The sequence below is a fragment of the Lemur catta genome, chromosome 1 (assembly GCF_020740605.2).
Source record: "Lemur catta isolate mLemCat1 chromosome 1, mLemCat1.pri, whole genome shotgun sequence".
NCBI classification, from domain to species: Eukaryota; Metazoa; Chordata; class Mammalia; order Primates; family Lemuridae; genus Lemur; species Lemur catta.
In genome coordinates this window covers 210,344,390-210,632,747 of record NC_059128.1, presented here as the reverse complement: position 1 = coordinate 210,632,747, position 288,358 = coordinate 210,344,390, and the positions used below count along the sequence as shown (strand labels likewise).

The 288,358-nt window shown below is 39.9% G+C and overlaps 3 protein-coding genes and 1 long non-coding RNA gene across 6 annotated transcripts in view; 2 read left to right on the top strand and 2 right to left on the bottom strand.

Moving 5' to 3' along the window:
• LOC123646694 (nmrA-like family domain-containing protein 1) overlaps positions 1-3,010 on the bottom strand; it is an 11,666-nt gene extending 8,656 nt beyond the window's left edge. The window contains exons 1-2 of the mRNA XM_045563984.1: positions 2,992-3,010; positions 1,787-2,025 (exon numbers count right to left, since the gene is read on the bottom strand). Of these exons, the coding sequence (XP_045419940.1) occupies positions 1,787-2,025; positions 2,992-3,010 (258 nt within the window). The remainder of the gene's footprint in view (positions 1-1,786; positions 2,026-2,991) is intronic.
• A 28,766-nt stretch (positions 3,011-31,776) lies between these two features.
• On the top strand, positions 31,777-52,259 carry TRA2B (transformer 2 beta homolog). 2 transcript variants are annotated; one of them, XM_045539862.1, is made up of 9 exons: positions 31,777-32,085; positions 43,113-43,246; positions 44,262-44,424; positions 45,590-45,778; positions 47,838-47,953; positions 49,052-49,135; positions 50,321-50,380; positions 51,296-51,369; positions 51,857-52,259. In XM_045539862.1, the coding sequence occupies exons 1-9, from the start codon at positions 32,050-32,052 to the stop codon at positions 51,865-51,867; spliced, it is 867 nt and encodes a 288-aa protein (XP_045395818.1). In that variant the 5' UTR covers positions 31,777-32,049; the 3' UTR covers positions 51,868-52,259. The 2 variants fall into 2 exon arrangements, with proteins under 2 accessions (XP_045395818.1, XP_045395819.1); XM_045539863.1 differs by lacking the exon at positions 31,777-32,085 and adding an exon at positions 37,925-38,111.
• Positions 52,260-121,378: 69,119 nt separating this feature from the next.
• On the bottom strand, positions 121,379-123,215 carry LOC123630353. The gene is made up of 3 exons (XR_006732654.1): positions 123,026-123,215; positions 121,716-121,795; positions 121,379-121,419 (listed from the first exon to the last, which is right to left on the bottom strand). It is a non-coding gene; the product is annotated as an uncharacterized LOC123630353 (long non-coding RNA).
• Positions 123,216-123,811: 596 nt separating this feature from the next.
• IGF2BP2 (insulin like growth factor 2 mRNA binding protein 2) lies at positions 123,812-282,096 on the top strand. 2 transcript variants are annotated; one of them, XM_045539860.1, is made up of 16 exons: positions 123,812-124,079; positions 125,641-125,701; positions 229,878-229,926; positions 231,001-231,052; positions 234,290-234,353; positions 237,071-237,343; positions 239,269-239,403; positions 254,373-254,495; positions 255,135-255,270; positions 257,661-257,789; positions 267,531-267,599; positions 268,482-268,598; positions 273,577-273,651; positions 276,586-276,717; positions 278,754-278,867; positions 280,322-282,096. In XM_045539860.1, exons 1-16 carry the CDS (start codon positions 123,902-123,904, stop codon positions 280,412-280,414), a joined length of 1,800 nt encoding a protein of 599 aa, XP_045395816.1. In that variant the 5' UTR covers positions 123,812-123,901; the 3' UTR covers positions 280,415-282,096. The 2 variants fall into 2 exon arrangements, with proteins under 2 accessions (XP_045395816.1, XP_045395817.1); XM_045539861.1 differs by lacking the exon at positions 257,661-257,789.
• The last annotated feature ends 6,262 nt before the right edge of the window (positions 282,097-288,358 follow it).

Sequence of the window (288,358 nt, the reverse complement as noted above, 5' to 3'; positions counted from 1 at the left end):
GGCCTCTTCCTCTGGGCTCTCAGTATCTTTGCAGTCACCTACGATCACACTTACATATATCATTTTTTTTCTGGTAATGGACTACACCTGCACACTATATGGATATTGAGGGCATAATGGATGGATATACACACACACAAACACACAAATACATATTTTCTCTCTTTTGTGTTTTTAGTTACAAATTTTCCAAAGCACCTTAATCTGTCTCTTTTCTTCCTTTCTTTCTCTTCACTGTTTCTTACTTTTCTTTACAAAACTTCAAGCAGTAGGCAGAGAAGACGTAATTAACCTGGTTTAGCAGATGCAGTAAGTGAAGCAGAGAAGCAGAGAGGTGACTTGTATCCATAGTGAATGAATGTCAGAATTAGAATTCAGAGCTCCTAAAATAAGCCCTTTCAGAGTTTATCATTAAAAGGCAGGCTGTAAATGGGTGTAATTAATTCAATAGACATTCCTGAAACAGTTCTATCCTGCTCTTAATTTTTTGAATTGTGCAATTTCTGCAAGTGGCTGTTCTTATCCATTACATTTTTAAAATCTAATCTTCATTTTTCCCAAATTTATACATATACATAGTTTTAATTGCCAAATAGTACTGTCAAGGGAAAAAGTAGATCTTATAATGAAAAAGAAGTTCCCTACACCCCCAGGCTGATTACTGCTCTTTAATCTCATTTAGCTGTTTATTTAAAAGAAAACATGTTTATACTACAAATCCTTGATTTTTTTTTCAATTTGAAATATCATCTACTAAATTCCTACCAAATAAAAGATGAGGATTTAATTATTCTCATTCTTATTCTCTCTCTCTCTCACATACACACACACACAGTCCACCACCACCACCATATTACATATACACAATTCCCTTTTTTTATTCCTTCAACGTTATAGGTTTTTTCGTTTTGTTTTGTTTTTATTTTTTTTGAGATAATGTATCCCTCTGTTGCCTGGGCTAGAGTGCATTGGTATCATCATAGCTCACTGCAACCTCAAACTCCTGGGCTGAAGTGGTCCTCTTGCCTCAGCCTCCCAAGTTGCTGGGTCCACAGGTGTACACTACACCTGGCTAATTTTTTATTTTTTGTAGAGACGGGGCTCTCACTATGTTGCTCAGGCTGGTCTCGAACTCCTGGTCTCAAGAGATCCTCCTGCCTCCCAAAGTGCTAGGATTACAGGTGTGAGACACCATACCGGCCCCAATATTATAGTTTTGGCTACAGCAACATTCAGTGCTTACACACAGGTAAGCTGAGCCATGTGATACTCTGGTTACGTTTACTTTTTCTACAAACTTTCATTTTCCCTGGAATTAATAATTCATTGTGGATTTATTTGCTTATTTCTTTATGTACCCATTACTAATTCATCCCCAAAGTCTCTGCCTGAAGTATAAATATAATCATTACATTTTTATTCTCCGCATTTCTCTCTCAGAGTAGCCTCAATGTATGGGGTATCCTTGCAGTCACTCCTATATGCCATCTACAAACAAATGCTGAGAAGTGGAAACTCTAATAACTGGCTACATTAAACAGTCACTCTCGAACTTCAAGGTCTTGAGATCTGAACAAGTGCCATATAACATTAATTTTGCAATCAAAGACACCTTAACAAGTACCTAAAGTACATATTTTTCAGAAAAGCCAGAGGGATATTGTGGAGTGAGACTTATATTTTTGCCTGGACTGAAGGCCTGTGCCCCTCCAGAGAGGACAGAAGTAGGTAGGAAGGGTAAGAGGAAAGGGCTCCAAGTGGAAAGAAGAAAGAATCTGGTTTCTACCTGACACACTTCCTTCTTTATGCTGAGATCATCCCAGAAGTTGGTAACCAGGAAGGCCCCATAGGCACCTTTTAAGGCGGCCTCCACAGATTTTTCATCATTCAGGTCCCCTTTTACCACCTCGGCACCAAGGTCCCGGAGTGCCTGTGCATTTGGTTGCGTCACATCCCTGGTCAGTGCTCTCACTGCGAACTTTTTGCTCTCCAAAATGGCCCTGGCCACAGAGCCACCTTGAGCACCTGCAGGGACAAGGGAAGAAACACAGGAAGAATCAGGAAGAATGTTCACTAAAAGAAGTTGGCCAGGAAATCCCATTACTCAGAGTAGAGCTGCTGTAGTCCCTGCTTCAGGAGGTGCTGCGTGGTACTTCAGATATTCCACAGCTTTCTTTTTTTTTTTTTTTTTTGAGACAGAGTCTTGCTCTGTTGCCCTGGCTAGAGTGCCGTGGCATCAAGCTCACAGCAACCTCAACTCCTGGGCTCACGCAATCCTCCTGCCTCAGCCTCCCGAGTAGCTGGGACTACAGGCATGTGCCACCATGCCCGGCTAATTTTTTCATATATATTTTTAGCTGTCCATATAATTTCTTTCTATTTTTAGTAGAGATCGGGTCTCGCTCTTGCTCAGGCTGGTCTTGAACTCCTGAGCTCAAACAATCCGCCGGCCTCGGCCTCCCAGAGTGCTAGGATTACAGGCATGAGCCACCACGCCCGGCCCACAGCTTTCAAACCATGTTCCTTGCAGCTTCTTCAGAGGTACCTTGCAGAAGACATGGGAAAAGAGGAGTGGGAGAGGTTTGAGGCAACAAGATGGCCAAGTGAGCGGGGTGACAGAATTAGGGGTGCCAGCCCAGATTCAACAAAGGCAATTCTACTTTTATCTGGTGGTTATAGATCTTATAGTGGGGTTATTCATACAATTTATTTTCAAAAGAGGTTTCTAGTCTATATTTTTTTTAAAGTTCGAAAACTTTCTGAAGTTTTTTATAGCATTCAAGGCCAATCATGATATAATCATTACTTGCCTGATTTATTTACTCTGCAAATATTCGTGGCATGCCCTATGATACAGGCCAGGTGCTGTGCTGAGTTACTGACTTTTGCGTTCCTCCGTCCAATTGGCCAGATACCTGTGCTGGATACATTTTTATGCTTGCAGATCCACGTTCACTTTCTCCATCCAGCTCAGTGCCCTGGGAGGCTGACCTTTATGGAGTCCATCCATGGGCTGTCTTGCACTCAGGTTAGGTCTGGGCAATGAGAGGCATCAGCAGGAGTAGTGGTAGTAGGGGTGTCAATTCGAAGATGCAGGATAAAAATAGCACGAGCTATTTCATTGTTCTTTTAAACAAGAAGTTTAGTTTAACAACAGGATGCTTGACTTGAAGGGGAAACAGTACTTTAGATTTTTTTTTAAAGCATCACTTAGGAGCTGCTACCCCAGAAAATCCAGAAATAGAGCTGCTTTGCCTAAGACATGGCAGAAATGAAGGAAAAATATGAATCTATTGTAGAAGAAAATAAAAAACTGAAAGCAAAGCTTGTTCAGTATGAAGCATCTCAGGAGAAGAAGTGTGCTGAATAGATTCTTCTCAGTTGAAAAGACACTGAAAACTGGTTTTGTATGACTTGAATAGTTTGTATAGTAATATAGTTTGTATATTTGATCCCTCCAAATCTCATGTTGAAATTCCATCCCCTGTGTTGGAGGTGGGGCCTGGTGAGAGGTGTTTGAGTCATGAGGGTGGACTCCTCATGAATGGCTTGGTGCCCTCAGCGTGGGAATGAGTGAGTTCTCACTCTGTTAGTTCAAGCTAGAGCTAGTTGTTTAAAAGAGTGTGGGCTCCCTCTTGCTCCTTCTCTTGCCATGTGACATGCCTGCTCCCCTGCACCTTCCACCTTCCATCTGCTTCTGGTGAGGGCTTCAGGGAGCTGGCACTATGCTTCTTGTACAGCCAAATAAAACTCTTTTCCTTGTAAGTTACCCAGTCTCAGGTATTCCTTTATAGCAATGCAAAATGAGTGAAGATATATAGCATATAATCTTTTCTGCACTGATGCTGTAGAATTCTTTTAATATATTGTTATAAACACATATACTTAGAATCATCAGTAAAAACTCAATATAACTTGCTTGGGGTCTTAAAGCAGGAGAATCCAAAGTAAATCCTGAATAAAAATCTAAACACAGCCATTTAATTCATTACCTTAAAAAACACTGTTTATTAGTCTGATTAGGAATGATGGTACTGGTTGTATTTTAGCCAAGGAAGTTTAGCATGGAGCTACTCCTAGATGTAGTTTAAGATATGAGCACAAGTACAGTCATTCTTTAAAATGAAGATGACACTGTTGTTTATATTCCCTGTAGGCAGCTGGAGAGATCTGTGTGACAGAAGATGCTTTCCCACATGTTCCCATGAATCTTCTGCTCTTGTTTACATAATGCAGAACAGTTAACTCTTCATTGCCACCACTTTGCCTTAGATACCTGTGTGTGCCAGTTTGAGCTTTGATACCACATTTTCCTTCCATGCAATCATGCCCTGCCTGATAACCTTGCCTTGCTTTGCTTTGTGCTTTAGTGGGTCCTAGTTGCACATTAACCTTTCTGTGCTGTCTTTCAATTTGCTTAATAATAGCAGTTACCAGGATTGTAATTTATATAACTTTAAACAGGATCACACTATTTCCCCCTGCCTTACTCAGTTGCTTAGTTGAGCACAGAACAGAGGAAATATGAAATTCTGGGTTCCTGCACAAGCTGGACTGAGAAAGGGAATGAGCTACATATCGTGGAAAATTATAGTTTGGGGGAATAATCGTATAGTGCTTTTTTCCTCAAGGTATTTTTCTAGCCTTGAATTCATTTTATCTTCATTATCCTTGTGAAGTAGGTAGGGCAAGTATGAAGGGAGGTTGGGTGCTGAATTTTTAGGCTGAAGACTGATACAAGTTATTCACCAACTGTAGAACCTTAGGCATATCAGTTAACTGCTCTGAGATTCACTGTCCTCATCTTTTAAATGAAAGGAAATCTGTGCTGCCTACCTCTCAGGTTTGCTGTGAGGGTCAAATGAGAATGTATGTGAAAGACTTATAAATGGTAAATCACTAGGAAAAAAAAGATTCACAAATCGGGCAGCTCTCAGAACCAAAACAGGTTCAGAAAACTCCAGCTAATAACATGATATGATAGCATTTATAGAAAATGAAAGTAAGGTATACCAACAACTTAATCGGTAACAGCTTATTTGGTTAATTGGTTACAGAGCGTCTTACAGTTAACTACAGTTCAGCTTACTGTGATTCAGCTCAACATTGGATTGCTCTGTGGAGGCCAGTGCTGGAGCTCAGTCTGAATAACAGCCTCCTACAAATTTTATTTCACACATACCATTGGCCACTTAGTGAAAAAACAAACAACAACAACAGAAAAGCAATATGCTTGTGCACATATGCCAGTTACTTTATGTACATTAAAAGAATGGAGAAACGGAAAATGAAAGAATACAGAAAACTATATTGCAGTAGTCAGAAAATGGTAAAACCAAATTGTGATTTTCTAATTGGGAATGGATTCTTGGTCTGTAAGAAGAAAATTCTGCAGAAAAGTAGCAGGTTTCCTTTTTAGCTGACACCTCCTGTATCCTGCTAGAACACATCAATTATATCTTCATCCTCCATTTCCAACCGTGCAGAAATTATCTGTTTTTTTTTTTTTTGTTTGTTTGTTTGTTTGTTTGTTGAGACAGAGTCTCACTCTGTTGCCCTGGCTAGAGTGCTGTGGCATCAACCTAGCTCACAGCAACCTCAAACTCTTGGGCTTAAGTGATCCTCCTGGTGGCACAGGCATGTGCCACCATGCCCGGCTAATTTTTTCTATATATTTTTAGTTGTCCAGCTAATTTCTTTCTATTTTTTTAGTAGAGACAGGGTCTCGCTCTTGCTCAGGCTGGTCTCAAACTCGTAACCTCGAGCTATCCAGCCACCTTGGCCTCCCAGAGTGCTAGGATTACAGGCGTGAGCCGCCGCACCCAGCCTGGTATTATCTGTTTAATTGACTGGCTGCCCATCAAATTGGAATCTGATCTGCTGCATTGACAAACGCTGTCATCCATAATAGACTTTCATTAGTTTACTAAGTGATGTATGATTCTTAACATAAACTGCGTCACACAACCATCCTGCCCACCACCTTCAAATGTGAGTGTTGTTCTCAGTCTTAACTCCTTCCTTAGGCTTTTTCTGGGCCATGGTGAGCTCCAGGGTCTCATCAACTGCTATTTCACAAAAGACGTATGAGATCCGCCCCAAAGGAGCACACCAGCAGCACCACCAGGAGAGCCAGAAGGAGGCTGCACACACATGTCATGCACTCCCCGCCCCCACCACGTGTGCATGAGCACCAGAGCTTCCCAATTAGCATCAGACTTGTTCTAACATTGGAAGCAATGTTATGATACCATTTAGGGGGAAATAATTGTTATCTAGAAATCTAAACTGAGCCAAATAATCAATCAATCCTAAAAATTCTACATAAAGACATTTTCAGACAGACACTCAAGATCTCAAAAATTTAACTCCCATGTTGAGGGTAGCACTTGGTTGGCAGCCACTGCGGGGACTTCAGAGTTTGATGTGCAAGCAAACTCTGATGGGTAAGGGTTAACACAAGTCCCACGAATGGTGAGAATGTTCAGTATCTGCAAAATGTGTACTTTCCAGACATTTGTGCGCAAATGTATATGCCCTCCTTTGGTGGGAAGTGTCTGAAGTGGGGGCTCAGCTAAGTGAGAGCAGCCAACCAGCTTCCCCAGCTTCCCCCCAGCTCAGTATCCTCGAAACTCTGATGTCACCGCCTCCTCCTGGAAGATGAATTTTTCTTCTTATTCTTCTTTCATTTAAAAAATTTTTTTGCTTTATTTTATTATTTTTGTCTTCTGCATAATTTCCAGGGTCTGGTGTAGAGGCTCTATGTGCATAGAATGGGTTCTTCAATTTTATTCCCTAGATGTCATTTCCATTTCATTGTCTTCAGAGATCGTAGAAAGGTATTAGTTCCTCAAATACATGTTTTAGAGATGAATCTATTCCAACTTTGTTTTTATTTCGGAGTTCTTACCAAAGATTGGGCATTGGACAAGACACTTTACATACGTTATCTCAATTCTCACAATAACGCTTTGAGACAGCGTTATGATTTCCAATTCATAAATAGGAAACTAAGGCTCAGAGAAATTAAATAACCTGCCTAAGGTAACACAGCTAGTGAGTGGCAGAGATGAGCAAACCAGCCCTTTTTGACCTGGAAGCCCATTGTCTTCTCTCCGAAGCAGTTCTGCCCCTTACTAGCCACATGACCTTCGACAAACTTGTCCTCTTCTGTAAGGTGAGGCTAGTAACACCTGTCCTCCTCCCATGGGGCAGTAGTGTGCATAAAGCAAGTAGTACAGGCCCTGGCACCGTGAAGGAACTCTTATTTTCCCAGCTTGGCTTATAGGTTTGGGCAGAGGCCTAGGCTAGGAACATGCACAAGACACAGACTTTCTAAGCCTGCACCAGGGCTCTGGGAGTTTTTAATCTTCCAGACATCAGCAATGACAGCAGCCACTGCTGCCAGACCTTGCCACTCCCAAACTTGGCACAGGAGGGCCTTATACTAGGGTTGGCAGATGAAATACAGGACACCCAGGTAAGTTTGAATTTCAAACAAACAGAAAAAAAATTAGTATAAATGTGTCCCATGCAATATTTGGGACACACTTAAACTAAGAAAAAAAAATTATTTGTTGTTTATATGAAATTCTATTTTAACTGGGTATCTTGTATTTTCATCTGCTAAATCTGGCAACTATACCTCAAACACCCAAGCACACCCAGTTCTCCAAGGTTACTGAACTAGGGGCAAGAACTGGATAATAAGGTAATCAGCCCACCACCTAAGCTAACCAGGAATCAAACTTCTTCAGCTCTGACACACCGAACCTGATTCCTTTAGGAGCCCCTCCCAAGGATCTTCTCCAATTGCCTGCTCCCTCCCTGGATGTCTAGTTGGCAACTCAGTTTCAAGGAGACTGAAACAGAGCTCCTGATCTTTCTTAATCTCTCCTCCCCACTGTCTCCCATGTTTCATGAATCTCAACTTTATTTTTCCAGTTGCTCAAGGCAGAAAACATTGGAGTCATTCTCAACTCCTCCCTTCCTATCCCTGACATCTGGTCCATCAACAAATCTTGCCAACTCTACCTTTAAAGCCTACCTAGAGTCTGACCACTCCCCACCACCTCAACTGCTACCACCCTGGGCTAGGCCACTATCATCTTGCCTGGTTTATGACAACCTCCTAACTGGTCTCCTTGCTTCAGCCCTTGCTCCCTGCAGTCTCTTCACAAAACAGAAGATGATCCTTTCAACACCAATGTCATTCCTTTGCTCAAAACCTTTCAATGCTGAGTGCGGTGGCATGAGCTTCTAGTCCCAGCTACTTGGGAGGCTGAGGCAGGAGGATTGCTTGAGCCCAGGAGTTTAAGATTGCTGTGAGCTATGATCACTCCCGTGAAGAGTCATTGCGCCCCAGCCCGGGTAACACAGTAAGACCCTGTCTCTGAAAAACAAAAACAAGCAAAACCCTCCAATGACTTATCTCTTTCAGGAAAGACCAACATCCTATCATCACCCTAATCCCTAACACAATCATCCCCCTACCCCATTGCCTTTTCTTTTCCTTTTAAGATCAATATCACACTTGGCTGTTGGTTTTTGAGAATTTATTTCACTCTGCTCCCTGCTTTAACCCTTGTCTTCCTCCAGGCAAAATCCCTGTCATTGTAGAGTTTATATTCTAGTAGGAAGAGATAGGCAGTCCTGGAAGAAATCAAGCAGGAAGGGAGCCAGACAAGGGCAGAGTGGAAGCGGAGTTCTAATGTGAAATATGGACACCTGGAAAGTTCTCATGGAGAAGGTGACACCCGAGTAGAGACCTGAATGACACGAAGGAGAAAGCAGTGTGGGTAATTGGGGGAATCTAGGCTGAGAGAGCAGCCATTGCAAAGGCTCTGGGATGGGGGCATGTTGGAGGAACAGCACAGCAGCCAGGGCAGCTGGAGCAGTGAGGGGAGGGAGGTAGGAGGCGAAGTCTGGTGAGGGTCTTGCAGCCCCGTAGTAGGACTTTGCATTTTACTTGGCCTAAGATGGGGCAGGGAGGTGCTGGAGGGTTTTGAGCAGAGTGCTGACATGCTCTGACAGTGTCAAAAGAGAATAGATTGAAGGAGAATGACCTGATTTGATTCACATTTTGCAAAGCCGGCTCTGGCTTTTGAGGAACAGACTGTGAGGGAGACTAGAATAGAATCAGGGAGGCTGGTTAAAAGGCTCAGGCAGCCATCCAGGTGAAAGAGGCACCCTGTTAACCCCCCACGCCATCCTTTCAGAACCGCTGGAGGATTGGTCAGGCATTGGGTACACCTACAAACCCACAGGCCTCTCACACTTGCTCCTTTTGCTTATCATGAAGTGCATAAAGAAAAGACTCCAGGGTATAGCCTATGCTGAAATGAAACTGACACCAACAATTAGCCCCATGACAGACAGAGAGAATATGTCAGCTGTTCTTGCCCCAGTTTTCCAAAAGGAAAACACAAATTTCAAAATTTCTTATACGACTTTTGGATTCCCAAAATAAGCCTGAAGATCATTTTTTGGCAAATGAAGTCAAATCACCCTACCCCTTTACCACATCAGAAACTGAAGCAATAGGATATCTTTCTTAATCTCCTCTCAAGGATGCTTTGTTCAGCCCTCACTTGCAGGCTCTGAAGCTAGAAACAGGAAGACAGGAGAGTGAACAAAGCCAGTGTGCACTCAAAAAATAAAGACTTTTTTACCTGTTGCTCCAAACACTGCAATTACTTTCTTGCTGGCCATGTTACTAGGCAAAGAAAGAGTTGGTGGAGTAGCAGAACTTTCCTCAGAGCAGTGACAGCAGCTGAAATGCAGTATTTCTCCTCAGGTGAGAACAATTACATATACCGAGTCTGATGGACACACCCTTTATTTTGCCTCTCCCTTCCAGAGTTTCCCTTGTTACTAGAACTAGCTTACTCACTCTGACACTGCAATTTTCTAAATGCAGATTCATCCATTTACTCATTCATTTGTTCAACAAATGTGTATTGAGTGCCTATGGTACACAAGGCATTGAACTAGAGGTCCTGGTGATCTGGATCTTGTAAGTGGGCTAAACTTGTAAATAAATAAAATTACAGCACAGGAGAATGGCAGAGGCCCCAGGTCATGGAGGAGAGGCACAAAACCCAGGCTTAGGGAAGGTTTTTTAGAGGAGATAATCCTGGAGCTGGCCTGGAGACCCCATATGAGTTATTTAACCAGGGAGAGTAGGGAGAGAAGCCATCATAGGCAGGAGGAACCCCACATAGCCAAGCTCAAAGGCAGGGCAGGCATGGCACAGGGTCATGATGGCTGCAGCAATGCTACGTGAGCAGCAGAAAACAAGCCTGGGAAGGATGGCAGAGGCCAGAACACAAAGGACCTGGTAGGCATAGCAAGGGGCTTGGTTTATCCCAACAGCCATAGCAGGTTTTATGTGCTCTTCTGGCAGCAGGGTGGTGGCTCGGTTGAAACAAGACAATGCTGGAAGTAGGGACGCTCCTAAGGAGACTGAAGAAATGACATAGGTAAGAAAACTGAAGGTTTGAACAGAGGCAGTGTTATGGGTTGAATGTTTCCTGATTTCCAAAATTCATGTTGAAGTCCTAACCCCAGAACCTCAGAATGTCACCTCATTTGGAGATAGGGTCTTTACAGAGGTAATCAAATTAAAGTGAGGTCACTAGGTTGGGTCCCAAGCCAATATGACTGGTGTCCTTTGTAAAAGGGGAAATTTGGACACAGAGATACATACAGAAGGAAGACAACGTGAAGATACAGGGAGAAGACCAGAAAACACCATGTGAGCATGAAAATGGCCATCTACAATCCAAGGAGAGAGGCCTGGAACAGATTCTTCCTTCCCAGCTCCCAGATGGAACCAACCCTGCCAATACCTTGACCACTAGCCTCCAGAACTTGAGACAATACATTTCTGTGGTTTAATCCACCAGCTTTATGGTACTTTGTTACGGCAGCCTTAACAAACTATTAAAGGCAGATGTATCAAGATATTTAGGAGGTATATTGACTGAGAAGGTCTTTGTGATTGATTGGATGTGGGGAAAGACAAAATGAGGAAGAGAAAGGACTAAAACGTGACTCTGCCTACTGGGCAGGGATCAGTGGAGCTAGAGCAGGGCCCAGGAGGAAATGAGTTCAGAGTTGGACCCATTGGGCTTGAGGCTACAGCTTGTTCAGTGATTGGGAGGTGAGAAAGTGAAGAATGCCAAGTGCAGGTGTCTTCTATAAGGAGCCCTGCTGCTAAGAAAGGACAAGTGACCTGTGGTTACAAGATGAAATGGAATTTTATTTTAACAGGAGAAATGTGGACATGTTTGTGAGTTAAAGGGGGCCCTCTCTATCCCTTATGCCGTGCCTTTTTTTTCTTCATAACACTTAGGACCTAATGTATGTTTGCTCATATATTTATTTTCTGCCCTCCCCACTGCGTGCTCCATGAGGTCAGTGACTTTTCACTTATGTATATCCCCAGTGTCCACAGCTGTATCTGGCTCACACTAGGTGCACAGTAAATATTTGTTGAATGAATGAATGCATGATTGGTGGAGTTAGATTCCTGAGAAAGCTGGAGAGCATGGACTCTGCAGCACAGATGGAGGGGTGCTGGAATGAGCAGTTACCAAGTGATACCTGGGCCTCACTGCCAAGCAGAAATACAGGCCCAAAACAGGGGGCAGATCATGGATCTGCAGCCCCTCCATCCCCTGCCTGTCCCTCCACTCTCCCATTCATGCATAGTCCCTGCTCCTGCCTGATTGTCCTTGCAGAAGGAAGCAATCCTCCTCACTGCCCTGCCCACAATGTAAACAACAATAAAATTGAGAGGTAAATTCTGGAGTTCTAAAGATTAGAAGAGTTGGTCACTCTGATCTGTTCATTTCTTGAGGGCAAAGGTGCAGTGGCTGAGCTGGGCAAGCTACATCCAGAAGACCCAGGTAAGTAGGAAACTGTATGCTCTCATTTTGAAGATAAAGATACTAATGGAATAAAGTCAGATTATGTCCCAAGAAAGGTATACAGTGCTCTACTGCCCTAAACTACACACAATTCTACACTAACCTTACTGAGAATTTTCAGTACAATTTGAAGCAGAAGTGCAAAAGAGACAAAAATTTATATCCAAGGTAGTTTATTCACAGCATTATTTGTATTGAAAAGCACTGGCAATAATCTAAATGCCCAAGATTAGAGGATTAGTTAAATAAATTACAACATAGCCATAAAACAGAATAGTAAATCTCCATTAAAATTATATTTTTCAGGAATTTTCATAATTTGAGAAAATGCCCACAATACAAAGTTATATGAAATCAGCAGAATAGGGAATTGTATATATAATGTGATCCCAGGTTGTAAAGAAAAATAAAACTATACATACGCACATACCCACATATACTGCCTAAGAGTAGTTGAGTGATTTTATGCAGTACATTGAAAGGTAGAGCCAGAGGACTGGGCATGACATGGCATTTTTGCTGTCACACTTTGATTACAGCATGATACTATGAAATGCACATTCTATGAGTTGACTGAAAAAAAATTAACAGTCCTTAAGGACATAATAGCACTATTCATAGGGTAGCCAAAAGTTAGAAACAACCCAAACGTGCAACTATAAAAGGAGGGCCAGGCTCGGTGGATCAAGCTATAATTCTAGCACTCCGGGATGTGGAGGCAGGAGGGTCACTTGAGCTCAGTAGTTGGAGACCAGCCTGAGACCCCGTCTCTACTAAAAATAGAAAAAATTAGCTGGGCATGGTGGTGCATGCCTGTAGTCCCAGCTACTCAGGAGGCTGAGGCAGGAGGATCGCTTGAGCCCAGGAGTGGGAGGTTGCAGTGAGCTGTGATCATGTCACTGCACTCTAGCCTGGGCATGACTGTCTCAAAAAAAAAAAAAAATGTAGAATGGATAAGGTGGGGTATATTAATTCATATATTGGCATTCCATACAGCAACAAGAATAAATAAACATTTGCAATGTGCAACAACCTGGAAGACTCTCACAAATGTTGAGCAAAAGAGAAAAGGAGTGTCTAGCATCTGATTCAATGTATATAAAAGTCAAAAGCAGGAAAACCTATTCTGTTGTGATACATATCAGAATAGTAGTAATGCTGGTGGATAGTGACTGAAAGAGGGGCTTCTGAAGGGCTGGTAATGTTCTGTTTCCTGATCTGGGTGTGGATTGCATGTGTGAGTTCATTTTGTGAAAATGTATCAAGTTGTACATTTAAGATGTGTGCAATTTTCTATATGTGTATTAAACTTTAATTTAAAAGTCTACTTTTAAAATAATCTTTAAGAAAATATAAGAAATATAAGTGACTGAACACGAAAAGCTAAAATGGGCAGGTACCAGCCTGCAAATATTAATATTTACCCTGCGTGGGGCGTGGGAGCAAAAAGCTATGGCTTTTTAACTAGGCCAATCTCTACCAGGACAAGTAGCAACCCATAAAGAACACTATGCTCTCACGGAAAATAGTCAATGATGCCTTTTTTTTTTTTTTTAGTTTGAAGGTATTTTGAGCTGATGTCAAAGCATTTATTTCAGGGTCCCTTTGATGAAAGGAGTTTGGTTTTTGAGTCTATCTAATGAAGAGAGTGGGCAGGAGTCTCAGCTCCTAACATTCAGCTGTGTAATAATTTGCCTATCTTTATGTCTTACTTCCAAGTGTAATTAGCTCAACCCAGCCAGCTCCCAACGAAAAGGCTGTTTAACATAATGATTAAAGCTGTGAAGTACGACAGTCTTGGATTGAACACCCAATTGGCTGCCACTTACTAGCTTTGTGACCTTAGGCAAGTTTTAAAACTTCTCCCAGTTTCAATTTCCTCATCTATAAAATGGGGGTTATCACAGTATCTACCTCATATAGGTAGGTGAGGATCAAATAAAATCAAACCACTTAATCTATGTGGCACATTCAAAAGAAATTAACTCTTGTATTTTCTCAACACATTTTTTTCATAATCAGCCTAGTTTCCTGCGCTAACTGGGTGTCTCACACTATCTTCTTCCACCTCACTAAACTGGTATGTACTGAAAGAATAGCAATTAGCTTATATTAATAAAAAAGAGAAATATGAAAATACATCCATCTGGGGGTGGGGAGGAGACATAAAGCACATCCCAATCAGAATGGAAAAGATTTCATGGTTAGCCCCGTTTGAAGGTTCACATATGCTTGCTCCACTGCAGTTTCCCTTACAGGATGCATAGCATAGCACCTACCCTTTTCCTCAAGTCTTAATAACAACATCCAAGGAAACAGGGAGAAGCTCAGGGATCTGGAGAGGCTGTCCTGGCAGGGCTGGGACTACAGCAAGGCAAGTGAGGCACTCACCTTGGTGCAGAATTTAAAACATTGCCAAAAACTTGGTAATCAAGATAGATATTTTAATGGAATATTTTAAAAAATCAAAATCAATGCCAACAAATCCATGATGAAAAATATATCACAATTCTAAATAAAGACAGGCAATGAACACTATCCTCTGGTGGGTACCCTCACAGCCCCAACTTCGGCATTATACAGTATATCTATGTAACAAAAACACTTGGGTAGTTGGTCCTATCTTTTTTATGCATTCTTTCTTTATATCCTTAAGATAATTCTTTATGTACAATTTGATATCAATTGAGGAGTAAAATAAAAATGAACAAAAGAGCTGGAGGCAGTGGCTCATGCTTGTAATCCAAGCACTTTGTGAGGCCAAGGCAGGAGGATCACTTGAGCCCAGGGGTTTGAGGTTGCAGTGAGCTGTGATGATGCCACTGCACTTAGCCCCAGCAACAGAAAAAGCTTCTGTACAAAAAAAAAGGAAGAAAAAAAGTCTAAAATAAAGGTGAATAAAGCTGATAATAAAAACATATTAGTATGTTCAAGGTTTTTTTAGTCGAGATTCTCATTTGCAAACAATAGACACTGATTATGGAAAAGATAGTGTGTCATTTTTAGAATCCTCAAAAATGCTGAGAACAAAGCTCAAAATGACACCATAGAACTTGTCTGGTAAAGATACCATGGCTGGTGCCACTGGGCACAGCCGTCACAGCCATCACAGCCTATAACCTCCTACACTACTGGCCCTAGATACTGGGACCCCATAGCTAGAACTGCTACCCTGCTGCCTCTGGTAACTGCATATAGCTGCTGCTGTGGCTGCTACCCATTTCCAGAATGTATTGTGTGCAATCTCAGTTTCTTTGCATCACTAACTTCTCATTCCAAGACAGAGGTAGTGCTTAGGGGCACGCAAAGCTGAAAAAACAAGTGCTGTGGTTTGAAAGTGTCCCCCAAAGTTCATGTGTTGGAAATGTAATCTCCACTGCAACAGTGTCGAGAGGTGGGATCTTTAAGAGGTGATTAGGTCATGAGGACAGCCCTCATGAATTGATTAATGCCATTTTCAAGGGAGTTGTTTCCTGAAAAAAGGGTGAGTTTGGTCCCCTTCTTCTCTTGCTCTAGAGCTCACTCTCTTGCCCTTCTGCCTTCTGCCATGTAGCACAAAGGCCCTCACCAGATGGCAGCACCATGCTCTTGGACTTCCCAGTCTCCAGAACTGTGAGCCAAATAAAATTCTATTGTTTATAAATTACCCAGTCTGAGGTATTCTGTTATAGGAGCACAAAACAGACTAAGACAACAAATATCTGGGATCCACGGGTTCTATAATGGGAGGCAGGCCCTGCAGCCAGTGGAGATTCTCCCAAACATACGTAATAAAACTGGATGCTAAAAAACTATAAAGAGAGACAAATGTCCACCACAATCTACCTCTTTGGCTTCCCAAAATTAACATATACTTTTCTTCTCACACCTAACACTTCTTTTAAAACAATAATTTGTAACATAGTGCAACTGCCTCTTACATCCTTAACCCCTCACAAAAGTGGTTAAACCAAAATTTCATCCATTATTGCACCTAAGATCCAGGATCTTTAGATGATGCCAATCTTGTCTAGTTTTCTAAAATTTCATCTTAAAAATTTGTCCCCTATTCATTAAATTATAAAATTAACAAGCATCTTTTTCTATATACAATATTGAAGGGAAACGGAGAAAAATTAGTCTAAAACATATATATGAAATGTCAATACATGATGTCCTCATTTGTGCAACCAAATCCAAGGCCATAGTTGATATTTATAATTTGTCTTCTCAACTACCCATTGTTATCTTTGTCTACAGCTAGCAGCACATTTATTCCTGAGGGATTTGGATTTTTAGTGGAATTCCATCACATCTGCCTATATAAGGTTACTTTAGTCTTCCATGAACTTTTACCACTAGACATGGCATTACTGGTCAATAACCCACCAAGAAGTATTCCTCTTTCTTAGTGGTGCAACTATTAGACCTTCCACTTGGAGAGAAACCAACAGCTCTTCAGAAAATTCACTGAACTATCACTCCCTTATAATTCCATAGGATTCTTCTCCCATCTCCTGGCATATTTGTTTTTTATCAAGGTACCTGCTTCCAGTTTGGTAGGTCCTTGCAGCATAATGTCATCAATGTTGCAGACTAGTGTGTGATTGATGAAATTGACAGTCTGTGGATTGATGAAATAATAAAAGTTCCTATACCACAGAACCAGACAGTTGACCTAACCCTGATGGAATACAATGATGTGTTGTTGTCCCTTCTACAATAAAGGTGTTCTCAGTTTATTGGAATCAGGAATAAATATAACTTGCTAGATCAATAGCTACATCAGTACTCAAGACTTACATTGATTTCTCCAAAATAGGAGACCCCATATGGAATAGCAAATGCAAACGGGGTTGTCACCCGATTAGATAACACACTGTCATTCTCTAAGACTAATCTGCACTGTCAGACTGGTGAGTTTAATGGATTTAAGATAGGAATCACCACCTTTGTGTCTCAGAAGGCTTTGATACTGGCACTAATGTCTGTGATTCTCCAAAATTTCACTATTTTAATATGAAGGGAGAGTTTCAGGGGCTTCCACTTGGTTCTTCCTACCATTATAACTCTTACATTATAGGTCAGAAAGCCAGTACAGGCATTATACCACTCACTAAATATGGTAAAATTCCAATGGTAAAACTTCCGCAATAAGTGGAATCTAAAATATCAAACACTAAAAATACAAGAACATGTTATTGGAGACTAATAAAATGATTGAGGTAAACTGAACTCTTGTCGCAGAGATCCAGATCCAGTGCTTTCCAAGCCTACCTGTTCTGGTTGAGGTTTGGCACCACCTGGTGGAGATGATCTATTAATATTCTGGTTAAATGATGACGGGTAATTCTGAGCCCTATGGATGGCCAGGACTTCAGAACAGATACAATAATTCCAGCAATATCTTGATTGGTTGGTATTTGCTTTATTCATCCAAACTAGGAATATTGGGTCATCCTCTACCTCAGAATATTCACAGAAGCTTTCTACTGGCAAAGAACAGTCGCTATTGCTCTATTTTTAAGAGTTGATATTCATTTTATGAAAGTATTTCTCAGTGCTTTAATGAAAGAAGTATCTTCTGGGTTCTTTCAGGCCACAGCTAGAAGGTAAGTGACAGATTGCAGAAGAGAAATCCATTACAACATTTCCACTTCTTTAAATCTTTACATTTTTCCTTCTACTTTATATCAACTAATGACAAGAAATAAGAGATATCTAAATTGGAAAGGAAGAGATAAAACTATCATTATTTGTAAAGGATATTCTCACATATGTAGAAAAAGCAATAGAATCTAGAGACAACCTATTAGAACTAATAAGAAAGTTCAGCAAGTTTGCTACATACAAAATCAACCTATAAAAAACAATAACATTTCTCACATAATCAATAACCAATTAGAAAATATAATTAAAAATAAAATACTATTCATGGTAATAATAAAAATGTAAAGCATTTAGAAATTAATGAAGACTACATAAAATGTCTTATAAAAAACTCTTTAAAACTTTTATGAAGGGCATAGAAGTTGATCTGAATAAATGCATAGACAGCCATGCTCTTGGAATGGATAATTTATAAAGATGTCAAATTTCCCCAAGTTATCCAATAAATTTGATGCAATCAAAAATCAAAATCTCTCACCCCAATAATATGGCTATTGTCAAAAGACAAAAACTAACAAATGTTGGCAAGGATGCAGAGTAAGGAAAACACTAGTACACTGTTGGTGGGAACGTAAAATAGTACAGCCATTATGGAAAACAGTATGAAGGTTTCTCAAAAAACTAAAAATAGAACTACCACATGATCCAGCAATCTCACTGCTGGGTATATATCCAAAGGAAAGGGAATCAGTATATCGAAGAGACATTTGCATTCCCATTTTATTGCAGCATTATTCACAATAGCCAAGATATAGAATCAACCTTAGTATACATCAGTGGATACAAAATGGATAAAGAAAATTTGGTATATATATATATGCAGGCCGGGCGCGGTGGCTCACGCCTGTAATCCTAGCCCTCTGGGAGGCCAAGGCGGGTGGATCTCTCGAGGTCAGGAGTTCGAGACCAGCCTGAGCAAGAGCGAGACCCCGTCTCTACTAAAAATAGAAAGAAATTATCTAGCCAACTAAAAATATATATAGCAAAAAATTAGCCGGGCATGGTGGCACATGCCTGTAGTCCCAGCTACTTGGGAGGCTGAGGCAGTAGGATCGCTTAAGCCCAGGAGTTTGAGGTTGCTGTGAGCGAGGCTGACGCCACGGCACTCACTCTAGCCCGGGCAACAAAGTGAGACTCTGTCTCAAAAAAAAAAAAAAAAGAAAATTTGGCATATATATATATATGCAATGAAATACTATTCAGCCATAAAAAAGAATAAAATCCTGTCATTTGCAGCAATATGGATGAAATTAGAGGTCATTACGTTAAGTGAAATAAGCCAGGCACATAAAGACAAAAATTGTATAATATGTTTTCACTTGTATGTGGGAGCTAAAAATAGTGGATCTCATAGAGGCAGAGAGTAGAATGGTAGTTACCAGAGGTGGTGAAGGGAAAGGGGTGAGATACAGACAAGTTGGTTAAGGGGCACAAAAATACAGCTAGATAAAAGGAATAAGTTCTAGTATTCAATAGTACAGTAGGCAAATTATAGTTAGCAATAATTTATTGTATATTTCAAAATAGCTAGAAGAGAAGATTTGTAATGTTCCCAACACAAAGAAGACAAATATTTAAGGTGATGGAAAGCCTAATTACCCTGATTTGATCATTACATATTGTATACATTTATCAAAATACCACATATACCCCCCAAATATGAACAACTATGATACATTAATAAAAGAAGAAAAAAACCAAAATTTTACATGGATTTTTTTGAGGGCCTCAATAGACATCTCTGCAACTTATTTAGAGGAATAAAATTTCACGAATAACTAAGTCAGTGTTAAAAAAAAAAAGCATATAGAGGAAGCATCAGCTGGGGTTAAAACTGAGAAACAGAACCAGTGGGAGATATATACGAAAGAGTTATTGCAAGAAATTGGTCACCCAATTGTGGGGGGTTGCCTCAGCGAGTCTGAAATCCATAGTGAGGCTCTCAGGAAGGGCAGGCTGAAGCTCTCAGGCACAGGCTGAAGCTGTGGTCCACGGGGCTAATTTCTTTCTTTTTTTTTCCAATAAAGACCTCAGGAGAAAGGGCTAATTTCTTCTTCAGAGAAGCCCCAGCTATGCTTTCTAGGCCTTTAAACTGATTTTATCAGACACACCCAGTTTATCTAGGGATAATTTCCCTTACTTAAAGTCAACAGATCAATGGACTTTAATTACATCTGTAAAATACCCTCACAGCAACACCTAGATTCGTTTTGATTGAATTAACTAGCCAAGTTGACACATCAAAAAGATCATCACAAAGGAGGACTTGTGCTACCAGTTTTAAAGACATAATATAAAGCCTTAGTAATAAAATTTGTTTAAAAAAAAAAGCGATATTGTTGCAAGTACAGTGAGACCCATGGAACAGAACAGATAGCTTAGAGATAAACCTGAGTATATGGAAACTTAATATGCAATAAAAGTAGCACCACAAAGGAGCCAAGGACAAGTTTTTTAATATCCACTGTTGGGAAAACTGATGATATATATACGGAGAAAAAAAAAATGATCCATATCTCATACCACACACAAAAGTGGACTCTAGATGAAATTTAACCTAAATGTGATAGACAAAACAGTAAATAGAAGAAAGCATAGAATATCTTTATAACTTATGAACAAGTAAAGACTTCATAAACAAAATTTCTCAGTACTCTGGTAGCCAGAGAGGGTATCAAACAAAAGAACTATACCAGCAAAGTCTTCATAAGACACTGAGAGGCAAGTCATATGGTCTGAATCAGAGCCCCCAGTTCCCATGGTCCTGGCAGGGAGCGGTAGAGATGTGCCACAAGGAGAAAGCAAGTGAGAGACAACTCCCTAGGCACTTCCTGGCTGATCAGGAGGGATGGGGGTGACAGGGAATGGGAGGGAAGGTTTTGGCTGGTTGAGCATAAAAAACTGTTTTGTAACTAGTCATGTGACTTCTCACCTTGGTCTGAGAATAGTTGTGTTACATTTGCTTAAAACTCAGTCCACTCTTGGAGTCTTCTTCAATGGTGTTGGCCCTATAAATATTCTGGTGAGGATGATGTTAACATTAAGGCATTCCATTTGCCCATAGCAAATCAGCAAAAGAAAATCTTTATCAGATTTGTCATCCTCTCTTTCTCTTCTGTCCAGTTCAGAAAATTTGTTGCTGTACCAAACCCTGTTTTCCATATTTTCCCCTATGTTTTCATAATGAAAATTGTCCAACTGTCATCAAATGTTTAAAGGAGATTACTTTTTAAAAACCTAGAGAAAAATGTAAGGGTACATTTATCTCAGCTCGGGATGAGAAAAGATGTTCTAAGCTTAAATGTAATAAACCCCTAACAAAGAAAATCTGTAGATCTGAGTACATAAAAATTTAAAACTTCTCAAGGTTGACACAAACTGGGATAGCTACCCCGCTCACAATGATTTCCCACTGACCATATTTTCTACCACTACTTCTTCCAGTAATCAACTTGCCTCCCAGGCCTAGGGGCGGGCACAGACCCAGGCTGACCAATTATGGTACCTCTTCCTTCCTACTTCCTATTCATTTTTCATCTATTCATTCATCCTATAACTGTTTATTGAATGGGGATTCAATGATGAGCAAAAGATTTTTACCCTCCTGAAGCTTAGTTTGCAGGAAGGAAATAAGCATTAACCGAACAATCCCATTAGTATTTATATATATTTTTTTTTCTTTTTTTTTTTGAGACAGAGTCTCACTCTGTTGCCCAGGCTAGAGTGCCGTGGCGTCAGCCTTGCTCACAGCAACCTCAAAGTCCTTGGCTCATGTGAGCCTCCTGCCTCAGCCTCCCGAGTAGCTAGGACTACAGGCATGTGCCACCATGCCTGGCTAATACTTTCTATATATTTTTAGTTGTCCAGCTAATTCTTTCTATTTTTAGTAGAGACAAGGTCTCGCTCTTGCTCAGGCTGGTCTTGAACTCCTGACCTCGAGCAATCCTCCTGCCTCGGCCTCCCAGAGTGCTAGGATTACAGGCGGGAGCCACCGCGCCTGGCCTAGTATTAATATTAATAAATGTGTCACAAGCAGAAGTAAGTACTCTGAAGAAGAGGAACACGGGTCTATGAGAACATCTATCAAAAAATTCAGACATACATTGGAGGCAGGAGGAGGGCAGTCAGTACTGAAGGGTGTCACTGGAGAGGAAAATGGAAGAATGGGTAGGAATTAACCACATGAAGGAGATGGTATGGTGTAGAGAGCTCTGCAGGCAGGGAGAACAACAGCCATCAGTCAGTGGTAAAAGCAATAGGAGATTAGCAGAGATAATCCGTGTTACTGGTTGAAAAGAAATGCAAATTAATACAACTACAAGGCAATTCGGTGGCTCATGCCTCCAATCCTACCATTTTGGGAGGCTTCAGTGGGAGGATCCCTTGAGCACAGGAGGTCAAGGCTGCAGTGAGCTTTGATCACACCACTGACAGAATGAGACTCCTGTCTCTAAAACAAAAACAGAAACAAACAAAAAAAAACCCCACAAATATAAGATGTCATTTTTCACTATTAACAAAGTTTTTATTAATAATTATGATGGTAATAGTGTAGTGAGCATTCATGGATTGCTATTATGAGTGTAAATTAATACAACTTTTCTGGAAAGTAAGTTGACAATATGTTTCAAAAATCCTAAAAAAGCTCATACTTGTTGACAAAGTATTTCTCCTCCTAGGAATCTATCTTAAGCAAAAAAGTTAAAAACTCAGATGTAAATTTATGTACAAAAAATCCATTAAATTTTATTATTTAAAATGTTGAAAAATTAGAAAAAACAAAGAAAAAGATTAAACTATGTACAGCCGTATGGTAGAATATTATACAGCCAATATTATACATCTAAGATATAAGATCACTTTCATAATAAGAAAAAAAGCCAATTAAAATGTTCCACTGCCAAAAGAATTTCAGTACTCAGTGCATAATTTGTTGCTTGACTACTACTTGTTAAATAAAATTCATGGATGAAAGCAAACACAATTTATAGCTTCCAGATGTACAATAAGATTTTAATAAATGTCCAATTTTGAATATGTATATCCAACTGCCTACTTGACAACTTCCACTTTAATGTTTCAAAGCATCTCAAACTTAATTCAAATCAAACTCGTCTCTTTTCCCCTCCCTAAACTACTGCACCATAGCCCCTCTTGAGTCCTTCTTGACATTTCTGTCCCCTTAAACCCTCCTACAATTCCACTCAATTGTCTCCAAAATAGATCTAGATCTGTCCATTTCTCTCCATCTCCTTTGCCATTAGTACTACATTGCAATGGTTTCTCTCCCGCCCTAATGCAATAGCTTCCTAACCGATCTCCTACCTTTTGCCTCCTTCCAACCCGTTCTTCATCCAATGGGGAGTTTAATTTTATAAAAACCGAGTCAACTCATTCCTCTGATTAAAACATTTCAGTAGCTTCCCACAGCATTTAAATAACATTCTTTAACATCCTTTTATGAGTTAGACATTGTTCTAAGTACTTTATTGTTTACTAATGCTTTGAATCCTGACAACAGCCCTAGGAAATAGGTATTATTATCACTCTAATTTTACAGATGAGGCAACAGAGGCACAGACGTTAAACTTGCACAGGATCTCTCAGTTAGCCACTGGGGAAGCAGGGAACAACCCAGGAAGTCTAGACTCTGCTCTCTGCAACACAAACCTCCTCTAGTATTCAGATGTGCCCACTAGGATCCCATGGTCCCGTCTCTCTGTTCCTGAAACCTGTTAAATGGTCTCAATTCAGTGCCTTTTTTTGTTCTGTTTTGCTTTGCTTTGTTTTTGAGCAGAGTCTCCCTCTGTCACCCTGGCTGGAATGCAGTGGCATCATCATAGCTCAATGTAACTTCAAAGTCCTGGGCGCAAGCAATCCTCCTGCCTCAGCCTCCCGAGTAGCTGGGACTACAGGTGTGTGCCACCACACCCAGCTAAATTTTCTATTTTTAGTAGAGACAGGGTCTCGCCCTTGCTCAGGCTGGTCTCACTCCTGAGCTCAAACAATCCTCCCGTCTTGGACTCCCAGAGTGCTAGGATTACAAGCATGAGCCACCACACCAGCCCACTGTTTTATCTGCTCTTTTTGTATTTTTATTTTTATTTTTTTAGAGACAGGGTCCCACTCTGTCACCCAAGCTGGAGTGCAGTGGCATGATCACAGCTCACTGCAGCCTTGAACTTCTGGGCTCAAGTGATCCTCCTGGGTCAGCCTCCCCAGTAGCTAGGACTACAGGCACGTGCCACAATGCCGCTAATTTTTCTTTTTTTCATTATTTTTTGTAGAGAAAGGGTGTTTCTATGTAGCTCAGGCTGGTCTCAAACTCCTGGGCTCAAACGATCCTCCCGCCTCAGCCTCCCAAAGTGCTGGGATTACAGGTGTGAGCCAATGTGCCTAGCCTATCTTCTTTTCTTCTGGCTTCTTCTCCAGGTCTTCACAAGTAAGGAATGGTAATATAGGTCAAGGCACATATTTACAATGGAATACCATGCAACTGCTTAAAAATATGAGATAAATCTATGAGTACTGATATGGAAAGATATTTACCATATTTTAGGTTGCCAAGTGAAAAAAGCAAGTTACAGAATAACACATTAAAATTTAGAAATATGTGTAGCATGATTCCATGTGCTTGTGAAAATAAATTTTTAAAATATATCTATCTATCAAAGGTCTAGAGGGTTACACGCTGCATTTTCTAACTAGGGTGATTTCTGAGGAGTGAGATTGGGAAAGAAAGGAAGATGAGAAAGAGGGTTTTTACTTTTTACTTTGCACATTTCTTACTGTTTGAATTTTTTTATCTCTAACCTATATGAGTAATATAATAGTAATTCTAAGATAAAACATTTTCTTTGTATGTTAAGTGTCTGAGCCCTAAATTATGTTATTTTGGTATTCTAATTTTTGCTATTGTCTTCTCTTTCCCAGATTTCTTTAGGTATCTGGAGAAAGTCTTTTATTTAATTCTTCTGCTTGTTTGTTTATTTCTTCTGTTTATTTATTTATTTTTATTTCTGTGGAGACACAGTCTCACTCTGTTGCCCCAGCTAGAGTGTCGTGGCATCAGCCCAGCTCACAGCAACCTCAAACTCCTGGGCTTAAGCAATCCTTCTGCCTCACCATCCCAAGTAGCTGGGGCTACAGGCACGTGCCACCATGCCAGGCTAATTTTTTCTATATATTTTTCGTTGTCTGGTTAATTTCTTTCTATTTTTAGTAGAGACGAGGTTCTCACTCTTGCTCAGGCTGATCTCGAACTCCTGACCTCGACAGATCCTCCTGCCTCAGCCTCCCAGTGTGCTAGGATTACAGGCGTGAGCCACCACACCCCGCCTCTTCTGTTTATTTTAAGCTGAGTTTTTCCTTAGTGCTCAGGACATTCCAAAGTGATTGGCTATTTCAACTCAATTATCTACAATACACAGCCACTGTCAGTATACTAACTACATGTTTTCTTAATTTCCTTTCAGTCCTAAACTGGTTCATGAAAATCTGTTTTAAATCTCCAAGTTTTGACTTCCACATTCATATTTCCAAGCAGATAGTGGAAAGTCAGTCACTTTATGTACAGAGAGGTAGCCCTATTAGTTCTCTGAGGACACCCCCACACTACTTATTCAAAGGTTTCCTTGATCAACTCTATACTGGTAATTCCAAATCTATATATCCCACCAGCTCTCCCTCGAGCCCTGGAATGCCATTATCAATACTCACTAGACATCTCCATTTGGATGTCTCAGCAACACCTCAAATTCTACATGCCCCAAACGCAAATTATCATTCTGCCCCACATGCCCTCATTTTTATTCCTAGTTAATGGCACCACTGTCCCTCCAATCCAGAACCTGGAAGTTGCTCTAGCTTCTCTCTCTCCTTCACCTCCACATCCCAGTAGTATTTTGAGGGACCACTCCTGGCAGCAATTCTGAATTAGTCAGTACAGTCGATTCTGAGTTCTAATCTCTCCAAGCAGGAGAGATCAATCCCAGAATAATTTGAACAGGGGATGCTTAATATATATAATTACTAACTATAACAGGGAATGGGGCAATGAGGGATTAACTAGTGAAAAATAAAGAGAACTTTAAAGAATACAGGAATAGCAGATATAAGGAAGAGCCCTTCCTCTGAGTCTGAGAGGAAGTATTCAAGAAGAACCTCCTTTCCCCTCAAGAGCTGAGATTCAGAACTTATTGGACAGAGCACAGCCATGGCTCACTGGAACACAGAGAAGCTGTTGTGGTGCCACACTGGCAGAATTTGATGGGAATCTGCCCCCTGGAATTTTCCAGAAACCTTTCCTTTAGGGTGCCAGGGATATCTGTTCACCGGGCAGTGTCTCACCTACAAAACCGCCTGATGTGCTTCTAGGAGAAGGTGCCTGCTGCTGGGTGCTACACATTGCAGGAGACAGACACTGGAGAAGCTGTAAATGCTCTACTACAAAACCTGGCTGGAAGTGGGGACGGGTGCTTGTGCTGCAGGAAGCTGCTGGCTACTAGGTGCTGCTGGCTGCCAGGCACTGCTGGGGCCAGGAAACTGGAGAGGCTGTCAGCGTGCTGCAGAAGTTCAGCACTGGAGAGGGCTATGCCCATTGCAGGAGATGGTCCCTGGGGAAGCCTCATGTGCTGCAGGAGCCTGTGGAACACACACACTAGAACCAGGAAGTAAAGCCCTTTTCTCCTAGAATACCTGTCCAATACCCTGTACTGACAAAGCTTATGTGGTGTTTGGCAAAGAAAACTTTTGAAAGGGCCCAGATGTGTTTTTATAGAGCAGGCAAAAAGTATGAATTTGAAGCAACTACACGGTAATTCATGTCCATTCCATCCTCTCTAACCCCACTGCCATTGCTTCAGTTCAGATTGACTCACTTGCTTGCTGTCCCTTTTTATTCCTTGTTTGGACTGTAAAGAGTCTAGGAACTGGTCTCCTGGCCTGGCTGCCACTGGTCCAGATGACGACGCTGTGTGAATTTGAAGAAGGAGGTCCTTCCTCTGGGAGTACAGAGCACATTGCCTGGCTCTCAGCTCGCACTGACCTTTGCTAAGTTCCACCTGCACAGCTCAGAGCAGAAGCCTTACTCTTACTTATTCCCAGTCTCCAATCTTCCCTGCCCATGTCACTCCTCAAGTCCACAGTGCCACCAGTTTTTTAAAACCTAAAAATAAAAGCATAATTTACCTTTTGAACACCCCTCAATACCTCCCTATTTTCATTAAATAAAATATAAACTCCTTATCAAGGCACACATGGTCCTCTGTGATCTGCCCCTTGCCTTTTCTCCAGTATGATGACCAAATGAGGGGGTGGGGAACTAAAGAAAGAATACGTTAGTGAATTGCAGGGCAGAAGTTGAAAACCAAAGAAGAAATATTAGGGGAGAGAGTCTATGACTCTGTAAGGACCCGCAATATAAGTATGGGGGCAGCCTCTGTCTTCGCTCTAAGCTATGGGAGTAAGTCTGCTAAAGGGCACTCCCAAGTGGGTGCATTATTTCCTCCTATATATACCTCCCCTACCCAGACTCAAAGTGTTTTTCATTTTTGTTTTACTTTTTTAAGAGGCAGGATCTCACTCTGTTGCCCAGAGCTGGAGTGCAGTGGCATGATCCATAGCTCACTGTAGCCTCTAACTCCTGGGCTAAGTGATCCTCCCTCCTCAGCCTCCCAAGAAGCTGGGATTGCAGGTGAACACCACCATGCCTGGTTAATTAAAAAAAAATTTTTTTAGAGATAGGGTCTCACTATGTTGCCCATGCCAGTCTTGAACTCCTAGGTTCAAGTGATCCTCCCACCTTGGCCTTCCAAAGTGCTGAGACTACAGGCACGAGCCTGCACCTGGCCTGGATTCAAAGTTTTTATGGTCATTTCTAACTATCCCTTTAGCTTTTATTTCCATATTCCCATCAACATGGCTAGTCAGGCCCACTCTCTCATAGTGTCCCCATTCACTGCCTACTCCTCATTCTTGCTGCCATGGGAGTCCAGTCCTCATTATCTCATATTTACAGTACTGGAACCACATCCCACATGGCCACTCTTTCAACAGCCTGGCCCTGTGCTAGGTGCTGGAAATACAGACATGAATGACACATAAGCCCTCCGGTTCATGTCTTTGCCAGTACAATCTTGGCTACTTTCAGGAAGGTAGTCTCCTGCTCAGGGACCTATAAAGGCACCTTTTTGCCTACCTACTCAATTCTAAATTCATATTTTCCTTTCTTTTATTCAAGTACTGCTGAAGGCTTACCATGTGCCAGGCACTGGTACTAGGTATAAAGTGGTGGACAAAACAGGCATGGACCCTGTTCCCAAACTTACACTCTACGATCACAGAAATAATAAAAATAAAAATAATTATATAATTACTATTGTAGAATTATACTTGCAAATGATATGAATACCAAGCGGTGCTATAAGACCGTGTAAACAAGAGTGTTTACACGGTCTTATAGCACCGCTTGGTATTCATATCATTTGCAAGTATAATTCAAAGGCCCAGGGTTGAAGGTACATCAAGTGTAAGAAACTGTTTGCCTACAGAATAGTGAATAGAATAGTGAATAAGGAGAAGAGTAGCAGGTAAGAAACACATCATGCAGAGAAGTGCAGATCATATTAAGTTTTTCAGACTTTGTCTTAAAAGTTATGGGAAGCCATTAATAGTTTCAGAGCATGTGGTACCATAACCTGACTTACGTTTTTCTCTCCCAACAGTTTTTTATAAACATTTTTAAACACAGTAGAAAGAAATATACAATGAACATTCATGTTGGAGAAGCACTTAGATTTGACAATTAACATTATGCTCCTGACTTAATTTTTAAATTTGATCACAATGATAATTATCTAGGTGTTAAAAAGGAGGAAATAAATTTAATCTGTTCTTCTCAGGGAGAACACAAGAAAGTTTAGAAATGGTACAGCCTAGCCAATGTAATGATTAAAAATGAGTAAATGCATAGAAGTACAGGGATCATTGCAAAATTTCAAACACAATTATCAGAAGAAAGGGTACTAGAGTTGTTTTCTCAGGTTCACCCACCTGTGTGAACTATGACTCCACCTCCAAGGTAATGGTTTGAATCTTTTTATAACCTTATTTCCTCCTATTAGAACTTAAAATAATGTACTTAAAATTGTAAAAACTCCAAAAACTCTAATTTAGTTTCTTAGTTACTTTGCAATTCTACAGATAAATGAATCCAAGAGGCCTTGACAAATGGTGGCAGTGGAGATGAAGAGGAAAAGATAAATTTTAAAAATATATAGGAAGTAAAATTGATGACATGTTTTAACTAATTAGATAAGGAGAGGAATGTAGAAGAATGTTTCCAGAAGAGACATTTGGAGGGCACATTATGGGTAGATTTACAATGATTATTTTAGTTTTGGACAAGTAAATTTTTAGAAGTCTCTGAAATATCCAGGTAAATATTCCAGTAGACAATTGGAATTTAAGGCTGGAACTGAGGAGGATGTTCAAAACTGTAAATATAGATATAAATAAAAGGCATAAGCATATAAGTCCCTTATTGAAACCATGAGAGTAGGTCTGCTCTAAAGAATGTCTAAAAACAGAGGAGAGTCGTCATCTTGAGTCGCCACCAAATCTCTGGGTCTCAGCCACCTTAAATATCGATGTTATTCCAGATGGCCATTTTATACCGAGCAAGAATCAAATTGCCAGCTTCTATAACTCAGTAATAAAAAGATAAATAACCCAATTAAAAATGGCTAAGCATCAGAATAGACATTTTTCCAGAGAAGATCTACAAATCACCAATAAACACATGAAAAGATTATCATTACTGGTAGACAAATGCAAATCAAAACCACAATGAGATACTACCTTACACCCACTACTAGAGTAGCTATAATTAAAAACAAAACTTGACATAACAAGTATTGGTGGGGATGTAGAGAAATTGGAAGCCTCATACACTAGTGGTGGCAGTGTAAAATGTAAAATGAATGCAGACACTGTGGAAAACAGTTTGGCAGTTCCTCAAAAAGTTAACTATCAGGGTCTGGGGAAGGGGTGGCAGCACCATGTCCAGCTGCAAAAGTGGCAAGAAAAAGCCCCTGAAACAGCCCAAGAAGCAGGCCAAGGAGATGGACAAGGAAGATAAAGAGTTCAAGCAGAAACAAAAAGAGGAGCAGAAGAAACGTGAGGAGCTAAAAGCAAGGCATCACAGGGAAGCACCCCCCACCCCAGGGCCACAGGTGGAATTAAGAAATCTGGCAAAAAGTAAGCTGTTCCTTGTGCCTGGGGAGATGGTGACCCTTGATTCCTATTTAAACATCTGTATTCCCTGCCACAACCTCTTCTGCCACCTATAGCTAAAATGAAGTGTTGTGTGGAGCGTATTGTACATTTAAGAATAACCTGTTGTAAAAATAAAACAAAAAAGCCATACAGTAGCTCATTATCTCTTTAGCGGTTTTCACTCAGCCATTCCTACTTTAGCTGTGAATTAAAGTAAAAGCAGCCCAGATTCCTGCCAGAGTCTGCTCTTTGGTCTTTGTTCTACCCTAAATTCTGTATCGCCTGGAATTAAGCCAACTCATTTGAAAAAAAAAAGAAAGTTAACTATAGAGTAACCATACATCTCAGCAATTCCATTCCTAAGTATATGCCCAAGAGAATGTAAAACATATGTTCATACAAAAACTGATACATGAATGTTTATAGCAGCATTATTCATAATAGCTAAAAAATGGAAACTATCCAAATGTCTCTCAAATGATGAATGGATAAATAAAATGTGATATATCCATAAAATGGAATATAATTTGACAATAAAAAGGAAGGAGATACTAGTACATTCTACAACATGGATGAATCTTGAAACATACTAAGGAAGCCAGTTACAAAAGACTACACAATGCATGATTCCATTTATATGAAATGTCCAGAATAGGCAAATCTACAGAGACAGAAAGTAGATTTGTGATTGCCTAAGACTGGGAGGCTTGTGGGAAGTAGGGAGGAGGGAAGATGGATGGGGTAAGGTGTTTTGTTGGTGTGATGAGACTGTTCTAAAATTGTGGTGATGGTTGCACAATTCTGTGAATAAAAAACCATTTGAATTATACACTTTAAATGAGGGAATTGCATGGTATGTAAGTTATATCTCAATAAAGCTATTTTTTAAAAAAATCAAACAGCCCTCTACAAGTATCAAGTGCCTCATCAGCCAGGTTACCATCCTTTTTATTTTTAATTAATTAATTAATTAATTAATTTATTGAGACAGAGTCTCACTCTGTTGCCTGGGCTAGAGTGCCGTGGCCTCAGCCTAGCTCACAGCAACCTCAAATTCCTGGGCTCAAGCAATCCTCCTGCCTCAGCCTCCCGAGTAGCTGGGACTACAGGCATGTGCCACCATGCCTGGCTAATTTTTTCTGCATATATTTTTAGCTGTCCAGATCATTTCTTTCTATTTTTAGTAGAGATGGGGGTCTCACACTTGCTCAGGCTGGTCTCGAACTCCTGACCACGAGTGATCCTCCCGCCTGAGCCTCCCAGAGTGCTAGGATTATAGGCGTGAGCCACCGCACCCGCCCATCCTTTTTATTCTAGTGGATGGGGAGACTGAAGTGCAGAGAGATCAGGTAACCAACTTCCAAGTTTGTGCTCTTCTATACCCACTATATACTCTTGGCTAATAGCGGAATTAACCTCCCCTCCCTGTAACACCACTGTAGTTGTACATGCTACTAACACTTAAAATCATAATTTGTAATTATGTGTTTAATCAATTCTCCCATATTGGACCACTCATTTCTTCAGAATAGAGACTGTGTCTGATTGTGTATAAGGATCTGATTTTAAAAAATGAAGATTTACTCAGGAAAAAAGATCTACAACTGACGCTAAATACATGGTAACCCAGTGTACTGATATTTACCTCTCCAACCAAAGAAAGGCACAAAATGAGACACAAATAAAGCAGAGAAAGGAATAAAGGATGGGAGAAACTGGGCATCTCCTCCCACCCCTTCCTTCCTCTCGACGGTTTTTCTGGAAAGTTCTAGAAGGGAGTTAGGCGTGGCTGGTGACATCACTGTGCCCCGTGGCGCCCCCCACAGAGGCCACCCGACACCCTAGCTTTCCCGCCTCGCAGAAGCCGGAAGACCAGGATGGGGCCGCGCGAGGGGCGGGGCTTACGTCACGTCCGGCTCGGGCCGCGCCACTGCTGGATAGGGAAGGCAGAGCGAGGAGGGGCGGGGCCGAGACTGCGCGCGTTCTGGGCGGGGGAGGAGCCAGGCTGAGGAGCGCCGCGTCACGTCCGGTAGAGTTAGAGCCCGTGCGGAGGCGGCGCGGAGCGCTTCGGTTCTGAGCGGCTCAGAAACCCGTGCGTCGTGTGAGGCTGCGGCGGAGCCTCTTGAAAGAAGGCGCAAGAGGTTGGCAGCTTCCATCGAAGCATATCGAGCGGCGATAGCAGCCAGGAGTCATGAGCGACAGCGGCGAACAGAACTACGGCGAGCGGGTACGTAGAAGTGGGGTGGGGGCGGTTGTGTGGTCCCAGCTTCTTGCATCTCTTTTAGGCCCATCGGCCTTGGGGCGGGAGGCAGGGACGTCTTAGTCCCAGAAGTCTGAAGCCAGGAGGGCGGGGAGACAGGATTTTGAAAGCCCTTGTAGGTAGTGTCGTTAGTCGTGAAGGAGGCCATCGGCAGGTTTATGTGGCTTCGTACCCGAGATGGCCGTTTTTTCCGTTATAAGTAGGGGGGAGAAGATTAAAAATGGCCGCTGCGTCCCCTCGGTGTTGGGGGAGGGGAGCGGTATCTTACTTCGCCGTTGCTCTCCTGCGAAAGTCCGCCGCAGCCATCTTGGGCTGGCGGTCTGGGCGCGCTGCCAAAGGCACAAAATGGCGGTGGAGCCGCGTTTTAGCGCGGGCTCGACCCGCTGGGGGCCGCGCCTCACAAGGCCGCGTGGTGGGCTGGAAGAAAAAAGACGACGTTTTGGGGGGCTTTTCTCCCGGTGTTTAGGTTAACGAAGGACCGTCTTGTCGGCCATGGAAAGGCCGGAATCTAGGGTGTTTTGGGGCCTCTTGACATGGAAACTTACCTGAGGTAAACTAAAGTTTGGGGCCCGTTAGTTGGAGGGGATTGCGTGAGGGCTTTGTGTTTGGCCTGATTGGAGTGTTTTTGTCTAATACTGGAAGTTTTCCAGCCAAAAATCGTTATCGGAGTAGCCTATTAGAATAGACCACAAAGGCTGCTAAGATTATCATGGAGATGTTTTTTCCACGGGAACGTGAGGGAAGAAATTGGCGGGCAACAATTGATGGCGCCGTTATTTCCTTTGTTTTGAGAACCACAAAGTGTGTTGGTACTTTTTTGTAAGTTTCCACCTCTTAAAGGTGCAGTGCGGTGAGAGTTGATTAAATTTATAGCGTAAGATAGTTCTAGGCTTAAAAAACAGCATAGTTTGCCTATGAGGCTCTGGGTATTAGGTTTGGAAAGCATCGGATGAAGACGCAGAAGTAGAAGCCTCGCTAGAACGTTATGTATTGGCGGCGAAGGGGAATTTCTTAGGAGAAGGGTAATAAAATCAATTCTGGGGGCTGTTACAGAAATAAGATTTATTTTTTTGCAATTTGTTACTTAAGTTTCCGCTGTGCTGGTAGAGCCATCTTAAGATCTGAGTACACTTTGTCGAGTAAATTAAGCTGTCAAACTTGAATAAAAAAGATTTTGGGGGGTTTATTAGAAAGGGTATTTTTAGAAAGAAACTTCCTTTCGGCTCCTGGCACCTTAGTGAGCTTACTGTGTAATTCTGGAACCTAAACTGATTTGAACTAATCAAGCCTTACGTTTACATACTCAGATGAATATTGGAGTTTTGATTTTGACGTTTTTCCATAGGACAATAGACTCCAGCATCGCCAGTTTGGGCGATTATTTTTTAAGGTCTTGCTTTCTAAGGATAAGAAAATTTTGCTTGAGCTCACAAGTTGAAGTTGTGATTTTGGTTGCTGCCAGTTGAATAGACTGTTGAAACTACTAGTTGGTGTTGGGACTGGAAAGAAAATTATTTTAAAGTCTTTTCGTTATTAAACAGACCAATTATTGGGTACCCTTGCACCTTTTAGGGAATACAAAATGGTTTTTGACCAGAGGAGCTCAGTTGAATACACGTAAAGAAATTACACATGGCATCGTTTGGAAAGTGGAGAATTGCCCAAAGAATTACCTGTAGTGTGTTTGCATGAGGGAGGAAACGAAGGAAGTAGGTCTCAGTTTGAGACACACAGCTCAAGGGAAATTTGAAATTTTTGGATTGGTTCTGTTCTCTTTATACTAGTAAAAAAATACACTTAGGTGTTTTTCACAATCCTTGATATTTGCTCGATTGTGAAAGCAGAGAAAGTTCACTTAAAATTGTGTATTAAAAATCGGTGTTTTTCTTACATAAGAGTCTTGGCTTTCTGGAAGAGATTTCTAAACTTTGAAGTTGTGAAATACTTCCACATTGTTTTTTGTGTTTACATTCCTATTGGAACCTTTAAATGATTGAAATACACCTAAAACAAACATGTATCAAGACTCCCTAAGAAAGCTTGACAAAAGCATAAGGCTGAATGGAACAGTCTAAAAATTATTCAAGGAAAAAAGATGATACAGGTCTCTACAAATCAGCTGGAACCTTCCACCTTTTGTTTATCTGTCTCTAATCCAGACACTTACACACCGTGGCAACTCCACCTCCCTAGTAACTAACTCTAGGTGGGTTTTTTTCTGCCTACTCCTTTAGACTCTAGAAGTAGTTCTTTTCTTAAACGGCAAGGTTGGGTATGCGGAATAAATTGTCCTCAGTTTGGTTACTAATAAGAATACAGTATTTATAAGAACTTCAGTAGACTTGGTAATTTCAGAGGTGCTGGGTAATATTGGGAGTAATTAATCTTTAAACCCTATAATGGTCACAATATGTTGGGTGTGTGAGGTTTGTACGTTGTCTGGTCTTGCACTCAGTTTAATATTCTATCCCCCTTACTGTTGTAATTAGTTCGTACAAATGAGTCTTTACCTAAAGAATCCAGAAACTAAGGAAACACTATTGTATGGACCAGATGTTTTTAATTTCTGTCACTCTATCAAGATTACAATAGCAAGCAGTTTAAATATGCTTTGACCCAGCAGATAATCTGATGGAATAGTAGCTGTTATTTTTGTAGAAGCTATGTGTTTGCAACATAGACACATTATCTTTAGTCTTGTTCTCTATAGAGGTGGTAGCACCTGGACACCATCCAATCAGAATGCCTTTCAAAATCTGCGATTTGTCTCTTCTTCTGCTTAATCTTGAAATGTCTTTTTGTATTCCTTGTTTTTAGCCCCTAACTCTAAATTCTAATTTTCAGAACAAACATCTCTGAATCTATTTCTTTCTACAGAATTGTAGCCATCACACAAAATCCCTTTAACAAAGGATTGAATTAATGTCAAGTGGGAGGAAACAGTTTGTTTTGTTTCATTGTGAGTCTGGTTAGGTTTATTGGTCTCTTGAAACCAGGTTGAAATATTTTTTTTTCTTGGTCTTAAGAGTGCTTTAATATTGTGGATGTTGTCTGGAGCTAGAAGGTGGCATTTTCAGACTGAAATTACAAGTGATTTTACAAGGTAAGTACTACAGGTTTTGTCAAAGGATTGAAGAGGAATTCAGCTGGTGAGAGAAGTGTTAATGGAATTTGCCTTGTAAGCCTTTTTACTCTTCTTTCTCTTCACTAAAACCCCAAACCTAAGTGGTAAACGATAATGCTTTCATAGTTGAGTTAATGTTTTACCCAAGACAAGGCCCTGACATACGCATCTCTTGACCCTTAGCATTATGTTTTGTTATGTTAAGCGGTGTTTATACATACTTAATTGTATTGTTTTCTTAAAAAGATATAATTGATTAGGAACTTTAAGTGTTTTTACCCAGGTTAGTACTTATGGGGTGTGGGTCACATAGAAATATAGGTATTGTCATCATTTACTGTTTTTAAGCTGCAAGCCAAAAAAAGTTCTTCACCATAGCAAATTACAAGTCTTCCAATTCCCCAAAATCTTCGCTTTGAATTGAGTTTTGAGGGTTATTTTCAGATTACTTTTATCAACATGGACTGTCATATTATGACAGTTTGGATGAGGCTTTTTTAAATTAATTTTTGTGCTTGGCTGTTAGATTAAAAGATAGATTCTTGAAATGTCAAAGCATACGTAATGTTTGCTTTTGCTGGAAAGTACTGTTTTATGAACGTAAATGTAAGGGTCTGTGCTGCTTTTGCAAGAGATTTCTTAAAAGCACAGACATGTCAGATGGGTTTTTTTGTTTTTTTCCAGAGACTATTCTTAGTCTGAGGATTTTTCTATCCCGCACCCTTCTGATAGACAATTTGACTGCAGGAAAAATAAAGTAGATTTTAAATATGTTGATAAGAGCATTCATTTACCTTGCTGTACAGGATCAACGAGTTTTTCTTTGCCCCTTTGTCTCCTGTTTTTTAGAATATTGCCTGTCAACTTAATGAGTTCATGCATGTTTCATGTTAAATGAATTCCTGTTGTATCCCCTAGAACAACATTTAACAAAAATTGTGTTGATGATGGGACAAGTTTCTGTTTATTTCTAACTAGGGTCTCTTAACCAAATGTACATAATAATGTTAGCCCAATACTTGGTCTTCTGGTTTTATAAAGTGGCCACTTGAAATTAGCTGCTGAGTTGGAATAAACCTAATATTTATATTATCTAGTAGTGGTTTTGTTCTTAGAATATAAGAGAAGAAGTTGGGGAGGGGTAGTGAAATAACAGCAGATAGGTGTCCATATTGAAGACGGTAGTGATAGAGCTTTGGCCTCTGTTCCAGTATCTTCTGCATCTAAGCCCTGTATCTGTACATGATCTTTAGGAGGCCCTAAGGAAACCTGCTTGGGCATTCTGATTCCACGATTACATTTGTGCTGCCAGCAAACATTTCCCATTACATTTTAGTGATGGATATTAGAAGAAAACCAATTACTGTAGCTCCCTTAAATAGCTGTTTAAAATATTTTTCTTGGATTAAATTAATTAAACAATAATTGACTTTAAAACTAGACTGGAAATTATGCTTTTGCTTAGAAAAGACATCACAACAGTTGCCATGGTTTTTAATGCCCAGATAGGTATAAAGACGTCTCCCATGACTTAAGAAAGCTGTAATTTTTTTTTCAGAATGAAAATAAAACTAGGAGAGGAAATGATTGACAGCAAAATAAGATTCCAAGGTGAAATGCAGGATAACAAGGAAAACTAGAATGCTTTATAAAGGCAGTATTTTGTTTAGTGTGTTCAACAGACGCTATTATACTTTGCTGATCTCCTAAATTGAGTCTTTTTAATAATTATTTGATGAGGTGAGCTATAATCTAATATTGCCACCTTTAAAGTAGGATTTCTCCTTTGGACGTCCAGAAGACATTAATATTTTGTTCATTGAGGGGAAAACATATAGCAAAATTCTTTGAAAAGACCACTGTTGGATTCAAGTTTGTTCTGCTTTCCTTCATAGCTACTGGCATATAGTAGGTGGTTGACTTGATTTTGTCTTTTTATGATTTTAATTCTAAATTTAGTAATTGGACCATTCATACTATAAAATCTCACTAGAGCAGCATTCCCAGGGGTGGGTTGAACACTACAGTTCCAAATTGTCAGATTCTCTGACATTGCCTTTATACAAAGCTCTAATACAGTACAAAAATGTGTGACATTAAATAAGTTTCTTTATCCTATTTAGACAAGTCACAATATTGTAAACCTTAAACCCTGAGCCTTTGTCATCATCGTACAAATGAGTTGTCCGTGCTTTCCTTTCTTGCACTTATGTATTAATGTGTCACTTTTTGATAGAGATGTGCTTTTGACACTTAACATATTTTCTATTGATGAATACAATAAGTAAGAAGTGTGAAATGTAATTATAGTTTTTAAAATGTTAAATGAACAGTAAATGTTCAGAGGCGCACTTCACATTCATCTTAAGCATGATAAATCTATTTGGAGTAGACAAATGAGATTGATTACCATATATATTCTAGAACCAACAGAAAACTATGTAGTTTCAGTTTTTTGAGCTGCATATTCTAGTTTCTTTTTTTTTTTTTAATCCAAATCAACAAAGGGATTTTTTTTTCTAGTTTCAGTTTTGGCACTGGATTTTGTCCTGGAGTTTTAAAATATTCTTCATCCTGTTCTTTTTCTATTAAGGTTAATGTTGAAGAAGGAAAATGCGGAAGTCGTCATTTGACAAGTTTTATAAATGAGTATTTGAAGCTCAGGAATAAGTGAAGCTGAAATTTGAAAAAATAAAAGAAAGAATGCATGCTAATTATCAGACCAGAAGTCCCACTTGTAGAATATTGAGCAATTTGTGTGAAGTGGGGAAGATGAAAGAAGTCAGAATTTGAAACGGAAGAATGAAGAAAAGAAATAAAAATGAAGTTAAGATAAGAAGTAATCTGGAATCAGAAAGCACTACGCTAAGTAATTACTAGTCTGTTTATGTGTCCCTGTATATTTTGCTAAACATGCATGCATTATTTGTTTAATAGAAGAAAATATATACAGGGTAAAGAAGTGCCTTCCAGGGGAAACGTTTAAATTAGGTAATTCTAATTTTAACTGCTTAGTCAAATGATTGAATGCAATTTAAAAAAATAACCCTTTGTAGTCAAATACCAGGCAGCAGTGAGCTCTCCAGCATGGGTAATAGTTGGCTTCATGTTGTCCCCTCTAGACAGATTTATCTATCTAATTCTGGTCCTGGGGCTTGAGTACCTCCAGAGTTGGAAGTGATGGTCTGTGCTAGCTTCCTGGACTCTTAGAATCTACTGACCCCTCTCCTTCAGTACTATCCTTCAGTATATTGTAGAATGTTTGTTGAAGTTTTCCCAAAAAATGTTGCTAGGATGGTTATAGAACCAACCCCTCAGAATCTAAGCAAAGCTTTGAACAGGACAGTTCTTTTGGCATGAAAGCATTAGGTTTTTCCAAGTGGCAGGAGTGGAAATCTGTGACCATTTAGACCCTTTGAAAGTGCGTATTTGCTAAATACACAGGGATGGTTCTTCAAATTCTGTTTGTTTACTGCCTATTCTGGCTGAATGAGTAGGATTAGTGCTAAAAATATAGTAGCTTCCCCTAGAAGTGGGTCACACACATGAACAGGATAGCTAATTCAAAGTTCAGTAATAGCAGGGTGCTTCTATTTCCTTTTCTCCTTTCCTGCAATCACATTTAGTTAATATAATGATGTTAGGGATACGGATTATATGTTAGAGATACGGATTATAAAGTATCTTTACTCTGGTTCCCCACTCATACTACTTACAAAATCACATCAAATGTTCTGTCTTTTCCTTTTCTGTGTGTTTTGTTTTAGCTGACCAAGAAGAGTCAGATGATTGGTGTAATGTTGTTACCCTCAGTTGGATGGGACAAGTACACAAATCAAAATAATAACCAGTAGTAGCCAACTAACAGTTTTCTACTCAATTGAGAATGCCAAGGGTATCATCTCACACATTTCTTCCTGAGATGAAAGCAACTTGAAACTTTCTCTGAGAGTTGTCAGGTCTTTAAGCTCTTAGAGAAAGTGACTTAGGTGACATTTCTTGAAGGATCCATTTTCTGGTGCTTTAAGGGCCTGTTGCCACAGTGTGAAATTTGTGCTTTTTATATTTAATTATTGCTGTGTCTTGCAAACACAAGAAAAGTATTCACATTTACAGGATGAAGTTTTTGCATTTAATTTTTTCCATTTGTTGCTTGTAAAATTTCTTGTCACAGATAAACTAATGGTAACATTAACCTTAATTTTGCATGCTGAATTACTCAAAGAACAGGCAGCTGGCTGAGGTAAAAATTATATGAAGGAATATTTTTATTCAAGCCCATGGATTCTTTTATCAAGGAATCTGAAAGATCCTTGAGATCCAAAAGAGAGAAAGATCTGTTAGCCCCCTAAGGGAAAGAAAGCAATTTGGAATCTGATTATATGGCTCAGGCTGGATAGATGTAAGGTTAAAATATTGATGCTGGTAGACCATCTCATCCATTCATTTTTGTTTCCTCCCTTAGCCAAAGCATCTTTGGGTTTAGGGTATCTCTTCCCCCAGGCTGTTGGGAAGATGGGGGTAAACCAGCCTCTTTGTATTCCTGGAACTGGCAGCTGTAGGGAAAATGGCATTAATCAGTAGGGGTGATTGATGCTAGGGGCAGGCAGAGCAGGGAAGGAGATGGCCTTTGTGAAGGGAAAAGATCAGATAGGTAGGTAAGAAGCATATTACTTCTGAAGTTGACTACCTCAGTGAGACTTAACTAGCATCATAACTGCATATAGTGTTTTTGAGGGGTGTAGACGCCCAACTCCAGGCCTTATTGTAATCTATTTTAAAGACTCCAGTTTCAGACCTTATTTTTGAAATGTCATAGAGGTTTAGTGTATACCTCTGTTTATGAGCCAGTGTTCTAAATCTAATATACTGCATCCAGTTTTTAAAAGTAACAAGGATTGGATGGCTATTCCTCCTCCTGTCGTCTCTTTCAAAATTTTTCTTTAAGACTTGCTGTTCTCAGAATAGAGAGATGTAGGTTAAAGTATTTTGTTGGAAGGCTGTTTGTGTTTTATTACCTGATATGTTCCCTGCAGGTTGTGTATGAGTATATGACTAAGATCCAATCTATGAGAACTTAAATCACTGAGCATTTTCCAGGGAATTTTTGGCTTTATTTTATTTGTGCTAACTTTAAGTTCACGATCCCTTTCCTTGAAGTGTTGGTGTCCAGAGTATTTCTTTTGGTAAAGTTTTAAATCTGTATTGACACCTGTAGTTTTGTCAGTCCTGAAGGTGGAATTCGAAGTATCCTTAAGTATAGGGGCTTTCCCAACTTGTTTTACAGCTTTGCCCATGTATTGAGGTTTAAAGTTAATGTTATGCTTTAGATTTGGCTAATCGTTTCAGGCCTCCTTTCTTCTAGACCAGCTAAGTTCTTTTTCATATATTTACCCAAGTTAAACGCCCAATATAACTAGAAGAGTTTAACTTCCTTAAAAAAATATCCCTGACAAGAAAGATAGTGGAGGCGTTTAGGTGTTAGCCCAAGAAGTGACAGTATAGAAGGGGAAGTCTTTACATTCTGGTATCTCCCTTATTCCTGGTCTAAAATGATTGTTCACAAATACATCTACATAGCCTGCTAGTTTTGGAGGCTAAGTGAAAACTCTTGTGATTTCACAAATATCTTTGTGTGTATCTTTGACCCTTGATCTGTTAGAATATCATGAGGAAACCTCATTAAGGCTTATTTCCTAAGCTGAGAATACTGTTTCTTCACTCTTAGTAGAAAGGCTGCTGAAGCATCTCAGCTTGGAATAAGGCTTTTCTGTTAAAGCAAGAGGCTTAAAGAGGATTTTCTTTCTACCCATTCTTTCTTTATGTTCAGATTCGTAGGCTGACTGATGTCTCTTAATTATGATTACTTTATTGGTTATCTTTTAATTGCTGCTATGAGGTACCCGTATTCTGCTCTCACTTACTGAGCAAATTGTTTTATTTGGTTTCCATTAAAAGTTACATAATTCCATGAAGTAATCTTGCTAGCATTGGGATAAACAAAGGCATTTACTAGCTTTGAGGTTCTCTGTTTTTATCTTCTCTACCGGAGTAGTTTTTGCCCGTGGTAACAATGGCAGAAACCACCATGGGCAGAAACCACAGTCATTTTTGAGACCTTTGTCCGAGGTGGAAAGGAGGGTGTAAATTGTGCTTCTAAATGTGTCAGTCAGTGTTAAGAATATTTGGTAGAGAAATCCAGTGGATTGTTAATTGAAGTCCCCAGGGCAGCAGTGCATCTTTGAAACGTTCCTTGGTGTTAGGCAGCTGTTACCAGTAGTAAAGAAAAGGGGGTACGATCTTTTAATCTCTTCACGGTCACTCATGGGCAGGGGTTGGGTAGAGGGAAAAGGCTGTCACATTTCATGTCACCTCTCCATGTTTATAGAGTAGTTTGAAGCCTAGATACCAGAACTCAGTTTACTGAGTGAGTTAGTCTTTCCTTCTATGTTACTTCAGACATTAATTTGTCTCTTCTGTCCTGTGTACACTTTTCTCCTGAGCATCACAGGAAGGATCTTCCAAATTTTCTTCTTTTTGCTATAAACCACAGAACTACATTCTAAAATGTTTTGGGCTGAAATTTAAAATAATCCTGTATCTTTAGTCCTTTCAAGAATGGCCAGAATACTCTGAAGATCTACCACAAACAGATCTCTTGTGATAACTTATCTGGAAGCTTCAACTTTGATTCATACACCATACAGTGACTTATTGTAAGCTTCCTTTTGAGTCTTGCCATTTCTGCCCTCTTAGGTAGGACGACTCAATAGACTTTAAAGCCTTTTATTTTGCCTAAGTTGGACAGCCTAAAATAAAAGTCTTACTTGGTATCTTAGTTAACAGAGTTGAGTGAGTTGTGTTCTTCTTTCCTCTTCATCCACCGTTTTGGTACCTTGCCAGAACTTTTCCTTGATTCTATATTTATGTATGCCTTTTCTGCTGATTAATTGACCACGTCTTTGGCTTGTTCATGAACTAGTTAATCCTGTTTAGCCATTCCTTTGCTGTTTTCTTTCGAGATCTTTTTTGTGCCACTTTCTTACTGGTTAGTCCCAGTTTTGATTGGGAAAGCTGTATGGGTACATAGTACTTACCTAGTCTTTGGGTTTTGTGTACAGTTCCTGGACTACTAGTTTACCCTGACTCATCTCCATTTAGCTGAGGAAGCTGTGGGTCTATGGCACCTTCTCTACTCTTCTGCACAGTTCACTGCCTTTCTGCTGTAGCTCCATCTGGTTGCTTTGAGTGTATTGGGGGCTTCCTACCATGGTTAGATGGAATAGGGTTTCACAGGGTTTAGTGTCCTTCAGGCTGGTCCTGGCTTTCCAGTAGGTTTCTACTTTTCCCCTAGGACTTGAAACTGAGATCATTGTGCTTGTCTGTTTTCCCACTCAAACAAATACAACTTGTGAAAAGTTGAGGTCTTATTTTTAAAAATCAAGCATTTTAAAAGTAAGTTTTATGAGTTTTGTAGGGTTTTTTTGATTGCAACTTAATTGAAAATAGGTATAAAGTATAGGCGTCATAGTTAATAAGGTTCTTTTTCACCCTAGTGAGTAATATTCCCAAAACAATCCTTGGACAGTTCCCTTAACTGCTTGACTTTGGCACCCCTTTCTGAAGGGAGTGGGGTCAGATAACTCTTATCCCTGCTCCACAAAGGTGGAAGAAAGGACAAGTTAATTGACTTATGTCAGTTGGAGCTGTGAAACTATTATACCAGGTATACTCAGTTCCTGCCCTTACCTATGTTTTCTTATCTTGGAGAAGGGGATTGCTCTCCCTCACCATTTATCTTACAGCAGCTTATTTGTTTTTAAAGTTGCCCAGAAAATATACAAATTAAACTTTTGACATCTACGTGTAGGAATCCCGTTCTGCTTCCAGAAGTGGAAGTGCTCACGGATCGGGGAAATCTGCAAGGCATACCCCTGCAAGGTCTCGCTCCAAGGAAGATTCCAGGCGTTCCAGATCAAAGTCCAGGTCCAGATCTGAATCTAGGTAAGAAAGACTGTCTTGAGATTTTCTTGTTACCCTTAGAAATTGGTGTGTGCCTTGTAAACCAGGAAGGTAGAGAGGGTTAGATCTTTTGTTGGCCTATTTAATATTGGTACTAGAAATAAACTTAAGTTCTGGGAGACAGAAGACTATAATTGGTTAAGAGCCTAGGCGCTTGATTCAGGGTTCAAATCTTACCTCTATTTTTGTTGGTTTGGGTGGATTGTACTTAACCTTTGGAACTTTAACTTCCTTATCTATCAAAGTCAAGTTAGTAATAGTACCGGTTCTTCAGAGTTGTTGTGAGGACTCACTATGAGTGTAAGTAAACTGCTTCCTAGTATGGCATGTATACTGCAGGACATTGGCTTTCAGTAATTGTAACTGATTAATAGATACATATATACATGGTGCTTTTTTTTCTTTTTTAATGTTGGTCAGGAGTAGGCCATACATCCTGGTTTGCCTGGGACAATCCCAGTTTTTGCCTGTTATCAGGCATAATTAACAGCACCCCTTTTCTCAAACATGCCCTGGTTTTAGATGATTTATGGTCATTCTAGTCGAGAGCCACTCACTGATATTTTTTTTTTTTTTAACTGTTGGGGGAACTGCCTGTGATTGTGTTTTTGTTATCGTGTTAAGCGAATGGTGGGCATAATGGGAGATGTAGAAAAATAGAGGGTGGTCTTCTGAGGGGAAAGATGGACACAAACCCAGCTAGTAAAGTGCTGCATGTTTTGCTTTTTAAAAGATAAATATGTTGATTTTAATTTTCGTTTATCTTAATTCGAAGAAACATTGAAGAGCTTGTGGTTTTAGAACACTTGATAGCAAAGTTGAAGTGACTATAGGTTAAAATTAGAGAGGAAAGGTACTGATCCCACTAAATTGGTAAGCATGTTAGCATTTGCTTGGATTGTGTTCCTTGTTTTGGGATTTAATTCTAGAGTAATAAAGAATTCAAGACCATATTTGTCAGTTATTTAGTCATAACCTTAAAGTCTTTGTTTTGCAGGTCTAGGTCCAGAAGAAGCTCTCGAAGGCATTATACCAGGTCACGGTCTCGTTCCCGCTCTCATAGACGATCCCGGAGCAGGTCTTACAGTCGGGATTATCGCAGACGGCACAGCCACAGTCACTCTCCCATGTCTACTCGCAGGCGTCATGTTGGGAATCGGGTAAGAGGAAAAACTGTTTTTGAAGCAAAGGATTTTAAGTGAGGACTGATTATGACAATGGAGCTTTATCAGTGAATATATAACTAAAATTTTTAGAGGCTTTTTAGTGTTTTTAAATCATCTTTTTTTAAGTTCTTAAGTTTACTCTCCCATGATGGTCTACATTTGGGATATCAGACGTTTAAACATAATGACACACCATTGTAACTAAGTCCATCAAGAAAAATACTCCACTTTCCATTACTTTTATGGTATTAGTACAACATATAGTTCCACACTAATATTACTCAGTGTTTTCTGGGTTTCATAAACTTACGGGATGTTCTCTTCTGTTTAATTTTAAGCTAATTTGGAGGGGTATTAAGGCTTTTTGTGTACGTGGTTCCAAATAAGACGGTATTTACTGTATTTATATAATGTGATTTCATTGTATACTCTAAGTGCTTTTGTTGGGGCATGGTTTCTGTTTTTAGGGTGGAATGGAATTTCCCTAATAAATTGTTAGTGTAAGAAATAAGTGGAACTTTGAGGTCAGTTCATTATGGTGTTGGGAATGTCAGCCACATGTAATTCATTCCTTTTTCTTGTAATGAATGCAAGCAGCTTTTAATACCTGTTAAAATGGTTTGATGCACATCCTCTTGTACTTCATTTACGTGCATATATGAACACTTTGTATATTAGGTTTATGTGAAAATAAAATCAAACTACACATGTTCTTACATCTTTCTGCCAACTCAGAGATTCTGTGTATGGATGGTATGTCTTAATTTAACCTTAAACATTTTTTTTCCAGCTGAGAGAGACAATGGGATTCTGATTATCCTTGTGTGTGTCTTTTGTGAATATGTGGCTTTTCTTAGAATAAATTCATAAGGAGGTGAATTCCTCATCCAGATTGCCTTCTAAATCTTCAAAAATAGATGGCAGGTTAGCTTTTCACCAATGTGAATCTGTTTCCCCTACTTAATTCTAAGGTTGAAATTACTCCTTTTGTGGTCTTTACTGCTCATTCTCAAAATGCTTCTAAGTATTTGCTGTGATGTTCTGTAATTTCTTTTATTAAAGTTACAAAGTTAGTGACATTTTTGCCTAATGTATGGTTCCCTTTTACTTAACCTTTGATTAAGTTTTCAAAGTTTGAAGTCCGTTTTTCTATTTCTAGGCGAATCCTGATCCCAACTGTTGTCTTGGAGTATTTGGGTTGAGCTTGTACACCACAGAAAGAGATCTAAGAGAAGTGTTCTCTAAATATGGTCCCATTGCAGATGTGTCTATTGTATATGACCAGCAATCTAGGCGTTCAAGAGGATTTGCCTTTGTATATTTTGAAAACGTGGATGATGCCAAGGAAGTAAGTAAAAGTTTATCTGTACCTTTGTAAAACACCAGTTTTATTGTTAAACTCCAAGTACTAATGACCAAGTGCTTGGATAAGGACAATTTTGCTTTTATGGTGTAAATAGGATATATACCTGTAGTTTGAGTTGAAGGAATAAATTCTTCCAGGAACAAATATTGAAATCAGTAATACTTTGAACTTATTCTCAACCAATTATTGTGGAGAATGACTTAAGGCAATTGGTCCTACCACTCCCGCTTCAATAGTTAGAACCAACTATGGTCAGCTATATTCCAATTTAGTCTTTTCCACCACATTTTAAAGTTCTGACATAATCACTTGTTGTTTCGGTTTATGTTTTCATATAGTTTGTATATAATATATTCAGTGTGTATATATTGTTTCAATGTTTATAAACACCTAAGTTTTATGAAAACAGCATTCTCCAGTTTAGGGTTTCTAATCCTTGTTCACATTAAGCTATTTTCTACAATAGAAAATAACTAGAAGCAACAAAGTTACAACTCAGGAGAGAAAAGGAACTGATTTTAAGTGTATGTTGAGAAGTGAATGATTTCATAAATATTTTTTATTTGACTTGAGGCAGGATATAGAAAGAGAAAAAAGTATATGAAGTGGATCCCGTTTAAGAAATTCAGGCTTCAGGTGCATAAGGATGGTAGCTGAAGTCATCACCAAGGAAGTGTAAGAAAAAGCTCTGATAAAGCCAGACTCTCGGATGGGCAGTTTTGAGATTAGAAATTGAATTGAGCTCTAGGCAAAATCTTTATTTTCCTACTGTCTATGTAATAGAACCATTTTATATACATAGTTGTCAAAAGCTAATTTTTAAGCCATGCGTGGTGGCACATGCCTGTCGTTCCACCTACTCGGGAGGCTGTGGTGGAAGGATCACTTGAGCCTGGGAGTCTGAATCCAGCTTGAGCAATGTACTGAGACCTCTGTCTCTAAAAAAAATTTTTTTTTAATGTAAAGACCTAATTTTAAAGGGAATAACTTGATTTGCTAATGGAAATATTAAAGGCTGAATGCAGCTTACAATGGATGACTTTGTGGAATTTTAAGAGGTTTGACGGGACCTTGTAAGATGTCATTCAGCTTTACTTTTGAAAAAATTGAGATGCCAAAAGGTATGAGTAAGATTTTCCCGTGATCACCAGATTGAGTAATTTAATTTTGCTGCAGCACCACAGTTAGCACTCTGAAAAATACTGTAATATTCATGTCAACCTGTAGTGTCAGAAACTGAGCCATAAACAGTAGCTTGAACCATTCGCATTAGGAGGGAGATAGGATAACATTGGAATTAGAAATTTAAATTTTATCTAGGTGAAAGGATGTTTCTTCAAATGAAATATGAACAAACTCCAGTGTGTTCAGAGTTGGATATTATTTTAAGTGCATGCTGTTTCAGTTAGTATATATTCTGAATAAAAGAACTGTATGTACTTCAGGCTTTTCTTCATCTTTTCATCTTAGCTTTTGGTTTCCAGAGCAAGGCTGGACAAACTTTTCAAGGATTAAATAGTAAATATGTTAGACTCTTTGAGTCATAGGATCTCAGTCACAACTATTCAAATCTGGCATTGTAACCCAAAAGCAGTCATATGCAAAAGAATGAGTGGGGCAGTGTTCTATTGAAACATTTATAGGCATTGAAATTTGAATTTTTTGTAATTATCACTTGTCCTGAAATACTGGCTTTTTTTTTTCCCCCTTGCCATGTATGTTCTTAGCTTATGGGGCATAGGCAACTGCCCAGATTTGCCCCACAGGTTATAATTTGTCAACTATGCACTGCTTTAGAGCTGGGAACACTGGCAAAGTTGTGGTTAGAGACAGTAATTGGTTTTACGACTGGTTTTTACAAATGAATGATATTTAGTGGAGGGAACGGCCCACTTATAAGTTGTAGACCTTATGATCTTGCCAACATTAAAATAACTTATGTCACACCTAACTGAAGGATCCAGTTGGACCTTATTCATAGTCATAGGGTAATTAGTGGCTTTGTCCAAGATGTATATAAGAGTTCATTTATCTTTTAAAGGCTAAAGAACGTGCCAATGGAATGGAGCTTGATGGTCGTAGGATCAGAGTTGATTTCTCTATAACAAAAAGACCACATACCCCAACACCAGGAATTTACATGGGAAGACCTACCTAGTAAGTTTATTTTCAATGTAAAAATGTGATTCACAGTTCAGTTCACTTCCTCCAAGAAACATTTCGGGGGGGGGGGTCTTTGGCATTTCATTTAATTCTGCCACTGTGTAAAATCATTTTTCCTGTTTTTGAAACTGGCTAAATTATTTCAGTGTAATATATGCAAAAATATATGAAATAGAAACACTTATACCAAAAATTTGGCTTGACACCTTTAAATCACGTCCTGTTTTCTCATAAATGCCATAAATTTTGGCTTTACTGGGTAACTAAATGTTCTAATTAGGGCATTTTTCCGATAATAGAAGCTTAGCCATTATGAATAATAACAAGTCTATATAAATCTTACAATACATTTTTTTAGATTTTTCTTGTTTTTGTGTGGTTTTTTTTTTTTTTTTTTTTAATGGAAAACATGGGTTTCAGATAATTGCACTGGACCGTAAAAGAATACTACTTTCTCCTTTGTCATGACACCAAGGGTGTACGTTATTGACAGAAAACCTGAAATTGAATTAATTTTTTTTAAGTTTAAATAAAATGCGCTTATGTGTGGTAGAGATTTTTAATTATGTACCATGATTGCTATGTTCTTTTTAATAAGCAGAACATTTTCCCACTCCTAAAAGAGCATTCTCTGTATGATTTCATTTTCCTTTCCTCTTGAAAATATGAGATTAGCAGATTGATTGGCTTTCAGTAGAAAGCATCTGTGTGCCTTCTTAATCCAAAGATTTTTTTAATACATATAGTTACGTACTTTGTAACGGGGGAGAAAAAAGGTAGTATTTGTGCAATATTAGTGAGAATTGCAATAGAAATAACACTCACTTTCCAATTAATGTATCAGAAGAAGCCTACTGGTAAATACCATCAGTTTTGTTCAGAACATTAAGGAAGTTACACTTGAAGAAATTGCCCAGTCATGTCCATAGAGCTTGGCTGTGGGTTATATGTTACCCCCAAGACCCAAATGAACCGTGCTGTGTGGTGTTGAGTTGCTGCCTCAATATGTGAATCAATTTATAATAGCAAAAGTCATGTCCAGAGACAGAGAAGGCCATGTGATATTTTAAAAAGATTTATTATTATTCATAGTGGCAGTTCACGCCGTCGGGATTATTACGACAGAGCATATGATCGAGGCTATGATGATCGGGACTACTATAGCAGATCATATAGGTAAGTTGTGATGTAGAAGGGTCAACTCTTCTGAATCTCAGTTGTGACGTAATTTAAAGCTGCACTCACTATATTTGCATTTTAACCTTTGTAAGAAATCCAGAGCTGGAGAAAGCTGATTTGAAGGTTATATGTCTTTAATTAATTTGGTGTATGTACTTAGTTTCTGTTCAAAAATTATTCTAAAATATAAATAGGGAAACTTAAGTGATATCTTGGGATATGTTAATAAAGAGATAATACATTTTCTTTTCAAACATTGAGTGTAGACCAACTGAATTCTCTGGTCTAAAGTGACAGCGGGCAGAAAAGCTGTAACTTAAATCTCAGTCTGTTTTAAAAAGAGGTTTCATAAGCCATATTGGATTGTAAAGTCAGCCCTTTATAAAAGCAAATTTTTCTAAGGTGTCATGCACTGGAGGGCAAGGGAAAGACTAATAGTTTTTGAAAGATTCCAGAGAATTAATTGATTTAAAGACATCAGTTTAGTGCAATGGTAAGTAGGTTTTTATTGCCAAAAGTTGGTATTTAGGGGCTTTAGTAGGGAGATGCCCATCATACTGAAAAACAAAGATATCTTTGAGAGTACTTCCAAAGATAAAAATGAAGTAAAAGTCTTCTAGCAGTGGTGGGTAATTTAGACCCTGTCTCCCTTGTTAAAATATTAATTTATGTAGTTATTGAGTCTTGGACACAATTATCCTTGAAAACTTAGTGTGGTGTGGAGGTGTTGGTGTTTTTTCCACATAATTTGATAATATTTAAGAATTTTGGTAGTTGTCACTCACTATTTGGAAATGAGTCCTTAAATGTGTTCTCAACATTAGTATTTTATAACTCTCACAAAAATCTTTTTAATCTGTTTGTTTTAACCATTATTGTTTTGAGTGGAACTTAAGGGATTGATTTGTGGAGGCTGAGAAAAATTAAGGTCTTGTGCTGATTTTTTTAAAATAATTCATTCAAGAGCATTTAGTTAAAAATGTACTGTTTTCTAATGATACTCATTTTAGCCACCAGAGAGAGCTCTATGCCAGTTTGTGAAAAGAGTAGCAAAAATGGCTCTTGATCTCTTTACCCACAAGAAAGGGGGTATTTACTCATGCTTTGTGGGAGTTCTTATTTTACTGAATAAATGATAAAATTCTTTCAAAAACTGAATTTGTTGCCTTTCTGTCTTCACAGAGGAGGAGGAGGTGGAGGAGGAGGATGGAGAGCTGCTCAAGACAGGGATCAGATTTATAGGTATGCCAGGAGAGGATTTAACTTTTGCACAGCAATAGAAAACCTCACATAAAAGATACTCACCTACTAATATTTTGGTATTTAAGTTATAAGTGGATTCACATAAAATTGGAATTCTTGGAGTTCATAAAAATACTCTTACTGGAGCTAAATGACTATAAAAAGCTTTGTGTGTTTACAAAAAATAATTTTTCAAGCTAGTCTTCCTTACATAAAACTAAATGTACTTGAAGCATTGGTGAAATTTTATTTGGATGTTATTCTATGAGAATGTAGCTGATGCTAATTAATGATAAGGGAATTTTATTTAATACTATACTTCACAAAATTTAAAAGGAAAGCAGGCCGGGCTTGATGGCTCACGCCTGTAATCCTAGCACTCTGGCAGGCCGAGGCAAGCGGATTGTTTGAGCTCAGGAGTTTGAGACCAGCCTGACCAAAAACGAGACCCCACCTCTACTAAAAATAGAAAGAAATTACATAGACTGTTAAAAATATAGAGAGAGAAATTAGCTGGGCATGGTGGTGCATGCCTGTAGTCCCAGCTACTCGGGAGGCTGAGGCAGGAGGATTGCTTGAGCCCAGGATGAGGTTGCTGTGAGCTAGGCTGATGCCATGGCACTCTAGCCTGGGTAACAGAGCGAGACTGTGACTCAAAAAAAAGGAAAGCAGGTTAAAATACAGCAAGGAGTATTCAACTTCTGATAGCTCAGGAGAGTGCTTATTTGGTATTTGGGCCTTACAATGTGCTTCACTCTCTCAGGACTCGGACCTAGAAACCCCATGACTAATGCAAGATTTTTGAAGGTTCATGAAGGCTGTGGGGGAACTAATAAAGGGGGGTAGTGTATGATCATGTCATTTAGTCTAATGGTGATCTATAGAGACTTAGACACTCTTGACATTTGTTTACAGAAGGCGGTCACCTTCTCCTTACTACAGTCGTGGAGGATACAGATCACGTTCTAGATCTCGATCATATTCACCTCGTAAGTTTTTATCTGTCTGATTTTTTATTTTTGATAGTACTTGCTTGCTCTGACCTGCCAAAATATAGGCAACTATTCCTTTTGCAGATAATGGGTTAATTCATGTAGTTTCATCTGTTATATTCACACACACTCCAAATTTCTGGGGATTCAAGAAGTTTACGAAAACAACCGTTACAATCCTATTTTTGCTTTTAATTAAAATAGTAAATGTACAGACTATTAAATTTTAGGCTACTTTGAAAAATTACTTATTTAAAACTTTAGCTGTTAGATTGAGTTATGCTTCCCGGCTATTTCTATTACTTAATTTTAGGTATCTCATTTCTAGTGTAACACTTGTGTAGAAGTCTTCCTCTGTTTCCCAGGAAAGAATCTGGTACATAAGAATTTCTTACTGGCAGAGTGGTCTAAAATTTTCAACATTAAAGTACAGTTGATAACCAGTTCCTTAGTATTAAAGCCTGATGATTTCTTTTCTTCCTAGGTCGCTATTAAAGCATGAAGTTGAAGACTTTCTGAAACCTGCCCTAGAGCTGGGATATTGTTTGTGGACAATATTTTTTATTGTCTCGTTTAAAAAGTGAACAGTGCCTAGTGAAGTTAGGTGACTTTTACACCTTTTATGATGACTACTTTTGGTGGAGTTGAAATGCTGTTTTCATTCTGCATTTGTGTAGTTCGGTGCTTTGTTCAAAGTTAAGTGTTTTCAGGAAAGTATGTTTTGCATGTATTTTTTTACAGTCTAAATTTTGACTGCTGAGAAGTTTCTATTGTACAAAACTTCATTTAAAGGGTTTTCTACTGAATCCAGGGTATTCTGAAGATCGAAGCCTGTGTGTAAAATGCTACCAAATGGCAAAAAGCAACAATAAACAGTTTGATTTTTACTTTTCTTTCTAACATATCAATGCTTAGCAGAACTGTTCAGATTACATTGTCAGTAGTAAATTTAAAGACAAAACGCCCGTTTTCCTCCAGTCCATGAAACGTACCATACTTAATACCTACAATTAAGTGTTAAAAATTATGCTATGTAACTCTATACTGCTAGTACTAGAACTAAAAATCTTTCAATACAGCAAATGCTTAATGCTTATATAAATGTGGGTTTGTCAGCCTTTATGTAATCTGTAACATATATATAGCAGGGAATAAGAAGAGTTACACAATGTATACCTTAAAAGGCTATTCCTTAAAGTTGTTACAAGGGGATAATGGTATTTCAACTAGTTATCAGCAAGTGACAATACATTCCACCACAAATGTACTCTTGTTCTTCTAGCTTTTAGACTATATGAAAAAACTGGGTGCTTCAAAGTACGGGATAAGAGAAGGGAACACTACACCTGTGTCATGGATGAACTGAAGACTTTGCCTGTTCATTTTTTAAATATTATTTTCAGGTCCTTTGCTTACCAAAGGAAGCCCAATTTCACTCAAATGTTTTGAGAACTGTGTTTAAATAAATGCAAATGAAAAAAATTGGTGGTGCAACTCAGTTTACAAAGAAGTATTTTTCTTCTAACTTTGTTACCTGTAGTTACAGTCTTTCTATAATGTAGTCCCTAATGCAGTGTGTTGCTAAAGAGGTAAATTTGCATATTCTTGGAAAATACAGAGAGTGGGTAACTAGGAATTAGTGATCATCTCCATTTGGGGATGAAGTTAAATAACTCTGACCTCTACACATACATTGATGGTACCTGAAATGCATGTTTTTAGTATTAGTTCTTTTTCATTTAGGTAATTTTCATGATCAATTCTAAGGACATTGCTATAGGCAGGTAATTTTGTCAGCCTGCTAACCTTTACATGTCATTAAGTATGCCCCAGGTACTTTGTAAAGCACTTTACATATAATCTTCAGCAATCATACGATGTAAAGTGATTTACCTTAAGTCAAATAGCCATTTAAGTGGCAGTGCCAGTATCTGAACCTAGGCAGTCTCAGTCTGCTCTTAATCATGATGCCATTCTGCCTCTAATCTGAGTAGCCAGATGATTGAAAATACTAGTAATGGAGAATAGGCAGTATTTGCAGATCTTAATTTGTAAAACTCACTGGGCAGGGTGTTTTAAATGTCTGCCAACTTCTGATAACTTGGTATACACGTTGTACCCCTATGTGTATTTGCAGTAAGCATGTAGAATTCAAATACTATATGCCTGCTGCATTATTTTAAGTCCTCAACCAGTAATAAGTGGCTACTCAAATATTTGCATAAGTTGAGTTTTAGAGTGTGGTCTAGAAGGAGTTGGGTTACAGAGGGGTAGCTTAAAGGCTGAGAAGTCTGTTCTTAGTGATGGTGTACATGAAGGAACATGGTATGCTTGTAGCTGTCTTACTAAGAGTTGTATTAATTTTCGTATCCCTCAAAGGATTAAAGATGGTGACCTTTACCTTTACCCAGAATACATAGGTATACGATGAATGTGAATTTACTAGGGAAGTGACATGTTTAGGTGAGGATGCTTAAATATTTAGTTCTCCACAGTGTCATAACTTGTGGCTACAATACTTACCCACAGTCAACTATTTAAGTGGATATTTAATAAAGTAAAAAAAAATATTAAATGGGAAACTCCAGAAAGCACATAATTCTGAATAGTGTAATGAAATCTTGGGCCATCCTTGAGCCCTGTACACGGACTATCCCTTTGCTCAATATATCCAAGTTGTACACTGCCTGCCCCATTAGTTGCTTGAGTAGGTGGTATGTAGGTTATCAGATCAACTGTCTCTTAACAGTATATGTACAATTCAGTACTATCCTCAGTTTTAGGCATCCACTGGGGGTCTTAAAAGATATCCCATACAGAGAAACGGGGCTACTTTCCCTTTTAACTGCCTGCCCTGTAATTGAAAGTTCTGGAACAGCATCCTTGGTGAAACTGCATCTGACAATCAGCACTCCTACCCTGGTTCCTCCCCTCCCTAACCAATACCCAACCCAAAGTTTGTCCTGGGAATTTATATTGAATAGAGACTGGGACAGAAAGGTTGGAAGCAAAATAACAGTAATGGTGTGTGAGTTCTAGGTATTGATAATCTCTGACATAACCCTGGGTTCCTGTCTTAAAACCTAATTTTTAGCTCTTTAATCCTGTAGCCTCCCTTGATCCTGCCAATAAGTTGTTTTTTAAAGCTAGTTTGAGTGGAATGATCTGGCTTTTAGATCTTAGAAGAATTTTGACTAATTCAGAGACTGCTACCAAGGAGTGTGTGAAAGGCAACAGACGGAGAAAATTTGGAATATTACCAGGTTGAGACAGGCTGAAGAGAAGTGAAACACACCTTTCACATTTTGGGATAAAGTAAGGAGTGGTCTGGTGTGCTGTGGTGGTCATTACTGCGTTTCATGAAAGGAAAGCTTTGTTGGGGACCCCTGGGTGTAGCTGCTGCCATAGACCAGTTTAATTGGGCAAAGTATCAGAACCATGGGAGAGGATGAGTTTAAGTCTTGAAATTCTTGCCTCAAGGCACAGGAATTTTGGGTCTTTATATGCCGATATTGCTTATAGCTGCAACATACATTCGCAGGATTGCAGAGTTAAAATAGTTCATAATCATACTAGAGTCTCATGAAAACATGTTATTGAGGAAATAAGTAGGGTCCCAAACAGTTGGAACATGGCTATTCAGATTTGGTAGGAATGAATTTTGAGGATGGGTTATACTAGATTTATTAGCGTACAACAGCATTTTGTTTCAGCTTGCCACCTGAGATTTTTATTTCTTGTGATTTGCTTGGCTATTTTAAGCCTGTACTTAATGCTGGCTTACACTAGGTGGTATCAAAAGGCCAGAATGCTCTGGGGATAAAAAGATTCAAAGACTAAGAAGTGATGTTTATGCTGAATTGGTTCAATCTCTGTCCCACTCTTTCCTTAGTATGTTTTCTAACAGGATCCAAAATGTACGCTTTCTACATGAGTAAAACCAATTGATGAAATCAAGATTATTGTATTCAAGAGCGCTTTACTTGGCCTGGTAAGAGGAGATGAAATGGGATCCTGGGTTAGCAGAGACCCAGTGATGACTAGTCATTAACCTCTAGAAGCTGAAGTAAGGAGGGATAATCGGCAGCAGCAGGATAGGTGTGTTAATTATAATCAGTGTGTCAAATGATTTGCCATAGGAATTTCAAGCCATGGTTTAAGTAAATACTCATTCACAGGAATAAAGTCAACAGACTGCTGTCTGATTGTATAAAAGGCCTCTGGGTCTTGTGAACACAGGCCTGGCTCACCGGATCATACACATGAACCCTTTGACTGAAAGGGCAGAAACCCAAAGTAAAGACCAGGTGATATGATGAACCTTCCTAGCTTTACCAAAGCGTTTGGCAACCATTTACCTATTTAGGTTTTGAATAAAGGCAAGTAGCTAAACGTCACTGGTTTTGACTGCTTGAGTGAGGCCTTTTACATAAGGATTTTCTTCCACTTCTGCCACCACTGAGACGGCAAGACCAGCCTACTCAATGTGAGGGCAAGGATAAAGACTTTTATAATGATCCACTTACACTTAATAGTAAATTTTGATTTTCTTACTATTTTCTTTTTTGTAGCTTAATTGTAAAAATACAGCATATAATACATATGACATGAAATGTGTTAGTCTATCTTCGGTAAGATTTACAGTTAACAGGCTATTTATAGTTTTGGGGGTGTCAAAAGTGACATGCAGATTTTTGACTCTAGGAGGTGAGCGCCCCTAACCCCTGTGTTCAAGGGTCAGCTGTTGGGTATTGGCTTGCAATTAAATGAATTATGGGAGCCAAGGGACACCATCATAGATCAAGAGTTAGAATGGGGCTTAAGGGAACTGGGTGATAAATGGGATTCTGACACCAGGCAGGCTTGGAACCTGATACAACCTGTTGTGGCTTTACTAATTCCCCTCAACAACTAGAAGAATCCTCATAACCTTGGAATAAAGGCCAAAATGGAAGTTATTAGGACTCCCCCTCCTATTAAAATAGTACATAAAAGTCAGTATTACATCGTGGATTATAAAGATTAGGAATTCCAGCAAAACTTGAAAGATGAAGGCATGATTTTACTGTCCATTTACTTCTCCGGTTTGGCCAGTGCATAAAACTGTTGACTATCTTAAGTGGTGATTTTAAACATGGATGCTAATTCAGATCAAGTTACATTATTATGACAAATATGTTCTCTGGCACTTGGTATTTGCTTGATAATCTAAAAATATGTTCTTATTCTGATAAACAGAATGTCAGAGACAATATGCATTTCTCTGGGAAGGATAAGTTTACCACTTGTCTCAAGAATTTTCAGGTTGCAGAGGTTGGCAAGCTACACCCTATCAACAAAATCAGGCATGTTTCCTGTTTGTTTTTTGGAACACAGTATGCTTGTTCACATATGTATTGTGTATGTCTGCTTTCACACTACAATAGCAATATTGAGTAGTTGTGATAGACCATGTAGCCCACAAAACCAGAAATACTAATTATCTGACATTTTATGGAAAAATTTGCTTAATCTAGTCCACAGGTACCTGAACCACCAATTCCACCTGAGCCCGGTTTATTATTTATAGCTGGCTCTTTACCCAATATGCCAGCATCAGCCAGAATTAGATAACAGAAGAGAAATCTTCCCAGTGAGAACTAATAGCAATGTAACTCATTGTCCTGATCTGAAAAGTAGCCCAAGGGTTCTTGGGTATCTCCTGGACAGTGTCTAATCTCATTATGTGATTAAAAGCTAGGAGTAGCAGGATAGTAGCGGTAACAAGAAACCAGAGGCAATGAACATACATCCTCAGTATGGATACTCACTCGCCTGGGCTTAAATATTACTATCACAACTGAGAGCTGATTTTGCCAGTAATAATGGCCAACCCCAAACTCCAATGTGAAATATACTCTGATGAGAATGACAATACAATAGTTAATATGTTGTTTCTTTTCTGAAGGAGGCAGTAATTTGTTCTCACTGGAAATAACATTCTGGATCTGCTTTCCTTGTCATACCCTGTATATGACCTGCACATACCTGAACCACATAACTTGGCTTCTCTTATCAGTCAAGGTTCTCCAGAGAAACAGAACCAATAGGGTATGGATACATAATTTTAAAGACATCGATTTTTATTCATTTTTTTGAGACAGTCTTGCTTTGTTGCCCGAGCTAGAGTGAGTGTTGTGGTGTCGGCCTAGCTCAGAGCAACCTCAGACTCCTGGGCTGAAGCAATCCTCTGCCTCAGCCTCCCTAGTAGTTGGGACTACAGGCATGAGCTACCACGCCTGGCTAATTTTTTGTTTCTATTTTTAGTTGACTGGCTAATTTTTTCTATTTTAAGTAGAGATGGGGTCTTGTCCTTGCTCAGGCTGGTCTCGACCTCCTGAGTTAAAGCGATCCTCCTGTCTGAGCCTCCCAGAATGCCAGGATTACAGGCGTGAGCCACCGTGCCTGGCCTAAGACATCTATTTTTATATAGTTGATGTTACATACACTTAGAGTCATTATGTTTATATTATGAACATTTTCCTATGCTTCTAAAGTTTTAGAATGAGAATTTCTTACGGCTTTAAAATAGAAATTAACTATTTAACCTTTGGTTCTAGTTTATTGTTAAATGTACCTTTTACATGTTAATTTGGGTTCTCCATTTTTAAATTCTAACATGGAATTAAGATTCTTGAATGCACCAATACATACCACTAAATTATTTTCCAGAAGGACTCTAATAATTTGCCTTCCACCAGAAAATGTATGAAACTGCCTACCTAAATCCTTAGTCTCACCACAATTAAGCATAGAATCTTTTCAAAGTTGGTAAATAAAAGCACTTTGCTCAAGTTTGAGGAAATCTGGATTATCTGGTAAGAGGTCATATGCTTTTGACTGGCTTTGCCCTTAAAGTTTACTTTTGTTCTTTCAGTGCATCCGAAGACACCTAACACACGAAAAGAGCACAACTTTCTTCCATTCTCCATCCTATTCATTTCTGCTTACCTACCCACTACAAGATGGGATGATGGAATCCATACACTTGGCATTTCATAGGAAAACCAAATTATTTGATTGGAATGAGGGTTTATCTGAACCTCTAAGTAGTTGGTTGATAAAGACGTCATGTCTTAATGTGCAGTTTAACATTCATTTGTGCTCTCAACAATGATGAGCTGCCCTTACAGAAACTGTTCTAGGTCCTGGGGATATAGCAATGGACAAACCTTTTTCCTCCTTTTGTCAGATAAGTAAAATACGAAGTATGTCAGATATTGATGAGTGCTATGGAGGAAAATAAGAAAATACTAGTTTGTTCGATAGGTTAGTCACGGAAGGCTGCATTTAATGTGACACTTGAGCAGAGACTGTAAGATGTGGAGTAAGACATGGATGTTTAGGGAAAGGATTTTCTAGATGGAATAGGGAGCTCCTTGCCCTGTTCAAATTTAAGGGATGCCAGCGAGTAAAGAAACGAGTAGGAGGTAAGATCGGGAACCACATCATTTATAGACAATTTTAAGGAAAATTTGGCTTTCATGGTGAGAGGGGAGAAACCGATGGAGGTTCTGAACCTGACTTATAGAAGGCTCTACTATTGAATGTCATGCAATGTGTAATGGATACAAGAATGACCTCTAAGTCTAGTGGGAAGAATGGCCACATACAGAGGTGCTTTCATTCTCATAATGGTAAGATCTAGTAGTTATGGGGTGGGTGCTGTGAGACCATGGGGTAGGGGGGCCCTGGGCAGCATCACCCTTGTGAAGCTCCTCAGAATATTTTCCAAGTGTATCTAATCAGGTATTGGTGCATATTAACCATCCGTAAATCTCAGGTGTACAACAGTAAGCATTTATTTTGCTCATGAGACTGAGGGGTCAGCTGGGGTGAGCCTGCTATGAGCCAGTTGCTCAAATATCAACAGGACACTTGCAGGGTTGGCTGGTTAGGCTGCAGCGGCAGAGAGGTCTGCTTCATACTGCAGGTGCGTGGGACTGCTCCACATGTCTCCTGGCCTCCATGGACAAGTGGGCAAGCCACCACATGTTCCTGGTGGTGGTGGCAGAAACAATTTGGTCCAACCACCCGTATGCATTTCAAGCATCTGCTTGCAGTGGGGGAGATTGCAAAGTTAATGGCAAAGCGCAGAGATAGAGGGATCAATAATTCAATCTACCACACCAAGTTTTGTATGTTGGTATTGGACATGTGTCCTTTTTTTCAGCTGCTCAGCTGCCTGGCATCAAAACCACCTGCCTTTGTTTAGGAAATTCCCCACTGAATGAGTCTTACTGGGAGGCAGAGTCCACCTAACATCACAAATGTTGAAAATGTCAGGTACTTGTGTACCCAACCTCCTTTGCTTCTAGAGCATATGTGTGTGACCTAGGCTCAGCCAGTCATATGCACCCAAACTTTAAATTAGTAACCAATGACCCCAAGAAGTAGAGACTTGGAAAATCTGTTTGGGTAGTGTGAATGATAAGGGTACCTCAGAGATGGCAGCAACCATGGGTTAGGGAGGAGATGGGGGCTGCTTCTAGCTGTAGTGGACAACTTTCCTGTCTGGTACCAGTGGCGGCTGTGAGGTGAGCTGTGTTGTCCAGGGTTTGGCAGTGTCAGTGACGTCACTGAGACAGAGTCTCGCTTTGTTACTCAGGCTGGAGTATAGTGGTGTCATCATAGCTCACTGCAACCTCAAACTCCTGGGCTCAAGTGATCCTCCTGCCTCAACCTCCTGAGTAGCTGGGACTCGAGGTGTGCACCACCATGTCCGGCTAATTGCTTCTATTCTTAGTAGAGATATGGGGGTCCTGCACTTGCTCAGCCTGGTCTGACCTCAAGCAGTCCACTTGTCTCTACCAGAGTGCTAGGATTTACAGGCATGAGCCACTGTGCCCCACCTCTAAAGAGTCTTTAAACTACCTAATGTTATTCTAAAAACCTTTTTCTGCTCAAACCAGCTATTGTAATTATTGTTTACACCCAGGAATTCTGATACAACACTCCTCCCCTGTTGTGATGCCTAATTGGTAGCCATCTCTCTAGTCTTCATTCATGTCCCCTCCAATCCATTCTCCACTAGAAAGTGGAAATGAATATTTTAAAAAGGTAAATCAGAACATAACATCCTTTGCTTTAAAAGCCTTCAATGGCTTCCTCTCCCATTTAGATATAAACCTAAACTTTTTTTTCGTGGGCTGCAAGGACCTGCATTGTCTAGTCTGCCTCCCAACCACTCACCTCTCTCTCCAACCTCATCTTGCAATTTTCTTTTCCTTTGACTACTGGAAGCAGGAGCTTCCTGGGCTTTAGTAACCTAGAGTAGGAGCTTCAGCAAGAAGCCACTTGGGGAAGAGAAGGAAGAAAAAGAGGAGGAGGCAAGATGGAGACAAAACTTGGAACTGGGTACCCTGCTATATTTCTTCTCCCAAAAAGATGCTTATGAGTCAATATAAAGATGATTATCTTACAACTGTATTTGTATATTATAATTCTCTGCATCAGTCTGTTATCTGAATGAAAAAGTTGTCAAGTGAAGTAGTGATAGCAATCAAACCACTGGCATCTTACAACCAACATCTGTCTATATAAAAAAGAAAGAAAAGATTTGAACTTAAGTAATTAATTGCAAGCAATTTTTTTCTCCACAAGTTGTTTATTATATAAATTATACAAAAAGATTAGTTTTGCCTATTCTAGATCTTCATGTAAACAAAATCATTCTCTGTACTCTCATGTCTGGCCTCTTACTCAGCATGTTTTTGTAATTTGCTTACGGAGTTGTATATATCAGTGGTTCCTTTTTATTGCCAAATAATATTCCATCTTATGAATATGTTGTGATGTTTTTATCCATTCTCCTGTTGATGAACATCTGGCTGTTTATAGTTTTTAGTTATTATGAATGAAGCTGCTATAAATATTCTTTTACAGGTCTTTCTGTGGACATATGTTTTCATTTCTTTTTTTTTTTTTTTGAGACAGAGTCTCACTTTGTTGCCCAGGCTAGAGTGAGTGCCGTGGCATCAGCCTAGCTCACAGCAACCTCAAACTCCTGGGCTTAAGCAATCCTACTGCCTCAGCCTCCCGAGTAGCTGGGACTACAGGCATGAGCCACCATGCCCGGCTAATTTTTTTGTATATATATTTTTAGTTGTCCAGATAATTTCTTTCTATTTTTAGTAGAGACGGGGTCTCACTCTTGCTCAGGCTGGTCTCGAACTCCTGACCTCGAGCGATCCACCCGCCTCGGCCTCCCAGAGCTAGGATTACAGGCGTGAGCCACCGCGCCCGGCCTTTCATTTCTTTTTAATAAATACCTAGGAGTACGATTGCTGAGTCATAAAGTAGAAGTACGTTTAACTTTTGAAGAAACTTCCAGTTTTCAAAAGTCATTGTACCATTTTATATTCTCACCCCCAGTGTATAAGAACTCCAGTTGCTCCTCATTTTGCCAGTATTAGAGGTATCAGTCTTTTAAATTTTAGCCATCTGTTGGTTTTCTAGTGGCATCTCATGTTTTTAATTTGCACTTTGCTGATGACTATTGATGTTGCACATTTTTTTTCATGTGCTTATTGGCCATTCACATATCTTTATTGAAGTGCCCAAGTCTTTTGCTCATTTTAAAAATTAGTATATTAGACAATTTTCCGTAGAAACAGAACCAATAGGGTATATATTAATATTCTAGAAAGAGATAGAAAAGATATTGGCTCAAGTATGCAAGCTGAGGATTCCCATAATCTGCTTTCTGCAAGCCGGAGACCCAGGAAAACTGGTGGTATAGTTTAAAGGCCTGAGAGCCAGAGTGCTGATAGTATAGATTCCACTTTCAGTCTGAAGGCCTGAGAACCAGGAGCACTGAGTGCAGGAGATTGATGTCCTAGCTCAATCTGTCAGGCACAGAGCAAATTCAACCTTCCTCTACCTTTCTGTTCTATTCAAGAACTCTATGGGTTGGATGATGCCCACCCACATTGGGAAGGGCCATCTGCTTTACTCAGTTCACCAATTCAAATGCTAATCTCTTCTGGAAACATTCCCACAAGCACACACAGAAATAGTGTTTAACCAGATATCCAGGCACCCTGTGGCCCAATCAAGTTGACACATAAAATTAACCATCACAAGTTGGTTGTTTTTCTTTTCATTATTGAGTTATAGGAGTTCTGCACATAACTTCTTTGTCAGATGTATGTATTGCAAATATTTTCTCCTAGTCTGTAGGTTGGCTTTTGATTTTCTTATTGTCATATTCCAAACAGGAGACTTTTAAAATTTTGACAAAATTCAATTTGCCAACCTTTCAATTTTGTGGTTAGTGCTTTCTGGGTTCTAAGACACCTTGCCCTACCACAAGGTTGCAAAAATATTCTGTGTTTTTTTTTTTTATTTAGAACCTTTATCATTTTAGCTTTTATGTTTAGGTCTATGATCCATGTTGAATTTATATGTACAACATGGGATAGAAATCAAGATTCTTTTTTTTTTTGAGACAGAGTCTCACTCTATTGCATGGGCTAGAGTGCTGTGGTGTGAGCCTAGCTCACAGCAACCTCGAACTCTTGAGCTCAAGCAATCCTACTGCCTCAGCCTCCTGAGTAGCTGGGATTACAGGCATGTGCCACCATGCCTGGCTAAATTTTCTATATATATTTTTAGTTGTCCAGTTAATTCCTTTCTATTTTTAGTAGAGACGGGGGTCTCGCAGTTGCTCAGGCTGGTCTTGAACTCCTGACCTCAAGCGATCCTCCCTCCTCGGCCTCCCAGAGTGCTAGGATTACAGGTGTGAGCCACCGCACCTGGCCCGGAAGTCAAGATTCTTTTTTTTTTTTTTTTTTTTTGAGACAGAGTCTCACTTTGTTGCCCGGACTAGAGTGAGTGCCGTGGCATCAGCCTAGCTCACAGCAACCCCAAACTCCTGGGCTTAAGCGATCCTACTGCCTCAGCCTCCCGAGTAGCTGGGACTACAGGCATGCGCCACCATGCCCGGCTAATTTTTTCTATATATATTTTTAGTTGTCCAGATAATTTCTTTCTATTTTTAGTAGAGACAGGGTCTCGCTCAGGCTGGTCTCGAACTCCTGACCTCGAGCAATCCACCTGCCTTGGCCTCCCAGAGTGCTGGGATTACAGGCGTGAGCCATCGCGCCCGGCCGAAAGTCAGGATTCTTAATAGCCACTGCACTCCAGCCTGAGCAACATAGAGAGACCCCCATCTCTAAAAGAAAGAAAAAGGAAAAAAAATCAAGATTATTTTGTCATCCATATGGATATCTCATTGGTCCAATATCAGTTGTTGAAAAGATTTCCTTTATCCACTGAACTGCTTTGGACCCCTTGTTAAAAATAATTTGACCATGCAAGCATGGGTTTATTTCTGGACTTTCTATTATAATTTGATTGATCTATTTGTCTATTCATTTGCCCATACCACTGTTGCTGTTGCAAACACCCCTTCAGAGTTATTTTATGGGTTAGAATAATATCAGATTGAGCTCAAGAATATGGTTACAGTGTCTTGCAATTACAGCCATCTCTTGGTATACTCAGGGGATCCCCATGTGTACAAAATCCATGCATACTGAAGTCCTGCACCCAGCTGTGTGGAACCCTCTTATACAGAAAGTTGGCCCTGCATATAGGAGGGTTTCACATCCCGCAAATACTGTATTTTCATCCACCTTTGGTTGAAAAAAATCCAAATGTAAGTGGACCCAGTTAAAAGTTCAAACCTATGTTGTTCAAGGGCTAATAATTACTAAAGCTCAAATGCTTTACACAATTGCAGAATTGCTCATTTTACAAGCCCTTATGGAAACTGGCCACTCAGTGTTTCAGCCAGTGAAACAAAAGCAATAGGAAACATTCTGCTGTGGTACAAGTAGTAAAGTCATGCTTTGAACTGCCAAGTAATGGAGAGGTAGTATAAATACAGAGGATTTTTAAATTCAAAAATTTTTCTTTGCAGACTGTTGGAATCTTCGCTCAGTTTAATACTTTTAGTATCCCTGAAGAGAAAACTAGAAAGAACCTTTCTTCTGATAAATTATCAAAACAAGTAACTTACAATGAAATACTTGAAGTGGTAGATGGATATTGTGAAACAAATGAGATATTATGGAAACTCTGTAAACTTATGTATTGATGATTCGGGGACTACAACAGAATGGAGTAAAAGCTCTGATGACATCAGAGTTCATTCTGAAAACCCTCAGATTCAAGTATTACATTGTTTGAATCATGGAGAAACTTCTGTACATAAAAGTTTGCCTGTACCCACTGTTGTGTATCTTGCCTATAAATTTGAATTCCATGTTATGTCATCAAAATCCAAGACACTATAGTCCTGTTTTCAGCTTCATGCAAAGAAAGGGGATAAGAACACCATTCTCTACTGTTTTATACCAAAGTATAAAAATAGAAGTTCTTTCCAGAATAAAAAATGAGTTTTGTCAAATGTTGATGAGCTTGCTTAAAGATTAACTGAAATTTGTTTGTGTGTTTGTGTGTGTGAAAGAGAGAGAGAGAAAGAGAGTCTTCACTTCGCAGATTTGTTGAAGGATAGTTTTTGGCCTCAAAAAAAAAAAATGGCTTGGTTAACTAACATTTTTGAGCACTAGAATTAACTAAGTTGAAAATTGTAAGGACACAGTGAAACTATATGAATGCTTTACTGACTGGCTATGAATTCAAATTAAAATTAAACTATGACAAAGTGAAGTTATAATGTTTTAATGGGATGTTTAGTCAGTGTTGTAATTTGGATCCTAATGAAGATTTTTTTGAGCAACACTTGTGAATATGTTAGGAAAAGCTCTCTTTATAAGTATTTCGAAATACTTGACATGAAAATGTTTAATTGGATTCAAATCCATTTGTATTATCACAAGAAAAGTCGTCATTAGATTTGTCAGTAAATGAAAAGAAGAGCTGTTAGATTCAAAGAGTGATTCCAGTGCTGAGCACAGTGGCTCACAACTGTAAATCCCAGCACTTTGGGAGGCTAAGGCAGGAGGATCACTTGAGGCCAAGAGTTCAAGAGCAGCCTGGGCAACACAGCAAGACCTCATCTCTACAAAACATTAAAAAAAAAATTAGCTGGGCATGGTGGCACACACCTGTAGTCCTAGCTACTTGAAAGGCTGAGAAGCAGGAGGATCAGTTGAGCCCAGGAATTCAAGTTGCAGTGAGCTATGCTCGTTCCACTGCACTCCAGCCTCCGTGACAGAGCAAAACCCCGTCTCTTTTTAAAAAAAAAAAGTGATTTCATACTTGACGTACAAGTTAAATAGATCAAATTATCTGAATTCTGATAAATAGAGAAGTTTCTGTCAATCAGAGAAAAAGTGGTAAATCTCTTCTGTTGTTTTTTTCTTCCTGCTTAGGCAAACAAAGCTTAAAAGAATTTCGAGATCATCTTTAAAAAATAGAATTGCATGAAACTAGTTTAAACATTAAACTTGTTAAGTTAGTGGGGTCAAGCTCAAGTTTCTCATGAAAATTTTTGAAAAGATTTCATTTGGAAGAATTCAAAGAACTTATTTGAATTGAATGCTTAATATCCTTACTAGCAGTTTATATTTATCTTAATTATTTCATGTAAAGAAAATAATTTTTTTAACCAAGCGCATTATAGATACTCCAAGTCTCCACCAGTGTGCCCCCAGCACATCTACTGTCATTTTCTGTGTGTGCCTCGATGTGGGAACAATTGGGAATTTCTGTCCTCCCGTGATGTGAGGTCCATCGGCTGATGAGCTTCCCCTGGCACATGGGGCTTCCATCCAGAATCCTACCGTTTCTTTCTAAAGTATAAACAGATAATCAAGGATCACCAGGCTGTAAAACCTCTAAGAAGAAAGGAACCTAAACAAACAATTGGAAAAGGGACTTAAGAGGTTAAAGAAGAACCAAAAATCACTATTCACAAATAATAATGATAAATTGGACTTCATTAAAATTAAAACATTTTTGTGTTGCAAATGACACCATCAAGAATATGAAAAGACAACCCACAAAGTAGGAAAAAATATTTCAAATCATATATCTGATAAGGGACTTAACCACAAATATATATAAAGAACTCTTACAACTCAAAAATATAACTTAAAAAATGGACAACAACTCCGAATAGACATTCCTGGAAAGAAGATTTACAAATGGTCAACAGGTACCTGAAAAGGTGCTCAACATCACTAGCCTCTAAGGAAATTCAAATCAAAACCACAATTAGTCACCTCTTCACACCCACTAGGATAACAGTAATGAAAAAACAAACATAAAACCAGAAAATATCTGGCTCACGCCTGCAAATCCTAGCACTCTGGGAGGTCCAGGCGGGAGAACTGCTGGAGTTCAGGCGACCAACCTGCGCCCTGAGCAAGAGCGAGGCCTGGTCTCTAGTAGGAACGGAGCGCTGCCCGTCAGCAGCACTGCGGGACCCTGTCCCGCGCCCGGCGAGGGCTTGGCCAGGAGTGGGTCCCCGCGCGGTCTGCAGCTGCGGGGGTTCCCTGCCCCACTGCCTGAGAAAAATGCGACTGTGGCAGAGGAGGGCGGTCGGAAACACGGTGCCTGCTAAGCAGAGGGAACAGAAACCAGGGACGCAAACCTGTCCCGGCCTCTCCGGGAAGAGAGCTGCGAGCGCCTGATCCCGGCTCCCATACCAACCCCCACACTCGGCCCTCGCCGAGGGGTGTCCCACAACGCGCACTGCCCGCCCGAAGTCACTGGGGACCGCAGCCACGGCCAAAAGGTGTAGAAGGGGCTTTCCAGAGCACCAAATACTCTAGGCAACTCCCCAGCCGCAGGAAGAGCCCGTGTCCCTCCAAACAATGGAATATTATTCAGCCGTAAAAAGGAATGAAGTACTGATAAACGTTAATATGGATGAACGTTCAGTACACGTTAAGTCAAAGAAGTCACTCCACAGAAGTGAGTGTTTACTTCTCCCATAAACATGTGCAAGAATGTTCACAGTGGCTTTATTCACAATATATTCAAACTGAAAACAACTCAAATGTCCTTCAACAGGAAATGTAGTGGCATATAAGGAAATGCTATGCAGAAATAAAAATAATGAATAACTGCTACATTTGATTGCATGGGTGAATCTCACAGACATAATGTTAACTGAAATAAACCAGGCACAGAACAGTACATACTGTATAATTCCATTGATAGGAAGTTCAAGAACAAGCAAAACAAACTGTTGTTGATAGAAATCCGAAGAGTGATTACTTTTAGGGGGTTGTATTACCTAGGAATGGGCAAAAGGGAGTCTTTTTTGGTACTAGAAATACTCTGTATCTTGTCTGTGTGTGGTTATATGGGTATTATCATATGTAAAACTCATAAAGCTCTATAATCAAAATCTGTATACTTTTCAGTTTATAAAGTATACTACAATTAAAGAATTCAACTAAAATGGTAGGATTTGTATAAAAGAATAATATAGGGAACAGAAGAAAAGATTTTAAAATTATCATTAATATCATCAGAATGATAAGATAAAATATTGCATCTATGAGCCAGAAATATTGTGTATAAAACCAGGAACAACCAGAGGACAAGATAGAAGAGCTCTTCAAAATTAAAAAAGATGATAGATGGAATTTTAGTTCAGTAAAAGGTTGAAAGGTAAAGTTGAGGAAAACTCCCAGAAAGTATAATATAATACAAAAACCAAAGAGATGGAAAATATGGGTGATAAGAAAAAATTAGAAGAGTATTCCAGGAGATTGGGAATAATAGAAATTGCAGAGAGACCAGAGAATATGGAGGGAAGAAAATTATTTAAGATATAGTATAAGTAGACTTCCCAGAACTAAAGGAATGTCACCTTACTGAGAGTTGCCATTTTGATGAAAGGAATGTCACCATATTGAAAAGTCCTACTGTGTACCCAGCACACAAAGCCATGTCATGAAACTTAAGAATACTAGAGACAAAAGATCCTAAGATCAGGAATAGGGCAGGGAAGGAGACATTCAGAAAGGAGACACAGAGAGGGAGAACACAGGTCTTAATCAAAGAAATAGAATCGGAATGGCATAGAAACTTTTCAAAAGCAACACTGAATGTTAAAAACTAGTGGAGAAATGCCTACAAAATTCTAAGGAAAAATTATTTTCAACCTAAAATTCTATACTTATCCTAAGTATAAGGGTTGAATAAAGATATTTTCAGACAAAGACTTCCTTCTTTCAAAAAAAAATTTACTTGTATGCCTTTTTTTTTTTTTTTAGACAGGGTCTCACTCTGTCACCTGGACTAGAGTGCAGTGGCATCATCATAGCTCACTGCAACCTCAAATTCCTGGGCTGAAGAGATCCTCCCACTTCAGCCTCCTGAGTAGCTGGGACTACAGGCGTGTGCCACCACTCTTGGCTAATTTACTTTTTATTTTGTAGAGATGGGGTCTCACTATTCCCAGGCTGGTCTCAAACTCCTGGGCTCAAGCGATCCTCCTGCCTAGGTCTCCGAGAGTGTGGGGATTACAGGCATGAGCCACCACACTCAGCCCTGAGAAATCTCCTAGATGATGTGCTTTGGCAAAATAAGGGTGTAACCCAAGAAAGAGGCATGGGATCTAAGAGACTGAGGATCCAGCCAGGAGAGCAGCAGAGGGAAGACTGGGATGCCTGTTGTGAGCCCAACCTAGAGATGCCCAAGTCCACTTTGGAAAGAAGTCCCCATGAGGCAAATGAACTGTGTTTTGCAGGAATAATATTGAGAGGCATTAACAGGTTTAAAGTAGTTGGGGAAAATTAGATATATGCACATGAAAAAATTTAGAAAATAGATAAAACAATTTTCAACTCTAGGATAAAAAGCAAAATTTGTATGCGATAAGAAAGCCATTCCTGTTATAGTACTTGACTCAGAAGTGAACCATACTTAGATGGTCATAATAAGCTAAACACTTCCTATTAACTCTGAAAATTGTCACATCCCTATAGCGTGAAGACAGGAGGAGGAAAAGGGTGGTTATACAAGAAAAGGATGTTCAGTCCTCAACTTCTATAACAAGAAATGGATAATGTCTAAAACTAAGAAAGTAAAATGTAACAGTATAAACACAGTATTTAGAAGAAGAGGTAAAGACTAGATGAAAAACTAGAGTAGGTGTTGGTGGTTGTCTCTGAGGAAAAGAACTAGAGGGGAAGAAAGAAGGAGAACTCTCCCCTGTTTTTATTTATAAAAGTTTTTTTGTTTCATATGCATTTAAAATTACTTTGATAAAAAGACCTTTTATAAAATAAATTATAAACAATCCAGTTCCTTTCTTCTTTGCTTATTAATGGGAATGCCACACGTTTTAACTGAAGGAATTGATTTCATTGAAAGATACAGAAATTTATTATGCTTGCTTGAAGTAAAACGAAAAATAAACGTGCAAAATAGGGTGTGTGTGGTCTTGTGTGCATGTGTGTTAATGTAGGCAAACTTTTCATACTTTTTCTGCATTAAATTTTTTTCTAACCTTCGAAAGGGTTAGTTAATGCTTCTGAATTTCATGTGGTCTGGGAACTTTGAAAACAGTCTCTTCTGTTTGATGTCCCCCTTGTTTCTGCTGAGAACTTTACATGCCTTTTGGCTCAACTGCCAAATTTCAGAAAATTTAACTGCCATTCTACCGATCAAAACTGATCTGTTGGGAAATCAAGAAATGCAGAGAAGGGGCTTGTTATAACTCAAAAGAACGGAAGAAAGTGCATTGGTGGTATAGTGGTGAGCATAGCTGCCTTCCAAAAGAACAACGGAAGAAAAAATGACACTCTACTTAGAATAAGCAAAGGATATGAGAAAACAGAACTCATTCTGAAGGATACACCTATGTTTATGCGCTGTGGTCTTGCTAGTGATTGTAGTGGTTGGCTTGTTTTCGAGGATTTACATGACCAAAAGTTGCAAACCTAAAGTGTGAAATTGTAGATTAAAGTAGAGAATACAAATTTTATCCTGTATACAGAATAGTCCTATGAACAAAGTGTTTCTGTTGTTTTAAATTTGGTAAGATCATGTGAAACAAAAAATATCTTTTAAAGTCATTTATTCAATAAACAGTTATTGTGTTAGACATTTTATGAGGCACTGAGAGTGAGGGTAAGAGGTTGGGGCAGAAGGATACAAAGAGAAATTGGCACATGCAAGTCCCTAACTTTAAAGGCACTTATTCTATCTAATAGAGGAAACAAGACAGGCACTGCAATAAAGATATCACAGTGAAGAAAATGACAAAAAGAGGCACAGATAAAACCCAAAGCAGCAGCCATCATTTTGATTGGGAGGATCAGGGCTGGCATCAGTAAAGACATGCCTTATGAGCCTGTGCCTTGGAGGACAGACAGGGCATGTGGGCTGGATATATCATAAAAATGAGTCCGGTAGGAAAGGAGTTACAGAACCAGGTGATTAATAATATTTACAGAGTTAATGGCCCAGCCTGGATCTGAAGGCTGGAAGCAATGTCCCTGAGACACTCACTTCCATCCAGCAGAAGGTATGAGTGTATCCAGCAAGTCACTCTCTGACAGGAAACTGCTGACACCAGGTATCAGTGGGCCCACTGACTCAGGCCACGGGGAACATCCAAACCCTAGTCACCCTCAGTGCATGAGTCTTCTTCATTGCAGCTGCTGGAGCATGGCCAGGTTTGCAAATGGCCTTTCATGCCATTTACCAAGAGTAAGTGCTCACTAATTTTTTTCCCCTGGGCAGAGGAATAAATGACAGTGACTTCCTTGGCATTCTCTCCTGTGGAAAAGATAGTTAGTTTGAATGTACAGAGTCTGGTAAACTGCATTTCTGTACAGGTCCAAGGCTAGGAATTGTATAAATATATTTCTGGGTTTGCCTATTTATTATCATATCATTTAAAACAGCTAGATGTATGAAACATTAATATAAAGCTTAAAGATAGGAAAACAATACCATATTTGTTGAGACACATACATAGTAAGTAAGATGACACATACATATGAAGTGAGATGATAAAAAACAACCATGAGGATAAAAAGTGCAAGTTCAGGATATTGGCTACCTCCTCAGGGGAGGAAGATATACACAGGGAAGTTCTGATTGAATTTGTATTGTTTTATTTTGCACTCTGAGTGACAATGATAAGGGCATTTCCTGTATTAGTCTCTATACCCTTTTGTGTGCCTGAAATATTTAATAATATTGCTTTGTCTCAAAAAGTCTTTATTTTTACCCTTTTATGAGCTTTACTGGAGTAGAACTTATATGCAATAAAATGTACCCATTTTTAGTACACATTTCAATGAATCGTGACAGGTATATAATCATGTAACCACCTCTAAAATTCATGATTTAGCACATTTCCATCACACTCCAAAATTCAAAATATAAAATCAGCTGAGAGGCAAATATTTATACTTCTAACCATGACAGAAACTGATACTCTACCAGTTCTCTCACTGTATACAACTATAAAAGTGAACAAAATTCATGAAATAACTGTTGAACAACAGACAACACAGGACTGTAATCCTTGAGAGAAGGGAACAAACAAGGTGAGCCTATCTGCCCTGACTCTCTACCCAGGGGCAATTTCTGGACTATGGTGTTTGGAGGGGTAGCCTAACCAGAGCAGAGCAGTGTCTCTGACTTAAAAAGACATAAATCAGAGGTCAAGGATACTTAGCTGTCTAGAATTTTGAGGGCAGAGTGCAAAAGAGAAAGGAGCAATGTCAAGGAGGAACTCCAGAAATCTGCATAGGGACCCTTGAGTCTTTGGTTAAATACTAAACTGCAGATGCACAGGATAAGACTCCAAGAGGCTGAACAGAGAACAATTACCCAGAAAAGAACAACTATCTGTTAGCTGTGGGCTAAATAACTACTAAATCTCATACAGGTCTGGGAGATGTTCAAGTTTCAACCAGCCAGAGTGGAAATATTTTGCAAAAAATGAGACCTCAGTAAATACCTAGAAAGATCCCATCTTAGAAGAAAGACTAATCTAGCCCTAGAGTTAAAGGGTTCTCTAGACCCACCCAAATAAAGCTTAAAAATAAGTTTCAAAAGGGTTGAGCTAATTTCCAAGTAAACTAATTTAATCCCCAACAGGATTAAAATCCAAAACTCTATTAAGGAAGTTTAAAAAAAAATCTAGACACTCAACAATGTAGTATACATAATGTCTAGTATATAATAAAAAATTATTAGATATGGGAAAAAGCAGGTAAGTATGATCCTTAACCAGGAGAAAAATTAGTCATTAGAAATATACCCCACAAGGATGGAAATGTTATATCAACAAGGACTTTAAACCAGTATTATAAACTATTTTAAGGAAAAGATGAACACAATGAGGGAAAAACTGGGACATCTCAATAGAAAAATGGAAATGTAAGAAATAATCAAATGAAAATTCTGCAATCCAAAAATAAAATAAAGGAATTGAAAATTTCATTGGATAGGTTTAACAACAGACTAGACACACAGAGGAAAGATCAATGAACTTGAACATACAGCAATAGAAACTATCCAAACTGAAGCACACAGAGAAGGAAAATAAAGGCCTAAAACATTGTGAACAAAGTCTCAGCAATCTATTGGACAATATCAGGCTATTGACTATATGTAAAATTCAAGCATCAGGAGGAGAGGTGAGAGAGATTAAAGTCGGAAAATACCTGTCTGTCAGCAGCTGTTTGTACTAGGAAGGAAGGAAGGAAAAAGAAAAATATATGACTAATGCTGACCATATAGCATTTGAATATTTTTTTCAGAAATTCCAAAATACAAACCCACAGATCCAAAAACCTCTAAAAACCCCGAGAAAAATAAATAAAAATAAAGGAAATATGCAAGAAACATCATAGTCAAATTTCTGAAAACCAATGAAAAATATTAAAAGCACCCAGAGGAAAAATTGTGCATTACATAGGAGAACAATGATAAGAATAACCTCTGACTTCTCATCAGAAATAATGCAAGTCAGAAGAAAACATAACAACTGGCCAGGCATGGTGGCTTACACCTGTAATCTCAGTGATTCTGGAGGCTGAGGTGGGAGGATCACTTCAGGCCAGAAGATGGAGACCAGCCTGGGCAACATAGCAAGATCCCATGAACAAAAAAATAAATAAAAATTAGCCAGGTGTAGTGGCTCAAGCCTGTAGTCCTAGCTACTGGGGAGGCTGAGGTGGGAGGGTCACTTGAACCCAGGAGTTTGAGGCTGCAGTGAGCTATGATCAAGCCATTGCACTCTAGCCTGGGAGACAGAGCAAGACCCTGTCTCTAAAAAGAAAAAAACCAAACCTACAATGTAACAACCATTTAAAGTGATGAAAGAATAGTAGTAAAACCTGTCAAACTAGAATCTACATAAAAAAAAATATCCTTCAATAATGAAGGTGAAATAAAGACTTTTCCAACAATCAAGACTCACAGAATTCATTGCCAATACATGTTCTCTATAAGTAGAAAATGTTATTTTTTTCAGGCTGAAAGAAAACTATGTATGCCAGCTGGGAAAATGAATGAATACATGGAAGAATAAGGAATAAAATACTAGAAAAAATAAATACAAATGAAGGTAAATGTAAAAGTCTATTTTCCTCATTTAAAATTTCTTCACAAGATAATTCTTTAAAAAAATAACAGTTTATTGCAGGGTTTATGAGGAATGTAGAAGGAAAATGTATATAAACAAAAGCACAAAGAATGGACAGAATGAAAATATATTATCATTTCAGTTTCTTTTTTTTTTTTTTGAGTCAGAGTCTCGCTCTGCCCGGGCTAGAGTGAGTGCCGTGGCATCAGCCTAGCTCACAGCAACCTCAAACTCCTGGGTTTAAGTGATCCTACTGCCTCAGCCTCCCGAGTAGCTGGGACTACAGGCATGCACCACCATGCCCAGCTAATTTTTTCTATATATTTTTAGTTGGCCAGATAATTTCTTTCTATTTTTAGTAGAGACAGGGTCTCGCTCTTGCTCAGGCTGGTCTCGAACTCCTGACCTTGAGTGATCCTCCCGCCTCAGCCTCCCAGAGTGCTAGAATTACAGGCGTGAGCCACTGCGCCCAGCCCAGTTTCTTAAATTATATGTGAATTTGTATTGTTTAAAGGCAGAGTATGATAAGTTAAAGGTGAGCCTTGTAAATCCTAGAGCAACTGCTAACAATATAAAACAAAGAATAGCTAATGAGCCAACTTGAGTACTAAAAAATACTCAAATAATCCAAAAGAAGGCAGGGAAGGAAGAAGACAAGAACAAAGAACATGTAAAAGTAATAGAAAACAAATAGCAAGATAGTAAACTTTAAAACTAGCCATATAAAAAATTATAATAAATGTAAATTGATTAGATATTCCAATTAAAATTCAGAGATTATAAAATACAGAGGCTGTAAAACCTGTAGATTTTTTAAGAAGCAAGACCCAATTATATGCTATTTAAGAGATGCCCATTAAATAAATACAAAGAGGTTCAAAGTATAAGGATGGAAAAAATATATCACGTAAACAATATTATGAAAACTATGCAAACATTACTTTTTATAAAAGCTGGAATCTTTCATAATCTTAATATCAAACAATACAATCTTAATATCAAACAACATACTTCAGGACAATGAGATTATTATAGTTAAAGAGGGACATTTTATTATGATAAAAGGGTCAGTTCATCAAGCAGACACATAATCATAAGTGTGTATGTACTTAATCACAGAGCTTCAACATACACAAAAGTGACAGAACTGAGAAGAGAAAGAGGAATCCACAATTATAGTTGGAGATTTCAACACTTCTCTCCCTATAATTAATAGAACAAACAGAAAATCAGTAAGGCTACAGAAGACTTGAACACTATCAATCAACTCAATCTTTTGACATTTACAGAACAATACATTAGTAACTGCAGAACACATATTCTTTCCAAGTGCATGTGCAACATTCATCATGTTCTCTGACTGCAATTTAACTCAAATTGAATTCAATAATAGGAAGATATCTGGAAAATCCCCAAGTATTTGGAAATTAAACAACATACTTGATTAACAGATCAAAGAAATTGTTAGAAGGGAAATTAGAAAATATTTCAAACTGAATGATAGTGAAGACACACTATACCAAAATTTGTGGGATTCAGCTACAGCTCTTCCTGAATGTTTCCATTCTTCTCCTATTCGCACTCATTGGTCTCTTCAGAGGTATTTATTCAAAAGGCCTTGCCCAGTCCAGGGACTAGTCATGTGAGCAAAGATGCCTTTTGGGATTCCAGCCTCCAGCCATTTGAGTCACCACCATCCATTTGAGTTTCCCAAGCTCAGGCACCAGACATTGCAGAACACAGTAGAGTTATCCCTGTCTCAAGCTCTCCTCAAGAAAATTGCACATCCTTTTATTTTATTTATTTATTTATTTTAGATGGGGTCTCACTAGGTTGCCCATGCTGGAGTGCAGTGGCTTTTAACAGGCACCATCCCACTACTGATAAACATGAGAGTTTTAACATGCTCCATTTCCGACCTGGGCCAGTTCAACTCTCCTTGGGCAACCAGGTATCCCCTGCTCTTGGGAGGTCACTATATTGATGCCGAACTCAGTATGGACACCCTATCGGCATACTACAGCCCGAACTCCTGGATTCAAGTGATCCTCCTGCCTCAGCCTCCCGAGTAGCAGGGACTACAGGTGTGTGCCACTGTGCCCAGCACCAAATCATATATTAGTAAGCAAAATAGGCCAGGCGCGGTGGCTCACGCCTATAATCCTAGCCCTCTGGGAGGCCGAGGCGGGTGGATCACTCGAGGTCGAGAGTTCGAGACCAGCCTGAGCGAGACCCCGTCTCTACTAAAAATAGAAATAAATTATCTGGACAACTAAAAGTATATATAGAAAAAATTAGCCGGGCATGGTGGCTCATGCCTGTAGTCCCAGCTACTCGGGAGGCTGAGGCAGTAGGATCGCTTAAGCCCAGGAGTTTGAGGTTGCTGTGAGCTAGGCTGACGCCATGGCACTCACTCTAGCCCGGGCAACAGAGTGAGACTCTGTCTCAAAAAAAAAAAAAGTAAGCAAAATAAATTATTGTTGTTCTACACCACTAAGTTTTGGGGTGATCTGTTATGCAGTAACATGATAACCAGAACAGAGTGAACAAATGGAAGATTCACCTGGGACTTATTACATTATATGATGTAAGGTAGAAATCCAAGCTAATTCTTTTCTATACAGTGACTCTAGTGTCTCAGTACCTGTAAATTGTTTAGGACAGAATATTATATTTTATTCATAGTTTGGTCCAGCATTTAATATAATGATTAACACATAACAGGTACTAAAAAATGCTTGTTGAATTAAAATCTATATGTTCACTGTGAAAGTGTGTCATCTTTACTATATTAGTCCTTCTCAAGCAAGGTTTATCTAGTCTATATTCATGAACTCCTTTATTTGCCTTGTTAGAATTTTATTGTTTTCTTTGAATAAATCTCTTTGGTTCTAAGTCAATAAAATTTTTATTACTATTGTAAAAAGAAGCTGTTTATATTGCATTTTTGCTGTATGAAAATAGAACAGAAAAATATAATGAACTTTTATCTTATACTGTAAAATTTTGCTTCAATTTAAATTTTAAATACTTCAGTTTTAGGTTGACATCTGTGCTATCAAAGGATACCACTAAAAAAATAAAAAAACAGGCCGGGCGCAGTGGCTCACACCTGTAATCCTAGCTCTCTGGGAGGCCGAGGCTGGTGGATTGCTCGAGGTCGGGAGTTTGAGACCAGCCTGAGCGGGACCCCGTCTCTACTAAAAATAGAAATAAATTATCTGGACAACTAAAAAAATATATATAGAAAAAATTAGCCGGGCATAGTGGCGCATGCCTGTAGTCCCAGCTACTTGGGAGGCTGAGGCAGGAGGATCGCTTAAGCCCAGGAGTTTGAGGTTGCTGTGAGCTAGGCTGATGCCACGGCACTCACTCTAGCCTGGGCAAAAAAGTGAGACTCTGTCTCAAAAATAAATAAATAAATAAATAAATAAAATAAAAAAACATGCTGGGCATGGTGGTGGCTACCTGTAATCCCAGCTATACTTGGGAGGTTGAGGTGGGAGGATCACTTGATCCCAGGAGTTTGAGGCCTGTCTGGGCAATACAGCAAGATCCCATCTCTAAGAAAAAAAAAAGAAAAGAAAAGAAAAAATAAGCTATCAACTGGGAGAAAATAGTTATAACTCATATATCTAATAAAGGATTTGTATCCAGAATATATAGAGCTCTTAACCTTCAACAATAGTAAGACAAACAACACTCATTTTGAAAAATGGGCAAAATATATACATAAACATTCCACCAGAAAAGACACACAAATGACTGAGCACATGAAATATGCTCAATATCAGTAGTCATTAGTGAAGTGCAAATTAAAACCACGGTAAGATACTGCTTCACACCCACTAGAATGGCTATAATTATAAAGACAGAAAATAACAAGTATTGGTGAAGAAGTAGAGTAACTAGAACAATCATGCATTGCTGGTGGGAATGTAAAATGGTAGAGCCACTTTGGAAATCAGTTGGGCAGTTTTTTAAAAAGATAAACTTGTCCTACAACTCAGCCATCCTACGTCTAGGAATCTACCTAAGAGAAATAAAAACACATATCCACACACAAAACACATGTAATCAAATGTTCATGGCAGCATCGTTCAAAATGGCCCCAAACTGGAAATGACCTAAATGTCCATCAATTGATGAATGGATAAACAAAATGTGGTATATCTATACAATGGAATATTATTTGGCATTAAAAGTAACATAATTCTAATACATGCTTCACTATGGATGAACCTCAGAAACATTATGCTAAGTGAAAGAAGCCAGACATAAACACATTTTATATGATTCCATTTATATGAATTAGCCAGAAGAGGCAAATTTATAGAAATAGAAGGCAAATCAGTGATAGCCTGGGGCTGGAGGTTAGAAGAGAAAGTAACTCCATGAGGTTACTTTTTGGAGTAGTGGGAATGTCCTAAGACAAATTGTCATGATAGTTGTATAACTTTATACTTTTCTTAAAGGTCATCACAATCCAGTCTTAGAACATTTCCACTACTCCAAAAAGTAACCTCATACAGTTATGCTCTCCTCCCACCCCTGGCTGAATTTTATGGTATGTACATTATACCTCAAAAAAGCTGTCTTAAAAAAAACCCAGATACCTAATTTTGTAAGGGTTTTAAATCAAGAAAGGATGTTGAGGCTGGGTGAGGTGGCTCACACCTGTAATCCTAGCACTCTGGCAGGCCGAGGCAGGAGGATCGCTTGAGGCCAGGAGTTTGAGACCAGCCTAAGCAAGAGTGAAACCCCTTCTCTACAAAACAAAACAGAAAAATTAGCCAGGCATGGTGGTGTAAGCCTGTAGTCCCAGCTACTTGGGAGGCTGAGGCAGGAGGATCACTCAAGCCCAGGCATTTGAGGTTGCAGTGAGCTATGATGACACCACTGTACTCTAGCCAAGGCGACAGAGCAAGACCCTGTCAGAAAGAAAAGAAAAGAAAAGAAAAGAAAAGAAAAGAAAAGAAAAGAAAAGAAAAGAAAGAAAGAAAGAAAGAAAGAAAGAAAGAAAGAAAGAAAGAAAGAAAGAAAGAAAGAAAGAAAGAAAGAAAGAAAGAAGAAAAGAAAAGAAAAGAAAGGATGCTGAATTGTAATCAGTGCTGGGAAGTCTGGCAGAAATATCCATTTAGTCAGAGGATATGGCTTTTTAGACAGGGAAGCAACTGTCCCCAGAGGAATCTATTCAGGAAAGTCTCAGCAACCCTGTTAAAGAGGAATGTTCAACTATACGTCTCATTGATGCCAACTGTTTCTTTGGAAGTAATTCTGGCTGTTAACTCTACTCATCCATTCAACAAAAGTCACAGAGTGCTTACTTATTTGCCAAGTATTACTTGTCAAACTGGAAGGAGATAATAAAAAATGAAAAGGCATGATCCAGCCTTTGACCGGCCAACATTTCAAAGCTTGTGGCTCCATTTAGGAGTTTTGGCCCTTCTCCCCTTTCTAGCTACTGCCCTCTCCCTGGGACTTCAGAGCCAAGCCCCTCACTGTTTCCACTCCCCCACCTCTCTATTCACTTTTTTTCCTTCTTAGCAACATTTTCAGCATATAGAAACGTATAGAGAAAAAATACAAACATCCATGTGACAGTTAGTTCTTAATCTTTTAGATCCTTTTCAGATCTTACTCTTAGATTAAAAAAAATAAAATATTACAGACATAGTTTAAGCCCCTTGTGTTCACTTCTTTCCATAGAAGTAACTGGTACCCTGAGATTGGCATCAATCATTCCCACACACGTTTATGCACTATTATGTGTATATATAGTTTATAAACAACGTATACCAGTATTTTACAATGTCCAAATTTTAAGTAAAATATACTTCATGTTTTTCCTGTATTTTGTGTTCTTCATTCAACACATTTTTTGAGGTCAACACATAGTTTAGCTTGTGTTTCATATTCCATTTTATGAATAAAGCATGATTTACTTATCCTCCTATTGCTGGACATTAGGTTGTTCTCATTTTTTTCTGTTGCAAACAATCCTACAATACACATTCTTTTTTTTTTTTTTTGGTCACAGTCACCAGAACATATACAATAGACATTCCTGTACTTGTTTCCTTATGCAAATATGCAAGGTTTTTATGGGTTCTACACTGCTGAAAAAGCCACCAATGACACCAATTGCCATAATGACTAGAATCTTAATTCACATCTTATGTAACTTTTCTGCAGAATTTTGTGTAAAATTTTAAATTTTTTTAACTTTTTATTATGGGGAATTTAAAAGCTATATAAATGTAGACACGATAGTATGATGAACTCCCAAGTGTTCATCATCATCTCTAATAATAATCAACTCATAGCCAAGCTATGACATCTATTCTTATAGCTACTTGCCCCCTTCCCATATTATTTTGACAAAAATCTCAAATATTTTATTTATAAGTATTTAACATGTATTACTAAATGTTGAGGTCTTGCTGGTTTTTTTTTTTTTTTTTAAAAACCACAATGGTATGTTTTTAAAAGTAAAAAACATAATGCCTAGAAAAATGAACAATAATTTCTTAATAACATCAAATATTTAGTCTTCAGTTTGTAAGTCTCTCAAATGTTATAAATGCTTGTGTGTGTGTGTATGTATGTTTCACAGTTCACTTGAATCAAGATGGAAAAAAGTCTATACATTGTGATTGGTTGACATATAACTTCTATTTTACCTTAGATTCTACCACCATCTCTCTTTTTTTCCTTGAAATTTATTTTTTGAAGAAAATGGTTCATTTGTCCTGCAGAATTTCCCAAAATCTGGATTTTGCTGACTGTAATCCCATGGTGCTATTTAACATGGTTCTCTACCCTCTGATTTGTTTCCCCTATAAATTGGTAATTAGATGTAAAGGCTTGGTGATGTACAGGTTCAATTTTTTTTGGAGTGTCATAAATGGTATTTTATTCTTTTTTTTTTTTTTTTCCCCTGAGACAGAGTCTTGCTCTGTCGCCCTGGGTAGAGTACAGTGGTCTCATCATAGCTCACTGCAACCTTAGACTCCTGGCTCAACCAATCCTCCTGCCTCAGCCTCCCAAGTAGCTGGGACTAGAGGTCCACACCACCACACCCAGCTAGTTTTTCTATTTTTAGTAGACATGGGGTCTTGCTCTTGCTCAGGCTGGTCTCGAACTCCTGAGCTCAAGCAATCCTCCTGCCTTGGCCTCCCAGAGTGTGTTAGGATAGGTGTGAGCCACCACACCCGGCCACTATTTTATTCTTCAAAGTTCAGGATGCACATGATATCTAGTTGCTTCTTTTTGTGATATTAGCAGCTGATGACTCTTTTTGTGATGATGAACATCAATATCTATTAATAGATCCATTAATTCATTAGGACTTCTAAATGGTAACATTCAAACTCTATCATACTTTCTTCATTTATTAGCTGAAAAACTTTTATAAAGAAACTTTCTCTAATCTACTCTTTGTTTACCCAAGGGTACAGTTCATAAAGAGAAAACAGAATAAATGTTTAATTCTATACTTTGGCAGTTCTCAAAATAACAAATTGTTCATTAGTACCTCCCAACAATGATCAATTAATTTTGACTATTATCATGAATAATGTATATAATGTACAAATTGTCCCATCTTTGGTCAGTGGAAGGCTCTTAAAGTTGGCTGCTAAGCCCTTTTGACAAGACTGTAGAGGTTTCTTTCTTTTTTTTTTTTTTTTTATTTCAGCTCATCATGGGGGTACATAAGTTTAGGTTATATACATTGTCCATGTCCCGCCCATCCCCCCCGAGTCAGAGTCCCAAGTGCGTCCGTTCTCATTCTCCAGACAGTGCACCTGGCACTCATCATGTAGTCATACCTCCATCCCCTCCCCCCCCCACCTCCCCGGGTCTGCACCTTCAAGCATGACCATTCCCCAGAGGGTGTGCAACGCACTCGTCATGTAGGCATACACCCATCCCCTCCCCCCACCCCCCATCCCAAGGACTGCAGAGGTTTCTGATAACTGTCTTGCTATTTGGGTGCAGGCTGCCCCAGACGTGGATCAGCCATTTCTCTAAGGAATCCTAGATCCTTTTCGTGGGAAATGACATTTTAAGATCACAATCTGGGTACCAGTGTGCTCATTTTTACTGATTGGTCTTCAGTTTTAGGCCTTTAAAATGGACTTATTTTAAATAAAATACTTATTTTTCTAAGGTAACTTCATCATAAGTTTATAATGATACTTCCAATTCAAATTCAGGGTTTATTCTTAACCTCTTCTGTCTTACATCTGTATCTTCTTTTTCTTGTGCTGAGAATTCTGGCTCCCGGTGACTCTATTAGAATATCATGTAATTATTCTTTCTGCCCTCTACAATCCACATTCAACAGTTTCACAATAACAGTATCAACACTATCACCAGCCATATGATTGTCATAACTAGTTTAAATTCTTTTAATAGTTATTCTTGTCCTTAGGGTATATCCAACTAAAATAAACAATCATATTACTACTTTTTTTTGAGACAGGTTTTCACTCTGTTGCCCGAGATAGAGTGCAGTGGCATCATCACAATTTGCTGCAACCTCAAACTCCTGGACCCAGCAATCCTCCTGCCTCAGTCTCCCAGAAAGCTGAGACTATGAGTGTGTACCACCATGCCTGGATAATTTTTCTGTTTTTTGTGGAGATGAGGTTTCCTAATGCTGCTCAGGCTAGTCTCAAACTCCTGGCCTCAAGCAATCCTCCCACCTCGGCTTCCCAAAGTGGTAGGATTACAGGCAAGAGCCACCGCACCTGGCCATATTACTATGTTTTAACCTCACTTGAAATAGGTCCTTTTTGTGTGCCTATGCCACTACCTTGATTTACAGTTAGATTCATTTGTTTTATTTTGCTTTCAATTTTTAAGAGATTGTTTTTAAAATTTTATTTCATTTCGTAATTATGTAAAATATTTACATAGTTCCTAAGTCAAATCTACAAACAAAATCTTATTCCTTTCTTCTGTGCTCTATCCCTCCCTCCCCCTATAGATAACCTTCCAAAAAATGTTAGGGTTTATCCTCACACACTCTTTAAATACAAGCAGTTCTTTTACATAAATAGCTTTCATGATGAGGTCCATTCTATTTGCTCTCTCCCTTTATTTCTAGCTCAGTCTATTTTTTGGTATTTGGGAATACCACCCCTAACAACCTGCCTGGATCCCCTCATGTGGAAAGGGCCTCACAGGGAGAAAAATCAGGCACAATTCTTGGGACCAGTCGGGGCCTCCTGGGGGTCCAGGGAGAAAGTGGTCCCGCTCAGCTATCAGCACCTTGAGTGTGGCAGGTGGAGGTAGAAAGGTAGCTAGAGATACTCTTCTAGCAAATGTCCCATCCTCCACTGCCAGACTATTAGCTGGAGCTTCCTCTAGAAGGCCCGGCTTTATGTTGTCTTCCTCTGAAGATTTGTAGAAACATAAGATCAGGTTTGTGAAGAAATCTGAGAAATCACAGTTTTGCTTTCCTGGCTGGGGGTGATGGTAGTGAGGAACACTGGGTTCTTCTCTCAAACCCAGCCCTCCACTGCTGAGGAACTACTTTTGCCCCTACCTGTCTAGTGGCTCTACCTGCAAAGTGGCAGTCTTGGGTGGCTCCACAGGTGCCATGTGTTAGTGGGTGGGGTCATGACCCAGTGTACCACTGAATGTTTGCTCATTGCGAGAAGCTAGAACAGAAAGAAGCCTAACTTGCGGTCTCAGTTCTTGGAGGACCTCAGGGATTACACTACAAATAGGCCAGATACCCTATATTGCCTGAGGGACCATGACCCTGGATTCCAGCGCTTAATCCCATGAGCCATAATCACAACAACCTTCAGATTGCTACTGGCCCTCTGTGCACGTCTACTCCTGTCCTCTCCTCCTTCCTGCTCTGCTCAGCCCTGGAAGACACCACCTCCTCTCTGTACCCAGACACTAATTCCACTGACCCCAAACAGTGAATCTAAGTATTACATGAATGAGGCACTAGATTCCTGGTGGTACCAACTCCAACACCTGGTCGCTTGTGAGGGGCACAGGCTGAAGGACAGACGCAGGAACTGGACTACTGCCCCAGGCCCTTTACCATCTCTGGCAATTGGCTACCCCTGGCAGGGGAGGTCTTCCTGGGGCCAGGCTCCAGATGTCAAAGCATCAGAAATATAAAAAATAAAAGGGCATGACTAATACAGTAGTCCCCCCTTATTTGTGTTTTCAATGTCTCTGGTTTCAGTTACCTGTGGCTAACAGTGGTCCAAATATATTAAATGGAAAATTCCAGAAATAAACGATTCATAAGTTTTAAATCACACACCATTCTGCATAGCACAAAGTCTCATGCTGTCTGTTCCATCCTCCCCGGGATGTGAATCATCCCTTTGTCCAGTATACTCACACAGTATAACACACTGTCTGCTCATTAGTCATTTAGTAGCCATCTGGGTTATCAGGTCAAAAAAACATTGTATATTTGGGTTTGGTACTACCCACAGTTTCAGGCATCTACTGGGTGTCTTGGAACATCCTCCCTGTGGATAAGCGGGGACTACTGTATATCCCACAGGCTAGCGTTCAGAACTCTACTCAAACATGCACTTGTTTTTTGACACGTCACCTTCCTCTGCAGGTCTGTAGCAGAAAAAACCTTAAATATAATTAATTTGTTTTGATAGCTTCAGCACATAAGCACAGTGCCTCCTAGCACACTGTATGCAGCCAGAGCTAGGTAGCTGGACTGGGGAGTAGCAGATGGTGGCGAGAGAGAGCAGTGGTGGTTGCTCTAGCAGGCTTCTCCTTCTTCAGTCCTCATGTCAACGTGAGGTCCCTTAGGGTTCTGTCTGGGCCATTTTCTCTTCTCACTGAACACCCTCTCCTGACACAAGCTCACCTGTGACCACGGCTTCACTGTCATGATGAGCAGATAACTAACTCCGTTCTCTGTGTGCCTAATTCCAGGTCCCTGTATAGAGGGGGCTATAGGACTTCTCTCCATGGATGTCTCCCTGGCATTGAAAACTCAATGTGCTCAAGCTTAATTACCAGCTTCTTCCCCAAACCAGCTCCTCCCCCTCCATTCTCCATTTTAGTTTGTGTCACCCTCACTCCTCCACATGCTTTACCTGGAGTAGTAGTTTTTAAATCCCTTTAGCTCTAAATACAGAAAGGGAGATAGTCGGCTTTTTCTTTGTGTAACTCTGTTTATTGACATATTTGAATGAGCATGTATTCCTATAGTAGTTTGAAAGGAAAATCCAATCAGCTATATTAAATGGGGCACACTCATATTTAAGTGGCATGAAAAAGTGACTGAGAAGGAATTGCCAGAGTAAAGGAGGAAAATGTTATCAAAGAAGATGGTGGTTATCAATGCCAAGTGCTACAGGGAGCATTCAACTGGATGACAACTCAGAAGCACCATAGAAATTGCCAGCTATGAAGTCTTTCGTGACCATGGCCAGCGTTCATCAAAGTGAAATGGTGGACACAGAAGAAGCTGCAGAGGCTGACACGTGAATGAGATGTGGGGAAGGAGCAGAGATCATGACATTGGGTGTGAAGGGCAAGAGAAAGACAGTGTAGTAGTTAGCGAAGAATGGTTCTGATGGAGAATATTTTTAAGGGTAGGATAGGATGGGTGAATGGTTTAATAAACAAGAGTTGGAATAGTCAGTATGCTGAAATAAACAAAGGGGTGAGACTGTGGTGTCTTATTATCTTTTTAAAAGATTTTAAACCTAGTGGGAGAGGCCCTTCCTTTGCCTTATGAACCACAGGAATATGATGACATGGATGACGAAGGGCTGCAACAGGTAGAGGAAAGTGAAGACTGGGGGGTGGGGGGCATCAGGACACCATGCCTGGAGCCAGAGCAGAGAACAAGACCTCTAGGAGTGCAAAGGTAGGTGTCTCTACCTTCAGAGGAGCGTGGTTAAGGAATTAAAAACAAAACAAAACATAAACCCTCAATTATCAATACTTACAGATATTCCATCCTCTTTTGATTGTGTCTTTGACTATGATTCACAAGAAATACATTTTTACATTGTGATCTAATACAAAAATATATAAGAAACAAAAATTTCAAAAAATATATATTCTAGCTATGCATGATCAAGTAAAAGTATAACAAAGTTGTATTAGACATTATTAATATTTAAATACAATATGGAGAAATTATAAATAAACAATACAAAAAAATGGAAAACATTGATTAGAAAAATGTAAATCTTGTTTCTAGATTCATACAACCTGCTTAGTAGTTTCCCTGAAAACAACAAACAAACTTGTGTATGGGCAGCTCCAATATTTGAACAAAATATTTGAAAATGTCAGTAGTTATTTATAATAACAAAAGTAGAAATAATTCAAATATCTATTAAGAGGAAATTGGTGGGATTAACTATAGTATATACATACAATGAAATACCATGCAGCTATAAGAAGAAATGAGGAATATCTACATATACTGCTAGATGGTGATACTCCAGACATATTAGTAAATAAAAAAATAACTGAAATATTGTATATGGTGTGCTGGAGGGAAGGAAAGGATCAAGGAAACAGAAGCTAAACCTTTCTGAATATATCTTGTTTGATACATTTGACTACGGAATCATGTAAACATTTTATATAATTATAAAATATGTATTTTTAAAAAGCAATCCCTAAACATCAAAAGCAAAATAAGACAGACATCCCCAACTGTATATGAGTTTGTGGCATAACCATATAAATATGAATTATTTCAAATGAGTTTAAAGTGTTCTAATTTGACTGTATATTCTCAGTGGGACATACCTTAAGGACAAAAAGAATTGAAAAAAAATCTTAAACTGTTTTCAATAATCATAATGCTTGTATTAGTGTCAGTACTGTCATTCTAAGACTGTTGTGTGTGCATTGTGGAATAAAGCAAAGGAGTGATTATATTTGTTTTTTGGTGTGAGAAAGAAAGGAGAAATAGACTAAAATAGATGAGGTTAAAAAGAAATCCTATATTCTTGAATTTGAATTGGAAGTATCACTATAAACTCATGATGTACTTTATCATTTTTAAAAAGTAGCTTTTCCCTAACTATCTCCATTGACAAGACCTAGAAACAAGGCTCAATCAATCATTAATAAGCACCCTAGCCAGACTGTGGTATCCAAAATCCATTTCACACATAAAGAAACCAGAGCTCTAGAAAAATGATTGATTCCATGTCTGGGGCAGGAAATACGCAAATTGAACCTAAAACATGTCAGAAAATAAGAAAGCCATTAAAGGATACTGAGGGTGTGTTAAAATGACCCAAGAGTCTATTTGAATAGGTGCCTACTGCCCCCAAATGGGACAGTTGCCCAAAAATGTTCATAAGAATAATCACTGAAATTATTTGAATTTCCTCAAATACTTTCATGGGTTCATAATGGTACTAAAAAATTATTTGTCACATTTGGAAGGTGCTAGGGCATCAAATCACTATTTTGAAATCTGGTAATTCAAGGGGGGAAAAGGAAGCATTTATCCTGCCTTTCCTGCATGAATTGTACCTCAGAGTAAAAAAACAGTTGGTAAGTTTCTCTTTATAGAAGTATTTTAACTAATAAATTAACAAAGAATGATACTGCCATTTTGCAAACAATAATGAAATAAGAGATCTCACTACTGATCATCAGTGACTGCTAACATCACATAAAGAGAGACAAGTAGAAATCAGATCTTCCCAGTATAAATATACAACTGCTATTTATTCCTTCCCCCTACAAAAAAATCAAACTTCAGTCTGATCAAGCCTCCAGATTTAACTACTAATTTAGGGAAAACAGAGGAGGAAGAGGAACATGTTAAGCAAGATCACAGGGACATAATCAGCAAAATCCAAAATCCAGACTGTGAAAAAACTGCAGGATAAATGAATTGCTAGGAAAACAAAACAAAACAACAAAACAGAAAGAGCGAAGGGCTATCAGGTTTTTTTTATTTTTTATTTTTTAATTTTTAAAAATTTTAATAGATTTAGGGGGTACAAGGTGAATTTCGTTACATGTATATATTGTATAGTGGTGGAGTCTGGGCTTTTGGTGTACCCATCACCTATGTAGTGTACATTGTACCCCTTAGGTAATTTTCACCCTCCCCTCTTGTGAATCTCCAGTGTCCTTTACACTGCTCTGTGTGCCCTTTTGTAATTGTAGCCATAGTTTAGCTCCCACTTATAAGTGAGAATATGTGGCATTTATTTTTCTGTTCCTGAGTTACTTCACTTAGGGTAATAGCCTCTAGTACCATCCAAGTTGCTGCAAAAGACATTATTTCATTCTTTCTTTTCACTAAGTAGTACTCCATGGTGTGTGTGTGTGTGTGTGTGTGTGTGTGTGTGTGTGTGTGTGTGTGTAAATATATATATTAAAAAATCACATTTTTTTACCCACTCATCAGTTGATGAGCACTTAGATTGATTCCACATCTTGCAATTGTGAATTGTGCTGCGATAAATATATGAGTGGAGGTATCTTTTTGATACCATGATTTATTTTCCTCTGGGTAGATACCCAGTAGTGGGATTGCAGGATTGAATGGTAGATCCACTTTTAGTTCTTTGAGAAATCTCCATACTGATCTCCATAAAGGATGCACTAATTTACATTCTCAACAATAGTGTATAAGTGTTCCCTTTTCACTGCATTTATGCCAACATATATTGTCTTGTTTTTTTTTTTTTTTGTGATACAGAGTCTCACTCTGTTGCCCGGGGTAGAGTGCCATGGCGTCAGCCTAGCTCACAGCAACCTCAAACTCCTGGGCTCATGCAATCCTTCTGCCTCAGCCTCCCAAGTAGCTGGGACTACAGGCATGTGCCACCATGCCCGGTTAATTTTTTCTATATTTTTAGTTGTCTGGTTAATTTCTTTCTATTTTTAGTAGAGACGGGGTTTCACTCTTGCTCAGGCTGGTCTCGAACTCCTGACCTCGAGTGATCCTCCCGCCTTGGCCTCCCAGAGTGCTAGGATTACAGGCGTGAGCCACCGCACCCAGCCTATATTGTTTTTTGATTTGTTAATAATGGCTTTTCTAATTGGAGTACGATGGTATCTCATTGTGGTTTTAATTTGCATTTCCCTGATAATTAGTGACATTGAATATTTTCTCATGTTTGCTGGCCATTCGTATATCTTCTTTTGAAAAATACCTATTCATGCCATTTGCCTACTTTTTAATGTGATTATTTGGTTTTTCTTCTTGCTGAGTTGTTTGAATTCCTTATAGATTCTGGATATTAGTCCTTTGTTGGACACACAGTTTGCACATATTTTCTCCCATTCTGTAGGTTGTCTATGAACTCCTTTGATTTTTTTTCCCCCATATAAGGTCTTACTCTGTCACCCAGGCTAGAGGGCAATCATGTCATCATAGTTCACTACAACCTCAAAACTCCTGAGCTCAAGCGATCCTCCTGCTTCAGCCTCCTAAGTAGCTGGGACTATAGGCGTGTGCTGCCATGCCCTACTAATTTTTCTATTTTCTTATAGAGATGGGGTCTCACTCTTGCTCAGGCTGGTCCCAAACACCTGGCCTCAAGTGATCCCCCCACCTCAGCTTCCCAAAGTGCTATGATTACAGGCGTAAGCCACTGTGCCCAGCCTTGATTTTCTTTTGCTGTGCAGAAGTTTTTAAGTTTTATTAAGTCCCATTTGTCTGCTTTTGCTTTTATTGCATTTGCTTTTGAGGTCCTAGTCATAAATTCTTTGTCTAGGCCAATGTCCAGAAGAGTTTTTCCTAGGTTTTCTTGTAGGATTTTTATCATTTCAGGTTTTACATCTTTAATCCATCTTGAGTTAATTTTTGTATATGGTGAGAGACAGGGATCCAGTTTCATTCTTCTGCAATGGCTATCCAATTTTCCCAGCACCATTTATTGAATAGTGTGTCCTTTCCCCAGTGTACATTTTTGTATGCTCTGTTGAAGATCAATTGGTTGTGTGTACATGGTTAATTTCTGGGTTATCTATTATGTTCCATTGGTCTATGTGTCTACTTTTATACCAGTATTATGGTGTTTTGGTTACTGTAGCCTTATAATGTAATTTGAAGTCAGGTAATGTTATCCCTACAGTTTCAGGGTTTTTTTTTTTTGCTTAGGATTGTTTTGGCTATTTGTGCTCTTTTTTGGTTCCATATGAATTTTAGAATTTTTTTTTCATAATTCTGTGACAAATGACATTGGTATTTTGAAACGAATTGCACTGAATCTGTAGATTGCTTTGGGCAGAATGGTCATTTTAACAATATTGATTCTTCCAATCCATAAGCATGGGATATTCATCCGTTAGTTTGTGTTCTCTATAATTTTTTCATCAGTGATTTGTAGTAATAATTCTCCTTATAGAGATCTTTCACCTCCTTGTTTAAATTTATTCCTAGGTATTTTTATTTTATTTTTGCAGCTATTGTAAATGAAATTGAGTTCTTGATTTGGTTCTCAGTTTGGTTGTTGGTATATAGAAATGCTATTGATTTTTGTACATTGCTTTTATAACCTGAGACTCTGCTGAATTTGTTTATCAAATTTAGGAGTCTTTTGGAGGAGTCCTTCGGGTTTTCTAGGTATAAGATAACATCATCAGCAAAAAGAGATAATTTGACTTCCTCTTTTTCAGTTTAGATGCCCTTTATTTCTTTCTCTTGCCTGACTGCTCTGCTGAGAACTTCCAGTACTACGTTCAATAGAAATGGTGAAAGTGGGCATCTTTATCTAGTTCTTAGGAAGAATGCTTTCAACTTTTCCCCATTCAGTATGATGTTGGCTGGGGGCTTGTTATATATGGTTTTTATTATTCTGAAGTATGTTTCTTCTATGCCTAGTTTTTTGAGGGTTTTTATCATGAAGGAATGCTGGAATTTATTGAATGCTTTTTCCACATCTATTGAGATGATCGTATGGTTTCTGTTTTTAATTCTGTTTATGTGGTGGAACACATTTATTGACTTGCAAATGTTGAACCATCCCTGCATCCCTGGGATGAAACTCAGTTGATTGTGGTGAGTTATCCTTTTGATGTGCTGTCGGGTTTGGTTTGCTAGTATTTTGTTGAAAATTTTTGCGTCTATGTTCATCAGAGATACTGGTCTATAGTTTTCTCTTTCTGTTGCATTCTTTCACCCTGTTGGTATCAGGGTGATACTGGCTTCAAAGAATGAGTTAGGGAGGATTCTCTCCTCAATCTTTTGGAACAGTTGCAGTATGATTGGCACCAGTTCTTTGTATGTCTGATAGAATTCAGCTGTGAATCCATCTGAGCTTTTTGGGGGGAGTGGGGGAGATTTTTTATTACTGATTCAATCTCATTACTTGATACTGGTCTATTCAGGAATTCTATTTCTTCCTGGTTCAATCTCAGGAGGTTGCATGCTTTCAGGAATTCATCCACTTCCTGCAGGTTTTCTAGTTTGTGAGTGTATAGTTGTTCATAATAGTCTCTGATGATCTTTTGTATTCCTGTGGTATCAGTTGTAATGTCTGTTTCATTTTTGATTGTGTCTATTTGGATCTTTTCTCTTATTTCTTGGTTAGTCTAGCTACTGGTTTATCAATTTTGTTTACCTTTTCAAAGAACCAACTTTTCATTTTATTGATTCTTTGTATTGTTTTGGGGTCTCTATTTCATTCAGTTCTGCTCTGATCTTTATTATTCCTTTTCTTCTGTTAACTTTGGGTTTGGTTTGTTCTTATTTTTCTAGTTCCTTGAAGTGCAATGTTAGGTTGTTAATTTGTAATCTTTCTACTTTTTTGATGTAGGCATTTAATACTATAAACTTCCCTCTTGGCATTGCTTTTGTTGTATCCCACAGGTTTTGATATGTTGTATTTTCATTGATTTCAAAAAAAATTTTATTTTCCATCTTTATTTCTTCATTGACACAGTGATTGTTCAGGAGCACTATGTTTAATTTCCATGTGTTTGTATAGTTTCTGAAGTTCCTCTTAGTATTGGTTTATAGCTTTATTCCATTGTGTTCTGAGAATACACTTGATATGATTTTGATTTTTCAAATTTTGTTAAGATGTGTTTTGTGTTCTAAAACATGGTCTATCTTGCAGAATGTTCCATATGCTCATGAAAAAAATGTATATTCTGTAGTTTTGGGGTGAAATGTTCTATAAATCTCTGTTAAGTCCATTTGGTCTAAAGTCCAATTTAATTCCAATTTTTTCTTGTTGATTTTCTGTCTTTTTGATGTCTAGTGCTGTGAATGGGGTATTGAAGTCCCCTACTATTATTGTGTTGCTGTCTGTCTCTTTCTTTATGTCTAGTAATATTTGTTTTATGAATTTGGGTGCTCCAGTGTTGAGTGCATACTCTTGCTCAGGCTGGCCTTGAACTCCTGGCCTCAAACAATCCTCCCACCTCAGCCTCCCAAAGTGCTGGGATTACAGGCATGAGCCACTGTGCCTGGCCCTAGAGCCATTCTTGGTAGAGCTGCATGTAACCCTGATCTAGGATTTGGTGAAGCTGAAAGATGGATCTGGAGGGAGCTGGAGGAGCTCTAGCTTGGCTGCTACCCCACACCAACAAGACTGCCTGCTGACAGCATGCATGAAATGCAACAGTGCCTTACATTATGCCAAACTTCCATGCATAAAAATGGCTGCTGCTTCACGTCTGCCTTCCAAATCTCTTATGGCCAACTCTAATTTGGAATTATGCAGGGATAAAGATTCTGGAATATATAGCTAATAAAATGTAGTTTAGCTAAGCTGATACAATACAAAGTCATCACAGTCACCTCTTGTCAACTTGGCACTCTTACACACCTCCTGTAATGATACTTAACTAAGTTCCAGGTGTGCCTAATAACAATGCAACTATCTCTCATTCAAACAAAAACATGCTCACCTTTCCCCAAAAGGAGTATACAAAGTTCCTTTACCTGTCTTTGAGTGAGTTTTATTCCTCTTCTAGCTAAGTTACACTCTCCCTTGATAACCTATCATTGAAGTACTGAGATAAGAAGTTAACTATTATTAATACATCTTATGGTATATGGTAGGGGACTGGCAGAGGGAATGACAAATTGGATAATGTATACACAAATACATTCATATCAAAATAAGAAAGAAATACTCCTAACTATTACAGTACTCATTTTCACAACTGATCGTGGGATAGCCAGTATTTACAACTACTTTCATCCATTAACCCATTTACCCTCGGTACATAACTTAGCTGCTTATGGTTCCTTGACTGATGAGGTGACTCAAACCTTCACTCCTGAAGGGTTTGGTCTGTTAGCAGTCCTACTGGGACTGGGTTGGTTGTAGTTTTCTACTGACTTTAATCACTGAACCTGGGAGTACACACAATATGCAACTAAAATATCCTGCCAATGATGCTTCCCAATAGTCATAGAATGACAAAGAAACTGTCCAGGTAACTTTAAATATTTTTCTGTTCTTCTTAAATATTCAGGGGGCTTATTACCAAATGTAGTATGCGTGTTTCCAGGAATCTTTTTTATTTTTTTGACCAACCCAAATATTTACCTTTTTTATTTTGAAGATTTTAAGCTTTCATTTGTGAGAGCACCACTGCAAACAATACATTGCTGTCATTTTTGTTGGTTTTTGAATATTCGATATAACCATATTTTAAATAATTTTATTATGTAGTCTTACATTTACTTTTTTCTTTAGAATGTAAGAGAAAAATTTGCTTAATAGAGTAAGCATTTATCTTAATTTTTTCATAACTTATGCTTTCAGATCCATCAGTGAAACCTGAACCTGCCTTTGTATTTTTCATTTCATCATTTTTTTCTATTAAATTATCAATTTTAAAGCATTTTATACAATAAAATGTTACAATCATCACAAACTCAAAATATGTTGCATTGATAATGTCTTTTCTGAAAAACACTGAAAATTCTTATCTAAAATTCATTAGAAATTCTCAACAATTCTGCCAACAGCAGATAAAATTATACTAAACTTGCTTCAACATTAGCTGCAACCGTGCAACATTAGTTTTCCCACTACAATGATAATCAGACTGACTTTCATATACCAGGGGGAAAAAAGACCAAATCCTAACCAGTTCATGTATTTATCACATCCCTCTCTTCATCCCCAGTCATTGCAGTTGGGCAGAGGATAGGTATGCACTTTTTGCTAAGCATCCTTATGATGAACTCTGGTGTTTTCTATTCCATTATATTCTAGTATACTCTATTTCTTTCTTTCTTTTTTTTCTTTTTTTAAAGCTGGTTGTAAGCCACTAACTTGATTTCATGACCCATTAATGGATTGTGACCTGCAATTTGAAAAACACTGCTCCAGGCTGGGTTATATTTACTATATTAAAATCCTCCCCTTTGTTAATGTTTAAATTCACTTAACTCTTCTGAGTCTCTGTATCTTTATTTTTATTGTCCATGTTTGTGCTCTTGGATTTCCACTGCTCCTTGTAGTAATCTGTACAGTTCAGGGATATTATGGAATTTATGAAGGTGTATGATTTTGTAGGTCATAACATGGTTTCCTTCCGCCTTCAAAGAGAAAAGTGAACCTGACTAGGCAATAGCTTAGTTCTCCTATATTTCCTCTTAAGTATTCCTCTTATCCAACATCTCAGAGGCAGGTCTTAAGGTTATTCTTATCTTCAGATCTTTAAAAATTATTTCTCCTTTTTTATTATTTACAACTCATAAAATCCTGACTTTTTGAACATTTAAACATCTGACAAAGAGATATCTTTAGAAGGAGTGAATAGATACTGTTCTGATTATTCTATTGCTATATAACAAGCCACCCCAAAATTGATGGCATAACACAACAATAATTTTATTATGTTTATGGATTCTGTGGGTCAGTAATTCCAAGAGGGCTTGGTGGAGTTGGCTTGTGTCTGCTCCACAATGTCTGGGCCCTCCGTGAGAGGAGACTCACAAAGCTGGAAGATGAGTCATCTGGGAGTTTCATCACACATATGTCTGGTGCCTGGCTGGATGACTTGAGGCTGTCTGTGAGCTGGAGTGTGCTTCAGAGCCTCTCCATATGACATGTGATGACGGGGCTCCTAGAGGAAGTATCTGGAAAGGGAGCAATCCAAGATAACCAGGTAGAAGCTTCACGGGCTTTCTGACCTAACCTTAGAGGTTACATGGAGCCACTTTTGTCAGATTTTGTGACTGATAAGCCCTCATAAGGGTTTATTCTGTAACTCATAAGCCTTCTCTAGATTCAAGAGCACAGTGTCCACCTCTTGGGGCAATACTTCAAAACCACCATAGGCATCTGTCTTTGGTGACTTCTGAATGAGTTTTTTTTTTTTTTTTCTTTTTTTTGAGACAGAGTCTCACTTTGTTGCCCGGGCTAGAGTGAGTGCTGTGGTGTCAGCCTAGCTCACAGCAACCTCAAACTCCTGGGCTCAAGCGATCCTACTGCCTCAGTCTCCCGAGTAGCTGGGACTACAGGCATGTGCCACCATGCCCGGCTTTGAATGAGTTTTTACATGTCGTCTCATTATCCATGCTCAGCTTTCTTTTATTTATTCAACAAAATATTGATTGAGCCCTTACCTATGTCAGACATTGTGATAAACACTGAACATATTAATACAATGACAAACAAGAGAGAGATGATTCCTACCCTCATGGAGCTGTCTTAAAGGAGAGCTAGAGAGTAAACAAGTGATAACACAAAGAAAGCTGTTATTTTTTTCTATTCAGCTACATTTTCTTATTTCCCTGATAATGATTTCCACATCGTCAGCCTTCTCTATTTCCTATAGTCCCTCTATTGTTTTCACTTGAATCTTTCTAATCTATGTTCTAGGTCTTTTAGTTTTTCCTGAGTTGTTTTGTAGCTTTTTTGTTTTGTTTGGAATCTTTTTGTGCAAATGCTCTGAGATTTATGTTTTTGGCTTAGTGCATCCTCTCAACCACTTATTTGCTTAGTGATACAAATTTAGATTTTTATTGCTTTTATTGATGTCTTTGTCTCATTTATTCACCTCTAAAATATCATAGGCCTACATTTCAGGCACTCTGCTGAGCACATGGATCAGACACAGCCTTGCCTTAGGCAGGAAGTGCACTTTGGAGAAGGAACATGGACTCTGACGTTAGGCAGGTGGGGCCTGGGATTCAGCTTCATCACTTACTAGTTGGAACCTTACCTGATAAATTACATAGCCCCTTGTCCTCTTTTTCCTCCTGAGGATGGTAATACCTTACACAATTAGTACAGTGCCTGGAACATAGTGGAGTCTTAATACATGTTTGTTATCTTTTAAATATAGAATTCAGTGGAAAGTTAACAATTAAATCAACATTTTTAAAACAGCGTGAGGTAATATAAAGGTGTATATATAAGATGCTTTGTGAACAAAGAGGTGTCACCTTGCCCAGCCTGGTATCTTGAAAATTTTTCTATAGATTAGTAATTCTCGTCTTGGAGTGGGGGGAGAAAGAAGGGATACAGAGCTGCTGTGTAGAATCTTTAAATTCAAGGGGAGAGGCTTAAAAAATATATTCAATATTATGAGACCATTTTATATTTGGAGAGGTAAAAAAACTGTTGTTTTCATAATCTATAATTAATGATTTACAAAAAGTCAATATAAAATCATCCCAGATGGTAGAGACATTCAGAACATAGATTATATATTTTGTATATCAACAATTCTCAAAGGGGAAAAATTAGTGTCTCAGGAGAAGGTTGGTATAGGATATTCATATATGTTACTTAGGAGTATGGTTTTTAAAAGATTGAGAAACTTCACTATAATAGGTAATGACTAAGCTAAGCCTTGAATAATGAGTAGGAATTAGCCAGGTGGAAGAGAGGAAAAAAGGAATTCCAGGTAGTAGGAAGAGCCTTTACAAGGGCTCAGAGGTGTGACGGAGCTGGGCTAGTTTGAGGACTGCAAGTCATTTTACATGGCGTGAGCAAGTGGTAGAAGATGAACATGAAGAGGTTGGCAGGGGCCAAATCTTAAAGCACTTGTATGCTCTACTAAGGGTAAACTGGGATCCATTGATGGATTCTGAGGGAGGAAGTGACAAAGGCAGATATTCTTTTCTAAAAGCACCTACAAATTTCCTTCCACTGTCATGAGTTGGAAAGTGGTAAATGTGGGCTTATTGACCTTGGTCTGAGTCTTAGCTGGTATTGGTGTTTCTGTCATAGTAGATGCCCTTCTCCCCATGCAAACTTTCTTTTTCTCTTATGGATTTTAATACTTACTGATTACATAATTGGACTTGGATAGTTACGCTGTTTTGAAGTTGATCTTACTAAATTGCTGTTACCTTTCAGATATTACCATTTTACTTTTTTGGTGAGTTTACCTAGGTAATTTCCAGTGCTGCATTTACTGGGAGGTAGCAAGAGAAAGGGAAAAATATTAGGCTTGCAGTTCAAGTAACCTGATTCTGTAAATTGCCCTGCACGATTCTGAGCAAGTCCCAACCTCTCTGAGCTTCATTTTCTTTAATAATAATATTCACTGTGTAAAATTGTTGTGGGAATTAGAAAAAAATGTTCTCTAAGTGCCTGAATCATGGCAGTGTTCAGTAATAGTAAACTCTACAGGTGTCATCAGTCCTCCACTCCATCCCCTCAGCACTCACTGTTCCCATACAACCAACAGCTTCTCACTGCAAGCACCTGTGACTCTGCCTGAGGGTTTTCTCCAGCCATAAAAGTGTGATGGACTCTTGCTTGGGGCAGGCTGGAAATGCCAAGGAGGTAATGCTCTCAGGAGCAGCCCATTCAACCAAAGATGAATGAGAACGGGTAGATTAAAATTCCTTCTTCCTTGTCCTCTGAGTGACCTAAACCTGAAGCCTATGCCCCACATCCTCCCAGAGGTCTCCAATGGCAACTTTCCCATTATAGTGTCCTGTACTGGCTTCTTTCTCTTCCCAGCCTCACTTCCCCACTCCCCTACCAGTGGTCACGTTCGAAATAAACTATTTGCAGTCAAATCCTTGCACCACAGTCTGCTTCTGGGGGAACCCAACATAAGACAGTAGCAATTATTCATTTACTCAGTAGGTACTGGGTACAGACAATGTGTCAGGCGCTGCTTATTATTACTGCTTCATCCTCCTGTAAGCTCCTATATCTAGCATTCCTGGTTTCTTGAATTTTTAACAATTATTAAAAATTAAAGGAAAAAGTGTAAGGAAAATTCTTTCCTATAATCTCACCAGGTGAGCATAAAAGCTCTTATTTCTTTCTATTCCCTTCCTTTCCTTATCCATGTGTACACATATTTCACAGGTGCAACTGTAGGTACAATATGGTATTTCATGATTTATTTTTCCACTCAGCTCCTTACTGTATTCATTTTCCTTAACATTCAAAATTAACACTTTGATGGCTGCATTATATCCTATTACCCTATTGCAGGGCATTGTGATGGTTAATTTTATGTGTCAACTTGACAGGGCCACAGAGTACCCAGGTATTTGCTTAAACATTATTCTGGATGTTTTGGGATGAGATAAATATTTAAATCAGTAGACTGAGTAAAGCAGATTGCCTTCTCTAATGTGGGTGGGCCTCATCCAATCAGTTGAAGACCTGAACAGAACAAAAATGCTACTCCTCCCCTGAATAAGAAAGAAGCCTGCCTGACTGCCTTTGAACTGGGACGTTGGCATTTTCCTGCCTTCTGGCTCAAACTGAAACAACAGCTTTTCCTGGGTTTTGAGCCTACTGGCTTTGAGACTGAAACTACATCAGCTCTCCTGGGTCTCCAGCTTGCTAACTCACCCTGGTGCTCTTGGGACTTGTCAACCTCCATAGTCATGTAAACCAGTTCTAGAAGATATATATATATATCATCTGTTGGTTCTGTTTCTCTTGAGAACCCTATTACAAACATGTAGGTTGTTTTTTATTTTTTTCCAATTATGGCTAGTATCGCACGTAAAGTCTTTATGCCTATAATTTATTCTTTTTGTTTTTAACTGTATTTTAAGCAAGCAATACTTGATCATTGTACAAATTAAAAAGATTTTCTTGCCTCTACAATGAGGCAAGAAATGAAACCCACTGTCACAAATTCCTTGTACATCCTTTGAGAGAGAGACTATGCCTGTATGTCCCACAAATGGCAGCATACTACCCACACTGTTCTATGCTTTTCCACTCAGTGATAGACCACAGCATTCTTTTTTTTTTAAAGGTTCTTTTCTCCCCCAGCTTTACTGAGGTATAATTTACAAATAAAAGTAGAATATATTTGAAGTATATAACGTGATGTTTTGGTATGCATGTACACTGTAAAACGATCACCACAATCAAGCTAATTCACATATCCTCATATACTTACCTTTTTTGGTATGTGTATGGTGACAATACTACAGATCCATTCTCTTAGCAAATTTCAAGTATACATCATTATCTACTATAGTCACCATGTTTTACATTAGGTCTCCAGAACTTATAACTGAAATTTTGTACCCCTTGATTGATATCTTCCCATTTCCTCTATCCCCTGACCCCCAGTAACTACCCTTCTACTTTCTTTATAGAGAACTCTCTATGCATTCAACTTTTTATGATTCCACATATAAGTGAGATCAGGCAATATTTTTCTGTTTCTGGCTTTTTTTCACTTAATGACACCCAAATCACAGGCAACAAAAGCAAAAATAATCAAGTGGGACTACCTCAAACTAAAAAGTTTCTGCACAGCAAAGGAAACAAAATAAGAAGACAACTTATGAAATGGGTGAAAACATTTGCAAACCATATATCCAATAAGGGGTTAACAGCCAAAATATGTAAGGAACTCACACCACTCAACAGCAAAAAAAAAAAAAAAAAAAAAAACCCAAACAAACAAACAAAAAAACCCCAACCAAATAACCTGATTAAGAACTGACCAAAGGACCTGAATAAACATTTTTCCAAAGAAGATATACAAATGGCCAACAAGTATGTGAAAAGGTGTTCAACATCACTAATCATCAGGGAAAGCAAATCAAAAACCACAATGAGATATTACCTTACATCTACTAGGCTGGCTACTATCAAAAAGCCAAAAGATGATGAGTGTTGGTAAGGATGTGGAGAAGAGGGAACCCTTGTATACTGTTGGTGGAAATGTAAATTGGTACAGCTACTATGAAAAACAGTATGGAGGCTCTTCAAAAAATTAAAAATAGAATTACCTTATGATCCACCGCTCCCATTTCTGGGTACTTATCCAAAGGAATTGAAATCGGTATGTTGAAGAGATAACTGCACCCTCATGTTCACTGCAGCATTATTCATAACAGCCAAGATATGGAAACAACCTTAGTGTTCATCCATAAATGAACAGAAAAAAAATGTCATACATATACATACAATGAACTATTGGCCTTAAAAAGGAAGGAAATCTTGCCATTTGTGACAACATGGATCCACCTGAAGGACCTTATACCTTGGTCACCTTTCATGTGAGCGTTTACTGCCTCAGTGCTTCTAACAGGCTTTCCTCATGTCCCTCAGCTTCCTTCACTGCTATTTTTTGTGGCAGCATCCCCCCAGAAGAGGGACTCTCCCCCAGGCAGACTAATCAGTATATTCCTTCTGTACTCATTCATTTAGCCACCACAAATGTTTACCATGTTCTGAGCTCTGTGCTAGGCCAGGGCATAAAATGTTGAGCAAAACAGGCCATATCCCTGCCCTCCTGAAGCTCAGTCTACAGAAACAGAGGCCCTGAATGAGAAATTTTAGAGACACCAAGTGATGGAGGATGTCTGAGGTGCAATGGACCCCGGGAGGAGGGGAAGCCTGTCCCAGAAAAGCTTCCTGAAGGAAGTATCACCTTAGCTGAGACCTGGAGATTGAGGAGGTAGCCACGTGAAAGGACTGTGGGATGATGTCCCTGGCAAGAGATGACAGGACACGAAGAGGGGAGAGAAGAATAGAAAGATTAATATGGAGGAAGTTTAGTGGACTGGAGAGATGAGGCTGGCAAGGTTTTGTCCTGGAAGCAAAACGAAACCAAAGGATTTATTTTCTGTTAATTCTTTCAGTTTGATGTCTTCTATTCCATCATTTAGATTTGAATACTTTTTCTCTATTGACTTTGTCACTATATTTCCTGCATTATTTAGTGCTTGTTCTAGGGATTACAGTATGCATCCTTTTCAGTCTAATTCAGAGTTTATATTGTATTCCTTTATGTAAAAGTTAGCACCTTAAGACCCCATTAGCTTGCCCCCAACCATCCTTTTAGCAATACTTGTCATATGTATTGCTTCTATATACATTACAAATTCCACAAGGTATTGTTATAATTTTTGCTTTAAATAGTCCTTTTTTTTTTTTGAGCTATGTTTTTTTTCTTGCTATGTTGTCCAAGCTAGTCCCAAACTCCTGGCCTCAAACAATCCTTTTGCATCAGCCTCCCAAGTAGCTGGGATTATAGGTATGAGCCACCACTTAAACAGGCCTTTTTATTTGAAAGAAATTAACAGAAAAAAACTCTTCTACAATTATCCATATATTTACCATTTTTGATGCTCTTCATTCCTTCTTAAAAATGATTTTCCATCTTGGTTATCAATTTCCTTCAGCCAGAACTTTCTTTAGCATTTCTTGTAGTGTAGTCCTGTTAATAACAAATTTCTTTAGTGCTTTTTTATCTGAAAAGTTCACTTTAATTGTTGAAAGATATTTTTGCTGGATATATATTAATAATTATTCATGGTTGACAATTTTTCTTTCAGCATTTAAAAAATTCTTTTTCACTATCTCCATAAGTTTCCACTAAAAGTCACCAGTCACTCAAGTAATTGTTCCTGTGTATATAATGTTTTCATGATTTCTCTTTAACTTTTTTCAGGATTTTGGCTATAAAATTTCTAGGCATAATTTTCTTTATAGTTGCCCTGCTTGGATTTTGCTCTTTAACCTATAAATTTTTATCTTTTATTAAATATAGAAAAAATTTGGCTATTGTTTCCTAAAATATTCTCTTTGCTTCATTCTTTCCTTTAATAATGCATATGTTGGACTTTTTATATTGTCCCACAAGTCCCTGGAGCTCTGCTTATTTATTTTTTCAATATTTTTCTTCAGATCAGATGCTATCAAGCTTACTGGGTTGTGTTTCTGTCATCTATATTCTACTGTTAAAGCCATCCAGTGAATTTTTCATTTCAGATATTGTAGGTTTCAGTTCTAGAATTTCTATTTGGCTCTTTTCTATAGTTTTCATTTGTCTCCTAAGATTCCCTACCTTTCCATTCATTGTGAGCATATTTTCCTTTACATCTTTGGACATGGTTATACTACCTTTTAAATCCTTATCTTCTAATTTCAAATTCTGATCTTCTCACCATTGGTCTCTGTTGTCTTTTTTCCTGAAAATGGGTCACATTTTCCTGAGTCTTCAGACTACATCCTGGACCCTGTAAATGCTATGTTGTAGAGATTCTGGATTCTGTTATAGTCTCTAAAGAACATGGGTTATTTTAAAAACAGGCAATTAATCTGATTGGACTTGAACTGTAAACTTTCTGAAGGCAGCTCAAATGTAAATTCAATCTTTTGTTCTCCGCTCAAGTCTATCTCATGCCTGTGTGTTTTAGGAGTCAACTAGAGACCTAGACAGAATTTATACACAGAATTTACAATCCTCCATGACTTCCTCTTTTCTGGGAGTCTACCTTCCTCCCTCCAGCACTAGGTGTTTAACTGAATTTTGTCTGGTAGTGTTTTATCAAATGTTCTCTGGGTTATAGACACCACATGCAGTGCTGACTGTGGCCTGTCATTAGGCCAAAGCTCTGTACATAGATAACTTACCCTGTGATGATCCTTTTTTTCCTGAGTGTTAACTCCTTTCCAGAATTTGCCTGCTTGTGTTTACTCTCCAATGTCTTCAGGTTTTGTGTTTTATATTTTGTCTAAAGTTTATAGTAATTTGTGCAAGAACTGTGTCTCCTAGGAGCCATTCAGCCATATACCCTATAGTCTATTCTTGGTTTTTTTTTTTTATAATTTTTATTTCAAAATATTAGGGGGTACAGGTGTTCTTGTTACATGGATCAATTTTGTATTAAATATAATGTTGAAGTCAGGGCTTTTAGTGTGCCTACCACCAGAATAGTGTACGTTGTCCCCAATAGGTAAGTTTTTATCCCACAACCCCCGCCCCCATCAACCTCCCCTCTTCTCAGTTTCCAATGTCCTTTATATCACTTTAAGACTATGTGTAATAAAGCTCCCACTTATTAATGAGAACATGTGGTGTTTTTTTCCTCCATTCCTGAGATACTTCACTTAGGATAATGGTCTCTGGTTCCATCCAAATTGCTGTAAATGACATTATTTTATTCCTTTTTATGGCTGAGTAGTACTCCATGGTATACATATACCACATCTTCTTTATCCCACATTAATTTTCTTTATACCACAATTAATTGACAGACATTTAGGTGGATTCCATGTTTTTGCAATTGTGAATTGTGCTGTGATAAACATTCAGGTACAGGTATCTTTTTGATATGATTTTATTCTTGCTTTGAATCATACGCTTAGAATAAATTTCTAGGATTTGCATTTATGAAAAAATGTATCAAATTTTATGTCTCATGATATGTTTCATCATAGATATTTCATATTAAATATTAATGAATATTCAGAGAATCTCAATCTCTTGTTTCACTGTTTTGGGCAAAATATTTCCTTTATGTTATTCTCTTTGATTTTTCTCTCATTCCATTAACTTACTTTCTGGTAGTTCCATTTAGCATGTTTGCTTTGGGTATAGATTCATATTTTTTTAAAAAACAGAAAAAGCATGGAGGATAGAACATAAGGCCAGGCACCATGACTCACACCTATAATCCCAGCACTTTGGAGGCTGAAGTGGGAGGACTGCCTAAGGCCAGGAGTTTGAGGCTAGCCTGGGCAAAAAATGAGACCCTGTCTCTTTAAAAAAATATAAAAATTAGCTGGGCGTAGTGGCATGCACCTGTAATCCTAGCTACTCCAGAGGCTGAGACAGAAGCCGTTGCATTACACATTCCAGCCTGGGTGACAGAGTGAGACCTTGTCTCAAAAACAAAAACAAAAAAACATGAGAGAAAAATGTTTCTATCTGTCTGAGTTCCTATCCTAAATAAGCAGATGCCTTAGGGTGCCGGATCACAAAAAAGAATACTTTGTAGCCATTAAAACTAAATTATAGAAGAATATTTAATGATTTGGAAAACAGTTCATGACATACCATAAAATATAGTTCATTTTTGGAAAAAAGAAAAAAAATGTGGATGAGGAGTATAAATATGAGACTAGTGCTTAGACTCTAAGAGTACAGTTCACAGACTGCGTCAAAGTTCTCCAAAGCTCACACAAAGGTGCCCACTGTGGGTCTCAGGGTCTTCCAGCTCCAACCTCAAAAAAGTGTCAAGTTTAGAATCTTTACATTCACACCCTTGCTGTCACCTCATTTCCATGTCCTCTCAGAAAAGAACTTTTGAGCTCTGGAGACCAGGGTATTTCTTCTCCTTTCCTCATTGTTCATCCCTTACAGTGGGCCTAGTACACATCAACTGTATTTTCCAACTTTAGACTTTAGAGATTTGGGATTTGGGTTCCTTTTTTTCTCAGAATGCCATGTATTCCTGATGTAAATATTTCCCTCCTTATTGGAGACTTGCGGTCATACCATGCAATGAGGCAGGCTGCATTAAATAAAAGGTCTTGTTATATCCTTTTCTGAGATGTTGGATACCTGTACACCCTACAACATTTGCATAACCAAATTTGGACTTGAACTGATATATCAAGAGTTTCAGTTCTGTTACTTAATTAAAACACCCTTGTGTTTTATATCAACAAACCATACTAATTCTACATAAAACAATCTATAACACAGTGACTTAAAACCATAATCATTTATTGTTCACTACGTGTCTTCAGGCTGACTGATAAAATTTAAGCTTTAAGCCGCAGGTTGGGCACATGTTTGCCCCACATATTTCTCATTCATCTTGGACCAGAAGTTACCTTAAGTATGTTATCTTCTCGGCAAAAGGCAGGAGTACAAGAGAAAAAGCTCAATTGTGCTAGCCCATTTTAAGCCTTCCCTTTTGTTTTATTTACCCCTCAATCCATTGACCCAAGCAAGTCACATGGCCAAGCCCAAAATCAAGGTGCATGGAATATACCCTGTCCATCATGAGGCCAGAGTAAGGATGTGAATGTGAAATACTCCTACAGGGCAATGAAGAATTGAGATCAATAATTCAATCTCCCACACTTAGAGTGCCCTATCTGTATTTCTTTTACACATGGTTTTTGATTTCAATAGCTGTTAGAGAACAGACTTTAAGTCAAGTAGACTTGGGTTTGAATCTTTCCTTTAGCACTTTGCTGGCCATGACAACTTGGGAAAATTACCTCACCTCTCTGAATCATGGTTCTTCATGGTTCCCCACAAATCATCCACAATTCCATCACTCAAATATAAACTCTGTAAACATTTTGGTGTGCTTATTTTTTCTAAGCATATATTAATTTTCCCCACAAACTTGGAATATAATTTCTCAAATATTTTGACTTCAAAACAGTATTTTCTATATAGCTCCAGTGTCAATTAGGAAAAAACCAAAATACCCCCACCCCACAACCAACAGTATTTCCCCAAATAGTACAAATTTCTTGAAAGAACAATTTTTTTCTGCTCCCTTCCCAATTCTTATCAGAATGCAGGCTCTGGTATGTGGGTCGGAGGTAGGGTGGTGGTCTCAGGCTGGTCTCATGTCACAATCACAAGGAAACCTTAGTAAAAAAAGATATGGATTCTAAAGGCCCCCAGACTTGCAAAGACAGAACCCCTGGGGCTGGGACACTAGGATTAGACTCTCACCCTTCAGAATGAGCTGATTTTCACAGTCAGTGAAGGTGCTTAAATCTCAAAAGAGACCCAAGCCCACTCCTGCTTTCCATCCTGGAAGTCTGGACACTAAGAGAGGCAATATAAATATCCTTGACTTATACCAATTTATTCTCCCTCTAACATAACCTTTAGAAGGTGTTAGTGTTTTTATAGTTGGAACTCCAAAGTAATCATTTTTACTTAGGGTGAGAATGTGAAACTCTTATAGAATAGAGTTGAATGGGGAACACGTAAAGATAAATTTCTTTTAAAAACTGAAGTTGGAAGAAGCAATAAAATTTTTGGTTATGAAAGATGATCAAATTATTATTAAATATGCTAAAAACTGATGTCTTATAGAATAGCGCTTATAGAAAGCAAATTACAAATGGTTGCTAAAGGAGCCTTGCAAATAATCTTCAAAGAGTTCCAGGTAAACAAAAATCTGACCGATAAATGGAAAAGAGGATAGGGAATGTGACAGAACCTGTCAATTCATTTCTGAGAAAAAGAGGAAAAGAAACAAACATGGGCAAAATTAGCTAAAGCTAGAAAATGATTTAAGAACAATATGAAAGGTTTAAGAAACACATTGAGGGTAAAATAATATTAAGGGAAAATGCCTATGTTCTAACTGAAATAGTAGAGACAGACAGGTGATCCTACGAGACTCTGAAATCACCACTTGAATTATCACCGATGTGAAAAGGACAAAAACACTTTAGAGGAAGCCCGCATAGGTGCTCAGAGGGTAGGCAGCCTACAGACCCTCCCTCATCAGGGTAACCCAAATCCCAGCTGGGCTCTGCTGGCCCTCTCAAGTCTGGTTGGAAGCCCTACCAAGCCCTCTGCTGATTTAGAAGAGCATGCATTCCTGAGGGCCTCTCTGCCTCCCGGCTCCAGCTTTTGAGGCTGTCTCTCTTCCCCAGCATGTCCATATGGTTCCTTACTCCTCTTTCAACAACCCCCTACTCAAACAGAACATTAGTGTGTTCACGTTTGCTAAGATGTAGGGGTCACGAGGAAGGGTCAGATTGCCCATTATGCCAAAAACCGCTGAAAATTACGTTTTAGGCTTTCTTGTACTTAAGTCCTTTTGATCATTCCCTATTGGAGGTTTCTCACTGGCCTTCACTTCATGCAGAGCCCTTGCTCCAACAACATCTTAGTACCACCCCCCCACCCCCCAGTCTATAGGGAGCACCTTCTGCCACCCTGACCCCTGAGAAAAATTAATTTCCTGCTTCTGCAAATGCAGTCTTTTGGCCCTTTTTGGTTGCCTGAGCCCTAGCCAGCTCTTATGCCCTAGGGGTTTATCATGGTATTTCCTGAAACAAAGACAGCTACTTTCCCAAGAATTCCGATAATAGGTCTTACCACTGAAAGACAGCCCCAAAAGATGATCAGATCCAGCATTCTGCCTTCAGCAAGTGATTGAGATTCAGAGATTAAATGAATTACCCCAAGTTCACAGGGTAATGAAGTAGTAAGGCCTGGAATCCAGGTTTTCTATTTCTAAAGCTGTGCCATTCTTTTGTTTCTGATATGAGTTAATAACTTACCTCAGAGAGCCTGCTTTGGACTGTTATCAAAAGCAGGATCTTTGTCACCATTCTCTGTCCCTTTTGTTTTTGGCAACAGCTTTCTCAAGTAACTGAGTTGGACAATAAAAATTCCTTACTACAGGATTTCAAAAGTCAGAGACTGCTGAATTGAATAGACCCTGTAGATATAGCAATCACCTACCTCTACCTCTCCCCTTTCCCTTCTCTCAGAAAAGACAGAACAGATGAAAAGTTTAAACAGTTGAGAATAATGCTAATTTCAAAACTGAATCCTATTTCCCTGTGACTTCCATTATTAATTTGATGATACCTTATCACAGAAAAAAAGGTTTTGCCTGTAAGATAAATAATATTTAAGAAGGCAGCAAGATTTTATAAACTAGTCTTAAAAAAATAATTCAAAGTAAGCCACAAAGTACAGTTACTCTCCTGAACTAGAACTAAATCAATATTTTATGAAGCAGCAGAAACGCCACCTCCTCAGACTGGAGCACAATGAAAAGACGCTCACTGCTGCCCTGCCTGACTTTTACATTTACTCTTTCAGTCTAGCTGGAGCCCAGGACAAAGTCTCCCTTAGAGTGTGCTGCAAGAGTGAGCGAGCCAGTGGTGTATTTCCTTGACCTGGTGAGGGCTGCTAATAGCTGTTAGTTGTCCTTTTTGAAATAGCAACCACCACCAAAAAATGCCTATAAGAGCTGCGTGTTATTTAAAATTACCTATTTGAATACTGGCAAACTTATAACAAAAACAGTTTTTAGTTTTGGTGTGGTACTTATTTAGCTGTTCTGTTTGACAATAATTAACTAGTCAGATCCACTATTTCTGAAGCCACTTCTGGTGTGAGTGCTAAAAATGTCTTTCGTATAAACGAAGGTGATTTTTAAGAACTGTTTTCCAGGACATATAACTCCCATAAAAACTAGAATTTAGTCTACCCATCCTAATAATGCCAATGGTCATTGGTTTTTAAGATTTAGAAAAGAAAATCTCAAAAACAAATAACCAGATGTGCTATGATCTTAAAACAAATTACTGAGGCAATGACATCTTGTTAAATGTTGATGACTACAGCAGTTTCATAAAAACATATAACTTTTCTGAGGATTGTTCGGATGAATAATCTTTTTAGCCATACCTCTTCTGTCCTCATCTCAGAAACACTGTGAGAACCACTGAGATAATTTCTCTGAATGGTTTTGAACAAATGGTCTCACAATTGTTATTGTACCAGGCAACTTTATTATGCCTTCTCTAACAACATTTCCAGAAAATGGCAATAATGCCAGACTTCTGGAAATTTTGCTTGGCTTTATTCTGAAGTCATGTGATAAATTCAATTCTTTATTTGGGCAAAATTACTAATTTACAACTGGTTTTGAGACAACAGGTCAATTTCTTCCTTTGACACTTTCCTCTGTCTCCAACCCCCTTCTCTTCTTTTGTATTTATTTTTAAAATAAAATCTGTATTAATTTAGTAAATATTACTGAGCACCTTCTTCAAGCATGGCACAGATGTTTCAAAAGTGCCTAAGACAAATTCTAAGTATTCAATGGAGGATCTGAATAGAACTGAACAACCACAACTACCTGCATTTCTATAAACGACCTGCGTGTTTCATCAAGTTTTTGACCTTTCTGGGTCTAATTGTCATATCTTGCCCTGGATCTGACTCACAAATAGCGTCATTTTGCTCTGCCAGGGCCAAATCACAATGAGAATTGTTTACTTCTGGGCATCACAACTTGCATATGCAAAGGTGATCAGACAGGTGAAGAGTGGACCCTGGTTCACAGGAGGAAAGCTGAGGGAATGGGGGCACTGAAAGAACTGGGGGCCATGCTGACCGGTGAGGGCAAAGGAAGAGACTATTCTGCTTAGCTCTACAAGAACAGCACCTCACCTTAACCTCCCTAAGCCTCAGATCCTTCACTCGTAAAATAAGCTGCTGGGTTTGAAGATCCTGAAGATTTCTTTTAGCTCTAAATGGTTTTGAGTCCATAATTAGTGGGGAAACTAATTTCAGCTCAATTCAAGGAAAAGCTTTCTTCCAATCAACCAGTCTTCATAACAGGCAACTTCAGGAGGTGGTGAACTCTCCACTGGTATGGGCTGAGTTGGGGTGACCATCTGTCAGGTGGCCTGTGCCAGGATCTCCTGTCTCCACTGGGCCAGATGGACCAGATGACTGCTAAAGTCTTTTCCAGCTTTGTCTAGAAACTTTTCCTGTTTCAAGTAATTGCCAAGAGACCAAGTCCCATTGTCAAAATGCTGCAATGCTCCAAGTCAAGGACCTTAGCCGGAGGAGGGAAAGCCCACCAGCCTGCAGCAGGGCAATGACATCCTCATCTGCCATCTACTGAATGACAGGCCTGGCGCCAGGTACTTGACATACAGCATCTCTTACTTTTACAGCAATTCCATGAGGTAGGTATTATTCTTGTTTTGCAAAAGGGAGTTGAGGCTCAGAGAGGCAAAGTAACTTTACTAAGGTCACACAGCTAGTAAGTGAAAGTTATAGAATTCAATTCTAGGTCTGTTGACTCCAATGCAGTATTTCCACAATGTTTTCCTATCTCAGAGGAGCAGTGTACAATGGGAGCAGGCAAGACACACAAAGAAAGGGTAGAATGTCAGGGAAGGCAAATGCAGCATAAATCGGAAACCATGAACTAAAGACTTCCATAGTCTGTGGGTAGGGAGTGGGTGTTTACTTACATGTTGAGTTTGATAGGCCACTGTACCAATAATAGATAATTATAAAACAAGAGGCTCCTGATGTTTCTGCCATCAAGACCTTAGGAGACATTGCCTTGGTCATTCTCCATGACCCACCACAAAGAAATCTCTAGTCTGAGGTGCTGTAACATTCTGTACAATTTAAGCCCAGAATGTCCATGTGGGAAAGATGGGCTGTACCTTCCATAATACAACCAAAATACAACCCAAACCCAAGTTCCCTCTCTGTCCTCACTCCTTTAAGGCTTGTACTGTTTAGCAAGTTTGGGTATACTTGGTCCCACTATGACTTCCCAACTATGGTCTGCGAATCACCTGCCAGAATCATGTGGTGCACTAGTTAAAACACAGATTTCTGGGTCCCTAAATGTAGAGAAGCTCATCTGGCCCACTGATCCCCTGGAATATAGATTTTTAACAGGTGATTCACAGGCACATTGGAATTTCTAAACTATTGACTCTTTCTTGGCAGGGGTTGGTATGTGAAGGCCAGGAGATCTAACCAGATAAGGCACAACCAAATTATCAATGTGTTTACTAAGCTAGTTTCTGAGAGAAAGAAGAGTTAAAAACTGAATAGGAAGAAATTGACTCATTTTCCCCTTGACAAGGGGAATTACATCAGAAATTATATCATCTGGGAATTGTATCAGAAATTCCTACATAGAGAGGCAATATAGAGTAGAGTGGTGGTTAAAAGACGAGCTTTGGGAGCATGGCAGTTCATACCTATAATCTTAGCACTTTGGGAGGCCAAGGCGGGAGCATTGCTTGAAGGCCAGGAATTTGAGACCAGCCTAGGCAATAGCAAGACTTTGTCTCTACAAAAAAACAGAAAAATTAGCTGGGCGTGGTGACTCGCATCTGTAGTCCCAGCTACTCAGGTGACTGAGGCAGGAGGATAGCTTGAGCTAGGAGTTTGAGGTTGCATGAGCTAAAATGACACCACTGCACTCTAGCCCAGATAACAGAGCAAGACTCTGTCACAAAAAAAAAAAAAAAAAGATAAGCTTTGGAGTCAAACGTAGGCTGTGGTTTTGACCTAGTTATTTGTCCTTGGGTAAGTTACTTACCTCAAAACCACAGTTTTCTCATTTGTAAAATGGAGATAATGTAATAAGATCAGCCTCATAGGTAGTGAAGAATAAATGAGCTCGTGCATCTTAAGTCCTTAGCACTATGCTAGGGTCAAAGTACAGACTCAGTCATTCCATCCTGAGGACATCAATATAAAATAGAAATTGGAAAAATTATAGCAATAAGAAACCTTAAAAATATGGAAAAGTGAATATCTATAGAAAGCAGAACAATGGAAACCATGAGGTTTGAGTGACCTCTCAGACTCTCCTAGGGATGTTTTATTACAGAATGGACCAGTATCCATCACCCAGCCACTATATGATGGCATAAGTTAGATGCTCAGCTCAAGGGTCACCAATTCCAGAGAAACTGCTGGGAGTATCCCCAGAGCCTTAGACCATACATTCATTGACAAAAGTTGCGTTTTACTGTTTTTTATCATTTTATTATCATGACATACACTTACATACTTAAACGTATTATAGTACTGCTTGGATATCTTCCACATGCCCCTCCAAATCCACTCTCCACCCTTCTCTGTCTATTGTTTCCAGAGGCTGCCCAGTACAAATGGCACCAATGAATTCCCTTGCTCTCACCTTCTGCTTCAGTTTAGCCATTAGGGGGCACTGGCAGGAGTGGGAGGAAAGTAAGATAATGTTTATTCCTGCAGTTCCTAGCTGGTCATGCTGCAGTGAGCAGTGACTATTTTCTATTCAAGTCCAAGGTTTCTATTGGGCAGTCCTCTCCTATAGCTTTCTTTGGTCCATTAAGTTGTACTTCCTGTCACCATTTAGGCCAAGGGGTGGTAATGGTTTCCTTTTGCTGCTGGTAACAGGTTGCCTCACCAGCCCTTGTTTATGTCCTTTAACCCCACCCACACCTCTAAACAGTACAGTTGTGCTTCAGTATCCTCAGGGGATTGGTTCCAGGGGGACCAGGAGATTTGGATCCCCAAGGATACCAAAATCCGTGGATGCTCAAGTCTCTTATATAAAACAGCATCATATTTGCATATAATTCATGCACATCCTCCTGTATACTTTAAATCATCTCTAGATTACTTATAATACCTGATGCTACAAATGCTATGTAAATAGTTGTTATGCTATATTTTTATTTGTATTTTTCATTATTGTATAGTTATTTTTATTATTTTTCCTGAATATTTTCAATCCATGGATGTGAAACCCACAGAGGGCCAACTGTACTACTATTAGATCTTGAATCACCCTGATTAAGAGTGCCATCTGTTTCCTACCAGGACCCCTGACTAAAAGCCTTACTGAGAAAACAAAAAAAACCTAAATCTATTTAAATTAAAAAGAAAAAAGAAACATGCTTAAAAAAATAGTCTCCTTACTCTTGTAGTTCTTTCCTTTAATATTTATCTAAGTATTTCTATATAGTTTGCTTATATCATTCTTTATCAATTGGCCATGATTCATTGACTTCCTGTTGAGTCAATGACACTTAGTTCTTCCACACCTCTCTCTTCCCAACATTATCGAAATCCAATATTTTTTATTAAATCAGATTGGTGAATGGAAAGACAGCCTTTGTTCTTAGATGGGATGATTCAGCATTATGAAGATATCTGTTCAAATTAAAACGACAATGAGATATCACCTCACCCCTATTAGAATGGTTATTAAAAAGTCAAAAAACAATAGATGGTGGTGTGGATGCAGAGAGAAAGAACACTTACACACTGGGACTGCAAATTAGTAAAACCTCTACATAAAACAGTAATGGAGATTCCTCAAAGAAATAAAAATAGACTTATCATTCAACGCAGCAAGCCTGATACTGGGTATCTACCCAAAGGAAAATAAATCATTTTACCAAAAAGACACCTGCACTCAAATGTTTAATGCAACACAATTCACAATCATAAAGATGTGGAATCAACCTAAGTACCCATCAATTCATGAGTGGATTAACAAAATATGATATATGCATACTATGGAGTACTACTCAGCCATAAAAAGAAATGAATTAATATCCTTTGCAGCAATATGGATGGAACTGGAGAGCATTATCCTAAGCGAAGTATCTTAGGAATGGAAAAACAAATAACACATGTACTCCCTAATAAGTTGGAACTAATTGATGGGCACACATGGGTGCAGAAGGAAGTAAAAGTCATTGGAAATCAAGAAGGAGGAGGGGGGAGATGGGGAGGGGTAAAAACCTACCTAACAGGTACAATGAACACTATTCAGGTGATGGACACACTAATAGCCCTGACTCAAGCAGTATAAAAGCTATCCACATAACAAAAACATTTGTACCTCCTTAATATTTTGAAATAAAAAAAAAGATGTCTGTTATTCCTAATTTATAATGTAATGAAACCCCAATAAAATACTAACAATTTTTTTTATGGAGCTGGAGAAGCTGATACCAAACATGCAAGAATAACCAGGAAAAGACTAAGAAAAGAAAAAAGCTACAAGGGTGTTTAGGCCTACCAGACATTAAAATATATTATAAAGCCTTTATAATTAAGCAGTAGGGTATGGTCATATGAATAGATAAGCTGGTAGAAAAGAAAATCCAGAAATAGAACCAAATACATATGAAATTTAGTATGTGATGAAGGTGGCATCTCAAAACAACTGGGCCAAAAGATTTTTAAATAAATGGTACTGGAACAACTTGTTAGCTATTTAGAAAAAGGTAAAATGAGATCCATACCTCGTATTATCCACAAGAACAAATTCCAAATACATCAGGGATCTAAATATATAAAAAGAAACCATATACATCCTATTTTAAAAATCAGTAAATTCCTCTTTAACCTGGGGGTAGAGGAAAGCTTTCTAACAATGACTCAAAATCAAACAAAATGAAAGAAAAGGCCAGGTGTCATGGCTCATGACTGTAAACCTAGCACTCTGGGAGGCTGAGGCAGAAGGATTGCTTGAGCTCAGGAGTTCGAAACTAGCCTGAGCAAGAGTGAGATCCTCATCTCTACTAAAAAATACAAAGAAATTTGACCAGGCAACTAAAAAAAGTTAGCTGGGCGTAGTGGCGTACACCTGTAGTCCCAGTTACTTGGGAGGCTGAGGCAGGAGGACTGCTTGAGCCCAGGAGTTTGAGGTTGCTGTGACCTAAGCTGATGCCACGGCACTCCATCGGGCAACAGAGCGAGACTCTGTCTCAAAATAAATAAATAAATAAATAAATAAAAATAAAGAAAGAAAAGATTGATTTACTTGACTGCATAAAAGTAAAAACTTTTGTTAAGAAAAAACACCATAAATAAAGCCAAAAGACAATTACAACTGAGGAGAAAATATTTCCAACATGTAACACAGATAAAGAACATATATCTTAAATCTTTAAATAACTCACAAAAATTAAGAAAAAAAGCCCAAAATTTCATAGAATAGGCAAAATACATGAACAGAAAATGTACCATAGAAAAAGAAAGATGATCCTTAAACATATGAAAAAATGTTCCTTTTCTCATAAGAGAATTACAAATTAAAACTACATTGAGATACCATTTCTCACCTATAGATTGGCAAAAATTAAAAAGCATAATCACACAATTTATTCACAGACTGTAGGGAAACAAGCACTCTTACACAGTGCTGGTGGAATGCAAACTGGTATAATCTTTATGGAGGAAAATTTCACAATATGTATTTAAAACACACATACACACACATACACAGAGTGCACACATGCTATTTTTTGATGTAGCAATCCCCCTCCTAAGAATTTACCCTGAAGATAAACCTCCAGCAATACAAAAATACATACATACAAGGTTATTCATAGCCTCGTTTGTAGAAATACAATATATTGGAGACTGCTGACATGCCCATACATATGACATATGAGAACTGTGCAGCTGTTTAAAAAAATGAGAAAGATCTCTATGAACTGATACAGGATCTATTGTTAAGTGAACAAAGTGCAAAAAAAGTATTGGTAATATGCAATCTTTTTGTAGGAAAGGAAGGAAATTAAGAAAATATGCATGTATATGTTCATTTGTGCAAAAAGAAACACAGGAAAGATAAACCAGAAATTAATAAGACTGGTTATTCTCAGGGTTTGAGTGAAAATGGGTTGGACAGAATAGAAGGAATGGGGAAGAGATGGAATTCCTCTGAATATACCTTTTGTGTTTTGTAAACTGTGTTAATATTTTACATACTCAACAACAAGAGAAAAATAAAATCAACAAAGATGGTGGGGGGGGTAGTAGCTAAAGTGGAAAAAACAGAAACAAATGAGCCAACCTAATTTCAATTGTATAAGATAATCAACACTGAAGGAGGAAAATAAAACTCAAGTAACTTTTGAACATAGTATTTGGACTGTATACCCTTAGGCTACAGATAAAAGAACTCACAACAAATATTATTATAGATAATAGTTAGAAGCCTAGTTAATAGGCTTCTTTTTTTGAAGAGGAATGAGTAATTCTATATATTCTTGGATCAGACAAATAAGTAAATATATTGCAGATAATGAGAGCTAGGTTTCACACTGTTGAAGGAGAGAATGAATCTTGTAATGTTTCACAGGAATTAGAAATATCAGTGTGAACTCATGATTTTTAACACAGTGCTAGAGAGATATAGACAGGTATAGATTTGCATGTATGTGCATGTTTATATATATAATCTATTACCTAGCTCCTCCAACTAAGAGGGTCTAGAATCAACAATATTCTAGTAGCAACGACCACACCTAACATGCAGAACTTGATTTCTAAGTACTGTTCTCTAAAAGTAGCAGGGCTCCTTGGGTAAGTGGCTGATTACAGGACTGAGGCAGAAAAAGTACAAACCTAGAACAATATTAGAACTTCACATGTGCCAGCTTGAAAGGGCTCTTGCTGGCCAAATTTGGGACAATTTGAGCATCAAAATACTTTACGGTAGTAAACATTTATAACACTTTAAATAAAATAAGAATCAATTAGTCTACACTGATATAATAAAAAGAAAACCCTTACAGTAGAAAGCTAACTATTAATAATAATATAAAAGAAATGATAAAATTAGAATCAACACTTAGCAACCATAAGAATTAATCCAGGCAAGAATCAACAATAGATGGTAAAACTCATGGTTGAAATTTTGAGGTGTAACATGTCTGCATGGTTTCCACGTATCTCTGCAAGAGATACTTAGTAACTTTACAATAGAGAAATCTGATACAAACCAACACACTGCCTTAACCAAGTGAGCAAAGTTACATCACCAGTAATGAGACAAACCAACATCATGTGCCTCTAGACACAACGCGCAATTTCACCGAACACACTATCACCTCTGTGGTATTCTGCAAGAAAATACATACCTAAACCCAATCATGAGGAAACATTAGACAAACCCATATTGAAGGTCATTCTACCAAATAGCCTGTAGTCATCAACAAGTCAATGTTATGAAAAACAAAGAACAACTAAGAAACTGTTCAGATTAAAGGAGAGTAAAGACATAACAGAACTACATGCAACAAATAATTTAGGATTTTCTTTTGCTATAACAAATATTGACACAATTGGTGAAATCTGAATTAAATCTGTAGATTATAGTATCATTGTTTGTTGCTTGGTTTTTTGATCATTGTGCCGGGGATACATAAACTAGTTTTTTTTGTTTTGTTTTGATTTAGCAGATACAAACTGAAGTATTTAGGCATAAAGAGACATCCTGTCTGAAGTTTACTCTCAAATAGTTCAGAGAAACAATGAAAAAAATAAAACAAATGTGGTAGAATGTTAACATTTGGGTAATCTGGGTAAACAGTATATGAGACTTCCTTATGTAGGGGTGTGTGTGTATATATATATACACATATATATATATAACACATAAAATTAGTTTTTTGAAAACATAGATTCCTGGGTCCCTGCTATAAAAATTTTGATTCAGAAGTTCTCATGGTAGGTCTTGGAAATCTGTATTTTTAAAGTTTTCTTGGTGATTATGATGCATAATTTGGCTTAAGAATTATCCCCTGCATGATAGAAAAAAAACTGGTTACTAAAGAGATAAAAAAGATAAACACCTGTTTACCTATCACCTACCTTTAAAAAACAAAAACAAAACAGATATAATGGAAATTCTATGTGTGCCCCTCCATCTCCTATTCCCTTTTCTTCCTTCCTAGAGGTAACATTACCCCAAATTTGGAGTTTGTTCTTCCCATGAATATTTTTATAGAATTATAGCACACAAATGTGTCCATATCAACAATAGAATTGTTTTGCATGTTTTCAAACTTTGTATAAATGGTATCATAACAGACATATCCTTCTACAATATCACTTTTCACTTAGTATGTGTTTTGGTTTTTAATGTTGATACATATAGCCTATTTCATTTATTTCATCCAGAAGGGAAAAAGTAATGATTCCAGAGAAAATGATTAAACATGTATTGACTTAACATATAATAGTCAATTTACAGCTGTGCCACAATTAAAAAAAAATCCATTTTCTTGCTGATGGCCATTAAGATTCCCTTCAATTTTTCATTATCACAATGCTATAATAAATAGTCATGTATGTGTTTCTTTGTGCATATGTAAATCTTCTTTAGAGGAAGAATTGTTAGGTCAAAGGCTGTGCATGTTTATTCATTTTCTCTGGAGTCATCAGTTTTCTCCTCTCTTCTAGATCATACATAGTCATCCACTGAAATAGAAGAAAAGGCACAGTCTAGGGGCACAGATACAAGTATGTGCTCAGATAATCTTCTGACTGCTTCCATTTTATCAGTGAAATAGAAAGCAAGCTTATCAACTGAGACCCAGGGTGGAGAAAGAACAATTAGAGGTGTAAAGAGAGATAAGAAATAGCCATCTAGAAGAATGATTGCTAGTCAAGGCTCAGGGCCTTGGATCTTCAGTTTTACTAGATGCTGACAAATCATTTTTCAGAGTAATGTACTAGTGTACTCTTGGCAGCAGTGGATGACTGTTTCTGATGCTCCACACTCTCACTGATACCTTGTACCATCAGCATTTTAAAATTTTTGTCAATTGGATGGTTGCGAAGTTTCAATTTCCCCAATTACTCGTGAGAGCTTGAGTTTAATGGTCTGTGAATTAGCCCATTCATATTCTTTCCCCATTCTTATAATGGTTGTCTTTTTCTAATTGATTTGTAAGATCTCTTTATGCTGTTTGGATAATACGTCAGTGTTTGCATTATAACTGTACAAATATTTTCACTGTTGAGCCTATGACCATTGCTGCTTTCTTCTATGACCATGTGTTTTTCCTAGAGTTAATGATTTCCTTGTTTTTCCATTTGCCTAGCCTTCCATACACCTGTGATTAAATTTTTCCAAAACTCTAACACACCTGTCATCCTATCAAAAATAATTACTATGCACTCATACAAATGAGTCCCATTTTTTGTTGTTGTTCCATGAAGACCTCACTCTGAGCCATATGTCCTCTTGCTCCAATCTGTGCTGGTTGCTCTCTGGATGGCTGCATTGCAGGCATTCTGGATTTTTTATTCATGGTCTCCTGTGTCAGATTCCTTATTTTCTAAATCCCATATCCCATGTCTTCTTTTTCGATAGTTTTGCTTGTACTTATCTCTCAATAGCTTCTCCCCAAATGGGGGCATGTCTGAACCCTTGCACCTTTTTCACTGATGGTCTCACTAGGTTTAGAATCCCAGATTGAAGATAATTTCCACTCAGTTTTAGAGGCATTGTTCTGTCTCCTAGCTTCCTTTATGTCTTAAAAATACATTCTTATTTTTTCCAACTTCTTTGTGACCTGGGTTTCCCCAGATGCTTTTTATAATTTGATTGAGTTCAAAATTTCACAGTGATGTACTTTTCCTTTAGATCTTTTGTAATTCATTGTGCTGGGCCTTCTGTAAAGTCCTTCAATCTAGAGATCCATGTCTTTGATTCTGGGAACTTTTTGTTTTGCATTATTTTTTCTGTACTTTCTTCCTCAAACTTATTTCTGAATCACATTTGCATTTGATTTCAGGTGTGGAGCAGATACTTTTTTATGTCTCTGTGCCTTTGCATATGCTGTTCCTTCTTCCTAAGATGTATTTCCTCTCACAGTCTATCCTAGCAAATCCCTACTTATTCCTCAAAACCAACACCAGTTCTTTCATGATGATCCCCTTCCCAACCCTAGGCTGAATGGGACATCTTCCTTTTTATGCCCACGAAGTCTATTGTGGCACTTCTAATGCCACACTCTAATCCCCTTACACATCTACCTCTACCACTGACCATAAACTCGTTGAGATCAGGATGATGCTTATTCATTCTGTATCTTCAGTGCTTAGCACTGTGTAATGCCATAAATAAATGAATGGATTCAACAAAGGGAGAAAAGGTCCTCCTGCTACACGTCAAGCACTGTGCAAGACAGATACTATCTTCGTTTAATCCTTAGAGTAATCCTCAGATGGTCACTGCTTATTCAACAATTGTTACCTGAGCCCCTATTATGGACCGGGTTCCACAATGGCCAAAGGGGATTCAAACAGGAAAAAGACAAGATCTCATTCTTCCAGAAACCTACCATACAGTAGGGAAGACAGATTTTTTTTCCCCCTCAATTAAAAACATATTGAGATATAATTCATATACCATGAAATTCACCCATTTAAAATACACTTTAGTGGTTTTTAGTATGTGCACAAAGTTGTGTAACTATTACCACCAGACAACATATTTTTTATCTGTATGAATGAAGTGCTGTGTGTATCCTGGGGCCAAGTCAGGGGAGGAGGTAGTTTATCAGGGCAAGAAACACATTCCAGGGAAGGGGAGCACAGTCTGTACAAAGGGGCAGAGTTCAGACATGGCCCAGCATTTGGAAAATATGAATACTGCAGGGGGGCTAGAGTTTATGGTGAAGAAATGGTCAGACGATTTTATAAATGAGGAATCTAAAGCTCAGAGAGGTGAAGTAACTCAACTAAGATCAGACACTTGCCTTATGCCAGCTCAAGAAAGGTGTCTAAGGGACGTTACCCTACCACCAAATCATTCCTGATGCATAGGCAGGTGCTGGCATGATCTTTTCAGAATTACCTCCAAATGCTGGTTTTGCCTCAGCCTTCTAGCAAATAAGCTTCATTTTCTCTTCCAACTCCTCACATTATCTAGAAACATTGGTTATACTGACCACCATTATGAGTTGAGCCAAAAACATTTCCACTGTGGTTTTGTAGATTTAAAAGGTTAAGGCCAGCAGAGTGATGCCATCAGAAGGTGATTTGTTCATGGACAGTAATATTTTGGTCATAAAAATCCAAAATGAAGACTCAGTATCTCATGGGTTCTTTGTTAGGCTAAAATGTGTTTTTCAGGTGTGTTTCAAGCCCTTTTTATGACCATGAAGAAATCTTCTGCTTTCCTGCATTTCAGTTTTCCTACCTGCAAAGTGGCATTAAGAAATCTTGTGCAGCCACCTTACCACTGTGCTGCCCAAAAGAATCAATGGGAAACCATGAGTATCTGTACTGCCTTTCAAATTCTTAAGGAAAAGGCTTATCCATGCTTTAAAAAGTAATATGTCTACTATGAGAGTTTCTGTAAATTCTTGACCTCCATTAAACATTCACAAAATATTGGCTTATTAGGCTTAAATTGAGTCCAGATCAATCAAGATCTCCAAGTGACCTCCATGTCAGCTCCTGGGAAGGGATGAGCAGAGGAACTCAACAGAAACAGGTAGAAAATAAGTTCTGCCAGGCAGGAGCAATGGCTTCTAGATTTCGGGCTTTACATTTGGAGGCTGCCTCCTCTTGTCTTCAAAGGTCCTGTACCCCTTCCCTATCATGTGAAAAGGCAACTCTGTATTCTAAAATAAGGAACTGAGGTGCTGCAAACCTGGAGGTGAGGTGGAAAGGTGTCCTCCATCACACTTGTTCAAGCCCTGCTTCTGCAGCACCACTGTTTAGAAAACACCAGCAGGACAGAAGGCACAAAGTACAAACAGCAATTATTTCTCAGAAGAAAGTTTGCAAGCGACTGGTGAAACAGGATAATAAGGGTTCACCAGAAGCCACCTCTACCAAGAATCCTCCGATTATATCTGCTGCCCACTAAAGTACCCATATTAAAACATTTTTGGTTTTACAGTAGGATCCTGTGAAAATACTATACAACAAAAAAAGTTTTACAAACCTTTTGGAGAGGAATGAGGCCAACCTGTTTCTCTCTTACAACATGTAACTCTGAATGACTGTAAATAAAATAAGCAAACATGCTGTCCTTTAATACAAAGGTGACCATTAGGGGCATGTGCATAAATACTCTAAAGATAGCTCCCACTCTGCTGAGGTTTATGTACACACAAGTCATTTCTATTTGTGCTTTTCCACTACATTTTAGTAGGGAAGCATCCATACCTAGTTTATGTGTTAGTTTGGGTAATAATGCCAATGTTCATTCCCAACTCTTGGAGCAGTAAAATCCAACTCCTTTTCTACAGAAGAGCAAGTATGTGAATAGTTGAGACAAAAGCCAGAATCAAAATACCTGCAAATATCTAGGTGAGAATGGACAATTATTTATTATCTCCTTCCTCAAAAGAAAAGTATTGTAAAGCTCATGAGTTCCTGGGGGAAAGAAAAGAAACAAGCAAGCATGAAGTGTGTGTCCTCTGTGTTTCAACACACTACTCAGTTATCCTTCATGTAGCCCTCACAACAGCCCTGCAAAGACTGGTTGTTTTATCTCCTTTTTACAAAACCTTAGGCTCTGGGATGCTGGAGCATCTCAGGAACAGCTGGGGCCAGAGAGTAGGAAGTTCTGAGTCCTAAGCAGATAGGCCTTCCATTTCAACGGTGTTTCCCAGACAAGAATCACCTGGGAGTATTTGCAGAAAATACAAAATTCAGCAAGCCGCGTTCCCTCGACCCCCACTCCTCCCCACCCGACCCGTCAACAGGAAAGCTTGGGCAAGATAATACTACTTCTGATCCAGCCAGGAGACCAGAACCTGTTCCACTTCTACATTCGTGGCTTCTTCACCAAGTGACACCACTCCCCACCTCCCCAAACGCCCTCACAGACCATGGATTTTCCTAAGGACCCCAGAAGTCCAGAGCTTGGAATCTTCTTCTGCCCCATTCACGTCTGATCCTGCCATTTTCCTATTTTCTTGTTCCTATAGACTTTCATTTCCTGGCTGAGAGCAGGCTCTAACCATCAGGCTTCCAGCCGGGCCCCGGAACTTGCAGCCCGCTCCAGCCTGTCTGGCTCCTTCCCGAGCCCCTCAGCTCCGGACTGCTCTCATCCCAACCCTGCCTCTTCCGTCGGTCACGTTGTTCCTCCGCTTGGAAGGACCTCGTTCCTCTCCGGGCCCTTCCCAAAGCTCGGGGAACTCCTTCACAGCCTGCGCTCCTCCGTTTCCAGCCACCCTCGCCTCCCACCACCCGGCTCCGGGACTGAACCCGGCCGCGCAGCCTTGTAGCGAGCATCCGTACCCCCTGCCGCTGACCCAAGCGCCCCGGCACCGCCGCAGCCCCTGCCCCCTCCGCGTTCGCTCCCCACCCGCCACCTGGCTTTGCAGCGGCTGCCCGGGAAGCCCTCAGCACTTCCCAGAATAGAGAGCAGCTGCCAACGCCAGGCTGCCGCCCGCCGCGGGGTTCCGGGAGCGCCGGGTCTGGCGGAGGGGACACGACTCCGCTCTGCCCTTCCGCCTTCTCTCACGGGTCGGGAAACTGAGGCCCAGGTCCGGGAACAACTTCGCCGGGTGCACGGCCCGTGAGGGCCCGCCCAACCCCGGACCCCAGGCGTCCCGACTCCCATCCGCGACCCTTCGACCACACGCGCTGCCCGGTCACCTCGGAGAGTGTGGTGGGGAGCGGGTCTCCGAGAGAGCGCACTGCCCGGGAACGCGCAGGGCGCTAGCCTCAGTGAAGTCGCCGCGAAAGTTGTTGTCTCCCAGCTTGCCCTCGCTTCTCACCTCCGAGACACACCTTCCCGCTTGCCCTGGCAGCCGCGCACTCACATCCGGTCCACCTTGCGCACACCCCTCTCCACGTTCTCTCGCAGTCCCTCTCCCTTCCACGCCTGCGGCTCCCAGCCGCTCCCCCTCGCGCGCTCCCACCCGCGTCCGGGGCGCGTCTTCCCCGCCCCGCCGCTCGCCCGGCTTCGGCGACGCGCCTGCCCAGGGTTCCGGCACCCAGAGCTCCAGCCCCGGGCCGCGACCCGCTTCCGCCCGCCGGGCGCGGGGCAGGAGCCCCAGGAGCCGCGCCGAGCGCTCGGAGCGCTGGGGGCGCGAGGCGAGGGGCGCAGCGGCGCGGGGCGGGGAGGGGGCGCTCTCTCGCTCACTCTCGGCTGCGCACACGCCCGTACAAACTCTCACACAGACACACGCGGGGTGCGCTGCCGCCGCCCGCCGCTGCTCCTCCTCCCGCCACCGCCTTGAGAGGGAGAGAGAGGAAGGCAGAGAGAGCGCTTTGTCCGCGCGCCGCCGCCCGGCCCGGGACTCTGCCCCGAGGAGGCAGCCGCGCCGAGTCCCCGCCTCCGCCTCTGCCCCCGGGCGGGCCGGGCAGGCCGCGGTGGGGGGAGCCAGGCTGAGGGTGGGGGTGGGTGGCGGGCGGGCGGAGGGCGGGGAGGGGGGGCGGCGGAGGAGGAGGAGAGACGAGGGCAGCGGAGGAGGCGAGGAGCGCCGGGTACCGGGCCGGGGGAGCCGCGGGCTCTCGGGGAAGAGACGGATGATGAACAAGCTTTACATCGGGAACCTGAGCCCTGCCGTCACCGCCGACGACCTCCGGCAGCTCTTCGGGGACAGGAAGCTGCCCCTGGCGGGACAGGTCCTGCTCAAGTCCGGCTACGCCTTCGTGGACTACCCCGACCAGAACTGGGCCATCCGCGCCATCGAGACCCTCTCGGGTGAGCACTCGGCGCTGCCCCCTCCCCCTGCCTCGCCCGGCTCTGGCCGGGACGGCGCCGGCAGGGAGGCCGAGCCCGGCGGGCGGCGCCCGGCGGCCGCTCCCGCGCCCGCACGCTCACTTCAACGCACCAGACCCTCAACTCTCGCCGCCGGCCCGCTCCCGGGACGGGCCGCTCCCCTCCCCCCACAGCTCCAGACTCACCCCTTGCCCTTGGGGCCGCAGCCATGGGCGCCCCCCGGGCTGCTCTGAGCGTCCCCGAGGCTTGCTTGCTCTTTGGGGCCACCCCTGGTTCCCCTGGTGCCCCGAGCTGCCCTCCGGAGCTCCCCCACCCCCACCTTTTGAGAGTCCCCTGTTCCCCCCTTCCCTGACCTTCCTGTCACCCCCTTTGTCAGGGACCCCTTCCCTCAAATCCAGCATCTCCTTCTGCCCTAGCCAGACCTTCCCTCTTACCGTGCCTCGTGCCCAGGACCTCTCGCCCTCTGGCGTCCCCTGAGCCGCACTCTCCTTTCGAACCCCCTCCCCACCTCGCCACACGGTCCCCCACTTTCGGCACCCCCTCGGCGCCACCCTGACGATCCCCTTCAAGGTCTCAGGGCTCCCCCAACCCCAGTCCTCGCACGATGGCACATCTCTCTCGGTCCTCTTCCGAACCTCAGTCGCTTCTCGCTGGTCTCTCAAGCGCTCCTATTTTTCTCTGAATTTTTTGTCCGATTTTATTGAGAAGAACTCGAGGCTGGGGGCTTTCCGCCGCCCGTCCCCCCGCCTCCTGCTCGGCCAGAAGCACCTTTTTACGAGGTGCCCTGTCTCAACTCGGTGGGGGCCCGGGTTGAGAACCGGGAAAGAGGCGACCGGGGGGCCCGCGAGCGCGCTGGAGCCCAGACGGGAGACGGAGAGCGACACACACACACACTCGCGCGCGCGCGCACTCCCCAACTCTGTCCTGCACACGCACTGCTCGGAGCTGCCTTGGGCCCCGAGCCTACGACCCCCGAACCCAGGCCAAGGGGGAGCCCCTTACCCACGGGCATGTGGGGTGGGGGCGGGGCGGTGGCGAGGCCAAGGTGACACCCAGAAGCGGGCAGGGACGGAGCTTTGGCTGCAGCGGACCCCAGGGGGCTTCGGCGCGCCTTCTCGGGGGCACCGGGAGGAGAGGGCAGGGAGGGGAGCGCTGCGGAGCCTTCGGGTCCCGGGTTAGCGGAATGGAGAGGTGGGGGCCGGGAGAAGAGCGGGGCCGCGCCAGCCTTGCAGCTTGAGTTTCAAATGAGCTCATCCTTTTAAATTGGCGCGGCTCTTTATTAAATTTGTTTTTCCGGTAATGCCACCCACAGCTATACCTGGGGTCGGATCCGGGCTCGCACCCGTCCCACCTCGTCCTGAGACGCGGGGCGCCCACCTTTCTTTACACTGGGAACCAAGTTCGCCCAGCTCGAGCCGGGTAGGAGACCCCTTGAGGGCGCCCGAAGGCGGAGCCGGAGCGTAGAGTTCTGTGCGTGCCCCTCCTAGACCCCCGCGGGTTCGATCTAAGGAAGGTTCTGAGTGCTTTAATTTCTGTTTTAAAGGTAAAGTGGAATTGCATGGGAAAATCATGGAAGTTGATTACTCAGTCTCTAAAAAGCTAAGGTAAATATACTTTGCTTAGTTTTTTTGTGATTGGGCTTACGTATAAGTAAAAAACATACACTCAGCTTTTGAAAACGTGCTCTTGTAGTTTTAAAAAAGGCTTTTGTTTGTTTTGTTAGTGGAGATGCATAGTTTTAAAAGTTAACAGTTTTTACTTTCATTATATAAGGTGTTGACTGTAGTTGGAAAATATCTGATGCCTAATTGGGGGTCGGTGTGGCGAATGCTAGCTGTGTTCAGTTTACTGGGACCATTTAACTTGTTTATCAAGAGTTGCCTCCCACCCCCACCCCCCGAGTCCCACCCCTACCTCCAGCAGAATGGCAGCAAATGCTTGTCAAGACTTCCTGTGAGATGTTAAGAATAAATATTTACTCTGTCAGCTAAATTGCTTAACTAAACTTAGCGATTAATTACTTTTCATTTTTAGATAGTTTAGTGTTGAATAATAAAATAATTCAGTACAGGGTCAATATTTTGTATAGCATTCTAAAGAAGTAGGTTGTTTGGATTGGATGGCAGGCAGTTAAAAGCCAGACTTTTGGTCACTGAGTCTACTGAGTATTGTTTGTGAGCATTTTGTTGTTGTTGCTTGTAAGAAATGTTTGAGGCTAAGCAAAGATTATTGTGAAATCTATAGTTATATTTAAGTGCACTGTTGTTAATGAAGGAGTAACAAGTTTTGTGGAGGTTGGATTTCTCCACAGTGATTTGCTAACATGAGAAATATCTATGAGGAGAGAATGAGGGAGAACATCTTTGTTTAAAGTTTATTGTGGACTTTAAATTTGGGCCCTTTATTACTCATTCTTCTGCTGTGTGTGGTAACAGTTTATATCCCATTCACATACATTTCTTCACCATTAGTCATTAAGTAGCTGAATTGGAGAGGCTAAGTGAAGTTTTTGATTTACTACCTTTATGATTTGTGATAGTCAATAGTGTGACCACTTGATTTTTCCTGGATTGAATAGATTTTAAAACAAACTACTCTAATTTTATAAATGTTGCTGAAGCGATTTTTTAAAAAATTGTGTGCACATTTCCAGGTATATTTTAATTTAAGCAACAGGATATCTTTTGTTTGCAAGTGACTCTGGCATATCAGAAAACTATTTAATACCTTTTTTAAAAAAAGGGAAGAATTATGACGTGCAGTTTCATGCATAATATTAAGCTAGTTCCTTTCTCTATTGGAAAAGATGTAATGTGTAACTAATTGGTTTTCAATAAAGTATTCTAAATTTGTATGCTTTTCTTTAAAATAATATTTTTTCTCTTAAGAAATGAAGTTGAAGCTTGGTGATATTTATTGCAAGTTTAGTTACTCATCTCAACACTTGAAAATTTGATTAATATATTGAACAAGATTTGAAAGAACCACTCAAAATATTTGTTGTACTATGTTTCTACAAATGTCTCATTCTGTTGGCTGTATAGCTTTTGTGAATCCTTTTTGGGATTATAATTAGTAAAAATCACTAGAATTTTAACTTTGATTAGTTGATGTCTCGTTTCATGTTGCAATGTACATTATTTAATTTTGCAATATAAGTGAAATACTAATTTATCTAAACTTATTAACATATAAATCTTCTTACAAATGTACTACTTCCTAGCTTTTTGCTTTTAAAATGCAGAGATTATTTGCTGTTAGCTGGAATGTCACTTAAATAATTTTGTTCTGTTTATATAACAGTTCAGAATTAAAAGTATGTCCCAAGTTTTTAGTATAAATTAAATAAAGAGCAATCTAGGATTTATACAGCCCTATTAGTACATGATTTCTTTGAACATGTGGGCAATATGAAATACCCAGGAGGTAGATTAAAATGCGCTGTGTATGATTCACTACACTGAAGATGTTTAACATTCCAAATGTATGCATAAGCTGCTGCTGTAGAGGAGTTGCATCATTTCTGATTGGATGGTTTTAATCCTTTTTTCCTTTTCTTTATTAGTTTAAAATGCAGAAATTAGCTACTTGCACTGCAGGCTAAGGGAGAGATAGCTAATGACTGGTATTGTGTACTGAGATCAGACTCCTGGGATGAGGCAGCTGTATGTTCTCATGTACTGGACACCACCACGCTGGTAGCTTACAAAAACCAGGGTACTGTGACATTTGAAACCGAAGCTTTTATGTTATATGGTGACTATTTTGGTGTCCTTTTGTTGTATTTCTGTGAAAATTAACAAGTTAGAAGTAAATTTGTCCGTGTTAAGTGAATTCTATATGTGGGTTTTGTGTTAGTGGAAGTGAAAATGTGAAGAAAACAATTCATCTTCATTGCTTGCTCACTTAAAAATCATTCAACAATTGAATGCTATTAATAGTTTTCTTTATATTATACTCATTTCTTTGATTTCTCAAGAATCAGTTTTAATATCTAGATCCCAAATAGATTTTTTTAAAACTAATGATAGTTTGGGAGATGTTTTTATTTGAAGTTATGAAATTACTGGCATACTATTTGCTTACCAATGGGATCTTTTGTTAAATATTCTAGCATCATTTTATATGTGCTATTATGGTAGACAGGCTACATACCATTATTTTCTCAGGGTCATTCAGAAGTAGAAAACTCTTCTTTTTGCCACATGTGTTTCATTCTTACAAAATGCAAATTATTGTAATGTGAGCCATGTACAGAACATTTATTTCTTTTACTTTCTAAGTTGGTTTTCAGGCTCCATTGAATAAAAATCTTTGGATTTTTTTTATATTCACATTTTTTGGTAGTATATATGGTCAAAGGTTTATTAAAGAGAAAAACACTGGTAAGCTTTAAAACACTGTTAAAAGTTGTAGGAACTTCTTTGATAGAAATTTCATTTTTGGTGTTGAAAGTTTACTTAAAAAATTATATACACACACACATATTGCATAAATTGTTTTGAGCTAAGACACATGCTAACTTGAATATGCTTTTGTATCTAAAGTTGAATGATTCTGTGAGAAACAAAACTTTGAAAAATGCAATTTCTGCCCACTTCTAAGGAAGTAACCAAGTGGTGCTAGACATTCTTCCACTGAGATGGTGTGAATACTATGAGGTAGTGTAGGAAAAAGCTATGAATTTGTCTTTCATGAGTTAAAAATCAGTAATTGTGTTCTCTCCAATGCAAATGAATTTGGTCTCCTATAGGAATGTTAAAGAAAACAGTATCTCAATTGTATTTTGCTTGTATGTACTACATTGTGTATAGTTGAATTAAATACCAAAAAGCAAAAAAAAAAAAAAAACAACAAAAACCCCACCCAACCTCAAGCCCTCCTGCAACAAAGGCTTTTGCTGCATTAATTTTTAATTTTCTAGAAACAGAAAACACTTTATTAGGTTAAAATCATATGGTAGCCTTCTTCTATTTTAAGAATTTGTTGAATTAGAAGTTAATACCTGGATTTAATTGTATACATTCCATGTGTGGATATAATACATATTACTACAAAATATATGATATCAAACTATGAGGTTACTTTTGATTTGGCTTTGGAATTGGACTTTTAGTTTCTCATTTTAAAAAAGGTTAATAATTTTTTCATACAGTTCTAGGTAATGCCATAGAGAATTACACATTGTTGTGACCTCTAAGAGATAAATATTAGAGTTAAAATAGAAGCAATAAAGAAAAAATTACTTGATAATTTAGATGATGATGTAGGTTAAAATTCTAGTTTACATTTTTAAAAGACTGGTCATTTGATATTTTTACATTATTTAATTAAATATTCAAAACAAGTGAAATCTACAAATCAAAATAGACTTTATGTTTTGTTTGATTTTCCAATTTACCAAATACATATCAATTTTAAATTGTAGTATAAATTGTATTTAATGGCTAAACACCTGCACATTAATTCTAAAAGGTAATTTGGTGATATGTAGTACATTTGCCAAATTGTCCTTTTCAGTAATAATAATGTTTCCTTGTACTTATGGCGGGGTATAAGATGACCACTAAGAGATGGTCTAAGAGTTTTGTTTTTTATTATGTTAACCTGAGATTATCATTTAGTAGAGAGAAGATGAAGGAAGATCAGTACTATTTGTGCAAAGCCTTTTATACATAATGATCTATGTTCTTTAAGAGGAAATGCTTTTAACTTTGAAAATATTTTTTTAAAAAGACATTAGAAGGTATAGAACTAATTGAATATCAAAATTAGCATTTCACCATTTTGAGTAAACAAATGTGGCTTTTTTTTTGGTGGAAGTTGTTCTAAGTTTTCAAGTATTGGGTGGAGGAAATGTAAATGATGTTGAATTGTACATAAAAGGATAGTAACTTGGGCACATGTATTAAAAGTCACAAAAGCTATGAAAACCAGATTTCTTCAGGAACTATTTATACATGTTTGATACTGTCAAACTTTCTAAATATTTGCTGTCTACAGCTGAATCATTCTTCCAGGTCTGTAATGAAACCCTCAAAAGTAAATGAGCAATTGGTCAGAGTTGTTAGAGAATATTTTATCTGAGCTGTTTCATCTCTCTGATTGAATGGGGTGTGTGCAAGTATGTGTGTATTTTTTGGTGGGGGGAGACAGTAGTTTCAGACAGATGGTATTAAGAGGGAACAGGAGGAGACTTTTAATTGAGCAATAGTTGCTCTGGATTTCAGTCCTGAAAAGGCTAATGAAAATCGCAGGGTGATTGAAACTTGTGGCAAAGGAAGCAAGTGCAATGATATTTGCCTTGAGTGATGCATAAATCTTGTAGGTGGTTAACCTTGTTGTGAAAGCCAAGTCCCAGGCACCTGCAGTGGCTTTTTTGGTGAACATGCTACCGAAAGGATCATCCAATGCAAAAACTACCCTCCTTCATTTTAACTTGGATGTCCCCTCTCCTGAGTGATTGTATGAAGGCTTTGATGATCTAAAAGCCATTTTTAAGTGTTAGAAAATTCAGGACTTGAATATTCATTTTCATTTGAAATTCTGTATTTTTAAAGGCAATATAGTATTTTGCATAGCACGACTACTCTGAATGAATCAATTTCATTAGGAGAAGCATAGTATTGAAATGTTTTTTTGGGAGGCTGTTAAGAAAGTTGAATTATAAATTTCAAAATGTATTTTTTAAAATTATATTTAAACACTACTAAAGTGTCTTCAGTGTTCTTGTCGATGTTAGAGAGTAGTGGGGCATAGCTAAACCAATTTTTTAAAAATTTAGGCTCTGAAACTTTTAGTCAAAACCATAATCTCTCAAAGGCTATGTTGACTTCTTAATTGAAGGATGGGAGAGTTCTGTGTAATAAAACATGCCCAAATAATTTATTAGTTAAGTTTTATCCTTCTTACACTAAAATTCTAGTTCAGATTAGTTTATCATTCAAAACATTATTATTGAACAAGTAATAGCAAATAACAAACATCAATAAAGATAACAGTTTTCCTCCCATTTATCACCATTAAAACATTTTAAATCTTTTACTTTATAATTTGCCTTCATGCTCACAAACTTGTAATTTTCATTTGGTGGCATGGATTGTATGAGTTCTATTTTGGGCAGCAAAATTGCAGAGTGCTCAGAGCATTATTTTTAAGGTTTTACTTTTCCTGTTTTGATCATGGACTTTAGTCTGGTGTCTCCATAAAATAGTGAAGAAAAATTATTTTCTTTTGCAGAAAATTTCCAATTCTGTTGCTTGGCTGCCAAAGAGGTGGGGAAATATAATAACTATTCCTTTAATTTATTTTAGAGTTTGATGGCATATTGAGATAAAATAAATGGACCAGCAAAAATGGATGCTTTTGCATTAATAGGAGGCAACCAAATCCAAAAACTAACCTTATTCTATCATTTAATACTTGTATGTCTCCTCCCCAAGCCTCTGGTTTTCACTAAATAATGAGTTTGCATTTTTGAGATACATTTTGTTTATTCCACGCTTTTCTGATTATTTATTCTGCACCTTATTTCTTAAAATGAGAACATTTAATTAGAATTTTCCCATTCTGTTTACTATTAAGGATATTTCATAAATAAAGTTGGTATTTTAATAAGTCCAATAAATTAAAGTTAAAATTCTGATGCATTTTTAGAATTTCTAATATTTACTCATATCATAAGAAATGTTGTACCTTTCTAATATTTACTCACAAGAAATGTTGTACCTTTCTAATATTTACTCATATCATAAAAAATGTTGTACCTAATGACCAGGAAAACTTCTGTGGGACCATTACTATAAGAATGATATTTTCAGTTTTTCTTGCTGTCATATAATTAATAAGTCCCCAAAGTATGAATTTGCCTTAGTGGGCAGCTTGAATTTTTTAATTTTTGTTTTAAATGTGATCAGAAAGTTTATTTCACAACTCCATGCATTGATATGTAAACAATACTAGTAGCATTATCCCAGGGAGATGTATTTTTTTATGTGCCTACCTCTTATATTCATATAGTACTGATGCTGTTCCAGCCTCTTCCACACATTATTTCATTTATTCCAAATAATTTTTGAAGAAGATAGGAAAATTGATATTTTGCCTTTTTTCAGATAAAGAAACTTAGAGAAGTTTAATGATTTGCCTATAAACCACATGACTATAAAGTAGTGGAGATAGAACCCAGGACTTTTGATTCTCCCTCTATATACTTGACCAACATTTAATTTTTTTAATTAAAGAAGTCAGCTGAAAGTATTATAAGGTTCAAAGGGTGCTGTTCAAGAATGATGGAAATACACAAAAGTAGATCTTACATTGTCTGAATGATCTGTGCTTTGCTATAGTTTTTAGAAAAAAACAATTAGAAACAAACAGATGTAATTTAAAAGCAGCATTACCTCCTCCCATCTACAGGCTTGCCCATAGACAAAAGGGGGGTGTATACCTAAGCAGGTTATATTTTTTGTTGTTGTTACATTTTTTTTTTCAGGGGTTGCATTCTTTGTGTTATGAAATAGGACATTGCCAAAACAGACGTTTCTCTCAACATCTGAGCCACACAGATTAGGAGTGAGGCATAGCCCTGGTCAAGACTGTGTGCCATGTGGGAAATGAAAGTCTAGCTCAGGGAATCACTTGGGTGAGTTCTTCACAGGTTTCAGCCAGCTCACTGTGGGGAGGTCAGGACTGTGTTGTGGTTTAAGTGTTTCCCTGGTAGAAACTGCCATCTTTCCCCAGATTGGCCCCAGAGGTGGTATCTCTCTCTGCTTCACTTTGTGTACCAAATAAGGCCTTTGGCCTGTCCTGTGAGTATGGCATGAGTGTTAATAGGGACAGTATTCATAAAGTTTTCAGAGTTCTTTACTAATGATATAATCACTCAAATATACGCTCAATAATTAAGGATGTGAAGTACAGTTCATTTCCCCTCAATTGTAAACTTTTCCTGTATTTATCTTCTTGTTTCCTTGAACTTTTGTGGACTATATTTATGGTGGTGGTGGGAAGGAGGGAGGAATTATCAAGGAAGAAAAAATAGGTGAAAGAAGGTTATTTCCATCTCCCCAAGCATTTCTTCAAGTCAGTATGGTTCAGAGTAGGGTATTGCATTTTCCATGGAATTCTGACCCAAAAGATGGAGAGGAAGAAAGGTAAATAATACTTACTGAATAGCTGCTATGTGCTACTGGACATAGGCCTGGACTCGGCCTTCTAGACCTTCTATTTTATCCTCCAACAGCCCAAAGAGAACCATATTTAATCCTTTTTACAGATAGGGCTGTGATGCTTCAATCTCCAAAACAATTCCTCCTTCCTGCTGACAAAAACTGCTTCAAAAAGGCAGTGGCCATGTTACCCTTGCTGTCTGTCTAATTTGAATACAGCAACAGCACCCTAGCAATAATGTAGGAAATTGTGATAAGGTGTACATAGGTTATAGAGTAATTCTGTATATTTTTCCTCAGAATAAGATACACAATTTACATATGTACAACAGATATGCTTAGAAAGGTAAGGGTCTGAAGTTCAGTTTATTTTTAATTTAGTGTAATTGAAAAACAATGAAAAATGTTAGTTATAATTTGAAGGAACTTTCTTGAAGTAGTCCTATAGTAGAGACATTTGTAATTATATAATGAGAAAAAGGTGTTTAAAAAAAAAATCATTGTGGTTGATGGTTAAATGTAAAAAACATATATGTATGCAATGTGGGAGGAAGGTCTATAATCCAGACCTTTGGCCCAGATAATTTTTTCTCAAATCCTGAAAAAAAAAAACCTCAGGCTTTTTTGTTTAGGATCTAGAATGTTGCACAAACTTTGGCATGCTTTCATTTTTATATGTATTTTTAAAAAATGCCTATGGTTTGGAGAAAGAAAATAATGGAATTTTTGCAAATTAATTTTTATAAAATGGTTCATCTCATTAACATTAGAAAATTTTAAACATTTTGACACATGAAAAAGGCAGTGAAAGTACAGGGAGTAGAAAGATTGATATGATCATTTGGACACAATATGTAAGCATCTTATGCACTTGTGACTATTTTTTTGTTTAGTGATATAGGACTTAAGATATAGTCATATTACCCATGAAATGAGATACATAAGAGGTTGCTTCTAGATAGAGAAGTGGTACTTTTTTGATAAGAACATACTTTAATGAAATTTATGCTATAAAATAATTACTTTTCTCTATCAAGAACCTCTGATTGAGCTTAAAATATTACCGGAAAAGACATTTTTATTACTATGCTGTATCTTTCTCTTTACTCTTTCTCTTTGAAAAACAAAGCAAAAAATTGAGCTGTGATTCTGTGGAAGGGTTAACCTTACAGAAATTCATGAAGTAGAAGATATTTTGAAAAAGCACGTGTGAAGACAAGCTATATAGTTTTTATTATGTGGAGACCTTTTACTTTAGTCTCTCCTGATCTTTGTGATTTTAGCAATGCATACTTTGAAATTTCAGTGGATGTTTTTCTTCCTCATTATATGGATAAGCTTTTGAAGTGACATGTTTTGTGTCTCTTTATTTGAAAGAGTTAGATGTAGATGATGAAAGCAGTTTAACAGTGAAAAAGTGCAATTTAGCCTCTTCAATTATTAAGAAAGAAAGGGGGGAGGGAGGGAAGGAGGAGGGTAGGAAGGAGATGGCCGTAGAAGCATAGGTGACTAAACCAAGTCATGCAGCTCAAGTTTTCTCTCTCTATAATTCTAGAGTACGTGGGAAAGATTAGTCCTTGGTGATAGTGTGTGGAAGATAATAAGTGATTCCAGTGGTGACAGCAGGAATGGGAACCTCACACAACTTGTTCTTTTCTTTGACATTTGAAAACTCTCTGAGTATGTGGTTGGCCTGCCCCACAAAAGGTTTTGCATTTCTTTCCCAAAGGCCCTGCACTGGCCACTTCCCCTCTCTCTCATTCTCCATCCCCTGTGCATCCCCTGTGGGGATGGCTGGGAAGGGCTGGCCACTGCCTAGTGCCTGGTGTGTAGGCCTGCCTGCAGCCACCTTGCCCTTGTGGGCTGAGGGTGGGGGATGCCGGGAGGCATGTGTGTGCTTGCTCAATGTGTTGGAATGTATGGGTTCTGTGGCATAGGGTTACTGGGAATGTGCACCAGACACACATTGCTTTGATGGTGTGGAGGTCAAACTTTGTAGGCTTTTGTAAGTGGTTGAAAATTTGGGAAGGAATTTCCCAGGGCTGAAAGTTTAGGTTACTGTTTTCCTCCTGAAGTGTAATCGTGTTTATTCTTTGTAAAGGGAAAACATCTTCCTTCTTTATTTTTTAAACCATTGGAGAATAGAAAAAAATTCTGTGGATGCATAAATAATCTGGCCTTTCTCCTGGATCCAGCTACACTCTTTTTGTCTTTCTCCTTAAACTGATAGTGATGTCTTCAAATCATGGACACTGAATTTGTAAACTAAGCCTTTTAAAACTCCTTGAGTTGTGCCACCACAAAAGATGATGAAACCAAGGTTCTTTAGAAACCAAATTTTAAGCTCGTATATTTAAAAATGTAGAATTTATTCTCCCTTTTCAGAAATAGAGAACAAAATATTAGTTGCTTAATATTTAAAATTTTTAGCTACTTACTATTTTTTAAATTTTTACATATTTTTTTCTTCACAAAGTATTTGAGATGACAAAGATTCTGGTTGCTCAATTATTTGGATTAAAGAAGATAGGGATTCAGGTTTGTAAAGTAGATAAGTTGAAAAGGCATATTGTTTTAAGAGTTATAAAGGACCAGGAACAAATGGTTGGTTTTAATGTAATTATTTCTGCATCGTGAGAGTTTTGCCAGGGAAGAGTTAGCTCTTTGGTTCATTGATTTGTGTATTAATGGTTTGACCTGTGTGTGTCTGTTTTTCAAAATACTGTTTCAAAGCAATAATTTAGATATTGAAATTGATTAGTGGCTTCAGTTTCATATGTATTGATCATGATCAAGGTGTTAATACCTGCCTTAAAAATGTCTAGGCCAAAGTCATATCTTTTATTCCCCATGACAGTGTTTTTAACACTGTTCCACAGAGCCTTAGGATTCCAAGGAGGTGTCAAATTTATGGGAAGAAGGGATGGATGTATGTACATGGGAAACCCTGGCTTCTTACCACTGTGCAGTCTGAAGACAGCTGCATTCATTGTTGTTTTATATATAGTACTGGAGTTCAGTGTAGAATTTGGTTTAGACATGGGGTTTGCTGCTTTAAAAAGTTTGTAAGTATCCATCATATACTAGTATGTAATTCTGAGTCTCGAGTCTGTTCCTTGCTTAGGCGCTCCAGCAGACCGAAAACACTTTCTTGAGGAAGGTTTAGATCCTGCCCTTGTTACTTCTGCATCTGCTTCCTGTGCAGTGGCCCTCCATCTCCTGTCACTTTCGCTTTAGTAACAAATGTTTGCTTGGCCAACTGTATGCCAGACTACTAAATCTATGTATTCTTCTATAATCAACAACATAGAATGTTTGTCCTTCAGGAACTTTCCAAGGAGCTCATTGGCCAATGGTTGCACTCCAGCTCTTGACAGAGCCATCAGAGTCAACTGACTTTGAAGAGTAATGGGCATAGTGACATGGTACCCACTTGTTCATTGAGAACAATTTTTTACTTCAGGAGATCCAAGCAGGTTGGCCTTCCTAACCCTTCTTCAAGAAGAGCAGCCCTGCTTTTATCTGTTGTATGTGTTGGGGTTCCATGAACACAGGGGTGATCTTCAAAACATTTTCAGCTGGGTAGAATGGATGCCCAACAAATCAGACACGAGACATGAGCCAGTATACTCTGATACATACTTCCTCAGTATCAGTCCTGCATATGTGATTGTTGTTCAAAAACAGGATATTACTTTAAAACAATGAAAATGATGTTCTCTCAATGGTTTCTTACTCTATGGCCAAGGACTCTTGAGAAGTCCTGAAAGTCCTTGGAATTTGGCTTCTGTATTGTTTAAAGAGCCCCATGAGGTTTCTGATGCGCAGCCAGAGACCCCACTCTGAGCTCTGCTCCCTGCCCCTGTGTTCCATCACTCTAGCCTTCCGCAGACCGGCTGTCAAAGATTGATGATTTTGTATCATGCACCCAACTTTCGTAGTAAGATTGTTATAAGAGATCACCATATGTTTTCAGGGGTCCCCGCTCAGGTGCCTGCAGGATTGATGTCTGCAGAGGACATGAGTAAGTGGTGGCAAGGGGTCTGGGGAGTGCAGGACAGACAGCTGTCCATCAGCTTCAGCCAACTGCTACCACTTGGAAATGTAGGGCCAATACCCCCAAATCTGATTCTTCAAGAGAAGCTGGAAGTGAGAGTTCTTATGTTAAATCTCCAAAGTTTTAAATATTGGCAACAACTCAAAAATTTTTGAAGACCCTGCTAGTATCAAAAAAGACACAGCTGTGGATTGAATCTGGCTCATAGGTTACCATTGTGCAGTCTCTGCCACATGAAAATCTGCATCTTCTACCAAGTGTTGAAGACACTGTCCATTATGTTTAGTATCTCTTGCATTTAAGCTTGTCTCTATGAGTGAGAGGGAAAAGTCCTTTTCTTGATAAACTGGATGAACTAGTATGTCACTTATCTAATGATGATAGTTACTTAGAAACTCAAAATCAAATTAGGTCTCAGTTGCAGCAACCATCCTTCATTGAGTTTTGTGGAATAATTATTTTCTCCTTTATAAAGTACCCTATATTTTTAATCTTTACATCATGATCTTACTGTGTTTTTGTTATGTTAAACCATCTAAAATCTTTTTGTAAATATAGAATGTACATAGGCTGAATATGTGACAGTCTTAAAAGTTTATATAGTATTTCATAATACATGTTCATGGGAAAAAATAAGCCTCTTTTCATATAATTGGAGGAACAGGTTTGTACATCAATCTAAATTACACCCTCTCCAATTAAACACAAAGCCAACTATAGATAATGTTTTAAACCCTTTCCTAAGAAGATACGATTCTTATATGTCTGGCGAACATTTTAAAAATAAGAACTTGAGTTCTTCTGCCTGTTTAACGTCTGAAATAAGGCAAATGGTTTTAAAAGAATAGAGTGTACCAGTAGGAAAATTCAGTGGTGAAAAATGATGCTTTTTAATATGTTTGGAAAGTGTTTTGGTTACTGTTGTACTTTCTTGTATTTAAATTAGAGAAATTGAAGGTCATATGGATTCTCCTTATAATAAATTTATGGGTGCAGTAAATAATCATTAAGGCTAAACTAAATGAAAACTTCAGTTGCCTAAGGGACCTTTTTGAAAAACAAAATTAAAAAAAGCCAAAAGCTACTCTGATAATTGGAATTAGCATTTTAAAAATGAATTAATATCTTTTTTGTTCTGTAATTTATGTGCATAATGAAATAACTCATTAGTCATCACTTTATAATGGTGAGGTAAAGCACTTGTCTTGGAGAACTTAAGCAAATCGTCTTGGTAGGGCATAAAAGAGTGGCATATAGGGGTCTGGGAATTCAGGATTTTATTTGGCTCCACTTGTTTGTGATGGATACAAATGGTTCCACAAAAATAGGCAACTTCATTTTTTGGATTGGTCTTTTGAACTTTAAAAATCTGAAGGTTCGTGAGCACTGGGTTTTGTCTTGTTTTTTTATTTCCACAGCTGTATCTTGAATGCTTTGAATAGTGGAAGTGGCTGCTCATTAAATATTTTTGAATAAATTACTCACAATTGAAGCCATAATAAGATATTAATAATTTACTCTTATTTCTTCCCCTGTTTTTCTCTTATTTTTCTTCCTTGTTTTCAAACTGGAGGGGAACAAATAGCAGTTAAAAGGTTTAGTTCTTTTGTGAATGGCTTTTTCAAATGTTTGACTGAATCTTTGGCCTAAGTAGAATAAAATCTCTTCATGGGCATTTTAGGTATGAAGGCTTTTTAAAACCTAAGGTGGGCTGGAAAGAACAATTGCACAAGGGTGCAGAATGAACATTGGAAAGCAGAATTTTAGATTTAGTGGAAGCAGACTAGGTTTTGCAAATCAGTCTGTCTTTTTTTTTTAAATAAAGTAAGAATAGGTTAGTTTTTAGAATTATAAGATGCAATATGAGTACATGAAAGTGCAATTTTCCCCATGGATATTTCTCTTGGGAAACCCAAATTGCATTAAAAATATACTGGGAATCACAGAAGAAAAACCTATTTAAAACAAACAAACAAAACACCAAAACAGCCATTCTCTTTATTGCAATATAATAGATGGATAAAAGAATCAAACTTAAGGTATGTTTATATATAGTAAATTGGGGTTTTTTTGGTTTTTTTCCTAAAAAAGGGTCTTGTTCTGTCACCCAGGCTGAAGTGCAGTGGCATCATCATAGCTCACTGTAACCTCAAACTCCTGGGCTCAGGTGATCCTCCTGACAACCTCCAAACTAGCTGGGACTATAGGTGTGCGCCACCATGCCCAGCTAATTTTTCTATTTTTTGTAGAGCTCAGGGGTCTCACTGTGTTGCTCAGGCTGGTGTCGAACTTCTGGCCTTAAGTGATCCTATCCCCTCAACATCCCAAAGTGCTGGGATTATAGGCATGAGCCACCATACCTGGCCTGTATATAGTAAATTAAGCAGATAGCAACTAAAGTTATTGTGAAAAAAGCCAGACAAATCCAACAGTGACATTTACCAGTGGATAAGGTAATTAATTCATACATAACCAAGGAAGTGACTGATTTTAAATCTTAATTGCAAAGCAAGATGCTGTCAAATGCTCTGTATTAATAATCTGTTAGCAATTTAAAACAACAAACATTTATTATCTCACACATTTTCTGAGGGTCAGGACTATGGCAGCAGTATAGCTGGGTTGTTCTGTTTGGCTCATCATCTTTAAGGAGATTGAAGTCAAGCTCCCAGCTCAAACTGCAGTCATCTGAAGGCTCAGCTGTGGCTGGAAAATTAGCTACCAAGCTTACTTATGTGGTTGTTAGCCAGAGGCCTTAGTTCCTCACAACATGGGCATCTCTTAAGATTTGCTCGCAACATGACAGCAGGCTTCCGCCAGAGTAAAACAAGAGAACAAGGAAGAGTGACACCACCGTTGCCTTTTACCACTCAGTCACTGAGTTACGTGTTGTCATTCTGCCTTACTTTTTTCAGTAGACATGAGATGCTAAGTCTAGCCCATACTCTATGGGAAAGGATTACTTAAGAGGGTGAATACCAGGGGGTGAGGATCTTTGGGATCCATCTTGGTGCTCACTTAAGTCAATCAGGAAAAGTCAACAAATCAAAGAGATCCTTACTTAGTTTGGGGCTTTAATTATAATTAGCCTCTTGGAGTAAAACTGGAATTTCTTACAAAACAGTAATAATAATTACTGATTGCTGCATTCCTTTTATAATCCTTATTGCATTTTCACAAGACCTTGTAGAATGAGGAAGGCAGATACTACTATCCTCATTTCATAGATTAGAGAATAGAGACCTACATTATTCAGAGTGCCTTAGGCAGGGTTACATTTTTAGCGTTCAACTTCAGTTTTCTTTTTCTTTTTCACCTCTTTCTGTTCTTTCCCCTCGGAAGAAGGATTTCAGTTACTTCACATTTAAAAAACACAACTTACTTGTTCTCTTTTTGTCTTATCCAAAAGAGATGATTTTTTAAATGCCTAGTTGAAAATTTTAAAAGACTGTTCTTCTAGTATCAATAAAGATGTTTGTCACTTTTCTGCCAGCAGCAAGAGTCCTTTTTGCTATTTTTGTAACTGGGTGAGGTCTGATTTCTCCAGAATTGTGCCATACTGTGGTTAGCCATGGTCTACAAGAGGAAAATATATTTACCCTTCTTTAAAATCATTGGTTTTCTAAGAAATATGCCATTTGCTATACCAAATATGAGTAAATCTTTCTCATGCAAATTCTCTCCCCTGCTAAAAATACGTTGCATCAGACCCTCAGGTCTTTGGTATTTACCTTTGTTATACACTAGAAAAATATTGCAAACATTTCTAATGGTACATGAAACTTTTTTCTTGGAGAAATTTGATAGTGTTTTGTATTGTTTTTGATGCCAAGCATATCTGTGTTGATGTTGAGTGATTCATTTTCTATGAGCATTTTGCCAAACTCATGCAAACCTCTTGACTTTGCCTATAGAATGTTCTAAATTACTTTGATTTCAGTCAAATATAGTGTATTAATAGTCATGTCTTCAAATTTTTACTGAATCTCATTGCTTACTTTATGTGCATTACATATTCCCATAACCCATTTAACCTTTTCTCTTAAAGGTTCTGATAACATGATAGTTATGTGAAGTGAAAAGTTATTTTGGTTGTTTCCTTTTGAATGTGTGTAGACTGAGGCTTAGGGAATGTTGGAGTCCCTTAGGAGTATTTGCTCTTTAGGATAGATAGATGCTTTTTTGTTGCTTAAAAAAAACCACTAGGAGTAAATATAATATTAAATTTTCTACTAAGTGTCCTTTATATATTTTAGTCAACCAGAATATATCCCAAGTTATCCTTTGCCCACCTCTCTCCCTTTTTGTATGCTCTAAATGGCTTGTAGACCTCTCTGTAGTTTAAAATCTTGATTTTTTTTTTTTTTTTACACAACAGTCAAATGATTATATTACATTTTTTTTCTGCTATAGAGAGTTTAGAAGAGAACTCCCCAACTACCTACAGTGGAGAGTCTGAGTTTAAGATTTATTTCAGGCTGGGCACGGTGGCTCACGCCTGTAATCCTAGCACTCCGGGAGGCCGAGGCGGGTGGTTCGCTCAAGGTCAGGAGTTCGAGACCAGCCTGAGCGAGAGCGAGACCCCGTCTCTACTAAAAATAGAAAGAAATTATCTGTCCAACTAAAAATATATATAGAAAAAACTAGCCAGGCATGGTGGCACATGCCTGTAGTCCCAGCTACTCGGGAGGCTGAGGCAGTAGGATCGCTTAAGCCCAGGAGTCTGAGGTTGCTGTGAGCTAGGCTGACGCCACGGCACTCACTCTAGCCCGGGCAACAAAGTGAGACTCTGTCTCAAAAAAAAAAGATTTATTTCAGATTTTTATAATCTTCCTGAGTTAAGAGGTTAACGGTGAGCATGAACAAGGAATTTGGTGAGCTCAGAGGACCAAATGTGATTATATAACTCTATACCCTTTTTTATTATTGTTGGTTTTTAGAATATTTTGACTGCCTGTAGATATATACCCCAAAGAAATGTATTTTTTCTCATTTCTCCTCCAGTGACTTGACTTCTTGGTATAATCCCAGCCTGGGGGGAAAGGGAGCAGGGAAAATCAGAAGCCATGTGTTGGGCTGAATCACCTCCAGTGACCTAGTTAGGTCACAGTCTTGGTTATTCCTTCTTAATTTGTCCCTCAGTTGGTTTGTTTTTGAAGTCAAGAAATGCAGCATCTGGGGTAGAAGAGAACATTTCCCACTTGGCAACCTGATAGAGCCTGTTTTCCAGGCTCCTGACAAAGCCACGTAGGTGCCTCTACCTACAAAATCTTATCACAGATTTCCACAGAGCTCCAATTAGGACCACACTCCTGAGTGTCCCTAGGTGTATGGAGTAGCTCTCACCTATGGTTGTTAGCCTTTAGAAACATACATATTTCCTGGATTTTCAGAAATACTTCTGAGCTAGTGAAACTGATACTTGAACCTCAGACATTCATTACATGTGTCCAAGAGCCTGGGAGCCACATAATGTGGAGTGAAAATGGTTGGGCATTTTTCACCAAGTGCATCAGATCCTCTTCTTTGAAACACAAGCAGTATCACTTTCTCTGAATTTGGTGGATGCTGTTCAATTCTTGATGGAATTAAATACGTTGAGGCCTCATTGATTCAAACTAGTTGAAGTAAGGGGAAGATCAGTGATAATTAGTAGAATGTTTGGGCAGATTTAAAAAATGTATGTTGTTTTCAACTAAATATTGTAACCTGAGGAAACTAAGAAAATGTTGCTAAAAAACAGTCCTGTTGGACTTTCTCATTAAACAGAGAAAACAATTTATATTCAGCATATTAGTTATATATAAATACTTCTGAAATGTGTTTAAATAGCTTGTTCTCTTGAGTAGTTTAAACTTCCATTTTTACAGTCTTGTTTTACTGATTCCTTTGTTGAATAAGCATTCCTCCCCCTTTTAAAAGGAAAGGTAAATTCCAGTTCTGTCCTATTACAATTAGAATTAGTGATATCTCACTATTCAGTGAACTACAGTCTTGATTCATTTTAGGTTTTCAATGCCCTTGAGACACAAGTAAATATCTGGGTACCATCCTATTCTGGAAAAAGTTAGGATGGTGCCTTCATTACTTTCATATGAAGAAAATGGTTAAAAATCCATCCATTCGAAAGAGTTTAATTTAAATCATGGGAATACAGTATTATTTAATTGACAGAAAATGAATACAACTTGGATTCAGAGTACTCACAGTTTAATAAAATGGAAATATTTCTTTTATTCTTTTCTTATTTTCTTTTTTTTTTTTTTTTTAAAGAGTGTCTCCCTCTGTCACCCAGGCTGGAGTGCAGTGGCATAGTCATAGCAATCCTTCTGACTCAGCCTCCTAAGTAGCTGGTATTACAGGTGTGCACCACCACACCTGGCTAATTTTTATTGTATTTTATTTTATTTTCTAGAGATGGATGGGGTCTTGCTGTGTTGTCCAGGCTGGTCTTGAACTCCTGGGTTCAAGCAAACCTCCAGCCTTGACCTCCCAAAGTACTAGGATTACAGGCATGAGCCACTGTGCCCAGTGAAATACTTCTTTTTTTAGTACTTTTATTTGGGAAATATTCACCAAGAAGACTCCAGTAACCAGTAGTACTTTAATTTGGGGCGAATTTAGTGTTTGGTCATTTGACATTTGATTCTGGAAGCTAAAATTTAAATACATTTTAGTTTTAAAAGAACTATTGTGGGTAACCTTGAAGATTGAGTGTAGCAAACTTTATTTGTCAACAATAGGGTTATAACCTCTAATATCTAGCTATTAAGTAGAAATAGGCTGCTGGGAGCTGTGTTCTCGTAGGAGCTACAGTGCCTGCACTCTGCTAACCCCCTTAATACATTAGAACTCCAAAGGGTACTTTCAGCATTTAGCTTCTACATTTATTTCAGTTCTTCTAACAACAGAAAAATGTTTGTGGGTGTTTATATCCTGAGAAAATCTTTTACTTCTGCATATTTTCTGTCAGAGATCTTTAGAGACCTAAACATCCTTGACAGTGCTTCAGTCTGGTTGGTGGATGTGTATGAGGAATTCTATAACTAGTTGATGATGCTGCATTTGGGTTTTGAAATTACCTGCCTACGAGCTCTCAGTTCCCTCAACTGAATTAATTGCTAAATGCCAAATAATGTCCAAATAATTTTTTAAATGTTCTTGAGACTCAGTAATGAATTCAACAAGTTATTTCAGCCTGGAAGAGCATGACTTGGCCACCTACTATGTGTGTTAGCCAGAGTGCAGGGATCAGAGTGTAGGGTACAGAAGAAGCCAGCCCTTTGTCCCTGCATGAATGAGCTAGGCTCTGAGGAGTCTTCTGTTAATTGCTTCCAAATTTACGGAAACCATGGGGAAACTGCTTCATTTCACCCTTACCATTCCAGCACCAGCTTAATATGTTACCATAATTCTGGTTAGTCAAGAACATTTCTTAAACGTCGATGGTATATTCAGCCTGGAATGGGGATGCTACTTAGAAAAAACTGGTCAGAACCTGACTTCCCCTCTCTACCTGTGTGTGTCCCTGTAATGCATTAAGCTTACCTTCCAGATTTTTTTTATCATTTACTCCCAGGTATTCAGGAAATGCTTCCTATGTCTGAGGCATTGGGCTAATTGTTATAAAAAATACAAAGGTAGATAAACCACAGAACAGACCTTGAGCCTAGAAGTCAAATTAGCCGTAGTTCCTGATCACTCCTGTAATGTCTGGGGACAAGGTCCAGATGCACCCTTGTGGAACAGGGAGTGAGCTGTACTGGTATTGTAAAATTTGCCCTGAACAGTGGAAAACCAGCAGCTACTAATAAAAGGCTGCCTCCTGCGTGAAGCCTGCCCTAGGTCCTTCTGAAGTCCCCTCTGACCCCAGGTCCTCATTGTTACCTCAGCTGTCTCGGGCTGACTGCGTAGTTGTTTGTATGCGCAGCAGTCATGTCTGATAGTCTCTTCACTCCTCTAGGAAGGAAAGAATGACTTGCTTATGGTGTGTGTTCACAAAGGCCTGGCACCAGCCATTTCATGGAAGGTGCTTACTAAGGGTTTAATTGAATTGTGTCTGATTTTGTCCTGGTTTAACTTTAGTATTCAAAACTCTCAGGGAATGGTGCATTCTGATAAACTAAGTTACCTGTTTTAATTGATGATTAAGCAGGAAATCCTTTTCTTTGACCCACGGTCTTATAAACTTTTCTAAAATCTTAAACCACTCCTTAGTGAGGAGTGGTTGAATATTTTTATGATAAAATTAATTTAGAATAAGTATTAATATTGTTCAACTAAAGAAGGTATAGAGCAGTAGTTCTCAGTGTGGCTCTTGGACCTGCAGCATCAACATCACCTGAAAACTTGTGGGACCTGCAGCATCAACATCACCTGAAAACTTGTGAGACCTGCAGGTTTTCCAGCCCACTCCAAACCCACTGAATCAGAAATATCCAGGTGGGGCTGTTAGTCTGTGTTTTAACAAGAGCTGTAAGTGATTCTGATACACATTCAAGTTTGAGAGCAGGGCAGTCGTTCTCAACCCTGGATGGACATTATGATTATGGGAGAAGCTTTTAAAAAAATACAGCACCTGAGCTTACTCCCCAAAATTTTGGTTCATTTGGTCTGGAGCCTAGCATAGCTATTTTTGAAAGTGTCTACATGTGATACTAATGTGCAGCTCAAGCTGAGAATCACTAATGTAAGGGTAGAACAGAAATTTGGAACTTACTCCACATTATCATCTGCAACTTCTTTCTCCTAAAAGTTGAATAAAGAAAAACTTACAATTGTATTTTACTTACTCACGGTTTTATTGAAGAAATAGTCCCCGCTTTTCATGGCATTGCATTAATAAAAACTCCCCCATAAAATCAGGTGTTTTAAAGCCAGTGGTATTTTCCGACAGGAACATGTCATATTTGGGTGTTAACTTCCTGATTAAGGCCTTGGCATCAAATAAATCATGGATGGGACCAATAACGTGTCATAAAATCAATGGTACAATAATTATAAACCTCCATGGTCATTTAAAATTATAAAATTATGCCCCAAGTCAAATAAAATCCACATGAATGTAGGGTACACCCTAGGATTACCCCCAGAGGTCTCAGTGTTGAAGAAAAATGCACGTGGTCATAGGAACACAGTTTCCTGAGTCTGTTATGTAATAAATATTAATTAACACTATTTGTTTGTACTCTCAGAATTTGGAGAGGGAAGATCTGGATAGCATATGTCTCCAAAAATGTCCAAGGAAGTCTTTGGTGGATGCCTTTTCCCACAGTAGACTTTATGGAAGTAAGCCCAGAGGTGGGTAAAACCACTAGGACTAAGTCAGTGTCAGTGTCAGCGTCAGCGTCTGCTGTCATCAGAGGTGTTGAGCATGTGGGTATTCCTTTCTCTGCAAAGCATTCTTAAACAAAAGGACTGACCCACAATTTCTCCTCTTGACCTTAGTTTCTTTAAAGTTCTGCTTATCAGCTGAAATGAAGGTGAAAGAATGAAAGCACCAGCAAACTCCAACATGAAAATGAAACGCCATGAATTAATTGTTACATCATTAGGGCTGCTTCCTAAGAGAGGACCTTTGGATGTTCTCCTTGGAGTGCCAAGTTGGCTCTCGGGCTTGTGAGAGTATGGGCAAATGGTGTGGTCAAAAGAGCACTGGATGTGGGGTCGGAGGACCTGGTTCAACCTGGCTATGCTCCTTACCACCTGTGTGACTCTGGATGGGACACCTTTCTGAGCATTTTTTTCCTGCATTGTAGCACAAACACACCCAACTTGAAGGATTTTAAGGATTAAATAGGTTAATATATGTCATTGTACCCAGCATAGGAAACCTACCATAAAATGACTTCAGTTGAAATATTGATTGGTGGAAGCAAACATGAATTCAGAATTCTATCTGTATCTTGCCTTTCTTGCCCCTGGAGCAGAAAGCATGCTTCATCATGGATACCTAAGCAGAAGTAGTTCTAGAAGAGCTGAGGGAAACAGGAGTAGAGCAGTGTGTTTCTCATTCTGCAAATTTTTCATGGGGAGAGAGAGTAATGTCTGCAGTCTGGGTGGTTAGGAAAGGCCTGAGAATGGATGGGGTTAGAGTATGTTGTTGGTGTCGTACCTGGCAACTAATCTGCATTTTGACTCAGAATGCATTGTCAGGCCGGGCGCGGTGGCTCACGCCTGTAATCCTAGCACTCTGGGAGGCCGAGGCAGACGGATCATTTGAGCTCAGGAGTTTGAGACCAGCCTGAGCAAGAGCGAGACCCCGTCTCTACTAAACATAGAAAGAAATTATACAGATAGCTAAAATATATATATATATATATATATATATAAATTAGCCGGGCATGGTGGCGCATGCCTGTAGTCCCAGCCACTCGGGAGGCTGAGGCAGGAGGATTGCCTGAGCCCAGGAGTCTGAGGTTGCTGTGAGCAAGGCTGACGCCACGGCACTCTAGCCCGGGCAACAGAGTAAGACTCCGTCTCAAAAAAAAAAGAATACATTGTTAGTCATGGGTCTCGATGACAACAGCATGTTGCTCAGTAACTGAAGTATTGTTTGGACCAAACTACTATAGCAAACTTTTCTTGGCAGGTATACCCTGTTGATAGATACTGAGGTTGGTGTGCATTGATAGTTTTACACCAGCCACTACAGAGTAACCACAAAGTTTGCAGTGACTCAGATCGTACAGGTGTACTCCACTCTAAAAATTCTAAAGCAATTATCAAATAAATGTACTGCTAGAGAGAATTATTGTCTGTGTGTTAAATTTAGTCTCAGTGATTTTTTTCTAGCTTAGGAGTTCTCATTGTCTCTGGAACTCTTGTTTCAGGAATATACTAAATTCTTTAACTCGAAACAGTTCTTTAAGCTGTAATATGCAAACAGGATTAAAGGAAAAGGAAATGATTAAAAAACATTAAATATCCTGTAAGTTTTTCCACAGAATCATAGAACTCACAGAATCCGTAGAACTTTGGGACTACCTGGGCCAATTTGTGTGTAGAAATTCATGCTGAGATCAAAAAGCATTTCCAGTGTTGTGCTGCACATTAATACAAAGTTGTCCTCCTCACTACCATTGCTGTGCTTTTTCCTCTACCACCATACAACTTCTAAAAGATTTCTCATATAATTTGTTGTTTTTCAGGAAAGCTAAGTTTAAGAACAAAACACTGTTTTTTGTTTTCTAAATAATACACCAACCAGTGATTTATTCCCTTGTTTGTCTCTTTTGAAACACATTTCAAAAAAGGACTGATACATGATGTGTGTGATCCAGCAATTCCACTTCCAGGTATGTACGGAAAAGAATTGAAACCAGAGACTGGAACAGATGTTTGTACACCCATGTTCATAGAAGTAATATTTGCAGTAGTCAAAATGGGGAAGCAGCCCAAGTATCTATTGACAAATGAGTAGATAAACAAATGTGGCATATACATGCAATGGAATATTTTTCAGCCTTAGGAAGGAAGGGAATTCTGACACATGCTACACCATATTGATGAACCTTGAAGACGCTGAGTGAAATAAGCCAGTGACAAGAGCACAAGCACTGTATGATTACACTTATATGAGGTAACTAGAGTAATCAAACTCATAGACACAGGAAGTAAAGTGGTAGTTGCCCCGCAGTGTAGAGGAAGAGGAGGATGGAAGTTACTGTTTCATGGGAACAGAGTTTCAGTTTGGGAAGATAAAAGAAGTTTTGGAGATGGATGGTGGTGTTGGTTGCACAACAGTAAGAGTGTACTTAACACCACTGAGCTGTCTACCTAGACTTTGTTAAAATAGTAAATTTTATGTTATTTTTATCACAGTGAGAAAAAAGGGTGGAAAAAGAAAAGAGGTGACCTTTAAATAAAGCCAGCACTTTGAAAGGGTTAAAAAAATAAAAAAGCACTGCTAGGAAGGGAACACTGGCTGTTCCTGGTACTTACATGAGATTGTAAAGTCTGGTGGAAGGAATGCTGGCCCGTACCCTGTCTGATTCCGGCTCTGTCACTAACAAGCTCTGTGATCCCCCATCTGGCCATTAGTTTTCTCATCAGTAAAGCGAGGATGTAGGATGCTTGATCTTAATCTTCCTGCCTGCTCTAGAATTCTGTGAGTCTGTAACATGTCTTTAGCAAAGAAATACTTATTTGGGCATGACTATGTGAGGATAAGGAGCCAGGCACACCTGTGATAGAAAGGCAGCTTAGGTCTCAGGAACCTGCTCTGACCCTCCGTGGTCTGGGGCATGTTTGCAAACATACTAAGCATCTTTAATCTGCTGTCCATCCTGCCTCACCGTTCTCTAGGCAGGGCCAGAACTCCACCGAGCTGTCAGATTCAAGGGCTCTCTTTCAGAGTCCTGTACCTGCTTTGACACCAGGCCCAGAGATAGGGCTGTTTTTGTCAGGGTGCTGTTTTTTTTCTTAATTAATTTTGTCCCGTGCATGGCCTTAATCAGTGCTTTTGACTGAGCAATTGGGGCATCAGAAGAAATCAGTTTCTTTATCACTCCATTAAGAATGGGGCTGTTCATCTCAAGTTGTCCTTATTTTCAGTAACCCATGGAAAAGATTCTCTCTTACCTGGGCTAATGTGTCAGTTATATAAAAGTGATCTCTTTTTGGTTTTGGAGCATATGATTTGGTACCAAGTTAATCCTTAGGATTCATGTAGGCTCATGTTAGCAGAGCTTTGCTTTTACTGAGCGCTCACAGACTATTAGACCTAAGCTTAGCTGTAATACACTCCAAGTCCCGTGGGTTGCCAGCGTGTGGATATGTTAGGCAGGAGGAGACATAGACAGCCTGGCATGAAAAATAGAGGACATTTACTCGGCTATCACTGATCTCCCAACAGCCCTGTGGTGGCAGCCTTACCCCTCAGGAGAAGAGACTGAAGTTCAAATAGCTTGCCACTCTCCCAAGACACCAGCAAGAAAGGTGACAAACCTTTGATCTGAATATCTAACTGCAAAGCCTGCATTCTTTCTGCTGTACCACACTTCTTAATATAGGAAAGCACATAATTGTGCAATTTGATAATTTGGAACTGAAAGTTAATCTCCAATTCAAGAAGAATAGAAGCAATAGCTGGCCCTGTTTGTAACCCCCTCCCCCATTGTAATGCTGAGATCTGAATAGTTCTGTAACTGTTGAGCCATGTTTGTGATCACCATGACCAAGGTGTTGAGCAACTCTTCTGTGCCCTTGTGTGCTAAGGCAGCAGAATATTCTGGCTGAAATAGAGGAGTAAGAGCTGTGGGCTGCACATGAGAAGGTCTCATGTGGATAGGGAGCTGTCCTTCTGTTAGTTCTTTGTAGGTCTATTTATGGTGCCTTTGAGAAATGCTGATGGTGTGACCAGATACTCTCCTCATTTTGTTTGCACCTGTGTATTTTTGAGTAACAGTGGCTCTTAGTCAATCTATTTTTAACTTCTACTCTAACTCATTTATCATGGGATAGGTCTTGGAGTTTATTTTACCTTCCTGTTCCACTCAGTAGTCATTCAGCTAGACTTTAACAAGTCAAGATAAGAAGTAGAAAAAATATTACTTGAAATTACTAACTGAGGGTGTATCCCCTTTTCATGTCCCCCTTGCATAGTTTTTTCCTGAGGCTGACACAGAATTGGTGCTCCATGGATGAAGGGATGGGTAGATGAAAGAGCTTGCAGGTTTTAGAGAATCATTGTTTATGTCCTTAATAACATCTGTGCTGAATGAATATGTATGCAATCCCTTAATCTCTTCTCTTTCTTTTTTTTCATTTCTTTTTTTTTTTTTTTTACCTTTGTTGTTGGGGAGAAAATCAGATACTCAATTCCAAAATTAGTTAGACTTTTATTTTTATTCTGTTTAGCTGCTGTGTTTGGAGGGGTCATAATTTGACAGTATCTGAACCCATTAAGTAATCATCTGTCTGCTTTTTAACGGGTTTGTTATAATTTGATGAGTTACTTGTCTATGATCATATATTCAAGCAGATGGCAGCAATAGTAATATCTTTAGTAAGGTGGAATTCAGGATGAGAAGATACATCTACACTTAATGAGGCTCAGAAATAAGGGTGCAGTCCTTCCCGTCTCCAAATACTTAAATGATCTATGCCATATATAGGAATATTACACCCCTTCTTATTTCCTTCCCATATTTTGCTATTCTAGGAGAGCCCTGTTGTCAAAGTTGCCTTTTATTCCTTCTCCTTTCCTCCACCTCTTCTTCAGCAAAGCTCTCATGGGAGAAGAAAAGAGGAATTAGGAATATAGGGGCTTGTTCCTGGAACTGTGGCATCTCTGTTAGAATGTATTTTTCTGTAGAAATGATGTTATGGGAATAATAGGTTATATGATACCATAAGCTTTTAATGACTAGTTAGGATACTTGTAAGTGCATTTAAAAATCATGATTTTCTTAAGTGTCCCATGGTCTTCTCCTCTCTGCTCTTCCTACTTTTATAGCCCTTCTGAAGATGAACTTCCTTGGAGAGCAGATAGGTCCTGTGAAAGTTGAGCCTCCAGGTGATGTCAGCTCACTCTGATGCACACCTCTGGGGTAGGAACTCTGTTAATCTACTAGTCCCATGCCTGGCACAGAGGATATACCCAAAGATACTTGTGAATTTTGTTGAATTGAAGGAAGAGAAACTTTTATTTTCCATATTTATTCTTGACAGTTTCTCAAGAACATTCTTATGTTCTTGAGTGTGCAGTGGTATAGGCCTATCACCCCAGCTACTTGGGAGGCAGAGGCAGGAGGATCACTTGAGCCCCAGGAGTTCCAGTCCAGCCTGGGCAACATAGTGAGACCCTGTCTCTTAGAAAACAGTTTTGTGCTTGCTTTGGCAGCGTATACACTAAAGCTGGAAGTAGGACGTGCAGTTGGATTTATTTATTGATCCTTTTGTTTACTTATTCACCAAAGATTTCTTGATCATCTATGGTATGCTAAATACAATCAGGCACTAAAAACACAGCAGCGGATTAATGCAGTTCCATTGCCTGTCCTTTGGAGCTTATCGTCTGGTGAGAGAATATGGACCATCATAAGGAGGGCACTAGCGCTGGGGTGGATTGTCCTCTGGAAACTGCAACTGTTTTAGAAATGGTTAGACTAACCTTGAATTAGTCTGTTTCCAGTGGCAAAATCTCTTTTCTTTTCTTAAAAATTAAGTGATGAAAAAGTGACTTTTTAAAATTATTCAGAATTGTCTTTAACAATTAACTAATAAAAAACATAATGTGGGTAATTTGCCAGTCTTTGATTAAATAGTACTTTTCAAAAAAGTCTTAACACAGAAACTTGAGATATTTTAAAAAGGTAATTTTTTTCAAATATTCTATTAAATTGTTAATTTTCTGGGTTTTCTATTAAGGCAAACATCAGGCTGGTGACTAGTTGCATACTGTTTCATTCATAGGTCCCCAATTTTAGGTAGAATTGAGCAGATTTAACATGAATAGCTTCCTCTAGTTTCACGTGAAAAAATAAGCAAAATCATAAGAAGGAAAGGTCAGAAAATGATAATCAAAATCAGCAAATAAAGAGTGATTGGCTGGTGGCTGGGATTGGAAGAAAGGAAAATTTTTCTTGATATTCTCTTTGTGATGCAAGATTTCTTTCCATTGATTAGTATAATTTACACGGACTATTTGAAGAGATTACATTCTTAAGAGTCCCCTCAGAGCTCTTTTGTTGTGTATAGTCTGAAGCCTAGTCACTTCTCTCCACTGTTTCTTTGAGTGATTGCTCTATAAAATGTAAAGGGGCTTTCTGGATAAAAATTATTGTATTTGGGGGATTTTGGAAGCTCACTTCTGTTTAAAAACAATGATTAAACAGTACATTATGTCAAATCTATCTGTTTAAGGGATTTGAGCACACCTGGTAGCAAAGAGGTTTAACCTAGTTTCTCAGATGAAAACTAGAGGTGGAGGAAGGACAAGGAAGCAGTCCTGGGTGAGCTGAGGAGCTGTTACCTTTAGCCTACTTTCTCTGGGGTGACGCCCTTTATCCTGCAGGTCAGTCAGCTCCTCAGCCCGTGCATTAAGATTCTTGGTTGCCAGTAACAGAAACTCACATAGTCTAGCTGAAGCCAAAGCGAATTTTTTTTTTTTCCATAACCAACCTACAGAATGAGGTGGAATGAGGGGGGTTTTAAGGACATTCTTAACTAGGGACTTGAAACATAGCTGTGTGCCTCTGAGTAGCTCTCTTCTCTTTCTCTCCCCCGTGTCTCTCTTAGTGTTGGCTTCATTTTTCTCTTACTGCAGATGAACTTCCTCTTCATGGAAGGGGACATGACTTTGTCAGTGCCAATCTATAGACATCTTTACAGCTATGATCTGAGAGAAAATGGAATTCTTTCTCCTCAGCTTAAGTTTGACAAATAACCTGGGAAGAATTCTGATTGGCCTGGCTGAGGTCTTGTGACTGTGGCAATTCTTACAGCTAAGGGGGATGAGGTATCGAGAGACGTGTGCCCAGAGGTCACACAGGCATTACCCTGAAGTGCTATAAACAGGTAGATATGGCAGGTGTTTTTGCCTTTTTAGTGCATATAGGACTCAGTTCAAACAACTAGTTAAGATTATTTCCCTGATTAATTGAAAATCTTTTAAAGTCATTTGTTGTTTTTGTCAGTTTTTGGACTTTATAACCAATAAACTTTAGGTTCCACCTCTGTTTTACTCCGTGTTTCCACAGGAACCCAGACTAGCACCCTGTGCTGTAGTGTGTTCTCAGGAATTATGGTTGACTGACCAGTGAAACAAGCATATTGAGGCATAGAATCATACAACTTTAGAGGTGAAAGAGATCCTGGAGTCCGTCTGCCTTCGATAGTTTTAGATATAGCATGGGGTCTCCCAAACACTAAGGACCCAGAGATAAAGGAGGGGTGAACAATTTCTTGCATTTTTAAGTACTGGGCCCTGTTCTAGGAACTGAGACTATGGCAATGAAACAGACAGATTAAGGAAGGTCCATGTCTTCATGCAGCTTATATTTATCTAAAGGAAATCTTGACAGGTTAACTAGAATGCCTAGGTTCTTTTTGATTTTTGTCTGGAATTGTATCAGTGTAGAGCTTATCTTTTAAGAATAGGCTAATGGATCTGAAGCTCTGATTGTGAATATGTATTATATCAGCTGGGTGCGGTGGCCCACGCCTCTAATCCTAGCGCTCTGGGAGGCCGAGGCAGGAGGATTGCTTGAGGTCAAGAGTTCGAGACCAGCCTGAGCAAGAGCGAGACCCCATCTCTACTAAAAAAAATAGAAAGAAATTAGCTGGACAACTAAAAATATACATAGAAAAAATTATTCGGGCATGGTGGTGCATGCCTGTAGTCCCAGCTACTCGGGAGGCTGAGGCAGGAGGATCGCTTGAGCCCAGGAGTTTTAGGTTGCTGTGAGCTAAGCTGACACCACGGCACTCTAGCCCAGGCAACAGAGTGAGACTCTGTCTCAAAAAAAAAAAAAAAAAAAAAAGCTGTATTATATCTTTAAGTAATTGTTTAAAAAACAAAACAAGTTATTAGTAAGTGATATTTGTTTAGCAGATAAAATATTTTGAAATATGACATCTATTGGAGAAAATAAAGGAGTTCTTGGTGGTAGAAAACTGAGAAAACAATACAATACTATCATGGATGGCTAAAAGCTCAATCTTAGTTCAGATCTAAGCGACTCTGCTTGTCGCTTTGTACCTTGGGCAAGTTGTCAAAGCTCTTTTAGCCTCATATTCTTCAGCTTTTATTTTATTTTATTTTATTTTATTTATTTATTTTTTTTTTTGAGACAGAGTCTCACTTTGTTGCCCGGGCTAGAGTGAGTGCCGTGGCATCAGCCTAGCTCACAGCAACCTCAGACTCCTGGGCTTAAGCGATCCTACTGCCTCAGCCTCCCGAGTAGCTGGGACTACAGGCATGAGCCACCATGCCCGGCTAATTTTTTTGTATATATATTTTTAGTTGGCCAGATAATTTCTTTCTATTTTTAGTAGAGACGGGGTCTCACTCTTGCTCAGGCTGGTCTCGAACTCCTGACCTCGAGCGATCCACCCGCCTCGGCCTCCCAGAGCTAGGATTACAGGCGTGAGCCACCGCGCCCGGCCTCTTCAGCTTTTAAATGAAAGCTAAATACTTTTAAAAAACCACATTTTTTATTATGGTAAAATACATACAAAATTTACCATCTTAACAATTTTTAGGTATACAACTCAGTAGTATTAAGTAATTCATGTTGTTGTGCAGCCGTCACCACCATCCATCTGTAGAACTCTCTTCATCTTACAAAACAGAAACTCTATACCTAATAAACAATAACTCTCCTTTCTCCCTTCTCCCCAGCCTCTGGTAACCACCATTCTACAAACAGTTACTTTTTCGTAAATGTTAAGATCTCAAAAAAATGTTAGCTATTATCCTTTTAGATTAGGAGTCAGCAAACTCTAGCCCACAGGCCAGATTTGGTCAGTAGCATGTTTTGGTAGGGTCCTTGAACTAAGTAAGAAACGTTTTCGCATTTCTAAACGGTTGTAAAAACAAAACAAAAAATAAAGAAGAAAATGCCTCAGAGGCAGTATGTAGCACACAAAACCTAAAATATTTATGACCTGGTCCTTTGCAGGGGGGGTGGGGGGGCGTGGGGAGAACACGACAATGGGACCTGTAAACTCTGCCTCCTGCTGGATCAGTATTAGATTCTCATAGGAGCAGGTACCCTACTGCAAACTGCCCATGCAAGGGATCTAGATTGTGCCCTTCTTATGAGAATCTAATGCTTGCTGATCTGCGGTAGAACTGAGGCAGTGATGCTAGCGTTGTGGAGCTGCTGCAAATACAGATTATCATTAACAGAGAGGTTTGACTGCAAAATAAATGTTACGCGCTTGAATCATCCCAAAATCCTACCCCCCACCCCCCTTCTGTGGAAAAATTCTCTTCCATGAAACTGGTCCCTGGTGCCAAAAAGGTTGGGGACTGCTGCTTCCCTGAACAAGTTTTCTGACCCCTGTTATAGATCTAATCTTTTTTTTTTTTATCATGGAGTTCTTTAAGATATTAATTAATAGATATCATTATATATATGTTTAAATATATATATCCTTCCACATATCTTTTTTTTTAATTTCAGCATATTATGGGGGTACAAAAGTTTACATTACGTATACTGCCCTTCCCCCCTCCCCGAATCAGAGCTTCAAGCGTGTCCATCCCCTAGACGGTGCGCATCGCACTCATTATGTATGTATACACCTCCCCCCACACATCTGCCCGACACCCAATTACTGTTACTGTTATATGAATGTGCTCTTAGGTGATGATCAGTGAAACCAATTTGATGGTGAGTACATGTGGTGCTTATTTTTCCATTCCTGGGATACTTCACTTAGTAGAATGGGTACCAGCTGTATCCAGGAAAATACAAGAGGTGCTGTATCACCATTATTTCTTATAGCTGAGTAGAACTCCATGGTATACATATACCACATTTTATTAATCCACTCAGGTATTGATGGCCACTTGGGTTGTTTCCACATGTTTGCAACTGTAAATTGTGCTGCTGTAAACATTTGGGTACAGATGTCTTTTTTATAGAATGTCTTTTATTCTTTTGGGTAGATGCCCAATAATGGGATTGCTGGATCAAATGGTAGGTCTACTTGTATCTGTTTAAGGTATCTCCATATTGTTTTCCACAGAGGTTGCACTGGTTTGCAGTCCCACCAGCACTGTATCAGTGTTCCTGTCTCTCTGCATCCACGCCAACATTTATTATTATGGGACTTTTTGATAAAGGCCATTCTCACTGGAGTTAAGTGATACCTCATTGTGGTTTTGATTTGCATTTCCCTGATGATTAGAGATGTTGAGCATTTTGTCATATGTTTGTTGGCCATTCTTCTGTCTTCTTTTGAAAAATTTCTGTTCATGTCCTTTGCCCACTTTTTGATAGGGTTGTTTGATTTTTTCTTGCTGATTTTCCTGAATTCTAAATAGATTCTAGTTATCAGTCCTTTATCGGATGTGTAACATGCAAAAATTTTTTCCCATTCTGTAGGTTGTCTATTTACTCTCATGACAGTTTCTTTGGCTGTGCAGAAGCTTTTTAATTTAATCAGGTCCCATTTATTTATTTTTGTTGTTGCTGTGATTGCCTTAGGGGTCTTCTTCATAAATTCTTTGTCTAGGCCAATGTCTATAAGAGTCTTTCCCACATTTTCTTCTAGAATTCTGATAGTTTTACACCTAAGGTTTAAGTCTGTTATCCACCGTGATTTGATTTTTGTGAGAGGTGAAAGGTGTGGGTCCTGTCTTCTACATGTGGCTATCCAATTTTCCCAGCACCATTTATTGAATAAAGATTCTTTTCCCCAGAGTATGTTTTTGTCTGCTTTGTCAAAGATGAGATGGCTATATGAGGATGGTTTTATATCTGGATTCTCGATTCTATTCCACTGGTCTGTGTCCCTGTTCTTGTGCCAATACCAAGCTGTTTTAATAACCACAGTCTTGTAGTATAGTTTGAAGTCTGGTAAATTAATACCTCCCATTTTGTTCTTATTGCTTAAAATTGCTTTTGCTAAACGGAGTCTTCTCTGGTTCCATACAAAGTGTAAAATTATTTTTTCTATATCTGTGAAAAATGATGTTGGTAATTTAATAGGGATTGCATTGAATGTGTAGATCACTTTGGGTAGTATAGACATTTCAACAATGTTGATTCTTCCGATCCACGAGCATGGTATGGTTTTCCACCTGTTTACGTGCTCTGCTATCTCTTTCCTCAGTGTTTCATAGTTATCCCTATAGAGATCTTTTACCTCCTTAGTTAAATATATTCCTACGTACTTTATTTTCTTTGTTGCTATAGTGAAGGGTATTGAGTCTTTGATTTGGTTCTCAGTTTGACTGTTATTGGCATATATGAATGCCTCTGATTTGTGTATATTGATTTTGTATCCTGAGACTTTACTGAATTCATTTATCAATTCTGGGAGTCTCTTGGTTGAATCCTTGGGATTTTCAAGATATAATATCATATCATCAGCAAAGAGTGAGAGTTTGATCTCTTCTGTCCCCATTTGGACACCCTTGATTCTGCTCTCTTGCCTGATTGCTCTCGCAAGGACTTCCAGCTCTATGTTGAATAGCAGTGGGGACAGTGGGCAACCTTGTCTGGTTCCAGTTCTAAGTGGGAATGCTTTCAGTTTTTCCCCATTCAGTATGATATTGGCTGTGGGTTTGTCATATATGGCTTGTATCATTTTTAGGTAGGCCCTGTCTATGCCTGTTTTGTTAAGCATTCTTATTATAAAACGGTGTTGAATTTTGTCAAATGCTTTTTCTGCGTCTATTGAGAGGATCATATGGTCTTTGTTTTTGCTTCTATTTATGTGGTGACTTACATTTATAGATTTTTATATGTCAAACCATCCCTGCATCTCTGAGATGAAGCCTACTTGGTCGTGATGGATTATTTTCTTGATAAGCACCTGGATTCAATTTGCTAGGATTTTATTGAGAATTTTTGTATTTATATTCATAAAGGATATTGCTCTGTAGTTTTCCTTTTTTGTTGTGTCCTTTCCTGGTTTTGGTATCAGGGTTATGTTGGCTTCATAAAATGTGTTGGGGAGGATTCCGTGCTTCTCAGTGTTGTGGAATAACTTTTGCAGGATAGGCACCAGTTCTTTGTAGGTGTGGTAAAATTCGGGTGTGAAACCATCTGTTCCACAGCTTTTCTTTTTGGGAAGGTTTTTTATTGCTGTTTCGATTTCAGTTCTTGATATTGGTCTGTTCAGGAATTCTATTTCTTCCTGGTTGAGCCTAGGGAGGCTGTTCCACGTATCTTGAGAGGGTTATATGAACATCTTCTGTAGATCGTGATTTCTCAGTGGGACCATGTTGCCTCCAAAGGGGTGAAAATTGGTTCTTCGGGAGGGTGAAATCTTAGCTATTATAATGATTTGCAGCCTTTCACAGGGCCACGGTACATAAACGGATATATAGTATATCCCTGGTATTAAAATTTGTGTCAGGAGGTAGGGGATTGAGGGGGCACAATTTGAAAAAAGTATCTAGTTAGGCTCATTAGGGGAGCAATAATTGGACAGAAAGTTTGAGAGACACTGTCCAAAACTGAATTCTGGAAGGCAAGACATGTGTCTTATCAACCTCTGAGTATACCCACATTTAGCAGAGAATCTAGAATATTTTCTTCAATCTGTTAAATCTGTTACCTCGTAGTTGGATGAATGCAACCTCATATCTACTTCAGTGATAATTCAGTCTAGAAGTTGCTTCCACAGTGAACTCTACAGAACTGGAAATTTAAAAAAAATTTTTTTAACCTTTTAGAAGTTTGTCAAATGATTAATTTCTCTGATATATCAGGTAGATATTTCTTGCTTATTAGACTAGAACTCTTGTTTTTTTTCTTATGTTTGTTGTTGATACAATAAAATAAGTGTTAAATGCTGGGATGTGAAGATCTCCGTCCCTAAAGCTCCATGTAAGCTCTTCATAGTCATGTCAACTCTAAATTGAAAAGGAAAACACAGGTATGTCATTCTTTTACCTGAAAATAAGTCTGATTTAGAATATACAAATTTTGCTAGCAGTCCACTGAAATGCTAGAAATTTAGGTCAGCCTGATCTTGCCTCACAGGCAAGGACTGTGTCTTACACATCTCTGTATCTGTCCCCACTGCCTAGCACATAGTAGGTGGTTAGTGAATGTGCTTCTGGGACTGGCTGTAGTTGTGATATTTCTGCAAATGCCCCATTGTATTCTGGAGTTCTTCTACCAACAGTTTTTCTTTGCCCCAGCTCTTCTCATTCACAGACCCATTCCTGTAGATACAGTTTCCTTTGGTCTCTAGTACCAGTTGCAGGGTTTGATGATGATAAATAGCAGGGGATTGTTCAAACAGCATTCACTGCACAGGGAGAGTGTTCTTAACATGAGCAGTGCTGATGTAGTATCCAGCTTCATGGCTGGGTAAAGTGTAGAGTTGTGGAGGGTCCCTAAAGAGCAGTGCGAAGGATTCACGTCTTCTGCTAGACTGGAAGCTAGAGGTGGCATTTGGAGAAAGGGACCATTTTTTCCAGTCTGAAGCTCTGAGGGAACTTTTAGAGATCCAGCAAGCCAATGTTGCTCAAAAATCTCTACCAAAATTCTCTCCAGAGCAGGATGGCCCTGGGGACTCAGGAGATTTCCACCAAAGTGACCTCTGTAAACACAAAACTTGTCTCGTTTTATTTTATTTTTTATTTAAAAAAATTAACAAATGAAGATTGTATATATTTTGTATGTATGTATATATATAACACTTATGTGTTTCTACGATATACTCCACCATATGTGCATTCACTTTAATATAAAAATGTCAAAAAATATTTTAAAACGTTACAAGGAATTGATATTCTACAAAAATGAACTACATTCATCCTGTACTCCTGGCCCACCACTATGAATCCCTGGGCAGAGTTGCATCATAGGTGGAGAAGCATAGCTAAGCTATTGGTTGTGCACAAACAGGTATTAGCCACTTTGGCCAATCAATTCTTGGAAGTGGAGGTGTGTTTTTACATAAAGTGATAAAAGACAAAGAACCAGGTACAGAGGCAGTGGCCTTTGGTTAGACCGACAAAGTGACAGCCCTCTTAGACTCTTCCTGGTTTATGTCCCGGAGTTTGTAATAACTTGCTGTGTTGGAATCTCTGGGAACCCATTGTCCTGCCCTCAAGAGTGAGAACTCCATTTGCTGACTTTGGCAATCACAGTGGCCCGGGGCTTCCTGCCACCTAAGACCTTCTTCATCTTTTCAGAGCTCCCTACAGCTCAGGAGAGGCCTATCACATTCTCCTTGCTGAGGGTTATGTTGGAGTTAGGTCTTTGCTGACCTTCTCAGAGCAGAGGCATCAGTCTATTTTTAGGAGGAGTCCAAATGTTCAGAAACCTATAAGATGAGGGGCACGTTTGCTTTTGTTGCTGTTCAAGGAACAAGAGGGACCACTCTTGGTTTGCAAGTATCTCACATGTCTCAAATCTGAATCAAATGTATGATAACCTTTAATCTTATCACTATTCTTTTATCCATAAACCTTCATAAATGGCCTAGTTTCACCCTGACATCTTAGTGGAATTAAACTTGAACTAAAAATTATATAATTAGTTACAGCTGCTGATTGACTTAAACCTGTAACTTGATAATACAAGGGCCACAGCTGACAGGTGGTTAATCCCTTCTGCCTAACTTCTTCATATGTGTTCTTTAAGATAGGGTTTAAAACAGCAACCGCCACAACAAGACTTTTTGGTAAAAATCTCAAGTGGGTGTTATTTGGTGACCAAACTAGAAAGCCAGCGACTTCTAGCTCCCAGCCCCAACCTGGGGTCCTGGTCTCCCTTCAGGGAAGCTCTCCTCTGTGAAAGTCCTGCACCCTGTGAGTCTCATGCTTTGACATATTCTAATTGCTATGTGGACACAGTCTCGCAGCTATTTTCAGATAAGACCAGTGTAGCTGTGTCCATTAATTTACATTCTGAGCTCCTGGTGATGGAATAAAATTACTAGGAATAACCATTTTTGATGACCACCTTGTAAGTGCCATGGTATAGTGGAAAGCTCTTTTCCAGGCTTCTCCAAATTAGTGGGTGGTGATATAACTTCCTATATGAATGAATGTGAGTTTCCTGAACATGGGATATTAGAGAACACCATGCTCAAAAGGTTAATTCCAAGCAGAGATGGTCAGTAAAACTTATTTTGACACTGTCTGAAGCAAACGTGTGGTGCCTCTGGTCTAGTTGAGTGTCAGTGTAATAGAGAGGAAAAGGGGTAGAATTTGGAGTCAGACAGACCAACATTAGAAATCAGATGTATGATCCTAAGTAGGTTTTAAATGTCTTTGACTGGTTGTTTTATCATCCAAGAAAAGTGGGATGGGGGACTAGTAATTCTCTACATCATTAAAACTTTCCTGGCACATTAAGTTCCTGGCACATGGAGGGTGTTTTTAGTAGTACTTTCTACCACCAGGACAATCTCTTCTACTCTTCCCTCCCCAAAAGAAGGAGGAAGGACTTATCTTACTCCACTGAGTCGGGGTTTAAATTTAGCAAGATCTCAGAGCCAGTACATATGTTTTAAATGGTTGTGGGAAATATGCCTTCTATTTGAAATGAACTATCCTTGATTCATGGGTTTTTTTAAACAATATATATATCCTTCCCAATTCTAAAAAAAAATTTTAAGTAGCTAATTCATTTCTTAGTCATACTATGAACTCCCAGGACCTTATCCCACAAATGCAGCCCTGGCTAGAACTCTTCAAAGAGCCTTTGATGCTTCAAACCCACTAACCTCATTTTGCACATTTCCCAAAAGCAGGCACACATGTATGTATACACACACAGACACACCCACACACATACCACTTATGACCCAACTTTTGGGAACAATGTTAAGGCAAACAAAATTCTTAGAAAGTTGTGAAATGCTTACAATTTTAAGTTTGATTTTTAAATGATCGAGGAGCTTTTCCCATAAGACTTGGTGCTTGTTGCTACAAATAGAGGCATGCATATATGTCCAGAGTTGCTCTTCTGTAGTCATAATGCTTAAGAGGATTCCTTTAAGAAGTCAGTTGTATTATTTTAATGTCCAAGGTCCATTGTAACATTTTAACCTTGTTATTTCCAAACCTTTAAAATAAAAAGGTTTAACTTCACAAAGCCTGTAAGTCAGACTCAGAATATTTCACAGGAAAAGTTTCCAGGTATCTTATGTCACTTTCTTTTAGAAATGGAATTTTCCAGCCTATTATTAAGGGCAGATAACTAGATTCTTCTTTTTCCCTCCAACTCCCCAAACACTATTTACATTGCCGCTAGGATTTTTCTAATGTGCCGTAATTGTTAAGGCTGGGAGATGGGTACATAGTATCTGTATTTGTTATTTCTGTTCCATAATAAATTAAAACAGACAAAATTTTAAAAACTCAGAATAGCTGGAATTTATCTTTTTTCTACTTTATGGTATGGGTAGGGTGGGAGTGGGTTTTTTTTTTTCAGTCTCCTTAAGCTGTTCAAGGCAAAGTATTGGAAAAACAAGAACCTTAAACAAATAATTTGATTCGAGATCCCCAAAGGGTACATATTATTTGAATTCTAATATTTCTCCTGGGAATTTCCAATCTGAAGCTATCTAAAAACTGTCTTAAAATGTGGATAGATGTTATAGTTAAATCCTGCAGTATTGGCAAATGTGGTGTAACTGAAAGGGCAGAGGACTTGGAATCATAAGGAGCAAGCCAGAGTTTGGCTTTGCCACTTACTAACTAAATGGTCGTCAAGCACATCACCCAACCTTTCTGAGCTGGTTTCTCCAGCTGTAAAATGGGACAATATGTTCTTTGCATACTTCTTAGGATTTTTTAAAGCTATTGGTATTATACATAAGTCTGTTGAGTTGTTCATTTAGCTAGTATGAATCATCTGTGGGAATGTGCAGCAATAGAAACAGTCACATATATGATATAACATGTTTTCAATGTTCATGAACAAATGAAAAGAATGCAAATGTACCCAGAAAAATGAACATACCGCTTTTGAAGATAGTTTTAAATAGTGCAAAACATACCCAGAACTAGCTGAATGCATGCGTTGAAAAACAGTGAGAAAAAATGGTCTATCGTAAAGATGCATGCTAGCTAGTATACCTAATTTCCAAATGTCTACAGTTTGCAAAGGTCTTTAAGCTTGCTGTCCATCTTTTTATAGCTTTCTCCTGACCACATTTTCTCTACATACACTCATTTTGTATAAGAAATTGTATAGTTCCTTAAAAAGTATTTGTCCCACAGGTGATACATGATGCATTCTCCTTTCAGTAAGTAAGCACATATTAACAGGTAGAACAATATAATTGTCCTTTAACGCCCCCACCTCTAATCCCAATCCCCTTCATCCCTTCCCACTTGTGACCACCTTTTTTTTTTGAGACAGGGTCTCACTCTGTTGACTCGGCTAGAGTGTGGTGGCATCATCATAGCTCACTGCAACCTCAAACTCCTGGGCTCAAGCGATCCTCCTGCCTCAACCTCCTGAGTAGCTGGGACTACAAGCACATGCCACCACGCCTGGTGATGTTTCTGTTTTTTGTAGAGGTGGGGTCTTGCTATGTTGCTCATGCTGGTCTCAAACTCCTGGCCTCAAGCCATCTTCCGGCCTCTGCCTTCTAAAGTGCTGGGATTGTAGGCATGAGCCCCCATGGCTGGTCCACCATTTCCTTTTGTTATCCATCTTTTGAGACTTTTTCTATTCTTTTAACACATGCACATTTATATATGTATCCAGGGAAAATACATAAAAGAAGCACTTAAGTTTCTTTTCTTTTGTCTTAAACAAATGTCATATTAATACTAAGTGGAACATTCTACAACTGGCTTTTTTCACTCAACAGTATGTGTAGGAGAACTTCCCATGATCTAACTCATTCACTTTGATGTCAGTTTACTATTCTGTACTGGCTTATTTTGCCATTCACCTGTTGATGGACAGTTAGTTTCCAATTCCAAACTATGCTGCAATAAACATCTTTATTATATCCTATTATTTAAGCATATCTATGAGTATTTCTCTAGGGTAGGTATTGAGAAATAGAATTGTTAGGTCATAAATGACATACCCTTAAAATTTTACTGGTTAATGGCAAATTATTCTACCAAGTCAGATGGACATCATATTTCACACTTCAGTTTCTTACTCAGCTCTTTTGAACCACATAGTTAGGAAAAGCTTTGTAGTGCAGCAGTCCCCAGCCTTTTTGGCACCAGGGACTGGTTTCGTGGAAGATAATTTTTCCATGGACTGGAGCAGGGATGGGGAATGGAAGAGCTCAGGGCAGGGTACAGAGCTCAGGTGGTGATGCGTGGCCTGTTTCCTAATAGGCCACGGACCGGTACTGGGTTGTGGCCCAGGGGTTGGGTACCACAGTTGTAGAGGACACTTATGGTGGCCTGGAGTAGAACAATGCTTCTTAAACCTTAATGTGCAGACTAATTACCTGGGGATTTTGTTAAAATGCAAATTATGACTTAGAAAGTTTGGAATGGGGCCTGAGGTTCTGTAGTTCTAACAAGTTCCTAGGTGATACTGATAAGTGCTGATCAGGGACTACACATTGAGTAGCAAGAATCTAGAAAAAAACAGATCTTGCTCCAGCTCTTTTTAAAATATTGTCTGGAAGTTACTATTTTTAAGGGTGCATGTGCACATGCATTAACTCATGGACACGAGCGTGTTTCCGTAGGAGCTAAATTTCCCCAGAAGGATTTGAACTCTAGCCCCAGAAGACTTGACCTATAAAGTTAGATCCTGTGAACTCATATAGCAAAATGTTGATGGTTGTTGAAACTGGATGATGGGTGCATGTAGGTTTGTTATATGTCTCAACTTTTGTGTAGAGCATCTTGTGGAAATGCTCATAATACACATTTGAAAATACAAGAAAATTAGATTCTTTTGAAGTTTGAGTTATTCCTAAAGATTTTCAGCCTGGTGTACGGTAGGTACCATGCTTTTCCTAGATTTCCTAGATGATTTGGAAGTGTATTATTTTAATCAGTAGTGTATTTTGACTCATATGAGTTTTAATTTTAGCATCTCAAAGTATTTTTGGAAGTTTAAAAATAACTGCCAAAAGAGGTTTGTTTCATATCTGTCTACCTTAGCAGCTGCAGTCAAATCGCCTTCAGCCTTCCTCATTCAAAAGAGAATGCCATAAGATATACATATTCGTGGTCACAGCATGGTAGTGTGTTAGCCTTAGAGGCTCTTTACAGAACCTCTAAGGCCAGAATTCCTATCTTGATTGAGTGATGACTACTTGGAATGCTGTTGAACAGAATTTTGAGGTTTCTCAGGGTTCTACAGAAAAGAGTTTTGTGATTAACCAGCGGTGTCTGTTGAAATGTGCTGGATTGGAGAATTATAGCACAAATACAGCATGTATTGGTTGACCCTGGTTCATGGAAAGCACTTATTTTATAAACGAGAAAACAAAGCACAAAGAATTTAAATAAATGATCTGCCTTACATTTATGGTTAGCAGAAGAGCCAGTACTAGAACCAGGTATCCTGATTCCTACTCTAGTTCACTTTCTACCATTCCACCCTAATGATGGGAATTGAACTAGCTGTAGAGTATTTGCATGTTCAAATAGCTTGGTAGAGTGGAAGGACCTATTCACCTTTTAACTGGGCAGTCTTGGGCAAATCAGTTAATCCTGAGAAAGGGTATACAGCAGGTCCTCCAATAATGTCATTTCATTCAACGTCATTTTGTTACAACGTTAATGAGAAAAATGATTCCTGGCTGGGCTCCTGTCTGTGTTTTTGCATGTTCTCCCTATGTGTGCATGGATTTTCTCTGGGTACTCTGGTTTCCTGCCACATTGTAAAGATGCACACATTAGGTTAATTGGCATGTCTAAATCGTTCCAGTCTGAGTGAGTGTGAGAGTGTGTGAGAGTGTGTGTGTGTGTGTGAGTGTGCCCTGCAATGGAATGGCATTCTGTCCCTGGTCAGTTCCCGCCTTGTGCCCTGAGCTGCCACGATAGACTCAGATCACCTGTGACCCTGTACTGTAATAAGCAGGTTGGAAAATGAATGACTGAATGATACAAATTATTGTAAAATAAAAGTTCATAAAATAGGTGATAATCAGACAAAATGCATGATAATAAACGATGTGGCACAAAAGTACCCAGCAAGCATGCTGTATTTGTGATTGTTTTTAAACTGTGGTGGTAGGAAGTGCTTCTTACAATTTTTGCTTTGAGAACATTTGTTGCTTGATTTAACCTACTACCATTATGACCAATGTCACTCACAGCTTCACCAAAAATTGGATAATGATCTTGTTTTTATTAATCGTTCTTAAATGTACATGTAGCTTACATTATTTCAATGTTTAATATTAGAAGTGTTTGCTGTCTTTATTTAGAAGCTTGATGGTGTTTTTGTGATCAGAAATATGCCTTAGGAACTTAACTCTTGTTTATATTAATTAGCCTACAGCAAAATTGGTTTTGTTGTATCAACACATTGACTGTCATGTGAGCTGTATTTAACTCAGGCTAGTTTTGAGCCTGGGGCCTCAAGAAGCAAAACACTGCAGTTGGTTCATGAAAATCTTACTTGTTGATGTTCTTATTATTACAATTAATATTGACAATTTAATTTTTAAAATATGGATTGCATTGCATATATCTCACACACAGAAAACAATAAAAAATAACAAATTAGAAAGGATCATTTTGTTTTAATAAAACAATGTGGCCCCAGGGAAAAAAAATTTTTTTTTCTAGTGTGGCAGTCAGTGTGTTAAATTTGCGGTTTCCAAGAACGTATTGACAACATTAAGTGAGAACTGAGTTTAGTTTCTTGTTGTGGAGCTAATTGACTATCTTCTTTTACTTTGGCCATTAGGAAGCTCAGAGCCAAATTTTCAGCTCTAATGTAACAACATCGTTGTCCTCTTTGACCTGGATAATTGTATTCTAATCTTACTTTCTTCTCCAATCTGCTTTTGTCTTGACCTCCTAATCTAATTCATATTTTCTTGCTCTGATTTATTCATTTCATTTTTATTTCACTGTTTTATTGTGTCTTTACCATAAGCTGCCTCAAATATTTGTGAAACAGATGGTATATAAATAAAGAACATTGGAACGTTTGAGAAAGTTGTTGTTGACAAGACTGATGAGGATGAAAATAGTGTTGTGGTTCTGAGAAAATGTTGGTGGCTGTAGTATCTGCTGTTTTTTTTTTCTCCCTGGTCCTCCTGTCTCCCTGACCCATCTATCTTGGTTACCTGCAGCAACCCCACCCCCACCCCTACCCCTACCCTAGCACCGTGGCTTTGGCTGCATCCTGAGCAGTGATCTCATCTCTGTCTCCAGCCTTACCCTGGATTCACAGATACAGATCCATATTTCCGACTTCCTTCTTGCTGGATAGCTCCATCTGAATGTTCCCAAGGTACCTCAACTCAACATGTTTAAAACTGAGCTCAGCATCCTTTCCTCAGAACTCCTTCTGCCTGGATCCCAGTGGTACCACCATCAGCCTCACTGCTCCAGTCAGTAACCTGGTGTTCATTTTCTACTTTTTGTATTTTCTAATCCTTCACATCTAATCAGCAACTAAGACCTGTTACTTTAAATTACAAATATGTTGTGGGTCTAATCTCTCTACTCCCTGCTTTCTATAACGGCCTTTGGGGTTTTTATCCTGGCCCACTTTGGGGTTTTCATTACTGCAGTAATATCCACTCAATCTGTTTACCCTTTTATTTCCCCAAATGCAGCCCATCCATCCTTTGTCCTAAAGTCAGTGGTCTCCATTTATCTTCAAGCTAAAGTTCAGATTACTTGATGTTTCGTACATTTGCCTTTGCTAAGCTTAATAAGTCTTAAGTCTTATGTTTTGCCATTCCACAGCCTTGTCCAGAATTAACTTCTCTCTCCTATTCCTTTGGTGCAATTCACTGTGCCTTTTCAGACTTGACTTGTTCTCATTCGTCAGACCTCTCCAGGCTTCTTCTTGCTTCTCGAAATCCTGTATACATCTTTGTTATAGCTCTTACCACTCTGTGATGTATCGTTTAAGTGACAGTCTCCCATTTAATTGGATGCTTTTTAGAGGGTCCAAATTGCAGTTTCTGAGTCTGTATCTCCAGTGTTTAGCTCCATCCATGACTTCATAATTGTTCTGACTGTTCTAAATGCTTTACATATTTTTCTCATGTAACTTCTTTACAGCCCCATGAGGTCAGTACTGTTATTATCCCTATTTTACAAATGAATAAACTGAGGCCCAGAGCTTAACTAACTTGCTAGAGTTCACCCAGACAAGAAGTGGTGGAGCCAAGATTTGAACTCAGCTCCCTCTTAATCATCACATATGTTGTCTGTGAGACTTATTTATCTATCTATGGGAAGGCAAGATTGGGCCCAGTTGTTATTTCTTGAAGTTGCTTTTACTTTCTTAGTCTGTGATTTTGAATTAGTGGAGGAAAACAGAACATCTGAAACCTGGTGAAAGTCATTGAAATCACGCAAGCCCTGTGTAACAGTCTCCCTGCTTCCTTCCCTTCTGCTCTGCACCCTCCACGTACTCCTCAGTTGTGTGAACTGGCATAAGGATGATGCCACAATTCTTTGCTCTTCTAGAGAGCACACAGTCTGGAACTCCTCCAGAAAATTGTGTTCAGCACTGTATTAAAGAGAGGTGGAGAGCAGCAGGCAGCTCTCACCCCAGCAGATCGTAAGAGATTTGTTTCTCCCCTTAATCAGCAAAGTCAGGACTTCCTGGAAGGGAGGGCCAGAAGTGAGAAGAATTCTCCGTGAATGGAGCTGAAACAGTTATTTGCCTTTGTCAAGTCGCACGCAGGAGTGTGCTCAACATGTTAAAAGTGCGGCACAAGGGCTTGTGGAGCACTTGTTTTTAGAGTACTCAGACTCCAAGAAAGTAAGATTTAGCTAATGAGTGGCCACAATATGAAAAGAAAACTGTAAGCATTTAAGCCTAATGAGTTACATGAAGAAATTTCAACAAGAAAAAGGTGGCATGAGAAGATGAGCTGATAAAAAGAATTGTAAAAAACTGTAGGAATAAGGCCATTGCTCATTTTTGTATTTGTGATGATGTTTCTTATAAATAAGCCCCTCCTTTGTCTCCCTAACTTAGTTTTTATGTGGGGAATTTAAACTTATCTAAAGTCTCTTTTGTTCTGTTTTTAACTAAGTAATTCAAAGCATAAACACTGAATTTTAAAGCTGTGTATTTGGGGAATTTTTTTCTACTTCTAAAAAATTATCCCCTTTCTTCATGTCTCCATTTGAATGTGTAATCTGTAGGAACAATTTGTATTTACTTGGCTCTTCCACCTTTATTTAAAAGGTCTACCTGAAGGTCTAATAGATCGTTTTATCTTAGCCAAAAGCTCAGGTTCTACAGTCTAGGTGGTTATAAGAGTAATTATTCCTCTTTAACAATATAGAGAAATAGGAATTATCTGTTTTACTAATCAACACACAGAGCAGGTAAATGGCTGAGTTATAGGAGCTAGAATAGTATCTATTAATAGGAGGTTTAAAGATGTGGCAAGCTCTCTTTTTGCAGGTTATATGCTTTCCTGGTCCTTAGTGAAGGGATTTGGAGGGATATCGTGTGGTTTGGCCTCCTGTTTAGCAATCACATGTTTTGCTGCTCTTGGAACCTGATTGGTGCTCCCTGAGCACCTCTTTATTCCCTTGCTGGCACCATTTAAAACCTAGGGCTTTTGAAGCAGGGATGAAGTCTTCTGCCCATTCATCAATAAATGGCCCAACCTGTGATACAACTGAGAGTAGAAATTTGGAAGGATAAAAGAGAAGGGAAGAAAGGGAAAGCAGGGCTTATCCCATTGTGATGATGATCATACAGTACTCTGTATACAGCAGATGCAATGCTGAAGTGCTAACGTATGAAGGAGAATGAGAACCTTTCAGATGCATAAGCATGAGAAGTAGTTACTTGGGAAAAGATAAATTTGAAAATCTTTCAGATACTGTGTGGAAGGATGGTAAAGACTAAACTGCAAGGCTGAGCCTTCTCTCTTCAGCAAATAGAATGTGTACACTGAATAAAACCTAAAATGGGGAAAACTCTTTTTTAGGAAAGGCTCACAAAATTCATTATTCAGCAAACGCTTTTGAGTATCTACTGTGGACCAGGCATTGTTCTAGGCACTTGGACTTATAACAATGAACAAAACACAAAAATCTCGGCCCTTCTAAACAATTTAGTGTGGAGAAGCAGAGAATAAACCACATAAATACATAAAATATATTATTTAGAGCTTATTGGTTCCGAGTAATAGAAATAGAATCAAGCTAGCTTAAGCAAAAGGAGTTGCTGTGAGGAAGTTTATGACTGACTTTGTTTGGGACAATCTACTCCTGATCCAATCAGATAGGGCCACAGGAACAGGGTTCCAGGATATAAGCCCTGCCTCCAGGGCCCCACCCCTGTGAATGAAGAGGCAATGTGAGCTGCAGAGTCTCAAAAATGTGTCTATTACAGGTCCTATAGTTTTTCAGTCCCATTGTTTTCTTTCATTAACAAGAATAAATTTTGCAATGCAAATAAGCTCATAGGATTTGAAAAGTACCTTTTTAAAAACTCAGAGAACAAGACTGTATACAAACTGTAAGTAAACAGAAGGAAAAATGAGAGTGTAGGATGAAGAAAAACATTGATTAATTGATTGAAAGTGTTGGGAAGAGACTTTAAATAGCCAGAACCTTGGTTATCTAGGTTTTTGGAAAGTGGAAAGTTTACTTCCTTAAGCAAAGGTTTTGGTAGTTTTGAGCAGCATTCTTTCTAAAATGGATTTCTTGATTTCCTACTTCTTTAACAGAGTCTGATATATTTATCAGTAATATAGTGGTTACCTTAGGCTCTTTTAAAGTTTTGTAGGTCTATTTTTTCTCTATTTTAAATGGTCTCAGGCTTCTTTGCTTTTTAAGTTCTGTGACTATTCTTTGGATTTTCAAAAGCCTTTCCACAACATCATCTGTTACATTCTTTTTCTGCAGCTCTGTGACTGCGTCTGGGGGCTCCTCCTTTCATAGTTTATGCTTGCTGGAATTAAGGCACTTCCCACTTGGGAGTCACAGGTCTGTGAAACACAGTTGATCTTTGGGTATGTCTTGAGCCTGCTACTAACTTGCCAGGTTACACAAACATGCCATTTAACTTCTCAGTCTTCTTAATCTGTTACTTGGAATAAAGGCCTACAGGGTCATAGCTAAAGCAACAAATGAGATATTTGTGAAAATATTTTGCAATGTATAAAATCCTTTGCAAATATAACCCACTACTATTCCTCACACCAACATGGTGGATCTCTGTTCTCTGATTTTACCTCCCACAACATCCCATTTTCCCTTATAGAACTAGAGAGTTTCCCGTATATCACCACATGCACTCCCTAGGGTTGGCTGGTCTTGATGACCAATTCTGAATCCTGACTATGTGGTGTGCTCCTGGAGAACAAGGGTAGAGGCTTCATTTTCTTCTTCTTCTTTTTTTTTTTTTTGAGACAGAATCTTGCTCTGTGGCCTGGGCTAGAGTGCAGTGTGGCATCAGCCTAGCTCACAGCAACCTCAAACTCGTGGGCTCAAGCGATCCTCCTGCCTCAGCCTCTTTAGTAGCTGAGACTACAGGCACACACCATCACACCCAGCTAATTTTTTTCTATTTTTAGTAGAGATAGAGTCTCGCTTTTAATCAGGGCTCAGGATGGTCTCAAACTCCTGAGCTCAAGAGATCCTCCTGCCTTGACCTCCCAAAGTGCTAGGATTACAGATGTGAGCCACAACAATCTGAGGCTTCATTTTCTGATGTAAATTATACACCCACGACTGCATCCCTGCCTATAAGACATGGCTCCTATTGACGTATGAGCCTAAGAGGGAGACTGTCTCCCCGTTCTGCTTACTGAGAGGACTTGGAGAAATCTCAGGAGCTGTTTCCCTTCCAGGGCTTCTTGGACCTTATAGGTTTGTGTGGGCCTCTTGTCCCCAGGGGCTGAACTTTGGAAAGACGACTGCAGTGGCTGCCACTATAGGCAGTTAGCACTTTGTTTGAGATAAAATATGAAAAGATGGTTTGTTCATTCTTAGTTTGTGGTTTTTGCCTAATAGGCGGAAAGCATGACAGAGGCACAGACTTCTTGGTTCACATATTTTTGTGACTGAGTTGAAGTAGTTTCTAATCTTTCAAGACCATGGTTTCTCTATCTGTGAAATGGACTTGAGGGCAAATCAAGGAATGGCCTTTAAACTGAATGCCCTTATTTAGTCATGGCCTTCACCGTTTAAGAATTACAGGTTCTTAGAAATGTTTGCTGTCTCTTCATAACTATTATTTGTGGATTCAGCGTTTTAAAGGCGCTTATTGATCTATCAAAAGCCTCAAAGTGAAAGTGTGATACTCCACCGCTAGAGGGCATTGCTGCCTTAGTCACATGATCTGAACCTACAAATTGCTGAATTTGAAGTTCCCTTCAGTCTTCTACAGAATCATACTTAAAATTGATATTATTTCTTTATATGTTAAACATACACATATTTAAAATATAATTTAAATAACTGTATTTAAGTAGTAATAAATGACCTCTTGAAATATTTAGATTAACTTTTTAAGAAGTTTAACCTACAGTTCTTTATCGTCATCCTCTTGTTCTTTACCAAGTTAACCTGAATGCTTCAGTGAAAATCTGTCCCAAGGTGGGCCCAGTGGCTCATGCCTATAATACCAGGCACTTTGAGAGGCCGAGGCAGGAGGATCACTTGAGGTTAGGAGTTCCAGACCAGCCTGAGCAATGTAGCAAGACCCTGTCTGTACAAAAAATTAGCTGGGCATGGTGGCATGTACCTGTAGTCCCAGCTACTTGGGAGACTGAGGCAAGAGGATCGTTTGAGCCCAGGAGTTTGAGATGGCAGTAAGCTATGATGATGCTACTGTACTCTCGTCTAGGTGACAGAGTGAGACTCTGTCTCAAAAGAAGAAAAAAAAAAACTATCCCAAAGGTTTGTGGTTTGTCATCACCCCTCCGGTCTGCTCAGCATCATAATGCCTCTAATTACACGTTTATGTCACCCAGGTATCTTCTCACTGCTTCATTTGTGGGGATGCCGTGCATCTGGCCTAGGATGTTTTAGTTAACAATAGAGATCTTCTTGGGAAAGTTCTCAGCTTACTTTCTTCCTTTTTCTGTAGAAGGTAAAGAGGTAAATAAATGTTTATATAGTGTTATGACGCCACTAAGAATGTAAAAGCCCTTTTGTCTCTTTTCCCTCAATCATAAGGAAATTCTTCATAGATCACCTGAGTAGAAAGGAAACAGCCCCTGAGAATTTATTTTGCATAAAGTCATGAAGGTATACATAAGGACTGAGGATCTGATATTTGTCCACATTTTGGATTATTTTTTAAGGATAATTTCCTAGAAGTGGAATTACTGGATGAAAGAATAGTATAAAGATTAAGGCACTTGCTAATTATTGCCAAATTGCTTTCCCAGGTTTTGCTAACATATATCCCCACCAGCAGTGTATGAAAGTATTTTTTTACCCTAATACATTCTATAATTTCTCCTAACATATTCCAGAATTGTATTCCTTATTCCAGCAGCTTTATTTTAAAATATTTTATAATCATAAGCATTTTTCCCAAGGAAAGGATATGTTGATCAATATTTCCCTGTATTTATTACTATACTGGTGAGATTTATTAAAAAATGGTTCAGCGCTCAAATAAGTTTTTCAAAAGTTGCATACTTGACCCTTTCTCGGAGATTTCTGAAGCACATGTGCATTTTAAGGCTCTGAGAAGTCCTGCAGTGAAGAAATCTGTTGAACTTCCATAATTTTATTTATTTAATTACAGAATCCTTTTTTAAGAGTAAAATCTTATGGAATTGGAGTTGTATTTTGGAAGAGAATAATGTTGGTGGAAAGTTGTTCCAGAAGTGTTTAGGAAACACTATAGTATTATAAGGATTTTTTTCTGAACTTAAGTTGTATTGGTCTGTGATCATTGTTGTGGAGAACAGAATCCACACTAGGTAGATCAAGCAGAAAAGAATGTATTGAGGTATATAGATAGACCACAGAATTGCTGGGCAGGCCAAAGAAACAGACTCCAGGTTGAGCTTCTTTGGATGACACAGAACTGGTCTGCCAGTAGAGCTGCTGCCTGCACCACCACCTATGAGCTTCCCCCAGAGCTGCCTCTGCCAAAATGAGAAGCCACTGAGTTTACTATAATGTGTCTCTATCCTAGCAGGAAGTGGGGCTGGGAAGTTTGTTTTCAATCCTATTTTAGGAAGGATGGATTTTATACTATGGTAAACTATTAAATATGAAGGGAATGTTTGAAAGACTGTGGGCAGCCACAGTTGGTGGCAGACATCCAAGAAATTGTGTAATATGAACGCCTCAAGATGTAGGTCAGAAAACTGGGGTGTAGCCCTGGCCTTGCCATTAGCAGCATCAGTAGCATCGTGACCTTAGGCAAATTAATTTTCAAACTTCTGTGTTCTTACATCTAAACAGGGTATAATAATTCCTGGTTTACCTTATTCACAAACATGGAGTAAAGATGAAATAAAGTATTAAGTGAAAGGTATTTTTCATACCTACATGTTTCTCTAGACCAGGGTTGGCAAACTTTTTCTGTAAAGGCCAGATAGTAAATATTTTTGGCTTTGTAGGCCATATGGCCCCCTTTGTACCTATTCAACTCTGCAAAAGCAGCCATAGACAATATGTAAACGAATGAGCATGGCTGTGTTCCAATAAAACTTTATTTATGGACACCGAAATTTGAATTTTGCATAATTTCCACATGTCATAGAATATTCTTTTTATTTTTTTCCAACCATTTAAAAAAAGTAAAAAAAAAAAACATTCTTAGCTGTGGACTGTACAAAAACAGGTGGCTGGCTGGATTTGATCTATCAGCCATGCTTTGCTGTCCCATGTTCTAGATCATCATACCTAAAATATTTTAAAATGTAGGGTTGTTTTGCCTTAATGTAGTGGCAAATAAATTTGAGGCTTTATCTGATGATATTATCTAAATAAAGAGTGTACAATCTTTATTGCTATTCAGTTAGACTTAGTAGTAGCTTCCTCTTTCATGCTAGAATTAAATGTACTTAGTTGTCTTGTATGGCAACACATGCTCATTTAGGTGAAAGCACTGCGTGAAGGATAAGTTAGCTGCCCAGCCATTAGGTTCTTAGGACCTCCACATTTCCTGTTATCTGTGTGTTTGGTTTTGAGAAAGGAAGGGAGCAATCGGGTACTTCTGTATGGGAAAAGTTGCATTTGGTGGCATTCCTATATCCATGCCCACAATCCCTGCTCAGTAAACCCACCCCATTCCCTCTTTTGGGATGTTCTGTATTTAGGTTTACACCTTTACTGCTTTATGGATAAGAACTTTTCCCCCAAAATCTTATTGCTATTGTAGTCTCATCATCCCTATTAGAAAACCAGAACCAGAGTGTCTTCCTTGTTCTCAAGTCCCATAGAATTTCTTTCAGTCAACAAAAGCCAAAGATAAGTTTAAAATAAATCACCTGAGGTGGAAATGTGTCGGGCAAAGCAGCTACCTAGCTGGCTGGAGGAGTTTGGTTATAATCCCTTGGTCCTCCAGCACTTCTCCGTGCCGCTTTTCATTCAGATGTGCTCTTCTCACTTTTTCTCTTTTCCTTCTCGATGCAGGCAAAGAGTAGAGTGTGATGTAGGCACGTTGACATCTAGAAATGGAGAGCAGAGGTGGGGTGGCAATGGAGGGGGGCGGCGTGGGAGCAGGCAGGGGAATGGGTGGTCCAAGACTGAGGAGGGGGAGATGGTGTGTTTGCCTTCCTAGGTACACCTGCCACTTGGCGAAGCAGGTGAGGCTGTGCGCTGTCTTTGGAGGACAGTGCTTCTCACTAGTGTGTCTATGTTCCTATGAGCTTTTACTCTGGGGTTGACTGATTCAAAGAAACTATATTTAATTTTGCTTTGCATGTATCCCTTTTATTTGGGCTTTACTAAATATAGCTGGACGGGAGGGAGGGAAGGGGGAAACAGTGTGTGGAGCAGAAGTTAAAACACGCCAGAGCTTTGGCAGCTTTGGGACAGAAAAATAAAACTTTAAACTTGCTTTCTATTTTGAGGCTATCACAAGATGCTTTGTGCTTACGTTCATTCCTAAGTCATACACGGGTAGGAGGGGCTGGGAATTAAGTTTAAGTTATCTCTTAAAAAATATTAATTTGAAATTGAGATAAAATTAGCAAAGGGGAAAGGGGGGAGGAAATAAAACATTGGACTCAGCCTATTTGGAAGCAAAATAATAAACACCTCGTGGGGGTAAAAGAGGCATGCCAGTGTCCTTCCAGATTTTGGCCTCTGCTCCTTCACAGAGCCCCATTGTCTCCGTGCAGGGAGCAAGGCTGAGTGCTGTGAGAACTGACTTGGCAAATAAAGCCTGTCAGTGAATTTTGACACAGGTCAACCTCTTCTTGAGGCTGTGATCTCAGAGTCAACATGATTTCTGACTAACAGGCACTAGCTATCATATTATGAGCTGTTTTATCATAAAATAATTACCATATACAAGAGGCTGTAGTTGTCTATTTTTAGGAATTTCCCTACTGGGAATTTTGGTGAAGATGGTCTCCAGAAAAGCTCTCTGCAATCCTGCGAAACCATCTCCCTTCCCAAGATAAGACTTCCCTTCCTGACGTCTGCCGGTGCTTTGCAGATCTGACTCTCCACCTCCACCTAAGTCTTCCATTTTGCTGAATATTAAGAATGCTCCTCCCTAGGCTTCAGGCTTGTACTTTCCCCTCAGGTTCCACTTGCCCCTTGGGATGTATTTGTGGGTCTGCATGAAATAGACCCTCTTCCGACTCCTGCAGGTACAGAAACATAACCAGGAAAAGCTGTGAATGTATGTGAGGAAGCCACTTTGTATTAATACTTAGGATATCTTGTAACCCAGTGTTCCTAAAGCTTAGCCCTGACGACGTCACAATCCTGCTCAAAAATATTCCATAACTATATACATAGAGAAGAGACTGAAAGGAAATGTGCCAAAATATTAACAATGTTTTTTTTCCTGAGTGATGAGCTTCCTGGTGACAACTTTTATTTACTTTGTGGTTTTTAATCTTTTCCAATTACATATACAATGAACATATAATACTGGTTTTTTTTTAGAAAAGTGCTGTTTTTATACTAATGAAATGTACTTTAAAAAAAATCTTCAGCGGCTCCCAATTGCTGATTACAAATCCTCTCTCTAACATTCAAGGTCTTTGCAATAGTGCCACAGTCTCTCTAACCTCACTCTGTTCTCTGCTGCCTTGCACTCCATGTGTGGTGTAGCAAAGTGGAACTACTCACTGTCCCCAAATATATTTGGTGCTTTGTTTTTGCTTATGCCCCTTCTCCACCCACCTACTTCAAACTGTTTCACCTTTTTTAGAGAGTATTTCTTATCACATACTCCTTGTATAAGACTGGAAAAACACAAAAACAAATAAAATTCTTAATCCAACTTCTTAGAGATAACCACTGTTAACATTTTGGTACATGTGTTAGCTCTGCAGCTGAGTGGTCTAGTATAGCAGTCTCCAGCCTTTTCAGCACCAGGGACTGGTTTCATAGAAGACAATTTTTCCACAGACTGGGGATGGAGGGGTGGGGTATTGTGAGTGGGAGGGGTGGGGTGCGGAGCTCAGGCGGTGCTGCGCAGCCGTTTCCTAACAGGCCACGGACTGGTAATGGTCTGGAGGTTGGGGACCGCAGGTCTAGTACATCTTGGATATCTCTTAAAGACTTCGTATTCTATATGTTGTTGTCGTTATTCATTTCCGTCTTCGTATTCTATATGTTGTTGTCGTTATTCATTTCCGTCTTATCTCCATTCTGGATTTGAAGTTCCTTGACTGTAGGTACAGCTACAAGAGTGATTTTTCATCTTTACAGCCTCCACAGGCTTTGAGTGTAGTGACTGTCACATAATAAGCAGTCCAAAATCATCTGCTGAATCAAACAAGGGTAGATAAGACAAACCTGTAACTTAAGCATGAGCCTTAGCAGCAAACGTAAAGATGGTGGTTACATTATGAATATGATGCTGAATGTAGCTATAAATGCTAAGTCACAAGAGAAATACAAAAGCTTTAATATTGGAAGTGTGTCTGGAATGCTTAAAAGACTAGGGACCTACTGAGGTAGGATGATTTTGATACATTGCATGGAGGAGATTTAGCCTTGAAGGAAGGAAAAACTTATTTTGAAATTAAAAAAAAAAAAAGATATGAATCAGTGTAGAAAGAAGAGGTGTCTGCATAAACCATTGATTCTCAACCCTGGCTCACATTTGAATCACTGGGGAGCTTTTTAAAAATACTAGTGCCTGGGCTCAATCCCAGACTAGTTAAATTAGAATCTCTGGGGTGGGCTTAGCTGTTTGATAAAAAAAAAAAAGCTATCCAGGTGATTCTAACGTGCATCCAGGCTTGAGAGCCAAAATCTAGGCAGAGAAACCTTCTTCCAAAAAAAAAAAAAAAAACCAAATGGTCTACTATAACATTGTTGGAGAAACCAGGAGATTGGTTCATCTTGAGGATGGGAGGTTTTGGTGGGGATGAGAATAGCTGGTGCAGATCATTCTGTGTTGTATGTACTTTAAAGCTGTGGTCCCAACCCCTGGAACATGGACTGGTACCAGTCTGGGTCCATGGCCTATTAGGCACTGGCCTCACAGCAGGAGGTGAGCTGCTTGCAAGTGATAGAGCACAGAAGCTTCATCTGTATTTACAGCCACTCCCCATCACTCACATCACTTCCTGAGCTCCACCTTCTGTCAGATCAGTGGCAGATTAGATTCTCACAGAAGCACAAACCCTACTGTAAACCTCGCATGTGAGAGATCTAGGTTGCACGCTCCATATGAGAATCTAATGCCTGATGATCTGAGGTGGAGCTGAGGCCGTGATGCTAGCACTGGGGAGCAGCTACAAATACAGATTATCATTAGGTTTGACTGCACAGTAAATGTAATGTGCTTGAATCATCCCGAAACCGTCCTCTGCCCGCCATCCATGGAAAAATTGTCTTCCATGAGACCAAACCAGTGCCTGGTGCCAAAAAGGTTGGGAACCAGTTTTAAAGCACTTGGATAAAATTAATCTGTTGGCTATTATTAAGAAAATAGCTCTTGTGCATCTTAAATTGCCCACCCAAAGGCTGCTTTCTCCTACAGCAATCACTGAAATAGAATGCAGCCAGTATAAGTTACATTATCACCTTCACCTCTATTGTTATATCCAAGCTTCTTCCAGGGATTTGACTGATATTCAAATACTATGAAAACATAATTTCTCTCAGACATGATATTTCTCACATTTGTGTTTCTTTTTCACATGTTAAAACCTAACACACACATTCAACCCCAAAAAACAAACAATAAATAACAAGCAAATTTTTCTTCATGCAAGCTTTTCTAATACTGCAAAGGAGGGTGGAATATCTACTGCAGTTTATCACCTGAAAAGGAAATCCAGGTCCCTTGCTCTAGCTGTCAGGTAGCCATGCACCCTAGAATAACACTTTTTTTTTTTTTTTCACTATGTCCCCCTTGGATTTATTGCAGGAACTGTTATTTTGCTGAATTGTGCTTTCACATTCTGAAACACACTTGCATATTGTCATTCAGTGGTGTTTAAATCCAAACCAAAGTGTTTTTGTTGCAATGGAAATATTTCAATTAATGTGTAGGGTTGGAACATATAAAGAAGACTTGAGTCCCAATTAGTTGATTAATCACTGCATCCCTGAGTGTGGGAAGAGTTTTGTTGAACTCTATCAAGGGAGGAATTAATGTCCTCTGTGAGGTCCTTCCTTGGGAAAGCCTGAGCTTTAATGTTACTCTGCACAGAACATTTTTCTTTTGGCAAGAGTAAAGCAACCAATACCACCAAGTAAAATGTACTAAATAGTTGTCACTTGGGATGGGGATGTATATGTCATACTTCCAGCAGTAAAGCCATAGTTCTTGTTCTCTGAAGTTGACACATGCACCTCACAGTAAATGCAGCAATGTGTTATGGAGGCATCAGAGTGGTACCTCAGCCTTCTGTCTACTTCCCCTAACTCTGTTAGGTTCAGCTCTCTAAACCATTGAATCACCAACTTTTCTTCACAAATTCTGCCCCTCACATACACCTCTTTTTTGTGTATACAGGGATAAATTTCACACATCCTTATTCAAGTCACCTTTTATACATTTCTTTTTCTTCTGTAGTTGGAGTCCTAGGACCATATTTTTGGAAATATCAGCCTAGGCATCCATCATCAAAAAGAATAATCATACCCAAATTAAAGAGATTTTCCTAGGCTGTAAGACATGGTAAGATAGTATCAGAATGGAGAAATACATTTAAATCCTTACTGGTTCCAAAAATGTATTTGAGATAAAGTACAAAAATACTTGAAATATAAGAAAAATAAAAATGAACAAAACAAAAGAAAAATTAAGGTAGAACACTGAAGTGAGGACAAAGAGAAAGTTTGGTCAGATGAGTGTATATGACAATATGCTACACAGTTATAAAAGTTGTGCAACAAATTTAACCCTCAGCTTTCTAATGGCTAAAGCAAAGAGAAACAGCTGATCCTTTGCTCCCAAATTAGTGGGGGAGAGCCTAATTCCTGCAAGTGCCTGTCAGATACTCTTAGTACCCTCTCAGGAAAGTTCCTGCCTTGGCTGGAGGAGGGTAGCAGACCCTCAAACAATTTTAAATAGTCTGCAATGGAGTAAGAATGTCCAGAAAAGGGAGAATAAACAGAAGCAGAAAGCCCCAACGCATGGTTACCAGGGGCTGGGGCAGAGGGTATAGGGAGTGAATGCTAATGGGTACAGGGTTTCTTTTTGGGATGATGGAAATGTTCGGAAGCTAGGTAGTGGTGATGGCTGCACAACCTTGTGAATATACCAAAAACCATTGAATTGTACGCTTTAAATGGGTGAATTTTATGGTATGTGAGTTATAACTCAATAAAGCTGTTATTTTTAATTTTTTAAAGAATGTAATTATAAAAGATGATAAAATAACATACTGAGGGGATAAAAACCAACTGATGAGTTGAATATTTGTGTCTTCCACAAAATGCATAGTTTCCAGAGGACATGTCAGAGTTGAAATACTGCTTTTAGGGAGTTTGGGTCATATTGGGTAGAAGTTGAACTCTGTAATCTGTAAGTTTCTTTCCATTGTGAACATTCAATTATTGACCAATACTAAAAAGATGATGAGGTTATAAGACAATTGGGGAAATTTGAACACCGTGAGGTTGTATTTGTTAATATAAAGGAGTTGCTTGTTATTGTTAATACATGATAGTGGTATTGTGATTTTAAAAAAAAAAAAAATCTATCTTTTGGCCGGGCATGGTGGCTCACGCCTGTAATCCTAGCACTCCGGGAGGCCGAGGCGGGTGGATTGCTCGAGGTCAGGAGTTTGAGACCAGCCTGAGCAAGAGCGAGACCCCCCCTCTCTACTAAAAACAGAAAGAAATTATCTGGCCAACTAAAAAAATATATATAGAAAAAATTAGCCGGGCATGGTGGCACATGCCTGTAGTCCCAGCTACTTGGGAGGCTGAGGCAGGAGGATCGCTTAAGCCCAGGAGTTTGAGGTTGCTGTGAGCTAGGCTGACGCCACGGCACTCACTCTAGCCCGGGCAACAGAGCGAGACTCTGTCTTAAAAAAAAAAAAAAAAAAAAATCTATCTTTTACGTACTGAAGTATTTGTAAATAAATATTATGATATCTGGGTTTAGCTTTAAAATAATCCAGTGGGTACGGTATAGATGAAAGAAGGTTTGCCATATGTTGCTAACTGTTAAAGCTGGGTTCATCATACCATCTCTTTACTTTTGTGTAAGTTCAGAAATTTTCATGATGAAATGTTAAAACAGATTTTACTATTCTCTATTAACTACAAAAAAATCTTGACAACCTAGCCAAGGTTTTTGCTCATGAGAAATTATGCTATTTGCAGCAGTTGTCTCATTTGCTGATTTATGGGTGACTTCTGAGAGGTCGGAAGCATGGGTACTGGCTCTAAGTCACAAGTGTAAGTAAGCCTGAAATTCTAGTAAGGTCATCCACAGCTTTTTCAGCCTTCTCTGTGCTTCTCAGATACTGCTACATGGGGTTAGGGAAGGGATAGTTGCCAGTCTTCAGAAAGCAGAGGACGACCCTGGACACTTATCTCTTAAGGATACTTTTGCTTTTCACAATGTCTCCTGATTCTCCTGCTCTTCAGTGGAATTTGAGTGCTAAAGTACTTAAATGTAATATCTTCTTGAGAGGAGAGCTATATTTTGGCATTTATCCTTGACTTCGTTTATAAACTTGAAACCCACTCAGCTAAACTGTGCACACTGTACTTCCCCCAAGACTGAGGAGGAAAGGGGTAGAGGTGACAGTGGCACGTGTTTGAGAGTGAATGCCAGCTTCTGTTTCAATACTTCTTCATTTTCTCTTTGTTCTCAGGAGAGACTGAAACTGGGCGTTTGTATTTGCCCCGTTTCCTTCTCTGATTCTAAAGTTTGAAAACTCTTATTTACGGTAATACTTACTGCACTGATATCCCAGGTGTTATATTACTGGGGATACAAGTCCACTGTAACTGATACTCATTGTTATGTTCAGCAAACATTTGTGTGTTTACTGTGTCCTAGGTGCATCCTCTTTACAATGACCTGTGTGGGAGCTGAATTCTTACACTGGTTTTGGATTCTCAGCATCACCTTCCCTGAAGAACAAACATTGGTTTTCAGAATAGTAGTGGCCTTCTAGCAGTTGACAAACTATTTATCTCAGGGTAAAAGAGTTCACTTAAATGTTCTACCATTGTTTTGTATCCCCCCAAAACAGTTTGAGTTGTTGAAAACACCAAATGACTGTGACGTGAGGGTGGTGGAGATGAATATTTTACTTAATAAATGTTTTGGGATAATGTTACTTGTGATGTCATTGAAACATCTGAGTTTCCACATTATTTAGACTTTAATGACACACAGTTCCAATGCAATAAGACAGTTTTACATACATTCATCTTATTTCTCTATGTTAAGGCCTCCCTCGAGATTGTCTTTCTTGCTGGAAATGCAGCAATGCTAACACAGTGCCCAACACTGCAGAAACCACTACTGCCTGTCAATCTTCCCTTCAGCAGCAGCAACGACAGCTTACCACTCACTGAACATCTACTCCGTGCCAAGTGCTTTACATGTATTATCTCATTTACTTCTCAAAGCAAAGTAGGTGTGTGCTAGGCGCCCCATCCTTGTATTTACAGAGAAGGAAACCAAAACTGAGCAAGGTCAGATGTCTTCCCACACAACTAGTTAGTAATAAATCTAGAAATCAAACTCAGGTTTTCTTAGTTCCGCAGCCCATGCTTTCTCTTGTCTGTTTCTCTCCTTGGTGTTGGTAAATGTTTGCTGAATTGGTGATGCACACTTTGGATGCTTGACAGATATTTTGCGTACCTCTTAAGTTTGTATGAGATGAAATGGTTATAAAGTCTATAAGGAATATCAGAGGCATTAATTGAGTGGAATTCTATGACCAAACTCATGTTTTGTTGCCTAGACATACGAAGGCAAAGACCACCTGTACCATGTCTTATTCCCATTCAGAAGTATGCCTTTTCCTCTTGTGAATCAGGGTTTCACAAAATGCTGTCAGTGCCTAAGCAAACTGTCACATTCTCTATGGGAAAGACAATTATTGTTCTTGGTCAGGTGGTAAGTTACCCCAGTTGATTTTGGAACATAGTGTTAATAAAGGTTAGTCTCTTCAGATATGAGCCAGTTGGCTTAGATGTGTGAATAGCTACTGTCACAGGCAGGTCAGAGAGAGAGAGAGAGAGAGAGAGTGTGTGTGTGTGTGTGTGTGTGTGTGTGAGTATGTATAGATTGGATCTGTAATTGCCAGTAAAAAATCAGTCAACAAACATTTACTGAGTATTTGCTGTGTGCTGGACACTATGCTGGGAGTAGAGCTCTGGAGGATAAAAAAAATATGTATGAGATACAGTCAGATCCTCAAAGGTTTATACCTAGTTGGTGCAGAATAAGATTCATGGAGAGGCCAGGTGCGGTAGCTCACGCCTGTAAACCTAGTACTCTGGGAGGCTGAGGCAGGTGGATCGTTTGAGCTCAGGAGTTCGAGACCAGCCTGAGCAAGAGCGAGGCACCGTTTCTACTAAAAAAATAGAAAGAAATGATCTGGACAACTAAAAATATATATGGAAAAAAAAATTAGGTGGGCATGGTGGCGCATGCCTATAGTCCCAGCTACTTGGGAGGCTGAGGCAGAAGGATTCCTTAAGCCCAGGAGTTTGAGGTTGCTGTGAGCTTGACGCCACGGCACTCCAGCCCGGGCAACAGAGCAAGACTCTGTCTCAAAAAAAAAAAAGGACTCATGGGGAGAGGAAAATATAACAACAGGAACAATGTGTGTGTGTGTGTTTTTTTTTTTTTATCACTTCATCCTCAGCAACTAGCCTAGTGCCTTGCGCATCATAGGAAGTCAGTATTTTTTGAATGAATGAGAATGCAGAGGCAAGCACTTAGTAAGCAGCCTTTCTGATAGCTTCATAGAAGAGGTTGAGTTTGAGGTGGGCACCCAGGTATAAATAGAATTCAAGGAAGAGGAGGAGAGCGGGAAAGTGGGAAGGTACTCCAAATACAGTAAAAGTTTTCAAGGGTAGTTTGGAAACAAATTTACATAATATGCCCCAGAAGTAGAATAGACCAGTTTTGCTAGGTCAGAGACATAGCTGGAACCACAGAGTATCTTGATTGCTGGACAAAGACATTCAAATTTTATTCTATAGTCTTCTGAATTTCTGATCATCAGAGAGAGATTATCAAAACAGGTGGCTGTGGATGAAATGGACTGACATGTGGGGGAGGCCAGTTAAGAGGCTGTGGATATGTTTAGGTGTTGGGTAATAAGGCCCTGAACTAGGATACTGGCTGAGGAAGCTGAAAGAAAAAGACAGACAGGAGGGATATTGTGAAGAGAGAAGAAACAGGAGGACTTACTGAGTTGGTGACTGGATATGCAAACCTGGCAAAGGTAAGGAAGAGAATAATCAAAAATGGCTCAGTGATCCTAAACTAGGGGATCTTGGAAGAAGGATGCTGCTATTGTTTTATTAAGTGTAATATAGAAATCAAGAGGGAGAGGTGGTCTTGAGCAGACAAGATTTTAAATTTGAGGCACTGGGACATTAAGAGAACATGTCTACTTAGCAGCGAGAGATGATGGGTACACCCTGCTAGTCTCTTTGGGTTGGGCAATTGCCTTATCTTCGTATGACACAGTGGCAGACTGGGTCCAACCAGGTATGAATTGATGTGAGAGATGATAAATAATTTAATTTTTTAAGAGGGATATATGAGTTCATTTTTTTCTTGATAGTATATATAATCTTTTCTGCATATTTCCTAGTAATGTTTGTTCTCCCAAGATGAGAAGGAAGATCACATGCTTTGCAGCAATTAGAAACAAGAAGCAGAAGACACAAACTTGGAGGGGCTGGCTAGAGGGGGCAGAAGGGTTCCCTCTCTGCAGGTACAGTCCTCAGGAGTGATACACCTCTAGCACTGGAGAAAGCAGGGCTGGAAGTGGAGGTCACGAATATGTGTGTTTCTGGAGGTGAATGCTTGGTATTGGAAAGGTAATTCCTACACTGACAATGGGCAGTTTTATAAGAATGCTTTGAGATACACAGTGCAAATAGAGTTGGAATTTATCTCGCACAAGGTCTTTGATTCTTCAACAATGTTAGCTAATTAAAATGTACAGTGTAAGGCCTACATTTGTCTTCCTCACCACCACTCTCAGCCCCCTGCATTCTCCCTGCTGTGAATGAAGAAGGAAAACGTAGTGAATAATTTATATAAGCCTTAATTATTCCTCTGATTTATTTAAAAAAAAGTTTAAAATTATGCTGTATCTTGAGGCCCTGGGGAATGTGTATAAAGTATATTCTGATTTCATTTAATTTCATTGACAGTTAAATTTCTTATTAAAATGAAAGTGGGGGAAAATGTTTCAGCTACATTGGAGTAAAAAGGAAGGGCTTATGGACCACCTGCTCACCAATACTGCAATGTGCAGAAAATGAATAGAAATGTTTTTTCTGATTAAGAAAGTCAGTCTGTAAGTTTATTAGGTAATAATTCTCTTAGCTTTATCATCCCAACAGTGCTGTCCCTGCACATGGCCTAGTGATGGAGATGAGGGATTGTAAATATGCATGTTAAATATATGTATACATAATATGATCACACATTCATAAATACATGACCGTAGTAACATTCATCAGAGTACTAATAGTGATTATCTTTGGGTGACAGAATGACTAATGGTCTTAATTTTCTAATTTATGTATTTTATAATAAAAATATTATTAAAATGAAACAAATTTGTTAAAAGAAGAGAATGTGCATTGACACAAATTTCAAAGGAAACACGTGTGTTCAGGTGGTGTGACAGTTTGCCTGTGTTTGGTTAGCTGAATTAATCACGGCCCACACCTTTCCTTGTTCAGAAAGACTGGGAGTTTTTGCTGCTGTTGTTTTGAGACAGGATCTCGCCCTCTTGCCCAGGCTAGAGTGCAGTGGCATCATCATAGTTTGCAACCTCAAACTCCTGGCCTCAAGGAATCCTCCTGCCTCAGACTCCCGAGTGGCTGGGACTAGAGGCATATGCTATCACACCTGGCTAATTTTTCTATGTTTTGTAGAGATGGGCTCTCACTCTTGCTCAGGCTGGTCTTGAACTCCTGGCTTCAAGTGATCCTCCCACCTTAGCCTCCCAAAGTGCTAGGATTAGGGGTGTGAGCCACTGTGCCTGTCCAGAAAGACTGTTTTTTGAACAGTGATGAAAGAATTGAGGGTACCTGGGGGATGTCCATAAAAGTACACCAGGTGAAAGGGGTCTGACAGCGCATGAGGAGGGAGCATAGACAGGGATGCAGGAGGACCAAGAAACCCAAGAGAAGTGTGAATGGTGTTTGCCCAGGAGAATGCTCTCTCTTGTGTCTTGACATCTTGTTGAAAATCTAGGTAGGTAGGAGTTTGTGGGGGAAGAGTTCCTGAATTTCAGGTGATCTAGATAGAGAATTCTAGAAGTCTTCTGCAAGGACCAGGCATGATAGCCTGAGTTTTCTGTGAATTGGGGCTTAGAGCTTTAGGTATATTATTATTTTTCATTGAATTCTTGCAAACACTATGGAGTATAGGTATTGTTATTATTATCCTCATTTTGCAGATGAGGAAATAATGGCTCAGAGATTAAGTAATTTACCCAAGGGCTCATGGTTTACTAGGTGAAAGAATCAAGATTTGAACCCAGATGAATCTTACTTTAGAATTTGTACCTCTAGGGAATGGGATGACTGTTATTCCAGATGGTTAGCCAGATGGTTCCTAGGCTAGGGGAGTTTCTCTCCTTTCTTTGGAAGGTCTCAAAGTCCAGAGGGGTTTGTAATCTATAGATTAAAGGTCATCAAATAATAAATTCCCAATGTCAAGGCAAAGTGTGGGCATTTCCTGAAGGATCCTTTCACAGTGCAGCTTTCTAATGTCATTGAGGGAATGTTCCCCACAGAAAAATAAGCATCCTTTCACCTTTACACACACTGTGTAATAGATAAGCCAGGACAGTGATTCTCAAAGTGTGATCCCTTCACCAATAATGGGGAACTTGTTAAAAATACAGATTCTCGGGCCCACCTCAGATCCACCTCAGAAACTGTGGAGCTGGGTTCTGCATGTAATGTGTATGTTAACAAATCTTGCAGGGAGTGGGGTCTGATGCATGCTAAAGTTTGGAACCACTAAGAGTTTTTAGTCATATATTAAGTCAGCAAGGGGGATAAAAGCCAAGATGCCATTGTATTTTTGGTGTACTTTTAATTTTTGTTAAAGATGTTTGTTTGCCTCATTTATCTCATGAACAGGCTCATTTCTCTCTGAGCCAAGCTAATTCATGTTCTTGGCTTGGCGTCAGGGAGCTTTTTAATACACTGCAACTTTGTTGATTGAAATAGTGCCTTTGCCTTTCAATGAGAGGTCATATCCTAGCTAGTTCCAAGTTTGTGCCTCCTATTTTACTTTTTACACTGTCTAGTAAAACAAGCGTTTTCTCAAAATTACCCAGAGGAAGAAGTGATGCCCATAAAAGATAAGCCTGCGTTAGTGCCACTGCACCTGGGAGGGTGTGGTGTGGCATGGGAGTTACGATAGGTTGGGGATAGACTGACACAGTGTGAGCGCCCTGGGTCATGCTCCATGCAGAAGAGCAGTGGGACCCGTTCATGAATTGTTTACACCTCTCGTATCAACCCTAATTGCTTGTTTGAACTATAGACTCCAGTATTCATTATCATCATTAGTGACTGATCAGTAATTGATTATATGTTTTGATTTCTCTAAGTGAGTTGAATCTTCAAGTATGACCTCAATTTCTTAGTCCACCCCCCCAACATTTATTTTTAAGTCTAGGAATCTGATAAACAAATAGGTAATTATCCTTTATAACACAACCTTGGCATATATACATGTAGGTCGAGTTACTACTCTCAATCAAATCCAGCCGGAAAAGGGAGAGGTTCTTAAGTTACTATACCTATTTTAAAATAATTTTAATGGCTGATAAGGGGACCTTGTGGAATTTCTGGTGTTATCAATGACATTGCAGTTCTTTGTATCAAGAACTTGGGGAACAGGTTTCACAAAATGAGACTTACCAAGCTGAATTTTGAATTAGTGGGGGCAGGCAGGCTTTCTGGAACAGGGTTGCCACAGTGTAGGCCGTATGGGTAGGATAAGGTGGCAGTTGGTATATTTTAAATCAAGAGTTGAGGAATTCAGCCTCTAATGATTATTACATACTAAAACTATGCCTTACCAGTTCCTACTGCTGATCTAGAATCTGCTGGTTGGGAAGTTTTAGAAATAAAACAAATCCTAAACTTGGAGGAGAGCTTCTGTATAACGTATTGAGGGGGCCTAGAAAATTGACATTTGAAAAGGTTGCTGTTTGACTTCCCATGATAGTAATAGCAGCAAGTTTTGTGGCATATTTTTCTATTTTCCAGTTGCAACTTCTGGTGGTAAGGCACAATAGTACTTGTTTAACTGACACACCGAGCACAGGTAGGCAGTACATCATATACCAAACAGTGTCTCCATCATGCCAACCCCTTATTCATTCTTTTGCCTTTTTTGCTATTGCTAAGGGAACTCTGAATAGGCTCTCTTAAAAAAGTGATAGGAAGGAAACTTTTATCACCACATTTGGGACACTCCCAATCTACTAAAGAAACTAAACTAGTCAGTATCTGTTTTGTTTTTATTTTAACCTGTGATAACAGAGCACCTACACTCTAAATACCAAAGACTTCCAAGGCCAGGGTTGGTGACAGTGCCGTAACATAAGGATAGTGAGAAGAAGTGATGAATCAGTGTTACTAGTTTTCAGAGCTTTTAAATATGTTAACATCTTAAAAATCTAAATTTTGTCAAAGCAGTAAAAGGGTACCTATTTATAAATTGCTAAGTTAGAAGCTGTAAGTAGATAATTAATTTTGGAAGAATGAAGATCCTGGAAAGTTAAAACATAGTAATTCCATTGATGCATAGGCAAACATAGTAATTTCATTGACACATAGCTGGATAATTACCCTCAGCTCCTAGTGACTTAGAAATTATTCATTTTGGAGTTTCTAGGTCTCTGACTTACTTTTCTGTTTTGCCTGTTTTTTTTCTTTTTGCTTGTTCATGATTTTGCTTTTTGCCCAATCATACTTTTCCAAAGGAAGGCAGGCCAGGAATGAAAAAGAGCCCACACTCAAATTTAGCACAGCCACATTTGGGTACCTACATCCTTACAGGCTTACTTTTAAAATTTTACTTAAAACAGCAGAGAGATCCTTTTCTGGTCCTGTTTCCAAAATTGACAGTATTTTCTCCTGTGCTTTATAATATTTCAGATAATTTCTATATGAATCTCTAGCTCAAGAATCTATCATTTAAATGAAAGTTTAATAAAAGTTATAAATAGGTGTCTTGCTTGCATAATATGATATATGTTTCCTGTTGGCTTTATCCCCACTTCTGCTCCACCCCCATCTATAATCTTCCTCATAAAGGCCTACAAAGCTTATAAATCAAACTGTGTTAGCAAGAGCTGGCTTTTTTGATCTAGCAGGGAGAGGCATTCAGTTTGAACTAGTATACCAGTGCTAGAAAGTTTAGTCCTTCTGAATTAGGATCTCTGGCCGGCCTCTTCAGTGTTGCTCAGGAAAATAATCATCATTGGGTAGATCAATCCCTGCTTTTACTGGGAGGGCATGGAGTTGCCCATGTGAGTTGGTGCCCTGCCATTGGAAGGGCAGGGAGCCCTGCCCTTGAGAATGCTGATGTTTGTGGAACCAGCTGGTTTTATGTCCATGGTTGCTGTGAGCGGTCAGGTGGTATCTTGGCTTCAGCATCACTGGCAGATGGCTTTTCTGTTTCTCTGAATGTCCCACACCTACTCTGGATGCCCCCAAGTAAAATTTCTCAGACCAGGTAGACTATATTTTAACTTACATGAATAATGGGTTTATCTTTCAGAATGAGGGATTAAAAGGAAATTAGGATTGAATTTGTGTGTATATGTTGGGAAAATTTCCCAGTAACTAAACATTTTTGTGTTTTCCAGTAGGTTTTAGAATCACTGTCTCTGGGGTCCTTATAATAGGATAGATTCTTTTAAGTCTGGAGTGGTTTAGTTTTGGTTCTGTCTGAGGGAAGGTTGTCTTCCCAAACCTAGGTTCTTGCCTACTTCGGTTAGTAAGGAGTAGTAAAAACTGGACATGACCTTGCCAAAAAGAGAACTTTTAGACCACCCACCAAACCAGAGGAAAGCTAGGACTTTTTGTTATATTTTCTATTTACAGCCTCTCCACCACTCATGATTTTTATTGCCACCTAGTGGCATTCACAGTAGTAAGTGGGGCCAGTGATATTTCAACCTGTTGGGAAGTAGCTGAACTGTGTACGGTGACCAGAGCTGTTTATTTGGCCAGCTCCTCTAAGCACTCATTTCTGGGGCCAGTGTTTTGTTTGTGAGTGTCTTCTCCTCTATGGTTTCCTGCTTCAGTGAATAGGAGTGGGAGTTGTGGGGGCTGAGGGGAGCGGACAGGCAGAAGACTGTTGGACTCATTTCCTGAATCATCTTAGGCATTCTTGCCGTCTCTTGGTTCCATCTTGGCTGGGCAGCATTTCCCGCTGGTTTGTCAGACCAACTTTCCCAGCCGCCTCTGGAGGCGGGAAGGAAAACCACACCTTGCTCTGTGTCAGCCAGTTAACAGGCAGAGTTTTGTTCAGTAAATATTTATAAAACCTCCCTACTAACCTCTAGCCCTGCAGCCTTGTACCTTTGAAAAGTTTATTCTCCTTTCCTGGTCTCCCAAGTAACTATCTGGGCCTGGCCAGTACACCTCAGATGGACGGCGATGGTCCCCTTCATCTGCAGGCCAGGTACCTGAGAAGCTCGTGCTTCCTGATCTTAACCCTGAACTTGATTGATGGTGCCTCTTTTTAGGGTGAGAGAGAGTTCATGGGAAAGACTCAGGGGTGGATTGTCTTCACTGTTTTTGCCTTTGATTTGTCAGTTTAAACCCTTGTGATCAGAAGTACAAAGCAGTGGAGAAGAACTAGCCCTCCAAACCCAGCGAGGCGTGGCTGCTCCTGGCTCTGCAGCACACCAGCAGCACGGTCATGGGCCTCCGTGAGCTGTTCCTTTTCTGTGAAGTAGAGAGAAATGTCCTCTGGTAATTTTGGAAATAAAAGCAATCTAAATGTCCAACAGTAGGGAATTTGTTAAATAATAAACTAGGGTTTATCCTTTATTAAGAAGTACAATATCGATTTTTAATGCTGTTTGAAAACATGTTGAGTTTCAGAAAAAGACATAAAACTTCATGGAAAATATGAGTCCACTTTTATTAAAACTAAGACAGGATGGCATCAAGTTGATAATAGTAGTTTCTTCTGGGATGATGGGAGATTTTAACCTTCTTTTCTATTAATAATTTCTTACAATCAACGTTTATTACCTTTGTTCTCTTTTTGCAGACTACATCTTTCACAAAAGTACATAGAATACACATATACCATTTAAAGAATATGTATAAAGTGAATACTCATGTAGCCACTACCCAGGTCAGTTACATAGAAGCTGCATTACTTTTATCATTGGAATACTAACTATAAAAATTTTGTTTAAAAATACTTTCCCTGAGTTCCTCACTTGGCTATGGTAGGAATAAAATAAGGTTGTATAGGAAAGTGCTTGTGCTTATTCAACCTTAAAACATTCATCAAACATTAGGAGTTATCTCTCACCTCTAACATGCCAAAGATGACAGGTGCACATAAGCAATAAGTCATTGCCAAAGTCTCAGGCTGCTTGTCTCATACAGAGATTTGTACTGAAAAATGTATCAATTATACCACTTGCCCTATCCGTACATTTCCCCTCCCAGGAAACCCCTTCAGGCACAGTTTTAGACACTGGGAGAACTGTTGGGACTGACTCGATGTTAAAAACCTTTTTCTTCCATTTCAGGCTGGATACTCTTGGCTTTCTGTGATCCCGGGGTTGGTTGCACATGGTGGAAGGAGGTTGTGGGTGTGTTGATTAGTTGTTCTCAACAAAGTCAGACTTCCAAGCAGTAATATTTGTTTGCTTTATTATTGAATTATCTAGTCTTTTACCTCTTGATTTGAGGTTTGATTGGAAAGAGGCAATGATTCAATCATAATTTAATCCTTTTATCTGTTACTGTTAACTAAGGCTAACAACATAATTTGTGGGGCCAAGTCCAGAATGAAAATGTAGGGTCTCTTGTTTAGAAAAACAGAGGGAAAAATGTCATTAAAAGAACTAAAATATAAAGCTTTTTCATTTATTCCATGGTCCCTCTCTTGACTTGGCATGGTATATTTTATTCACTACATAATGTCAATCTAAGTAACAAAAATGTAATTATTGATATGAATTGTACTATGCCGCTTAATATTGTGCAATGTAGTTTAAAGTGCACGTGTGAGAGCATTTAGCTTATATGCAGAATCACCAAATCATAGAACTTATGTTTTGTAGTTCATACGTACGTTGTTCTTCCCAAAACAGTAGAAATGCTGCACCAAACTAACTCAGCTGCTTTTATTTCACTTCTTAATATGCACACGTTCTATCAACATGCTCTACCTTCAGCTTACTAGAGAGTAAGGACTAATAGAAAGGAAACTATGGATTGCCTTATCTTTTCCTTTCCTCTGACATCATACATCATTTTTCAGTATAAGTGATTTGCTAACGTGAAGAAGTAACATGAGCAAGAAAGGATATTATAGGGCTCCTTGGTTGTTCACGTTTCTTAGAGTGTCATTGCCTTCTTTCTACATTCAAAGCAAATTCTCGTCCTAGTAGAAAGTGTGGATTCTTCAGACTGCGCCCCCACATAGTTGTAGACATGACATGCTTACCTGGTGCTTGCTCTGAGTCTTGCTGAACTCCCACACGTGGTGGGCCCACCAGAATCCTGCACTCATAGGGCATCAAATGGACTATATGCAAATATAGTGACAAGGAATGGCAACATGCATATTGCATGTATTTCCTCTGCTCACAATCATACTCCATTGTTCCATTGGACTTTACTTACAATACATAAGTTCAAAGATGAACTATTAAGAATTTCTGCATGGTGATAGCAGAGCATTGAACCAAGTGTGGGGCCCATCTGAGCAGAGGGTCCTGTGTAATTGTATGTGTTGCACACCCATGAAGTTGGCCCTATTGTTATTTTGTTATCCTAAGGGCCAGTTCCTGTTGTTGTCACTCTTCCCTTGGCTTTCTATTCTGGATTATGAGGTCTCCTTATCTTGTCCCATGGGTTCCAGAATTTTTCTCTGTTCAGGTTGAGTTCTAGGTTTTTTGACAATGGCAAATAGTGGTTATGCATGGGACAAGGTGCCACTCACTGTTGATACCTGTTCATTCTTTCATCATGTGTTTATCAGTCAGACAGATTAGCCCATGGATCCTGAATAGGAAAGAAACGAAGCTGAATCTGAAAGATCAGGCTCGAGGTTTAGGAAGTTTAATAAAAATCAAAACTGACAATCAGTAGCTTCAAAATTGTACCTCTGCTGGCAGCAAAGTATTTTGCTTGTGGTATTGTTGGATTTATAAAATCATCAGTAGGCTGGTAAGATGTTTGCAAACCAATAGCTTGCTGAACTTACCTCTGGGAGTATTTTGTGTGCTATTAAAGTGTTTTGCATTATACCTTTAATAACACAATTCTTCGAGAAGAAAATATGGAAACATTTCTCAATTTGCAGCTAGTCCAAACAGTCCTTTGGACAGTACAGTACAGGCCACAGGCTGTCCAGGCTGGGCAGACCCGAGTTTTACTTCTGGCTCCAACCCTTACTAGGTATGACTTTGGACAAGTCACTTGTGATTTTGAGCTGTTTCCTCACCTGTGAAGATACAATGATAAGAGTAGCTAGCTCAAAGTCTAATGCTTCGTAAGACACAGAAGATGGGTTAGTTTGACTTTTGATATAGGGTAGGCATTCAGTCAGGTTTACCTATAATGATTATTATTAATAGCATAAAACTGAAAACAGAATACTTCAAATGACTATGTTTTTAAGGTTAAAGGGCGAGTAAATCTGATAGTCTCGGCTAGTTCTGTTGGAAACTCAGCAGGTAGAAATTCAATACAAAGGGGAAAATAATATTGGTCTATACTAGACCGTGAGTGTTTGGAAAATGAGAACTGTGTCATTTATTTCAGTGTCCTCAGCCCAGCACAGTGTTTAGCACATAGTAGGTACTGTTAATTAAATGATAAATAAATGAATAGGGAAAAATCTTATTCTTCACCTCTTGTGACATGTATCTTTCTAAATTTGCAAACAAACAGACTTATTTTTGAAGTCAGTCAAAACTGTGTGGGCATATATGGTTTTCTGTAAGGAATTCCTTTGCTTTTTGACAACTGAAAAGAAAAAAAAAAGGAAAAAACAGACAACCTGGTGGTATCTTTATTTTTGTTAAAGATGGAGATAAATGATAGTTTTCCGTATCTGAACACAAGCTGACCTGTGAGTCCTAAGTGCAGTGGCAGGTGGCCTGGAGCCTCAGCTGGGCTCTGGGCTGCATTGTGGAGCTGGACAGACACCGACACTCTTTGTGGCTGGTTACCTGGGCTTCCGGGTCATAGCCTTCCCTCAGAGCTCCCTGGCCAGAGAACCTGTCCCCATCACAGGACCAGCATCAGAGTGTCTGCCCCTGACCAAGCTCAGCTGCACTGGGGCAGGTGGTGGTGATTCCTAGGGAACCAAGAGAAAGCAAGGCTGTCCTTTAGATTCAAGGGAAGATCTATTTGCCTTTTGATAACAAAGAGTTCAGGAAGATATTTGAGCCATAGGATGCAATTTGAAAGGCTTACATCTAAAAGAAAATAAATGACATAGTAATTGGAAAGCTATCTTTTAACAATTTATAAGGGAGAGGCCCTTTTGTATGTGTTTTTCTGCCAATTTTGTTTAAATGCTCTACAATTTAAACACACTGAGGATTGGTGACCTAGAGTGGTGTTTGGGCTTTGAAAATTCTGGGATAGGTTAAAGGCTTTTAACACAAAACATTTGCAGTTGTCGTTTTTTTTGGAAACAGGGTCTCGCTCTGTTGCTAGGGCTAGCAGTGACGTCATCATAGCTCACTGCAGCCTTGAACTCCTGAGCTCAAGCGATCCTCTGCCTCAGCCTCCCTAGCAGCTGGGACTACAGGTGCGCAACAGAATGCCCATCAAATTTTTTTATTTTTTTGTAGAGACGGGGTTTCACTATTGCCAAGCTGGTCTCGAACTTCTGGGCTCAAGCAATCCTACCACCTTGGCCTCCCAAGGTGCTAGAATTACAGGTATGAGCCACAGTGGCCAGCCTGCAATTGCCTTTAAAAAAAAAAAGTCATCTACTGTAATCCCTCCCTATTCCACAGAGTATATTTTTCAGGACACTGTTAAATCCCAGATATGGATAATTATATATGCCACCAGTGATATGTGGAAGCATATAAAAGGGCAGCTACTCGGGATATTTTTATTTGAAAATTATCTGATGCCATTAATAATTTCCTATGCTATTTTTTAAACTGGATTTTGTGTTATTTTTATGTAGATTCAAATGATTTATTTTTGTAGGAGTGGAAAAGAAAATTATTTATCTTATATATACACCCACCTTTCCTGAGAAAATATTTAAGGACCTTTAAGGATTAAAGGTCCTCTTCAAGCTTGACAAATCTAAGTTTTAAAGTTTGTATTCACCAAAATTGTTTCCTACCCATTTTTATAAAACAACATTCTCTGTGAGAAGCAGGAATAATCTTGCACCCTTTGTGGATGAAGTAGCAGAAAGTTTGCTGATTGCTTTTTCCATGGACAGAAATACAACTGTAAATGATAGAGATGGCAACAATAAAACTGCCCGATGAGACTTAGCCTTGAATTGCTAAAACTTTATATAATAGAACATTTTCTGGGAGAGGATGGTAGTGGCTGGAAAATCAGAGGAATTGTTCCTGTGCCCTGGATTACTCTCATTCTGTTCTCCCTTCTCTGGTCAAGACCTGGTCGTCCTTCATAACCCAACTCAGGTATCACCACATCCTTGAAGCCTTCCCTGACTACCCTGTGCTGTTCCTGGCTCCCTCTTCTGTGTTGCTTTTGTACTTTCCATGTACTTCTCAAGGAAGGAAATGTGCCTACAGTATTCTTTAATTATTAGTATTATCTTTTGCACTAGATTATGAGCCCTTTGAGGGCAGGGTCTGGGACTATTTTATCTTTGTGGTCGAAGCCCCAGTTTATTGCCTGGAAAATAATAAGCACTCAGTAAATGCATTTTGAAAGACTAAAGATTCTTTTGAACACTTACTTACCACAAGGCAATACCAAAATAGGTACCGAGTGGGGATATTTTATATTGGTAGAAGTGAATTAACTTTAGATTTTCTCATGCTTTCATTTATGATTTTTCTTTTCTTTTTTCTTTTTTTGGTGAGGGGGACAAGAGTCTCACTCCTTCGCCCTGGGCTAGAGTGTAGTGGCATCATTTTAGCTCATGCAACCTCAAACTCCTAGGCTCAGATTATCCTCCTGCCTCAGCTTTCTGAGTAGCTGGGACTACAGGCGTGTGCCACCATGCCAGGCTAATTTTTTCTATTTTTGGGACAGATGGAGTCTCGCTTTTGCTTAGGCTGGTCTTGAACTCCTGACCTCAAGCAGTCCTCCCCCCTCAGCCTCCCAGAGTGGTAGGATTACAGGCACGAGCCACTGCACCCAGCCTATTTATTATTTCTAAAAGCAATTAATTAGGTAGGAAAAAAGATAACACCCAATGTTGGCAATGGTATGTTAAGAGATACTCTTATTCATTGGCAATGAGGGTACAAATTGGCACACCCTTTCTAGGAAGTTGTTTGGAAATTTGAGGTCTAAATATGGTTATACCCTTTGACCTAGTAATTCTGTTTCTTAGAATCTATTCTAAAGAAATAATGAGAAATCTCCCCAGTGTTATAAAGCATAATCCAAGAGACAGCAGAAACAGCTTTCTAGTCTTATCTGATCCAAATCAAGTAGTGAGTTCCTAAGAATTTGGGATGATAATAATAAATTCTTGAGGTACTTGTTTTATGTTCTCCCACATTATCCAGCCCATCATCTTGCATGTAGTTGAAGTTCAGTAAATATTTATAGTGAATGGATAAATGAATAATTTTTTAAAGTTGAAACAAAAACCACTACGTACATAGAATAATATAACTATTATTCCCGATGTCACCACTAGTATTAACAACTGTTATTTGACATACTTGTTTCCGATCTTTTTGTTTATATTTTTGAAATTATGCAAGTAATATATGCATACATTCTTCATGCACAGTACTTTATAATCTGCAAAGTAATTATATATTTTATGTTCTCTTTTAATCAAATCAGAAAGATATTACTCCCATTTTATAGAAGGAACCGCTGAGACTTGGAGCAGATCCAGGACTAGAACTACCACTTCTGACTCCTGGTTTGATATTCTTTTCACTATAGGAGAACTCTTAGGAAACAAAGAGTACCTAGAATGTTTATTAAGGGAGGGTGTTCATCAGTTCCAGAAAGATGTTGACAGATGGGAAGGAATTTAAAGAGGAGCCAACACTGCTGGAAGGAAGGACATAGGAGACATGAAAGGAGCTAAATATGTATAGCTTGGCCAGAGAGTGATTAAAGGGGATATGATAACATTCCTTAAGAATGTGAAGGATGTAAACCTCATGGAAAGAGAAAATGTATTTAGAATCTATCAAAGCAGTATATAAAAAGTAATGCTAAACATCAAGAAAAGCTGTTTTCATGGTGAGACTTGTTAGCTTGTAAATTGGAGTCCCGAGGGAAGTATAGGAGACATTTAAGACTGAGCTATTCTGTTTAGATTTGGGGAGGGCTTTTCCAGTTCTAATTTTGATGGCTGAAATCATGTCCCTTCCTAGCACGGATTTGCCACCCAGTACTGATTGCACAGTTTTGCATATCAGGGTCAAAAGGAAGAGCCTTGTTAAAATCTTGTGGAAGCCAAATTCAGGCGTGTTCCCAATGTCATGCAGTTCAATGTTGCAGCGACTGTCCATGAAGCCTAAATTGGAACCCTAAGAGTTTAGCTCATTAACTCTGCTGTCAGAAGGTAATTGATTGCCCCTCCATGGTGCCCTCTGCTGGGAATTTCAGGTTATGAGCAAGATGCAGAGGTGCCTCCCTACTGTGTAATTAACACACATTGGCTGGCACCTGAGCATGTTCCTGAGGGAGGAAATGCAGCGTGTAAGTCACTGCCATTGCATGGGCAGGGAGTAATCTTGCACATACTCTGTGTGTGTGGAGCCATGTCCGCTGGAGGGGCACCAGAGCCCATGGGGACATCAAATAAAATCTTTGGTCAAAGCTGTAAAAGATATTCACCTTTCATTTAGATGGAACAATGGGATTATCTCTGTCCAAGTCAGGCAAGAGAGATGTCCTTCAAACTAAACGAGTTTAGAGGGCAGTCTTCAAAGGAAGAATGTGATGTTTGGAATGGGAAGGGATCAGAGGTTGGGGCCCTTGGAAGGAGGTGGAAGGCACTAAGACCCTGCAAAAGAGTGGGCCACCCCTCCTCTGTGTCACTGTGACCTCTAGTTAGGTTAGGCCCAGTGCCCTCTTAGACCCAGAGGTGCCAAAGCAGCTTCGGCCAGATGCAGGAGCAGCCAGCCTTAATGATCTGGTGAATTTGATCCCACAAATGGAATGAGACTGACAAAGGGGATCTGGGCGTCCCTGTGGGGCCTGTGACACTACCACTAAGAAAAAGTTCTGAGAGGCAGAGAGGATTTTGTCAGATCAGCCTTACTGTAGTGGCCCAGCATTTATGAAGCCTCAGCTGAGGTAGGACTTGAATTAACAATGTGTATCCAAAAGTTTATAAACAAATCTTTCCCCACTGCTTTTGTATTTTTCCCCTTTAATGTCACTGTTCCCACCGCCCATTATTCCCTTGTTCAATAGACTTAGTGAGCCCCACTTCTGTGGCCAGTTAGTAATCCATGATTATGAGGATTTGAATTAAGACCATGGTGGTGGGAGTGGCGATGACACGGTAGAGTTTTAGAGATATTTGGGAGTTAGAGATGTGGGATTAGTGCTGTTTAGTGGCAGAGCTGTAACTACAGCCTGGATCATCAGGTTTCCCGGGCAGGGAGCTTTCCCCTCTGTCATGTAAAGCTACTGTCTCCTATTCCAGAGGAACTCTGTAATCTAGCTTTTCTTTCCTCACCAAGGACTTGGCATCATCCAACTGACCATAGATATAAGAAACAATGTCATAAAAGCAAAGATATGAGAACTATATACTCCTTAGCAATTTATATTTAAGCTCTAAATCCTTTAAGACAGATATAGTTGCTATATACATAGATTATTAAGGGATTTAAATATATTTTCAAGCATACATATTGTCATAAAATGTGGTTCTGTGTCACATAAAGCACATAAAATTAATGTGTTTTCTTTCATCACTAAAATTAATATTTGGTCTGCCTTTTGGAATAAAGACTGCCTTCTGTAGCTTGCATGCTTACTGCGTGCTTGTTCATGTTATGTCTTCACTATTATGCAGTGGGGTAGCTGCTGTTCTTACTTCCATTTTGCAGGGGGCAGATTGAGGCACACTGGAGCTGAGTAATTGGCTAAGGTCTCATGATAAGTAGCAAACCTGGATATGAACCCAGGCAGTCTGGCTGCCAAGCCCAAATCCTGGACCACTATGCTCTACTGTTTCTCACAAGAGAAGACCTGTGGAGTTAGGTTTTAGCCTGAATCTCATAAGCTCTATCCAAAGAAATTTGAGTTTACAGTTAATTTCCTTACTGTAAGTAACACTTAAAATTATTCTCGTTCATGTTACTGCTGCCTTAGTATGCTGTAGACAACTGTCAGCACACTTCTCACTTCATTGGAAACCCATAAAAATAATTGCCAGTTGTTAACACATAGTTTTTAAAAAACAGCTTTAACACTGTAAAGGTGAGCAGTCTCTGATTTGCCCAGTGTATGATTCTCTGCTCAGGAAAAGTAGAATGGGTAAATAGAAGCATGGAATGATTATGAAATGGGTTTTGATTATGCTCTTGTAGGGAAATGAGAATGTGTATAGGATTGGGGAATTAGAAGACGTTAGTTTGAGTTTGGTCTCTAACATTATGATCCCAGTGACCTTGGGCAAGTCACTTTGGCTCTGAGTGTTTCCTCATCTTTAAAATGGGCTTGATACTTTTTGCTCTACCCACCCTCACAGAGCTATTGTTAGAAATAAATGAGATAAAGCATGTGAAAGGGGTTTAACCTACATGACTATGTACAGATGCTCATTACTGTCATGAGACTTGGGGGGGGGGGGGGAAGTTCCTGAGAGAGGTAAGCAGCTGCCAGAGGAACTTACCAGGTTCCACTTGGTTACTGTATTAATAAGGAAATGTGCACCCTCTTGTGGCAAAGTAAGGGGGCTAAGGGTATCTTCTGCAAAAGACTTCAGTGTTGTTATTGTGGGGTTTTTTGGTTACCAGAAATACTTTCCCAGTAATGAATGTACATGCTTTTTCTAAACAGATCCTTAAATTGCAATGTGAATAAATTGTTTAGTCCTTACCCAGTTTATTTCTCTCCATGTGCTTCCTGTTCCATTCATAGAGAGCCTTGCTAGGCTTTTTATTTTCCTAAACTTCTCTATTTATTTTGGTGGAGGTTTTTTGCTTTATTTGTTTGTTTATTTTGCATTTACTTTTTTCCCCCCTCTGATTTAGTATCTGTTAAATTTTAAATACATAGTTAGGGCTTTCTTGTCTGCCTGTGCTAACACAGGATCTCTGGTACACAGCATATACTAGATCCTCAGTAAATGGTGTTGAGTGGATACTGACAATCTTCTTAATCATTCCTCGGTTTCTTTCCCCTTTTAACCTTGGGCTACCCCCTTTTCCTTGGCATAAGTTTTCCTGAAACACACAGAAATGAACTGAGGACATATGGCATTTCAGTCACTTAACATTTTTCTCCGTTTCCTCTTTAGTAAAATAAGGAGATGAGAATAGGTGATTTCCAAGGTTCTTACTCTGTAGAGATAAGGAAATAAGATCACATTCTTTGGCAGAGCCTAAGAAGGCTGTGAAATGTCTTATGTATCCTCCCCTAATTCCTAAATAAATAGAATGAGAAAGCCCCAGAACAAGGTATAGCAGAAGTAAGGGAAGAGGCATGTTGAACAATAGGCTAAGAGAACATTGTGGTGGGCTGGGGGACTGGGGAGGGATTAACAGGACAGTAGCAGCATTCCAGAAAGAAGCTGTAACATCCTGAGGTATGTGAACATTTTTCAAAATTTATACACGTTGTATTATCTGTGATGGTCACAGGGGATTATCTGACTCAACATCCTTTATTTCCACACATTGCTTACATTAAATTTGGGAAAAAAATATTTTTCTCTGATTGAGTTATGGAGTCCTTGATCATGTACCAGTTCAAGCTACAGCAATGATTTTATAATTGTCTTTATATACTCTTCATTTTACTAAAAATTTCTCTTTCAAACCTGGCTGCTTAAAAGTGTTGTTTTGGTTTTAGAGAGCTTGTTACAGGAGTCTCTCAGAGGGAGCCCAGCATCTGCATGTGATGTGGAGTGAGGAGCAGGAGGAGCTTGCCTTGGAGGGTTTTGAAGACCCAGGTTTGGATCTTAGTTTTACAATTTCAGGATTCACACCAGTCTAACTAACAGGACTTGATAGTGAGTCAGAATGTTAGTTGAATATCATACTGAGAAATACTAAAAAATGTACAATATTTCTCATAGCTGGTCAACAGTCTTCTCCTGGAGAAGCAAATTGCTATTGGAAGATTACTGGGTATGTGTTGGGGAGTTACTTGGTTTTGTTAATTCAACAGGTCTTTTCTAAGTTTCACCCTGTGTGCCAAGTCCTGAGCAAGTGCTAGGATTAAGACAAAATTCTAGCTTTCAAGGCCTCACCCTCCTAGCAGAGAGAGCCATGTAAACAAATATCAAATCAAATCACAACTTGGTAAGAGAAAAAACACCACCAAAATGAGAGCCATGTGCTTAGTACTATAGAAAAGGGATATACAGGGCACCTGGAGGCAGAGAGGAAAGGTGAACAGTATACGTCTTGAAGGAGACTTGCAGTTTCCCAGGTGGACAAGGGAGAGGACATGTGCACAAAACCAGAGGTAGGAGCTGAGTACATTGTGGGAACCATAAGGAGTTGAGAATGATCTTTAATGTTTATTGTCATTAAGCTATAAATCCTGACGAGAAATTGAGTCCTTGATACTTACTAGCTGAGAAGTCCATGAAATTCATGGTGGCTGGTCGTGGTACCTGCTCACCTGGAAAGTGATGCAGCTGCATAGTCTACTCTTCGTCTTCTCTTCTTCTAGATTCCGTGCTGTACAGCAGTGGTTTTCAAACTTTTGGTCTCTGGATCCCTCTATACTCTTACAGATTATTGAGGACTCTAAAGAGCTTTTGATATTTATTACATCTGGAGTTAAAACTAAGAAAGTTTTTCAAGTATTTATTAATTCACTTAAAAATAGCAATAATAAAAGAATTACCTGTTAACATAAATAACATTTCATTAAAAATAACTATATTTTCTAAAGCCAAAAAATTCAGTGAGAATAATGCCTTGCTAAAGAGATTACATACATTTGCATATCTGCCTCTGCCTTCAATCTGATGCAATAGGTTATTTTGGTTGAAAAAAGTGAAGAAAATCTGGGCTCACCCAGGTATATAGTTGGTAAAAAGAAGAGTATTTTAATAGCTTTCTCAGGTACTTAACGGGTATTCTTCTTTGATACTATACCAAAATTTGACCAGTAGTAGTTTCTTAAAGGGTACTTGTCATTGTCATTTTTGAAACAATATGAATGAACTTTAGTATTCTGCTATATTAAAATCTTTTACTAATGCAGGATTTTATAACATATGTTAGTCATTTGAAAAATACTTGTTCACTGGGTTATTCAGATCTTCCAAATGTTGACACATTGCATTATGCAGTATCAAAAAAATCGTATTCATCACTGTCATGACCAGTCTCATCCCAGACGTCTTTAAATATTGGGAAGCTACAAGCTCGCAATGGTAAACACAAGTTTTATAAAATTCTGATTTTTGTTTGAGAGGTAAAATATCATCATTGGCAACAAATACTATGAGTTGTTTTCCTTGAAGTGACAGGCTCACTTTGCTCACTTTCAAGAAAAATGTCTGTCAGATACCCAATTCTGAAGAGACATAGCTGTCTGTCAGTTGTTCTTTCAAGTAAAAATGGTCTTCCAGGAAGAAAGTAGCCATTTCAGCTCCCAACTCAAACCACCGCACAATTGCCTTTCCTTGTGACATCTTACTTGAGTATGCAGCAGCAGTGTTTTTTGCATACTTTTCCATTTTGTCTCATCAGATATTTAAAAAGACCTGTACTCCACGATCAAAATTTTTTAAATTAATAATTTTTACTGCTTCATTAAAGACAGTTGTAAGTGGAACTAGTCCCCCCCTCCCCCTGCTTTACTAAAAGTGTGTAACAGTGACAATAACACAACTCTTAGTATAGTTTAATGCCATCCCTGGATTCCAGCTTAGGTGCCAGTGGTTTTACCCACCATTACTTTTGCACCATCTATGGAAATATCAACACACTGAAGAAGGCAAATAACATCTTTTGGTATAATTAGGAAAATAGTGTTTGCTTTGTGGAAGCCCTGAAAGGGTCTTGGGGATCCCAGGGGTCTGCAGATCACACTTGGAGAGCTGCGTGGGTGGTGGGTAACAGCATGGCTGAGGGTCTGGATTGCCTGGATTTCAATCCTGCTTCTGCTGCTCATGAGCCCTGTGACTTTGGGAGGTTATTGGACCGTTCTGTGACTGTTTCCTCTATGTAAAATGAGGATAATAGTAGTACCTACCTCACTGAATGAATTAATCTGCCCAATAGTTAACCCATAAGTGGGTACTGGTAAGACTCAGTATCTAGTATATTGATTCTGGGATTGGTTGGTTGATTGGGGAAATGCCCAAAGGCCTACTTGCACTTAAGTTGTCTCCTCTTTCAGTCTTCCAGGATGACTACACATCCACCACTACAGTTACACCTTTGTACCCTTGTGGTGGTAAAGTACATGTTAACTGAGTTAAAAATCCATACCGCAGGCCAGGCGTGGTGGCTCACACCTGTAATCCTAGTACTCTGGGAGGCCAAGGTGGGTGGATTGCTCAAGGTCAGGAGTTCAAGACCAGCCTGAGCAAGAGCGAGACCCTGTCTCTACTAGAAATAGAAAGAAATTATATGGCCAACTAAAAATCTATATAGAAAAAATTAGCCGGGCATGGTGGCGCATGCCTCTAGTCCCATCTACTCGGGAGGCTGAGGCAGGAGGATCGCTTAAGCCGAGGAGTCTGAGATTGCTGTGAGCTAAGCTGACGCCACGGCACTCATTCTAGCCTGGAGAACAAAGCGAGACTCTGTCTCAAAAAAACAAACAAACAAAAAAAAAACACCCCAAAAGACAAAAAAAAAAAATCCATACCCCAGAAAGGGCATGTATTAGCTAACAGCTCAGCAGGAATTGGTGTATCTGACTGACCTAACAACCCTTGCCACCTGCATGCGTCAAGGCTGGAATGAACTGGAGGCAAGAAGAGTGCTTGATGAATAGATGAGAAAGACCCGAGAGCAGCAAGGAGTCTGCTGGACAGCTAGTGTTGGTGTGAGTGCTGAGCAAGGGCTCTCTGGCATGGGCTGACACAGGCTGGGATTGGTCCTGGTCACTTCTTTATCTGGTGTGAATTGCAAACACAATTCAGGCATACATAATGGAAGTGCCCCTCCCTGCACATTCTCTGGTTTTAGGGTACAGTCATTTCTAGGGCATTACAATAAATCTCATTAGTTCAGACCTGACTAATGTTGAACTTGTGACTATTGAGAGGCAGGCAGTGCAGTGTACAGAAAAGAACAGGAGCTCTGAAATCAGGCATGTCAGGGCTCAAATCCTAGCTGTCATAAGAGACTAGCTGTATGGCCTTGGGCAAAGAATTTATCCTTTCTGAGTCTCTGTTCAGTCTCTGTAAAATGGGGCTGGCAGTATCTCAGGAGGAGATTGTAAATATTAAGTGAGATGGCATTTTGTAGGCACTCAGTAAATGCCTAATACCTTCCCTATGCCAGCTTTATGTATCTTAAACTCCATCTCTTAATTTATAAAAAAGCACTAACTACTATTGAAACAGTGTCATCATTGCATTTTTACTTTTATGAGAAAATTGAGTTTTTAGAAAAAAAATATAGTTCAGGAAGAATTGTGATGCTATTACTTCTCCAGGGATTTCAAGTCAAGTCTTTCACAAAACCGTAACCCCTCCTCTTCCCTGTTTCTGGGGACCCCTGAGGTGTCCTGATCCCTGAACTGCCTTTTTGTTCACCAGCTCAACCTGTGAGTAATCCAGTCGCTGCTCTGTGCCAGTCCAAGCCAGCCGTCTCCGTGCTGTGTCTGCCAAGACTGAAGAGGCAGAAGGAAGATGCGCCCCCTCTGCGAGGCCTCCCCCAGTGTCTGGACACTGCCCAGATGGACTCTCCTGAAGTGCCCTGGATCTCCTGTGCCCTTCTTAGAGTCCCATTGTTCCTGGAATTTATTTTATTGTTTCTAGAATCTGGGTGGCTGCACCTTTTTTTCCATATCCCCTTTAGTTCCAGAGAACTTTGTGGTCATTAATGAATCTATTTTCACAACTTCCCCCAAAACAAGCCTCTTCCATGTTACAGATCAAAGAACTTATTACTGACACAAAAGGAATCCAGCCAACTGGACTTCTCCACACGGAAAGCAGGCCCTGTTCTAATCGAGCCTTGGCTTTTGACTTGCTGTGTGGCCTTTGTTTCTTCATCCAATGATAATATCTACCTCCGAGGAATGTTGTGCAGTTCAACAAATGCTAAGAACTGTTCCTCTTAAAGGCTGAAAGATAGGTGTCGGGTCTACTACCATGCCAGAGACCTCAGAGCACTTTATTGGAATCTAATCTGTATTTTATCTTTGTGAGGTAGATAAGTGGCAGGTGTTCCTGTGCTCACTTTATACCCTTAGAAATGTGCATTTCATCACCTCATTTTAACAGTTCCCACCACTTCCTCTTTCCAGACTTACAGGAAACTGTCCATCTGAGCAGACACCAAAGACACTCTGATGTGTACTGAGCAGGGTTTGTGTGGTTTTATTCATGCTTCAGTTTGTGTTTCTCATTCCATTTTTGGTCAGGAGTCCACCTCTGATCCTGGGTTCCTTCCTGGTGTCTTTTTTGATTCTAGTTCCTTTCAATGTTTTGTCTGTTTGGCCTCTCTGCAGCATGTGGTACTAATAATGATCACAGCTTTTCAAAACTTGGTTGTGAAATTATGCTCAAGAATTCTGCCTCTGTGACTGACCAACCGTGATCCCTCTCATCTGTTGTTACCCTAAATATATAGGCACTCACTAGGGTTCAGACCTTTTCTTAGCTTAATCTCAGAGGTAATCTCATCCATTTCATGGTTTTAACCAAAACCAATGTTCAGCTTCTGATCCTGAATTTGACTTCTCACTTGATACTTCCTGTATTATCCTGACATCATACAGATTTACTTTCTCTCCTCTATCCCAACTATTCACCAGAAAAAAATAATATTAGTTCCTTTCTAGATGAACCTAATTCTGTTAGGGGTTCCACTGTTAGTTCAAACTTTAGAGTCATTTGAACTTGTCTCTTTTCCTCAAGTCCCACATCTCATCTGTGCCCTCTAACCACCTCCCCCACAATATTCAGGTTTACATCGTATGGTATCTGTCAGTGGTCTTCTCCTGGGTCCCCTGCCTCCAGTCTCAGCCCACTGCAGTCAGGTTAGCCTTCTAGAAACCTTTATCTTGCTTTTTCACCACTCTCAAATCTTTCCATGGCCTTCTGTTGCCTTTAAACAATCATATTGATTATCTATTGCTGTGTAACAAACCTAAACTAAGTGGCATAAAACAACCACCATTTTATCAGACTCACAGATTCTCTGGGTCAGGAACTTGGAAAGGGCACAGTGGGACGGTTTGTCTCTGCTCTATGATGTCTGGGGCCTTCACTGGGACTTTGAACGGCTGGGATAATTTGACATCTGAAGGCTCACTTGTTCATTTCTTTGGCAATTTGATGCTGGCTGTCAGCTGGGACCTCAACCGGGGCTGTTGACTGGACCAGTGGCCTCTCCGTGTGGCAGCTCACTCTTCCTCACAGCGTGGTGGCTGGGTTCCAGGAGCAAGCATTTCTAAGAGAAGCACACCGTGATCTAGTTTCAGAAGTCACAAACTCACTTTCGTTCTGCTCATAAGCCTGACCAGATTCAAGGGGAGAGAACATAAAACCCCATTTCTCGATGAGAGGAATGTCAAAGTCACATCATAGGAAGAGCCTGTAGGTGAGACTTTGATGCAGTCATCTTTGGGAAATACAGTCCACCACAACGTCCATACTAATGTGGGGCTTCCCTTAAAATTTGGCCCAGCTTGCCTTTTGAATAGAACACTAGAACACTACCCCTCACAGAACATGCCTGTGTACCAGGCACTGTGTTAAAAGCGCTGTCTGTGCGTTCTCATCTAATCTAACAGTTCTGAGAGTTTAGATAAGGGAGCTGAGTTAGGGAGCTCAAAGCAGCTTTGCCACGGGTCACCCAGCTACGAGCTTTGAACTCGGAACCTTTGATTCCCATCTAAACCTCCAGGCTATGCTGTCTCCACCTCTATCGGGGCACCTCTATCAGTGCAGGGAGAGAGGGGAAAAATGGGTAACAGTTATAAAAATTTATTAGAGTTAGTTCTAGTTTAGACTCTGACTTCCCCACTTGTCCAGTTACAGTCCTGGTGGGCCCACAACTCAAGGGAAACAGGACTCTTGTTGGCTGATAGCTCAAGCTAGCTTAGTCTTCAGGCCACACATGGCCCCAGTGGACAAGGACAGCCCAGGGAATGATCTCAGTGGTTGTCTCTATGCCTGCCTTTTTAGACCTCAGCCAGGCTATTTCACTTACATGCTCTCCAGGAGACGTTCTTCTGGTTCTCCCCGATGTGTTCATTCCTACCTAGGTCCTGATGCCCACTTAGGACTCCTTGGCCCTAGCATGTGTTTTCCTTGACCTCATGCTCACTGTAGCCCCGCATAGCATCACAGTGGTTTGTCCCTATGTAGTCTGGCTTCCCTGAGGTTGCCCGGACTGAACCTGCTTACTTACCCTCCAGGGGTTGTCTCCCAGCCTTGCTCATGCTGTCTTCTGTCCTTTGCTCCCTTTACTTGGATAAAACCTCCATTTCCTTCAGCTTCCTACCCCCAAGGCTGGGTACGTATGGCCCCTTCTCCGAGCCCCCATAGTATCCTGTACATTTTTCTAGAATGGTTTTCACCCATTCTGTACTCATCTGTTGTTGAATTCCATGGGTCCCTTTACTAGCCTGGGAGCTGCAGCAGGGAAGAAACGGTGTGTCATTCATCTTGGAGCCCTCAGTGCCTGGAACCCCAATGTCAAGTCATGTCTGTCAATGGAGTGACTGGGGTGGATGCTACCAACAGAGACTGGTGTCAGGGACATGGAGACTCAGAAGATGTGCCTTCTCATCCTAAACACTATTGTTTGCCTTTGCACAAATCACTTCTCTGGGAGAAGGAGTTGCCCTACACACCTTCCCAGCCCTAATACTCTGTGAAGTTGACTTTATCTGATAAGCTTTTGACTTTAGGCTGCCATGGAACCAAGCAGTGAATCCTGAGTGTCAGAAACATGACCCATTATCACCGTTTCCTAGGAATAGAAACTTAGTTGTTTGCATAATTTGATTGTGCCCCTGGTTGGGCTGTGGCTGACTAGATTTGATGGAATCATAAACATGTCTGCAGTTCACAAACCTTTTCCCCTTCCCACATAAACCTCAACAGATCTTAGTTCTCAGGACTTAAAAGTCACCATTGAATTATAATGTCTTCTCTCCAGTTTAGACAACAAGAAACATTTCAGCAATTTCAACTCTTAATTAGCAAAGGCAGGACAAAATCACATATCCCTTTGGGGACAAAGGAAAGCAATGTTTTATGGCTGACAGTTTTCCCTATGTTATAATGTAGTCTGGTTTTGAAAATACCCTAACAGAACGGATTCTTATAACCAAATTATAATTACATAATTATATATAATTATTTGTGTATATACGTATATGTTTTATGATATATGTATATATACTGTACATAGGTATGTGTATATTTGTGTGTATGTATATTTTTATTTACATAATTACACAGCATTAGGCCAGAGTTTTCTAGCCCCCTGGCTGTGACGTAAAAAGGCCATTCCTGTAGTTTTCCAGTGAGCGGTGAGCACAGCGGAGGAGTCATTTGCTAGAGTCTCTGAGCAGCCTCCAGCAGATTGATTTTTCTTGGTTTGATTATCCCGAACCTGGCTCATGCATGCCTCTCACTTTATCCTCCCTATCTTCACCCTCCCACCATAGCACCTATTTCCAAGCTCACTGTACCTCCTCCAGAAAGCACAAAATGACATAAAAGTGGAAACTTAAATCTGTCAATACTGCCCCTCATAAAAGTTCACTTCACAGTTAGCTGGTGGAGGACATAGAAGGCGATGCTGTGTCAAGTTGTGATTCAGTTCTTGGTGCAGTCTCTTCCTTAGTTTTTGAAAATAATCTATGAGGCTGAATTACTCTCATCCAGTATCTCACTCCTATGGCTTGTCCTGACAGCGATTTCCTCTTCTTGTGCCTCAGTTTCACCCCCTAGGGAATGGGGATAAACAAACACTTGCCACCGGGCAGTTTCAAAGGACTGCCCAGGAGGCTGGTTTGTGGTGAGTGAATGGTTGGCAAATAGAAGGCATATCTGCCACCCAGAAGAAAAGTGCCTCACAAACAGACCAAAACAAGCTGCCCTGACTTGCTTAAAGGAGCATTCTTTGCAAGCAGGAAGAGCCAGGAAAAAAGCTAACACTGCCGAATTTTCCCCCGGATCTGGTGGCCCTGATGCCAGAGGGAGTTTGCTATGTGGGTGCTCCTGATTTTTCAGGTGAGGGTGAGGGGCGCAGTGGACAGGAAGGGAGGAGGAAGATAGGCACGTGACAGATGTCCTTGGGGTTTGTGTGGATAAACAGCATTTTATTAGTCTGGAGGAAACCAGTGTGAAATTACAGTTTTTAGACAAAATACTGATTTTCAATAAAATTCATAATTCACTTGCTGAGGTCAACAGGTAGCAAGATTAAAAGTTTTAACCATAAAAATAAAATTAAGGGAGAAGGAAAAAAAAACCCGCTTGGAAGAAGAGGGTATGAGCCTCTCCTTTCATAGGTGTCATTAATTGGTTAAAATTCACATACTAATTTTTTGGTATTTCAAATAAGAGATGCCTGGGGCTTCTTACTTCATTAACATTACGCGGGCATGGCAATGGTGAGTGCTTCCTGACATCTGCCCACTCGTGTGCACACGCACACAAACATACAACTTCTAGACATTTGCGTGTCCTTTCTTGCTCCCCTTTGACCAGCCTGTCCTCGCGGTACGTTTGCCAGTCCTGTGTCAGCTGCACTGTGGTATGTGGCGTGACTGTGGACTGCCTTCTGCAGTTACTCCCTGTTTGGTTTCAGAATTTGTTTCTGATTGTGCAAAGCATAATGACCTCAGCCCTGCCCCATAGCCCAAGGTGAACAGTTGTACAGCTCTGGACCTCAGGTTCCCAATCTGCAAAAGGAAGTTTTTCTGAAGTCCAAAGTGGCCGTTCTTCCAAAACGTTTGAAGAATGTCAGCTGTAAAATCTGTCTCTGAATAACTGGGTGGGTGGAGTGGTTTCAGCAGCGTGACTTCTGAGTGACCTGTCAGTGTCCTCTCACATCACAGCAGACCAGCATCCGGGGGCAGACTGCAAGTTGCTTTCCCTACCCCACAGAGCCGCTTGTTAAACATTTGCCAGCACAGCATTAGATTCTCTCTTATTCCAGTGTTCTCACTTCCAGAGCAGGTACCAGCTTCTCATAGACCATGGCCAGGGACTGAAGACTCCCTGAGGGTAGGACACAGGCTCTGCTTTGTGCTCAGTGCCAACTAGCTCCCTGTTGATGGAAAATTACCCAGGAGGAGAATGTTCTCCCATTTTCCAGGGGATGTCACTTCAGAAGGAACAGCCAGAAATGCACCTCTGTGGCTGTTCCCATACCAGAGTTTAAGTATGTATTAGTGGCTCTTGGATTCAAAGCAGCTTGCTTCTCTGATTTGAGTTTGTCTCCGTCAAGGCTCACTTCTTTGTACTCTAGACTTCACTTCCCAGTCAACACTCCTGGTCACTTTGCAGACTCATCACTGCCCTTTTTTTCTGTTTAACTCATAGAAATTTTTGTGCAAATGAAGTGAACACGAAAGAAGAGCTCTGTGCAGGTGTTTTTGAGCGTATGGCTGCAGCAGATGCCTACAGTGCTAGTCACAGCCATCTTCATACCTTTATTCCAGCAAACTCATCCATTTTGCCTTTTATAGTATTGTTAATCGAAGATATGTAGTATCTTACAATTTTCTAGGGCTTTTTCATGTCCCATTATCTTTGTCTCACAAATAACTGGAATCACAAATGACTGCCCTGGCACAAATCCCTGCAAGGATATCCCATAGCATACTACATTAGTGCAAACTCCCCACCCTGTTAAATAAGGCCTCTGCAATTGTCCCTACTTGATATTTGTGTCTCCCCATTAGGTGTCCATTATTCGCTTTTGCCCAGAGTCTGCTGCTGCTTCTGTGCTTACTCTTCCCACCCAAGCTTATCTCTGACCATAACAGTCCCACCAAGGCTCACACCGAATACCACCTGTCAAGGCATGATTAGGGTGCCTTGCTTCCCAAGGATGTAGCTCCTTTAAGCTGCAAGGGACAGCTCCTTGGGAAAGTCTAGGAAGCCCAGAATAGCCTGTTAAATGGGTGGTTCCTGACTCCAAAAGACGCAAGATCATTATCTCGTGTTACTCCTGCCTCTTGTTCATCTTCGTTGTTTCTCATGTTTTGATCGTGTCTTTGTTCTTCCCTTCTTCCTGCTTCAGTTTTCCACCCAGATTTAATCCTGCCCATCTGGGTGCTTCCAGGAGGGAGTTTCTGACTTACTTTCTAGTAGAGTTACTGTTCTGGCCCTTGAACTACACACACAGCTCCATTGGCCCTGTTCTGATCTCAATTTCAACGTCTGCCCCCACCACCACCACTATTGCCCCAGTCCAAAGTTCAACAATTTTTCTGTAAAGGGCCAGATAGTAAATATATTAGGCTTTGTGGCCCATATGGTGTCTGTCACAACAACTCATCTCTGCCATTGCATCAGGAAAGCAGTTGTAGACAATATTTAAACAAATGGGTGTTTCAATAAAACTTTATTTACAAAAATAGGCTTTAGCTGGATGTAGCTCGGGCCATAGTTAGCCTGTTTCTGCTCTAATCAGACAGCTGTGCACTCCTGGCGCCTGTTCATGTAACTGTCTGCCAGCCTGAACACATGATGTTCGTTAGTGCAGCCCATGCAAGATACCATGTTGGGGACATGCCCAGCTGGGAACCCTGCAGTCACAGAGTTGAGGGTTCTGGAGAATGTTACTTGTCCCCTTTGCCCTACCCACAAAGGAGCACTGATTCAAAACCGGGCAGAAACAACTTGCATTCTGAGGGCCAGTATGACACAGAGTGACATTTCCCAAATTTCAGCCTTCCATGTACTGCTTTTATGTTTTCTTACATTTCTCTACCACCTGCACTATTAACTGTTTACTATTGTCTTTTAAAATAATCCCATTTTAAGAAACTTTAAAAAACCTAAGTTTACTCTAGAAAGAAATGTTATATCATTTATGTAAATGGAAAACCAGTACTGTCTGCAATAAATAGGTAGCAATCATAAAGATAAAATATACTGAAAACAAAGCGTGTTATTAAATTCTAGCTCGTGTTGCTTGCCAGGAGGTCCTGAGCCTAGCACCTTCTTTTTTAAAGAAGGAGGAGGGTAAGAGGCCTACAAGGACCCTGGTCAGAGACAGAGTGGACCCTTTACATTCAGATGACCTGGACTGACCAAAGGGGGTTGAACTGAGAGGCACAATTCCTTGGGCTTTTAAAGGACGGCCACTCCTGTTATCTCTTCACTTGTTTACATTCATCCCTCAAGCATGGAAAGTACTGGATGGTGGGATGAGCAAATCACAGGGGCAGAGTCGGGCTGGGCAGCAGAGATGTAAGCAGAGAATGACAGCAGGGTATGATAAATGCCACAAATAAGGCTCCAGCTAAGCGCTGTGACAGCTCTGATCCTGCCAAACTGTGCAGCCTCCCCTCAGCCCCTCAGTTAAGGTGAAAATTTGATCCTGGCACCTAATGTTAGCCAGGCACACCCTGGAAAAGAAGAATATCCCCCGACTTCTGTTGATTGTCCAGCGCTGATGGTGTTGGCTTCCCTCAGGCAGCAGCATGGCCCTGAGTAAGTACCCGCTCCTTAACCAGACCAGCGAGCTCAAGACAGCTGAGGGTGGTGGTCTCCCTGGTGCTGCTCCTCCCCGCCTACCCCTGAAGAGAAGCAGGAGGTAAATCTCTTACTGAGAATAGGCTGGTGACATGGGTATGGTGACCATCTCTGCAGTCCTGACACCTAAGACAGGCTACAGAATAAGACATCCCACTCCCCAGAGAGATGTTCTTTTTGCTGCTGTCAGAGGCATAAGAAGAGGCCTCTGAGTGCTGCTTTATGTTGAATATAGAAGGAGGGAGGGAAAGGAAAAGAGGGATATTCTGTTTTAACACAGAGCATATTTCTAAGATTACACTACAGATCAAAAGCAAATCAATTAAATCAATGTCTGTTGGATAGATGCTGTAGAAAATATCATTAAAAGAATTCCACATGAAAAGATAATAATTGAAAAAAAAGAATTCCAGCCAGGTTCAGTGGCTCACACCTATAATCCGAGCACTTTGGGAGGCCAAGGTAGGAGGATCACTTGAGGCTAGGACTTTGAGACCAGCCTGGGCAACATAGCAAGACCCCCAACTCTACAAAAAAATAAGAAAAATAAGCAAAGTGTGGTGGTGTGCACCTCTAGTCCTAGCTACTCAAGAGGCTGATGTGGGAGGATCATTCCAGCCAGGAGTTTGAAGCTGCAGTGAGCTATAATCAGGCTACTGCACTCCAGCCTGGGTGACAGAGCAAGACCCCATCTCTAAATAAATTAATTAATTAAATAAAAGAATTCTGGAAATATGCTGGGCAGAGAAATCATAATTGGAATAAGCAAGTAGTAGCCTTCTAAGGGCATTACTTTGATGGAAGCATTATTCATGTGTATTCAAAAAATAAAAGTTCTGGTGTGTTCATTTTTTAAAAAATCAATCATGTTATTAAATCATACCTTCTACTAACCTGAAACAGTCTTAGTACATTAAATGGATCTATTTGTTGCACTCTCAAGGATGTGGTAAGTACCTGTTAGGAACAGAAGGGTATTATGCTGATAGTTGGAGAGATGCTTTTATTTTAAGATAAAGAGGCATTTAATTTGTTGGTTAATTGTGCCTAGAGGCCACATGTCAAGAAAAAACAAGGAATTGTCAGTGGACTACTCTGAAGGTGAGGTGCACATAGCCATAGAAGAGGATAGAATTATACTTGTGCCCAAAATTTCAGAGCTGCAAAGTTTTCTTTGAGGAAGAAAGTCAGAAGAAAATAGCTTCTGAAGAGAAGTTCATGCTGATGGCCATGCTTACATGTCTCCCAGTGTTTGACCTGGTGTCTACCCACTCTGTGCAGGGCATGATGATTTATGTCTGAGTTTTAGTGAAAGGTTTATCACCTTTGTGATTCAGCTCAGGAGATAGGAGGCCTTTGCTAATTGGGTTCTTGCCAGCTTGTCCAACCTGCTCTCTTGCCCTTCCTTGTGAGTATCCTATGCTCCTCTCAAACCAGAGAACTTGAGAGTCCTCAAACTTGTGTCCCTGGCTGCCATGCCTTTGTGGACCTCATTCCCTTGACTTGGAAGGCCTTTCCTGACCCCTCTACACTCTCGCCCTTCCCTTTGTCCTACTCTGCCTTCTACTCAGGGCTCCTCTGAGAGGTTGCCTCCTGCTGGAGCCCTGCCAAGTTTCCGCCTTGTCTGTCTTGCCACCCAAGCACCCTCCGGTGTGGTGCAGGCCTGTCCCATTGCAGCGTGGCATGCAGGGCGCACTGCCTGCTCACTCGACGCCTTCCCTACCCAACTGTGAGTACCTCGTAGTTGGGAGCAAGTTATTCACCTCTGCCTTTCTGGTATTTAACATAGTAAATGCCCAGTAAGGTTTTGTAGAATAAATGAAATGAAGTTAATAAAGCCAGTAGTCATCTGCCAGAATACTGAAACAAAGCAAGGAAGAATTCTGTGAAATTTCCCAGGGTGGGTGAGGTGGTATGGTAGGTTCTTTAACATATGAAAAATGATCAACCTCATTCATAATTAAAATGCAAGTAAGATAGTGTTTCTCACCTGCGCTTGGGCAGAAATCAAAAAGTTTGATAGCTCTTATGTTTTCAGGTATATAAGGAAACAACATTGCATTGTGTAGACATTACAAATGCACAGCCAACTGACTATTCCACTTCTAAGATTTCGTGTCTAGGAGCTTATCTTCCAAGATATACTTACACATGTTCAAAATGAGATAGATAGATATTCATTACAGCACTTATTTACTTTTTGGAAATAACAAAAGATTAGAAACATCGTATGTCCATCAGTAGAAAACCAGTTTAATTACATTCATAAAATTGAATATTATATATTTGTCAAAAAGAATAATATAGCTCAATGTGTATAGATATGAAACAATCTCCAAGATATGCTAAATGAAAAAAGCGTATACAGAGCACTAAGATTTGCCTCTGGGTGAAAAAATATATATACATATATGCTTACGTATAGCATATTCTGGAAGGATTTTTTAAAACTAGTAACAGGAACTAGAGGACTGAAGGCTATGTGGAGAAGGGAAAATTTTTCTACTCAGTTGTTTGGGACCTTTTGAACTTTGTGCAAAGAATATGCAGTACTTATTTCCAAAAAATAAATTTGTTTTGAAGAAACCATTTGAGTGGTAAATGTAGGTGTTCAGATGTGCTGAGATCTGCAGAATTGCTGTGTAAAATCACGAGAAAGAGCTCTGTGTGATATAAACACTTTGCATCCTGATGTCTCACCATCACCTCCTACTCCCCATCCCCCTGCTTTTGAACTCTTTCTCACCTATTACCCAGACTGTTGGTGCTGGAAAGGGCCTTGGACAATTATCTAGTGGTGTTCTCATTAAACCAAGCTGCCCATTGCTGCTTTTCCAATACATACACCGTGCCTTAAGTTTCCTTCACCTGCTGCTGAAGTGTGTTACTTTAAAAATGTGAACGTGGGTTTTGTAGAGCTGTTTAGATCAAAGTTGTAATAACAAGTGGAGTATCACTACAATACTAATTAACCAACATCTGAATTATGGGCCAGAGTTCTGTTTCTGTGCAGTGGAAATGTAAGCTTTGATCCAGTGGTTTATGACATCAGTGAAATTGCTTGCGGGCAATTCCAGTCTTTGCCTTCACAGACGCACACCAAGACCTACATAAACCCATAGGACAAGCTGCGCAATACCCTCTCCTCTATTCATAGTAAATTTCATGGAATCGCGTTATGCTTTCAAAATCCAGACACCAGAGATTGTAAAAGAGTAACCTGGCAGTAAGGAAAGTACAAACTTAAAGCTTTCTGCAATAAGGTGGAAGAGGGAAGAAATGGGGTAAGTGGAGGTTGTCGGGGTGGGTCATGACCAAGTAGAGTCACAAACCCATTGTGTTTGGTTTGTAAGCCATCTGATTATAAAATACAGTAGACTTTGTCAGCTAACTTATTTATTGGGTTAAAAATTATGATTCAAACAAAAGGCAAGATTTGTTGAGATTATTATTTTCTTCAAAATTCAGTATCTTTTTGTAGCCTAAGGTCCATGTGGGATACCTCTTTTCTTTTCCTTACCTTTTTCTTTGCAACAGTTTTGCTTCACTGCCAAAATCAGGTAAATCTTAGATTTGGAAAGAATCTTGTCTAACTGCCTCATGACTGAAGCATTAATCTGAGAGGTTATATGACTGGCCCAACATCTGTCTGACAATTTTGTCTGTGATGGAGTCCAGATTTGAACTCTTGTCTCCAGTTCTCTGCTTCTCTGTTGTGTTGAAATAATGGTAGCCTTTGGTAACAATAAAATGTTTTATTAGGGGTGGAGAGAATTATTGAGTTAGAAAATTCAGGCAATATATTTAAATTTGTATTTTTTCTTAAATCATTGTTCTCTAAGAAATCAAATCCTTTTCTTTGCTCATAGAAATTAGTAAATAAAAACGTTCACATTTTTGTAAGTATTTTTGACTGAATATTACAAAGTTTACTTTTCACGTCAAGGAACAAAGTATCCTCATTTAGTAAGCACAGTAATCAAGGTGCTCTTCAGTGAAAGAGAAACATAATCCATTGGTTTAACAATTGTACTTCTTGGCTTTTGAAATTACCCTGAACTGAGTTGGTAGCCTGCATCTACAGGTAGCTCTGTATAACTTTAGTAGTTTCTCTCCTGGTTCAATGCTGGCTCCAGGTAATGCCTTCTAATTAATTACCTGATTGCAGCTCAGGTGAAGGCAGATTCATGCACATTTCATAGGAAAACCAGGCACCCATTCTCCTGCATACATCAGGACCAAAGCTGGGAATGAGAGGTGCAGGGGAGTTTGGGGGCATATTATGCCTCTATCAAAAATAACCCTACTACCCACATTTGTAGGGTACACTGCAGTTTGTGGAGTACTTTCTCATAATTCCCTGGCATTTGATGAAAGGCAAGTGGGAGAAGAGGGCAGGAGCTCATCACAATACCAAGGAAACTGGGACCCTGTGAACAGCCTTGGCGAAGGCACTCATTAAACTCTTTTCCTTCCCTCTATCATCCTGCTGAGCACCTGGCTCCAGGCAAGGAAAGGAGTGGGGTCCTGAAAGTAGGGGGCAAGCTTGAGCTCCATCCAGGAAAGGAAAAAGAGGTAGGAAAAGGAATTTGAAGCTGTGGTAGCAGGGACCTCCTGTGGCCACCTGCTGGAGCCAGGTAGGTTGTTCACCATTATTCAAGTCAAGTGTTGACTCCTATAAGCAACTTCCTGTTGATGGGTCCTGCTGGAGCCTGCCCAGCTAAGGGTGCTGGCTTGAGAGGAAGTGATGAAAACGCAGGAACCAGCTGAGACAGATGCTCTGTTTACTGTCTTTGTAAGACAGGGAACTTAGAATAGTGTGAATCAGCAGCTGGAAGGAATTCTGTGTTTAGGTGCCAGAGATGTTAACCCTGTTATGGTTATGTTCATTCATTCATTAAATTTACTGAACAACTGCTATGTACACATCACCAGCCTAGAAGTTGTGGATGTACAGGGATAGGAATAGATTTGCATAGTTCAGGAAATATATAATTCAGAAATCTTGCATTTCTATCAGTACTATTAGAAAAATTTCTTTGTACAAAAGTCTAGTCTCCTAAAATTAGTTATAAATCAAATTTGTATATTTAAAGTTATCTCCCCATTAATTTGCCTCATTTCAGAATTGATTTAAAGGGACTTTAGGATGAATCCTCAAAATCCTTTTAAAAGTAATTTATATGCTCTCTTTCCCTGGTTTGCTCATCGGTTTTTAAAGTTGGCTGGTTAAGGTTTTAAAAAATAGATTTCATTGTATTCAAAACAGGGATTTTTCTTTTTTTTATTAGCACCTTATGAGATAACCAGAGATGTTCACTGATTTATTTTTCTTTGTATCCTGTGAAGTGCTTTTATTTATTTATTTATTTTGTTGGTGTTGTGTGAGAAGTTATTTTTCTGGCTCCCTTCACAATTTTGATAAATAACTTTTCCTATGGCATTAAAAAATTTTTTTTCCTCCCCTCCAGAGCAAATAAACAGAATCACTCTAGGTCTTTTTTATTTTCTCCAGACTACCCCTTCCTGTACCAGAGGAAACCAGAGGATTAAATGACAAGGGGCAGGCCCTGGGGTTGAGAAAAGCTTCCTTAACACCCCTCTGGGGCAATGAAGGTGTCCCACTGCTGTTATGCACACAATACCCGCCCCGGCTTTAACATTAAAAGTGACTCTGATACTACTTACCAGGTGCTATTACATTATAAGGATACTGTGCAGAAGTAGGTGATTAAAGCATTTGGTTCACTTCTGGCAAAAAAAAATATAAAAATATGAGCTAGGAAAAGGCAGGGAATTGGATAAAGCAGCCAACTCTAAAATACATTCTGTTGCTTTACTGAAATTAAGTAGAGAGTTCTAAGGATTGCTGAGACCAATCTTTTTCTATTTTTATACTCCCTAAGTTATATGAGGGCATTTTTGTTTTGTTCACTGCTATATTCCAACACTTAAAATAAGTGCTTGGCTTATAATAAGTGCTAAGTAAACATTTGTTGAATGAATTTGGAAAAGCTTTTAGTTTAATCTTAGAGATCATCCCATTCTCCAAAATCAGATAAAATGTCTATTAACCTCCAGTCAAAACACTGGGCATAGGTGGTTTGGATTACTCATACCATGGACCCTTAGCAGAGGTGAGGCGGTATTCTCTTGTGTGAGATGGGGAATACTATTTGATTTACATGGCGAGAGGAAAGAGTTCCTTCATGAGGGAGGAGTGTGTGATTTGCCCAACCCTCTCCTGCCTTTTCTTGCTTTCTTGAGATTTAGTGGTGTATTAAAGATGAATTGAATTTTCCTTAATCATCATCGTAACTATATGAATAAAATCGAAATCCTTTATAACTGGTTGGAATAGTGTCTTCTTTTCAGAAGTAAAATGCTGCTGGTTTATCACTCATAAACTAGAATGAAAGAAATTGGCTTATTTGAAGACCAGTGTCTTCAGTAAGCACATGTTCCTCTTCTAGTCAAAAGACAGAATGTGGGATGAAGTAGGCCAGGAAAAAGAAGCCAGCTGTCGGCAACAAATGCTCCTGGTGAATTTGCTGATTGCTGAGCACATGCTATGTTCCAGACACTGCTTGGGCTCAAGAAGAAGAAAAATGACATAGGTAGTAAGTAGGGGAGGAAGGAAAGGGACAGATTCTAGTGCCGTTTGGAGAACCAAAGACAATAATTATTTGAAAAATAATTGACAAGATGCTGAAAAGATGGCGTGGTTGTTAGTGATTGGGCATGTGACTCCTTTTGTCTTCACAAAGATGGTTTTGTATTTACCATGTGACACACAAGGCAAACATTTATATACTTAGATTATGACTTGTGTTGTATTATGTTTGTTTAAGTTATTATGTGAGCTCAAATGACTATGTGTAAATATTTGGTTTTACCCTGGTTAGTCTTAATTACAGATAATGAGTTGAGGGCCATATACAGGTAACTAAAATCCTTCTCTAGTTGGTTTTGTTAACTAGAATCTTCATCACAGCAGAATAAAGACATTAAAGAAAATGCTTTCAGTTTTTATTCTGGTCAGACCTTGAAAAACTGGAAGCAGGCATGAGGGTTTTTGGCTCACAAATAGACTCAGCTTTTACTCTGAAACTCTCACCTTCCTGAATTCACATGCACATTTGTACTCAGGTACACGAGTGTCCTAGCCCTTCTGAGGTCTTTATTTATTAATAGCTGTCTAGGATTCACTCTACCCTTCCCAACATAGCAATCCATATTTTGGGGAGGGTTCTCAAACTTGCTCTTGCCCCATGAGGGTCTGCACAGCCCTGGTTGGGGCCAGTGATAAACAAAGCTACGACGCAGGTGATTTCTCACAGACCCATCCACCCTCAGGCGCTTGCACGTATGTGCAGCACCCAGCTGTGTGTCAGGAGAGCGGGACTGTCAACCAGGAGTCAACTAATCTGTGGAGGAGTTTACTAGTTAGTACTTCCATGATCCTCTCTAGAGGGCATTTATGTTTAAGTAAATACTTTTGAGGAGCAAAGAGTGAGCACCTGTAGTGCAGTTTCCAAATTAACCCTTCCTGGGGGATATGTTTTTGGTCGGAGTCTATAGTGAGGTTGATGCTGAGAGGGAACAGCTAGTTGGACATCATTCCTCTAAGACCCATTTTCCTGGATTCATTGTGGGGAGGGCACATCTTATCCAAAACTCATTGAACTGAAATACATACATGAAATGTAAATTTTGTCATTGGTGAATTGACAATTCTGGTGACATTGAAGAGCAAAATGTTAAACATACAGATATCACAAGTCAAAAATACCACCTGCTAGTTGTGAGACTCAGACAAGGGACTCATGAACTTCTTAGTTTATCTACCTGAAAAGTGGAAATAACAATACCTACTTCAAAATGGAGTGATAGGGCTTAAATGAGATACTTAGCACCCATGAATGTCAGTAGTAGTGGTGGTTTGGGGACACCTTTCTGCCAAAAACACTGTTGGGAATGTTTTGGGCATACCTCTGAGACTTTATTAGACTTCATCAAATAAAATAACTTGAGGGATGGGGAAAGGATAATGTTCAATGAAACACATGGAAAAGTTCTGGTAACTTGAGCTAAAACTATTTCTGTCTCTACATCGTCACAAAATGAGTTAAGGAAGAGAAGGATAAGATGGTATTATCATAGTGAATTGTGTACAAACCTTGGTAAGAGTGATCACAGTTTTTTCGTGTCAGGGGTTTTGTTTTGTTTTGTTTTGATTTGATTTGATTTGATTTCCCAAAGAAGTCTTTGACCAAAAAAAATAGTCTTTCCTTGACTTTTTTTTGAGACAGAGTCTCATTCTGTTGCCTGGATAAGAGTGCAGTGGCATCATCATAGCTCACTGCAGCCTCACACTCCTGGGCTCAAGCGATCCTCTTGCCTTAGCCTCCTGAGTAGCTGGAACTCCAGGGGCGTGCTACCATGCCCAACTAATTTTTTCTATTTTTAGTAGAGATGGAGGTCTCCCTGTTGCTTAGGCAGGCCTTGAACTCCTGAGCTCAAGTGATCCTCCCACCTCTGCCTCCCAGAGTGCTAGGATTACAGGTGTGAGCCACCACATCTGGCCTCCTTGAATAATTATTGAGATTTTTAGTCTTCCTTTAGTTCACATAGTTGTGCTATTTGCCACTATTCTGGTAAAAGGAGGCCCTTCACTAAAAACTGAATATGAATCAGTAAAAGAAAAAATTTTAGTTACTGACTTCCTTTTCAAAGAGCTAAAATAGTGACTCTCTGAGAAATCCGGTGATCTATTTCACTGCAACAGTGTACGATGAGTTCGGTCTGTAAACAAGTATGCTTACTCCTTTTAATGAGAAATGGTTTTAACCTTCCTCTTACAACGCTTCCAGAAAACATATAGAAGACCTGAAACTTAATGGTCATTTAATGTGAATTCTCCTTCAACCGAATAGGGGAATTCCTTCACTATCTTGCCCAAGAGTATTGTCTGACCCGTCTTCTCACAGACGTCTAATCATCATCTACTTGTCCATTGTCTTTTCTCCTTTCCTCTTCTACTTCTTTCAGTAGCAAACAATTAAGAATCCCTGATGTTTTCCTCAAAAGAGAAATCTAGAATTCTGTTGGTCAAGGTGTCTCTATGAGCTAGTAGAGTATGAGAGGGGTGGAGAGATAAATGAATTACCAGGTCTCAGACTGTTGCTTATTGCTATGGCCTGAAAGTTTGGGTCCCCCCAAAATTCATACATTGAAATCTTCACCCCAAAGGTATTGATATTAAGAAATAGGGCCTTAGGGAGGTGATTAGATCATGAGGGCAGATCCCTCATGAATGAGATTAGTTCCCCTATAAGAGACCCCAGAGAGATAGCTAGCCAACTTCGGCCATGTGAGGATACAGCTAGACAGCACCTTCTATGAGGAACAGGCCCTCACCAGACACCAAAACTGCTGGTACCTTGATTGGACTTTCCAGCCTCCAGAACTGTGAGAAATACAGTTTTGTTGTTTATAAGCTACCCCAGTCTATGGTATTTTGTTATGGCAGCCCAAATGGACTAAGACACTTACCATAGTCACTGATTTCTGTTCCATTCAAGAAGTGAACTTTTGTGAGTTTCTGTCCCTGAATGCTCAGGAAGCATGAGTTTTTAGGTCTGCTTGGGCAGTGGACATCACTTTATAGAGCAAGAGAAGTTATTGGGTTCATAATTGCAATTCCTCTGACTCAAAACGCTTCGTAACAGGTCACCATAATATCTGAGTAAATGTTTTAATGATTTGGCCCGTAACACTGCTAATATTCATGAGGACTTTGATCACTTGTTTTTTCTCCCCTCCAAAACTTCTTTTTGTTCATTTTTCAACAGTTTATGTCAAACACATTTAGTTTCTTTACAACTATTATCATATACATTTATTTTGGATTCCATAGAGGCAGAGGAAATTGTTTGTAATCATTTTGCAACAAAGTGATTAAACAGTTTTTTTCATTGACTCTTAATCAGTCTCTGTGATCCTCCCCTGTGTGTTTGTGAGAGATAAAGAGAGAGAGAGAGAACTTTAAGAGACAGCTGGGTAGAGGATTGGACTTGGCTATCACTGGTGACTTATTTGCTTCCTTGAGCAGCCCTAGGTCCTAGTTCAATTTAGCACAGGATGTCCCTTGCACAGAATGTCCAGAAGTTTTAAGGGGAACTTTCAAAACTAATGAGGAATGGGAAACAGATAAAGTGCCTCAAGCGCAGACTAATGAGTACATGGGATGGAGTGGAATTTGACTATAGCACTAAAGCGGTGTAGGGCTAAGAGCTCTGGTGGTTTCCACCCCAGCTCTGTCACCTGCCTCTCTTTATAGATAACACCTATTCCATGGTACTCTAATTTCCCTCCAGGATGAGGACCTTGTGTCATCTAATGGAGCCCAGAGTTGCTGTGGAAACAGATAGGACCTAGTTAGGTAGAACCCCTCATTGAACCCCAAAAGATTCTCCCAAGGGCCCCTTTGCTTCCTCCACTGCTTCTCTTGCCCTTAATTTACCTGGGAATCCCCCAGTTCCTAGCTGACCTAGTTTTCAAATGGAACCTGCAGTCCTACAAGATGGGTTCTCGCGATTCATGTTAACTAGTTCTCTATTCAAGCCCACAGCCTGGTCAGAGCTGGGGTTAGAGTTCCCAAAGTGGCTGATCAGCTTATGGCTAATTGGCCATATGCCTGGAAACTACGGCATTATCCTCCTCACATGCCAGCAGGTGTTTTACTTTTTTTTTTTTTAATATAATACAGATGAAATAGTTCTTCACTTTCACAGAGATTCCTCAATTATTAAATATGATTTTATTTCCCCAGCTGATTGCCCATTTATTTTAAGTAACAGATTCTACCATGACAAAATAGCATTTGCTAGACCCTTGAAATTTATAAAAATGGACATTTAGTTTCTCTGAAATTCACTCAGTTGGAACCTTCTATTACCTCTGGGCATCTACAGTACAAAAATAATAACATAGTTATAAAAAGTACCTTGAGACATTTTATATGTTGAAAGTCCTTGGAAATCATCAACTAAATTAGTAGATGATCTGAGATTATGTATATTTTGTTTTATAGTTCCTTACAATGTGGTAGTCCACGCAGGTATACTATAATCACCAATTAACCAGAATATAGAATCAGTTAAAATGGCACATTCCCCAGCCAAGCAGGATGGGCTGTATGGCTGTATTACCCTTTCCTGGTAGGTGGCCCTTGCCTCTTGAAACGCTTAGTTTACTTGAATATGAGAGTGGGAAATTCTGATTTCCTGAATTCCGAAGCCACAGGGAAAGAGCCTGTGTATTTGTAATAAAGAGCAGCCTTTGCTTGACTTCAGGTCTTATTCTGCTTTCAGTTAAAATGAAAATAATAACAACAACAACAAGAATAATAATAAAGCCTTACTCCTGTTGTCCTGTTTACTCTCGTTTGAATTGAAGGTGGACTGAGTGTGTTGAAGGCTCAGCCCAGCACACTTGTAAACTACAGGCGGGGACATTCGGTGTGGCAGGAGTATTTAAAGAGAGAGATGGGATGAGGGCAGCCACGGGGCCAGGAAGGGATGTCAGTCAAGGCAGGCAGGAGTAACCAGTCTGTCTGTGTTTGAGGGTCACTGGCAGCAGGTGAGGGCTGGGTGGGAGAGGAGGAGGCGCAGGACTAAGACGGAGAGGTCAGCTGGGAGACTGCTGTGATGGTTCTGTGGCAGCGAGGATGAGAAATGCCTTTTACATATATTTAGAGAAGTGTGGTTTCATTTTTAACATAAAGGAACTGTGAAAAAAAATGTTTAAGGGACAAAGAATTATTATATTACTTTTCTAAGTTATTATGTGTTTGGCTTTTTTAAAGCAGGGCACACTGTCGTGGATTTCAAAGGGGAAAAGATCCATATTCTCATTTGAGACTCAGCCAAACACTGGGTTTCCTGTCTAAAGGAAAGAGAGAAAAGAACTCCCCTTTCCCTCTCCTCTTGACTAACTGGCAAGGAGAAATAGACAATTCATTTTCCTGGGTGGGGTTGGGAGTGTCCTCATCATGAACAGACCACTGCCAGCAGCCTGAGTGCTTTCCTCAGCCCTGGGGTTTCAAGTTCTCCTTTTTTACTGTGTACTTGACCCCACGCTAGACCTTAGAATAGTAAACAAGGAGGTGTCCTTGGGGAAACCATCCCACCAGCATGGTGGGGGGAGGGACATCCACCAGCAGATAAATAAATATAGCAAAGAGTGAGCTGTTAGAAACGCAGAAGAGTGTAGAAGAAATAATTCTGCCTGAAGATGTTCCAGAAAGCTCTGCAGGGATTGTCTGTGAGCTGGGTTTTAAAGGACACGCAGAAGTCCCTCCTGGGGAAGAAAGGGATGGGCATCCTGGTTGCCCTGACTAGAAGGCATGCACGCAGGTTGGCCCTGACCCTGAAAGATAATCTCTCAGGGTAGTCCCCCAAATGACCTGAGAGCTCCAGTTTAATTGGTTCTACCATAGATATTTCTATTTCCTTTTTTTTTAGTTCTTAGTTCTTTTTCTTCCTTTCCATCCTGATCTAAGATTAGAGGTGCTACAGACTAGCTTTTTAGAGATTACTCCTCCCAGTGTCCTGCTTAACGAAGGTTCCAGTTACTGAACTGATTGCCTGATGTGCAGTCTTCATGTGAACTAGTACAGGGAAATGTTACAGTTTTAGACCCATTCGATTCGCATTTGGGGTACTCAGCACTGGGCAGTTTCGCTACTTTTGCACTAGAAATGAAAGGTTTGCCAAATAAATTAATAATCTGTTAAATAAGAATTTGAGAATACCTAATCTAAAAAGTGAGGTGTGTTTTTTTTCTTTTTTTTACTTCCAGTATACTTTAAAAATATATATATTCATTAAAGCAACCCTAGTACAATTGTTAGTTTTTAAAAGCAAGTAAGATAAAACAAATACAATCTCATTTTTAAAAAAGCAAATAAGGCAGAAGTAGTTAAAATGAAAATCTGCCATTTTACCGACCAAATCTGCTTATAGCTACCTTTTTCCGTGTATTTACATATACACACATTGAATAACATACAGTTTTGTGCTTTTAAAAAACAGGATCAACTTAATCTGTAATTAGCTCTCTTCTTGTAACAGCATGCCTTGGAGAGTTTGCTATGATAGTGCACATATGTCTACATTGTTTTTAACAGCTGTATAATATACCGTATTATGGCTCTATTATGATATATGTAGTCATGTCCTGTTGGTGAATATTTAGATTGTCTGCAATCTCTGTCCATTACAAATAATGCTACAGTAGCTGTCTTTGTTCAGATCGCTTTGTGCTCATGCATGTGTTCCTTCCAGTAGGGTTTCTACCAATAAATTCTAGGTTAGCAGTTGGAGTCAATGTTTATATTTGGAAATAAAAGGATTTTTCTTTAGAAATATTTTATTTTCTTAAAAATTCTGATGCCTTTTCTACAAATAGTTAGGCTTGTTGACAACTTCCATAGAGAATTTCCATGTAGCCTCTATGGGATGGTGCTGTCGGTTTTATTCTGAACTATTGCCAAAGGCATGTCAGGAAACAGTCTTCACAGCATAGAGGTAGAAATTAGTTCTTGGTTTTTTTTCCTTCCTTCCCATCCTGACACAAGATTAGAGATTCTATGTAGTCATTAAAGCAACCCTAGTAAAGAATGAATACATTCACATTTTTAAAAAATAAGGCAAGACAAAAGTAGTGTATTGGAACGAGTACAGAGTGGTGGCCCTCAGCTCAGTACAGTGACTCATTCCTGTAATCCCAGTGCTTTGGGAAGCTGAGGCGGGAGGATTGTTTGAAGCCAGGAGTTCGAGACGAGAGGGGTGGCCCCCCTTGCATTTAATAAAAAAAGAGCTAAGAAAACTGGAGCCCCTCATTTACTTCATTGCCTTTTTCTCCATTTCTTCTATCTCTCTACCTCTCTTTCTCCTTTTCTTTCTCTGTGTGAATTGTAACATTCCTTTCTGGGGCTATTGCCCATGTTAAAGCCATGGAGAAAGAAACATGTGGCTGTGTGTAGCCACTGCTTAGTACCTCTGACCCTAGAAGGAAAGAAGAAGGAATTAGGGGTACACTGTGGCCACCAAATCTCTTCTCTGGCAACCCCTCAAAATAGGTACCCTTTGGAGTAGGGTCAATTGTAGGCCATATTTTGAGGAGGAAGGGGATAATTGTATAGATAGAATCCGTATGGTGATTGAAATTCTAACTACTTTGATAGGATATTGAAAAGGCAAATGTGTATTTAAACTGTTGTTTCTTTAGCTTGTTAGGATTTCTTGGATTTGGTTTGTTTTTTTTTTTTTTCCCAATGTAATTGAAAACCTTAAATCATGACTCTTTTGAAAAGATTCACAGTAGGAATCTTTTGTTGATTCCTTAGTGAAGACAGTGAGAAAATAAACTCAAATCATGATCTTAAGCCTGTTTTTATTATTTGCTGAAGTTTGTGTCCTAGAGAAAAGTGTCATAGTCTGTGGTTTTATCTTTACAGGAGCAGGAGAATTCAGATTCGAAACATCCCTCCTCACCTGCAGTGGGAGGTAAGCCAGTGCCGCTTTTTAATGGGTTGACAAGACACTTTCTCCCTTTTTTAGTTTCCTTTTACATTTAGGAATTAGACATCCCTCAGACTTTTCCACAAATCTTCTGGGTCCTATCTCTTCCTTTTTCAGTACCCTGATGTCTATGATCTGTCATGAGTTTAGAGTCATATTTGTTCCTTTCATCCTGTAGAATGTACACTTTGATCTCTCGTGTTTTGTCTTGTCAAGTACACTACCAAGCACCAACAAACAAGCTGTGAAACAAAATGCATACCTTGTTCATGATTTTTATCTCATGATTTTAAAAATGATTTGTATCTTTCTGAATCATGATTTAAAAAGAAATCAATGAAAAACCAACAAAATAGAAAGTTCTTTGTTGGTTTGAGCAGATTTTTTGTTTGTTTTGAATTAGTTTCTATGAGTAACAGCTAAGATATATTTTCAGAGTTGTAAAACTTATAAGCTTGCTACCTTAAAATAAAATAAAAATATGGGGAGTGGCCTAATTGCATTATTTAAAAATAAACTGCCTGGTGTTTTCTTCCCCAACCCAAAGAAAATCAAAATAGCCTTAAAGGAAACAATGTTTTGTCTAACATTTTTGTTACTTACTTAAAAACTTTTTATTATGGTAAATTTCAAGCATATACATCCCATTACTTTGTAAAATAAGGAAATCCCTGGGAGGAAAACTGGAGGATGAATCGTTACATCTTTCAGTAAGGAGAAGTGAGCCACTTTATCCTGATCCTCATTTCAAGAGCAGCAAGTGGGTTGCAACCATGATGATGAATGTGATTGTTAACAGTTACTAAGACTCTGAAATTCTGCTATGCCACCTTAATGAATAGATTACTTGGGAGCCAATAAGCAAATGAAAGAGTCCCATATATTTATTCAATTTTAACTTTTTATGGAAGACCTGAAATATCAGTGTAATTAGATCATTCCTATAACTGTCTTTTTTTTTTTTTGCTTTAATTCATTTACTAGGGCATATTACTGTACCATTTTTTGTGAGTATGATCTTATCTTCCTATTCTGACATTGAAGCTCTTTCTCTTTCAGGTGTTGGATGGACTTTTGGCTCAGTATGGGACAGTGGAGAATGTGGAACAAGGTAATAAGTGAGGAGATTAGTATATTGAGCTTTGGAGAAAGATATTACCTGTTATTTCTTATAGGCTGGGTCAACTCCAGGGAGAAATAGTAAATTCATATTTCTTTGAAACAAGCTTCCTAAGGTGTATGTTTGTATATCTATATGTAAGAGAAATCTGTGTCTTTTTATCTATATCTGCATAGTTTATTATTTTAAGGAATATGATTTTCAGGCTGTTTTTCTTATACCCTGCAATGTGTTCAAGCACTGGACAAACACTGTCAGGCTGGGTGGACTAAGCTTAATTCACTAGGAGTAATTGAATTTACATTCTTGCTACTTTCCTTTTCCTGGATAAGAAAAACATACCCCTCATGTCTTTGCTTGTTTCCCAAGGAGAAGGACTCTTACAGCAAGAATCCCTTTGCGTGCTTGTGATAATGCAGATTCCTAGGACTCTCCATATACCTACTGAGTCTTTGAGGACTCATGAATCTGTATTTCAAACAAGCACCCCAAAGTGATTTTTATGTGCATTCAAGTTTGAGAACCACTGTCTTAGGAGCAGTGCTGCAAATACCCAGAAACTACTTTTCTTCCTGACACCCTCATTTTTATCTTCTAAAGTGTGAAATGCTATGATTTTTAAAAGGAAAAAAAAAAAGATACCTCAAGCTGATATCTTATGTAGCTCTTTAAGAGTCCTGGAAAAGTAGATTCCAAGCTCCTGATGTGACAGGCAGTAACATGTGAGAAAGATTATTTTTGCCTTGGCCTGAAAAGCAGAATGTAAATTCAGTCCCTTACTGACTACGAGCCCTTCAGAAAGTCACTCAGCTTCACTGGCTCAGTGTCCACATGTGTAAAATGGGAAGAATAATCTCCATTCTTTCTCTATCACTGACTAGTTGTGGCACACAAAGAGAACCTGTAGAAGGTATTTGTAGACAGTGAAGTCATACATCATCTTAAGGGATTAAGGTTCACTTAAGAAAAATCATAGCAAACGCATTTTCTCACATGTGATCTATTCTATCTGCCAGTATAATTAATATAATAGTTTTAAAGCAGTAATTATTTAGATATTCTCCACTCCATGAATATTAAAAATATTATTATTCATTTCATGCTGCTGCCTGCTCATGCCCAAAGGTGAAGGGCAAGAGCTCAGAAGGAAGACATGATTTACCAAGGACTCTGTTTCTCAGTTCTTATTTCCCTCAACATGGAAAAGAAGACATTCTAATGGTTGGATCTAGTAGCCCAGACGGCCTTACTGTGAACCTGTAAAAGTTACTAAGACCATGTTATAAATTCAGGACAATGCTACTAAAGGAAGAAGTATTCCAGGTCCTGAGGCGGTTTACAGCTCCTGGGGCACCTGTGCCCTTGGAGACCGTCCAGTTTCCAGCTGCCTCACAACTTACAGTATAGAACTGTTGAGCTATTGTTTTGTCCTGTTTCAAGGGGGATTCCTGATTCAGCAGGAAAACATTTTCAGTAGAGTTTTAGGAAACTATAGAACTTTCAGTCCAATGAAATAAATTGTTTGAATGGAGCTCAGCTCATTCCAGAATCAAAGAACTTCCTGATTTCCTGAAGACAAACATCTTGGAAGAACAGAGAATATGACTAAGAAATGAAAACAAAATCTGAGAATCCTGGTGGATAGCTTTATTCAGGAGGTTAAACCCAGCCCTTTCTGGGTCTACAGCCCCATCTGTAGCACTAGAAAGCAGCAAATATGAAACCTCAGTAGCGTTCTATGTGTCAGCACTGAGAGAGGACGGTTGTGGGCTACACATCCCCTGTTTTGCACTGTGAGGACTCTGGGTAAGTGTGAATGAGAGGGCAATATGAACACTCCTGGGCAAAGGCCGGGGCTGGGCTCAGTGTTTATGGCATGTAGCTCTCAGTGGCAGTTCTTCCTGAGGATTATGCACTCCCTTACCCCCACCCACCCCAAAAGGCTGCAGTTACTTTGAAGTTATTGGACAAACAATATTTTTAACAGTGGTCTTTAGCCTTTTTGGGGTCCCACGTCCCTTTAAGAATCTTACAGAAATTATAAACCAGAAAAACTCACATTTCCACAAATTTGAATCATTTGGGAAGGAGAGGATATTTTATAGAATTCCTGAAGCCCAACCATGAATCCAAGGTTAAGAATCCCTGCATTATAGGGTTTATTATTACTGTGAAAAACAGCTTTATCATGATTTTCTTAAATTATTCTTAATGTTGTTGTTAACTCCAGGTCTCCCAACAGCTTAAATGTTTTAAAGGGAGGATTTGATCTAGTCACATCTGTTTTTTTAGGGAAAACAAATATTTTTGTTGTTTAAGTTTACTGGCTTGGATTGAGAAAGTTTTATCTTCCCTGTTGAATTTATTTTTAATTTCTAACTGTGGAAGAAGAGGCAAGCAATTATGAACCAAGATAAGCCAGCTCACAAGAGTTATCCCTTATTAGCCAGTCTTAGAGTTTATATGTTTTCTCCTTTAGCTAATAAGTAAGTGAGAATTGTCAGTTTTCTTTATTGAGTGTGCACAATTACTAAATTAACTCACAGAGTCAAGGAGTTCAGTGAAACGGAAGCAAAACTAGTGATGATTCAACTTTGTCAACAAATGAAAAATTAAATTTAAACATTTTCTTATTTTATATTTTATATTTATGCCTTGATCATGGTATAGTAAATTGATCCAGACCTCTAGGAAAGCAGTCTGAAAATACACATTAAAAAGCATCATGTTCTTTTACCTGGTTATTTCTCTCCTGTGATTTTAGCCTAAAGAAGTAATTCAGAAGACCACAAAATCAAGTGATGTTTGCAGCAAAGGTGATTTTTAGCAACACTGTTTGGAACAGCAAATACTGGGAACAACCTATTTGCCGACAATTGGGGAATGGTTAGGCAAATCATAACATTTGACTCATTAAATTTTATGTAGACATTAGAAATGAAAAATACAAAGAAAATGTCCATATGTGTATACTCATGCACAAGTATTTATAAAATAAGTGAAAAATATAGTTCTGAGTTTTATATATATAATAGATTACAAATGTGTTATACATTTGATTACAAATTACCATGAATGCACATGAATAAACACAGAGATGCAAATAACTGTAGAGCTAGGGTGATGAGGTTTTCTGTATATTTTTCTCTAAAGTTCATCTGTTTGCATTAAGCCAGAGAGTGACAGCTTTTTTTTTCTATGACAATGTAGTTTTTGCTTTTTCCCTAGTCAACACAGACACAGAAACTGCTGTTGTCAACGTCACATATGCAACAAGAGAAGAAGCAAAAATGTAAGTGGATTAGGGCTTACTTCCTTTTAAGTTTATTTTGGTTTTGTCTTTGAACTTCATTGAGTCCTGTGTCTATAAACCTTTTCTGAAAAGACGGGTCGGTAGAGCCCCATCTATGCCACCTTTGACATACTGATGGAGCTCCACAGCATCTGAGCCACCTCTGACATGCTGGTATAGTTCCAGAGTATTCCTGCCACCTTTGACATGTCAGTGTAGCTCCAGGACATTCATACCAGGATGTTTGTTGATTTGTGCAGACTCTATTGTGAAAAATGTTGAGCTTTGGCATCAAAACAAAGGGGGGAACCATGTCTTGACATGATCAGGAATAGAGGGCACCAGCTCTGTGACACTGTGTCTGCTGGTCTCTGCTTTGCCAACCACTTGGAGCCACTTTTACCTGGAGCTTCCTCTGTACACCATGAGGAAGAAGCAGAAGCCTATGCTGACATATCACTTCTTCCTCTGTGTAATATTAAAAGGGAGATCCACCTCAGTGACAGCAGCAGCAGGGAGAATTGTTTGGCAGTAGTTAATCAGTAACACCTGGTTTGGGTTCTTTTCTCCTACCCCCATTCTCTTCCCAGTGCCCATTCATTACTACATTGCTTCAGTGATAGTTAATTTTGAACTTAGCTATTAATGAACATGAGATTGAATTTAAAAAAAAACAAGGCCAGATGCAGTGGCTCATGCCTGTAATCCCAGCACTGTGGGAGGCTGAGGCAGGAGGATCATTTGAGGCCAGGAGTTAGAGACCAGCCTGTACAACATAGCAAGAACCCATCTGTACACGACATTTTTAAAATTAGCCAGGCATGGTGGCAGGCACCTGTAGTCTCAGCTACTCACAAGGCTGAGGCAGGAGGATTGCTTGAGCCCAGGGGTTAGGTTGCAGTGAGCTATGATGATGCCACTGCACTGTAGCCCAGGCAAGACAGTTGTTTTTTTTGTACGAGGTCACTGAAGTACCTGTCAGGTCACCATAACTAGAATCATGGTCACATGTGGTCATGCTTTATGAATGTGGCATCACCACAGTTATATATCCCAGGATTATAGTTATATTTCTTTTTCAAGGTTTCAACACACATAAAGATATATTTAACCCATTCTCATACTTTTAGTTTTCAGAAAGTTAATTCTGCATTAAAAAAGGTAAAAGTTATTTTACTGTTAACTTTGGCACACATACGGAAGCAGGAGAAATACCAGCAACTCACCTTAACGGTATCCAGCTGCCGCTTAAGTGGACCTCTGTACATGATGATACCCTGTTGTCTTTATTGAATTCAAAAGGTACTGCTTTGTAATAAATTCACAAACCCTAAACATTAGCATAGTAGAGTTGGGTAATGCTGTTAAACATGAAATTTGTTCTACTTCATGTACAGTTTTCAAAATATAGTAGTGGGATATCCTTTATCCTCTATTAAATTGATAAATATTTATAAATAACAATACTCTGTTCTTTTGAAGATTCAAGGACACAAATGCTCTCCTAAACTGCTATGGGATAGTAAATATTGAATCCTTTCCAGAGGGCCATTTGGGAATACTTAACAGTAATGTTAGAATTCTGCATACTTTCTCCCTTCCAAGTACTAACCAGGCCTGACCCTGCTTAGCTTCTGAGATCAGATGAGATCGGGCATGTTCAGGATGTTATGGCCATAGACTCTGCATACTTTCCGATCCAGTAATTCTACTAGGAATTTGTCCTGTGTGCAAAGTTGTAGTTGCAAAGATGCCTATGGCAATACTATATGTAATTGTAAAAGATTGGACATGACGGAGATAGCTAACAATAGAGGATCAGTTGCAAAAGTTATTGTAAATGAGTAGAATGTTAAACAGCCATTAAAAATTATATTGAGGCCGGGTGCGGTGGCTCACGCCTGTAATCCTAGCACTCTGGGAGGCTGAGGCGGGTGGATTGCTCGAGGTTAGGAGTTCGAGACCAGCCTGAGCAAGAGCGAGACCCCGTCTCTACTAAAAATAGAAACAAATTATCTGGCCAACTAAAATATATATAGAAAAAATTAGCCGGGCATGGTGGCGCATGCCTGTAGTCTCAGCTACTCGGGAGGCTCAGGCAGTAGAATCGCTTAAGCCCAGGAGTTTGAGGTTGCTGTGAGCTAGGCTGGCGCCACGGCACTCACTCTAGCCAGGGCAACAAAGTGACACTCTGTCTCAAAAAAAAAAAAAAAATTATATTGAAAGATAATGACATGGAAAAATGTTTAGAGTATTAGCAATTTTTAAGGATTAGAAAACAGTATGTACAATAAAATCCATTTTATAAACAATTATATTTAAGAAAGACAGGAAAGATAAAATGGATTAAGACATCTTTTTTTGAATTTTCAGTAATTTGTATTATGATTAAAATGAGAAGAAAGTCATAATTTTATACCTACCTATGTTTATGAAGAGTTTTTCATAAGGGGGTTACAACCTTGGGTGGCGAAAAAAAGCAGAATCCAAAATTGTATTTCAAGTCTGACCAGGCCTATACATTGTGATCTTGTTTAATTGTTAACTGCAAGCTCTGAGGGAACAGAAATGGTGTCTGTCTTGCTCACTGGTGTATACTCAGTGCCTGGAATGGCATCTACGTAGCCACCTGGTAAGTGGAGAGTGAATGAACCAGTCTGCAGGATGGTCTCTCTTGATGTTACTGACAAAACTCTCCCATCCCTGCTGCATTTCAGAGCCGTCGAGAAGCTAAGCGGGCATCAGTTTGAGAACTACTCCTTCAAGATTTCCTACATCCCGGATGAAGAGGTGAGCTCCCCTTCGCCCCCTCAGCGAGCCCAGCGTGGGGACCACTCTTCCCGGGAGCAAGGCCACGCCCCTGGGGGCTCTTCTCAGGCCAGACAGATTGATTTCCCGCTGCGGATCCTGGTCCCCACCCAGTTTGTTGGTGCCATCATCGGAAAGGAGGGCTTGACCATAAAGAACATCACTAAGCAGACCCAGTCCCGGTACGTGCCTCCGGGGCTTCCTTTGCTTCCTTCTGAGGGGTCCCCTGCGTGCTAGTGGGTCTCAGCCACCCTCAGGTCACTATTGCTTATATCAGCGGGGGGCTGTGCTATAGGGGACGGGCTTTTTTCAACAGGACTACTAACAGAATAACATCAAGCTGGGGGCTTTGATGAGCTTTCATGCCAGTGGCCTAATGGTCATACCCAGAGAGGCTAAAGGTTCACGAAGAGGGTACTGGTGACCTCACAGCCAGGATGTTGCCATAAGCTAACTAATGCTTGTGAATGCATGGATTCCTAAACGAGCAGAGGTGTGGGGCTCTGTGGGATCCTAGAACCCACTCATCTTAGCTCTTACCTCCTCCCCTGAATCAGAGCCCTGGGGCACTGTTCTTTGAGATCACCTAGGTAGTCTCACAAAGAGCTACATAATAAAGATGTGGGTGAGTCACTGTCATGCCAAGCAGGAAATAAAGTACACTGACCTTATGTGTGGTATTCTGTATGTTTAAGGAGACTAAACTGGTTGTAGGAGTTTTAGCAGGTAAAATGACTTGTGGAGTTGCTGATTTTTGTATGTTCCTGAGACCATAGCACGATGTAATAAAGAAAGCACAGGATGTGAAAACAAAGACTCATGTTGAAGTTTTACCACTCAATGGCTATATGATCTTGGAAAAATCTTTTAACCTCTCTGAGCATCAGTTGCTTCTTCTGTTAAAAAAAAAACAGGGGGCAGGGGTTCCTGTCTGTTTTGCCATGCTTATTGTGAGAATTAGTACAGTCAGGCATGTTGACTGAAATAATTAATATGAAAGCACTTAAATTGCAAAACACCAAATTACTGACAAATAGTTATTTGCATGTGCTGGTGCATTTATTCAGGTCAGTCAGTGAGTGTCTTATAACCTGAAATAGAAAGTGCTATTTTCTTCAAAACATCTTATAATTATCCCCAAATAATAGACACAAATATGGATGAGTCCCAGAGTGTAGAATCTTAGGAGTGAAGTGATGAAATAGGAGAGAGGGAAGTTACTGTCTGGTATTCCCTTTATTTGAAAACCAGCCCTATCTTTCCCTCCAAGTTTGCTTTGCTGTGAAAATGATTTTTACTTATATGTCTTTTTGTTCCAAAAATTGTTTAAGGTGGCTTAAAAAAAAAAAAAAAAAAAGCAAGTTTAAATAGAAGTGAGGGTTGCTCTCAAATGTACCCGTTTCTTAGAAGTGGGCCAAAGACTTAGCTCTGGGCTTTCTAACAGCCAGAGTAAAAAGGGATATAATCAATTATGTGATTTTGAAAGTTAACAAAAACAAGTAGGGCCACAGCTATCCAAAGAAGTCTGATAAAGTCATCAAGCTTTTGAGCCATTAGTTTTAAGAGCCTAGAAGAAGGCAGGGTGCCAATGGAAAGGAAACCAAAAACTTAGAGAGGCAGAGAGCGGGCATGCCTCTGTTTTCTGTCCACATTCAAATATATAAAACTTGCTTGAATTTGGTGTTTGGATTTGGATTAACATATGGCTTTTAAAAGCTGCAATCAGTTCAGAGACCGGCACTATGCCAATGTGCAGTATTATCCTTCTCACTTTACTCTTCACTTCTACAATCATTTGAAAGGCTACACAAAATACTTCATTTACCAAACTGGCTTCATTACCAAGTTGGCTTAGAGCCTTTGTCCCACAGCACTCCTGTGAGAACCGTTCCCTTCTAAACGGAGCTGCAAAGAATTACAGTTTGGCACAAGACGCCTTGCACTGCTTGCCTCCTTCTTGGAGAATGGCATTGGTTGCAGACGTGCTAATGACACCTCCTTGTCTGTCTGTGTCCTTGCTGTACGTTGGCTGGCGTGATGCTTTCTTGGGACTAGGGTCTTATCCCAGATGACATTGTACTTATGGCTCCTGATTCTTTTCCTGCAGGGTAGACATCCATAGAAAGGAGAACTCTGGGGCTGCAGAGAAGCCTGTTACCATCCATGCCACCCCAGAGGGAACCTCTGAAGCATGCCGCATGATTCTTGAAATCATGCAGAAAGAGGCTGATGAGACCAAACTGTAAGTTTGCATGCAGTGCCCAGATCACTCAACAGAGAATAAGAGCAACTTCTCCCTTATTTAATCCAAGAAAAATTTTCAAAAGCTCTTAATCTGTTACTCAGTAAAGGGGTAAGGGAGGGATTGTGCTTTAAGAAATTTGTTCCCAAAAAGAATACAGTGGGAGATCTCTTACATTTACAATATGACTGTTTCTCCACTTGCGTGTTTTTCTTGGTGATCCTAATGCTTCTGTCAGCCATTGCTAGTAATTATTGGTAGGAGCGTATAGACTCACGTTGTCCGGTAGAACTTTCTGCAGTGATGGAAATGTTCTATATTTGCACTGTTCAACAGTATAGGCACTAGCCATATGTTGCTATCGAGTACTTGAAATGTGACTAGCACAGTGGAGGAACTGAACATTGTATTTTAACTCACACAAATTTAAATACCTACATGTATGGCTAATGGCTATCATATTGAACAATGCAGGAATAGAATGTATGTTGTCACCAAAGCCATAATTTACTGTTCTGGAAAAGGTTTTTCCCGCCATGATTCTAAAACATTTACACTCTTAAAATCGGATGACATTTCCTTAAGTAGTAGAAACTAGTTTCCAAGTGGTTACTTTATTCTTCTTCCTCTTTTTTCTTCTATCTCTCCCCTCCCTTTCTTTTATGAAATACTACTTAGGATCCCACAGCGTAATGAGTATTGTGTCAGTTTGAATGGCAAATACAGTTCTTACTAAACAAACTGATTCTGTATTATAAATGAATGAATGGCAATGGAGTAGACAATATAATAAGTAAAAAAGACATTTTAGTTTGGCAAAATCTGTTTATGGGCAGTGGTGGCAATTTTATAAAGAAGCAGTAAGGGATGAATCAAGTATAAAATTAATTTTGCAAATAATGTCAAACATGAGTGTTCCAAAACCAAGAAGACGAAAGTGGTCCTTCAAAGAAGAACATCACAAGTCAATTCTCAGATTTCTTAAGGGACTCTCTCCTTTTACTTATGAATTATTTACTTGGGGCTTTTGAAATCCCCCAAATGCCATAGTTTAATTTGAAGAAGCCTCTCTCTCATCCAAGTGATTGAGAAGTTTATAAATAATACCTTCTTTGGTTCTTCAAGGAACTTAAAAAATTCTAAATGTCAAAAAGATTGATTTATAAATTGGGTTTTAAGTTTTCATGTAAAGCCAAGATAGAATTTGAATATCTTGGAAATAAATTTCTTTTGAGTTCCTACACTATGCTAAGTACTATGCTGGGAGTTGAGGCTACAGCCATGAACAAGAACCAGTCCCTGCTTTGATGAAGCTTACAATCCATGGGAGAGATGCTAATTAAGGAAATAATTACACCAATAAGTAATTAAGTATAGCTATGAGAAATGCTGCAGTGGAAAAATGCAGTGTCCAATGACTGCATGTAACTGGAGACTCTAATCAAGGTTTTAGGAAGACAAGAGGGAATTTGGACGTTTCAGAGAAGGCAAAGAAGGACTCTCTTTGTAGGAGACAGAGCCTGAGGGGGTGAGTAGCAGTTAGAAGATGTAGGAGAACAGGGATCCTAAAATTTCTTTTTATTCATTTACCAAATATTTATTGAACACCTGCTATGTACCAGGCACTGTTCCATGTGCCAGGAACTCAGCAGTGCACTAAGCTGACAAAAACCCCTGTCCTCTGAAAGCTTTCATTCTAGTGGAGCTTCTTCAAGCATCCTGTTTATTTTGAGGCAGTAGTAATGCATCTGTTAGTTGCTTTTGATCTCAACAGAAAACACAGTGGCTTAAGCAATAAGAAACAATTACTATGTCACATAATAAGAAGTCCTAAGGTAGAGTAGCTCCAAGGTTAGTTGAATCATGGGCTCAAAGACCCAGGATGTGTTTTTGCTTTTCCTGTCTCATATTCCCTTGTCATAATAGGACAGCTGTAGTGATTTTAGACCTGTGTCCCCGCAGAAAAATATTCACAGACTGAGAGAGAGGGCATCCCTTCCCTGTGCCTTTTTAAAAAAACTTCTTTGAAAATTATAGTAAAAACCTGTAACGTAAAACTTACCATCTTGATCATTTTTAAGTGTACCATTCAGTAGTGTTAAGTATATTCACATTGTTGTGAAACAGATTTCTAGAACTTTTTCATCTTGCAAATCAGAAATTCTATCCATTTAACAACTCCTTTCTCCCACTCCCCTCTGCCTCTGGTAACCACTACTCTACTTCCTGCTTCTATGAATTTGACTACTTTCATTTAGATACCTCATATAAGTAGAATCATATAGTACTTACCTTTTTGTGATGGGCTTATTTCACTTAGCATAATGTCCTCAAGGTTCATCCACGTTGTAGCATGTGACAGGATTTCATTCTTTTTTAAGGCTGAATAAAATTCCATTGCGTGTATCTACCACATTTTGTTTATCCATTCATCTGTTGATGGACATTTTGGGCTACTTCCACCTCTTGCCTATTGTGAATAATGCTGTTATAAACAAGAATGTGCAAATATCTCTTCAAGTCTCTGCTTTCAGTTCTTTTGGATATATGCCAAGAAGTAGGATTGCTGGATCATATGGTAGTTCTACTTTTAATTTTGAAGGGACCTCCATACTTATTCCTATAGCAGTTGCTCTGTTTTACAATTCCAGTAATAGTGTGCAAGGGTTCCAGTTTCTCCACAGTCTCACCACTCTTGTTACTTTCTGTTATTTTGATAGCAGCTATCCTAGGTGATATCTCATTGTGGTCTTGATTTGTGTGTCTTTGATTATTAGTGATTAGTGAAGTAGAGCATCTTTTTTGTATGTTTGTTGGCCATTTGTATATCATCTTTGGAGCAATGTCTATTCAGGTCCTTTGTTTATTATTTGAGTTATTTGATTTTTTTGTTGTTCAGTTTTAGGGGTTCTTTATATATTTTGGACATTAATTCCATCTTAGTCCATTTTCTGAGCTAAGGATACCTGAGACCAGATAATTTATAAAGAACAAAAGTTTACTTGGCTCACAGTTCTGGAGGCTGGGGAAGTCCAAGAGCATGGTGTCAACATCTGGCAAAGATCATCCTATGGTAGAAGCAAGCACATGAGACAGAAGGGGAAATCAGGCCAAACTCATGCCTTTTATAAATAGCCCACTAATTCACTCCTGTGAGAATAACTCCACTAATCCATTCATGAGGGCAGAGCTCTCATGACCTAATCACCTCTTAAAGTTCCCACCTCTCAACACTGTTAAAATGACAGTTAAATTTAAACATGTCTTTCAAACCATAGCAAACTCCTTATCACATAAATGATTTGCAAATTTTTCCATTCCATAGGTTACTCTTTGACTCTGTTGATTGTATCCTTTGATGCAGGAACATTTTTAAGTTTGAGATACTCTCATTTGTCTATTTTTGCTTTTGTTGCCTGTGCTTTGGTGGCATATCCAAGAAATCATTGCAAAGTCCAATATCATGAAGGTTTTCCTGTGTTTTCTCTTAGGCGTTTGATAGTTTTAGTTTTTGTGGGTAGATCTTTAATCCATTTAAGTTAATTTTTGTATATGGTGTAAGATAATGGTTTAACTTCATTCATTTGCATGTGTATATCCAGTTTTCCCATCACCATTTGGTGAAGAGACTGTTCTTTCTCCATCAAGTACTGTCAGCAGTCTGTCAAAAATCACTGGACCAATGCAAGGGTTTATTTCTGGGCTCTCTATTCTGTTTTATTGGTCTGTTTGTCTTTATGCCAGTATCACACTGCTTTGATTATGGTAGCTTTGTAATATGTCTTGAAAGCAAGAAATCTGAACACTTCAACTTTCTTTTTTTAAAAAGTTGTTTTGGCTATTCGGGGTCCTTTGAGATTCCATATGAATTCTAGAATGAATTTTTTTATTTCTGCAAAAACTGCCATTGGGATTTTGGTAGGGCTTGTGTTGAATCTGTAGATCACTTTGGGTAGTATGGACATTTTTTTTTTGTTCTTGTTTAATTTTTTAGAGACGGAGTCTTATGTAGTTACCCAGGCTGGAATGCAGTGGCACAATCATAGATCACTGCAACCTTGAACTCCTGGTCTCAAGTGATCTTCCTGCCTCAGCCTCCTGAATAGCTAGGACTGCAGGCACACGCCACTGTGCTCAGCTAATTTTTTTTATTTGTTGTATAGTCAGGGTCTTGCTACATTGCCCATGCTAATCTTTAACTACTGACCTCAAGCAATCCTACTACCTCAGCCTCCCTAAGTGCTGGGATTACAGGTGTGAGCCACTGCACCTGGCCAGTATGGCTTAACAATATTAAGTATTCCAGTCTATGAACACAGAATGTCTACATTTATTTGTGTCTTTAATTTCTTTCAGTAACTTTTTATAGCTTTCAGTGTATAAGTCTTTTATCTCCTTGGTTAGATTTATTTCTAAGTATTTTATATTTTTCGATGCTATTGGTAAATGGCATTATTTTCTTTATTTCCTTTTCACATTGTTTATTGCTAGTGTATATAGAAATGCAAATTATTTTTCATGTTGATTTTGTATCCTGCAAATTTGCTGAATTCATTTCTTAGTTGTAAAAGTTTTTTGTAGAATCTTTAGGGTTTTCTATATATAAGATCATATCATCTGTAAATAGAGATCATTTTACTTCTTCCTTTCCAATTTGGATGCCTTTTATTTCTTTTTCTTACCTAATTGCTCTGGCTAGGACTTCTAATATTATGTTCAATACAAGTGGCAAGAAGAGGCATCCTTGCCTTGTTTTTGATCTTACAGGAAAAGCTTTCAGTCTTCCACCATTGAGTATGATGTTAGCTATAGGCTTTTCATAAATGACCTATTATGTTGAGGTAATCTCCTTTTATTCCTAATTTGTTAGGTATTTTTATCATGAAAGGTCAAATGCTTTTTCTGTTGAGATGATCATGTGTTTTTTCTCCCTTCACCCTATTAATGTGATGTATTACATTGATTGATTTTTGTACATTGAGCCATCCTTGCATTCCATGAATAAATCCCACTTGGTCATGGCATAAATTCTTTTAATATGGTGTTGAATTTTATTTGCTAGTATTTTGTTGAGGATTTTTACATCAGTACTCATCACAGATATTGGTCTGTAGATTTCTTTTTTTGTTGTGTCTTTGTCTGGCTTTGTTTATTTTATTTTAGTTTTTGAGACAGAGTCTCACTCCATTGCCCTGAGTAGAGTGCTGTGATGTCAGCCTCATTCACAGCAACCTCAAACTCCTGGGCTCAAGCAATCCTCCTGCCTCAGCCTCCCAAGTAGCTTGGATTAAAGGCACACACCACAGACACCTGGCTAAATTTTTCTATTTTTAGTAGAGACGGGTCTCGCTCTTGCTCAGGCTGGTCTCAAACTTCTGAGCTCAAGCGATCCTCCCACCTCAGCCTCCCAGAGTGCTAGGATTACAGGCATGAGCCACTGTGCCCAGCCTTTGTCTGGCTTTGGAATCAGGATGAAGCTGGCCTCATAGAATGAGCTTGGAAATGTTGATCCCCATCCCTTAGATTTTTTGGAAGAATTCCAGGATTATGATGATTCTTATTTAAATGTTTGGTAGTATTCTCCAGTGAAGCCATCTGGTTCTGGGCTTTTATAATCTTTTTTATTTCTGTGCCATTGGTTGTAGTGTTCTGCTTTCATTTCTGATTTTAGTTATTTCAGTGTTCTTTATTTCTTTTTTTTTTTTTCCTTTAGTTAATCTAAAAATTTGTCAATTTGGTTGATCTTTTAAAAAACCCAACTCTTAGTTTTGTTGATTGTATTTGTTTATCTGTGCTATAATATTTATTATTTCCTTCCTTATGCTGGGTTTGGGTTTAGTTTCTTCTTTTTGTAGTTTCTTAAGGTGTACAGTTAGGTTGTTCCGTTGACTTACCTCATAGTACTAACTGCTTTTACATAAGTTTTCATATGTTATGTTTTTATGTCATTTGTCTCAAGGTATTTTCTCATTTCCCTTGTGACTTCTTTGACCACACTGGTTGTTGTAGAGTGAGTTGTTTCATTGTAAATTGTAGATTTCTAGTTTTTCTTGTGCTATTAATTTCTATTTTCATTCCACTGTGATCAGAAAAGATACTTTGTGTGATTTTAGTCTTTTTGAATTTGTTAAGACTTTGTTTTGTATATTATCTATGCTGGAGAATGTTCCATGTGCACTTGAGAACAACGTATATCCTAGTGCTGTTGTGTGGAGTATTGTGTATATAGCTGTTGATCTATACTGTTATTCTAAATCCTCTACTTCCTTGTTGTTCTCCTGTCTGGTAGTTCTATCCAGTGTTGAAGTTAGGATATTGAAGTTTCCTACTGTTATTGTGGTGTTGTCTGGTTCTTCCTTCAATTATGTCAAAGTTGGCTTCATATATTTAAGAGCTCTAAGGTTTGGTGCATAAATATTTATAATTGTTATGTCCCCTTGGTGAATGGTCCCCTTTTATCATTATATAATGTCCTTTTTTGTCTTTGTAACTTTTTTGTTTGAAGTCTATTTGTATGATACTAGTACAGCCACTGCACTCCTCTCTTCCTGTTACCGTTTCCATGGAATATCCTTTTTCATCCTTTTACTTTTAGCTTATGTGTGTCCTTAGACCTAACGTGAGTCTCTTGTAGACAGCATATAGTTAGAACCTGTTTTTTAATAGCCAATCTATGTTTTTTGATTGGAGAGTTTAATCTTTTACATTTAAAGTAATTACTAATAGGGAAGGACTTACTGTTGCCATTTTGTTCATTGTTTTCTGTATGTCTTATAGCTTCTTGTCCCTCTTTTCCTTTCTTACTGCCTTCCTTTGTGCTTTGTTGATTTTGGATAGTAATATGCTTTGATTTTCTTTTGTGTATATTCTTATGTTTTCTTTGTGTGTATAATTGCAATTACATAAAATATCTTAAGGTCATAATGTCTTATTTGAAACTGATAATACTTGACTTCAATTGCATACAAAAACCCTACCTCTGGACAGGCGCGGTGGCTCATGCCTGTAATCCTAGCACTCTGGGAGTACAAGGCGGGTGAATTATTTGAGCTCGGGAGTTTGAGACCAACCTGAGCAAGAGCAAGATCTCGTCTCTACTAAAAGTAGAAAGAAATTAGCTGGACAACTAAAAATATATAGAAAAAATTAGCCGGGCATGGTGGCACATGCCTGTAGTCCCAGGTACTCGGGAGGCTGAGGCAGAAGGATTGCTTGAGCCCAGGAGTTTGAGGTTGCTGTGAGCTGGGCTGACTCCATGGCACTCTAGCCAGGGCAGAAGAGTGAAACTCTGTCCTCTGTCTCCAAAAAAAAAAAAAAAAACCTACTTCTGGCTGGGTGTGGTAACTCATCCCTGTAATCCTAGCACTTTGGGAGTCTGAGATGGAAGGATCACTTGAGGCCAGTAATTCAAGATCAGCCTGAGCAATATTAGCAAGACCCCATCTCTACAAAAAGTAGAAAAGTCAACCAGGCATGATGGTTCGTGCTTTTTATAGTCCCAGGTACTTGGTATGCTGAAGCAGGAGGATCACTTGATCACAGAAGTTTGCAGTTACAGTGAGCTATGATGATGCCACTGCACTCCAACCCAGGCAACAGAAGGAGACTCTGTCTCAAAAAACAAAAACAAAACAAACAAATCTACTCCTTTACAGCCCCACTCCCAAGGTCACAAATTATAGCTTTATATATTTTATATTCATTAACATAGATTTGTAGATTTTTAAATGTTTTTCTCATTTAACTTGTGTGCACCAAAATTCCTATAATACAGGTTACTATATTTGTTCACATATTTACCTTTATCAGAGAACTGTAAAAGCACCCAAAAGTTAAAGCTTACAGCTCTAATGAAACAAAAGCACAAGAGGAAAAACAAAACAACAAGATATCATCCAATATAATGAACAGAACAATATCCTACATATCAATACTAATGCTGAACGTGAATGGTCTTAATGCCCCACTTAAAAGATATAGACTGGCTGAATGAATGAAAGAACACACCCCAACTGTATGCTGTCTCCAAGAAACACAAGGGGTAAAAGGAACAATTCAACATAACAATCCCAAATAAATATGCACCTAACAGAGGAGCTCCCAGATTCATTAAGCAAATCCTACTAGATCTAAGCAAAGAAATAAACAATACCATTGTAATTGCCAGGGAGTTCAACACTCCACTGACAGAGCTGGACTGATCATTGAAACAGAAAATCAGTAAAGAAACACTGGATTTACACGGAACTTTAGAATAAATGGACCTAACAGACATTTACAGAACATTCTACCCAAAAACTACTGAATATACATTCTTCTCATCAACACATGGGACATTTTCCAAGATTGATCATATCTTAGGCCACAAAACAAGTCTCAGCGCATTCAAAACAATCAGAATCATAGCATGCATCTTCTCAGACCACAGTGGATTAAAACTTGAAATCAATTTCAAGAGAAACACTCAAATCTACACAAAGTCATGGAAATTAAACAACCTGCTGCTGAACAGTCCTTGGGTGAATGATGACACTAAAATGGAAATCGAAAGAGCCTTCAAACTGAATGACAAAGGAGACACAAGGTTTCAAAATCTATGGGATACAGTAAAAGCAGTCCTATGGGGAAAGTTCATAGCCTTAAATGCCTATATCAAAAAGACAACAAATTAACAAACTAATGTCACATCTTAAGGAACTAGAAAAAGAAGAGCAAACCAAACCCAAAGCCAGCAGAAGAAAAGAAATAACAAATTTCAGAGCAGAACTAAACCAAATGGAAACAACAACAATAATAAAAAAAATTACAAAGTATTAAAGAAACAAAAAATTGGTTCTTTCAAAAGATAAACAAAACTGATAGACCACTAGCCAGAGTAACCAGAAATAGAAGAGAAAGGACTCAAATAAGCTTAATCAGAAATGAAAAAGGAGACATTACAACTGATACCACAGAAATACAAAATGTCATCCATGAATGCTATGAAAACCTCTACGCACACAAATTGGGAAACAGGAAATGGATAAATTCCTGGAAAGACACAACCTCCCAAGCCTGAATCAGGAAGAAATGAAAGTCCTGAACAGACTGATAATGAGCACTAAGATTGAAGCAGTAATAAAAAAATCTACCAGCAAAAAAAAAAAAAAAAAAAGCCCTGGACCAGGGAGATTCACAGCTAAATTCTACCAGAACTATGAAGAAGAACTGGTACCTATCTTATAGATATTATTCCATAACATTAAGAAGGAGGGAATCCTCCCTAACTCATTCTGTGAAGTCAATATCACTGTGATACCAAAGCCAGGAAGTGACACATCAAAAGAAGAAAACTACAGGCCAATATCCCTAAGGAATGTAAGTACAAAAATTCTCAACAAAATACTTGCAAACTGAATTCAGTGGCACATCAAAAAGATAATTCATTATGATCAGGTGGGTTTCATTCCAAGGATGCAAGGATGGTTTAACATATGCAAATTGATAAATGGGATTTACCACATAAACAGAAACAAAATCAAAGACCATATGATCATCTCAATAAATGCAGAAAAAGCATTCAGTAAAATCCAGCACCCTTTCATGATAAAAACCTTCAACAAACTAGGCATAGAAGGAATATACCTTGAAATTCTAAAAGCCATATATGGCCAGGCACAGTGGCTCACACCTGTAACCCTAGCAATGAACGAGGCTGAGGGGGGAGGATTGCTTGAGGCCAGGAGTTTGAGACCAGCCTGAGCAAGAGCTAGACCCCATCTCTACAAAAATAGAAAAATGAATCGGACGTGGTAGTACATGCCTGTAGTCCCAGCTACTTGGGAGTCTGAGGTAGGAGGATCTTTTGAGCCTAGGAGTTGGAGGTTACAGTGAGCTATGATGACACTACTGCACTCACTCACCTGGGTGACAGAGCAAAACCCTGTCTCAAAAAAAAAAAAAGAAAAAAAAAGAAAGCCATATATGACAAACTCACAGCCAACACCATACTGAATGGGGAAAAGTTGACAGCATTCCCCCTAAGAACTGGAATAAGACAAGGGTGCCCACTGTCCCCACTTCTATTCAGCATAGTACTAGAAGTCCTAGCCAGAGCAATAACGCAAGAGAAAGAAATAAAGGGTATCCAAATTGGGAAAGAAGAGGTCAAACTATCCCTGTTCACTGACAAAATGATCTTGTATCTAGAAAACCCTAAAGACTCCACCAAAAGACTCCTAGAATTGATAAATAAGTTCAGCAAAGTCTCAGGTTACAAAATCAACATACATAAATCAGTAGGATGTCTGTATACTAGTAACAATCAAGCTGAGAGTCAAATCAAGGACTCAATACCATTTGCAATAGCTACAAAGAAAATAAGATACCTAGGAATATACTTAACCAAAGAGGTGAAAGATCTCTATAAGGAGAACTACAAAATACTGATGAAAGAAATCATAGATGACACAAAGATATGGGAAAACATCCCATGCTCATGGATTGGTAGAATCAACATCATTAAAATGTCCATACTACCCAAAGTGATTTACAGATTCAGTGCCATCCCCATCAAAATACCAATGTCATACTTCACAGATCTAGAAAAAATAATCTGAAATTTCATTTAGAATCAAAAAAGAGCCAAAATAGCCAAAGCAATCTTAAGCAAAAAGAACAAATTTGGAGGTATCACATTACATGACTTCAAATTATACTATAAGGCTGTAGTAACCAAAACAGTGTGGTAGTGGGATAAAAATAGAGACATAAACCAATGGAACAGAATAGAGAACCCAGGAATAAAACCATATACCTACAACCAACTGATCTTTGACAAAGCAGACAACAACATACACTGGGGAAAGCAATCCTTATTCAATAAATGATACTGGGAAAACTGTATAGCCACATGCAGAAGTATGAAACAAAACCCCTGTCTCTTGCCATATACAAAAATTATTTCAAGATGGTTAAAAGACTTAAATGTAAGGCATGAAACTATAAAATAGCTAGAAGAAAATACAGGAGAAACTCCTCTAGACGTCAGTGTAAATGAAGAATTTATGACTAAGACCCCAAAGGGAAACATAGCAATAATAAAAATAAATAGCTGGGACTTAATTAAGTTAAAAGTCTTTTGCACAGCAAAAGAAATAACCAACAGTGTCAATAGACAACCTACAAAATGGGAGAAAATGTTTGCAAACTATATATCCAATAAAGGATTATATCCAGAATCTACAAAGAATTCCAATAAAGGGCTAATATCCAGAATCTACAAAGAATTGAAACAAATCAGCAAGAAAAAACAAACAACCCCATTAAAAAATAAGCAAAAGACATGAACTGAAGTTTTTCAAAAGAAGATAGACAACAGGCCAACAAACATACGAAAAAATGCTCAACATCACTAATCATAAGGGAAATGCAAATTAAAACTACAGTGAGATACTACCTTACTCCTGAATGGCCATTATTATAAAGTCAAAAATGATAGATGCTGGTATAGATGCAGAGAGAAAGGAATGCTTATACACTATTGATGGAACTGCAAATTAGTACAACCTCTATGGAAAACAGTATGGAGATTCCTCAAAGAAATAAATATAGACTTAACCATTCAATCCAGCAATCCCACTACTGGGTATCTACCTATAGGAAAAGAAGTCATTTTATCAAAAAGACACCTGTACTCACATGTTTATCCACAGCACTACACCACAATTCACAATTGCAAAGATATAGAATCAACCTAAGTGCTTATCAATTCATGTGTGTATATATGTATATGTACACACACACACACACACACACACACACACACACACCCCTTGAGGTACTACTCAGCCATAAAAACAAAATGAAATAATGTCATTTGCAGCAAATTGGATGGAACTGGGGACCATTATCCTAAGGGAAGTATCTCCGGAATGGAAAAACAAACACCACATGTACTCTCTAATAATTGGGAGCTAAATGATGGTTACACATGGGCACAAAGAGATGTAAAGGACATTGGAAATCAAGAATGGGGGAGAGTGGAAAGGGACGAGAGGTAAAAACTTACTGTTGTGGTTATGGGTACACTAAAAGCCCTGACTTGAGCCTTATACAAGGTATCCATATAACAAAAATGTTTGTACCCCTTTAATATTTTGAAATTAAAACAAAAAAACCCTTTACAGCTCCCCCCCAGTATCATAAATTACATCTTCATATATTTTATGCTAATTAACATAGATTTACAGATTTGTAAATGTTCTTGTCATTTAACTTCCATGTACCAAAATTACTATAATACAGATTACTGTATTTGTTCATATATTTAGTTTTATTGGAGAGCTGTATATTTCCATGGTTTTGTATTGCCGTCTACCATCCTTTCATTTCAATGTAAGGGACTCCGTCCAGCATTTCTTGTAGAGCAGGTCTCAAGTGGTGATGAAGTCCCTCAGCTTTTGTTCATCTGGGAAAGTCTTAATTTCTTTCATTTTTGAAGAAAATTTTGGCAGACACAGTATTCTTGGTTGGCAGTTTTTTCTTCCAGCAATTTGAATATATCATCCCACTCCCTTCTGGCCTGCAAAGTTTCTAATGAGAAATTTACAGACAATCTTATGGAAGCTCCTTTATATGTCACAAATTGCTTTTCTCTTGCCACTTTCAAGATTCTCTCTTTATCCTTGACTTTAGACAGTTTGATTATGAAGTGTCTCAATATGGTTGTCTGTGGATATATCCCAGTTGGAGTTCTTGTTTTTTTTTTTTCCTCTCCTTTTCCTCTCTAGTAATCCTTTACCAGTTGGAGTTCTTTAAGCTTTTTGATCTGTATGTCCATTTCTTTCCTCAGATTCAGGAGGTTTTTGGCCATTCTTCAAATAAGCTCTGTGCCCCTTTCTTTTCTCTTCTGTTTCTGGGATTCCCATTATGCATGTATTTGACCATTTAATAGGTCCCGTGAGTCCCTTAGGCTCCCTTGACTTCTTTTTTTTTTTTTTTTTTTTTTTTTTTTTTTTTTTTTTTTGAGACAGGGTCTCAACTCTGTTGCTCAGGCTGGAGTACAGTGGCATGATCATAGCTCACTGCAGCCTGGAGCTCCTCGGCTCAACCATTCTTCCTGCTTTAGCCCCCCAAATAACTGGAAGTACAGGTGTGTACCACCACACCTAGCTAGTTTTTTAAAAAAATTTTATAGAGACAAGATCTCACTATGTTGCCCAGACTGGTCTTGAATTCCCAGCCTTAAGCAGTCTTTCTGCCTCAGCATCCCAAAGTGTCGAGATTACAGGTGTTAGCCACTGCACATGGCCTCATTCTTTCTTCTTCTTTTTTTTGTGGGGGAATGGCTTGATGATTTCAAATGACCTAACTTCAAGTTTGCTGATTGTTTCTTCTGCCTGATCAAGCCAGCTGTTGAACCCCTCTAAATAATTTTTATGTTCTGTTATTATATTTTTAAGCTTCAGAATTTCTGTTAGGTTCTTTTTTATAATTTCAGTCTCTTTGTTGTTATTCACATTTTGTTCATACATCATTTTCTGACTTCATTTAGTTCTCATTTAGTTCATTGAGCATCTTTACAGTTATTTTAAATTTTTTTTTTTTTTTTGAGACAGAGTCTCACTTTGTTGCCCGGGCTAGATTGAGTGCCGTGGCGTCAGCCTAGCTCACAGCAACCTCAAACTCCTGGGCTTAAGCAATCCTACTGGCTCAGCCTCCTGAGTAGCTGGGACTATAGGCATGCGCCACCATGCCTGGCTAATTTTTTTTTCTCTATATATTTTTAGTTGTCCAGATAATTTATTTCTATTGTTAGTAGAGACAGGGTCTCGCTCAGGCTGGTCTTGAACTCCTGACCTCGAGTGATCCACCCGCCTCGGCCTCCCAGAGGGCTAGGATTACAGGCGTGAGCCACCGTGCCCAGCCCTGTTATTTTAAATTCTTTGTCAAGGAACTCATAGATCTGTGTTTCATTAGGGTCAGTGTTTGGCATTTAATTTTGTTCCTTTGAGCCATGTTTCACTGTTTGTTTGTATGCCTAGTAATTTGGGGGTGCAGTTGGCATTTGACAAAACAACCACTTCTCCTAGTCTTTGTGCACTTTGTTCAGTGGAAGACATTCATTAATCAGCCTAGTTAAAGGTTCTAGAGACCTCTCAGACCTTTTCTGATTTCTTTTTCTTTTTCTTTTCTGATTCCTTGATTCCTCTGGTATCTGGCTACAAACCTACAGCTATAATGTGCCACTTGTCTCTATTTTCAGCATCTTCCAAACTCTGGTGCCAGTCCTGTCTGTGCTCTGAGTCAGTGACACAAAATACACTTTTTCAGGAAGCCCCCAGACAAACCAAAATGTTGGATCCATGATCCAGCCTTTTGTTTCCATCCCAAGGGAGGAGCCCAGCCAGTGGGGTTTCTTCCCATTTGCTCCTTACTGTGCCATATTGGGGGATGGCGTGAATGATGAGCCAAACACTGTGAATTTTCTTACCCCTTTTGCTGGAATCCCTTCTTTATTTACAATGGCCTTGGTGTTAAAGCTTCTCACCTGATCTCTAGAGTGCTCATGGATGTGTTCTGGCCCATCTGTTGTTAATTTGAGGTGTCTATGGAAGGGAAAGAAAGCCTGTGGCTTCCTGGTGTGCCATCTCGCTGACATCACTCTCCCTTGTCCCTGTTTTGAGAGCAAGGAAAACTTTCTTCCTACAGTCACCCAACAGATTTCTTCTTCTACCTCACTGGCCAGATCTGCCTCATGGACCCACTAATAACCAATCACTACAAGGGAGTAGAATTACCATAGTTGGCTTATGTCAATCAAAATTCATGAACTAAGGTTGATGAGAGACCTGGCCTCTCCTGTAACCCATCACCACTTGGTACCTGTACAAAATAACTTCCATTCATAAGACAAAAGCAGGGTAAAGGCTCTTGGAAGACAACCATTATGTTGTCTTAAGTATTAAATTGTTGTTTGTCTCTTTTAGAGCTGAAGAGATTCCTCTGAAAATCTTGGCCCACAATGGCTTGGTTGGAAGACTGATTGGGAAAGAAGGCAGAAATTTGAAGAAAATTGAACATGAAACAGGGACCAAGATAACAATTTCATCGTAAGCCACCCATTTAGATTAATTGTGCCCAATAATGGAGAACTTGTGCATTTTGATATGCTCAAATCATTCGTCTTATTTTCCCTAAAATGGGAATATAATCATAAGTGATGTAATTATTTCCATCATCATCGAAGACAAATACATAAATAGTTACCAGTTAGACATTTTCTACTAGGGATGTGATCTAGTGGAAATAAGATGTCAGGGATTCTACATTAGTATGTTGTGAGGGAATCAGTCATCTTCTTCTCCACCAAGACTTGTTTGGGATTTTTCTGGGATTTTATTTTTTCTCTTTAAAAAAGGAAATTTCAGCCAGCCATGGTGACTCATACCTGTAATCCTAGCACTTTGGGAGGCCAAGGTGGGAGGATTGCTTGAGGCCAGGAGTTTGAGACCAGCCTGAGCAGCATAACGAGCCCTGTCTCGACAAAATATAAAAAATTAGCCAGGCATGATGGTACATGCCTGCAGTCACAGCTACTCAGGAGGCTGAGGCAGGAGGATCGCTTGAGCTCAGGAATTTGAGGTTGTAGTGAGCTATTATGATGCCACTGCACTCTAGCATGGGCAACAGATCAAGACCCTGTCTCAAAAAAAAAAAAAGGAAATTTCTTTCTTTCTCCCATTGACCAGTTTGCAGGATTTGAGCATATATAACCCAGAAAGAACCATCACTGTGAAGGGCACAGTTGAGGCCTGTGCCAATGCCGAGATAGAGATCATGAAGAAGCTCCGAGAGGCCTTTGAAAACGATATGCTGGCTGTTAACGTAAGTTCCCAATGCTTTCTTCTCTACTGGTTTCACATGTGCTTCCAGGCAGAGCCCAGGCTGCTCTAAGAATAATTGTCATTCAGCTAATGAGGAAGTGCCTTAGGGATAGGTATGCAGGGTTTTTCTCCACTGTTTAGGATTAAGGAATTAAAACAATCAACAAACCAACTAATAAATGATAAATGCCCTAGAAGCCATTAAAATTATAATTTTGAAGGCTACAAAATGAGGAAATGCTTATGATACTGTGTTATTAAGAAAGTAAGATATCAGAGTATATAACTAGGGTTACAGTTATATAAAATAATATGATCAGAATGACTAGAAAGTTATACACAAAAATAGAAATAGGCAGTATGTTAGGAAAGTGGGATTTTCTGCTTTCCAAACTTTCTATAATATTGTCCTGTTGCTTTTCAAATTTTAAAAATACATACTTTAAAAATAACTTTTGATTTTCATCCTTTGCTTGCTGATCTCCATTTTCAGATTGCCCAGTAAATGTTGCCAACTACCTGAGCTCTCACTAATACTTACAGCTAACTGATTTGGGTTTGTTCTTCCTGTTATTGTTACCTAGTTTTCACTTCATAATGGGGTGATAATAGTCTGGCATTTAAAAAAATTCTTTAAAATATTTGATCATCAGCAAAGCCCAAGCTCAGCCCAGAAGAGTAACTTTTTTCACTTTCTTATGATAATTTTCTAACATAAAAAAGTGGAGAGGATGCTTCAATAAGTCCACATATGCCTGTAATCCAGCTTCAGCAGTTACCAGCTCAGGGCCTGTTTTGTTTCATCTGAACCTTTATCCACATCCACTTCCCATCCCTGTTGGATGACCTTGAAGCAAATCTCAGACCCAATAACATTTCTCAGAGAAATAAATGTTGACAAAGAGTTCTGTAGGTTAAACCTCAGTTCTATCACTGCAGCACTTTCCACAGGTCAGTAATCTGTCCCCCACCTCATGCCGGCTCCCAGCTTAGCAGCCCAAATCACATGGTAATTATGGGACATGATGAGGAGGGGGATACTGCAGTGTGACCCACTTCTCCTGTTTGGACATATTTGTCTATGGAGGTATCATCCAACGACCTTCATTTTCTCCTTGTGGGCTCTTGACATTTTATGATAAACATCTCTTTCTGTGAACATCTGGAAAACCTACAAAAGGGTCTGGATGATCCAAACGTCTTCATCTGACCATATCACTTAGATTCATTCATGTCTGTACCAAACTCATGCACTGATAGGTGAATAACAAAATCACTAGATCTTATAAACCAAATGAGGTAAAGGTGAAGGATCCCAGCTGTACTATTCCAAACATTCCAAAAGAAGGCAACTTACTGGGTGGCTGAAGCCACAGACAAGAAAATAGAAAATGTTAGAAAACTGCTTCACGTTCAGAGAATCAAAGATGGGAGCAAGTTGGACACAGTCCAGAATAGGTGACCCCATTCCTCTGCCTCTGAAGGGCTGTGCGGTTAAAATTCAGCCTCAGCCTATGTGGGCATCCCTAGGTTTAAATGTGAAATAAGCAAACAAGTGACATGATCACAAAGCTGGCAACTAAGTAAGGAAGAGACAAAGTTGTGAATGATCCTGAACCTGGATAATAGAATTTACCAGTGTGGTATCCTAGTAAAGCGTCTGAGCTTTCCCTGAATAGAGTTAGAAAAAAACTATTGGTCCAATTTGTTTTAAACATAGTCATTCAACAAATATTTATTGAATACTTACTACATACCAGGCACTGAGAACACAATACTCAGTAATACAGTCTCTGTCTACAAGGAAATTATGGTCTAAAAGGGAAAGAAGTAATTAAATAAGAAATTCAAATGTGTAATATGTGCTGTTTTAAGGAAACATAGGAATGTTAGAAGAGCACAGGACATTTGAGCTAAGATTTTTGGGATGAAAGAAAGCTTCCTGCATGAGGGGACATCTAAACTCAGGTGAAACCCACAGGTGAGTAGGACTTAGAAAAGCACTTCCTTACAGGGGAGACAAGATACACAGCAGCCCAGAGGTGAGAGAGCATATGGGGTATTTAGGGAACAGGGTCAGGCAGGGTGAGGATGAGGGCTTAGCATGAGTAAGGCTGGCAAGGTGGCCTCCATCCCCAGGAAGAGCCTCATTTGCCGTGATAAGATGTATAGACATTCCCAAGGGTGGCAGAGAAGGCTTGAAGGAACACCATGGTCAGGTTACAGTTTGGCATCCACCCCCAATGCAGGGTGTGGAAGAGGTCCATGGGGCCAGGGCATTGCTGATTAGGAGACGCTGGTGCCATCCAGACAAGAGATGGAGGTGGATCCAGGTGAGCTGGGCCTCTCTGGTCTCCTCGCCTCATTTTTTTTCTCCATTTCTGTTCCCAGCAACAAGCCAATCTGATCCCAGGGTTGAACCTCAGCGCACTTGGCATCTTTTCAACAGGACTGTCCGTGCTGCCTCCACCAGCAGGGCCCCGCGGAGCTCCCCCCGCTGCCCCCTACCACCCCTTCGCTGTAAGTAGCTCAGCAGTCAGAGATTGCTTTTATGCTGGGCATCTCCAGGCAGCAGCATTACTCTGCTATGTTGAATTAGAGCTGAAGCTTTCATTTAAAGGCAGTGCTCATGAGTATAGATGAATCCAATGTAGGATGAACCCGGCATTTCTTAGGACGTCTTCCTAATGGGCAAATTAGTATTAACCATCCTCTAAACATGTGCTCTTAAACATAGTGTATGTCATATCTAGGAAAGACAGAAACTACTAGCAAATTTATAACTAGAACCCTATTATTGTAAAAAAAGGATTTATTAGCTCAAGTAAGAGCATTCCTGAATGTTGGTTGTTTAGTAAAATTAGGGCATGAGGTGATTCTTGGATATTCATATAATTACCACCTATATCTACAATTCAGGTGCATTATATTTTATTAATAGGCAGTTTTTAAAAGAAAATAGTACATAGTGTTTGTGTCTAAACATTTAGCACAATGCCTGGTATTTAGTAGGTTCTCAATAAGTACTTATTGTTTGAATCATACTTTATAACAAAAGAAGAAATGTGAATTTTATGAGTTTTCTACTTGTTGCTTTTTCATTCACAAACATTATTCAAGATTAATACATTACCAAATCAGGGTTCAGGATACTTGACAGCTTTTTTTTAATTCCCAAATTTTCTCTACACATATTGCTATTTTTAAAGCAAATTTTCTTTGCCCCAATGTTTATAGTGTTTAAATGGGAGGAATCAGGTGGCTGAACATTACCTTAGCCATTCCTTTCTTTTGAGAGGTGGTTTCTGGTGTAGATGTCACATTGTGTGAATTCCCAGTAGCTTTTTGGGTTGTCTCTAGAGAAACCAGATAATCCCACTGTGCTGTTCTGCCAGCAACTGGCACCCACATCCTTAGTCACATGTACACACACATTCTGGAATCTTGTTTACCTGTAGCTCTTCTCAGTCATTTCTAAATCTCTCCATATCATCTCTTTAGTGATCTTCATTTTCCCTTAAACTAGAGAAGAGGGCCCAACATTGAGCCGTGTATGTGTGTGTGCCTGTGTGTATGTGTATGTGTGTGCATACACGCGGTAGAGTGGACTGAAGGTGTGGCGTGTGGTGGGAGGGATTGTGGCAGCTGTCACAGTCATGTGGCCACTCCAAGGAGCAAGAACACCTATGAGAGTTGCACATCCCCAAACTTTTGCTGTCAGATTTGACAGTGACAGCTCTGTACAATTAAATGGCATTGAAGCACATCTCATTTCTTGAGAGAGAGGCTGTGCAGACTGCCCCTCAGAAAATAACCTCAAAAACCAGGCCACCCTCTCAGCCTAGGTCACATAAGTTGGGGGGGCGGGGCATAATAAAATAGACCACTTCTAAAATTGAGTATCTAAAATAGGTGTCAGCATACTATATAGCCTGAGGGCCAGATTTAGCCCACCACTTATTTTTGTAAATAAAGTTTTATTGAGACACAGCCATGGTCATTCACTGACATATTGCCTATTCCTGCTTTCCCACCAAAATGGCAGAGTTGAGTAGATAGATACAGTAGAGACCATATGACACACGAAGCCTAAAATATTATTATTTGGCCCTTTACAGAAAAAGTTTACTGACTCCTGTCCTAAAACAAGAGAAGTTTTCAAGTGATATCAGAATATTTTCTAAACTTGAAAATAGGTTTTGCCAGTTGGAAAGCTTCCTTTACATCTGAGGTTTTTACTGAAACAGAATAACCATTTTACTAAAATACGGAGTTCCTGTTCTTTATAAAGTAGAGTTTAAATAAAATTTAATTTTTAAAACAAGAGCCATGCAATTCTGATCTTGATCCCATGGGGCCAAGATTAGATTAGAATCCAATCCAGAGCCAGGCACAGTGGCTCACACCTGTTATCCTAGCACTTTGGGAGGCTGATGCAGGAGGGTTGCTTGAGGCCAGGAGTTCAAGACCAGCCTGAACAAGAGCAAGACCCCTTCTCTACAAAAATTAGAAAAGTTAGCCAAGAGTGGTGGCATATGCCTGTAGTCCCAGCTACCTGGGAAGCTGAGGCAGGAAGATCACTTGAACCCAAGAGTTTGAGGTTGCAGTGAGCCATGATGATGCCACTGCACTCTAACCAAGGTGGCAGAGCAAGACCCTATCTCAAAAACAAAAACAAAAAAAAAAGATTCTAATCTAGAGTACACCGTTGCCCCAGTTCTCTGAGACACGATGGCTTCTGCAGACATCTCCCTTCTGCACTGCAGAAGTGTGGGGCACAGCGCCAAGGACTGTCCCTGGAGCCACACCTGGAGAGTCCACACAGCAGACTCGTAGGCTTCCCTAGTGGTCCCAGACCTCCTGAGAAGGACAGGGTAAGGTGGGGTTGCAGGAATACTCTACATACTTATAGTATTGTTTTCCTGTCACCTGGGCATTTTCTTTAATGGCTGTATAATAATCCATTGTATGGATTTACTATAATTTTTCTAACCAGCATACTATTTTTAGACATTTGGGTTGATTCTAGATTTTCCCTATTACAAATGGAGTCAAAATGCATATCCTTATATGGGCATACCTCAAAGATATTGCAAGTTCAGTTCTAGACTACAATGAAATGAATATGGCAACAATAGTTATGTTTATACTCTACTGTAGCCTATTAAGTACACAACAGCATTATGTCTAAAAAAAAATGTACATATCTTAATTTTAAAATATTGCTAAAAAGGCCAGATGTGGTGGCTCACACCTATAATCCCAGCACTTTGGGAGGCTGAGGTGGGAGGACTGTTTGAGGCCAGGAGTTCGAGACCAGCCTAAGCAACAAACATAGTGAGACCCTGTCTCTACAAAAAATAAGAAAAATCAGCCGGGCATGGCAGGCATACACCTGTATGTAGTCCCAGCTACTTGGGAGGCTGAGGCAAGAGGATCGCTTGAGCCCAGGAGTTTGAAGTTGCAGTGAGCTACAATGATGCCACTGCACTCTAGCCTGGGCAACAGAGCATGACCTTGTCTCAAAAAAATGCTGACACAGACACAAAGTAAGCACACGCTATTGGAAAAATGGAACCAATAGACTTGCTCAACACAGGATTGCCACAAAGCTTCAGTTTATAAAAAATGTAATATCTGTAAAGTGCAATAAAATGAGATACACCTGTACATAAGCCTTTGCACAAGTATGTGAGTATATCTGAAAGTAAATTCCCTAAGACTGGAACTATTGTGTCAAAACATATATGCATTTTAAATATGCAGAGATTTTTCTCCAGCAGAATTCATGTAGAAATTTTAAGAATTAAGGTAGTTAAATTGGTGGTGTTTTCCTTTACGAGTTTGTAGCCTTTAATGTCGTGGAAGGAAAAAAGCCTTCTCCTCTCCAAAACTGTAAAAATATTCTCCCATGTTTTCTTTTTCTTTTTCTTTTTCTTTTTTTTTTTTTTTTTTGAGACAGAGTCTCACTCTGTAGCCCAGGCTAGAGTGAGTGCCGTGGTGTCAGCCTAGCTCACAGCAACCTCAAACTCCTAGGCTCAAGCAATCCTTCTGCCTCAGCCTCCCGAGTAGCTGGGACTACAGGAATGTGCCACCATGCCCGGCTAATTTTTTCCATGTATTTTTAGTTGTCCGTATAATTTCTTTCTATGTTTAGTAGAGACGGGGTCTCGCTCTTGCTCAGGCTGGTCTCGAACTCCTGAGCTCAAACAATCCACCGGCCTCGGCCTCCCAGAGTGCTAGGATTACAGGTGTGAGCCACCGTGCCCGGACTCTCCCATGTTTTCTTATACTAATTTTTAGTTGTTGGTTTTGGGGGGGTTGTTTTATATACATACATATGTGTGTGTGTGTGTGTGTGTGTGTGTGTGTGTGTGTGTGTGTATATACATATATATGTCATAGGGAATTTATCTTGACTTATACTTTGAGATAGGGATCTAATTTTATTTTTTCCAGATGGATAGCCAGTTTCCCCCAAATCATTTATTTATTGAGTAATCCACCATCTTATCATTCAACTTGAAATGCCAACTTTGTCCTACACTAATTCCCACTGACTCATATTTCTGCACTCTATTGTGTTCCCATTCATCTCTTTGTATAGACAATTACTACAGCAGTTACCACAGCAAATTACTGTAGTTTTACATGATCTTTGACAGTTTTAACAGCAAGATTAAAAGAAATTGGAAAGAAGGCCAACTTTTAAACTTTTATTATGCTTGGGAAAATTAAAGACTATGTAAGAATTTTCTGTTCCTTGAATATTTGATAAAACCCATCCATAAAATATCTGGGCCTAGTAACTTTTGTTTGGAGAAAGATCATTATAACCTTTTTAACTTGGTTTTGTTGATTTGTATTTTCCTGTAAAAGTATCCATTTTATCTCTCTCTCTCTCTCTCTGTTGGTGTATAGTTGTACAAAACAGACTGTTGCCTTTAAATCTCCAAATTTGTGGTTATATCTCTCTTTTAATTTCTAACATTGTATATTTGTGTTTTATCTTATTTTTCTTAATAAGATTTGCTAGGGATTTTTCTGTTTTTAAAAATTTCTAAGTCGGTAAGGGTTTCCTTTTTGTTATCTTGCAATTGTTGCCTTTATTCTTTTGTACTCACATAATGTAACATTTCTGATTTTTGTGGCCTTGTTCAGTGCATGATCAATTTGGGGGAATAATTGGCATTTAGAAGTGTGCACATTCTCTGATGGCCTCAAAGTTGTATTAACAGCTATAAAATCAAGCTTTTAACTGGTGACTCATATTCTCTATATAATTATTTTAATTTATATGATAAGTTTTGAGGACTGTTTACTATTCTCTGATTATGAGTTTGTCAAATTATTTGTAAGAAATTCTTAAATGTGTTTTGATCATATTATTCTAGAAATAATCTGGAATTTTAGTCCAAATTGTTAAGCTTTTTTTCCTAAATATACAATCTCGTAATCCACAGTTATTTATAATTAACTAAAATTTTATTGGTTCTTTGCTCAACACAGAGGGCTTCTTGTTTTCCATATCCTTTCATCTTTGAGTTATTTATTTGTTTTTTTGTTGTTGTTTGTTGTTGTTGTTATTTGGCTGGAATATTTCCTCGGACAACTTTTTTAGGAAATAGTGCATGAGTAGTATAATTTCTAAGCCTTTCTACATCTGATTTGCCTTTCTTTTTCCCTCACATGTGAATGAAAGTTCAGCTGGTGTCTAGAAATTCTAGGGTCATAGTTCCTTTAGAACTCCAAAAACATTACTTCTAACATTAGGTTTTTCTGATAAGTGTGCTACCAGCCTGATTCTCCTTTTTTTGTAGATACATATTTTCTTTTTTGGTCTGTAAGCAGTTTTTTTGTTTGTTTGTTTGTTTTGTTTTGTTTTTTGTCTTTTATAGCATTTTGCCTTTACCCTTGAATTCAGGATCTGAATCTGAGCACTTTGATCTGAAAATTCACGTTTTTTTTTCCTTTGATTTAGGAAAATCTTTTCCTTCTAAAATTAATTTTAGTATTGCTTCCTCTCCATCCACTTCATTTTCTCCTGGAGTCCTACTTTGTGGATAGTAAGTCTTATTCTACTCTGCATGTCTATCTAATTCCCTCTCTTGTCTTCTGGTTTTGCCTGAGTTAATCTTCTAGCACACCAGTGCGCTTTTCAGCAGTGTCCATTCTACTGTTTATACATCCTCTGTTACTTAACTAATCATGTTTTTAGTTTCCAAGATCATCCTAGTTCTCTGATTGGCCTTTTCTCATAGCCGTCTACTCACATTTTATCAAAGTGCTATCCTCTTGAATCTCACTAGGAATTCAAGTCAGAATTTTTTAAAGAGCTCTCCCTTCTTTCCTGAATTAACTCACTGAGGTCATTTGCTTGCCTTGCTCAGCCTTGCTCTCGTCTTTCATGCTGCCAATTCTTTATATATGTCTAAGGAATTGTAATTGTTAATTTATATATTTAAATAAACTCAACAGAGAACATATTAGAATCCTTAGGGGAGCTTTTTCATAGCATGTTCCCCAGACCCCACCTGAACCAGTGAATTCAGAATGTTCCAGGTGAGCACGGTATTGACTGTAGTGGTTAAGCTCTTGAGACAGAGAAATCTGTGCTAGAATCCTGGCTTTACCACTTGCTGGATTACTAGTTTTTAGCTCCTGGCAGAAACTTACCTTGTCCTGTGAGAACACCCAGAAGTGGATAAGCAGCTGCCATGTAGGGAGGCACTTCGACAAGCTAGGGATGGCACAGTGCACTCTGAATCTTGGAAAGCTGTGTCCACAATGCTAACCCCTCTGGCCAAGTCCTCACCCCTTCCCCAGGCCCATGTCCCTGGTCCCCAGAGGGAGCACTCGTCATCTTTGCAGTCATCACACTAAAGCTATTTAGGTATTTGAACACAATTGATATGCCTGGCTCTTACCCTCTGCACTACCCCTTTCCCACCCTTCCCTCTTCCCACCCAAATTTCTTCAGACTATCACCAAAATCAGCTATCAAATGATCATACAGACTAGCTCAGATGCTGCAATTCTCCCAGAAAAAGCAGGCACAACTGTTTATAACTCCCTTTTTAGTTTTCACAAGTGTGTTTGATATGTACTCCTCCACCCACCTCCCAGCAGTCAAACTTAGAGGGAAAGCAGATGCCAGTGTCCCTGAAACTGAGAATCTGAGATGAACCTGTGGATAATAGTGACCCCCTCCTACCACCTCTCGGTTGGCAGGGGGTAAGGGTACACGTGGCAGGAGCACCTTCGCTGTAACACCTCCACTCCCCCTCCCCACTGTCAAAATGCTTTTAGAACACTGAAAAATAAAGTAGCTTATCCCTCATAGAACTGCCGGGACTTTTGAGCTGGCACAGTGAGCCCAACGGCCACACTGGGGTTGGGATTCCCCACTGACTTCCCTGTGCCTTGGGGCCTTAGACTAGACGTCTGATGACTACAGCCTGTTTTCCCATTAAAGAGAAAATCTCTTCAAGTCATCACCAGGTTACTATTTATGATCATTATAAATAAGCAAGTTTTGAAAGCCCACTTCCATTTTGAGGCTAGAGATGCCACATAAGCTTGGGGGGGATGGGAAATAGAAAGTATGCTCTGATAAGACTCATTTCATTATAAATAAGTACTCATTTAACACTCATTAATTCAGCCCCTACAAGACCTGGTGATAGAGTCATAATTCCTGTGACCTTGTTGAATACCATGTAGCACCATCATGGGCATCCGCTGTACCAAGGGTCCAATCCACGTCTGAGCCACGGCCCATGGGCCCTTTGTGCTCTCGTGTTGCTGTCTTGCCAACCACAGCCTGCTGTGCTCTTACTTGCTTTCACCATACTGGCCTCCTTTGTGTTTTTCAAACAGGCCAACCCCTTTTCTACCTCTGGACTTCCAAGAACCCTGCTTAGAATGTCCCCTCCCAGTGCCTTGCACAGAGCTCCTTCTTCTCCGTGGGTCTCGACTCCAAGAACCTTCCCAGACCACTCGTCTCCACAGCTGCCCCTCCCCACGCCCTGCTGTTCGTTTCGTTCACAGCACTTCTCTGAAGTTTTCTGCATCTGCCTCCCCAGTCGAACACAAGTTCAACGTGGCAGTGACCTTTTCTGTTTTAGTAACTGTGTCCTCAGCACCAGGAACAGTGCCTCCCACATAGTAGGTACTCAGACGCCTTTTTAATAAATAAATGAACAATTGAATGAACCCTCACAACAGGACTAGAATAGCTAGATATTATTTGAGTCCATTTGTGGATGAAGTTCAGAAAGGGTAAAAATTATTCCAACCTATAGAGCTCTAGTAATTCAGACTCAAGTCTTCTGACTCCAAAAACCGACTTTTGTACACAAAGGCTAATGGCAGAGCCTTAGCTAGAAATGAGCTCCTGATTGCAGAGTTCAGGATTCTTTCCCTATGACAAATTTCCAGCTGTGACTCATGAATAAAAAGAGAATTTGTCCTTTTTATCCTTTTACAGCTAATTAAAAAATTTCTCCCTTACCCCAAGTAGTAGGTCTAAATTTGATACAGTGTTTATATTAGGAGTATTTGAACCCAGAATAGGAGCCCACATGGTGGCTTGTCTATTTTTGGCCTCACGTGAGTTTTGTAAGGAAAAGGCAAATCACAATTCAAAAGAATGATGTCTGCTCTGAGGGCTGAAGGAATGGCTCTCCAGAAGAGAGGAGGGCAGGATCTCCCTCTCCCCAGGGTAGAGCTTTCTGTGAACAGAAAAATTACAGGAATTCTCCCCTCACCATCCATGGCCCAGGACAGGGACCTGTGCAGAGGAGGGTCTGGAGCTGATGTTCTTTCCAGGAAGTCCTCAAGACAGTCAGGGCCAAAAGGAACAAACCTCTCCACCCCCCTTCCTTCAAAACTTGAGGTTGCAAGAAGACTGCTGATCTCACAGCACCCACTTGTGGGCATAAGGTGTCACTGCGGCCTCTTTCCACGTCAGAGCAAGGCTTGCACTGCAGCCATGATTCCCATGGACAAGCAGAGCTTATCCATAACTGCAGGTGCAGCTGGTCCCTAGCGCACCCCTGGACAGCCCCTGATGGTGTTCACATCTCTGACTTCTCTGTCCAAGCCCAAAAAGGGGAACAGTTTCATTTTTTCCCTAATGAGTCATAAAGTGAAATCATAATGTGCAGCTGAGTCCAGCTAGAGATACAGGAGACAGAGGACATGCATTTCACCATAAGATTTGCTCGGGGGCCCTCAGTGGAAAGCTGGGTCTTCTAACTCCAAGCCTCATCCATGTCTGACCACTGTGGGAACCGTCTTCTTGAGGGTGCTACCTTGCAGTTGGGCCTGCAGAGATGGGTTCTATGGTGCCCAGAGCTGTCTGCGTCCCTTCCTGTCATAGTTACGTAGGTGTTTACTTGGCTTCTTGTAAAGCACATTTAAACTAGACTTTGCCAGCTCTGGTCAATGTCCTGTCCATAAGAATATATAAAATCAGCCATATTCCTGTCCTGTAGGACTATTATGAGGATTAAAAGAGTTTATGAATAGATATAAAGTATCTTTGGTAGTACCTAGTACACAATAGGTATTTAATAAAAAGCAACTACTTTTTAAATTTTGATTTTCCTCATAGCTCTATTTTCTTGTATCCACATCTGCCCTCCTGTTCCCTGCTTCCCCTTCCCCACACTCACACACGATATACTCATTCATTTTCTTTCTCTCACCTCTCAATCTCTTTTTAAATTACTCCATTCTCAATCTCTCCATTCCTTCTGAAATTCCCTGATGGAGCTGACTGAACTATCTCCTCAGGAGCACCTTTGTGTCTTCTGAATAACTCCTGGGTATTGTCCCAGCACTCTCTGTTCCTTTTAATCTACAGCTTATAATTCCCCAGAAAGTAGAAGCCACCGGGTCTGCCTGTGCACCTGAGGACAGGTTAAAAGAGAGTATGCGTGCGTGGATGTGTCTGCACACATGTGCGAGTGCATCACACCCATGGGAAGTTCCTAGGAAGCCTCAAGCACGGCTCGGCTTAGAAACAGACAAACAGTCAGCCCAGAGAGCCTCTGCAGTAGGGGCCGTCTTGGTCAGTGGTCTGACGGGGAGACGTGGAGCAGAATCTGAGACGCAAAGGGGCAGGTGTGTAGACAGGGCAGGGAAGTCAGCTGATGGTGCAGAGAGCCTGTGCTGCGTGTGGGCAATCTTGCCTCCATGAGTGTGGTGACTGTCTCTGAGAGCACCCGCTCGCTGACTGCTTCTCTCATGCTGCAGACCCACTCCGGATACTTCTCCAGCCTGTACCCCCATCACCAGTTCAGCCCGTTTCCACATCATCACTCTGTAAGTATGGCTCAGTTCAGCCCCATCTGCCACTTTTCTCTCTCCTGTGGCTGGCCCACCTGGCCCTTGAGGGACTGACCAGTGAATGTTCTGGGTTGTCCTGGGCGTGTCACATCTCAGAGCACAAGCACACAAACCACCCAGCGCTCAGGTCTCCTGGAGCTGTTCCTGTTGAACAGTCCTGCTGATGCCCACACTTCGCGTGAGCTGCAGGAAGCCGGTGCAAGTGAGCAATCAACAGGTCACAATAGGAGATGGTATTGAGCCAAAGAACAGAGTTTCTAAAGACCTTTGAACAAAGTCTAGCAGATGGGGTCATGTCATTCCCATAGACCCCTGTAGCAGGAACCCCTGGCAGCCTTGCCCGGAGCCCCTCCGTTTCCCTACAACACCCCGGGAAGGGTGACGTGCCCCTGCTGCCCAGTCAGGGCAGGTTCAGTTGCTTTGTGAAAATGCTACTCCTGGCTACATGGTGGGCAGGGCAGCTTTCCATTCCCTCTAACAAAGTGCCTCAGGACCCTGTCCTCAGGCCAGATGTATTTAATAACTTTTTGATTTTTTGGATGAAGACACAGGAGAAGTACATATCAGATTTGTATATGACAGAAAACCCGTGAACAGACAGCTTTTTGAATCCAACAAATTCTGATGCTCAGAGGAGTTTGCACTTTGTCATGCAGCACTGCCTATGTTCAGGTGCGTTCCTCAAGCTTTACCCCTGCAGAGCGCTAGGCCCCAGGAGAATCCCACTCACCATCTTGGCCCTTTCTTTGTGTGATGGGGCCTTCCCACCATGGGGCTCGTGGTAGGTGCTTGGTCAGTGTTGAGTGCCTGAAAGAGAAGCCCCAGTTGGAATGATGTCTTCTTGTCTTGCCCTCCCAGTATCCAGAGCAGGAGATTGTGAATCTCTTCATCCCAACCCAGGCTGTGGGCGCCATCATCGGGAAGAAGGGGGCGCACATCAAACAGCTGGCAAGATTCGCCGGAGCCTCCATCAAGGTAGGGCTGCCCCACCAGGTGCCTGCAGCCCTTTCCCACATGCCACCCCACCTCACGTCCTCGTTCCTTCTCTCAGTGCTGGGCAACTCTTATACTGTCCAGAGACAGAATCCCACAGGATCTAGGAAATTTGCCTCCAGGACTATCCCCAACTGCTCTCATCTTCCTTTCTTTTATTCTTTTTCTGTTCAACTAACAACTGAATTAGAAAAAAGGCTGGGTGCAGTGGCTCATGCCTGTAATCCTACCACTCTGGGAGGCTGAGGTGGGAGGATCACTTGAGCCCAGGAGTTTGAGGCTACAGTGAGCTAGATTGGCACCACTGCACTCTAGCCCAGCTAACAGAGTGAGACGAGACCCTGTCTCAAAAAAACAAAGAAAAGAAAAAGAAAAAAATATTAGTAACAACCCAGTATGGTCCTCTTTGGATTATCATTGTCCTCCACATTACAAGAACATAAAGCAAAGAAAGGTTGAGGATGTTTCCCAGGCTATGGGAATGGACTTGAGTAGAGTGATAATGTATACTTAGTACATTAGTCCCCATTTCAAAAATCCTTGAACTTTAAGAAAATAATTTGAATAAGAAACTCTTTGAAAAGCAATAAAGTCATAGATAAACAAAAGCTGATGCCGTGGCCTGATAAGAAGCCCTGGGCCTGAGCGGACAGGCTCAGGAAGGAAGGCCCCTTGACTTATGGAAACGGTTGTGAGTGCAGATGCGGCTGTAGTGACAGACCCACATCCTGCTTGTGGAGCACAATGTGGAGAATCGTCAGAGAAGCTGAAAGGGAAGGATTATTCGACCCTGGTCCTGCTCCAAGCCCAGCTATCAGCTCTGACTCACAGGCAGAATGCTGAGCGCGTCCCAAGCCTCATGAAACACTTTCGGAAACAGAGTTTCCGTTGTTACGCAAAATAATTTGCTGCCATGGGACAACCCGGAATTCCGAACAAAAAGTCTCATGACTTGGAGAGAAAGAATGCTTACACTTTCTCCCCAGGAAGAGCTGGAATTTCTCCCACAGCAAGTGTGCTTGGGGAAAAACAACATTCTGAGCAGTACAGGACAAGGATTGCAGTGAGACCATGAACAAATTTTATTTTGGTGAATTGTTTTCCCCCTCTGGCCTCATTTATCTCACCTGCGGGGTGGGCAGACAGGCTGAGAGCCCCAAGGTGGCAGTGGAGGGGCACGTGGGGGTCTTTGCAGCCAGCAGGCTTGCCACAGATCAGACCCTAGCCCAGGAGCTGCTAGGCAGGTGTGGCCCTGCCCCACGGGTGGGATGAGTACAGTGTGAAGAACAGTGGGCTGGCTGTAGCCCGAGGGCCTCTCCCCGTATCCCCATCCTGCCATCCGAGATGCCATGCAGGAGATGAAATAAGACCATATTAACTAAAAGGCACTTGAGGGATCATCTCATCAAATCCCCGCCTTGTTCAGCTGAGGACAGGGAGGCTCAGAGAGGGCAGGCGCATGGTCAAGTCACATGAGTGGCAGGACAGGCTCTTAGATAGAAATTCAGCTGACCTCTAGGACACTGAGCACCTCCTGGGCCTAACCGCAGCCTTACTCTTCATTTACTATTGCCTGGGAGGATCCAGGGCCCAGAGCGTTTCATTGACTTGTCCAAGGCCTCAAAGCGTGACAGAGCCAAGATTTGCCCAGGTTATCCTGCTTCTGGTCTAATGTGTTTTCCACCATAGCACCTGACTGCTGTGCCAGTGTCATTCCCAGCAGGGCCTTTGGGAAAATAAGAAGAGAGAGACAGAGGTATTAATCCCTTGGGCTTCCTCCCCCAGCATTCCCACAGTCCTGTATCTCAGCAAGGTTGAGTGGTTACGTGTCACTTTGCACATGGCTTCTGTGGGGGCCAGACACAGCAGGGCTATACCAGGAGGACAGAATGGGCCTCACTCTGTTGCCTGGGCTGAAGTGCAGTGGCCTGATCATAGCTCACTGCATGCAGCCTTGAACTCCTGGGGTCAGACAATCCTCCTGCCTCAGCCTCCCGAGTATCTGGGACTACAAGCGCATGCCACGGTGCCAGGCTAATTTTTTAATTTTTTGTCGAGACGGAGCCTCGCTATGTTGCCTGGGATGGTCTCAAACTCCTGGCCTCAAGTGATCCTCCCACCTTGGCCTCCCAATGTGCTGGGATTATAGGCATGAGCCACTGCACCTGGCCTCCAAGTGATGTTTTTTATGCTGGACCAACAACCTTCTTCTCCAACAATCTTCTTCCCCCCTTCCTGCCTCTCTCCGTAGCATTAAAGAAGAGGAAAGAAAACCAGGGAAGCCTAGTATTTGTGAAAGATTTCCTACTTTTTAAAGTTAATCTGGTTTTTGCTATATTCCCTTTATCTGGCCAGGTCTCTGAAAGGACCTGTCTCTAAAGCAAGGTGGATGATCTCACTAACTCCAGAGAGCCACAACCCCTGCCCCCCAGTTTCTACAGTGCCAGTCTTCAGGGGCTGCAGCTAGGGGCACATTTGGTGCTGCTGGGACAGGGAGAGAGCTTTGAGCTCCTCTGTGGGAGCAGAGTGCTGGGAGGGGGTGGGCTGAGCTGAGACCTGGGAGACGCTGCACAAGAGATGCTTTGGTTACAGGTGAGAGTTGAGTTCCCGTTGCCTGCCTTTCCTGCAGAACTTCTGGTCAGCAGGCTTCTGAATGCTACCCAGAATTCAGTCCAGTGTCAGCCAGGGACACCCGATGACAGATCCTTACTCTAAACCCTGCCTACTCTGCGATCTTGGCAGTCATCTCGCCTCTTGGTCTCACTTGCTTCAGTCACAAAATGGGGTCCTCGTTCCTGGCCCTCCAGAGGAAGCGTGCCTTGTAGAATGCCATTCCAGAACTGCAGGAGTACATAAGTAGCTCTGAGACTTCTCTGTCTAGGCTGGTAAATGCCGGACAGTAGAGCAATCAGAGGTTTCTTTTCAGAATCTGAGCAAAGTAGCCACAAGTCGCTAGGAAGTGGACAAGAACGGCAGACCTGATTTGGTCAGTGTGCATCGTAAATCAGCCTTTCACCCTTCTCGGTTTGGAGGGTGGTGCGAGCTGGGAACCTTCATGCCCATGATCTGCTCTCTCTTTATTATTATAATTCCTTGATGTAAGGACCAGGCTTCAGCCAGCCATGGATCTCAAAGTAGAGGCAGGGGTTCCTGCCCGCAGTCTCAGGGGCCAGCCTGTGTGTGACCTGCCAGTCCCCTGGACACACTGAGCTCTGTGTATTTTGGCTGAGGCCACTGCCAGGAAGTGGCTGCCCACAGCAAAGGGACATCCCCCAAGAAGCACAGTTGCTGGTCACCTGTGTCTCACATTCATCCCATGCCACTAAGTTAAGTAGTCGAGCCAGAGGACCCCTTGCAGATCTTGAGAAGGGGTCTGCCCTTTGGGAGCAGGACAGGGGTCAGAGCAAGCCTGGGCTGCGTATTCACAATAATGCTGAGACAGTAACACTGGACCGCGAGGCCCATGGATGGAATGTGGCTTACGGCACATACTGAGAGAAGACAAAATTAAACCCAGTGGAGGTGGAGCCCAGGGCTAAGTCTCAGTGAGCCAGAGACCGCACGTGCATAAATGCAACACTGACGGCCGATGCCGCTTCATTCTAAACAGTGGCGCCGCCCCCGAGCCACTGGTTTTGTTTTGCCTTAGAACACTGTGACCTTGGAATTGATCATGTTTTCTTTTTTGTATTTGCTCTTAGAAAGCTTAGAACAGAGTGTGGTGTGGCCCACCTGGTGTTTTTGTTTTTGTTTTTGTTTTTTGAGACAGAGTCTTACTCTGTTGCCCGCACTAGAGTGAGTGCCGTGGTGTCAGCCTAGCTCACAGCAACCTCAAACTCCTGGGCTTAAGCGATCCTACTGCCTCAGCCTCCCAAGTAGCTGGGACTACAGACATGCACCACCACGCCCGGCTAATTTTTTCTATATATGTTTTTAGTTGGCCAGATAATTTGTTTCTATTTTTTAGTAGAGACGGGGTCTCGCTCTTGCTCAGGCTGGTCTCAAACTCCTGACCTCAAGCGATCCACCCGCCTCGGCCTCCCAGAGTGCTAGGATTACAGGCGTGAGCCACCGCGCCCGGCCATCACCTGGTGTTTTTAAGTCATTTTACTTTTAATTAAGTCTAATTTTGCCACAATTTTCTAATTAAGTTTTAATTTTGTATGTGTTTTTAAAGCCACCTTGAAGTTTTTTGGAATAAGGTAGGGTATGCAGAAACAGATGTATAACAAGGACCTCTCTGACAAAAGTATTTGCTCGGACCATTGTTTGAGTTATGTTATGAAAGAACTCAGACTCATGGAAAGTGAGTGAGAAGGAGGTTTGGAGCTTCACAGATGAGGGGATGGAGGCCCAGGGAGGGGAGGGATGTGCAAAGTCAGGACTGGAACCAAAGTGCCCACACTCCTGCCCTGGTGCTGTCGTACTTACGACCCATTTGCTGTGGAGGAGGTGGTCCTAGCCACTTCTACTCTGACTCAGTTGTTGCTCGTTGCCAACTGCCCATATGAGCTGAGAATTAGAGCCAGGGTTACCTTTCCTGTAAGCTAGACTCCAATTAGACACCCATGTGGACAAGCCTTTTCTTCCCTCTGGGCCCTTGGTGGGTTGGTGGAGCCTGTACATCTCTTTCCTAGAGCTGTTGACTCCCGCTTATTTTCTGAGACTTGTCTTGGTGAAAGGAGGCCTGTTGGTGGTTGGGGCAGTGACAGGCAGTAACTACTGACCTGCTTCAGACTCTCTCTGGGTGGCCAGACTCCCAAATTTGATACCGGGCCTTATGGCGTAAAAACCCAGGATGGAGGCAGCGTAGTGTCGGAGAGAGCCCCAGGTGCAAAGGCCAAAGCAAGTTCTATAATCTCTTGCTCATGCATGTGCCATCCACTCAGACAAGAGAGAGGGACTTGGGGGACGCAGCCAAACATCAGCAAGCATCTTCCTCTTTCCTTCTGAACCACAGATTGCCCCAGCAGAAGGCCCAGACGTCAGCGAAAGGATGGTCATCATCACTGGGCCACCTGAAGCCCAATTCAAGGTCAGTGCCAAGGGCCACTTAGTGGCTGCCCAGTGCCGGCCCTGGTCACAGGGCAGCCACCACAGAGGCATGTTCAAGGCTCTTGTTGGGATGCCCAACCTCCATTTCTCTTCCTGCTGTTGCTCACTGGTCTCAGACTCACCCTGTCTCCCCACCCTCTGGGCTGTTCCTTGTGTGCATTTTCCCCCTGCTGGGAAGCCCTCTTTCCCTTCTCTCCCGTGGGAAAGTGGATCATCTGTCGGGGCCCAGTTCAAGTGGCACCTCCTCTGGCATATCTCTGATCCAGTCCCTTCGCCATGGTTTTGAGGAGGGATGTCTCAAGGCTCTTAATCATTCCTATCCTTCAAGCCATGGGGCATTAAGTTATGGGTAAAAGGGGAAATAGCATGGTTTGTTGGAAGTTCCTAGGTGAGGTGTGTTGTTTTACTTTGTTTTTGTTTCTTTTTTCTCCCCTATGAAAATTGTAACCTGAGTTTTCTAAAAGTCAGAGACATATTTATTTATAAAAGTGCAATCCTTATCATTAAAAATATTTAAAATTTAGCTGAGAGATAAAATCAACACATGTGGGCGCCCTCGGCAGCCTCAAGGAGTGTGGGAACCGGGTGTGGGGGGCTTTCCTGTGGGGGTAGATCGGTGTATGTGCTTTGGGGGCGTTTGGAGGAAGCTAAATATTGGTTAAACTTATTACTAAAGAAGTAGACTCCGAAAATGCACTTCAAGGTTCAATTTTGAATTTTGGCAGATCATTCACTTGCTACTTCTGTGCAGTGAGCACACTGGTGAGTTTTGATGGTGGGTTAGATTCACGGAGAGAGGCATGCAGTGGGTGGAAAATGGAAGGCTATGGATTGTTGAGCTGTGTGACGCTCCATATATTTCCAAAATGTATTTGCAATCTTATCTGAAACTGTTTTCAAAATGGGGCATCTTTCTTACAGCAGTAAGCTCCTTTAATGCATTTTTGCCAACTGAAGGAATGTCTCTTTAAAAACTTTCTTGTGAAACCTGGAAAAATGAAGTTAAGCATAGGATTTTTTTTTTTTTTTTTTTTTTAAGAGGGGATCTTGCTCTGTTGCCTGGGCTGGAGGACAGTGGCATCATCATGGCTCACTGCAACCTCAAACTCATGGGCTCAAGCAATCCCGGTTCCTGGTTCCTCAGCCTCTGGAATAGCTGGGACTACAGGCATGTGTGGGACCTCACTGGCTGATTAGTGGTGGGTTTGTTTTTGTAGAGAGCAGGTCAAGCTCCAGATCGCAAGTGATCCTCCTGCCTGGGCTTCCCAAAATGCTGGGATTACAGGCGTGAGCCACCACAACCAGCCAGCATAGGTTATCTTTTGATGACTGTTTTCTGATTATTTGGGACCTAAATAAAATAGTATAAAATATTTATATTGCTACTTTTTTTCCCTACATGACAGTGATTTTTAAAAACAGTATACTTTTATATGACGGTTCCTGCAGCAGTCACTGCATTTGACTTAAGTGAAATTTTTATAGGCCCTAAGGTACCAGAGGATTTGGATCAATTCTTGAAATCGTATGAGAACTACAGAAGGGGATTATGATGTCAGCCTGTTCACCTTTGGCTCAGAATTCCAGTAGGCAGAAATCAGATAAAATACTGCTATTCCTAATGACTACAAGATGAAATTACAATCTGATTGAGAGTAAACCCTAAATTTCACCCCTTCTGTGCATATAGCACACTATCTAGTTTAGGCTCTCCACGGATTCAAATATTTTTTGAGTTAAAAAAATGCTAAAAAATTAAGGGACTATTAAAGTAATGGGAATGTTCTATCAATGGTAGTAGAACAGCTTTGTATTTAGTGCCTGGTCTTGATACTCTTATGCAAAAGCTTTCCTGCTTTCATGGCAAGGTCTCTGAATGACTATTCTTCGATTTTGTTTTTCATTCTCATCTAGTTCAAAGTTCTCTGTCTTCCACAGCATGTAAAATAAAATAATTTCTTTAAAAAAATCAACACATGTGGAACCATTCAAAAACAATAGCCCTTCAACTCATGAGTGGCAAACAAAATGTGGCATATCCACACAATAGAATATTATTCAGCCGTAAAAAGGAATGAAGTCCTGATGCACGCTACACATGGAGGAACCCAGAAAACATTATGCTAAGTAAGAAAAGTCAGACCACAGAAGACCACGTATGATACAATTCCATTTATATGAAGTGTTCAGAATAGGCAAATCCATAGAAATAGAAAGTGGATTAGTGGTTGCCAAGCAATAGGGGTAGGAAGGAATTGGAACTAACTGCTAATAGGTACAAGGTTTTTATTTCAGGGAATGGGATGGAAATGTTCTGGGTAGATAGTGGTGGTGGTTGTACAACCCAGTGCCCACTGAAGTGTATACTGTAAAATGATGAATTTTAGATTATATGAATTATATCTTAATTTTTAAGTTAAAAAAAACAATAGCCCCTTGGTTAATCTGGCTTTGAAGGCAGACATCAAAGAGCAAGATCAGGCTCATCAAATCTCATCACCCTCACCCTTCATCCTTTAACAGTCCAGAGGTCTGAACCTATTACATCATGGTAGGAGTTAAGAATTCCCTGACAAATTCAGTCAGCCATGCAAACATTTACAGGTGCTAGGGATATGGAAATAAGACATAGAGTTCCATCCCCTCACCTGTCTCCCTAACCCCAATATACAGAAAGCCTCCTGGAGGTACAAACCATGAAAACACAAGAGTGCCCATGCACATTTTTCAAAGTGCAGTTGTTCGACATGGCAGGAGCAGTGCCCACCAGGTCTGCAAGAGCTGAGACTGGTACCTGGCCCTTGGGAAGGGGGGTGTCTAATTGCCTGGACTCTCAGTTCCTTTAGCAGCACTGGCAAAGTGGGTTGGCTGGCAGCTGACTCTGAGAGTCACCAGTCATGTCTTGCTCTCTCAGGCCCAGGGACGGATCTTTGGAAAACTGAAAGAAGAAAACTTCTTTAACCCCAAAGAGGAAGTGAAGCTGGAAGCCCATATCAGAGTGCCCTCTTCCACAGCTGGCCGGGTGATTGGCAAAGGTGGCAAAACCGTAAGTGTGCTCTGGGCTCGCTTCATAACCTGGGTCAAATTCCCTGCCCTAGCCTTGCCAGAGTTCCCTCAGAGCCCCACTGGCTCCTTGTCTCCCAGTGTATGATCCGGGTCTTTGGCTAACAAACTAAGATGCTCCTCGCATCTGAGCCCTTTGAAACGTGAGGATTCCAAGGACAGAAATGTAATCAGCATTAGTCTAGAAGTTAGGGCGCTACATCCACTATGCTAAGCCCAAAACACCAGGTTCATGTGCCCGGTAATACCTGTCTCAGCTCCATGCTGGGAAATGGAGGTCTCCACTCCCTGGAGACAGGGAGGCTGTCTTGTGCCCCCTTTATTACCACACAGAGCAGCTGGTAAAATAGCAAAGGGGGAGTCCCACCCAGAGCATCTGCAACCCCCTTGGCAGATGATTGCCTTCTCTGAATTTCACATTCAGAGGCCTGCAGGGTCTGATGTCCTGTGCTCTCTCCTGACTCTTCAAACTCTCCCAACAGATGTCTCAAGGGGCCCTAACTCTCCCCCTTACAGATTCCATCTCTTGGCTACTTCCCACACCTGCTCCTCTGCTGTAGGGGTGCTAGCTTAGCAATAGGGCTGGCGGGCAAGATGGAAATAGTTTTTAAAAAATAATCAGCCGGGTATGCTGACTCATTCCTGTAATCTCAGCACTTTGGGAGGCTGAGGTGGGAGGATCACTTGAGACCAGGAGTTCAAGACCAGCGTGGGCAAGAGTGAGACCCTGTCTCTATAAAAAATCAAAAAAAAACGAGAATTAGCTGGGCATGGTGGTGCATGCCTGTAGTCCTAGCTACTTTGGAGGCGGAGGCAGGAGGATCGCTTGAGCTCAGGAGTGCAAGGCTGCAGTGAGCTATGATTTCACCACTGTACTACAACCTGAGCAAGACCCTGTCTCTAAAAAAAAAAAAAAAAAAAAAAAAATCTACCTTTTCATCCTCAAGGTGGCAGTAACACAATGCAATTTGAAAAGAAAACCAGAGCATTGACTCTGAAGCCTGTGGGAATGAGCAGGTGGTCTGTCACACACAGGTGTGTTCTGGAACATGACTTAACCACCTGGGGGGGAGATGACCCCTGAGAAGTTCCAGTAGAGCCTAGTACATGCTTGTCAAAGTGGCAGTGTTGGGTGGCAGGAATTTGGGGGGGTCTCTAGAGTCCTGAGAGAGAGAGAGAGAATGTGTATGTGCTGGGGGGGGAGTGTATGTGTGTTTGCTGTTTTTGTAAAGTTCTTTATATAGAAACTCTTAAAGAGGATTCAAAACCAAGTTCTAGATACGATGAGTCACCTGCATGCAAAAGTGTAAAGCTACATGGGATGCAGATTATTCCCTACGTCCAGGAATGCAGTCAGCATTCTGAGCTCTAGGCGGAGTTGGAGTGTGGTGGGCAAAAGAGAGCAGGTAGTTCACAAGTGAGCAGAACCCTTGGATGTCCTATTTGTAAGTGAATTCTCTGCCTCCCCCAGAGACTGTCAGCTGTCGACTAGGCACTTGCTGAGCCCCGCTGTGAGCTCAGCACCGGGAGCAGGGAGGAGGAGCAGAATCAGGAAATGGTTTGAGATAAGGGGAGTTCAGCATTGGCTGGAGGCTTCATGGAGGAGGTGGGCCTGAGGTGAGATCCAGTGGCAGGGAGAAAGGGTAACAGTCCAAGGATAGGAACCGTGTAAACAAGACTTGGTGGCTGGAGTGGAAATGAGTAGGGAACAGAGCAGGGCCTGAGGCGTGGGCTCATAGCACCGAGGAGAGCATGTCCAGGAGGAGTGACCTTTTGCCAGGGTTATTGGAAAGCATGTGCAGATCTGCATTAATGGAACTCCAGAATTCAGCCCCAGAAGCAGCCCCACCGACTCAGCGCCTGGACTCCCTCTCCCTGTCATTGAGCCTTCCAGGGCCCAAACCCCATGGCCCCACGTGCCCAGGGCCAGGGAAGCCCCAGGTGTCTCCTCCTAAAGGAAAGGAGCACAGACTACCCTCCCTCTCCTTCCTGAGCCCACTGCCTGTTCTCCCTCCACAGGTGAATGAATTGCAGAACTTAACCAGTGCAGAAGTCATCGTGCCTCGTGACCAGACACCAGATGAAAATGAGGAAGTGATCGTCAGAATTATCGGGCATTTCTTTGCTAGCCAGGTACCTGTGCTGTGAGGGCCCCATCTCTCCTGCCAGTCTCTCTTCCATTCTCTGCCTGAGCCACTGGTGGCCCTCACGCCCTGAGCACCCTCCACCCTCACCCAGATGGAGCCTCTGCCTGGTTCTTCCTGGCTCTCCGAGGGATTGCCAGCAGGGCAGGGGACATTGTTCCACACCTTCTCTCCACTGCCATCCCCCAGGCACGCTAGGAGCGTGAGGAAGCATGTAGAACTGCTGAGTCAAGCCCTTAAGCAAAGCCCAGCGTTTCAAGCCCCCTGCAGTGCTAAGGGGCGAGGTCTCGCTGTCCTCACCCTCCCTCCTCAGGCCCCAGTCCCAGCCTTTTTCTGCTGGGAGCCACATGCCAGGCAAGCCCACCCTCTGGATCCCTCAGCTGGAGCCTGAGCACTGCCTGGGTGCCCAGATCTCACCATGGAAGTCACATGCTCATGGCAAGAGACCCTTGTTTCTCATTTCTCTCTCTTTCTCCATCTCGCCATGATCCACCCATCAAAACACAGCCCCTCCACACAGCTTCTCTTTTGTTTGGGAAGGCCAGTGCCTTGGCCTAATTTGGCCTAGTTCTCTTTGATGCTTTTGTTGGCTGGGTTTGGGGGGAGAGCAGTCTGAATTCTTGTCCTAAACCAATGAAGACAAACAGTGTAAGCTGACATTGAAGGTTTGTCTGTGCTGTGAGCCTGCTCTCCCGATGCCTGCACCTGGGCCGGGAGACCTGACTCGTCCGCACCCCCACCCAGTGCCCTTTGAGATGCCCACTGGGTCTCCTGCAGTCAGAGCCCCTGGCCACACCCAGCTCCACTGGCTGTCTCAGCCCCCTGGCGCCCTGGGCACACGTCTGAGCAGCACCTTCCTGCTTCCTGCGGGAGCTCCCTGCAGTGGCAGCGCTGGGCTGGGGGAGGGTGAGGTGGGGTTCAGAAGTGTGTGCTCCAGTTATTTATTCAGGGCAGTGTCTGGGCCCAGTTTCTTCCGCTCCCCGGCCCCTGTCCCCCTACTGCCCATTTCTCCCAGCAGCCACACAGGTGTTCCTCCCGGCCGCTCTAGAGAGGTGGGTGGGGCAGCACAGGAGCGCAAGTGTGTGTAGGGGGAGGGGGTGCTGTCTGATCTCTGCAACCCCGCCCTCCCGCCCCACTGCCGGCTGCCTGCTGCCTGCTGCCTGCTGCCTGCTTCTGCTCCCTGGCCTGTCTGTCCAGCAGTGAACTGGAAACTGCTGGGGTCCCACCCGCTTACCCTCTCCCAGCAGCTTTGGGGTGGGTGTTGGGGAGACCTCTGCCACTTACTGCGAGGCAGAAAAGACCCCAGAGTAAGGCACCTAGGGGTAGTTGATACTTCTCTGAGCACCCACCCTTCTCCCCTCAAGTCCCAGACTCTCCCCTACTGCTTGTCCTCAGAACTGGGTTCCTTTTTTCCCCTGTCCCCCCCTTCTCTCCCTGCTGCAGACTGCACAGCGCAAGATCAGGGAAATTGTACAACAGGTGAAGCAGCAGGAGCAGAAATATCCTCAGGGAGTCGCCTCACAGCGCAGCAAGTGAGGCTCCCACAGGCACCAGCAAAACAACGGATGAATGTAGCCCTTCCAACACCTGACAGAATGAGACCAAACACAGCCAGCCAGATCGGGAGCAAACCAAAGACCATCCTGAGGAATGAGAAGTCTGCGGAGGTGGCCAGGGACTCTGCAGAGGCCCTGAGAATCCTAGGGGCTGAGGAGGGTGGGGAAGGTCAGCCGGGCGTGCCAGACCCCGCCGACCTGGCCCCTGCTCCCCAGGGCCTCTGCAGGCTCCCCAGCCATCCACTTCACCACGCACTGGGATCTCTCCTTACCTCCCAAGACGCTATCCCTTCTAGTTGAACTAACATAGGTGAACGTGTTCAAAGCCAAGCAAAATTCACACCCCCTGTTTTGTTTTTTTTGTTTTTTTGGCAAATCGTCTCTGTTGTACATGTGTGTACATATTAGAAGGGAAGATGTTAAGATACATTGCCTGTGGGTTACACAGGGTGCCTGCGGCAGTAATATATTTTAGAAATAATATATCAAATAACTCAACTAACTTCAATTTTTAATCAATTATTAATTTTTTTCTTTTTAAAGAGAAAGCAGGCTTTTCTAGACTTTAAAGAATGAAGTCTTTCTTTGGGAGGTCTGATGGTGTAGAGAGGAGCCTCGAGGCCACCCACACAAAATTCACCCAGAGGGAATCTCATGGAAAGGACACTCACAGCAGCTCTGGATCACCTGTGTATGTCAACAGAAGGGATACCGTCTCCTTGAAGAGGAAACTCTCTCTTCATGCCTGTCCAGCTCATACACCCATTTCTCTTTGCTTCACAGGTTTTAAACTGGTTTTTTGCATACTGCTATATAATTCTGTCTCTCTCTGTTTATCTCTCCCCTTCCCTCCCTTCCTCCCCACCTCTTCCATCCCCATTCTTTTGAATTCCCTCATCCCTCTGTCTCAGTCCCCAGTATCTACGCACCTCCTCCCCCCCCAGGCAAAGCAGTGCTCTGAGTATCACATCACACAAAAGGAACAAAAGCGAAACACACAAACCAGCCTCAACTTACACTTGGTTACTCAAAAGAACAAGAGTCAATGGTACTTGTCCTAGCATTTTGGAAGAGGAAAACAGGAACCCATCAAACCAACCAACCAACCAAACAAAGAAAAATTCCACAACGAAAGAATGTATTTTGTCTTTTTACATTTTGGTGTATAAGCCATTAATATTCAGCAAAATGATTTCTTTCTTTTTAAAAAATGTGGAGGAAAATAGCAATTTACACAAGGTCGTTGGCCCAGGGCGTTAAATTTACAGATTTTTTTAACGAGAAAAACACACAAAAAAAAGCTACCTCAGGTGTTTTTTACCTCAGCACCTTGCTCTTGTGTTTCCCTTAGAGATTTTGTAAAACTGATAGTTGGAGCATTTTTTTATTTTTTTAATAAAAATGAGTTGGAAAAAAAATAAGATATCAACTGCCAGCCTGGAGAAGGTGACAGTCCAAGTGTGCAACAACTGTTCTGAATTGTCTTCCGCTAGCCAAGAACCTATATGGCCTTCTTTTGGACAAACCTTGAAAATGTTTATTAAAAAATATATATGAAAAAGAAAAACAGAGAGAGAAAATATTGGAGATGTCCTGAATTTCATAGGGTACGCGCCATTAGGGCTTTTTGCGCTAAAGGATGAACATGTACTGGTTTATGTGAACAAGCCATTATACCACCAGACTGCAATGCCAGTTTCCTCTACTGCAAACAGTGTTCTGTGACAAAAAACAAAAAACAAAACAAAAAAAAGAAAAAAAAAAGAAATATATCCAGCTAACAAGATCTTGGTGTCTTGGTCTCTTATTTTACTAAGCATTGCGTCATCCCAAAGTGTCAGCTCAGTTCCAACCCTGAGGGACTTAAGAAATAGGGGCAGCATATATAAGCAGGATCAGGAAGCTACTCTGAGCAGGCTGGCTTTGTTAAGGAAAGTCTTTGGGAGAAGCTAAACTAGATCAGTGGTTCTCAAAAGTGTCCCCAGACCAGCAGCATCCATTATCACCGGGGAATCTGTTGGAAATGTAGATTCTCAGGGTCCACCCTGAATCAAAAATTCTAGGGTTGAGGCCCAGCGTGTGTTTCAGCAAGCCCTCCAGGTGATTCCTGTGCACGCTGTGAAGTGTGAGAAGCACAGAACTAGAGGGATCAATTGACCGCACATCGAGCTAGGTAAGACCAGTCTCTGTCATTAAGGAACTTCAAGCCTGGCCAAGGAAAGTCTGTTTTTCTGCGAAGCAAATGGGGAGGATAATATGCCAATTCAAGGGAACAGGTACTTCACCCCTCCACAGGAAATTCAATTTTAAACACAGGCATATCTCGGAGATACTGCAGATTCTGTTCTAGACCACCACAATAAAGTGAATATTGCAATAAAGCAAGTCACACAAGTTTTTTGGTTTCCCAGTGCATATGAAAATTGTGTTTACACTATACTGTATTAAGTGTGCAATAGCATTATGTCCAGAAAAACCAGTGTACATAATTTAAAACTACTGCTAAAAAATGCTAATGACCATGAGCCTTCAGTGAGTCTTTTTGTTAGTAGAGGGTCTTGCCTCAGTGTTGATGGCTGCTGACTTATCAGGGTGGGAGTTGCTAAAGGTTGGGGTAGTTGTGGCAATTTCTTAAAATAAGATGACAATAAAGGTTGCCACATCAATTGACTCTTCCTTTCATGAAAGATTTCTCTGGAGCATGCAATCCTGTTTGACAGCATGTTGCCCACAGTAGAAGTTCTTTCAAAATTGGAGTCAATCCTCTAAAACCCTGCCGCTGCTTCACCAACTAAGGTTACGTAATATTCTAAATCCTTTCCTGTCATTTCAAAAACATTCACAGCATCTTCATCAGGAGTAGATTCCACCTCAAGAAACCACTTTCTTTGCTCATCCTTAAGAAGCAACTCCTCATCCATTCAAGTTTGACCATGAGACTGCAGCAGTTCAGTCACATATTCAGGCTCCTCTTCTAATTCTAGTTCTCTTGCTATTTCCATATCTGCAGCTAATTCCTCCACTGAAGTCTTGAACCCCTCAAAGTCATCCATGAGGGTTGGAACCAACTTCTTCCAAACTCCTGTTAATGTTGATATTCTGACCTCCCATGAATCACAAATGTTCTTTTTTTTTTTTTAAGTGTAGTTTTTTTTTGTTTTTTGAGACAGTCTCGGTCTGTTGCCTGGGCTAGAGTGCAGTGGCATCAGCCTAGCTCACAGCAACCTCAAACTCCTGGGCTCAAGCGATCCTTCTGCCTCAGCCTCCCGAGTAGCTGGGACTACAGGCATGCGCCACCATGCCGGGCTAATTTTTTTTCAATATATGTGTTTAGTTGTCCAGATAATTTCTTTCTATTTTTAGTAGAGATGGGGTCTCGCTTTTGCTCAGGCTGGTCTCGAACTCCTGACCTCGAGCGATCCTCCCGCCTCGGCCTCCCAGAGTGCTAGGATTGCAGGCGTGAGCCACCGCGCCCGGCCCACAAATGTTCTTAATGGTATCTAGAATGGTGAATCCTTTCCAGAAGGCTTTCAGTTTACTTTGCCCAAATCCATCAGAGGAATCACTATCTATGTCAGCTCTAGCCTTATGAAATATATTTTTTAAGTAATAAGACTTGACAGTTGAAATTACTCCTTGATCCATGGGCTGCTGAATGGATTTGTGATAGTTGGCATGAAAACTACATTAATCTCCTTATCTATCTCCTTCAGAGCTCTTAGGTGACCAGGTGAATCATCAACGAGCAGTAATATTTCAAAAGCAATCTTTTCTGAGCAGATTTCAATAGTGGGCTTTTTAAACAGATGTGCTGTCATCCAGGCTTTGTTGTTCCCTTTATAGAGCACAGCATCATTCTTAAGGGTCCTAAAATTTTTGAATTGGTAAATGAGCATTGGCTGCAACTTAGTTACCAACTGCATTAGCCCCTAAAAAGACAGTCGACCTGTTCTTTGGAGCCAGGCAATGACGTCTCTAGCTATAAAAATACTAGATGGCATCTTCTTCCAATGGAAAGCTGTTTTATTTGCATTGAAAATGTTTAGTGTAGCCACTTTTGTCAGTTATTTTAGCTGGATCTTAATCTAGATAACCTGCTGTAGCTTCTACATCTGCACTTGCTGCTTTACCTCGCACTTTTATATTATGGAAAGGGCTTCTTTCCTTAAACCTCATGAACCAACCTCTGCTAGCTTCCAACTTTTCTTCTGCAGCTTCCTCACCTCTCTCAGTCCTCACAAAATTGAAGAGAGTTAGGGCCTTGCTCTGGATTAGCCTTTGGTTTAAGGGAATGTTGTAGCTCATTTGATCTTCTATCCAGACAGACTAAAACTTTCTCCTTATCAGCAGTAATGCTGTATTGCTATTGTTATGTCTCAGGGAATAAGGAGTTCCAAGGAGAGGGAAAAACAGTCTATGGGGCACTCAGAACATGCATAACATTGATCAGATAAGTTTGCCATCTAATATGGCTGTGATTTGTAGCACCCTCAATTATAATAGTAGCATTAAAGATCACCAATCACAGATCACCATAACAGATACAAAATAAAAAAGTTTGAAATATTTCAAGAATTACCAAAATGAGACACAGAAGCACAAAGTGAGCATGTGCTGTTGGAAAAATGGCACCAGTAGATTTGCTCAACACAGGGTTACCACAAACCTTCAATCTGTAAAAAATGCAGTATCTTTGAAGTGCAAAAAAGCAATTCTCAGTAAAACCGAGGTATGCCTGTATTCTGGGAGATCGGAGAAGGGCAGGATCAGCCTTGGACTGGAGGAGTGGGTGCTGTACCCAGCACTCCCACCAATGTGCTGTGAAGACATGGAAGAAAATGGTCCTGCGCCATTTATAAGTTCATAGACTTTTGAAGTCTACCAGAGACCGTTGCTAAACCTCCAAGAAGCCTTAGGAATAAAAAGCTAATACTTTACTGCCAGAGGTGGCCAGTTAGGCTTTCTGGGATGACTGTTCACAGCACAGCAGGGGCAGATGGTGGTGATACTGATGGGATTCCAGAATGGCCACATTCGCCCTATAAATCACTTAAAATGTGTTCCTCACTGATTGTCTCATTATTTCCAATTTCAGTGATGCAGATCACTTGTAAAGTTTTATGGCATGTAGATGTCCAGCTGTTCCCTCACTGTTACTCTCACTGCTGCGGTTGGCATGAACATGGAAAGGGACAGACTGTCCTTCCTGTGGCCGTCAGAAACCCCTGTACTTGCAGCTCCACCTTCCCCCTCCCCCAGTTAGGACTCAAGCCCACTGCCTTCTCGAGCCATAGGTTAACAGCCCAGAGAAGCCAGTGGGGTCCTGGCAACCAAGGTTATAACTGAAAGCTGCTGCCTTGTCTATCAAATGAACAGGGAGAAAAACAGCACATCTTTAAAGGAAAGGCCTTAACTACAGAGCCAAGGGCTTTGTAATGGGAGAGCAGTAACACAACCACCTCCAAAAAATGGGCCCTCTTGGCTCCACCCCTCAGGTTTCATTCCTTGGCCTTTATTCTACGTGGCAGAACTTCAGGTTTAACTCCTAAAGTGCCCATTTCCAAAATACTTGTCTATGAACATGTGTGAGAAAGACAGGGCAGGAGGTACAAGATGATGCCTGAGTTGTCCTGGTACAAAGCACCCATAATTGTCCTTGGCTTGTAGGAATGAAGGGGAGACCACACGGAGAGGCAGAAGACAGGTGCAAGACTAGCTGGCCTTGTTCCTAAGGACAGGCTTTCTCCCAACAGCCCATTTTCAGAGAACCTAAGTGCTGGATTACTTCACACCTGGCTCAGCTCACGTGAGCCTCCCAGGGGCAGCATGAGCACAAGTCCATCCTTTCCGGGATGGCATCCTGTCCCACTCTACGTGGACACAGCTTCGTGTGTGTGAACTGGGCTCTGATGAACTGTCTCACATTTTTAAATAACTAATGGCCACGTGTGGTGGCACATGTGCCTAAAGTTCCAGCTAGAGTTCCAGGCCAGCCTGGGCAACACAGCAAGACCCAGTCTCTTAAAAACAAACAAACAAACAAACTGAAAAACCTGAAATAAAATCACCTGAGTATAATAAGGATAAGTATTATTTTGTCAAACTTCTATGTCCATTTATAATTACATAGTGTGTGTGTGTGTGTGTGTGTGTGCATGCGTGCACACACTGGTCACAACATAAATACATTTATTACTATGAGTTGCAATCAAAAAAATTTAAAGCCACTAAATTAAAGAGATAAATTTATTGATAAATAGATAAAATCAACACCTATTCCAATATATTCAAACTCCTTCCTTGTATATATTCGGTAAATTAAAAGAAAAAAATTACCAAAGCAATACAGCCAGCTAGATCCCCAACTTACAAATGAGTTACATACCATGAGTTTGTTTATCAGGTGCTTTGAGTTTTTCTTAAAGAAACATAGATTAGGTTCCCAATTCACAAAAGCCAATTCAAATGATGCAGCTTAACTATAGTACTAAGGTTATCACAAACTGAACTTTCTCTATTGCTTTTTGATTCATATCTGAGGTCACTACTTCTCTAAGGACACATTCTACCCACACCCACACCTTGGTCCCAGCACTAGGTGACTCCTCGCAGTGCAGGCAAACAGCTGCCATGCGACATGGTGTTCCCCAAAGTTGTGCTTAGGATTTCAGAGGAGGAAGAGATCAGAGGTTTCTAACAGCCTTAGGTAACTGAGGTAGAATATGGGGCGGCTCCCAAGAACATCTTCCATAAGCCCCAAGTCTACTTCCCTCCCACCCCCATCCAGCTCTGGTACAAGATCAAGCATGAGAAAAATACTTCCTCACCAACAGTATATTTTTTTAAATCTTTGTCAATTTTTGAGAGACTACCTACTAAAAAGATGAATGGTTCACCTTTTTTAAGACCCCCAAATCACTGCAATTAAAACAAGAAAAAAAGTCACTGGCTTTCATGTTGATAATATGCTACTAATAAAATCAACAGTTGTTTTTTTTCACCTGAACACTTCTTTCATAAACTGGATATAAAAATTTTATTACCAAGTTTCTTTGTACTAAGGGAGAAACATCAGTGCCTAGAAACGCATGGCCTGCAGTAGCTCACATTAAATTCAGGAACTCAGGGTCAAGCAGAAGGCCATGCTCTTAGCTTAATGCTCTGCTCTTCCCAATTTCACAATGTCCTGGAAGATTGATAAGAGCTATTCTGAAGAGTACACTTTAATGGAAAGCACAGTGAAAGCTGCTCTTAAGAAGCCCCTTGCCCAACTTGTGCAACATAGCAGGACGCCCATCTCTAAAAAAAAATAGAAAAATTAGCTTGGCATAGTGGCATAGTGCCTGTAGTCCCCGCTACTTGATAGTCTGAGGCAGGAGGATCCCTTGAGCCCAGGGATTCAAGAATTTGAGGTGGCAGTGAGCTATGAGGATGCCACTGCACTCTAGCCTAGGCAACAGAGTGAGACTTTGTCTCCGAAAAAAAAAAAAAGGAAGCCCCTCAAATACCACATTAACCCCCAGCATCATTCATTTGGGCAGAATACAGACTCCTATTTCTAACAGGATTTACCTAACATGAAATACAGCTTAACCAAGGTACTAAACTCTCAGGTGAAGCACACTAACAGCTAGTGGGAACTGGGTGTTAAGTATAATGCTGACCCAGTAAACCTCTGGCCGTTTTTGGCTGTGCCAACTGCCTGACCCCAATACTCTGACTGGCACAGCTCCAGGAGCCCTAGGGAAAGGAACAGGGGCTATAGGAAGGGTTCTCTGTACAACCTAAGGTTGAGAGAGATTTAGCATAACCAGCTCCTACTGTAATCATCACCTAACTTCATGGCCTCTGACCTGGCCACCAGGTAGACCCAGCAGTTTCAATCCATATCACAAGCCCCACATCCTATACCAAGACTTCTATA

What these genes read in the sequence shown, in the direction of transcription:
- TRA2B (XM_045539862.1), top strand. Translation starts at nt 32,050, where the DNA reads ATGAGCGACAGCGGCGAACAGAACTACGGCGAGCGG. An exon ending in ACGTGGATGATGCCAAGGAA is followed by an intron (nt 45,779 to 47,837) that starts GTAAGTAAAAGT and finishes TATCTTTTAAAG; the next exon opens with GCTAAAGAACGTGCCAATGG. An exon ending in GACAGGGATCAGATTTATAG is followed by an intron (nt 50,381 to 51,295) that starts GTATGCCAGGAG and finishes ATTTGTTTACAG; the next exon opens with AAGGCGGTCACCTTCTCCTT.
- IGF2BP2 (XM_045539860.1), top strand. Translation starts at nt 123,902, where the DNA reads ATGATGAACAAGCTTTACATCGGGAACCTGAGCCCTGCCGTCACCGCC. An exon ending in ACAAGAGAAGAAGCAAAAAT is followed by an intron (nt 234,354 to 237,070) that starts GTAAGTGGATTA and finishes GCTGCATTTCAG; the next exon opens with AGCCGTCGAGAAGCTAAGCG. An exon ending in GAGGCTGATGAGACCAAACT is followed by an intron (nt 239,404 to 254,372) that starts GTAAGTTTGCAT and finishes TGTCTCTTTTAG; the next exon opens with AGCTGAAGAGATTCCTCTGA.